At 47.1% G+C, this 221,260-nt stretch overlaps 8 protein-coding genes across 12 annotated transcripts; 5 read left to right on the forward strand and 3 right to left on the reverse strand.

Moving 5' to 3' along the window:
* The first annotated feature begins 1,482 nt into the window (after positions 1–1,482).
* On the forward strand, positions 1,483–74,284 carry SPTLC2 (serine palmitoyltransferase long chain base subunit 2). Its single transcript, XM_068254470.1, has 12 exons — positions 1,483–1,648; positions 27,482–27,667; positions 33,167–33,321; positions 35,004–35,152; positions 35,853–35,977; positions 39,441–39,534; positions 40,233–40,338; positions 40,487–40,706; positions 44,256–44,382; positions 68,840–68,975; positions 69,892–70,021; positions 72,809–74,284. Exons 1-12 carry the CDS (start codon positions 1,550–1,552, stop codon positions 72,926–72,928), a joined length of 1,647 nt encoding a protein of 548 aa, XP_068110571.1. The 5' UTR covers positions 1,483–1,549; the 3' UTR covers positions 72,929–74,284.
* Positions 74,285–80,917: 6,633 nt separating this feature from the next.
* ISM2 (isthmin 2) lies at positions 80,918–90,601 on the forward strand. The gene is made up of 6 exons (XM_068252182.1): positions 80,918–81,061; positions 82,313–82,468; positions 86,584–86,851; positions 88,312–88,449; positions 88,623–88,697; positions 90,022–90,601. Exons 1-6 carry the CDS (start codon positions 80,996–80,998, stop codon positions 90,540–90,542), a joined length of 1,224 nt encoding a protein of 407 aa, XP_068108283.1. The 5' UTR covers positions 80,918–80,995; the 3' UTR covers positions 90,543–90,601.
* A 10,552-nt stretch (positions 90,602–101,153) lies between these two features.
* On the reverse strand, positions 101,154–116,129 carry AHSA1 (activator of HSP90 ATPase activity 1). The gene is made up of 9 exons (XM_068254471.1): positions 115,815–116,129; positions 110,223–110,413; positions 109,595–109,677; positions 108,962–109,079; positions 107,315–107,403; positions 106,936–107,061; positions 105,762–105,863; positions 105,468–105,519; positions 101,154–101,544 (listed from the first exon to the last, which is right to left on the reverse strand). Exons 1-9 carry the CDS (start codon positions 115,892–115,894, stop codon positions 101,372–101,374), a joined length of 1,014 nt encoding a protein of 337 aa, XP_068110572.1. The 5' UTR covers positions 115,895–116,129; the 3' UTR covers positions 101,154–101,371.
* Positions 116,130–116,435: 306 nt separating this feature from the next.
* VIPAS39 (VPS33B interacting protein, apical-basolateral polarity regulator, spe-39 homolog) lies at positions 116,436–158,602 on the forward strand. 2 transcript variants are annotated; one of them, XM_068254472.1, is made up of 20 exons: positions 116,436–116,744; positions 131,522–131,955; positions 132,609–132,708; positions 134,376–134,516; positions 136,055–136,093; positions 136,171–136,235; positions 136,316–136,372; positions 137,833–137,925; positions 143,779–143,812; positions 144,085–144,187; positions 148,457–148,484; positions 150,080–150,156; positions 152,612–152,687; positions 153,755–153,886; positions 153,981–154,022; positions 154,108–154,197; positions 156,363–156,449; positions 156,560–156,649; positions 157,993–158,097; positions 158,508–158,602. In XM_068254472.1, exons 2-20 carry the CDS (start codon positions 131,863–131,865, stop codon positions 158,526–158,528), a joined length of 1,473 nt encoding a protein of 490 aa, XP_068110573.1. In that variant the 5' UTR covers positions 116,436–116,744; positions 131,522–131,862; the 3' UTR covers positions 158,529–158,602. The 2 variants fall into 2 exon arrangements, with proteins under 2 accessions (XP_068110573.1, XP_068110574.1); XM_068254473.1 differs by having other exon boundaries at positions 131,605–131,955.
* A 2,930-nt stretch (positions 158,603–161,532) lies between these two features.
* LOC137533617 (uncharacterized) lies at positions 161,533–162,096 on the reverse strand. Its single transcript, XM_068254961.1, has one exon. It carries the CDS (start codon positions 162,094–162,096, stop codon positions 161,533–161,535), a length of 564 nt encoding a protein of 187 aa, XP_068111062.1.
* A 650-nt stretch (positions 162,097–162,746) lies between these two features.
* On the forward strand, positions 162,747–173,973 carry NOXRED1 (NADP dependent oxidoreductase domain containing 1). 2 transcript variants are annotated; one of them, XM_068254474.1, is made up of 7 exons: positions 162,747–162,963; positions 163,464–163,683; positions 164,373–164,557; positions 166,498–166,678; positions 169,407–169,570; positions 172,515–172,722; positions 172,814–173,973. In XM_068254474.1, the coding sequence occupies exons 2-7, from the start codon at positions 163,532–163,534 to the stop codon at positions 172,956–172,958; spliced, it is 1,035 nt and encodes a 344-aa protein (XP_068110575.1). In that variant the 5' UTR covers positions 162,747–162,963; positions 163,464–163,531; the 3' UTR covers positions 172,959–173,973. The 2 variants fall into 2 exon arrangements, with proteins under 2 accessions (XP_068110575.1, XP_068110576.1); XM_068254475.1 differs by lacking the exon at positions 162,747–162,963 and adding an exon at positions 163,015–163,102.
* Positions 173,974–175,131: 1,158 nt separating this feature from the next.
* SAMD15 (sterile alpha motif domain containing 15) lies at positions 175,132–180,999 on the reverse strand. 2 transcript variants are annotated; one of them, XR_011024154.1, is made up of 3 exons: positions 180,781–180,998; positions 179,285–179,383; positions 175,132–176,766 (listed from the first exon to the last, which is right to left on the reverse strand). XR_011024154.1 is itself a non-coding variant. In XM_068254478.1 (3 exons), the coding sequence occupies exons 1-3, from the start codon at positions 180,928–180,930 to the stop codon at positions 176,593–176,595; spliced, it is 354 nt and encodes a 117-aa protein (XP_068110579.1). In that variant the 5' UTR covers positions 180,931–180,999; the 3' UTR covers positions 175,132–176,592. The 2 variants fall into 2 exon arrangements, 1 of the variants encoding a protein (XP_068110579.1); XM_068254478.1 differs by having other exon boundaries at positions 180,850–180,999.
* Positions 181,000–181,037: 38 nt separating this feature from the next.
* On the forward strand, positions 181,038–214,022 carry TMED8 (transmembrane p24 trafficking protein family member 8). Of its 2 annotated transcripts, none has more exons than XM_068254476.1 (6): positions 181,038–181,235; positions 188,142–188,259; positions 196,894–196,999; positions 199,959–200,097; positions 202,239–202,535; positions 210,092–214,022. In XM_068254476.1, the coding sequence occupies exons 1-6, from the start codon at positions 181,160–181,162 to the stop codon at positions 210,307–210,309; spliced, it is 954 nt and encodes a 317-aa protein (XP_068110577.1). In that variant the 5' UTR covers positions 181,038–181,159; the 3' UTR covers positions 210,310–214,022. The 2 variants fall into 2 exon arrangements, with proteins under 2 accessions (XP_068110577.1, XP_068110578.1); XM_068254477.1 differs by having other exon boundaries at positions 181,039–181,235; positions 188,145–188,259.
* Positions 214,023–221,260: the final 7,238 nt, after the last annotated feature.

Consider the following 221,260-nt stretch of genomic DNA (forward strand, 5'->3'; position numbering starts at 1 on the left):
CATCTCAGGTCCCCTTTAATTAGATTAGGCTGATTATAACAGCATAGTAACATTCAACAAAAAAATAAATATAATAAAAAACAGTATTTTATCATTCCTACATTATTATTATTTAGTATTTATATAGCGCCAACATATATTACGCAGCGCTGTACAGTGTGTATATATATGTATATATATATTGTCTTGTATATATATATATATTGTCTTGTCACTAACTGTCCCTCAAAGGAGCTCACAATCTAGTCCCTACCATTGCCATATGTCTATATTACCTACATGAAGACAACGTTGTTTGTATCTCAGAAACGTTGTAATTTGAGTTGGTGTAAGTAGGGGATTGTCTGTATGTTCAAACCCAGAGCTGTCCAAAAATAGGACTCAATTTACAAAGAATTTCAACTTACAATCTCAGTAAGGGCACATTCACACTTAAAGGGGAACTGAAGAGAGAGGTATATGGAGGCTGTCATGTTTATTTCCTTTTAATCAATACCAGTTGCCTGGCAGCCCTGCTGGTCTATTTCTCTGCAGTAGTATATGATTAAAACCAGAAACAAGCATGCAGCTAGTCTTGTCAGATCAGACTTATAAGTCTGAACCACTGAAACACCTGATCTGCTGCATGCTTGTTCAGGGGCTATGGCTAATAGTAGTAGAGGCAGAGGATCAGCAGGGCTGCCAGGCAACTGGTATTGTCTAAAAGGAAATAAACATGACAGCCTCCATATACCTCTCTCTTCAGTTCCCCTTTAAGCGTTTTGCTGATGATTTCGGCAAAACGCTCAAAAGCTAGAGCTTTTCAAAGCGCTAGGGTAATAAAAGTCTATGGACCCGTTCTCATTTGGGCGATTTGCGCTAATCCTGCAAATTGCCCAAAAATGCTAAACGCAAACGCGTAGCCTGCACCATTTTTAGGCGATTTCCCGACGATCGCGTTTTAGTGCTATAGAAGCGCAAAACACGATCGCTAAAAAATCGCCAGGTGTGAATGGTGATTTTTTTTTGGCATTAATCGCCAAAAACGCCAGAGCAAACCGGTAGCAAAATCGCTAGCGTTTTGCGATCAGCAAGTGTGAATGGGCCCGGAAGCTGCCTGTAAGTAGGAGACAGCTTGTACATATAGATATATTCTAAAAATTATAATATATATAGAATAGTATATGCGGGTAGTGTGCAGACTCCCCAGTCTCACGCTGGCACACTCTCCCTTATTAAAGCAGAAGTTGGCAGATGTGAGGGGCTGGGCACGTGGCTGCCGTCTCCCGGGTAACGGAGGGGCAGGACGAGGCCGTGTTGACATTTCAGTCATTTCCCGCTTTATTACTTGGCCACACCCACCGCTTGGGGTAACCGCAGTTCAAGTCTCACTCGTGATGTCACCAGGCGCTCCCCGCTACGCCCCGCCCTGCTGCTCTGCTATTGGCGCTCGGCAGTGGTTTCTTCGTGTTCCCGCCCTCGTGACGTAGGCGGACGCTATTGGCGGAGTCGGTGGCGCTTAGTTCCGGTATCGGGGTGGCTGGGCGTGGCGGCGGTGACAGGAGAGAAGATGCCGCGGTGTAGCACCATAGAAATCGGGGGAGTCGCTATGAACGGCCACTGCGGCCTGAAGAACGGCTATGTGCGCGGGGAAGTGGAGAGCCCTGAGGTAAGACGTGTACCCCAATATAGCTCTACACTGTACCCCAATACTGTAACTCCTCCCCCAACCCTAAATGTCTGAGGAACTGCCATATCTGAGGGAGTGGGGGGAGGAGCTAGGAGGTGAGAGATGCTCCCTTATGTGTCTATTTTTTGTACCCCAATACTGTACCCCACAGCCCTATATGTGTCTGTATGCAGAGGGGGAGGGGAGAGCTCTGGGACCTGTACCCCAATATCTATTGTACCCCAATATCTATTCTGTTTACTCCACCCCACCCCACATACAATATATAGACCATGTACCCCCCTCCCCCCCATACCATATATGTGTTGTCTGTATACTGAGGAACAACTACATCTGAGGAAGGGGGGGGGGAGCAGAGAGCCAAAAGGTGAAACATACACCCTGGACCCCATTATTATTTATTCATACAGCGCTAACATATTCTGTGGCTCTGTACAAAGTAAGAAATGAATATGGGGTACATAATAATACAGACAATGATGTACACTAATATACAAGATACATAATTAGTGAAAAATACTAAAATGATACAAAATACAGAATTGGTAATGACAGTGATAAAAGTAACATGATAAATAAAATGTATAAGAATTAGAGATGTTGCCGAACCGCTCACCCTGTACTACTTCCGGATCGCTATGACCCAGAGTAGTACAGCTGCGCTGGGCCAGCGGTGCGTGTCCTTGATCGTGCGCCTGTTGCTGGGCACTTTCTGCGCATGTGCGTGACGTCACACTTATGCGCAGAGAGTGCCCGGCAACAGGCGCGCGATCAAAGATGTGTACCTCCAGCGCAGCTGTACTACTGTGGGTCATAGTGACCCGGAAGTAGTAGCGGCCCATAGAGGTTCGCTGGCGAATGGTTCGCCGACATCTCTAAAAATAATTTTCAAGACGCAAAAGAGGAGAGAGCCCTGCCCTTGCTAGCTTACAATCCGTACCCTCCCACCCCTATAGGAGTCTGTGCATTGAGGAGGGAGGGGAGAGCCAGGAGGTTGAGACTTGTACCCCAATATATACTGTATCCCAATACGCAAACCCCCTTCATCACGCATACATGTGCCTCTAGGAGCTAGTCTAGCTGAGGAGGCCCAGCGGGAAACTTCACAGAACAGCTGCTGCTTCCAGCTCGCTGTAATTTTTGGGATGCGTTAAAATGAAAAGATAAACTTTGAATGCTAGCATAATACTGACCCTGTTTAGATCCCTTGTAAGGCTGGATCTGGAATATGGAATTCAGTTCTGGGTACCGCATTACAGGAGGGACACTGCAGTTTTGGAGCAGGTGCAGAGGACGAGCCCAAGATTGATTCTAGGGATGGAAGTTCTCACTTACCAGGAAAGGTTAAGGTAAACCATGTTTATTCAGTCAGGAGAAAAGATGCCTTAAATACCCGAGGCGAAGTAATTATTACAAACGGCGGGAGCAGTCCTTATGTCCACAGCTTCCACTGTTCTCTGATGCCTCGTAAATGTATGTATGTCCTGTCAGGTCGTGCACTGCGTCTTTGATTGCGCTCTCGTTGCATAGTGCGCATGCACAGACTGCTCCCGCATGCAGGAGCATGATCAGGGATGCATGCTGTCGGGCCTACTCTTGCACCATAGGACAGGGTGCGTCATGGGGGCATTAACGGGGGGGGGGGGGGGGGGGGGTAGGGGAGCGGTAGATGTGAGGACTGCTGTCTACGCATGCCTGCTCCTTCCATTTGTATAACTTACTTCTCCTCCGGTATCCTTTAAGGTGGCCATACACTTCTGACGGAATCTGCTAGTATGCAATGCCTGATTGTTCTATACATTTCCAGCCCAGATTGGTCAGAAGCTATTGATCGTCAGCGAGTCCGTAGCACGCCAGTACCAGCGTTTGATTACAGGACGACATACACAATGTTGGCAGCAGAGCTTACACCCACCCACCTATTTACTGTCACTCGTCTTATCTCCATCCCTGCCAGGCACTCCTCACTGTGTCTTCTCTCCTGGGATGCCTGTGTCACATGACACACACTAGAGGCTTGTAGTGGTCGCATTGGGCACATGCCATGGTGCAGCTCATGTTTGGCCTCAAGCGTTTATCACATGATGCAGATGCCCTATAAGAAAAGACATGGGGAGGAGTGCAGTGGAAAGTGTGTGTGTGTGTGTGTGTGTGTGTGTGTGTGTGTGTGTGTGCGCGCGTGTGCGCGTGCGTGCGTGTGCGCGTGCGTGCGTGCGCTTTGTTGCCTACCCTGCATGGGTGGGTGACACATAGATGGGGAGACCAGGTAGGCTCAGCGGATGACCACACTGGATGACGCTTGGCAGCAGCTGGAGTATGTAGTTTATATACTTATTGTGATGATGGCAGGGCATGCTGGGGGTATGTAGTTCCAGCAGCTGTAGGTTATATGGTTATTGTGGTGGGTGGTAGTGGGGCTTGCTGGGGTTTGTAGTCCCAGCAGCTGTAGGTTATATAGTTATGATGATAACAGGGCATGCTGGGGTTTGTAGTTCCAGCAGCTGTAGGTTATATAGTTATGATGATAACAGGGCATGCTGGGGTTTGTAGTTCCAGCAGCTGTAGGTTATATAGTTATTGTGATGTAGCAGGGCATGCTGGGGTTTGTAGTTCCAGCAGCTGTAGGTCATATGGTTATTGTGGTGGTAGCAGGGCATGCTGGGTTTTGTAGTTCCAACATCTGTAGGTTAAATGGTAATTGTGATGGAAGTAGTGCATGCTGGTATTTATGGTTCCAGTAGCTTTAGATCTGCAGAATTGGGAGGAGGAGGAGCTGTTGCTTACGGTGACCGGTCACTTAAAAACTTTGATCATTTGGTTGCTACAACAGCTCCAGTTTCTTTTCACTTTTCTGTCAGTCTTCTGCAAAGTAAGAGGACAGTGCAGGAACTGGATCCAGGACCTCTGTGCAGCAAGGCTGCCATGGTAAGTGCTGAGCCACTGGAGGAAATGTAGAATAATCTTATGGGCCTTCCAGACAGGAGCAGCATTATGCAGCATACAGAGTCGGGGTTCTTCTGAGATGTGCAGCCAATCAGAGGTTTGCACACAGCTGACATCATAGGTTGGAGTGTGTCAAGGGATCGGTTTGACAGGGCTTGGGCACACTGTGGCATTGCTGAGCTGTTGTTTGCTATGCATAGACAACACTGCCTGATGGACACACTTATGTGCTGCGTAGACATGCATTCCAACAACGCAGCACTGACCCACTTCTGTGAGCAACGCAGCGCCAACTTGGTTTTCATACTCCCCCCTTTCTGTAAGCAACACAGCGCTCAATGCAGCACTTGCCAGTTCCTGAATGCTCTTATTTCTGTGCACAATGCAGTGCAACTCCATTCCTCTGCACGGTGCAATTCTGAGCCATTTCTGTACGCAATACGGCAGCACGATCAGCATGGCAGCGCACTACTGCTGATGTGTCCACATTTCTTCATTGATAAGGTTAAAGCACAACTTAACAATGAGTTATGGCTCCATTCCAGGAACAACTAAACTCCAAATAAACTTAAAGGATACCACAACTGACATGTGGCATAATGAGATAGACATGGGTATGTACAATGCCTAGTACACAAATAACTATGCTGTGTTCCTTTTTTTCTTTCTCTGCCTGAAAGAGGTAAATATCAGGTATGTAAGTGGCTGACTCAGTCTTGACTCAGACAGGAAGTGACTACAGTGTGACCTTCACTGATAAGAAATTCCAACTATAAAACACTTTCCTAGCAGAAAATGGCTTCTGAGAGCAAGAAAGAGATAAAAAAGGGGGAATTTCTTATCAGTGAGGGTCACACTGTAGTCACTTCCTGTCTGAGTCAGGACTGAGTCAGCCACTTACATACCTGATATTTACCTCTTTCAGGCAGAGAAAGAAAAAAAGGAACACAGCATAGTTATTTGTGTGCTAGGCACTGTACATACCCATGTCTATCTCATTATGCCACATGTCAGTTGTGGTATCCTTTAAAGAGACTCCGTAACAAAAATTACGTTTTTTCTACCATCCTACAAGTTCCTAAACCTATTCTAATGTGCTCTGCCTTACAGCAGCACTTTCTACTATAGCTGTCTCTGTAATAAATCAATGTATCTTTCCCCTGTCAGGCTTGTCGGCCTGTGTCTGGAAGGCTGCCAACTCTTCCGTGCTGGTCTGTTTATGCACAGTCTCCAGGCCCCTCTATGCACACTCCAGTGTGTGTGTATTTACATAAGCCAGCAGCGTCTCTGCTATCTTATCAGTGATAGAAGAGAGCTGGATAAAAATCCTCCTCTGTTAGGCTGTGAAAGGAGCTGGGCTGACACATACCGTACTGAGGAATTAGACAGGAAGAAAGGATCAGCCTCACAGCCTCTCACTAGTATTCAGTGCAGGAGAGCTGAAGGGGACAGAAGGTAAAAACACACAAGTGATCTCTTGAGATACAAAAGGAAGGCTGTATACAGCCTGCTTGTGTATGGATGTATTTTCTATGTGTGGACATATTGTACATCAACCTACTTCCTGTTTTGGTGGCCATTTTGTTTGTTTACAAACAAACTTTTTAAAACTGTTTTTGACTACTTTTAATGCGGCGGGGAGCGGCAAAATTGTGACAGAGGGGAATAGGAGATGTCCCCTAACACACTGGTATGTTTACTCTTGTGCGATTTTTAACAATACAGATTCTCTTTAAAATTACTCAGATTGTGCTTGTGTTTATAATTCTCCCTTTATATTGGTGTCTGCACTTAATCTTTAAATGTAAATTTTGTACAAACCTCATTTGTCCTCTGTAATCATGGATCGTTGTAAGCTGGTTTTAACAGAGAATGTTTTCCCACGAGCCCATCCATTTTATTGTCTTTACATAATACTGTTAGGCTAGGTACACCGGCTCAATTACACTAGTCTAGGACGACCAATCTAGAACTGGTGGTACCTGCGGGATTAATTCCTGATACCTGTGGGTGACAGTCCTGGCCCTGATCTGTTACCTGCGGGATTGATTCCCCATACCTGCGGCTGACAGTCCTGGCCTCGATTTGTTATTCGCAGGGTTGATTCCCGCTAACCTGTGGGTGACAGTCCTGACCCTGATCTGTTGCCCGCAAGATTGATACCTGCGGGTGACAGTCCTGACCCTGATCTGGTGCCTGTGAGATTGATTCCTAATTACTGCAGGTGACAGTCCTCCTGTGGGTGTACCAGGCTTTATTCCTGGAAGTGTAAATAATGTGTTTCTCTGCTTATCTCCTGACTCACATAAGATGAGTCAGCTAGCTGGAAAGAGAGAGCTGAGAGAGAGAGTTTCCACACTCTGCAGCTGATGGATGTGTTCTGTTATCTGTTTCCTCCTCTCTGCTTCTTCCTCCTCCTGCGATTGCCCAACAAGCTCTTGGTGAACCAGAACTCCTAGGAGTGTGTAATGCTGGGGATACACGGTACGTTTCTGTACCGTGTATCGACCAGCTGATCCGGCCAGCTGATAATATTCAGCTGGCCCGATCATGCCGCTCGACCCGCGCCCGCTCGATTCCCGCCGGCGGGCAATGGCAGGGAATCGAGTGGTGATAAGGAAGCGCCGGCGGGGACGAGCGGCAATCGAATAAACAAGCCGTGTATGCACGGCATAAGGGGATGAAAGAGACTAAAAAGCCTCCTTACTAAAATTCTATGCAAAACAAAAGCCCTAGGTATTGGTTAGTGTCCCGGAATGGTGTATGGGCAGGTAGTTGTTGGGGTTACATTGGAAGGGGAAGGTTAGGGTCAAGTGCCAGGAAGGGGTTAATTTTAGCGAAGGTGGTCAAAAGGCCAGCACAGATCTATACAGGGCAGTGTAGTTAGAGTCAAGGAGTCAGTCGGAGCAATTTTGGGGTACTCGGAGTCGGGAACAAAATGCAGACTCCCAATAAATTTAAACTGAAATTAAAATAGAAAATGATAATATTCTTTCTCAGATATTGTCTTCATAAATAACTTGTGTATATAAGCTGAAATTAAATGCACCAATCAACAAAAGTTTTGTGCTGCTGCAATAAAGCAGTCATTGTATTTTTAAAGTCAGATATACATATCTGATTGGGACTGTAAATCTGATGTGTACACAGCAATTCACACCTATTCAGTAAGGAGTTCAAGGCAAGACTCCCTAAAGGTGCGTACACATGCCATACTGTAGCAAACGACAGGTCCGTCAGACCCTCCCGCTGGGCGGACGTTCTGCCGACAGTAGTGAACACACGTGCTAATGTCGGCAGAACGACCGCCCAGCAGGAGGGTCTGACGGACCCGTCGTTTGCTACAGTATGGCATGTGTACGCGCCTTTACACTACAGGGTGGCCTATTGAGCGGCTTTGTAGCTGCAGCTCTTGAGTCCGACAGGAGAAAAGCGCTATACAACTGTTCAGATTATTATTATGTTTAGTTGTCATTAGTAGGGATGGTCAGTAAGATGCAAATAATTCTGTAGTGATGGTTTATGCAAATTTGGTATGCAAATGTATGCACTCCTTTTTGCTCAATCAGTTAATTTTATATGTTGTTAAATTTAGGGTTACACATTGCACTGCCTGCAGAGCTGTTGTGAATCCCCTGTGAATGTTGTGCATATTGATCGCAGAGGTTTTGTCTATCACCTGTAAACCTGGTTCAGATTGTTCATGAAGAATGCGTAATAGAGGAAGAATCGCCTCATTCCCCTGCAGATTACCTGCACATCACTCTTACATGTACCCACAGTTACATTGCCTAGGGCCTGATAGATGTTATTTGTTCCTGTCTGTACCTTTTACAAGTACTCTTACCAAGGACTAGTTTTGATTTCTTTTTAAAGCGGACCCAAACCAAACATTTTTTTTTAATTCATAACATTTAGTTGCACCACTCTGACACATACAAAGATAAATACTCCTTCAAGCCTATGAGCACTTCAGTGCATGCTTTTTACCCTTTTCTTTTCATAACTAGGGTTATACAGGAAGCAGCCATTACTTTTGAGCTTAGTAGGAGGTTTTAGATCATAGGTGTGTTTGTCATCAGCTACCCTCCCTCACAGGGGCATCATCTTTGTGAAATCTCACACAAGCTGAGATCACCTCCCCTGTGACATCATCAGTAGCAGCCTGTGTTTTGTTTTTGTTCTTTTATCTATGTTACGGCCAAAACCAGAAATCGGCCAATTCTAGAACTGGCCGATTTGACGTTGGCCAAAGTCCAAAATGCTGGGAATTTTTGACACTGGCTGGCCAGTTCTAGAAATGGCCAAAGTCCAAAATGCACAAATCCTGGGTCCAGTCCAGCACCACGAATGGCACTCGGAACTTCCTCTTTGCTCTGAAATATACACAACAGCATAATAACCTTCACAGGGAAACAAAAATTATTTGCCACAGCTAATACACAATCGTGCAACAAATCAGCAGCATGTCTACTTCCTGATTTCACAGAAGCAGACAAATTTGTTCACATCCTGCCTCTTAAAATTAGCTGCTCTGCCGTGGCAGTCGAGGGACATGGGGAGAGATCAAATTACAGTAGCGATTAGTCACAGATGAGGGGGGGATGCATGGCTGGGGGGCTTTTCTAGGTGCTTTGCATGGCTGGCGCTCCGCTAGTGACTTTGCATTGCTGGGGTGCTTCGCGGGAAAGGGGGGGTGGTGGGTTGCCTGCGCTACTCACAGACCTCAGATCAGGGCTACCGGAGAGAGGAGGCAGAGCAGCGCGCACGCTACCCGCCCGGACTTGTGCACTTCACATGCGGAATTGCCAAATGACTGGTGCTTCTGCATTGAAGTGTTCACGTCCTGCGGGTCATGTGTGCGCTTTGCCTCTCTCAGCCTCTCCGGTCCGGTCGTCCTGATCTGATGGTTGAGTAGTGCAGTCAGCGGGGGAGAGCCGAGGGAGGAGGACTTCGGGACTTGGCCAGCAACATACAGCCACAATGCGTTTGGCCAGCCAAAGTCTGCAATTTCAGAATATTTCTAACATTGGCCGCATTAGCCGGCCACTTCTCGATTTGACCGGCCAGAACCCGAAGTGGCCAGACTTCGGGTTCTGGTCATACCATCTCCACCGGTCTGCTGGATTCTGTCCTGGCAATATGAAAGGAAGGGAGGGGTTCCTCCAATAAATGTAAAATATTTTATATTTGTCATCATGCAGCTGAAAAAAGGCTGCTATTTATCATTATAATTTAGAAAATAGATTTTATTCCTAAAATCTTGTATTTTTAATTTGGGTCCACTTTAACAGCTACTCTACAGAAATATCCTAAGTTTAGTTAGAAGATCCGCAGGTGTGTGTTGACTCAGAGAGCCGAGTGTGGATGTATGTGGGAGTCGGGGCAAGTCCTATTTCCATGATTTTAAACATTTTAATTGGTGTGATTTTGTGTTCCGTTGAAGGCTGTTTATAATAAAGGATTTGTAATTTTGGAAATTTGAGGTCTAGATCCACCTTCTTTACTGTCTTTTAATTATAGTTAAAACATAATGTCCCAACACATTGTCTGTTTAACCTCTTGAGCGGTATGCCCGACACTGTCTGGCATTACGCTCGCTAGCCCCAGGAGTCCCCCAGGAATAATCTATTAGATGTAATGTCTGCAAATGGTTTATCCAGCTGGTATAGGTGGCCTGCACCCCCTCCCCCTGATCCAGCCACTTATACATTACCAGCCTGGTTCCAGCGATTGCCGCAGCCTCCCCGCACAGCTCCGGTCTCCTCTATGGGGAGGATCGTGACTGGCTGCTGGCCACCTATACTAGCTAGCCTACTGCTAGTTAAACCTTTTGTAGCCATTCAATCTAATAGATTAATCCTGGGGACTCTGATGCTAGGTACACACCATACAATTTTCTGTTATGCTAGGTACACGCCATGCAATTTTGTATTAGATAGATGGTGCGATAGATAATTTCCAACACGTCTGATCTTCTTATTTTCTGATTGATTTCTCATACAAGTGAATGGAAATAGATAAGAAAAGAAAACAGACGGAAAATCAACTGAAAAAACGCATCTTGTGTACCCAGCATTAAAAAGAAACTCCAACCTCGAATTGAACTTTATCCCAATCAGTAGCTGATACCCCCTTTTACATGAGAAATGATTTTCACAAACCGACCATCAGGGGGCGCTGTATGACTGATTTTGTGCTGAAACCCCTCCCACAAGAAGCTCTGACTACCACGATACTCTGGGCAAACTGCCACAATGTAACAATGTTCACAGACAGGAATTAGCTGTTTACAGCTGTCTCTTAACAGCCAAAACAGCTTGGAGCAGCTACATAACCTGCCCACAGTAAAAATGTCACCATGTAATAAATGTCAGAATGTAAATCGGGGAGAGGAAAGATTTTTACAATGAGCAAACACTGACTAAATCATTTATACCTAATTATGGTAAAAAAATGAAGCACTTTTTTTACTACATTTTCACTGGAGTTCCTCTTTAAGCCCAATCTACATGATGCGATTCTTTGTGAGATTCATTTACGATCTGATTAAATCTGACATGTCCGATCTGGATTCGATGAGATTCAATTCGAATTGCCATTGCAAAAACATGGCAAATCGAATTGAATCGAATCCCGATGGGACATGTCGGATTTAATCGGATTGTAAATAGAATCGTAATTGAATCGGACCGTGTAGATGGGGCTTTAGATTTACCTGCCAGATAGATAATATCCAACATGTTGGAAATTATATATCTAACCATCTATCTGCCTAGCAGTTAAGGGGGCCATACACTAGGCGACCAACCAACCAATAGACCATCAATTCGATTGATTATAAACGAATTGGAAGAAAATTGGTGCTGCCAAGTGCATGCCCTAACCAACAAAGCGACCAATTTCGGGACAGAAATTGGCCGCACAGTCGATTGCACATGTTGGAAAATGTCGGGCCGAGGTTGGCTGGGTGCGCAGCGGTACGGCGGCCGACTTGCGAACGAGCAGCGAGACGACGAAACCCTAGCCGCTGCCGCCGCAATGTATAAATGTATGCAGTGTGTAGTGCATTTATACATTACCTGTCTGGTGTCAGCCACCACGCGGTTTCCGTCAATCTCGCCGAGTTCCGCATACATGCCGGGGGCGCTCCGACGTCATGAAGGCGCATAGCGGCTGACGTCAGACGCTATGCGCCACTAGCGTGTATGTGGCTTACCCGGTGAAATGGACGGATGGACCCGGCAAGCTGCTACAGGACAGGTAATGTATAGATGCACTACACACTGCATACATTTATACATTTTGGGGGCAGGGGCGGACGCGTCGGCTCAGCCGATTCCCTGATGATTTCATGCTGAAATCGGACAGGAATCGGCCTGTAGTGTATGGGCAGATTCGATTAGAGACAAATTGTGTGCATTTATACATTACCTGTCCAGTGTCGACTTCCACACGGTGACCGTCCATCTCGCTGGGTAAGCTGCATACACGCTGGAACCCAGGTGATATGGGGCTCTGGTTAATCTTATTATACAGACCACATACTGGGGCATTTATGTTGGCAATGACAGACCAAGATGGCTGACGGGGTAGAGTGTCAGCTTCCTGGCCAGGAGTTTTTTGTTCCTGATAGAGAGCAGCCAGCACCGGTCTGTACCACAGTAACTGTGTTCCCCTATAGCTGATATATATAGAGAGCAGCCAGCACAGATCTATACCACAGTCACTGTGCCCCCTATAGCTGATATATAGAGAGCAGCCAGCACAGATCTATACCACAGTCACTGTCTTCTATAGCTGTTATACAGAGCGGCCAGCACAGATCTATACCACAGTCACTGTCCCCTATAGCTGTTATACAGAGCGGCCAGCACAGATCTATACCACAGTCACTGTGCCCCCTATAGCTGATATATAGAGAGCAGCCAGCACAGATCTATACCACAGTCACTGTCTTCTATAGCTGTTATACAGAGCGGCCAGCACAGATCTATACCACAGTCACTGTCCCCTATAGCTGTTATACAGAGCGGCCAGCACAGATCTATACCACAGTCACTGTGTTCCCCTATAGTTGATATACAGAGAGCAGCCAGCACAGATCTATACCACAGTCACTGTGTCCCCTTTAGCTGATATACAGAGAGCAGCCAGCACAGATCTATACCACAGTCACTGTGTCCCCTTTAGCTGATATACAGAGAGCAGCCAGCACAGATCTATACCACAGTCACTGTCCCCTATAGCTGATATACAGAGAGCAGCCAGCACAGATCTATACCACAGTCACTGTGTCCCCTATAGCTGATATACAGAGAGCAGCCAGCACAGATCTATACCACAGTCACTGTGTCCCCTTTAGCTGATATACAGAGAGCAGCCAGCATAGATCTATACCACAGTCACGGTGTTCCCCTATAGCTGATATACAGAGAGTAGCAAGCAGTCAGGTGATGCTGCCTCAGCCAACATTGATAAACAGTCAGCTGACTGCTCCCTTTATTGGAATCTATTTACAGTGACTTTATAGAGACAGCTGGGAGGGGAAGATCATGGCATTTTCCTTTATAAACCGAATGCTGTACACACACGTATGTGTAGGTGGATAGCACCCTTGCCTTGCAGCACTGGGTTCCCGTAGATATACCAGCCAGGGCCCTAGCTGCATGAAGTCTGTATGTTTTTCCCATGTTTACGTGGGTTTCCTCCAGGCACTCTGGTTTATTCCCACATCTCCCCAAAAAACTTAGAGAAGTTAACTGGCTTCCCATGAGTATAATGTGCGTGCAGTGTATTTGTTTTTTTTTTTATTGTGTGTAGTTTGGGTGTTTGTATGTAGTGTGTGTACTGTATGTATTTGTTTATACAGCGTGTGTGTATGGTATTTGTGTGTTTGGGGTGTTGATCCTTTATTGTGATACAGTTTTATTAGTAAACACATTACATGGCTGGTACTCCCAAGAGCTGTTAATTATCCTTTATAATTAAAGAGCTGCTGATCTATTAACGGATGATGTCCATTAATATGGATGGATGATTTCATTCTTGTCTCACTGTCACAATGACATAATGTAGGAGGCGCAAAAAAGTGGCCATACATCGACCATCCAATTCGATTATTATCGGAATCTGATGAATATCTGTGCTGCCAAGTGCATGCCATATTGAAAATGCAACCAATTTGGATGCGCATATTTGTTGGACATGCTGCAAGATGTCGGCCATCGTGGTCGGTTGGGTGCACGGAAGTAACGGTAAGTGATATTGAGACGAGCGACGGAACCCCCCGGTGCTGTTTCCCTCCCGCATAGTATAAATATATATGTAATGTGAGCATTTTTAGATTACCTGTCCGAACGTCTTCTGAATCCTCCGCTCTTCTGTTAGCCCCATATACCGTGTGTGTGTGTGTGTGTGTGTGTGTGTGTGTGTGTGTGTGTGTGTGTGTGTGTGTGTGTGTGTGTGTGTGTGTGTGTGTGTGTGTGTGTGTGTGTGTGTGTGTGTGTGTGTGTGTGTGTGTGTGTGTGTGTGTGTGTGTGTGTGTGTGTGTGTGTGTGTGTGTGTGTGTGTGTGTGTGTGTGTGTGTGTGTGTGCGCGCGCGCGCGCGAAGGTGACATGATGAGATAAAGATGTGTATGTACAGTGTCAAGCACTCAAATAACTATGCTGTGTTCCTCCCCATACCCCACCCCCCCCCCCTTCTCTGCCCAAAAAAGGTAAACATCAGGTATGCGAGTGATAGTTTCAGTTTGGCTCTGGACTAGGTCGGACTATAGCATAACCCCCACTGCTAAGAAATTATAGCCATAAAACCCTTTCCAGTCAGTAAATGCCTTCCGAGAGCAGGAATGAGATAAAAGGGTCAATAGTTCATAGATTTGAGCTCTAGCATACTTCTATGAATGCAATGAATGTCATTGAGCAGAGACAATGGAACAGTAAAAACTTAAAAACTAGATTTTAAATATAAAATAAAACTGTGGGATATCTGAAAAAGTCAGTTTAGGAGGAGGATAGTTATCTCATCAGTTTATTTTCACCTTAGATGTCTTTTAAGCGTTAAAGGACCTATGTCACGAAAATCTTAAAATTTAAAATACATGTAAACATATACAAATAAGAAGTATGTTTCTTCCAGAGTAAAATGAGCCATAAATTACTTTTTTCCCCTATGTTAGTAGTAGAAATCTGACATTACCATCAGATTTTGGGCTAGCACATCCACTCATGGGGGGGGAGAGGTGTTCTCAGGGTTTTCTTTATTTTTAAAAGCACTTAGTGAATGGCAGTTGCTCTGTCCAAAAAAGTGTACGGTGAGCACTCCCTGCTTTCCAGCATCTTTGTATAAATCTCTTTCAGGGGATGTCTTTATAAAGAATAAAGGTCATGCTGAGAATCCCCCATGAAGAGATGGACTAGCCCAAAACCTGTTAGTAATGTCAGATTTCTACTACCTACTGTAAGTGACAGCACCATAGGAGGAAAGTAATATATGGCTCACTTTATTCTGGAAGAAACTTGCTTCTTATTAAATTTTTAAGATTTTTGCGACAGTTCCTCTGTAAGGCTCATACACACGTGGAGCAAACATTGTTCAAATTGAAGGGCAGATTGGGCAGATTGTGTTAAAAAATTTGAACACAAATGGCGGCTAAAATGAACGTTCCACGATGAAGCTCGTGTGTTTCGATAGATAATTATTTATAGTCAGTGTGTACAAAACTAAAATTGATCATTAAAGGATGCGTCTGCAAAGTCTACGGCACTTCCCCTAGATCCTGCATCGTTCAACGATTGGATTGTTTTGTCGTTTGTAGTCTTTAGCTGCTGTTCGCATTGCGTGGATATCTGGAAGGTAGATCATGGAATGACTGTCCATTGGTTGTTTTACATGATCCTATCTTTTAGTGTGCTTGTATATAGCTCGTGTCTGAGGTTAGGACAATATACAGCCGCTGTATGCCGAGCAAGTATGGCCACCACTCCTATATACACTCTGTGATCACACATTCCTGCTAGACATATGTGTGTAATTAGGGAATGTGCAGCCGCACCCGTCTCCCGTGCTAGACCAGCAGTACTGGAAGATCTGCAGCTTCTAGATGGAATCTGAGTATCACATCGTCACACAGTGGTGTCCCTATAATAGGCATGTCACTGCAGGGTGGCAGCCATGAATGTGCTCCTGGAGGACAGGACAGGAAATACCCCTTCCTGGGATCACTGGGTCAGAGCTGCTATCTGGCCATCAGCCTGTACACCGTGTGACCTGGAGGCAGGAGTGTGTCACCTGCATGTCATATTCCCTCCGCCATGACACCTCCCTGGCATGTTTGCTGTGTGTCCTTACTTATCAGTGAGCCAGGAAGGTGATTCCCTTCCAAGTTTGCAAAGTAACTTTCCAGGGAGACAGCACTCAGGTGTAAGAACCTGGGATTGAGCCAGTGCCTATCTTCTACCGGATTCCTATGTCTGGGAACAACCAAAGGTAAAAAAGAGGCAGCTCACCATTGGCTGCAAAATGTTGTTTGTATTGCGGAACAGTGACACTAAATGTTAAGGACACGCAGGCCCTTCATCAGGTGCTGTGCATAAGGGCTGTGAAGGTAACACCTGAAGTGAGAGGCTGCCGTATTTATTTCCTTTAAAAAAAATACCAGTTGCCTTGCAGTCCTGCTGATCTTTGTCTGCAGTAGTGTCTGAATCACACGCCTGAGACAAGCATGCCACTAATCCAGTCAGGAGCACCTGATCTGCATGCTTGTTCAGGGTCTATGGCTAAAATTATTAAAGGCAGATGATCAGCAGGACAGCCAGGCAACTGGTATTGTTTAAAATGAAGTCAATATGTAAACCTCCATATCCCTCACTTTCGGTTCCCTTTAAAGTGGAACTGACTAAGCACAAGTTGTAATTTTTTATCCCCTAGCTGTGTCAGGTGACTGTCACGGCAGATAGCTCATTTGAAAGCACAGGATGTTAACAATATATCTGCTCCCATGAAAGCAGGAAGTAGACAAACTGCATATTGCAGGATTTGTGTCAGCTGTAACAAATAATTTTTTTAAAGGCTATTCGGCTGTTGCTTATCATTTAGAGCTGAGACTAAGTTCTGAGTTCAGGTCCACTGTGCTCACTACAGCTAGAGCAGGTGCCGGAAACTAAGGAGTCTCATTACTACAACTTGCAAAGGGGATCTTATAGACTTACTCAGGGCTGGTTGTAGACTTTTGCTGCCTGAGGCAAACTTGTGAGGATGCCCCCTCCCTCCCCCCCCCCTTCTTACTGATTTGGAACTATTGCACACCACCAGAAAAATGTTCACCCTCAGGTAGGCAGCCAGGTATATGTGCTGCCTGTATAGGGTATCCAGGTATAGTTGCTCCGTTATAGGTAGCTAGTATAGTTGCCCCAGTGTAGGTAGCTAGTATAGTTGCCCCAGTACAGGTAGTATTGTTGCCCCCGTATAGGTAGTATAATTGCCCCAGTACCGAGTGTTGGACGGGCTACCCGAGTGCGTGTGAGAGCTGGTAAAGGGGCTCTCCAGTCAGAAGTGGTGTTTGGCTTACAGGCGGAGTGCGGTGGGCTGGGCTCTGCGTATCTCTTGTGCAGACCCTTGCCGTTGCAGTGAACCCTGGCTTTTCACCCCACCCTGGGAGGCTCCCATAACACCCCCCCCCCCCCCCCCAATTTATAGTCAGCCAGATGTCGATTTGTTCAACTTGTTTAACCACTTTTTCCACCACTATACTACATCTGCGTCCTCTGTGACTTTATCTGAGCCACGAGGACGTAGATATACATCTTGTAACTGAAGCACAGCTGTGCACGATTGGGCTTGCGCCTGTGCAAACTTCTGCTGCTATTTCCTGCAGCACTAATTGGTGAAAGGAACTAGATGTTCCCTGAGCTAATAAGATTGACTTTAACCAGTAAAAATACTTATATTTTCTCAGTTCATAGTGAAAAATACACACTGCAGCATTATTTCAGAATCAAATATCTTCACCATGAATTGTAACGGGAACATCATTTAAGCTTTGTGATAAACCGTAGAAATAGCCAAACAAAATTTGTGTTCTTTATCTACAATAGTGCTTTTTATTTTTAAACTGGAATTGGTCAAACTGAGAAATGTGGGTCTTTTTTTTTTTTTCTTCATAGTTCCCATTAAAACGCATAGAAAACAAAATTGTTCGAGGGGAAAAATGCCATACAATGAAAGTTTAGTCTTGAAAAAAACTATATTTCATTTATGTGTCATAAGTAGGGATAAAGTGATTGCTGATCAAATAGGGACATGGCTAAAAAGTCAAAACTGCTCTGGTCCATAAGGGGGAAACAAGGTCTGGATGCGAAGTGGTTAAAAATGTAATGCAAAGTGCCCACAGTTTTGTTCTGGCCCAGTTTATGCATACAGTTTACATTATATTTGCATGCTAGTCAGAAGCATGATCGTCTCATTAACTGTGTTTAGTGAAAGAAGCGGTTAGCTGGGAAGGTATAGAAAAATCACCACTGCATTCCATGTGAGACAATTGCAGCAGGTTTGATAAGTGTACAGAGCTCGGGCTTGCAGAGTGCAGAGCTTTGGGGGACACCAGTTGACACATCATATTTTCCATGGTGAAACCGATAGTTACTGATCATCTGTAGTGTGTGGCGAGGTTTAGCTGCAGATGTCTTCTGTAATGACAGTCATACTTGAATTGGTCACACTCAAGTCATCAGACAATCAAGTGACTTTATTCTGCTTCCTGCTGGCTGATTGAGCTGGAAGGGAAAAACTGTGACTTCCTGCTTGGATTTACTGGACAAGAAGTGTGCCTTGTTCAGCGACATGTGATGGTGTTTGTGTTACTCCATACAGTGGCAGAGGCATTGCTGGGATCTGTAGTGGGACACTTGGCATCTGTGGCAGAGGCATGCTGGTATCTAGTGGCACACTTGGGATCTGTGGCAGAGGCATGGTGGTATCTGTAGTGGCATACTTGGCATCTGTAGCAGAGGCATGCTGGTATCTGTAGTGGCACACTTGGGATTGGTGGCAGAGGCATGCTGGTATCTGTAGTGGCCCACTTGGGTAGCAGTGTAGGCCTCAGACCTGCTCAGGGCTCTGCGTGTTATCCTGTTGACAAGTCTGATGGAAGTAGATGAAATGTCTGTAGCTGGAACCAGACAGACCGGTCCATGCTTTGTGCTTCTGCCGTTCTGGGCACTGTCCCAGGCTGCGGCTCTCCTGTGAGGGGCTGGTGATTGTGTGATTATCTGCCTCCTGGGATTATACACAAAGCTGCATTGACTTGTCATAGCTGTGTGTTACCAGGCTGCAGTACACACCAGAGTGCTGTACCTTGGGTGAGATTTATCAAGAGTGTCTGAGACAAAATATTAGGTTTTCAGAAATCTGTGCAGAACAGTCTCAGACATCCTAGGGGAACTTCAGCCTAAACAAACATACTGTCATTAAGTTACATTAGTTATGTTAATTAGAATAGATAGGTAATATAATCTCTTACCCACCCTGTTTTAAAAGAACAGGCATATGTTTGTGATTCATGGGGCCTGCCATCTTTGTCATGGGGGCAGCCATCTTTTTGGTTGAAAGGAGGTGACAAGGGGCAGGAGACACAGTTCCAACTGTCCTGTGTCCTGATAACCCCTCCCAGCTGCACATGCTAGGCTTCAAATGTCAAATTCAAAATGTAAAAAAAAAAAAATTTGCACCAAAACAGCAGAACGAGAGCAACAACATCAGAAATCCCATCATGCTTTGCACAGCATCAGGGGAAAAAAGCCCGGGCAGTTTTCTTCTGTGCAGCTAAAAATGAGGCTTGTATAAGAGAAACAAAGTTCTGATGCTGTGAAACTGTTAAAGAAACACCAAGCCTTTTCAGTTCTGCTAAGTCGATTTTTAGTCCGGAGGTTCACTTTAAGAAATCACTAGATAGTGCAGACTCCTTCTTAAACTGTAAGGAATAGAAGGAGCTAGGAAGGTCTCTCAGGCAGTACAGTGTGTGAGGGGAATTGCTGTTGCTGAGGTAACCAACACATCTGCTGTCAGCGGGCTCGAGGGGGGGGGGGGGGGGGTAGGAGCCCTCCACAAATCACATCTAGCCTGCACTACCTGAAGAACTGCTAATGAGCACTTAATCTGCAGCAGTTAAGGAATGGATTTGCACTTTTCTTAACTGTAGTGTAGCTCTAGAAATCCATGTTAAACTGCCACTATTACATAGACTTTGGGGGGTTTCTTACTATCATGCAGAACTGTTCTTCTGCTGGTTAGAACAGTTTTAGAAGAAAAAACTGTCGGTAATGCTTTGATAAATCTGGCTACTTGTGTACATGCTGTGACCTGTGTGTGTGTGTGTGTGTGTGTGTGTGTGTGTGTGTGTGTCTCAGTCTTTCTCAACCAGGGTTCCTTGAGTAGTCTGCAGGGGTTCCTTGGCATTTTTTCCCAGCGTGGGGGAAGTATAATAGAGCACATTATAATTGGAGATACTGTAAAAAAAGAACTAAGAATAATAATGAGCACATTAATAAAAAGCACTAGGAAAGAGGAGATGGTATAATGAGGGGCAGTGTAATGGGGGGTAGTGAAATAAACAGCCTACTACAGGGGTCAGGAACCTTTTTGGCTGAGAGCGCCATAAACGCCACATATTTTACAATGTAATTCTGAGAGAGCCATACAATATGTTTCAGACTGGCACAGTGCGCATACGCAGAGGGGGGCGCATGTCCCTGTTGCCATAGTGATGTGTATACAGTTGATCCTCTAGGCAGCGAAAGTGTCAGACACGTCTTCAGCTTCTCTTGGGTTTCAGCAACATCAGCAATTTCCCAGACAGGAGAAATTCTAACAGCTTGTACAATTAGCTAGCTGGCTTGGGGGGGGGGGGGGGGGGGGGGGGCTTCGGGTTGATTCACTTTGTAGGACAGGATCCCCGCACTTTGGCCCAATAGGCTGCCTGTCAATTGTGGCAGTCTATTGGGCCAAAGTGCGGGGATCTCGTCCTACAAAGTCACTGGACCTGACAGGGTCCAGAGTGGGACAATTGGAGCAGCCGTTGTTCATTTTGGGGTAGCGCAAGTAAGTTAGTAGTGCATGCTACAGCACTTTGGAAATGTTACTTGCGCTGCCACACTGAGCTGCGCTGCTTGAGCAGTGTAGGTTAGTGAATCAACCGCTACTGATTTGTCTGTGAGCCAGATGCAGCCATCAAAAGAGCCACATCTGGCTCCCGAGACATGGGTTCCCTACACCTGCTCTACAGGATCCAGGGTGGGACAATTGGAGCAGTCGTTAGTTTTGAGGTATCGTGAGTAAGTTAGTAGTGCATGCTACAGCAGTAGCGTGTCTACTTGAAAATGTTACTTGCGCTGCCACACTAAGCTGCGCTGCTTAATCAGCGTAGCTTAGTGAATCAACACCTACTGATTTGTATTTGACCCAGATGCAGCCATCAAAAGAGCCACATCTGGCTCCCGAGCCATAGGTTCCCTACCCCTGGCCTACCACTTTTAATGGCCATGCCACCTGCAAAATGAATGCAGGGGTTCCTTGAGATCCAAAAGTTATTTGCAGGGTTCCTCCCGGGTAAAAAGGTTGGGAAAGGCTGATATAGGGTATGCTCAGCGCACAGGTGTACCACGATGGTTTATGTGATGTGTGTACCATGTGTAGCATAACACGTTTGCTATAGTGTGCCGGATTTCATCACGAATGTGTTGTACTGCTGTCTGCCTGTGATCCGGTTAACTGACCATTTTTTTTTTCACCTTTAATCATCCAGAAGAGAAGGTGTCCCAGAATTTCGTATTCGCTGTCATGTGTAGTATGGTGTGTCATTTGTGCACAACGTGCATAATATGTAAATGTACAGAGTGCCCCGTGTACTGCATGTACAGTGTATGGTCAGTCTTTGTGTGTGTACAGTGGTGTATGTTTAGAGCAGGCTTTCTCAACCAGGGTTCCCTGGAACCCCAGGGTTCCTTAAGCACTCTGCAGGGGTTCCTTGGCATTTTCCCCCATCGTGGGGGAAGTATAACAGACCACACCATAATAGGTGGTACTGTAACGTGAAGCACTAAATTGGGGGCTCAGGAGACAGTATAATGAGTGGCAGTGTAATAGGGAGTAGTGAAATAAACAGCCACACATACTTTTAAAGACCATGCCTCCTGCAAAATAAATGCAGGGGTTCCTCAAGATCAAAAAATTGTTTGCAGGGGTTCCTTGCGATCCAAAAGTTTTTTTTGCAGGGTTCCTCCAGGGTAAAAAGGTTGAGAAAGGCTGGTTTAGAGTATAGTGTATATGTGTACAGTTTGCCAGTCTGCATATTTTGTACATGGTACAGGGCTTATGAACACCCGGTGTACGAATGGCTCATTCACCCATTTTAATGAGGTTGCACACCATCAATACAATGGGTGAGCTGTTCCTTCGCCCTGTGTTCCCCTAGCCCTGTTACTATAACAATGTACTGTATGTGCAGTGGAAAGGACAATGTATCTCGCCTGCTCCAGGGGTGCCTGGCCTGCAGTGATCAGCGAACCTCCTCGCACCCTCACTGCTTCCCCTATTCCTGGCTTCTCCTGATCACGTCATTACACGCAACATGCAGGGGAAGTAGTGAGAGTGAGAAGTGGTTGCTCATCGCTGGCAGGTGAGACACGTGTTGCTGCTTCCACTGCGCACACTCTGCTAAAGGTACATGGTTGGGGGAGAACAGGAAGTCGATGGGAACGATGGCTTCACACTCGAACGGATTTTGAATAAGAACTAACCTACAGTCCCTATCTTGCTCGTTAACCAGGGACTACCTGTGTACAGGACAGTGGCAGTTGCTATATGGTGTCTGTGCTCACATGCTGTGTTTAGATGTTGCTAACATCGGTGCTGTGCATTGTGTCCAAACTATTCCTCCACCTTGGGCTCCTGTAACGGAAGGACATTGTTCCAGAGGTTCTGTGGTTTGTTCAAATGCAGCTTTGGAAACCTGAGCAGAGCTGCCATGTTATTAGAGAGAAGAGTCTTTTTCTCCTGGCAACCTTTCCAAACAAGCCGTACTTGTTCAGTATTTTTGTACTGCCACGAACTGTTACATTACACTTGCTAACTGCGGTCTGCAGATTTTGAGGTGTAGCCCCCGGGTGTTTGAGCAGTTTCTCTGAGCATTGCGAGGTCTGACCTTGGGGTGAATTTGGTTAAAATTGAATGTCTATCTCCATATCCCTTTTGCTTCAGGTGTGCTTTTAAAGGGGCCCATACACTCAGCTGATTTTCGATCGATTGATTGCAAATCGATTGACCAGTCGTTCGATTTGCGGCCGATTTCGATCGATATCAATCTGACATGTTGGAAAATTTAGGCTTATCTTTCGAGATAGCTTATCATTTTGCATTGGACCTAATGGAAATCTGATGGCAACAAAATGCCATCAGATCGATTGCACTTGGGGGACATATAACGTGGGGAAGGCAGGCGGGAAGGCATTGTCACTAGTTCAGTTCTGGATAGATTTCGTGCTGAAATCTATCGGGAATCTGTCTGCAGTGTTTCGATCAGAGAGTGATCTGTGTCGTAGTCAATCTGCCCATACATTGCCTGATGCATGGGCACCTTTGGATTGGAGATGTAAACAGATATGGTTTGCGGCGGTGTTGTAAATTGTATCGTTTGTGTAGCTTTCACAGCGGGGCTGCCAGTGGAGGAAGTTCTGGGTGTTGTTGTCTGCCTTGGAATGCTGGAGAGATGGGTGAGGAAGGGGTGCCCCCACCAGAGGCCGGGCTGGTGCTGGACACATTCCTGAGCTGGTGGGATGTTCAGCGTCACTGAGCAGCTCCTGAATCTTCTGCGGAGGCCACATTCCAAACGGCTTCTGTGTGTTTAGTGTAAAACAGTCTGCACAGGAAAAACAAGCACCTTTTATAGACCATAAACTGCTAAAACAAAGGTAAAAAGCAAACATAGTAAAGTAAGTGTAATTGCCAGACTTAGGTGGTAAATAGGAAACTCGTATTCGCGAGAGGCCTGTGAGCAAATGTTATGGAACATAAATTCCAGTGTGCTGTAAATATTGTTTGTCGTCGTCCTTACGCGCTTCGCCATGATCACCCCACCCCCCCAGTGGCATGTGATGTATATTGTATGCTAATCCCAGGAAATATGTGGGTAAGAAGGGACATTTCACAGAGATTAGACCCCAGATTGTTAGTGCCGTTACAGGGGATACATAATCATGCTCTGGGGATTTGCCGAATATTACTGATTGATGTGCGGTCATAGCAGTCATGATCAGTGTCGGACTGGGAGCTGGAAAAGCTGAGGAAATCCACTTGCTGGCCAAGCAGCAGTAATCAGGTGTTGCTGCTCACAGTACAGACTTGCTACAGGTTTCTATTGGGAGTGATAACACAGGGTTTCTGCTGCTTGGCCAGCAGGTGGATTTCCTCAGTTTTTCCACCTCCCAGTCCGACACTGGTTATTATTATTATTATTATTATTTATTAGATTTATATAGCGCCAACATATTACGCAGCTCTAATGAAGTCCTGTAGTCGTGCATGGGAGTTCGAGATGCGTGGGGTGGTTAAGAGGAGGTTGTTGGAGGAGCGAAGTGGGCGGCCAGGTGTAGATCTGCTGACCAGGTCAGAGATGTAGCTTGGGCAGGACTGGTGTATGGATTTGTATACCAAACATAGGATCTTGAAGCTAATTCTGAAGTGAATTGGAAGCCAATGAAGGGATTTGCGTAGGGGAGTCGTGGAGACAGAGCGGTGGGAGGAGTAGATGAGTCTGGCTGCTGCGTTCATGATGGATTGTAGGGGGGCTATGCGGTTTTGAGGGAGGCCTGACAGGAGGGAGTTGCAGTAGTCCAGGCGGGAGATGATGAGGGCATGGACAAGGAGTTTGGCAGTGTCTGGGGTCAGGAAAGGCCGGATCTGGGAGATGTTGCGTGATACAGCAGTTTTGCCAACTTATCTCTTTAATTGCCCAACCACAATCTCAGATCTGCACACAACTTTCTTTTGTCCTCATTTATGCTGGGATTACACGATACGTTCTTGTAAGAACCGTTTCGATAGATGCCTTCGATGATAAAATTCCGACATGTCCGATATTCTGCTCGATTAGTTTCCGCTCGATTTCTTGTAGAAGTCAATGGAAAAAAGATAAGAGAATCGAGCAGAAAATCGAATGGCTAATCGCGCGCTGAATCGAACGCAAATAAAGTATCGTGTAATCCCAGCATTAGAATCACCTCGTCGCATTCACATATACCTGTACAAGATTTCTCACAAGCCCCATCCCTCCTCTGGAATCCAATTCAACAACACATCTGCCACTCTCTAACCCAGGCATGGGCAAACTCGGCCCTCCAGCTGTTACGGAACTACAAGTTCCACAATGCATTTGCCTTTATGAGTCATGACTGTGGCTGTCAGACTCCTGCAATGCATTGTGGGACTTGTAGTTCCTTAACAGCTGGAGTGCCAAGTTTGCCCATGCCTGATCTAACCTTTTGAAATCTTTAAAGGCGTACTGTAGGGGGGAAAAGAGTTGAACTTACCTGGGGCTTCTGAAGGTCCCCCGCAGACGTCCTGTGCCCGCGCAGTCACTCACCGATGCTCCGGCCCCGCCTCCTGTTCACTTCTGTAATTTCTGACTTGAAAGTTGGAAAATATCTGCGCCTGTGCACGTCCTCGCTCCCCCTGACGTCAGTGGGAGCGTACTGCGCAGGCGCAGACCGTATTGGGCCTGCGCCACACACTCCCGGTGACGTCAGAGGGAGCAAGGACGTTGTCGCGCAGTGGATTTCTGACTTGAAAGTCTCAAATCCCGAAAGTGAACCATAGGCAGGGCCGGAGCATCGGTGAGTGGCTGCGCGGGCACAGGACATCTGCGGGGGACCGTTAGGAGCCCCAGGCAAGTTCAACCACACATCTGGTCAAGTTGTACTTTTTACTATGGGGTTGCTTCATCAAGCATGGGTAATATTACTACTGGCATAACCCGAGGTGCTGCAAGTGAAAGTAAGGTTAAAGTGTACTTGAGATGGCGAGGGAGAGAAAATGTATTCATACCTGGGGCTTCCTCCAGCCTGGTTGCTTCCTCGCCATCCACTTCCTCTGCTTGGATCGCCTAAAATCTGGCACGACAGTCCTCCAGTCGGCAAAGTCTGGCCATGCGCGCTCCCCTGTTGTGCTCCTGTCAGTGGGAGTGTTCTGCGCCTGTGTCAGTAGTACTGCGCCGGTGCAGAACGCTCTATGTGACCGGGCATACCCCATCTGATGCACCCCCCACCGCCCCATTTCTTTAGACTGTAAGCTCGCAAGGACAGTGCTCTCTCACCCTTTTGTGTCTTGGAACTTGTTATACATTTTGTGTCTTGTGCATTTCATGATGTTACATTTGTCACTGTTACTACTGACTTTGTGTTTTGTCTGTATTTGGTGTTCACTGTTGTCGGTGTTATGTACCCCATGCCTTGTTTCTTACTTTGTACAGTGCCACAGAATATGTTGGCGCTTTGTAAATTAGCAGTAGGGTGTTGTACTGTTAGCCATCAGTAAAAGCAAGAAATTTAGAATCAGGATGATACCATTTATTGGCTAACTTAAAAGAATAAGAGTAGGCAAGCTTTTGGCTGTATAGCCTTTGTCGGGCTTCAATCCTGTTTGCTTGAAAGCTGATGGAGCCAATAAATGATGTCATCCTAATTCTTCTAAATTTCTTTCTTTATTAATTACTGGCACAAATGACTTATGCAGGTCTTGTGGCTAGTTAGATGCAGTTTAGGAACTGTTTGTGTAGCCCCAGAATCTGCATAGCTTGAAGGGACATTTAATAAAAAAAAAAAAAAATTGCCCAGTTACTTTTAGCTCCCATGAAGTCCTCCTGCTTGCCGTGATTCTGCACTGCACTGCTCCTTTGCTTTCCTCTTCTGTATCCGGATGACTCGGTGAGTCAACGGCCACTGTGCATGCGCATTGTGGACTGTGTGGCTTCCTCTGTGCGTCCGGAAGCGTTCTGTGCATGCGCAGTAGCAATGGAGAGACAGCGCATTCTGTCTCTCCGTCTACTTATTTACCTATCTCTCCCTGCAAGTGTCTTCCCTTCCCCACCACTGTGTCTCCCTTTGCTGTTCCCCGTGTGACAATATGGCACACAGACTACAGCAATGTGAAGCATCTCAGATGCGTTCTTTTTCAGCAATGAATGCAAAGTATGTAAACCTCACATAATGTCCTCCTCTCACGGGGAGGTTTATCTAGACAAGCGCTAAGAAAAGAAGTCCATAAATGTTGTGGTTACTACAAGCAGTCACTCCGAATTCTTGTTTTGTTTTATGAGCTGAAGCTGTAGCCATCCTCACCCTTTTTCCTTCACCTTTCCCTGCAGTAGTTTCTCTCTCTCTCCTCCCCACCCACAATGGTGAGATCTCCGTGCAGTCATTTGTGTCTCCTCCCCTCCAGCTTTGGTCAGACTTACCTGGAGTAGTTTGTGTCTCCTCCCCTCCCACAATGGTTAGATCTCCCTGCAGTAGTTTGTGTCTCCTCCCCTCCCACAATGGTTAGCTTTCCCTGCAGTAGTTTGTGTCTCCTCCCCTCCCACAATGGTGAGATCTCCCTGCAGTAGTTTGTGTCTCCTCCCCTCCCACAAAGGTTAGCTTTCCCTGCAGTAATTTGTGTCTCCTCTCCTCCCACAATTGTGAGATTTCCTTGTAGTAGTGTATGTCTCCTCTCCTCCCCTCAGCTCTCCCTGCTGTCTCTTCCACCCTCACTCCACCCCATCTATGCTTTGGTCAGTGTGTGATGGGATTGGTGGGTGACCTGTGTCTCCTCTCTCTCTATAGCAATATCAGAATGGCGGTCTGTACAAGCGACCTTTCAATGAAGCATTTGAGGAAACGCCGATGCTGGTTGCCGTCCTGACATATATGGGCTACGGAATCCTGACTCTGTTCGGCTACCTGCGAGATTTCCTGCGAGCCTGGAAGATTGAGAAGTGCCATAATGCCACCGAGCGGGAGGAGCAGAAGGTGAGGCCCAACGGGGGAAGGGGTGGGGTCACACTGTGCAGGAGAGGAAGCTTGGGATTGGGAACACTGTACAGGATGAGGCAGTCACACTGTGCAGGGGAGAGGGGGGGGGGGGGTGGATTGGAAATGGAAACACTGTACAGGGTAAGGAGGTCACACTGCAGGAGGGGGGATTGGGAATGGAAACACTGTATGGGGTGAGGAGGTCACACTGTGCAGGAGAGGAGGGGGGGGGGGGGCATTGGGAATGGAAGCACTGTACGGGGTGAAGAGGTCACACTGTGTAGGGGAGGGGGGAGGTCCTTATGCTGTATATGGGAGAGCTTTCTTACATTTCCTGGATGTTTAGTGAGGCCAGTTTGTGGCTCTGGGGTGGTTTTGTATCCGATACTGGGAGAGGACTTTCAAATCCATACATCACAACACTGACCTGATGGAGCAAACCTCTGGAGTCACGGCAAGCCCCTTCATCAGGGATGTCCACAAATAAGTACATCCCAGGCTGGCTCCAGGGCTCGACTGGGAATGGCTTATTCTGTTTTTGTGGCTTTCTGTGAAAAAGGGCCTTGCTGTGAGATGTTGGAGTGGTAGAATCTTTGATTTTATTTATCCGGCTTGCTTGTCTTACTGTTTGGATAAATTGGGTGGTGCCCAAACCTGGTAAAGCTGTTTACAGCAGAGTCCTAGTTATCCAGAATTCAACTAACCAGAAGTCTCAACCAACCAGAACATATTTTAGGCAGTACTCACATTGAAGGCCAACTTTTTAGGCTTTTGTAGGGACTGCTGGATTTCATGGCCCTCACAAGGGTAATATACTTCCAATTACTGTATTTTATCATTTAAAGCGGAATATAACCCTGCATTTCAACTTTGCTCTAAAACATTATTTACAGCATATTATATGCAACCAGCATTTTTTTTTTTTACTAGACCAGCATTGGAAGGGTTAAACACAGCGGTTTAAAGTTCCGTGGAGAGATATGCAGAAGTTCAGATAGATACATTTAACTAAATAGAATGTAACAAGTGAGAAATGTTACACACTCTTTGGCTGTCCTCCAGCTCCTGCACAGTCAGAGAGAGTGAGTCACATTCAACACTTAGATACATTTATGTAAACAAAATGTATCTATGTCAGCTTCGGATGAGTCTGCAGTTCTGTCCAGGAACTTTAAAGCTCTGTGTAACCCTTCCAATGCTGGTCTAGTAGGAAAAAAAAATGCTGGTTGCATATAATATACTGTAAATAATGTTTTGGAGCAACGTTGAAATGCAGGGTTATATTCCATGGTATGTATACAGATTTGGGGATTGTACAGTATTAAAGTGGACCTGAACTCAGAACTCCTCTCTGCTCTAAAGAAACACAACAGCATAATAACAATAACCACAATAACAATAATATTTATATAGCGCTTTTCTCCCTGGGGACTCAAAGCGCTGTGACCCTGCATTATGCAGTCTCAAAGGCTAGGGAAAAGAGGTGAGGTTTTTAGCCTTTTTTTAAAGCTGTCCAGAGAGGGAGCCTCTCGTACTGATTGTGGAAGTGAGTTCCATAGAGTAGGGGCTGCGTAGGAAAAGGCCCGAGCACCAAATGTTAAGTGTTTCCTGGGAATAATCAGCTTCATCTTGTTGGCAGAGCAGAGGGTGCATGGAGGGGCATAAAGTTCCAATAGATCTGCTATGTATTTGGGTCCCATGTGGTGTAGAGCCTTGAATGTCAGCAGGCAGATCTTAAAATTGATTCTCCATTTTACTGGCAACCAGTGAAGAGTTTGCAGTACTGGGGTGATGTGTGAGCTGCGGGGGGCATTGGCTAGGAGTCTGGCTGCAGCATTCTGTACTAGCTGTAAGGGGCGCAGAACCTTTTCTGTAGATCCGATGAACAGGGCGTTGCAATAGTCTAGGCGGGAGGATACAAATGCATGAACCAGGGCAGGTAGGTCTTCAGCTGGGATAAGGTGTTTGATTTTTCGCTATATTTCTTAGATGGAAGAAAGATAATAACCTTCAAATAAAAAACATGTATTTGTTGCAGCTGATACAAATCCTAAAATAAATCTGCAGTTTCTACTTCCTGATTCATGGAAGCAGACCTATTGTTTACAGCCGGTGCTTTCAAGTGGGCTTATCTTCCATAGGCAGTCATGTGACACAGGCGAGTGATAAAATTACAACTAGTGATTAGACACAAATGAGGGGGAATTACACAGGCTAAACTCTTAAAATACATACAGGGTGCATTTGTAATGTTTTTCCTTGTGTCCTGTGCAAGAAAGAGGGAATCAGGTACACTTTAACTGGGCCTATTTTTAATATTGAGTCTCTAGCAATTAGAAAGCATCAGCCAATCCCCGGTGCCGGATAATGGGGACTTTGCTGCACCATGGGGAGTGTATAATTCTGTATATACTTTACTATGTTCAATCCGCCCTACACCCTCTTCACAGCAAATGTCAATCAGCGGCCCCTATTGTACAGTCCGGTATGTACACCGACCAGAGGTGACATTAAATACAACTTTCCAGAACGAAAAGACTGAAGAACCAGTGTGTGTCCCCTCTGTCTGTCATTCCAGTCCAATCAGGCAGGGCTATCGATGAGAATGGTCAGTTGCTGAATCAGGGCTTTTATCATTCAGATATGTCTGTGTGTACCATACCTTTTAAGGATAACTGTATGAGAAAATATGGAGGCTGCCATAAGTATTTCCTATTAAACAATGCCAGCTGCCTGGCAGACCTGCTTGTCTATTTGGCTGCAGTAGTGTCTGAATAACACCAGAAACAAGCATGCAGCTAATCTTGTCATATCTGACAATAATATCAGAAACACCTGATCTGCTGCATGCTTGTTCAGGGCCCACGGCTAAAAGTATTAGAGATAGAGGGTCAGCAGGACAACCAGGCAACTGGTATTGCTTAAAAGGAAATAAATATGGCAGGCTCCATATAACTTTCTTCAGTTGTCCTTTAATGGCATTGGCCATGTCACAAATTTCATAGTGGTAGTTTGGGGTAGCTACGTGTCCCTCAGATGTTCCCTCCTGATATACAGCAAGCCTCCAGCCCAGGGGTCAGGAACCTTTTTTTGACTGAGAGCCATAAACACCACATATTTTAAAATGTAATTCTGTGAGAGCCATACAATATATTTCAAACTGGGACAGTGCGCATGTGCAGCAGAGGGCTCACATCCCTGTTGCCATGGTGATGTGTATACAGTTGATCCTCCGGGCAGCGGAAGTATCAGACACGTCTTCAGCTTCTCTTGGGTTTCAGCAACATCAGCAATTTCCCCGAGAGCCAGACAGGAGAAATACAGACTAACAGCTTGTACAATTAGCTAGCTGACTTGTGGGTTGATTCACTTTGTAAGACGAGATCCCTGCACTGTGTCCCAATAGGCTGCCTGTCAAGTGACAGGCAGCCTTTTGAGCCCGATCAAAGTGCAGGGATCTCGTCCTACAAAGCCACTGAACCTGACAGGATTCAGGGTGGAACAAATGGAGCGGCCGTTAGTATTGGAGGGAGCGTGAGTAAGTTACCGTAGTAGTGCATGCTGCAGCAGTAACGTGCCTACTTTTAAAATGTTACTTGGGCTGCCACACTAAGCTGCGTTGCTTGAGCAGTGTAGCTTAGTGAATCAACTCCTAACAGTGAGCCAGATGTAGCCATCGAAAGAGCCACATCTGGCTCCCGAGCCATAGGTTCCCAACCCCTGCTCCACACAGTTCTCTGCTGATTCCTGCTGCAGAGAAGAGGAAACAAGCCACTCCAGCAACTTCCTGCAGGAAATGCTTAGTGGGTGTGTCGGCGTTTTGCAGACGCGGGGCGATTCCCATAACTCAGAGAAATTATGCTTTGTTACAGCCCAGTACCAGTGAGGCTCTTGGCAGGACCTCTGGAGACTTCTTACTCTACATCGAGGGGAAACAAGGGAGCTGAATAATGATGCTTTCTGTAGTCATAACCTTTGTGAGGTTGCCATGGTTACAGTGATGTACAGTATTTCTGGCTTTATTCATTTGGAAAGATCACTTTTAGGGGCAGTATACACGGATGTTTGAGCTCAGTTCCATGTCAGTTTTGATCAGGTGGCGTTCATTTATGACGGTAAACTTAAGCCCCATGCACACTTAGGCCTCATTCACATCATGACGCACTTCCGTGCGCATGATGTGCGACACGCAAGAACGCATAGACAGCCCTTCTGCCATTCACATCATAGGCGCTGCGCAGCAGTGCGAATCGCTATGATCCGCCATCATACTGCTGGATGCGTTCTGTCCGCAAACGCAGCGCTGACCCATTCACTGTAGTGCATGGGATCAGCAGCGCCTAGTGGTGCAGAAGTTGTGCGATCGTACGCCCTGCATTCCCATCGCACGGCCATCTGCGCATCATGATGTGGAGGAGGACTAAGGCCTCGTTCACATCATACGTGCTTCCGTGCACATTTGGAAGCGCGTATGGCACGCGACACGCAAGAACGGCAGAAGGGCATAGACAGCCCTTCTGCCGTTCACATCAAAGGTGTTGCGCAGCAGTACGATGCTCTATGATGCGTTTGTGTACTGCTGCTTGCATTTTGCCCGCAACCGCAGAGCTGATCCCATCCCTGTCAATGGATGGGATCAGCAGCACAGCGGGTAGCAGCTCAGATGGTGTAAGATCGTACGCTTTGCGTTTCGATCACATCTATGCAATGCAGATGGCTGTGCGAACGAGGCCTAAGGCCTCGTTCAGACTATACACGCTGCCGTGCGCATTTTGGCAGCGCGTATAGTGTGCGACGCGCAAGAACGGTAGAAGGGCATAGACAGCCCTTCTACCATTCCCATCATATGCGCTGCGTGGCAGCGCGATTGCGCTATCGCGTGCTGCACGCATTTTTGGTAATCGCAGCGCAGATCCCATTTATTGTAATGAATGGGATCTGCAGCGCAGCGAATAGTAGCGCAGATGGCGTGCGATCGGACGCGTTGCGTTCCGATCGCACATCCATCTGCGCTAAATGATGTGAACGAGGCCTTAGTGCGCTTCTGTCCGCTTTTTTATCAGCACATCAATGTTACAGATTGATACATGTTGCTGAAAAGCGGACAAAAGCACACTAGTGTGAATGAGGCCTTACTTATATAGTTGAGACTTCAACTGATTTCGTAACCCAAGGTCACTCATGATCAGTTTCAGGACACTGGCATTTTTCTAGCTTGATACGTCTTACTAATTCTATAATGGAGGCAGAGTCGCACTTTAAGCCTATCACACATAAGTGCTATAGAAAACCGGCCTCATTCAGCCTCGGTTACAGTCAGCTGACCAAACACTGGATGTCTGTGGCTCATCATGTGACGACGTCCTGCTGACTGGCCCTGTGTGGTTTCAGAAACTACTTGTGCTTTCCCTAGGTGGGAATGCTGGTCATGTGACTTGTCTCTGCATCATGCATGTGACTTGCCTCTGCATCTTGTAACTTGTGCTTGTCCCGCAGGAATTTGTACCGCTGTACCAGGACTTTGAGAACTTTTACACGCGGAATCTGTATATGAGGATCCGGGACAACTGGAATCGGCCTGTGTGCAGCGTTCCAGGGGACCGGGTAGATGTCATCGAGAGATTCAGTGATGATTACAACTGGACCTTCAAGTAAGGACTGACATGGGCATACTGTAGAACCTGGGCTACATGATGTCCCATTCCTCAAATATTCTACTTCCTGTTTGTGTCAGCAGCTGTGTGGTTTGGTTGGAATTTGTCTTCAGAGGAGCTCACATTCTAATCCTATCCTTGCCAGTCTAATGTCCCACCATATTATTATTATTATTATTATTATTATTATTCTTTTATGTAGCACTGACCTCTTCTGCAGCACATTAGAGTACATAGTTATGTCACTGACTGTCCTCAGAGGACCTCCATAGTCGTATGTCTGTCGTAGTCTAGGGCAAATTTTGGGGGAAGTCGACTAATTTGTCTGTTTTTAAGGATGTGGGAGGAAGACTAAGTGGCTGAAGGAAACCCACACAAACACGGGGAGAACATGCAAACTCCATGCAGATAGTGTCCCAGCTCAGATTTTAAAGGACAACTGAAGCGGGCGGGATTTGGAGGCTTCCATATTTATTGCCTTTTAAGCAATACCAGTTGCCTGGCTGTCCTGCGGATCCTCTGCCCCTGATGCTTTCAGCCATAGACCCTGAACAAGCATGCTGCAAATCAGGTGTTTCTGACATTGTCAGATCTGATAAGATTAGCTTCATGCTTGTTTCTGGTGTAATTCAGACACTACTGCAGCCAAATAGAGCAACAGGGCTGCCAGGCAACTGGTAGTGCTTAAAAGGAAATATGGCAGCCTCCATATCCCTCTGACTACAGTTGTCCTTTAATTGGGGACACAGCGCTGCAAGGGTAGAGTGCTGTCCACCATGCCACTGTGCTTTTATGGTTCACTTTGTTTAGTCCATGCCAGTGCTGCTAGATCACTTCTGTGCTCCTATGTCTACAGTCTGGGGAGGAATCAGCGAGTGTTTGGCTATGTAAAGGGCGAAATGTGGTTCTCTGCCAACAAATGTCCCCCACAAGCCACCAAATCTTAATGGACACACCCACATCAACTCGCTAAGTGCAGCAGGCCATGGTGTGTCTTTTTTTTGTGTTATTAGCCATTTTGTAGTGACTCTGTGATTCTCTACAGTTGGGCCCATACTAATAGTGAGAGGAATGTTCTGCCACTTAAAGTGAACCAAACACCATTTTTAGCATGCAGGGCATCTCATTAGCACATTAAAAATGCATGCCAATAATGTGGGCCACTACTAAAAACCTTCAACTTTACCTCTTCTTTTTACGTTTTAAAGTTTTTAGCAGAGGCTTTTTAATCTACTGCCACGGCCTGCCCCACCCCACACCAGAAATTTCAGGGAGATAAGGACTGATGTAATTATTTTATTACACACGTTAGCAGAAGAAGCGGTGATGGATGGACGTACATACAACACCTTGATTCGAAGACTTTAGAGAAGTCACAGATGTTACCTTCACACCTTCCCCTGTATACATAATGCGCTGGGTCTAGAACATGACGGCTCCTATAGGTATTAGAACCTAGGGGAAAAAAAAGTAGTACTTAGTTACGAGATTACAGTCCCTTGCCCCGCCCCATGTATTTTGAGTTGCCAGAGTAAATGGCAAATACTTTGTTTCCCAGCTCCCTCTACCCCCCGCCCCCTTCCCTCAGTAGCTCCACATTAACAAATGTAGTGTCTGTGTAGAGGATGGACCTGTTCAGCTGTGTGGGCAGACTGACGGCCTTATTCTGCTTTTTTCAGGTTCACTGGTCGGGTGATAAAGGGCGTCATCAATATGGGTTCCTACAACTACCTCGGCTTTGCTCAGAATCATGGCGTTTGTGCTGATGCTGCGTCGCGGATTCTGCTGCAGTATGGAGGAGGGGTGTGCAGCACGCGGCAGGAGATGGGTGAGTGACTCTCTGTACTACCTCCCTTCTTTCCTCATCATCTAGTTCTGCCTGGCACCACCCCCATCAGTACCATTGTGTAACAATTTTGGTGAGCACCTGGCTGTTATCAGATCACCACCTCATCGTCCTATTCTGTAAGCAGAGTTGTGCTGGCCCTGCATTCTCCTTAGACCCCCCTGTCGTGCCCCACCCAGTTACTTTTTCATGCCAACCGGATAGATAAAATTCTGGGGAGAACACTGGATGTAGTAATGTCATGGCATTTGGTGAGGGAGTTCCTTACACTGCGGTCTGGGACTCTGTTCTATGGTCCTGCTGATGGAGGTTACGAGCAGTCCTCATGAATTTGTGGGGTCTGATGACCTCTTTTGAGGGAGATGGGTGTAACCATCTGGGACTGTGTTCCTTGGTCCTCCTAATGCGTGTTATGACAGAACCTTCTATGAGTTTGTGGGGTCTGATGACCTCTTTTGAGGGAGGTGGGTGTAGCCATCTGGGATGTCTTCCTAATGAAGGTTATGGCCGAACCTTCTATGAGTTTGTGGGATCTGGTGAGGGAGATCCTTGTGTAGCCATCTGGGATTGTGTTCCTGCTGATGGAGGTTTTGAGCTCTCACCACTTATGGCTATGGAGACCACACCGTAGCCCCTGAGGGCTCTTTTGCTTGGTTTTACTGATGACTCTGTCTCTCTGCAGGTAATCTTGACAAGCACGAGGAGTTGGAGCGTCTGCTGGCACGCTTCCTTGGCGTGGAGGCCGCTCTGGCTTATGGAATGGGCTTTGCTACCAATTCTATGAACATCCCAGCTCTGGCTGGAAAGGTGGGTCCTGTAGGAGCTGCAGATCCTGGTTCCTGTCCTGTGTTTGGGTCGCTGTTGCGTGGACCTGCTAAGGTCCCTCTGAGCTGGGGAACATATGTGATCCAGCAATCAAGGCCTGGACACCTCCCGGGGGGGGATCCAGACGTCGGTAGCCATTCTCCTTCCTGTCCTTGAAGGCTCTGAATCACTCAGGTTAGATCGCCGTCATTGATCTCACCAAAGTGTTACAGTGCCGCCCGGAGGACGGAGGTAAAATTGCAGTGCTGGAGCCCAGAGAGGTGAGTGAGAGCTGGGGCTGCTGCAGAGACTCTATTTTTTTTCTCCCCTTTAGGCCTTGTTCACATCATAAATTGCTGACGGCAGCGTTTTGCGATTTATTGTGCAATATATTTTTTTTTTTCGCCGCGATGCGTTTTTAAAAAACAAAACACTTTTTTTCTAAGCGCTTTTGCACAGTGATTCTGTTTTTGACTTCAGGAAGTGAACTCTTTTACCCGGAAATGAATAAGTACATTGTATTTATTCATGGAAGCGCTAAGGAAATCTCTATACCTTCCATTGAGGCAATCGCTTTGGGGACCTGATCATAATCGAACTGCTCAGATGTGAACACTCTCTCATAGGGAATCATTGCACAGGGGCTATTAGGGCGATTTTTTTTTTTTTTTTTTTTTTTTTTTTTTTTTTTTTTTTTTTTTTTTTCCCTCAGAAACTCCTGATCTGCATATACTTGTTTAGGGTGTATGGCTAAAAGTATTAGAGGCAGAGGATCGGCTGGATGCCAGGCAACTAGTATTGCTTAAAATGAAATAGGTATGGCAGACTCCATATCCCTCACTTAAAGCAATACTGGAAGGATATATCTTGCAATTAAAAAAAATAAAATCCAAGCTGGCAGCTGCTACGGATGGGACCCCTGGAGACTGCCTAAGAGCAGAGCTGCAGCAAGAGACTCCTAAGCTTTTAGGGGCTGGGGTTAGACCAAAGTAAGTAACTCTGAATAGGTTTTTTTAAAAAAATTGCCAGATGTATTAACCACCCTGGTGGTATTGACGAGCTCAGCTCGTCCAGGAAAAACTTGCTGAAAGCGGTATTGACGAGCTGAGCTCGTCAATACTGCCAGGGAGATTTATTGTTTCTCTGCCCCGCCGGCTGCACTTTTCCCTCATCAGAGGGATTCCCCAGGATGGCTGGATGCCTGTCAGCACGCTGTGGGTAGCGATCTGTGCTACCCACAGCGTGCAGAACTAGCATCCAGCCACCCTGGGGAATCCCTGTGCAGCCATCGGAGCAGAGAATGTGCTCAGCAGCATGCGGGATTCCCCTTCTGTGCTGCGGGTGGCTGGTGCGGGGATCCCCTCTGTGGGGGGGGGGGGGGTGTCCCCTGCTGTGCTGCGGGTGGCTGGTGCGGGGATCCCCTCTGTGCGGGGGGAGGGTGTCCCCTTCTGTGCTGGCTGGTAGTGGCCGGTACCGGCGGGGATCCTCTCTGTGGGGAGGGGGGGGGGGGAGGGGGCATCCCCGTAATGTGCGTGCGGGTGACCCTGTAGTGTGTGTGGGGGGGCGGGTATCCCCCCTATGGGGCGAGTCTTGGCCGGTCGGGGACACCCCCTTCTGTGCGGGGGGGGGGAGGTGGGTGTCCCCTTCTATGAGAGCTGTGGGTGGCCTTTCCCTCCTCCCTCTCTGTCCCCCGTGCCCTCCTCACCCCCGATCCTGTGTCCCCCCCCCGTCCCGTGTCTCCCCCCTGTCAGTCAAAAGCCCTGCTTTACTCACCTGAGGGCTTTCTCCTGCGCTGGCCGAGATGCACACCCTCCATCTCCATCGCCGAAGTCCCGGTCTCTGTAATTACAGTACGCGGCTTGGTGACGTCACCAAGCCGCGTACAGTAATTACAGAGAACACGAGACTTCGCGATGGAGGAGGAAGTGCGCCGCTTCCGCCGCAGGAGCAAGCCCTCAGGTGAGTAGATCAGGGCTTCTGACGGGGGAGACACGGGATTGGGGGGGGGGGGGGGGGGCACGGGGGATCGGAAGGGATGGGGGGAAGAGGAGGGAGAGGCCACCCACAGCCCTCATAGATGGGGACACCCACCTCCCCCCACAACAGAAGGGGGTGTCCCCGACAGACCATGACTAGCCCCCATAGAAGGGGATATCCCCCACACACACAGAAGGGCCACCCAGCCACCTGCACGCACAGTATGGGGATCCCCCCCACAGAGGGGATCCCCACCGGCCACTACCAGCCAGCACAGAAGGGGAGCCCCCCCACAGAAGGGACACCCGGCCAGAGTCAGGGGGCATCGGGGGCAATGGGGGGGGGGGGGGGGGCAGAGGCACCCGCAAACCTGGCTCCTTATACATATGACTCCCTACACCTGGCTGCACATCTGTCTCCTATACACCTGGCTGCACATCTGTCTCCTATACACCTGGCTGCACATCTGTCTCCTATACACCTGGCTGCACATCTGTCTCCTATACACCTGGCTGCACATCTGTCTCCTATACACCTGGCTGCACATCTGTCTCCTATACACCTGGCAAACATCTTGCTCCCTATATACCTGGCAAAACATCTGGCTAAACTATTCCTGGCTAATACATCTGGCTAACTACACCTGGCTGCACATCTGGCTAACTATACATCTGGCTAACTATACCTGGCTATACATCTGGCTAACTATACCTGGCTATACATCTGGCTAACTATACCTGGCTATACATCTGGGTCTTATACTCACCATTGGCATGCTGATCCCTCGTCGCGTACCTCTGATAGCTTCCCCGGTGCCTTCTTCCATGTCCCTTGGCGGATTTTGCTTCTCCCTTGGAGATCACATGTCCCCCGTCGATCGGCGTTGATGGAACCAGTGTCACACAGCTTTATCAAAATCTCGCAGCAAACACTTTTTTTTTTAAATTTAATTCAATACAATAACCTGTATTGAATTCAAACAAAAAATTGGTTGAAAATTATGGGAAATTAATTGAACCACTTTTTGCACGGAAATCCTGGGGAAATAGAACGCCAGGGTGGCTACAAAAAAAAAAAAAAAAAAAAAATGTAAATTACCTGGGGCTTCTTGCAGCCCTCTGCAGTCATCCTTTGCCTGCGCTGTCCTTCCACGACCCTCCAGCCCGCAGCGGCGACCCCCTCAAACTGACCAGTCACAGGCTACTGCACATGTGTGACCCCGAGCCGCCTGCACATGTGCAGTAGTGATTTTTGCACATGCGCAGAACGCTGCCTTGCACGGGGACGCAATGAGTAGGCCTGTGGCTTGCCAGCTTTGAAGGGCTTGCTGCTGCTGGCTGTAGGGTTGCAGGAGGACAGCGCCGGCACAAAATGTTTGCAGGGGGCTGCAAAAAGCTGCCAGGTAAGTAAAGTTAAAATAGTTGTTTTTTCTTTGCTTAAGCTTTCCTTTCAGGTGTAATTTACTCTTCCTGTCTCCTCTCTTCTCCAGGGCTGTCTTATTCTGAGTGATGAGCTGAATCACGCCTCGCTGGTTCTGGGGGCCCGGCTGTCCGGCTCCACAATACGGATCTTCAAACATAACAGTGAGTGCCGCGCCCTTCTCCTCTAATGCTTGCTCATGTGTGGCAAATTATCGATGATTCCTCTGTAGACCATCAGATTGTGGGAGGCACTAGGGGCGGACCTACCATGAAGACATCTGAATCATGGGATTCAGGCAGCAAAATCTAGGGAGCTGCGTTTCAGGCACACAGCGATTTTCAGCTCACGTCTGTTACCTGTTATGCTTACACTGTGTACATGTACCACGTGAGGTGATATCTCTTTATTAAATGCTTTCTATTGAAATAATTGGAAATAATAATTCTCCCATTAATGCGCAGTAGAAGCTAATTAAAATATGAATGTATAGAATGTGGCAGATCACTTTCTGCAGAAACTATTCCTTTTGCCGTCAGGGTTTCTCCCATTCCGCATTAGGGACCATTTAAAGCTGGATGGGCTGTCAGTGGAATCCTCTTGCTATTCTCAGGCTAGTGATGTCTGTCCTCTGGATATTCTGAGGCTAGTGAGGTCTGTCCTCTGGATATTCTCAGGCTAGTGAGGTCTGTCCTCTGGATATTCTCAGGCTAGTGAGGTCTGTCCTCTGGATATTCTCAGGCTAGTGATGTCTGTCCTCTGTTTATTCTCAGCCTTTTGATGTCTGTCCTCTGGATATTCTCAGCCTAGTGATGCCTGTCCTCTGTGTATTCTCAGCCTAGTGAGGTCTGTCTTCTTGCAGATATGCAGAGCCTTGAGAAGCTGCTGAGGGACGCCATAGTTAATGGTCAGCCTCGCACACATCGGCCCTGGAAGAAGATCCTCATCGTTGTTGAAGGCATTTACAGGTCAGTGTTTATGTGGTTGCTGGATGTCTGATGGACAGTGGTGGAGCAAAGTGATTGGTTGGTGTAGATTGGGTGTGTGGCTCTGCAGAATGATGACTTGTCCCCTGTAGAGGGAGGATGGAGATGGATCTGAACTTTCTCCTTTCAGTATGGAGGGCTCCATTGTTCGCTTACCAGAGGTCATCGCCCTGAAGAAGAAATACAAGGCTTATCTGTACTTGGATGAGGCACACAGTATCGGAGCTCTGGGACCAAATGGCAGAGGGGTGGTGGACTACTTTGGGCTGGACCCCCGAGATGTGGACATCATGATGGGAACCTTCACCAAGAGCTTCGGTGGTGCTGGTGGCTACATTGGTGGCACAAAGGTCAGTGGGCGTCATGTGGCTGCTCCTCTTCTGCTTGCTTTCTAGGGTCACAGTGAGAAGATCATATATTACCTGGAGAGGACAGAGGTGGTACATGAAATGATTTTTCATGGAGTCATGATCGTCGTGGAATGTTGTAGGAAATTGAGGAAACAGCCCAAGAAAGGATATGTGTCCATTTACTGGGAAAATTAGATTAGCAGAACCTGTAGCCCCAAACAAATGATTGGTGAAACTTGGCCGATGCTTCAGTAGACTGACAGCTGAGGGCATTGTTCTCCACTTTACCCCGCCCACCACATGACATCACGCCGCTCCACCTCAACCCAGCTATGTCATCTGAGGGATCGGACACCAATCCTTAAATGCCAACATGCCTTGTGTGCAAGGCTTCTGCCCAGTACCCATAGGTGGAGACCTGAGAATAAAGGCGGGAGAGGGGGTGGGTGGAACTGCAGGATTCACGTGTGCAAAGATTGTATGTGTTTTTCATTTTTGTTTTGCAGAGATCCTCCCCTTACAGGGGGAGGTCCTTCATGTCACCGCCAGCTAAGAGTTGAATTGTTTGGAAATGGTTTCAGTGATTAGTTAACTGTTTCCTTCCTTTTCCCCAGAGTGGATTTCCTGGAGGGGAGAGTAGTGGAGCCGCTGCAGTTTCTGGGCCTGGTCTACAGAAGCTGGACAGTGATGGAGAGCAGAAGCCAGCCTGGACTAGATTCTTTTTTTAAAATTGTCTATTAGTTAGCAATGTTTTGCAAACCACACCAGGGTCATATCCGATAATAGTGAGGATTACTGAAAGGAGAATGACGTAGCAACCAGGGAGCTGTATTTGCATATGGCACCTGCCATGTTAAATATTTGTAATATATATAGATAGTCCTGGGTTCATTACAAAGTGTACTTATTCCAGGTACATGCATGCTACTGTTTTTGTACTGTTACCATTTCACTCACCAGTCAGAACTCCTTGCTATGTTCTGATGTTACCCCAGTGAGATCTGCAAACTTTTACTACCTAATAATGGACTGTATTTAAAAGAATCCTTCCGTGGCAAGTAGAATAGTGGCCGCTTTTTTTCCTTTTAATATAAAAATAGGCTGGTTCCCCTGGGAGGAGTAGTGACGGCGGGTGGGTTCATCGGGAGGAGGAGGAGAAGTGATGGCGGGCGGGTTCCCCGGGAGGAGGAGAGGCGGCGGGCGGGTTCCCCGGGAGGAGGAGAGGCGGCGGGCGGGTTCCCCGGGAGGAGGAGAGGCGGCGGGTGGGTTCCCCCTGGGAGGAGGAGAGGCGGCTTGCACATTCCCCCGGGAGGAGAGGCGGAGGGTGGGTTCCCCCAGGAGGAGAAGTGACGGCGGGCGGGTTCCCCGGGAGGAGGAGAGGCGGAGGGTGGGTTCCCCGGGAGGAGGAGAGGCGGCGGGCGGGTTCCCCGGGAGGAGGAGAGGCGGCTTGCACATTCCCCCGGGAGGAGAGGCGGAGGGTGGGGTCCCCCAGGAGGAGAAGTGATGGCGGGCGGGTTCCCCGGGAGGAGGAGAGGCGGCGGGCGGGTTCCCCGGGAGGAGGAGAGGCGGCGGGTGGGTTCCCCGGGAGGAGGAGAGGCGGCGGGTGGGTTCCCCCTGGGAGGAGGAGAGGCGGCTTGCACATTCCCCCGGGAGGAGAGGCGGAGGGTGGGTTCCCCCAGGAGGAGAAGTGACGGCGGGCGGGTTCCCCGGGAGGAGGAGAGGCGGCGGGCGGGTTCCCCGGGAGGAGGAGAGGCGGCGGGCGGGTTCCCCGGGAGGAGGAGAGGCGGCGGGCGGGTTCCCCGGGAGGAGGAGAGGCGGCGGGCGGGTTCCCCGGGAGGAGGAGAGGCGGCTTGCACATTCCCCCGGGAGGAGAGGCGGAGGGTGGGTTCCCCCAGGAGGAGAAGTGACGGCGGGCGGGTTCCCCGGGAGGAGGAGAGGCGGCTTGCACATTCCCCCGGGAGGAGAGGCGGAGGGTGGGTTCCCCCAGGAGGAGAAGTGACGGCGGGCGGGTTCCCCGGGAGGAGGAGAGGCGGAGGGTGGGTTCCCCCTGAGAGGAGGAGAGGCGGCTTGCGTATTCCCCCTGGAGAAGAAGTGACGGCGGGCGGGTTCCCCAGGAGGAGGAGAGGCGGAGGGTGGGTTCCCCCTGAGAGGAGGAGAGGCGGCTTGCGTATTCCCCCGGGAGGAGAGGCAGTGGACGGGTTTCCCACGTGAAGAGAAGTGACAGCGGGTGGGTTTCCCCAGGAGGAGGAGAGGCGGAGGGTGGGTTCCCCCTGAGAGGAGGAGAGGCGGCTTGCGTATTCCCCCGGGAGGAGAGGCAGTGGACGGGTTTCCCACGTGAAGAGAAGTGACAGCGGGTGGGTTTCCCCGGGAGGAGGAGAGGCGGCGGGCGGGTTCCCTCAGGAGAGGCGGCGGGCGGGTTCCCTCAGGAGAGGAGGCGGTGGGCGGGTTCCCCCAGGAGGAGAAGTGACGGCGGGCGGGTTTCCCCGGGAGGAGGAGAGGCGGCGGGTGGGTTCCCCCTGGGAGGAGGAGAGGCGGCTTGCACATTCCCCCGGGAGGAGAGGGGGAGGGTGGGTTCCCCCAGGAGGAGAAGTGACGGCGGGCGGGTTCCCCGGGAGGAGGAGAGGCGGAGGGTGGGTTCCTCCTGGGAGGAGGAGAGGCGGCTTGCGTATTCCCCCGGGAGGAGAGGCAGTGGACGGGTTTCCCACGGGAAGAGAAGTGACAGCGGGTGGGTTTCCCCGGGAGGAGAGGCAGCGGGCGGGTTCCACCAGGAGGAGGGGAAGGCGGCAAGCGCGTTCCCCGGGAGGAGGAGAGGCAGCAGGTGGGTGCCCCTGGAAGAGGGATAAGCGTCTGGTGTATTCGTTCCCCTAAGAGGAGTAGAGACGGCGGGCAAGTTGGTTCCCCTGAGAGGAGGAGAGGCGGCTGGCGGATTCCCAGTAGAAGCGGTGCAGGGGTCCCCAAACGGTTTTGGTCGAGGGCCGGGTCAGCATACTTCAGACTGCTGGGGGGCCAGAGTATACATAAAAGGATGTAGAAGTCTTTGCGGGCCAGACAATGAAGCATACCCAGGTGACAACCTGCAGTCCAATTAGACAGCAGTGCCATCTGATGTGGAATTTGATTGGAAGCCAGTAAATGCTTGCTTTCTGACTTCCATGTGGAAACATGCGGGCCACCAATATTTAAAGATTTAGCTGACCGCATCTATAAGTAATAGATTTTGTGTGTGGTGGGGGGGGGCGGGAAAAAAGCATCAGGGGGCCACATTCGGCCCGTGGGCCTTAGTTTGAGGACCATTGAAGTGGTGGGTGGGTTCCTGTGAGAGAAGAGGTGGCGGGTGGGTTGCCCCAGGAGGAGGAGAGATGGTTCAGTCTTGTTGGAGTTTCTGACCATCCTCCATTCTATACAAAGGAGAAAACCATATTTGGTGCAGTTCTGCTTCGGGTACTCTGAGGCAAGTGTCCTGATTTGCTGTACAGGTGTTTGGTCTGTCCTCGCAGATGTGTGCAGAACCTCACAGGCATTCATGGTTCCTCTCTCCCTCCTCACCAGGTCCTCATAGATTACTTGAAGAAACACTCGCACAGCGCCGCTTACGCTACCTCCATGTCTCCACCTGTGGTAGAGCAAATCATCACTGCTATGAAGTGCATTATGGGAGAAGATGGCAGCGCTCTCGGTGAGTACTTCCTCTGTGTTACGGGAGACATGAGCGGCCCTGATGGGGTCTCTGTGGATAGAGGTGGCCCTGAATACTGTGTGCTGGGAATGCAGAGTCTCTGACAACAGAGACAGCGGATGGTTTCAGACAGACCACCAGGGGGAGCTGTGTGACCACAGATACAGAAGTGGCTGCTAGATGCCTGTCTATTGAATATGTATGTATGTAACAAATCTGAGATCACAACAGTCCAGAGCTTTGTTCTCTACTGCTGACTGCGGCACCCGCCTCCCTCCTACTCTGCATTCATACATCCAGAACTGGGGCGGGGATGGAAGGGACACTCTGGAGCTGCTGTCGGATGAAACAATCTGTCACAACCAATCTGATTGCTGTCTTTCCTTATCAGGGGTGTCAAACTCAATCTTGCAAGTGGCCAAAATCTATAAACATAGTCTAAGTCGTGGGCCAAATTCTTTATTAACATTTATTGAACGGTCTCAAATAAAGTGGCATAAGTATAGTGACCATGGAAGGCCTGGATCACCACTCCCTCCTCCTTTTGCAATGGGGCAATTTAAAGAGTAACTGTTAGGCATAAAATCCAAAATAAGTTCTCTGTTAGTAGCTGTGAAATATGGAAAATGTATGCTATCCAGGCAAATCTAAAGCTTAAAGAGAACCCGAGGCGGGGTTCTTCCATTGCAATCCATATACAGAGGCTGGGTCTGCCTATAGAGACCAGCCTCTGTTGCTAATTGGTTCCCTCCAAAGCCCCCCCCCCCCTGCGCGCTGTCAGACCCCATAAAACACAGCCGCGCTACGCGGCTGTGTTTACCTCACTACTGTCAGTCTTGGCTGCTCCCCCGCCTGCTGAATCTCTCCGGTCCTGCCCGCGTCCCTTACCTCCAATCAGCGGCGAGGGAAGGGACGTGGGCGGGGACCGGAGCGATTCAGGAGGCGGGGGATCGGCGAGACTGACAGTAGTGAGGTAAACACAGCCGGCTGCGACACGCTGCGTGTCGCCAGCGCGGCTGTGTTTTATGGGGTCTGACAGCGCGCAGGGGGGCTTTGAAGGAAACGAACTAGCAACAGAGGCTTGGCTCTATAGACAGACCCAGCCTCTGTATTTGGATTGCGATGGAAGAACCCCACCTCGGGTTCTCTTTAAAATGAATCTCACTTTTTTACCCCCCCCCCCCCCCCCAGTAAATTATCTCTCCCCATGCCCCCAGGCTCTTATATCATACGCACGGCCGCAGAAGGGAAGTTGCAGTGCATACTAACTCAGCCTCATTGGCTGAAACCTCTATCCCTCCTATTTCCCCCTGACCCCCCACACCTCTCTTATTGGCCACCTTGTCTCCTTCAGTGGTTGCAGGCAGCCAGCTGCTAGGATGCAGGGAGGGGGGGGGGCAGCACCTGTCCTTGGCCCCCCTCCTTTAGTCTGCCATGTCTGCCCCTTTTCCGTACTCCAGCCGCATCTGCCTCCCCCGCGGTCCCATCGGTACCTCCTCCCCACACTATTACTGAGCCCAGCAGGGAGGAATAGAGGCAGCACGCACAGACTCTCCTACTAATGGTTCCAGGCGCTGAAGTTCCCGTCTATTCTCTGCACTACCGCCGGTGATAGTGCAGAGATTAGACGGGAACTCCAGCGCTTGGAACCATTAGTAGGTGAGTCTTTGTGCACTACCTTTATTCCTTCCCGCTGTGCTCAGTAATAGTGCGGGGAGGAGAGGAGATGTGGAGGCGGGGAAAGTTTCAGCCTGTGGGACCAAGATGGCCCCTGCCACAAACCGAATTCTCTTCATTTACTGACATGGACAGTACAATACATCTGCTATGTAAGTAGAGCAAGTAATTGCCTACCTGCATATGTTTTGTTTTTTTCTCCAGGCTAATAGTTTCTCTTTAATATTTACTTGCTCCAGTGCTGCTTCAGGTTTCCTCTGATTTTCCTGACAGACGTGCACTCTGTGCTGAAGACCTCTGGCTCTGAATGCATGTCGTGATCGGAAGCTGGAGGTAAGGAAGAGCATGTAGCGGTTGGGAAGAGACAAGACACAGCACTGGAGCAGCTAAATATCACACTGCTTTGCTGCACTACTACTATGTGGGGAGAGGGTGTCGGGGAGAAAGGTGTGTTGGCATATGTGTGTGTTTTACTGCCACATGGGTGGGGATTTGGATCGAAGGAGGGGGCCCTGTGCTAATTTCATGGAGTGGGTCCTGTGGGTTTTTGCTGCACAAGGACTCAAACTGAAAATGCTTCAACACTGTCATCCTCTGAAAGGGAAGAAAGTGTACTGTTTTTTTTTTTTCTTTTGGTGCTTACAGTGATGCACATTTTAATCTCTCAAGAGCCACATAAAATGGCAAGGAGGGTCACATTCAGCCCGCAGGCCTCGTGCTTGACACCTGTGTTCTATATCTTCAACGACTGTCATTGGACACACTGTACACCTCAAGCAGTTCTGCTTTCAGAACAGATGCGGAAAAGACAGAGGACTTTTTTTTGCCAATTGGCAAGGCTACATGCCAGATCCTGGCTCCTGTGAATCTTAATATACAGACAATGGCGGGGCATTCCCGTTGGCAATGATGGCTGACAGGGTAGTGTCAGCTTCCTGGGCAGGAGTGCAAGTAAAATGTAGTGTCCAGGCCGCACTCCCCTCGCAGCTTAAAAGGTGCAGGATCAGTCCGCCAGAGCACCAGGCCCGGACACAGATCAAACCAGGTCCAGCACTTTCCAAAAAAAGTCTTCTCAAAACTGACTTCCTTTTATTTAGAATATTCACATATAAAGCAATAAAATCATGACCGACCTAGAGAACATAAATCGCAATTAGATAACCATCAAAGATGGTCATAGTCCATCAAAAAGCTCAATCCTCCAGGTCAGGAATAGGCTGTAAATGTGGCAGCAGGGAAGACCCAGAATCATAGCATCATATGTCCCAAAAAATAGGCCATCTTTGATGGTTATCTAATTGCCATTTATGTTCTCTCATGATTTTATTGCTCCCTTTTAAGGTGGCCGTACATGGTACAATTTTTCATTTTTTTTCGATTAGCTAATTTAGTTTGATTATTCCGTTAGATCGAATATAAAGATTTTTCCATCATGTCCGATCAGATTTTTCTCGGAAAAAAACTGGATAATCGTTCGAATTTCTTGATCGAAAAAAAAAAAAAATTTTCAACTTTCATTTTATTCGATCATTTAGATCAGGGGTCTCAAACTCAATTTACCTGGGGGCCACAGGAGGCAAAGTCAGGATGAGGCTGGGCCGCATAAGGAATTTCACAATCGCGGCGCATCGCCCTCTGCCCGCCCCTCTCACGCTTCCTTCACAGAGAGGGGCGGGGAGAGGTGGCGATTGACGTCAGGAGGGGCAGAGCTGAAGCTGGAAGCTCTGCCCCTTCCAGGAAATGCCGGCGGATTGCCCCCGGGCGATTTGGGGGCTCTGCAGCCCTCGTTTAGCGGTGGGGATGCGGCGGATTACTTGGGAGCACTGAAGCGAACTATAAGAAAGCTTTTGCCAGCGAGGGCCACAAAATATTATATTGAGGGCCGCAAATGGGCCGCGAGTTTGAGACCCCTGATTTAGATCGAATAAATGGGAAAATCAAACGTTTTTATTGTATCGTGTATGGGCACCAGTAGGAAGACTTTTTTTTTTTTTTTTTTTTTGAGTGCTGATCCTTGTACTTCTTAGCTTCCTGGCCAGGAGCTTTTTGTTCCCAAAAGCAGATACCATCTTAATATAGCTTAAAGAGACACTGAAGCGAAAAAAAAAACTATATTATGATTTGTATGTGTAGTACAGCTAAGAAATAAAACATTAAGATCAGATACATCAGTCTAATTGTTTCCAGTACAGGAAGAGTTAAGAAACTCCAGTTGTTATCTCTATACAAAAAAGCCATTATCTCTACGACTTTCAAAAGTCCTGGAGAGGGCTGTTTTCTGACTTTTATTATCTCAACTGTTAGTTAACTATTTACTTTTCCTCTGGCAGAGGAGAGGTCATTAGTTCACAGACTGCTCTGAAAGAATCATTTTGAATGCTGAGTGTTGTGTAATCTGCACATATTATAGAATGATGCAATGTTAAAAAACACACTATATACCTGAAAATAAAAGTATGAGAATATTTTCTTTGCTGCTAATCTTCTAGTAATTATTCATAGTACACAACCAATTCATTATATCATATATTTTTTTTCGCTTCAGTGTCTCTTTAAAATTCATAAACTTTGGCAACAATGAAATGCCTTTTTATGTTGCATGCCTTCAATCAACAAGATTGTTCTATGTAAATTAGAGGAGTCTGAATCTCAGTCGGTGGAATCATAAACTGAAGATTCGATTGATGTTTGTACCAATGCCACAACTTTGATTGCCTGCCTCTTTATAAATACAATAAATCCGTTAGAATAAATAATTGATTGGGTAAATCATTGTTTGGTTGCAACATGAATATCCAAGCCGAAAATTGAGTAGCATATGGGCATCCTGGCTGTTTTTTGTCCAGATTTCAAGGCAGTGTTTGGTATGTAAGCTGCGCTGGGCTCATTTTGTCTTGAAGTTAGTTATTAAAAAATGTATTAGCCGATAATACAGTACATCGGTAGATTTGTTTGCTCAGATTATGCGGTCTTGGTATATGTTGTCCACCAGGTGGCACCCTTTCAGCATTGTCATTTACCCTCTTACGGCCATAGAGCCTATAGTTTTATATTGTGTAATTATTAATTTTTAGTATTTATATAGCGTTGTCACCTTCAGCAGCGCTGTACAGAGAATATTGTCATGTAGCTGTCCCTCAGAGGGGCTCACAATCGAATCCTTACTATAGTCATATGTCTATATTGTGTAGTGCATGCATTGTACACTAGGGCCAATTTAGGGGGAAGCCAATTAACTTGGTTTTGGGACGTGGGAGGAAACCAATGTGCCTGGAGGAAACCCACATAAACACAGGAGAACATACAAACTCTGTGCAGATAGTGCCCTGGCCGGGATTCAAACTGGGAAACCCAGTACTGTAAGAGAGTGCTACGCCACCGTGCTTTTTAATAAGAGGTTAGCACCTATGGCAAGCCCATACTGCCTGCAAAGCAGTGTTGAGGATAGTCTCTGGCCGCCGGTCTGTCCTGAGGCAGCAGCTCATGCAATCCTTCCTTTCACTGCCTGAGGGCTGCTGGGGTTACGTAATGCAGCACTACTGATCACTCACTTGGAGAGGTCCTGTCCCAGAGGAGTCATGTTCATTTGATAAATGGTATGAGGAGCCATTGGTTCAGGCTGGGAACAGACTGGGCAGAAACGCTAGCGTTGTGGAAAACAAGCATAATGCAAATCAATGGGCAGCATGAAAAAAAATGCATATGCTTGAGTTCTGCAATGTGCGTTTTTAAAAATGCTGGTATTGTTTCATAGTTTTCAAAAACACACATAATGAAAGTCAATGGTGACGTAAAGGTATTGCGTTTTTAGTGTGTTTTGCATGCGTTTTTATATGCTTGATGTATTTCTGCTTCCTGTTGACTTCCTAGTGTTTTGCATAAAACGCATTAAAAATAATGCAAAACGCATAAAAAAGCATGCGATTTATGTATGCAAACCACAAATGCATTCAAACGTACGCAAAATGCAGGAAAAATGCTTGTGCAGGAAATAAACGCATATGCAGCAAAACGCTACGTTTCCGCACTGCCTAGTGCAGGGATGGCTGACCTTGGCACTCCAGCTGTGGTGGAAGTCCCATGAGGCATAGCAATACTCTGACAGCTCTAAGCATAACTTGACGAGGCAGAGGCATGATGGGATTTGTAGTTTTGTCACAGCTGGAGTGTCAAGGTTAGCCGTCACTGGCCTTGTGTGTTCCCAGCCTCAGAAGATGGTTGCATTCGCCTGTGTCATTATTATTATTGATTTGTAAAGCGTCCAAACATTCTGTGGCGCTGTACAGGGTAATGAACATGAGTTACATAATATTACAGAGAATGGTATACACAATATATAGACACCGATACATAATACAGAATTGCTAGTCATATTAATTACAGTTCTTCAGTAAAAATGGTTAAGCGCTCTTCTCTGCCTGTTCCTTCTTAGACACAGCAAATATGTCATATAATGAAAAAGCCCCCCCTTCGGGGAGAGACTCACCAGACTTCTAGGCCTCCAAGGCCAATGCTCGCATTCGGGGTATTTGCCACCCCGCAGCCTCTCTGGCAGTCCTCTCTTGGCTATTCCCAGTCTGTGTAAGCAAAAAGCGGATTCCACATCGCGTAAAAGCGTACCAGTTTATTTTTAAAAAATTTAAAAACAGATCAGTGGTGTATAACCACTCATTGGGTCAGAAAACTTCATCAAAAATGAAAAAACATAGCCAGCCCCTTGTTTTACAAGCTACCTGATTCCAGGTACAGGGGTATGCAGAGATGAGATGCACTAAGCTGGTGACAAGGCGCACGCCTCTGTCATTTAGCGTCCCTCTCCGCAATAGCTTACTGGCTAGTGCTCTAAAAGATACCGAGCCTGCTGCACACAGACAATCCCGCCGCGTCCAGCGAGCGTCGTGCGCTGTGACGTCACTCCGTGGCTCCGCCCAACGTTTCGTTGCCCTAGCAACTCCTCAGGAGCCCCTGAGGAGTTGCTAGGGCAACGAAACGTTGGGCGGAGCCACGGAGTGACGTCACAGCGCACGACGCTCGCTGGACGCGGCGGGATTGTCTGTGTGCAGCAGGCTCGGTATCTTTTAGAGCACTAGCCAGTAAGCTATTGCGGAGAGGGACGCTAAATGACAGAGGCGTGCGCCTTGTCACCAGCTTAGTGCATCTCATCTCTGCATACCCCTGTACCTGGAATCAGGTAGCTTGTAAAACAAGGGGCTGGCTATGTTTTTTCATTTTTGATGAAGTTTTCTGACCCAATGAGTGGTTATACACCACTGATCTGTTTTTAAATTTTTTAAAAATAAACTGGTACGCTTTTATGCGATGTGGAATCCGCTTTTTGCTTACACAGACTGGGAATAGCCAAGAGAGGACTGCCAGAGAGGCTGTGGGGTGGCCAATACCCCGAATGCGAGCATTGGCCTTGGAGGCCTAGAAGTCTGGTGAGTCTCTCCCCGAAGGGGGGGCTTTTTCATTATATGACATATTTGCTGTGTCTAAGAAGGAACAGGCAGAGAAGAGCGCTTAACCATTTTTACTGAAGAACTTTATTTTGATGGTTGCACGCATCTAGGAAGAGCGCTCCTACATGATAATTATTATATGAGCAAGGACATTATACATGTGGTTACTGCCTGCTATTGTGTTTTTTACTTAGAATTTAGCACATGTAATATGAATGTTTGATGAATGTTTGATTCATTATCTTTTATATAAAACATTTTTTAGAGGTGACCTATATAACATCTGACTCAGCATATGAGCGCAGTATCAGGGTGCTGTAATTGTTGTGAATATTAATTAGAGTGACAAATGTAACCTGATCAGAATATACAGCAAATTCCAAGACCTGAAGTGACTTTACAATCTAAAGGACTCAGTACAGAAGTGCTGCAGCTCTGAACGACATGAGCAAACCAAGGACTTCAGATGTCAGTGCTATGTAAATAATAATATGGAAGGACATTAGACTATGACTATGGTAGGATGAGATTGTGAGCTCCTCTGAGGACAGTCAGTGACATGACTATGTACTCTGTAAAGTGCTGCAGAAGATGTCAGTGCTATATAAATACAGTAAATTAATAATGTGAGATCTGCACTCTGTACCTTTCCTTTTTTTCTATATTCCTGGCTGAACAGCTGTCACCTCACCACCTCTGTTTGCAGATTAGTTGGGCTGGGAATGACACCTTTTATGATTTTTGGCCCTTTGAGTGACCTCCGACCTGTGTGATCAGCTCTCAGGTCTCCCATCTCAGAGGGTCTGTTTTATGCTTCTGAGGCTGGGTAGAGCATATCATTTACCCCCTGGACCCCATGACCCTCCCCTCCTCTCCTGTCCTGTTGTGTGACAGTCCTTATTTATCCAGCACCTTCTCACAGTGACCCTATACCTTTTTAATGACTAACCATACTATCTTGTACAGTTAGTCATTAAAGGCATTACCTAAACAACTTCTGTTGTTGTATCTTTGGATTTTCTCCATGATTAGCACCAGACCACATCCAACTGGCTCGGAGTATACAGTGAGAGTGGTAAGGTACCCATAGACCTCTTGGATCTGCCACCAGATCGACCATCAGATCCCTCTCTGATCAGAGAGGGGATATATTGCCTGCCCACACACCACTTTCCAGTAAAATCATCCTAGTGCCTTCGCCTGCTGCCCAGCCCCCCTCTCCCTCCCACTTATTGTGTGCCTGGCATTGCCCATCTCCTGTGTGTGACTGCTGGCCAGGCATCTGGATCTCTGAGTGCCAAGCGTTGTCCGTTTGCTGTTTGTTCTGTGCTGCTTTCTATTCTCTGCAGATAAGGATAATTCAGGTGGGTCCAGTAAATCATTTATTTGCCTTCGCAGTGAATGCCACTATCATCTCATTTTGTCACTCATTAACCCTCATCTCGTTAGGGAGCCCAAACATCAAGTGATGTATGGGCAGAGCCACCTAGAGACCTCTCTCTGATCGAATCTGATAGTAGAGAGATCTCTTGCCTGCTCATACACCACAGGCCGATTCCTGAGAGATATTAATAGGTCTTGTGATGCCGACCCCTGTATAACCCTCCCCCCCCCCCCCCCAAGTGTACATGTATCCCCAAAGCCCCTGGATTAATACTTTACCTCCCCATCACTGTGTCTGGACTCTTCCTTCCAGGTGGTTGCTGGCGCAATGCCAGGTTTGGGCACAAACCTGGAAGAGGCGACCAGGCACAGCGGCGGAGAGGGAAAGTATTAATGTAGGGACCTGAGGGGGGGATAAGGGGTACGGCGACAGGTGTTTTCCATCGTGTTTGTCTGTTTGTCAGATTATCGCACGCCATTAACGCCATGCGCCCCGTTCAAGCATGATGACCTGACATCTTGCGGCATGTCCGGTCGATAGATTTGACCAATTTTGGTACCAAATTGGTTGAATCATTGATCGGGCATGCTTTTGGCAGCAACGATAAGCACCTGATTCAATAATAATTATGGAATCAGATGGTTGATTGGCTGACAAATCTACGCACTGGCAGGGACAACTGCTCCCAAACAGGGCATAGATTTCAATCCTCAAGATCTGGAAGCAGTTGAATGACGTTTACAAACACTGATACACCAAATGATTGTTGTTTGAATCCTGTGCACGGAAGTGACTTTTCATATGACGTGCACATGCTCTTGAGTCTAGGGGAATATTGTTTGAATGACACATTTGTACACGCTGACTGCACAATATATGCTTAATTGTATGTGTGCACCCTCCTCCCCCCTGCTCTATAGCAACAGAATGCAATGCTGGCCTGCAGGCTAGCAACACATCTGTACAGCATCGAGCCTCAAACCATCTCCTGAGGGGTCAAGTCCTGATCCCTGAGGGTGATAATCCTTGTGTAGGAGGCTTTATATGGAGGGACGGTAGAGGGTACCTGATTCAGCGCTGCGTAATATGTTAGCGCTTTATAAATACAATAAATAAAATAAATAAATTACCAATGTTCCTCTCAGCAGTTCATCAGAGTGTTCGGATGTTTGTACTCTAATTGGGTCACCTGTGGGGCAATGTGCTCCTCCGCTGGGACTGGCTGATTGCTGTGGAATGCTTTCTTCTGTCTGGATGATTCCACATTCCTCTCCAGCCTCTGTTTCCTGTAGTGTGGGTGGTGGGAGCAGTAGTATCTGTTGGAGTTCTTCTGTGTGTGGATGATGGGAGCAGTAGTATCCTGCTATTGCTGTTCTCCACCGTACTTCTACGCAGAAGTTTCATAATAAAAATGTGATGTGAGAAAGTGGGGACACACATTGTAGTATTATTATTATTATTATTATTATTATTATTATTATTATTATTATTATTATTATTATTATTCTATAGTGACCACCTCTTCCTTGGCGCTGTATACATAGTAAGCAAGCATGGGTGCGTAAAATACATTGCTACACGAGATAAAATTGTTAAAGTGTAACTGTCGGGCATAAAATAAAAAATCAATTCATTTTTATCTGGTAAACAAGTAATGAGGATGCTAATCAGGCAATCCAAAAGTTAAAATCGCCATTAATTTTCTTGTTGATAAATGTTCATTCCCCAGTTTACCTGACTCTTATTTGGTACACACAAAATTTGGTACACAAAGAGGAAGTTGCAGGGCATGCTGGGTTGTCCTTTTTTGCTTCTCTACTTCCCCTCGGACTTGACTAATGCAGCCTGATTGGCTGAAGCCTCTTTCCCTCCTGATTCCCCTCCATACCTCTGTTCCTCTCTGATTGGCCAATATTTCTCATGCTGAAACAATGCACTTTCTGTAGTGAAGGGTGGGCACTTCAGTGTCTTTTAAAGTGTAGCTGAGATGAAATAATTCTCAGGTTTTATACTTAACTGGGGCTTCCTCCAGCCTCCTTGAGGCCATTCGGTCCCTCCTAGTTTCCCCGGGTCGCTCCTGTACCCAGCAGGGCGGCCTGGTGCGGTCGCTGAGTCTCGTTTCGTCGCACATGCGTGGCTCAGGCTGCCCAGTATTTCATCTCAAGTTTCGTTTAATGATCGTTTGGCATTTCGGTTGCGGTCTTCTGCTGTCGTTCAGATCACTAAAGCTTCTGTATTTGATCGTGGAACGGTCGCTCATCCATCATTTAAACGATTGCATCTGACGGTGTGTCCCTAGCTTACTCAATCCATTGTGATGAATAAAATGTACAGCAAATGGCAAGAAACTAAAAGGAGAGAGAGCCCTGCCCTTCATAGCATAATGTATTACTTCCCCATCACCCAGACAGAGAATTTCTGTAGAGCTTTGTACACACTGTGGATTTTTTTTAATTTTTTTTTTATTCCCATTCAAAATCATGGTTTACATTTTTGCATAAAAAAAAAAATCATAAAATAGACAAAACAACATTTACATTGTGCTTTTCTCCGTGCGGACTCGATGCGCCAGAGCTGCAGCTACTAGGGCGTGCTCATTATGCAGTAGTAGTGTTAGGGAGTCTAGCCCAAGAACTCCTTGCTGAATTGGTGCTGGCTTAATGAATAGGAAGAGCCGAGGTTCCAACCCAGGTCTCAGGACCTGTTTCCACTACACGCGGATTCTGGATGCAGAAAACTGACTCCAGTGGGACATCTGCATCAGAAAAATCGTGTTTAGTGGAAACAGACCCATAGGCATTCATTGGAGTCAGTCTTTCTGCATCCAGAATCCACATGTAGTGGAAACAGGCCCTAAATGTTGCCGGCCAAGAGACTCTTATCCTCTCATCACTGTGGTGCGAAATTACAAGACAAAGACACTTATGAACATTTATATTGCGCTTTTCTCCTGGCGGACTCAAAGCGCCAGAGCTGCAGCCACTAGGACCCGCTCTATAGGCAGTAGCAGGGTTAGGGAGACCTGCCCTGCTGAATAGGTGCTGGCTTACTGAACAGGCAGAGCTGAGATTTGAACCCTGGTCTCCTGTGTCCTTAACCGGTACACGGTGCCCTTAACAAGTACATTATCCAGCCACCAGACAAGAGTGCAAAGCCACAGCGAATAGGCAAACGTGGCATTCTGCACCATATAAAATATCTCCTGTGTATGGTGGAAGTATAGAATGTGCAACCCCCCTTTCCCCATAACATGACACTGGTCATACATGACCCCTCTGCCTTCTCATGTTCCCGGCCTGTAAGCGGAGACTGCCTGTGCCTCTTCTCTCTCACACAAGCTGCAGTTTACAAGATCACAAATGTTTGTCTTTCACTGACATTCCCAAAGTGTGACCCAGTAAACGCCCTGTATATGGTCCCCCCTGGGGCAGGTGACACTTTTTACACACTGCAATCTCACCTTGTGTGTCACTGCTCTGCCTCTGCTCTAGAATAACCCACAGATCTGTGATAACTAAAGTATTGTATGGCCCAGCAGGAGACTGCGGAGGGGAATGGACTTTAATCCTTTTCTGCCAAGATGAGCAGTAGCTGATTGGCTATAAAGCCACGCTCTCTATGGTACTCATCCTCTGCAAATGTATGCCTATAAATGCGGCTGATGATGTCCGTGCTATATATAAATACTGTAAAACATGGTAGGACGTTAGACTATGGCTATGGTAGGATTGGATTGTGAGCTCCTCTGAGGACAGCCAGTGACATGACTATGTACTCTGTAAAGTGCTGCAGGAGATGTCAGTGCTATATAAATACATACAGTGGGTTGCAAAAGTATTCGGCCCCCTTGAAGTTTTCCACATTTTGTCACGTTACTGCCACAAACATGCATCAATTTTATTGGAATTCCACATGAAAGACCAATACAAAGTGGTGTACATGTGAGAAGTGGAACGAAAATCGTACATCATTCCAAACATTTTTTACAAATAACTGCAAAGTGGGGTGTGCGTAATTATTCGGCCCCCTGAGTCAATACTTTGTAGAACCACCTCTTGCTGCAATTACAGCTGCCAGTATTTTAGGGTATGTCTCTACCAGCTTTGCACATCTACAGACTGAAATCCTTGCCCATTCTTCTTTGCAAAACAGCTCCAGCTCAGTCAGATTAGATGGACCGGGTTTGTGAACAGCAGTTTTCAGATCTTGCCACAGATTCTCGATTGGATTTAGATCTGGACTTTGACTGGGCCATTCTAACACATAGATATGTTTTGTTTTAAACCATTCCATTGTTGCCCTGGCTTTATGTTTTAGAGTTGTTGTCATGCTGGAATGTGAACCTACGCCCCAGTCTCAAGTCTTTTGCAGTCTCCAAGAGGTTTTCTTCCAAGTTTGCCCTGTATTTGGCTCCATCCATCTTCCCATCAACTCTGACCAGCTTCCCTGTCCCTGCTGAAGAGAAGCACCCCCGAGCATGATGCTGCCACCACCATATTTGACAGTGGGGATGGTGTGTTCAGAGTGATGTGCAGTGTTAGTTTTCCGCCAAACATAGCGTTTTGCATTTTGGCCAAAAAGTTCCATTTTGGTCTCATCTGACCAGAGCACCTTCTTCCACATGGTTGCTGTGTCCCCCACATGGCTTGTGGCAAACTGCAAACGGGACTTCTTATGCTTTCTGTTAACAATTATTATTATTATTGATTTATAAAGCGCCAACATATTCCGTGGCGCTGTACAAAGTAAGAAACAAACATGGGGTACATAAATAATACAGACAGTGGTGTACACCAATATACAAGATACATAATTAGTGACAAAATACAAAGAATGATACAAAATACAAATTATAGAATTGGTAATGACAGTGATAAAATTAACATGATGAAAGAAATGTATAATGGTTACCAAGACACAAAAGGGGGCGAGAGCCCTGCCCTTGAGAGCTAACAATCTAAAGGGAATGGGGGGGGGGGGGGGGGAAACAGGAGGAGGGGTAGTATGCAGCAAATATATAGAGGCTTTGTGTTTTAGGATACCTAGTAGGAGTGCAAATACCTTTCTTCTTGCCACTCTTCCATAAAGGCCAACTTTGTACAGTGCATGACTAATAGTTATCCTATGGACAGAGTCTCCCACCTGAGCTGTAGATCTCTGCAGCTCGTCCAGAGTCACCATGGGCCTCTTGACTGCATTTCTGATCAGGGCTCTCCTTGCTCAGCCTGTGAGTTTAGGTGGATGGCCTTGTCTTGGTAGGTGTACAATTGTGCCATACTCCTTACATTTCTGAATGATCGCTTGAACAGTGCTCCGTGGGATGTTCAAGGCTTTGGAAATCTTTTTGTAGCCTAAGCCTGCTTTAAATTTTCTCAATAACTTGATCCCTGACCTGTCTTGTGTGTTGTTTGGACTTCACGGTGTTGTTGCTCCCAATATTCTCTTAGACAACCTCTGAGGCCCTCACAGAGCAGCTGTATTTGTACTGACAGATTACACACAGGTGCACTCTATTTAGTCATTAGCACTCATCAGGCAATGTCTATAGGCAACTGACTGCCCTCAGATCAAAGGAGGCCGAATAATTATGCACACCACACTTTGCAGTTATTTATTTGTAAAAAATGTTTGGAATCATGTATGATTTTCGTTCCACTTCTCATATGTGCACCACTTTGTGTTTCTTTCATGTGGAATTCCAATAAAATTGATTCATGTTTGTGGCAGTAATATGACAAAATGTGGAAAACTTCAAGGGGGCCGAATACTTTTGCAACCCACTGTAATAATAATAATAATAATATGGTAGGACATTAGACTAGGACTATGGTAGGATTAGATTGTGAGCTCCTCTGAGGACAGTCAGTGACATGACTCTGTACTCTGTATATTGCTGCAAAATTTGTCACCGGGCAGCACAGTGGCGTAGTGGGTTAGCACTCTCACCTTGCAGTGCTAGGTTCCCGGTTCAAATCCCAGGGCACGATCTGCATGGAGTTTGTATCTTCTCTCCATGTCTGTGGGTTTCCTCCGGGCACTCTGGTTTCCTCTCAACCCAAAAACCATACAGACGTAAACATAAGTTAATTGGCTTCCCACTAAATAGGCACTAGACTTGGATACATACTCTACACTATATACATACACTACACGATACATACATTGACATATGACTATGGTAGGGTTAGACACTCTGAGGGACAGTTGAGTGACGAAACTATATACTCTGTACAGCACTGTGGAAGATGTCAGCGCTATATAAATACTTAATAATATAATATGCAGCCTGACCCTCAGCCAGGTCATAGTCTCTCTACCAGGGCCAATAACATGGGATTTCAGTGAGTTTGATGGTCAGCTCTGAAGCCCAGAGGAGGAGGGGGGGGGGTGAGCTGCTGGAATGTGTGGCAGGGTGATTTACACTGCTTGGAGCTGACATACTCCCTGGGGAGAGTGGACTCAGCACAGCCGGGAACTGTAAACATTCTCCACATCAAAGCAGAAAGTGGATACTTGTTGGAGAGGCTCTCTGCCTTTCTGCAGCATCTGGATGTGATAAAGTGAACGAGGCTGCTCTCTCCCACTTCAAGAGCCTGGCTCAGTCCCAGACTTTAACCCTTTCCCGGACAGACTCCTGCTGCCTCTCCTGCAAAAGGGACTGTACAGTGTTGGCCGAAAGTACTGAGAATGGCACAAATGCTTGTTTTCAGAGTTTGCTGCTCCACTGCTCTTAGGTCTTTTTGTCAGATGTCCCTGCAGTGTATTGAAGTAATAATTACAGGCATTTTGTAAGTTTTTCTTGCGGTAAATCAACTTCTGGGCCAAATCTGGACTGAGGGCAACCCATTCTTTCATAACCAATGCTTGGAGTTTGTCAGAATTTGTGGTATTTTGTTTGTCTGCCCGCCTCTTGAGGATTAACCACAAAACAGAAGGTATTTGCGATTATTCAGGTTGTAGTGAGCATATATTTCCCACGATGCATCACTGCTGAATATGCAAATGATCCTTTGTTGTCCCTGATAGCTAAACACACCTTCAGAACCGCTGGAATGCAATGATGTGTCGGCTTGTTAATTGTACAGAGCCACAATCCTCCAACATGCGTACAGACTGTTCTGGGTTTTGTTGATCCTTATTTTAAAGCACTCCCGCTATTCTAACTCAATCAGCATGACAGAATAATTTCCAGCCTTGTGCTCGTCAACACTCTCACCGAGAAGATATATTATTATTTATATAGCGCTGACATCTTCCGCAGCACTGTACAGAGCATATGGTCTTGTCACTGACTGTCCCTCAGAGGAGCTCACAATCTAATCCTACCACTCTCTCTAGGGCCAATTTAGGGGGAAGCCAATTCACTTATCTGTATGTTTTTGGGATATTGGAGGAAAAAGGAGTGCCCAGAGGAAACCAGGGCTGTGGAGGCAAGGAGTCTGAGTCGTAGCAGTTTTGGGTACCTGGAGTTGGAGGTTTCATAAACTAAGGAGTCGGATGATTTTTGTACAAAATCCACAGCCCTGGTAAGTATATAAAGGTCCGTACACACGCCTGATCAAAGGCAACGACGAGTCTGTTGTCACCTCCTGCTTGGGCGTGTTTTCAGCAGACAGTACAGCGTGTGTACAGTCTGTCAGTGGAGTGATAAGGCTGTTTCTGAGCGATCGGTGAATCGCTCAGAAACAGCCTTATCAGTCCACCGACAGACTGTACACAAGCTGTACTGTCTGCTGAAAACACGCCCAGCAGGAGGTGACGACGGACTCGTCGTTGCCTTTGATCAGGCGTGTACGGACCTTTAGACTAAGGAGTCTGAGTCTGAGCCAATTTGGGTACCTGGAGTCGGTGGTTTCATAAATTGAGGAGTCGGAGTCTGAGTTGGAGTCGGATGATTTTTGTACCAACTCCCACACACACGGTGAGAACATGCAAACACCTTGCAGAGGTGGGATTCTAACCAGGGACCCAGCTCTGCAATGCGAGAGTGCTATCTTCTGCGCCACTGTGCTGCCCAGATTTTTTTTTTGGGGGGGGGGGGTTCATGGCCCCCAAGTTCGGGTTCATGGCCAAGGATGACATTGCAATTCATCTGTTCACTCTTCAGAATAACATTCTGGAGTATATAAATTGCCATCATAAAAACTGAAGCAGCAAACTTTGTGAAAACCAGTTTTTGTGCCTTTCTCAAAACTTTTGGCTATGACTGTAGAATGGCTGACCCATTCGATGGACGCAGATCCCTTGTGAATGGACTGTCTGCACTGCATGGATCAGCCAACAATTTCAGCTACCAACATAAAAAGTGATGGGAGAGGCTGGCAGCACCATAATCTCTAGTGTTCAGGAGAGACTGGCTGTGCTGTATTCTGTATATAGTGCCTGGTGTACAGGGGAGACCGGCAGTGCCATATTACGTATTTAATGATCGGTGTACAGGGGAGACTGGCAGTGCTGTATTCTGTATTTAGTACCTGGTGTAAAAGACAAAGACACACACTTTTTTAAATAGCGCTTTTCTCCTGGCGGACTCAAAGCGCCAGAGCTGCAGCCACTAGGACGCGCTCTATAGGCAGTAGCAGTGTTAGGGAGACTTGCCTAAGGTCTCCTGCTGAATAGGTGCTGGCTTACTGAACAGGCAGAGCTGAGATTCGAACCCAGATCGCCCATGTCAGAGGCAGAGCCCTTAACCATTACACTATCCAGCCACCATTACAGCGGAGACTGGCAGTGCCATATTCTGTATTTAGTGCCTGGTGTACAGGGGAGACCGGCAGTGCCATATTCTGTATTTAGTGCCCAATGTAATAATAATACTAATAATGGCAGTATTTGTATAGCGCCTTTCTCCTGTCGGACTCAAAGCGCTTGCGAGGCAGCCAATAGAGCGCACTCAGTAGGCTGTAGCAGTGTTAAGGAGACTTGCCCAAGAAACTCCACAGGGGAGACTGGCCGTGCTGTATTCTGTATTTAGTGCCCAGTGTACAGGAGATACCGGCAGTGCCATATTCTGTATTTAGTGCCCGGTGTACAGGGGAGACTGGCAGTGCTGTATTCTGTATATAGTGCCCAGTGTACAGGGGAGACTGGCAGTGCTGTATTCTGTATATAGTGCCCAGTGTACAGGGGAGACTGGCAGTGCTGTATTCTGTATATAGTGCCCAGTGTACAGGGGAGACTGGCAGTGCTGTATTCTGTATATAGTGCCCGGTGTACAGGGGAGACTGGCAGGGCTGTATTCTGTATATAGTGCCCAGTGTACAGGAGAGACCGGCAGTGCCATATTCTGTATATAGTGCCCAGTGTACAGGGGAGACTGGCAGTGCTGTATTCTGTATATAGTGCCCAGTGTACAGGGGAGACTGGCTGTGCTGTATTCTGTATATAGTGCCCTGTGTACAGGGGAGACTGGCAGTGCTGTATTCTGTATATAGTGCCCGGTGTACAGGAGAGACTGGCAGTGCCGTATTCTGTATATAGTGCCCGGTGTACAGGGGAGACTGGCAGGGCTGTATTCTGTATATAGTGCCCAGTGTACAGGAGAGACCGGCAGTGCCATATTCTGTATATAGTGCCCAGTGTACAGGGGAGACTGGCAGTGCTGTATTCTGTATATAGTGCCCTGTGTACAGGGGAGACTGGCAGTGCTGTATTCTGTATATAGTGCCCGGTGTACAGGAGAGACTGGCAGTGCCGTATTCTGTATATAGTGCCCGGTGTACAGGGGAGACTGGCAGGGCTGTATTCTGTATATAGTGCCCAGTGTACAGGAGAGACCGGCAGTGCCATATTCTGTATATAGTGCCCAGTGTACAGGGGAGACTGTCAGTGCTGTATTCTGTATATAGTGCCCAGTGTACAGGGGAGACTGGCAGGGCTGTATTCTGTATATAGTGCCCAGTGTACAGGAGAGACCGGCAGTGCCATATTCTGTATATAGTGCCCAGTGTACAGGGGAGACTGGCAGTTCTGTATTCTGTATATAGTGCCCGGTGTACAGGGGAGACTGGCAGTGCTGTATTCTGTATATAGTGCCCAGTGTACAGGGGAGACTGGCAGTGCTGTATTCTGTATATAGTGCCCGGTGTACAGGGGAGACCGGCAGTGCTGTATTCTGTATATGGTGCCCGGTGTACAGGGGAGACCGGCAGTGCCATATTACATATGTAGTGCCCGGTGTACAGGGGAGACTGGCAGTGCTGTATTCTGTATTTAGTGCCTGGTGTAAAGGGAGACCGGCAATGCCATATTCTGTATTTAGTGCCCGGTGTACAGGGGAGACCGGCAGTGCCATATTCTGTATATAGTGCTCGGTGTACAGGGGAGACTGGCAGTGCTGTATTCTGTAAATAGTGCCCGGTGTACAGGGGAGATTGGCAGTGCTGTATTCTGTATATAGTGCCCGGTGTACAGGGGAGACTGGCAGTGCCGTATTCTGTATTTAGTGCCCGGTGTACAGGGGAGACCGGCAGTGCCATATTCTGTAATTAGTGCCCAGTGTACAGGGGAGACTGGCAGTGCTGTGTTCTGTATTTAGTACCCGGTGTACAAGGGAGACTGGCAGTGCTGTATTCTGTATTTAGTGCCCAGTGTACAGGAGACACTGGCAGTGCTGTATTCTGTATATAGTGCCCGGTGTACAGGGGAGACTGGCAGTGCTGTATTCTGTATATAGTGCCCAGTGTACAGGGGAGACTGGCAGTGCTGTATTCTGTATATAGTGCCCGGTGTACAGGGGAGACCGGCAGTGCCATATTCTGTATATAGTGCTCGGTGTACAGGGGAGACTGGCAGTGCTGTATTCTGTATTTAGTGCCCGGTGTACACAGGAGAATGCCTGGTATGTGGCATGAATAGCCTTATACAGTGCTCAGTGTAGTGATGTGGGGTGTGTGGCTTCTGTCTTCTGTCTGTATGATGGGAAGAATTATCCCTGACCCCTCACATCCTATGATAATTGCCTTAGGCCCAGCGGATGGGGCCTCTCTTCTCGCAATTATAGAGCTGCAAGATCAGAGGAAGGGAAAAAAATTGATTCCAGATTGCATGAGGCCAGGAGTGAGAGACAACGTGACCCGCTGTACAAGAAGCAGAGGAGCCGCCGATCTCTCGGTTTATAGTGCTCTGCAGTGTAGCCCCATCTTTCCCCTCCTGTACATACACCAGGATTGGCGAAGGCTCTCCTCCTGTACACACACCAGGATTGGCGGAGACTCCCATCTCTCTCCTTCTGTACACAGACCAGGATTGGAGGGGACCCCCATCTCTCTCCTCCTGTACACAGACCAGGATTGGCAGGGACTCCACTATCTCCTCCTGTACACAGACCAGGATTGGCGGAGACTCCCATCTCTCCCCTCCTGTACACAGACCAGGATTGGCGGAGACTCCCATCTCTCCCCTCCTGTACACAGACCAGGATTGGCGGAGACTCCCATCTCTCTCCTCCTGTACACAGACCAGGATTGGCGGAGACTCCCATATCTCCCCTCCTGTACACAGACCAGGATTGGTAGAGACCCCCCATCTCTCCCCTCCTGTACACAGACCAGGATTGGAGGGAACCCCCATCTCTCTCCTTTTGTACACAGACCAGGATTGGCGGAGACTCCCATCTCTCCCCTCCTGTACACAGACCAGGATTGGCGGAGACTCCACTCTCTCCTCCTGTACACAGACCAGGATTGGCGGAGACTCCCATATCTCCCCTCCTGTACACAGACCAGGATTGGTAGAGACCCCCCATCTCTCCCCTCCTGTACACAGACCAGGATTGGCGGAGACTCCCATCTCTCCCTTCCTGTACACAGACCAGGATTGGAGGGAACCCCCATCCCTCTCCTCCTGTACACAGACCAGGATTGTCGGAGACTCCACTCTCTCCTCCTGTACACAGACCAGGATTGGCGGAGACTCCCATCTCTTCCCTCCTGTACACAGACCAGGATTGGCGGAGACTCCCATATCTCCCCTCCTGTACACAGACCAGGATTGGTAGAGACCCCCCATCTCTCCCCTCCTGTACACAGACCAGGATTGGCGGAGACTCCCATCTCTCCCCTCCTGTACACAGACCAGGATTGGAGGGAACCCCCATCCCTCTCCTCCTGTACACAGACCAGGATTGTCGGAGACTCCACTCTCTCCTCCTGTACACAGACCAGGATTGGCGGAGACTCCCATCTCTCCCCTCCTGTACACAGACCAGGATTGGTAGAGACCCCCCATCTCTCCCCTCCTGTACACAGACCAGGATTGGCGGAGACTCCCATCTCTCCCCTCCTGTACACAGACCAGGATTGAAGGAGACCCTCTTACACTTGTCAGTTTGAGGAAAGGTTGGACTGTGTGTTGGTTGTATTGTATTTATTGTATTTATAAAGCGCCAACATATTACGCAGCGCACAAGAGGTTTATGATTGAGGCCACCCATAAATTAATAGACATTTATTCGTTGATAAAAACGTACAGATGGCAGAATGCTCTGTGACCGAATGCCAATCGGGCGGTTTGCTGACATAACCAGATTGTGGAAAGTCCACAGATGATCCTCTTAGAGGAAAGTCTAGTGTTTATCCATCATTGTACAGTCATGAGGACACTGCTGGGGAGGGTCTGTCTCCTGTACGTCTCTCATTCACTGTGCAGTGACTACCAAGTTACGCGTGTTCCTGCTGGACTGGGCAAACAGTATGTGAAGGTGCCAGTTACACAGGGAATGGATCGAGGGCCAGAGCTACCTGCTGTATGCTGTGTGGAGATCCAATGGCCAGCTCTAGATGGGTGGGGGGGGGGGGGGGGTACTTCCAGGGGCCACAACAGATATACTCCCTGTTCTGTACCATAGCACACCTCTGCTGGCCAGCACATTATCCAGCATGTTTCCTCTTGTAGTGGATCGATAGTTGGCGCCCCTTTGTATAGAAAGCCTCCTGAAACTGATTGAAATTTTACCTGTTATGCATTAGACTTCCATGCAGTGAAAACTGTTGGGCCCATTATGTGTTGGACTGGCGTGCTGTGACCATGGCTTCTTATGTGTTGGACTGCCATGCAGTGACCACCGTTAGGCCCTTTTGTGTTGGTCTGCTGTGCAGTGACCGCTGTTAGGCCCTTATGCGTTGGACTGGTGTGCTATGACCACCATCAAGCTCATTTTGCGTTGGACTGGCTTGCCGTGACCACTGTTAGGTCTGTTTTGTGTTGGAATGGCATCCCATGAACACAGTTAGGCCCATTTTGCGTTGGACTGGCCTGCAGTGACCACCTTCAGGCTCATTATGCGTTGGACTGCATGCACGCGCCCGTTCCCTGGGAAACTGCAGCCCCAGGACTTGAAGCCAATTGGCGTTAGGCGGTCCTGAGGCTGCTGCGGCGGCCACGCCCGTTGGCGTGAGGCGGTCGTACAGTAGTTTAAAATAAAACATCCATATCCCTCTGTTTAGGGTCCCTTTAAGAAACTTCACTTGTTATCTATGCAAAAGAGCTTCTCTGAGCTCTGGCTAATTAAGTCAGAGAGCAGTGATATTTTCTGAAGCACTTATACAGCAAAGAAACGGTGAAATAAAATTTCAGAAAAGATTTTACTGCAGGGAATTTCGAAGGGTCATTGGCTCTGCTGTGTTTCATAGTTTAAAATACAGAGTGTAGTTTGTAAGCTGCAAATATTAGAGAATGATGCAATGTTATTTAATTTAAAAAAAAAAAAAAGCAATAAAACTGAAAATAAAAATGACTTTTTTCTTTGCTACTAATGTTTTATTACATACAATTTGCTATATCATAAGTTTTTTTTTTTTTTTTTTTTTTTTTTTTCACTTCAGTGTCACTTTAAAGTGGCCATGTTAACAAGGACTTAAAGGACAACTGAAGTGAGAAGAATATGGAGGCTGCCATGGTTTATTTCCTTTTAAAGTGGAATATAACCCAGCATTTCATCTATGCTCTAAAACATTATTTACAGCATATTCTATGCATCCAGCATTTTTTTTTTTTTTTTTTTTTTTACTAGACCAGCATTGGAAGGGTTACACACAGAGCTTGAAAGTTCAGTGCCGTGAAATGTGTACGCATCCGAACTTGTAGATTATATTATCTTGTGTTTACTTAAATGTATTAAGTGAGGAATGTGACACATTCTCTGACTGTGGAGAAGCTGCTCAACACAGACAGAGTCTAGGCACGTCTGCCTGAATGAATGAATAAAACCAATTATTAATAAAATGCAAAGTCAGCTCACAATGCAAAAAACTGTACTTTTTGGGAACCTATAACTTCTAAATGAATAATACTTGTGCTCAAATGCAAAAATGATAACCGGATGGCATATAAAAAGTAGGAGAACATGTTTTTATTGAATATTATGTCAGGGTTTTAAAACGGTTTAAACAATACCAGTTGCCTGGCTGTCCTGTTAATCTATTTGACTGCAGTAGTTTCTGGATCAAACCAGAAATGGTTAAAAGTATTAGAGGCAGAGGATCAGCAGGACAACCAAGCAACTGGTATTGTTTAAAAGTATGTCATCCTCCATATGTCTCTCACCTCAAGTTCCCTTAAAAATCTTTTACGTTGGTAAATGTGTTGTTTTTTAACTTTTGATTACATAATGCTGTGAATGTTTCAGTCTGAATCATGTGTGTTCCAGCAGTCGGTACAGGTCAGCAAAGCACTAGTTTTATGGGATTATGAGGGATGCTGGGAAGAGGTAATGGTCAGTGATTGGTAGTTGCTCTCAGCATTACTGCATGTCAGGAACCAGGCTGGTACAATCCCTCACTACATGGAACCTTCCATTGTACGGTTGTGAAGTCTGCGTCTGTGTTGGAAGCCCGGTAATGCCGCCCTCTCTGCTGTGAGCTGACACACGAGGTCAGCCCTGCACCCAGCCTGTCCTCGCTGTGGGGGTGACACAGTGACGCAGATACAGGTGACCTGCGACCTGCCTAATAGGATTACCAACTAATCGCTGGAACGCCGAGCTGTTTGTGTTTCACATTTCCTCCAGCTGACAATTAGTATTAAGCACGATTGTACAGATTGCTTGTCACCTCTACATATAACAAAACTCCTTACTGATTAGGCTTGTACGGACAACTTCCTGTTCCATAAATGATTGTTATGTAATGTCTCCGCCATCCTGAGAGGTCTGTGCCTCTGTTAAGCTCTGACGAGAATCCAGCAAGTGTATAAGTGACCCTGACGCCTTGGCCAGCAATCTATCCTGCCGTCGTCCTGAGCTGTGGCGCCCTGGCCCGTCGTCCTGAGCTGTGGCGCCCTGGCCCGTCGTCCTGAGCTGTGGCGCCCTGGCCCGTCGTCCTGAGCTGTGGCGCCCTGGCCCGTCGTCCTGAGCTGTGGCGCCCTGGCCCGTCGTCCTGAGCTGTGGCGCCCTGGCCCGTCGTCCTGAGCTGTGGCGCCCTGGCCCGTCGTCCTGAGCTGTGGCGCCCTGGCCCGTCGTCCTGAGCTGTGGCGCCCTGGCCCGTCGTCCTGAGCTGTGGCGCCCTGGCCCGTCGTCCTGAGCTGTGGCGCCCTGGCCCGTGGTCCTGAGCTGTGGCGCCCTGGCCCGTGGTCCTGAGCTGTGGCGCCCTGGCCCGTGGTCCTGAGCTGTGGCGCCCTGGCCCGTGGTCCTGAGCTGTGGCGCCCTGGCCCGTGGTCCTGAGCTGTGGCGCCCTGGCCCGTCGTCCTGAGCTGTGGCGCCCTGGCCCGTCGTCCTGAGCTGTGGCGCCCTGGCCCGTCGTCCTGAGCTGTGGCGCCCTGGCCCGTCGTCCTGAGCTGGGGCGCCCTGGCCCGTCGTCCTGAGCTGGGGCGCCCTGGCCCGTCGTCCTGAGCTGGGGCGCCCTGGCCCGTCGCCCTGAGCTGTGGCCCGTTGACCTGAGCATTTGAGATGTCCTGAGCTGTGACATGGGCTGATGCAGTGTCTTTTTCTTTTTTCACACAGGTCGACAGCGAGTGGAGCAGCTGGCAGACAACACGCGGTATTTCAGACGGCGTCTTACAGAAATGGGTTTCATTATTTACGGGAACAGCGACTCTCCGGTGGTCCCGCTGATGCTCTACATGCCAGCAAAGATCGGGTAAGCCCCTAAACCTGTGTGTGTATTCACCATGTAATGTGCAAGGTATATAAAGTCACTGCATATGGTCGCTTCCAGCAAAGAATGGGTGAGCCCACTCATGTTCACACCTATGACACATCACTTAGTGGGTGGAGCCACAGATGTCACATCCGGGACTGCTAGTTTACAGCACTCCTGTGGCGTATTAACGTTACAGAGCGATTATAATCCAACTGGCAGACAGCCGTTTCAGGTTGTTTGGCCTTCATCAGTGTAAGGAGGTCATGTGACTGTATGGTAGAACTTGTGACAGGGTTCTATTTCCAGCATGTGTTTTGCATGTCCACTCTAGGCACCTCCAGCGATGAGCGACCCCCCCCCCCCCCCCCCCCCTCTCTAGTTACCCAACACTAGAGGAGCCGGCACTAAAGGGAGCAGTGAGAGGAGGTCGCTCATCGCTAGAGGTGGAGCCTGGAGTAGATGAGGAGCGCTGCTTCCACTGTGCCTACTGCACTGAGTTGGTGGAGTACAGGAGGGGAGCAGGGATGGAAGGAGGCACAAAGAGAAACAGACTGAGGCTCAAGTGGGGACAGACGGGGCAGAGGGTAACACTGAAGGCACAGGGCAACGGAGGGGCTTACTGCAGACACAGGATTTACAGGGGACAGAGATGGCACAGTGTTATCGACTTATGGACAGATTCAGGTTAGCAACACCTAAAGTCCCTTTCTCGTTCTTTAACAGACTACTATCGGGATGGGTTTTTTTTTAGGAGCCTGTAAAAAAATAAAAATAAATGAAGTGTGTAACTGGGATGCAGATAATGGCCATAAAATATGTGTAATTTAGAAAATTTTATTTGTAAGGTGAAACAACAAATAATTTGGGGGAAGAGGGGGACAAGAGACAAAACTGACCGATCTTCCCTACGCAGGGCCTTCGGACGAGAGATGTTGAAGAGGAATATTGGAGTGGTGGTTGTCGGATTTCCAGCTACCCCAATCATCGAATCCAGAGCTCGGTTCTGTGTGTCGGCAGCACATACCAGGGAGATGTTGGATCTGGTGAGTGGATGGAGCCGTGTTTGGCTGGGATGGTGAAGTGGGATTTGAATAAAGATATTGTGTTTCTGTTATTGCTAATTGTTGAGCCGTCTGTACTATAATTAATTTATAAAGCACCAACATTCCGTGGCACTGTACAAAGTAAGAAACAAACATGGGGTACATAGTAATACAATACATCAAACATAGACAGAATTGGTAATTTCAGTGACAAATGTAACATGATAAATAAAATGTCTAACAAATTCCAAGACACAAAAGGGTGAGTGAGCCCTGCCCTTGGGAGCTTACAATCTAAAGTAATGGGGGGGGGGGGGGATACAATATTTTTATACCTAGAGGCAGTGTGTTTTTATGTTATATAGTAAGAAGTACAACTTAGCCAAAGGCCGAATAGGGAATGGCCTAAGTTAGAGCATAGGCTTGTCGGTAACAAGTGAGTTTTTACTAATCTCTTAAAGATTTCAAAGGTGGGAGAGTGACAAATGTGTTGTGGAAGGGGATAACAGAGGAGGGGTGAAGCGAGTAAGAAATCTTGTATACATGAATGTGAGAAGATAATTCTAGAGGAGGACAAAAGAAGGTCATGTGCAGATGTGGTCACTGCTGAACCTTCGCCTTTCTCTGTCCCCCTCCCCCATGTTTCCTTAGGGATGACAGATGATTTCAAAGTGTGACTGGTGGCACCATAGTATGGCAGCCTTGGCTCTTGGACCTTATTTGAGGTGAGGTATGGAAAGCTAGGCGAGGGTCTGTAAAGGTGACGTATGGAAAGATAGGCAAGGGTGGGTAGAGGTGACATGAGGTATGGAAAGATAGGTAAGGGTCGGTAGGGGTGAAGTGAGGTATGGAAAGCTAGGCGAGGGCCTGTAGAGGTGACGTGAGGTATGGAAAGATAGGTGAGGGTCGGTAGGGGTATAGTGAGGTATGGAAAGCTAGACGAGGGTGGGTAGAGGTGAAGTGAGGTATGGAAAGATGGGTAGAGGTGACCTGAGGTATGGAAAGATAGGTGAGGGTCGGTAAAGGTGATGTGCGGTATGGAAAGATGGTTGAGGGTCATTAGGAGTGACATGAGGTATGGAAAGATAGGCTAGTATTGGTAGAGGTGATGTGAGGTATGGAAAGATTGGCGAGGGCCGGTAGAGGTGACATGAGGTATGGAAAGATAGGTGAGGGTCGGTAGAGGTGAAGTGAGGTATGAAAAGATAGATGAGGGTCGGTAGAGGTGAGATATGGAAAGATAGGTGAGGGTCATTAGGAGTGATATGAGGAATGGAAAGATAGGTGAGGGTTAGTAGAGGTGACATGAGGTATGGGAAGATAGGTGAATGTCAGTATGACTGACATTAAATTAGGAATGTAGGAGGGAGGGTGGATGGGTGAGGATCAGATGTCATGGGCAATCGGATGGCTGAGTGCTTAATGGTGGGGTAGATGAATGACAGTAGAGGTGACCTTGGATTATGGAAGGAAGGAAGGATGGAGGTGGGTGGTTAGTTTAGGGTAAAGTCTGAACAAGGAGGGTAGTTGGGAGATGAGGGTAAAGGATGGTAAGAGCGATGACTTTTCTGTAGGACACCAGCAAACAGAAGCTGGTACTAGAGGTTGATCTCTGCTTCAATAATTAGGAAGGAAACCCTGGGGACAAAACCAACTGGATTTATGGACAGCAGAGCAAGCTCTGATTGTGTATAAGAATGCAGTGTCTGTTACTAAATCCATTCATGTTAGTACTTTCTATACATTGTTTATTTTATTGGGGTACTAATAGATTTCTGCACCCTGAGATTTTCCATACTCTATATGGGTTAAAATGAAATCATGGGTAAGTACATTTCATGGCTGGGCTCACCGGTCCCTGTCTGCTACCATGGCTTACCAGAGTGGTGTCTGATTTGTGTAGTCCGGATATCTGGTCAGCCTGGTACATGTAGGGGGGGGTGACAAGTGCTCATAGAGACAATATTTACTCCATAGCATCCAAGTTCTCTCAGACTCTGTTCTAGGCTGTCTGCTCCCCCCACTATCTTCTAATCTCCCTATCCCTCCAAATCACTCTGCAACCTTCCATGCCCCCCTTTACTGTACATGTCTTATCCGTCCACCAACCTGCTGCTTTTTAACTTTTTTTTTTTTTTAAATAACACCCCCCCCCCTCCTCCTCCCTCAACTCACACACTCTTGCTCAGTAGTCCAGTAGTCTACTGTAACCCCTCTTCGACCAAGGCCCTGGATACCTGAAGGATTTGTTGCAACTGCACCACACCTCCCACAACCTCACATCAAAAGAATCTAATAACTTGACCACCCCCAGAGTTCAACTAAAATTTTTTGGAGCCAGAGCTTTCTGTCATGCTGCCCCTACCCTGGAATAAGCCTTGCCAAACTTAATCGAGACCGCTCCAACCCTGGACACATTTTAAATCAAAACTGAAGTCACTTGTTTAGTCTGGCGTTTATGATCACTTAATTTTTCCCCCTGTATACATCGCTATGTACTGATCCTGAGACAAGCTTATAGGCTTTGGGTCCTACACGAGAAAAGCTCTTTACAAATGTTGTGCTGTTGTTTTTCTACCATACCATCAACCTGTCCACACACACTCACACTAACACACTCACCCACCGTGCCTCTGCTGTACTTGCATTATTCCCCATCTACCCATAATCCTCTCTACTCTGTCCTATTCCTCCCTTCCTTGTGAACCCTTTGTCTTATCTGACACAAACCTGTCTGGCCCGATATCCTGCTCCCCAGTATCTGACTCCTCCATTCTCTCCTCTCAGGCACTGGACAAAATCAGTGAGGTTGGAGACCTTCTTCAGCTGAAATACTCCCGCCATCAGTTCTTACCTCTTCTGGATCGGCCTTTCGATGAGACCACATATGAGGAGAATGAAGACTGACCCTGACCCGTTATCCATGCCAGGTCATCGCCATCAGTTGGGGAGCGGTGTCCAGCCCTCTCCCCTTCCATACACTCCAGCCTGGTGGAGAGAAGATTACTTTTATAAATATATATGTATATTTTTTTTCTTTTATATATTATTTATTTTGAATGGGACCGGTGAAGACGCATTTCCAAGTCTGAGGCTTCCCTGCACAGCCTGTCAGGATCTGGGTTCGCTCTGTTCGGTCTGGTGACCGGGTGCCTGGGCAGCTATTTGCAGCATTTCTATGTCTTTTAAACTATTGTTCATTGTTCTCCCGTGCCGGACCAGGTAGCAAGAAACAGCACAGGTGCTAGATGAGGTGCTGTGTACAAGTCCAACACTGGTTGTCGCTAAGGGACTCCATCCGGTGTATATTGTTGGGGGGCCAACACTGGTTACTTCCTGGGGGTCCAACTCTGAATGCTGCAGGAGAGGGAAAATACTGGTCACTTCTGGTGGGGTCCACCAGTGAGTATTGCTGGAGGCCCTACAGTGTTTAATTCTAGGTGATCAAACTCTGAATACTTGAGAGCCAACCCTGGTTCCTTATAGGAAGTCAAACATTGGGTTCTGATGGGTCATAAGTTTGTAGTAGTAAGAGTGACCACTTTCCAGGCTATGTTTTCAGCCTGTGTTTGGATGTACTGTGCAGTCTACAGGATGAACCCCATATTCAGGTATGTCCGGGGAAGGTCCCTTCTTGGCTAAGTTTCCTGTGCTTGTCCATCTTCCAGCTCCTGGTCTTTTTATCTGGAAAGCAGCCTACTACTTACATAAGTAGGTTGGACTTCTTGATGAAATTACTTCATCCTCGTATCTGTTTCTATTTGAACTGTGACCAGAAGTTTTTAAGACTTTGTGGCTATTATTTATGAGTACTTGAAGACCCCATTTGACCAGAACAGGTTGGGGGACCAGCTAGACTTTTCTTCCTGATGTCCTTCGTGTAGTTTTGGTGGGACCAAAGTAACAGTTGGGAAGGGAAATGAGCACCTGGCAGTATGACCCCTTGGTTAGTGTTCCCCGGCAAGCATTACATTCCTCCTTCAGGAAATCCTGGCCACATCCAGGCCCCCATCCGGTGAAGGGCTTTGGCTATGTTCCTCCTAAGGCCTTAATCTGAGATGTCTTTTGGCATGACGTGTGGATGTACTGAGCCGAAAGGACAGACAGTTCTTGTCCAATGTGTTACGTCTTTTAATCACAGCCTTTATACGAACCCCAGATAATTCTGCCTGATGTAACAACATGAGCTCTTCTGACACAGAAATGTGACACATCTGCTTGTGGGGGTTCCGCTGCTAATCAATAAAAATACATATATTTTCACTGTGTCATCCTGTCTCCTTCCTCATGAGGATCACCTGAAGATTGGCTGATATATTGGGGGGCGCACATCGCTTATGTCTTGGGATGACTTGAACACCCGATACTGGCCTCAATTTACGGAGCATTATCAAACGTTTATCAAACACTTTATCAAACGTTTGATAATTTACTTCATGGGTAAAATCTCACTAAGGTGTTTATCGGTAAAACATTCGATAAATATATAACACCTTAGAATCAGAATCAATTTATTTTCGCCAAGTAAGTTTGCACCTACAAGGAATTTGTCTTGGCAGTTGCTTAACAAACACAAACAAAAACAATACAAGGACAGACAGTGTGAATATTACAAGTTAAGGACATTATAAGTATAGTGGCAGTAAGCAATGTGAGAATTGTTCATGTTTAGTTCTGTGCTGAATACTTTCAGTCCTAGCAGCTCTAACGTGGTTCAGCATTAAGTATGGCTACCGCTTGAGGAAAAAAACTGTTCCTGTGTCTGGAGGTTTTGGTAGCGATTGACCGGAATCTTACTCCTGAAGGCATGCGCTGGAAGATGGAGTGAGCTGGGTGAGAGCGGTCAGAGGCAATTTTGGTTGCTCTCTTTCTGCACCTGCTAGTGTAAAGATCCTGCAGGGAAGGTAAGCTACAGCCAATTATCCTTTCCGCTGATCGGATGATGCGCTGCAGCCTCCCCTTTTCTAATGCTGAGCAGGAGCTGAACCATACAGTCATGGATGATGTTATGGTGGATTCGATGATTGCAGTGTAGAACTGCACCATTAGATTTTGAGGTAGGCCAAACTTTTTCAGCTGCCGCAGATGGTACATCCTCTGTTGCGCTTTCTTGACAATAGTGGCGGTGTTGTTGTCCCATTTTAAGTCGTTTGAGATCGTGGACCCAAGAAACTTGAATGACTCTACTTGGGTTATTGTGGATCCATTTATGGTTAAGGGGAGGTGCTGGGGGGGGAGATCTCCTAAAGTCTATTATCATCTCCATGGTTTTGAGAGCATTTAGTTCCAAGTTGTTGCTGCTGCACCAGGAGGAAAGCTGTCCCACCACATGCCTGTATGCAGACTCATCCCCGTTTTGAATGAGACCAACAACTGTTGTGTCGTCTGCAAACTTCAGAACCTTAACAGATGGATCTGTGGAGATGCAGTCATTGGTGTAAAGGGAGTACAGCAGTGGGGAAAGCACACAGCCCTGGGGTGCACCAGTACTGACTGTCAGAGAGCTTGATGTGAGTTTACCAAGTCCAATACGCTGTCTTCTGTCGGTTAAGAAGTCGGTTATCCATTTGCAGAGGGATTCAGGTATGTGTAGCTGGGAGAGCTTGCTGTGTAGCAGTGATGGAATTATGGTATTAAATGCAGAGCTGAAATCTATAAATAAAATCCTGGTGTAGGTTCCTGGGATATCTAAATGCTGTAGTACATAATGCATACACATGTTCACGGCATCGTCTGCGGATCTGTTAGGCCTGTAGGCAAATTGCAAAGAGTCCAGCAGGGGATCTGTGATGGATTTCAGATAAGTCATTATCAGTTTTTCAAATGCTTTCAGTGAATTTAAAATGATTTTACCCATGAGGTAAATTATCAAACGTTTGATAAAGTGTTTGATAATGCTCCATGAATTGAGGTCACTGTGGCTTTTTATTCTTGGAAAAGGAGAAACATGAGAGCCTATCAGGGATTTGTTGAGATCTGTGTCTTTGCTGGAGGAAATCTCTGTTCCTGCCCCGTTGACACCACAAGAGGTGAGGGAATATATCCGGAGGTGATAGACAGCAGTAAAAGTGTATGGGAAGTGCAACCAATACGTTAGGTGTAGGTAATACTGATAGCACACAGGAAGTGCAGCTAGTACTGACCGCACACAGAAAGTGTTTCACTGGCTCCTGATCCTGTCAATCTCATTGGCTCACATTGATCACAGGGCTCACAGAGCTCTCTCTTCAGACGCAGAGTGGGTGGGCTGATGTGATGGGGGAACGGCAGTAGCGGTGATTTGTCAGTATGTGCTGGTTTTTGGTACCAGCGGTCTCTGGTCCTTAATGCTGGGAATACACAATGAGATTTTTCAGCCGATTTACTGTCTGACTTTCCAATCCATTTTCTTATCAATTTCCATTTACTCCTATGAGAAATCGATCAGCAAAGCGATTGTAAATTAGATCTGTCAAACCATCTATCTGCCAAAATATCTCGTGGTGTATTCCCACCATTAGGGGCCGGAGACCGCTGGTACTGAAGGGGTTTAAAATACCAGTTGCCTGGCTGTCCTGCTATTCTTAGCGTTTTTAAATCGCACACCTGATACTAAGCAATCCAGTCAAACTTCACTGAAATAAGTGATCTGCATGCTTGTTTAGGGTCTGTGGCTAGAAGTATTAAGCTGGTCATACAGCTGGCGATACTGCAGCCTGATCCACCTTCTGATTTGAGAATTTTATTGAATCAGATGAAAACCAATGCTGCATCAAGCATGCCTGATCGACGATTTGACCAATTCCGAGCTGAAAACATTCAAAATGTATACATTGAGCAACCTGGAAAAATCTTGGTCCAATACACTCTCGTGTTGATGAACACGATGGACCCTTGGCAGCTGTCCACCCAAATGTAAATGTGCCCATGCATTGTAAATCACACCTGCTCCAGCTGCGGTGACTCCTGGTCTTGTCCGCTGTGCCACCAGGTGCATGCTCTATGCACCACCACATGGTGGCGTTTGATGTGACTGCAGCACTCGGGGGAGCCAGCGGATGAGACCTTGAGTCAGTGCTGCTGAAGCAGGTGAGATTACAGTGTGAGGGTACCGGGGTGCATTAACATTTTTTTTGGGGGGGGGGGAGGGGAGGGGGAGCAGAGGCAGTGTCACAAGGCCGTTTCCTTAGAGATTTTATGCTGAAATAGATTGGGTATCGGCCTGAGGTATATGGGCAGCCAAAAGATCTCTCTCCGATCAGAGAGATTGGTCTCTTAGTCGATCTGCCCATATATTGCTAGAGTATCAGTGTGCAAGACAATTTACATTGTTTAAATGGTAATAAATATGGTAGCCTCTTATTTCAGGTATCCTTTAATTCGAGATGGTGTTAGGGTGTGCAGATACATAATTCTATACTGGACCTGCACTTGCCACCTCAGCAATGACTGGCTCCCTGTAGTGCTCTAGTCTGTTGCTGCAAACACCTACAGCAGCAGTACCACCTCATCTCCTTGCTGCCAGTGTCAGGGGTTGCCAGCAGGAAGCGTTGGATGAAGATCAGCGTTTTGCTGGAGCCTTTCGGCAGGATATGATGTCACTTCAGGAAGACTTTTGAGTATTACTTGGCACTGGCAAGGTTGTAGAGCCGGTAAGTATAGCTTTATAGACTGCCTGATCTTTCATTATTTTTATATAGTGCCAATGTAGTCCTGTACATAGAACAAAAACATACAATAATGGGGAGCATAGATACATGAGCAGTTTCAACACAATATACAATTCAGGATATCCAGCAACACAAGCACATACAATTTACTGTATGTGTAACTGGAAACCTTGCCAATACTGGTACATGTTCATTTAATAAAATACACAAACGGGAAACACTAGGGGGAGATCCCTGCCCTAGTAAGCTTACAATCTACAGCAGCGCTGGGCAAACTACAGCCCGCCTGTGCTGTAATTCCTACACCCCCCCCCCCCCTGCAGTCTCGAGCAGGCGCTAACTGGGGGGTAACTTAAAATTTCATGTCTCCATGGCAACTGTGTCACATGACACGCCGTCAGGACGTACCAGCATATTACACGCTGACTACCAGCATGTCATGTGATGTGTGGTTGCCATGGAGACTCTACGCTGGAATCTGCGATCAGGTGAGTTTTAAGATACAAGCTTGCGACTCTGCGTAGGGGGGGAGGGGGAGAGGAATGTAAGGAACGCGGTCCACAGCATGTGGCCTGGGCTGTGCAAAATTTGCTCAACCCTGATCTAGAGGGTAGTGTGGTGGAGACACTAAGTTAAGTACCCACAGGCAGAGATAGACATTGAGACAATAAACTGCTGGACTTCTCTCAAGGGTTACCTTGCAGAGGTAAATAAGGAGGGGATGCATACAAGGGCAGAAGTCTCTAGGAATGTCTCTGAGGAACATCTTGTGCAAGCTTAAAAGTACACTGGTGGGAAAAAGTCTCCTGTTGATGGTCTTAGATAAGTTACAAATGTGGTTGAAGTGTCTATATTGGTAGGGCACTTCTATGAAAGGGCTTGAAACGAAGAGGGTATGCTGATAGGCAAAGGTATTGTCGGGAACTTTTTGATGAGATAAGTTTTAGTCACATGGTTGGAGGACTTCTTGGAACATCATGGATGGTGTACAGGTGGTGGTAAGCGCATTGAAGGGCAGTGGTCTCTGGTGAGATTCAAATGCAGAGGCGGCTTTTGGGGGTGGCAAGTGGGGCGATCGCCCCAGGCCCCGCATGTCATGCCCGCCATATCATGCTCATTTTGGTGGTGGTGAAGGAAAGGTCTACAGAAGTCTAGCTGTTTGTGTTCTGACACATTTACAAATACTCAGATTTTCCTATTTTGTTTTACACACCTTATATTTTGCACCCCCCTTTTATTGCTTAGGTTTTCATCTTCAGCATGCTCTACTGTACTATGCCGTTTGCATTTTTGTAATGAATTTCTGCACTGACATGAAGCTTGCCAAATGTCAGATTAAGGTAACATGCCTGAGGGCCCCAGGGGCATTTAGGTCAGTCAAGCATGGACTGGAGCAAGAGGGGGCTCAGGCTGGAGCTTCCAGACTGGCTGGGGATTTGTGCTAGGTTTCATGGGGAGCTAGGGATAGGTAGAGGCTGGCTTTGGAGCTAGGGACAGGTACAGTTTGATTACATTATGTATTGTAATTGTTCCTGTATTGGTTGGCTTAGTGGTCTTTAACAAGTTTTTAAACAATAAGGCATACTGCTTTAGAGGTGGACAAGCCTGTGACTGTGGTGGTACGGTACATGGCCTTCGCTTATGCCTCTAGGCCCCACATATGACACTCACCCCAGACCCCGCGTACTCTGTTCAAATGTAATGGATACATAGATGAGCAGGCGTCTTGTCAGTAAATATTGAAATGGGGTGCATGTACTCTATAGATAACTGATGGTCTTCCCTGGAAGGTCTTGGATAAGGTATATGAAATAATGGATACATACATTTTGGATCAGGTACATGTGGCAGGTGTTAATAGGTTAGTGTAGGTCTTATTGAGGTCTTTAATGAGGTACACATGGTGGTTACAAGATAGCTAGAGGTCTTAGTGGGAAGGTCTGGCACATGCGGTGGCCTTCAGTTGAATATCATAGATAAGTTGCATCTATGGTGGGAGAAACATAGATGGACAGGAGTCAGAGGATCATTCACCTAGGTAGGTACTTGGGGCTTAGTGGGTGTCAGGGGGCCTACCTGCTACTTTCTCTGACCCTTCACTACCTCAAATTACCAAAAACACCACAAGGGGACGCTAAATCTATTTGCTTAGAGCCCCATTTACATCTTAAGCCATCTCTGGCAGAAGTTGTTGGAAAGGTCTTGGATGACTATTATAATGGGCACATAGATAGGCAGAGGTCTTAACTAAGTTTTGGAGATCATTGATTTCCATGTCACACTCATTGAGGTCATATCCTAAATCTACTGTAGGTACCCACCAGGGGTGTAACTTTAGGCCCCCCTGTAAAATTGATACCACTTGGTCCCCAACCCCCATAAGGATCATGTGATTGGGAGCCAGCGAATGGTTGGCAGCAGTGTTCTGTGAAAGCAGGGGAAAAAAATTACAGATACTCTACACTGCTGCATGGTGGGAGGAGGTAGCAGGGATGTCTTTTTTTTTTTTTTTTTGCTAATTGGCTGCACTTGCAGTTGGGGACAGGTAGGAGGAGGGGCCCCCAAAACCTCTGGACCCCCCTGTGATGGTGGGAGTTGCAGGGGTGATTGTTATCTACCATAGTCTAGGGCCAATTTCAAAGAACCAGTGTTGTAATAATGTATTGAGTGCCTGGTCATGGCACTTAACCTAAATTTTCCAAAACTCTTTCCCACCACCTAGCAGTGTCGGCTATATCTATTCCCTGGTGTTATGTGCTCACCACCACCCGCCTCATAGAATGTCAGCTCCTCTGCTCAGGCCTGAATCTGCTCTATATGTCTCCACCGTCCACCAGTCAAAAAGTGTGAGCTCCTGTGCCCAGCATTTTGTGGTATCTGTTCCCTGAGTCTGCGCTATGGGTTCTCTCTCTCCACCCCTCATAGAGTGTCAGCTCCTCTGCCCAGCACTCAGCGGTATCTGTTTCCTAAATCTGCACTATGGGTGTTCTCTCTCTCTCTCTACCCCCTCATAGAGTGTCAGCTCCTCTGCCCAGCACTCTGGTATCTGTTCCTTGAGTCTGCATTATGGATCTCCTCCCCACCCCCTCATAGAGTGTCAGCTCCTCTTCCCAGTACTCTGTTGTAGTTGTATAATTAAATGTGCCTAATACCCCCTGCAGGCGGCGCTCTGTATATGGGGATCTTCCAGCGGCGCCTCGTCACGTGACTCGTAGTAATCTCCATTCATGCCGCCTCCAGCCCCGCCCACCCAGAAAACGTCACGAGGCAGCCCCGCTCCGCTCCGGCAGAGATGGGTGCTGAGTGACCCGCCGGGTGTCCGAGAATGTCTGACCTGCCCGTCCTGATCCTCCTGCTGAGCTGCCTGCAGGGCCTCCCGGGGGCCCCCCAGGTGAGACCCCCCTACCCTATCCCGCCTCCTGAGTGGCTGCTGCTTTTCTCTGTGCCTAGAAGCTGACACTCTACTGACCCGTGCCCTCCCCCATACCTCCTCCCATTTATATCCCTCCCACCATTCTTGCTCTATATCCCTATACTATACTCCATGCACATCCCTGATCCCAGGAGCTGACACTCTACTGCCCTCCCCATATACCTCCAGCTCATCACCTTCAATAATAGATATTTATATAGCTCTGACATATTCCACAGCGCTGTACAGAGATCACTGATCCATTCTCAACAGTCTCTGCACCAGAGGAGCTTACTCTTTAATGTTCTCACCACAGTCACACACATTATTATTATTATTATTAGATTTTTAATGCTCTGACATATTCCTGAGCACTGTACAGAGATCACTGATCCATTCCCATCAGGTGGCATAGTGGATAGCACTCTCACCTTGCAGCACTTGGTCATCTATTCGAATCCCAGCCAAGGCACTATCTGCAGGGAGTTTGTATGTACTCCCTGTGTCTGCATGGGTTTCAACCGGGCACTCCAGTTTCCTTCTACATGCCAAAAACGTACAGGTAAGTTAATTGGTTTTCCCCCTAAAATGGCCCTAGACTACGATAAACATATGACTATGATAGGGATTAGAATGTGAGCTCCTGCTAGGGACAGTGACTACTGACAAGTAAAGCCCGGTGGAAGATGTAGGTGCTATATACGGTAAATACATAATAATAATTGTAATCTGTCTCTGCACCAGAAGAGCTCACATTCTAATGTCCTCACCACAGTCGCACACTGTTAACCATTTATATCGCTCTGACGTATTCCACAACGCTGTACAGAGATCACTGATCCATTCCCATCAGTCTCTTCTCCAGAGTAGCTTCCACTCTAATGTCCTCCCTACAGCCGCACACCATTATTATTATTATTATTATTATACATATATATGTCTCTTGACATATTCTATTGTGTGGGACAGAGATCACTGATCCATTCCCATCACTCTGCACCAGAGGAGCTTACACTCTAATGTCCTCACCACAGTCACACACTATTATTATTGTACATTTTATATAGCTATGACATATTCCACAGCGCTGTACAGAGATCACTGTTCCATTCCCATCAGTCTCTACACCAGAGGAGCTTACACTCTGTCCTCACCTGAAAATAGATTGCATGCTCTTGGGACAAGCCAAGGCTAGCAGCAGTGCTTTGATATTGTGACTTCTCTGGACAGGAGAGACCCGGGTCAGAGGTCATCCAGGGAGCATCGGAGGCTGAAGTTCAGGAGGATCGTTCCTCTCTGGAGACCCCCCAGCAGGACAACCCGTTTATCTTGGACCTCCAGAGCCTCTCCAAAGCCAACCTGAGCTCTGAGAACCCCAATATTCAGGTGAGGACTCCCATAGTGCTTCTCTATCCCAACCAGGTCCAGCATGTCCGCACTATAATAGTGCGCTGTCTTACATACAGAGATTTCAGAAGGGTTTTTGCTACACCCCACCTAGAAGCGCATACACCAGAGACTATTGTATGAACTGAATTAGGACTTTGGATACGAGTTAACCCTTGACTATAAGTTAAAAATATTGCAGCGCTGTTTGTTAAAACTAAGAATATACCGGTATAACTTATATCTGGAGGGGGAGGTGATGTCACTCCTGTTGTGTCTTTTATCTGGAAAGCATCGCTGTCACTCCTGTAACATATAACATATCTGGAGATTGGTGATGTTACTCCTGTAAAATATAAGTTATATTTGGAGAGTGGTGATGTCACTCCTGTAATATACAGTATAACTTCTATCTGGAGGGTGGTAATTTCACTCCTGTGATATAACTTATATCTGGAGACTGGTGAGGTCACTGCTGTTTTATAAAACTCATAAAGGTAAAACTTGAAAAATTAGAATATCGTGCAAAAGTCCATTTATTTCAGAATATCAACTTAAAAGGTGAAACTATTATATGAAATATTTAATACATGCAAAGCATATCTGGCGATCAGAAGTAACAAGAAGGGCCGCGATGAGCGGCCCTCCTTGTCTTGCTTTTCTTGTCGCCATGGCGACGAGCGGAGTGACGTCATGGACGTCAGCCGACGTCCTGACGTCAGCCGCCTCCGATCCAGCCCTTAGCGCTGGCCGGAACTGATTGGTCCGGCTGCGCAGGGCTCGGGCGGCTGGGGGAACCCTCTTTCGCCGCTGCTCGCGGCGGATCAGGCAGCACACGCGGCTGGCAAAGTGCCGGCTGCGTGTGCTGCTTTTTATTTGGCGAAAATCGGCCCAGCAGGGCCTGAGCGGCACCCTCCGGCGGTAATGGACGAGCTGAGCTCGTCTATACCGCTCAGGAGGTTAATTTGTTTTTAATTTTGAGGATTATGGCTTACAATTTATGAAAACCCCAATATCAAAATCTCAGACAATTAGAATATTGTGAAAAGGTTTAATAATCTAGGCTCAAAGTGTCAGACTCTAATATGCTAATTACCATAATCCAAAACACCTGCAAAGGGTTCCTATTTCATATATAAGGCCTCTTTTCCACGGACAGTTGAGAGGCAGTGAAATGCCTCTTTAAACTCTCACCACTGCTTGCTGTTGCCTGGCAACTGCTCAGTGTTCTCCCCAGAATTTTTCTCCAGCCGGGTGGCATGAAAAAGTAGCCGGGTGGGGCCAGATGAGAGAATGCAGGGCTGGTGCTTCTGTGAGTAACTATGCTTACAGCAGAGGAGGAGGTGAGCCGATGACAGCCGGGTGCTCACCAAAACTAGCCGGGTGGAGCACCCGGCTAAAAGGGCCTGGGGAGAACACTGCTGCTGCCTGGTAACTGCTTGCTGAGCACACAGTTCAGCTGTCCGTGGAAAAGAGGCCTAAGTTTCACCTTTTTAAGTCGAATTATTGAAGTATATAGACTTTTGCATATTCTAATTTTTCGAGTTTCACCTGTATGTATCGGGATAGCGGTGATGTCACAACTGTTATATACTGCATACAGTTGTGCTGGCAGAATTCCTGAAATACTGTTTTTTTTGTAAAAAAAAATAAAAATTATAGCCCATGCCCAAAATGTTTTCTTTTATTCACGTTTTTAACATCCTAATGACAAGTGGACGCACCCAAATGGCCTTGATGTAAGGTTTACATACCCTTGAAGCTTTGGCCTGATAATATATATATTCGAATTGTCACACACAGGTTAGTTATCATTGATCAAAGGTTCAAATGATCACCTCAAAGGTGAAAGGGAACCTGAGACGAGAAGCATATCAGGGTCCATACTTTTACCTGGGGCTTGCATAAGCCCCCTTAAGGCTGCTCATCCCTTGCCGTCACTCCGGGCAGCTCCGCCCCCGGCAATTAAGCACGTCAGCCTGGTCAAGTCGCGCATGTGCTCCCCTGAAGCGCTCCTGTCCCTGGGAGCGTTCTGTGCCTGTGCAGTAGTACTGCACAAGTGCAGAATGCTCCCAGCCGCGGCAGCGAGATGGAGCGCACCGGGCTGCGCATGTGCGACGAAGCGTGACTCAGCCAGGCTGTCGGGCTTAATTGCCGGGGACCGGAGCCACCAGGGCAAGGGATGAGCAGCCTTAAAAGGGGTTCTCTGGGGGGGGGGGGGGGGGGCAATTGAAAATAAAATCTGTCACTTACCTGTGGCTTCTATCAGCCCCCCGTAGCTGTCATGTCCTACGCCGTCCTTCTCCGATCACCCGTTCCCCGCCGCCTGCACCGGGCAATTATTTGTCTAACAAGACGAATAGTGCGCACTCCGTTCGCGTCATCGGGCGCTTACTGCGCAAGGCGCAGTACAAAGTTTTTTTTTGTACTGTGCTTGCGCAGTAAGCTTCCGATGACGCCCGTGGGAAAGAGCACGCACACGGCCGCACAGCCGCAGTTGGATGAGATGCCGTGTTAGACCGGGGTCGGCGGCGTGGAACGGCGGATCGTTTGAGGACGGCGTGGGACGTTACAGCTGCAGGGGGTGGTAGAAGCCCCAGGTAAGTGTTTGTTTTTATTTTCAACACCCCCTCCCCCCAGAGGGGGCCTAAGGAAGCCCCAGGTAAGTACTGTATGGAACCTGAGACGCTTCTTGTCTCAGGTACACTTTTTAATTAGGTAATTACCCACATTTGTGACTTGTCTGCTTGTAGCTACAGTAGTCTGCACATAAAACGTCAGGGAGACTCTAACCTCCTGACACCTGCACATTTCAGCCACCTTGTAAGCAAAAGAACTGTCAAAGGATCTGAGGGAGAAGGTTGATCAACTTTATAAAACCGGAAAAGGAAATAAAAACATCTAAAGCGTTGAGAATATCATTCGGCAATGTTCTGACTCTCATAAAGAAATGGAAATTGAGCTGTTCTGTTCACACCAAGCCACGGTCAGGTAGACCAACACAAGTTTCACCCAGAAGAATTGTTTGAGATGCAAAGAAAAAGCCGCGGGTAACTTCAGCTGTCATCCAGGCTTCTCTGCAGAAACGTGTTGTGGATGGTAGAAGATGCACAATAAGGAGGCACTTGAAGAGAAATGGGCTACATGTACGAGTAGCCAAAAAAAAGCCATTACTACGCCAATATCACAAAATAGCCCACTAAAAATATGCAAAACAGTACCTAGACAAGCATCAAAACTATTGAGAAAAAAAGTCAGTTGGAGCAAAGAGAAAATGACACCATCCCTACTGTGAAGCATGGTGGTGGGTCTCTGATATTTGGGGGTTTGAGCTACAGCAGCACTGGGAATTCAGTCAGAGATTATGGCAATATGATTGTAGCATTTTATCCGAAAATACGATTACCACTCATCAGCCCAGAAGGTAAAGAGGCGGCTTGCATGCTCAGGCAGGGACTCAGACACGTGTGAAGGCACCCTGAGTGGTAAGAGCAGGGGACACCAGAATTGTGTGTAATGCGGATTGCAATACATGTATGGACTGTTAACCGATAGAGTTGTAGATAGCACTTTAGATATGTATAGCATCCTAGCAATATTCCACTTAATAAGAGGAAAAACTTTATATTTATGTGGGAATACTTTTTTTTTTTTTTACAAGAATATAGTAGCAGGAGAGGCCATATGCTTTATAAGGGAACTGTGTAACAGCACAACAGATACAATTGCATGCACTTTGTGGGTATTGTGCATTAATCCTAATCATCACAAAACGGCAATCTTAGTATAGACTGCATTTTTTTTTTTTTTTTTTTTTTAAAGTGAACCAGAGACGAAGCACCCTCATGTATTTTACCATATATATCAGTGGGAACATTAGAGAAAACGCCTACCCTGCTCTCTGCTTCATCCTTCACTGCTCAGCCTGCTTGTTATCAGCCCTGATAAAATCCCCGACTGAGCATTCAGTCTGGCTTTGCTCAGTAATTTATTATAGCTTACGGCTTTTCCTCCATGCTACTGTGCTGCTGCGGGCCATACATGTTCATACTGGGCTTGTACGTGGACAGGGGTGCTATATATAATATATGATGATGTCATTTATTTCCCTTCAGGTGACAATCGAGGTGGACCCGGCGTCGCAGGCAGAGGTGGAGTTGGACCTCTCGGACACGCGGACGGATTGGTCGGACCCGGAATGGGTTTCTCAGCATGAACTGTTCTGGCCTCTATTTTGGGAGTACAGTGACTCGCCCACATTGGGACCCCCTGGGCCGGAAACTGGGGGTGACTACTCGTCACAGTATGAATGGGAAGACAACTCCCTGAGTGGACGGGACCCCGCTGGAGATAACCGAATCTCTGAGAGCAGATATGTATATGGTGAGATGAGATCTCACACAGCCTGACTCCTCCCACTGTGCAGTCACATAACCTGACTCCTCCCACAACAGTCACATAGCTTGACTCATCCCACAGCACAGTCACATAGCCTCACCCCTTCCATTTGCACAGCCATATAGAGCAGTGGGGTAACACCTCCCACAACAGGGTGAACTCAGTAATGAGGTGGGGATCTTGGTCCCTCCCACTATAGGGAAATACAGACCAATATCTATTGGACAGAGTGTTTGTTCCCTCGCACCAGAGGGTGGTATAAGGAGCGGTGGGCTGGAGGAGGGTCGGATTGAAGTGAAACCTAGGCAAACCTTGGGTCAAAAAACAGATACTTACCTTAGAAGGGGGAGAAGAAGATCCTCAAAATGGTTCCTGTGTCCTTGTTGCTTCTACCGGCGCTTGCAAGGACCGTCTGGAAGATCCTGGCCACCCTTCTCTCCATGCAGGAGCGTGGCCACCCTTCTCTCCATGCAGGAGCGTGGCCACCCTTCTCTCCATGCAGGAGCGTGGCCACCCTTCTCTCCATGCAGGAGCGTGGCCACGCCTGCATAGTAAGCCTGAGCAGCTCGCAGGCAGAAGCTTGTCAGATTTTGAACTATGGTCCAGTGGTTAGTGTGGGAAGCCTCTACAGCAAGGGTCAGAGCCATAAACACCACATATTTTCAGATGTAATTCCGTGAGAGCCATACAATATGTTTCAAACTGGCACAGTGTGCATGCGCAGCAGAGGGCTCACGTCCCTCTTGCCATGGTGGGTGTGTATACAGTTGATCCGCCGGGCAGTGGAAGTGTCAGACCCGTCTTCAGCTTCTCTTGGGTTTCAGCAATATCAGCAATTTCCCCCGAGAGCCACACAGGAAAAATACCGACTAACAGCTTGTACAATTAGCTAGCTGACTTGGGGGTTAATTCACTTTGTAGGACGAGACCCCCGCACTTTGGCCCATTAGGCTGCCTGTCAAGTTATAGGCAGCCTATTGGGCCAATCAAAGTTCAGGGATCTCGTTCTACAAAGTCACTGGACCTGACCGGATCCAGGGGACGGGACAATGGAAGCTGCCATTAATTTTGGAGGGAACGTAAGTTAGTAGTGCATGCTACAGCAGTAGTGTGCCTACTATGAAAATGTTACTTGCACTGCCACACTGAGCTGCGCTGCTTGAGCAGTGTAGCTTAGTGAATCAACCCCTACTCATTTGTATGTGAGCCAGATGTAGCCATCAAAAGAGCCACATCTGGCTCCCGAGCCATAGGTTCCCTACCCCTTCTCTACAGGATCCAGAGTCTTCCCTCTTCTTAGGCAAGTCTTTATTTTGGCCCATGTTTCAGGTTGATTCAGACAAAAGCTGTGCAATATGGAATCTGACTCCTCCTCCTGCGGGGTGATAGGCAGCTGTTAGCCCCTCCCAGGGAGACTGGTTACATTTCCATTTTGTTGCCTCTAGATTATGAGGATGAGGAGTGGACTTCCTGGTCTCCGTGCAGCGCTACCTGCGGCCGACCCGCCCAGAAACGGATTCGCTCCTGTGGCTACTCCTGCACTGCCACCGAATCTCGTGTGTGTGACCTCCCGCCATGCCCAGGTGAGGCCCCTCCCCTGAGGAACATGATTCACTATGATGTCAATTGACAAATAACCAATCGTGTCAAAGTATAAAGATCCCAGGAAATAATTATGAGTCATTCTGTTGATGTGTTTTGGGATATCTTTCTGTCTACTTCACAATTATACTTAAGAGATTTTTTTGTCCTTCAGGAGAGGATGACGGTGAGAATACGACGCAGTGGCGAATGACGGCGACGGGCAGGGGAACCGCAGCTCCAGAGTCTGGTGAGTCTGTGCGAATAGAATTATGAAGACTCCTCCCCCTCCACCCCAACACTCTCTGCTCTCGAAGCGCTGACCATCCATGCAGCCAGCTGTGCCACATCTCAGCAGTACTGTAGCCTGCAATGTTAATTGGGTATATAGCCTGAGTTGTTAAAGGGAACACAAAGGAGGCACGATGTTGGCTGGTGTGCACATTTGGGTGATCAAAATCGATGTTTGTATGGCTTTAGATATTTTTTGCCTAACTCAGGTGATAAAATGAAGGCTAACTAGTTCAGCAATGGTAGGAACCAAATGTAAACATCACATATAGAACTCAGAGGCTTTTGAGCAGAGCAGATTGTCCAAATGATGGTGCTATAATTAAAGAAAGGTTACCTAGTCTAAGTAGCTAAGCTTTGTTGGAGACTAGAGCTTGTATTTAACAGACAGGATGTTTGAATTAGAATGATTATCCTAGTTTATTGGTAAGCTTTCCGCTTGTAAGCTATCTTCAGACTCCGGTTGACTGACAATGTTAGAACATACAAGCACAAGGAGGTAGGGAGATTTGTTTTGCCAATATAAGTGTCATCCAGATACATTAATTACAAGGGATCTTGAAAGGACTGTGAGGTATTTATGGCAAATAGATAAGACCCTTGGTTTACTTAATGCCTGCATAGACTCAGGCTGACATGGAGAGTTTTTTTTTTACATACCCTGTCCTGTTCACTGTACACTGCTGGAGCCTGGAAACAGTAAACTGTATGTTACTGAGCAGGAGGGGGCACAGTGATTCCCAGGTGGGACCAGTGCCCCAGTGTAGTGCCGCCCATGTCTGGCGTCTCTCTTGGGATCTCTGGCATATGTCTGTGGTCTCCCTGCCTGGTTTCTGTCTCTGCCTGGTGTCTCTCTCGTAGTCTCTGGTGTCTGTTTCTGCCTGGTGTCTCTTTTGTGATCTCTGACATCTGTCTCTGCCTGGTGTCTCTCTGTCTGGTGCCTCTTGTGATCTCCGGCTTCTGTCTGCCTGGTGTCTCTCTGCCTGGTGTCTCTCTTGTGATCTTTGGCGTCTGTCTGCCTGGTGTCTCTCTGCCTGGTGTCTCTCTTGTGATCTCTGGCTTCTGTCTGCCTGGTGTCTCTCTGCCTGGTGTCTCTCTTGTGATCTCTGGCTTCTGTCTGTCTGGTGTCTCTCTTGTGATCTCTGGTGTCTGTCTGGTGTCTCTCTGCCTGGTGTTTCTCCTGTGATCTTTGGTGTCTGTCTCTGTCTGGTGTCTCTCTGCCTGGTGTCTCTCTTGTAATGTCTGGTGTCTGTCTTGTAATCTCTGGCATCTGTCTCTTTTAGCGCATGTGGACAGCTGTGACCGCTGGCTGACCTGTAAGAGTGAGTTCCTCAGTAACTATCTGCACCGAGTGCTGACGGAATTGCCCAGCTGCCCCTGCTCCTACCCCTCGGAGGCGGTGTACAGCTCGCTGGTGTTGCGGGATGAAAAGTTTGGCCGCAGTTTCCGGTGGCGTGACGCCAGCGGTGGACGGGAAAGGTTGGACATTTACAATCCCGGCGCTCGATTCTGCCTGCGCTCGCTCCTCAGCCGGGACAGCAGCAGTCTGGGGGCGCAGCACTGCTGCTACGACCAATCCCTGAGACTGATCACGCGCGGGCGCGCAGCCGCCATCCCCAACCTCATCAGCGCAGACTTCTCCCCAGAACTCCACTACAAGGCGGACATGCTGCCCTGGATCCTGTGCAAGGGGGACTGGAGCCGCATCCACTCCCTGCGCCCCCCAAACAACGGCCGGGGGTGTCCCGAGAACCCCTCAGAGGAGGAGTATCTGTCCCAGCTGCAGGATGCCCGCGAGTTCTAGCTGAGGACCCCTAGTGGTCACTTCTATCGCGCTTCACAAGGACTGGGGGAGGAGTCTGAGGGGGAGGGGACTGGAGGGGGAGGAATCTGGGGGAGGGGTTTATATTTTTTACCAGAGATGAGTTGTAATATATTGGAAATCACTACTTCTATACAAATTTTTATCTAAACTGTATCATGGCTCCTACCTTTATAGCAATCCGTGTATGTGCAGTGTGTGTGCGCGCCTGTATTATAGGCTGATAATATAAGTATTATAGATATATAGTCAGATACCACAGGTCTCGTTCACAGGTTTTGTGGAGTCCAGGCCTGACCACCAGAGGGAGCTGTACTATATTATAGGCTGACACAGTGTATTATAGATATATTGTCAGATACCACAGGGCACAGTCACAGATCTTGTGGAGTCCAGGCCTGACCACCAGGGGGAGTTGCACTAAATTATAGGCTGATAGTGTATTATATAGCATATGTATTAGTACGCCACCGGTGAGTAGGACGCAGGGTGCTCAAATTCCTGGGTCGGAGCAACTCGGAGGGAGAAGTAATTTGGGGTTCGGCGGTTGCTGACACCCCAATTTACCCTTACACACTATAGCATTAGTGCTATAGCAGCGCCCAGTTCAGGCACTCAACGCTGAGTGCCGAAACCACCTTCTTTGTATTATATATATTATAGATATGTAGTCAGATACCAAAGAACACCTTCACAGGTCTTGTGGTGTCCAGGCCTGACCACCAGGGGGAGCTGCACTATATTATAGGCTGATAGTGTATTATATGTATTGTAGATATATAGCCAGATACAACCAGGACTCCTTCACAGGTCTTGTGGTGTCCAGGCCTTACCACCAGGGGGAGCTGTGCTATATTATAGGCTGATAGTGTATTATATGTATTGTAGATATATAGCCAGATACAACAGGACTCCTTCACAGGTCTTGTGGTGTCCAGGCCTGACCACCAGGGGGAGCTGCGCTATATTATAGGCTGATAGTGTATTATATGTATTGTAGATATATAGCCAGATACAACAGGACTCCTTCACAGGTCTTGTGGTGTCCAGGCCTGACCACCAGGGGGATCTGCGCTATATTATAGACAGAGTGTACTATATGTATTATAGATATATAGTCAGATACCACAGGACACCTTCACAGGTCTTGTGGGTACCAGGCCTGACCACTAGGGGGAGCTGGACTACAATATAGGCAGATGATGTATTATATGTATATATAGTCAGATACCACTGTGTCTTGCTCCACCCATCCTATAGTCCGCCTCACTGAAGATAGTCCATGAGATGCTAATTCAGACTTCCATACAAATGGTATGCGACTTAAAATTGAGTCAATCGAATTGAGCCGGTTCCAAGCTTCATTCAATCTGATTGAGAAGTAGAGGGACAAAAATACAGCGACAACGGGAGCCCAATCTGGTGCAGAATCGTAAAAGATGCTATACACAGTGCACACAGTGGAGCGATACTCACAGAGGTGGGCTGCTAGTCTGGTAATCACTTGTTTAGACATGCAGGGAAGTACCGTCTTCTCTGAGGCTCGAAGTTTCAAATCTGCACGCAGCTCTCTCGAATTTTAAATACATAAAACTCAAACCCCCCACTGGGGTAAAAACAATCAAGGAAGAACACGACAGACCCCCAAACAGTATAAAACGATTAGAAATCAATTAAAAGTCGGCACTAACCTTCTCTTAATTGATTTTAACTGTTTGGGCACTTCTCATATTTTACCATCTTTCAATTTGACCATCTCTAGGCTTACGTCAGCTCTGTATAAATAAATCTCTTTATTATCTATATGTTAAGTCCATCCTCTGGCGGAAACTGAGGTCTGCTGTGACTTTAGTTAATAAAATGTGTTTTGCTGGTTAGTTGGTGAGCATATACATAATTGGAGGATTTATGAGGGCGTGGCTTGAAGGGTTTCAGGGAGGTGTGTCTTTAGCGCAGAACTAAAGACTCTGGTCAACTTGATGGACGTATGTGTTATTTTTTTTTTTCAACCCAAATAACTATGTAACTTTCTCTACTGGAAGATGCCTGGGGAGGAGTGTGAAGTGGGAGGAGCAAGTAAGCTGGTGGTTAGATATAGGTAGCTCGTAGGTTAGTTGGGCCCAGAACAGAAGCAGCAGCCAGAACAGTAAATACAGAACTGAGGCCAGAGTGTTGATCCTGGAAAAAAAGTGCAGCCAATCCATAACTAGCTAGTTATATCCTGCTTGTGGCAACAGCAAGAAAATAATGGCAGAAGCATAAAGTGCCCTCTGAGAGCTGCGGAGCAAGGAGGTGAAATATTACTGTACAAGCACTATATACTTGAGTACTGAACCCAGTAACATGACCACAGCCAGATTATAGCATACAGCTTGCAGTGTTCTGACTCCACCTAGTGGTCTCTTAGATTATTACAGGGCTTCAGAGGAGCAGCTGCCTAAATACAGCATACAGTATGCAGTGCTCTGACTTCACCTTATGGTCACATCAGTTTATTACAAAGCCTTAGGGAGCTGCTAGGACACTGATGGTGAACCTTTCAGAGGCCGAGTGCCCAAACTGTGACCTGAAATCGACTTATTTATCACTGAGTTCCTCATGGCAATTTATATTGAATACTGGCTGCCTGGTATGTAATCCCCGGCCGGGCTGGGAGCAAAGCCTCTAACCATTTTGCCACTCCAGACAAGTTACTCCCATATACTTATAATGGTGCTTTGCCCTGACTTGGACATGTAGTTTACTATACCCGAATGTTTAGTAAATCAGAGTTTACTATAATGAAATACTGTAGATACAGCACATTGCCTGCAATGTTCTGCCCTGTGGTCACCAGTGACCACAATTGCAGAACATTGCAGGCTGTGTGCTGTATCTACAGTGACCTCAGATTTTTACAGCGTCCTAAGCTACATACACACGGGGGACAATTGTCCCCGTTGCATGCGCGCACGCGACCAGGGAGCGACAGCTGTCCACACGTCTCGCCAGAAAGGCAGAGACGCAGCGGAAGCTGTTTGTGAATGGAGCATCCCCCGGCCGGATGCTCCATTCACTCGCGTAGGTCTCCTGTCGCTAGCCCGCATACTCACGCGGGACTAGCGACAGTTCCGGTGAAGTCGCGGCGACAGCTGTAGCCGGCGATTGAACATGTCAATCGCCTGGCGATAGCGGCGACGGTTTGGGGCGCGTGCGTCATACACACGGGCAACCTGTCGCCGCAACACGCGCGTGCCACGTGGTTGCAGCGACGGCCGTACCCCGTGTGTATGGGCCTTTAGTGGAGCAGCTGCCAGAAAACAGCATACAGCGTTTGATGTAACCACAAGGTGGAGCCAGGACACTGGCTAATTAGTCTCAATGGAGCAGTTGATAGGATTTAGCATACAGCCTGCAGTGTTCTGGCACCACCTTATGGTCACATCAGAATATTACAGCGCATCGGAGCTGCTGTCAGAATATAGCATACAGTCTGCAGTGATTTGCCTCCACCTCGTGGTTACATCAGATTACAGCGTCTCCGTGGAGTAGCAGATAGGATGTACAGTGGAGGAAATAATTATTTGACCCCTCACTGATTTTGTAAGTTTGTCCAATGACAAAGAAATGAAGTCTCAGAACAGTATCATTTCAATGGTAGGTTTATTTTAACAGTGGCAGATAGCACATCAAAAGGAAAATCGAAAAAATAACCTTAAATAAAAGATAGCAACTGATTTGCATTTCATTGAGTGAAATAAGTTTTTGAACCCTCGAACAATAAAAGACTTAATACTTAGTGGAAAAACCCTTGTTTGCAAGCACAGAGGTCAAACGTTTCTTGTAATTGATGACCAAGTTTGCACACATTTTAGGAGGAATGTTGGTCCACTCCTCTTTGCAGATCATCTCTAAATCCCTAAGGTTTCGAGGCTGTCTCTGTGCAACTCTGAGCTTGAGCTCCCTCCATAGGTTTTCTATTGGATTAAGGTCCGGAGACTGACTAGGCCACTCCATGACCTTAATGTGCTTCTTCTTGAGCCACTCCTTTGTTGCCTTTGCTGTATGTTTTGGGTCATTGTCGTGCTGGAACACCCATCCACAACCCATTTTCAGTTTCCTGGCAGAGGGAAGGAGGTTGTCGTTCAGGATTTCACGATACATGGCTCCGTCCATTTTCCCGTTAATGCGATTAAGTTGTCCTGTGCCCTTAGCAGAAAAACACCCCCAAAGCAAAATGTTTCCACCCCCATGCTTGATGGTGGGACGGTGTTTTGCGGGTCATAGGTAGCATTTTTCTTCCTCCAAACACAGCGAGTTGAGTTAATGCCAAAGAGCTCTATTTTGGTCTCATCAGACCACAGCACCTTCTCCCAGTCACTCACAGAATCATTCAGGTGTTCATTGGCAAACTTCAGACAGGCCTGCACATGTGCCTTCTTGAGCAGGGGGACCTTGCGGGCCCTGCAGGATTTTAATCCATTGCGGTGTCATGTGTTTCCAATGGTTTTCTTGATGACTGTGGTCCCTGCTAATTTGAGGTCATTCACTTACTCCTCCCGTGTAGTTCTAGGATGCTTTTTCACCTTTCTCAGAACCATTGACACCCCACGAGGTGAGCTCTTGCGTGGAGCCCCAGAGCGAGGTCGATTGATGGTCATTTTGTGCTCCTTCCATTTTCGAACAATCGCACCAACAGTTGTCACCTTCTCTCCCAGCTTCTTGCTAATGGTTTTGTAGCCCATTCCAGCCTTGTGCAGGTCTACAATTTTGTCTCTGACATCCTTGGACAGCTCTTTGGTCTTTCCCATGTTGGAGAGTTTGGAGTCTGCTTGATTGATTGATTCTGTGGACAGGTGTCTTTTATACAGGTGACTAGTTAAGACAGGTGTCCTTAATGAGGGTGACTAATTGAGTAGAAGTGTCTAACCACTCTGTGGGAGCCAGAACTCTTAATGGTTGGTAGGGGTTCAAAAACTTATTTCACTCAATGAAATGCAAATCAGTTGCTATCTTTTATTTAAGGTTATTTTTTCGATTTTCCTTTTGATGTGCTATCTGCCACTGTTAAAATAAACCTACCATTGAAATGATACTGTTCTGAGACTTTTCATTTCTTTGTCATTGGACAAACTTACAAAATCAGTGAGGGGTCAAAATAATTATTTCCTCCACTGTACAACCGGCAGTGTTGTGTCTCCACCTAGTGGTCACATCGGATTATTATAGAGTCTGAAATAGAAAAAGCCTTTTTAAATAACTTTTTTTTTTTTTGCCATTTTGCAATAATTAGAACTTTCCTGAGCTGAAGAACTTCAGAGACCTGCAAATCTGTATGGTATTTTAATAACTGTCTGTTAGGGCTCTTTCACACTAGGAGCTGATCCGTGCATTTTGACGGATCGCTCCTAGGATGTGTTTAGAAGGCGACATGAAAGTCTATTGACTTACATTAGGCAAATCGCTCCAGAACGTTACACTGTAACGCCTCTGGGAGCTTGTAATCTTCCAGTGCAAGCAGTTTCCCATCGGGTGAATTAGAACTAGTGCTGCTAATGCGCGTCAAACCGCAACTTCCCAAAGTCATGCTGTAATTCATAACACATCAGGAAATCTGGTTCATGCACGCGTTATCGAATGTGAAAGAGCCCTTAAAGAGAACCCGAGGTGGTTTCTAAGAATGGAACCACCTCGGGTTCTCTTTAAAGTGAATGTTTACCGTTTTTAAAAACAAAAAGTCAGATACTCACCAAAGGAGAGGGAAGGCTCGGTCCTAATGAGCCTTCCCTCTCCCGGTGCCCGGTCCCGCGCAGGATCCCCCGTGGCAGTATTCGACCAATTCGGTCAAATACTGCCACTTCCGATACTGCCACTTCCGCATGCCTTCGGGAGCTTTCGGAAGGCTTCGGGAGCACTCGGGCTCCCGATGACGCGGCCGCTCCATACTACGCATGCGCGAGCGCCCTCTATGACGCACTCGCGCGTGCGTAGTATGGAGCGGCCCGTCTTCGGAAGCCCGAGTGCTCCCGAAGACCTCCGAAGTCCCTGCGGCAGCGGACGCGAACGGGGGAGCCAGCGCAGCACCGAGGGCACCGGGAGAGGAGAGGGAAGGCTCATTAGGACCGAGCCTTCCCTCTCCTTAGGTGAGTATCTGACTTTTTGCTTTTAGAAACGGTACCCATTGGCTTTAAAGGACCTCTTGTCGCGAAAATCTTAAAATTTCAAATACATGTAAACATATACAAGTAAGAAGTACATGTCTTCCAGAGTAAAATGAGCCATCAATTACTTTTCTCCTATGTTGTTGTCATAGTAAGTAGTAGAAATCTGACATTGACAGATTTTGGACTAGCTCATGTTCTCATGGGGGGTTATCAGGGTTTTCTTTATTTTTAAAAGCACTTAGTGAATGGCAGTTGCTCCGCCCAACTGCCAAATAAGTGTGCAGCGAGCAGGGAGGCTGGCCAGCATCATTGTATAAATCTTTTTCAGGGAATGTCTTTATAAAGAATAAAGGCCATGCTAAGAATCCCCCATGAAGAGATGGACTAACCCAAAACCTTTACTACTTACTGTAAGTGACAGCAGCATAGGAGAAAAGTGATTTATGGTTCATTTTACTCTGGAAGAAATGTACTTCTTATTTGTATGTGCTTTAAATTTTAAGATCTTTGCAACACTTCCTCTTTAAGGAGAATGCCTCTCGACACGTTCTTGGGTCATATCAGCCTATTGCAAGGATTGGTTGAAGAATGAGTTTTGGATTGTATAATGTTTGCTGTATTTGATAAAGCAGTGAGTCTTCCTGCAACCCCCATGTGGTGGGAAAATGACTCTTTACAAACTACACTTGGCCAGGGCTACTGCTTCCAGCAACTCAGACCCTTCAGTTAGCTCCTCCCCTAACCCCCTCATCAGTTTACCCCCCTGCGGAGGACATAGTTGGCTGGACACCGGCTCTCTGAGTGGGCTGTCTGTGTCATGTGATTTATCACATCATGCAGTTCTGTCAAAGCCAGAGACTGCCCCTCCTCCATACAAGCCACTAGAGTGGGGGGTGCCAAGACCAATAGGAGGGAGAGATGAATAAGTGAGAAAACCGGGGAGGATGGAGGTGTTAGGGAGTTGAAGGACCACACGAGCAAAAAAAGTAAGCAGTTAAAATGTTACAGAACCAACAGATTTTGGGCTAGTCCATCTCATCATGGGGGGATTTTCTGGGTTTTCAAAAGCACTTCCTGAATGGCAGTTCAACTGCTAAAATAGTAAAATGTTAACCAGCCTCCCTGCTTACTTGCACACTATTTTGTCAGACTTAGCAACTGCTGTTCAGGAAATGCTTATGAAAACAAAGAAAACCCTGAGAACCCCCCATGAGGAGATGGACTAGTCCAAAACTTGACAGTTCTGTCAGATTTTAACTGTTTACTTTTTTGATGAAGAAGCAGTTAGGATCGGAGCAGAAAGGGGGGTGCAGAGGACACTAATAACACAGAGAGGATCCACAGTGACATATACAGATTGGCAGCAAATGGACCGCAGCACAGGAGTAACTAGACAGATGAGATGATTAGATCAAGCCCACCGCGCACATACATCCAACCATAGAGTGGAGGCCATCGGTAAGCAGCACCGAGCAGAAGATGTAGGATTAGATCAGGCCACACCCACCACACTCACATCCAACACTAGAGCGGGGTACATTGGTGAGCAGATTGGGATGACATTACACAACTAGGAGGGTGACTAGCACCAATCACTGTAGGCCAGCACAGCGTAGGACCTTCTCTAAGAGTCTCCCGTGACAAGGTGGGCAGCTCACATTCCTGGTGGACAACTTTTTACCAACTAGATTAACCAAAGGACTCTTTATGTAAGTATGTAACAGAATAACTTTAGGAAGAACAAGTAACTGAAAACAAAGGTGAGAGCATTTCTAGTTATACCTGCAGACAGACCTCTAGTTTTCTATCCTTTCTAAGTATCAGGAATTAGCTTGTCCATCAGGTCTGACCCAGAATCCCGGGTTTTGGGGGATTGGTTAGGAGTTTATTGTATTTACAAAGCGCCAACATATTACACAGTGCTGGACAATAAATACAAAGGATGACAGACAACAAGGTTATACAACATACGACAAAGCTATGCAAGGCAAACATGGTATAAAATACATGATCGGGCAGTTTTGGGCTGGTGAGGTAGGCCAAGTTACAAGTACAAGGAACACACGATCATGTAGAATACAGTAGAGAAGGGAGGACCCTGCCAAAGGCTTACAAGGGCAGGGGAGATGAACACACTAGAGCTGTAGAATAAGTGTTCAGTGGAGCGTTACTGTGTAGTAGGGAAGTGGGTAGGCCATCTTGAAGAGGTCAGTTTTGAGCAGGGCTGTGGAGTCGGTCCAAAAATCCACCGACTCCGACTCCTCAGTTTAGGATTCCACCGACTCCTCTAATTTGCATATTACAATTTTGTTGATTAAAAGTATGTAATATGAAATTCGTCTCTTTACTGCCAACGCTTAGGAATTTTACAAGACAACTGAAGTGAGAAGGTTATGTAGACTACTATATTTATTCCCTTTAGACTAAAACTAGTCCTTGGTAAGAGTACTTGTAAAAGGTACAAACCAGAACAAGAACATCTATCAGGCCCTAGGCAATGTAAGTGTGGGTACATGTAAGAATGATGTGCAGGTACTCTGCAGGGGAATGAGGAGATTCTTCCTCTATTACACATTCTTCATGCACAATCTGAACCAGGTTTATGGGTGACAGACAACACCTCTGTGTTCAATGTGCACAACATTCTCAGTGGATTCCCTGCAGCTCTGTGGGGAGTGCATATGTAGAGTATAGTACTACTGTGTAACAAAGTAAACCTGAGACAGATGAAATTAAAGTTTTATACATACCTGGGGCTTCCTCCAGCCGCCTTCAGGATAATCAGTCCTTCGTTGTCCTCCTCCACCACCTGGATCTTCTGCTATGAGTCCAGGTACTTGAGCCAGTCGGGCGTAGTGCGCATGCACACACTCCGCCGCCAGGAGCATACTACACCTGTGCAGCACTATTGCGCAGGTGCAGAATGTTCCTGGCTGTGGGAGCGGCATGCGGCCGGACAGCGCTGACTGGCTGAATTACCAGGACTCATAGCAGAAGATCCGGGTGGTGGAGGACAGCGAGGGACTGATTAGCCTGAAGGGGGCTGGAGGAAGCCCCAGGTATGTATAAAACTTTACTTTTCATCCCTCAGGTACCCTTTAATTTGTAGTCACCAAACCAAATTTTAACAACATATCAAATTATTTGATTTCATCAGCAAAGGGAGTGCATGCATTTGCATAAATCAGCATCAGTGCAGAATTGTTTACATCTCATTGACCATCTCTATTAGTGACACAGCTACACATCAGGCTTTATTCTTACAGCATAGATGTTATTTAGTATATATAAGAGATTCCTGTGTACACATCATATATACAGTCACAATCAGATATGTATATCTGACCTTAAAAATACGGGGACTGCTTTATTGAAGCAGCACAAGTAACTAATTTTGATTGGTTTATTTCATTTTTCTGGACTAAGCACAGCTATTACTATATATACATTATTTTTAATGACTATTATCTGAGAAATAGAACATTTTATCAGATTTTCTATTTTAATTACAGTTACAAATTCATTAGGAGTCGGAGTCGGTGCATTTTTTCCCGACTCCGACTCCAGGCACCCAAAATTGCCCGACTCCACAGCCCTGGTTTTGAGGGCTTGCTTGAATGTGTTAAAAGCAGCGGCAAGTCTGACAGGGGGTGGAAGGAAGTTCCAAATCATGGGAGCAGCTCTTGAGAAATCCTGCAGGCATGCATGGGAGTGGGAAATGTGTGTTGCAGTTAGGTGAGTTGCATAGGATTGGTGCACAGCAGTGATGCACGGTATGAGTGGCACAAGTATGCTGAGCAGCACAAGAGATGCAAAACCTGAGCCTGCTGCTTCCAGAGTGCCTTATCATCACCTCTCCTTACATAAGGACATCACTGAGGGACTGTTACGGAGGTGACATTCTATTAAAGTGGTATGAAGCATTTCTTCTCTATTCTAAAAAGATAAATTACAGTGTAAAACCTACAAGGAGAAAAAAAAATGGAAGCAGAAAAGACATTCTAGAGGTGCCCATACATGGTACAATAATAAAAAAAAGTTCAATTTTCACATTTATTTAACCAAAACGATCGAATGAAAGTATAAAAATATTTTTTCCAATCAAGAAAAAAAAAAAATTTTTCAATACCCGATCAGACATGTTGGAAAAATCTTTATATCGCGCTTTTTCTCCTGGCGGACTCAAAGCGCCAGAGCAGCAGCCACTAGGGCGCGCTCTATAGGCAGTAGCAGTGTTAGGGAGACTTGCCAAAGGTCTCCTACTGAATAGGTGCAGCTTACTGAACAGGTAGAGCCGAGATTGGAACCCAGGTCGCCTGTGTCAGAGGCAGAGCCCTTAACCATTACACCACCCAGCCACCCACAAGGTAGGAAACAAGGTTTTTCTTAAAAAGGTAGTCCCTTATGAAGGTAACCCTACCCCCTTCCACGGAAGAGCCAGACTGGCAGCTCAGATCCATAACTTACTTTATTGATGTCACAATATACATAGTGCCGGGCAGGCCGACCTGACCATATACACAACCGTACTCCCCGGACATTGGGGCTCAGTGCAAGCAAACATGAAGACTCCCCTCCCCCACATTAAATAGCAATTTCAGTCCACAAGACAATAGTTTATTTGTACACTATAAAAAGAAATATCCCCCCCCCCATCCGGACACACCCTTATAATAACATCGCCCCATAGCCAAAGGTCTGTTTAATGCCATCAAAGTAATATCTCTTCCAGCCGTCCTTGGTGTGCTGCTCTTCGCTCTGCGGAACGCCCCGCGCCTCCATCTGTAGCTCAGTCTCCCCGCCATTCTCCGAGAGGGTCAGTGTGATGGTGGCGTGATGTCCTGTGAGGGGGAAAGACATATACGTCACATGCGTGCAGCATGTAAGGAGAACGCCAGCGCATACCACTAAGGCTGCATCTGAAATGACCACCAGCTCAGTGTGCAGCACCTATATAGACTCTCTGCACACTTCGCATTCAATTCAGATGCAAATCATATGCAAATCTGCTACTACTTATCATGCACATGATAAGGAGGTAAAGTACCTCCTAGTTTAATAAATGTTAGCACTTGTCTTGGATGCAGGGCATGCATTTTTCAGTCTGGCAGAGGCGGTGTATGCCTGTGCAATTAACCATTCAATTGCAACATGTGTTTAGGGATGCGCAGCCTTCCCCCCCCCCCCCCAACTTTGTAACTATGTAACTGTCAGGTTAGCTGCTCCCAGCCCCTCCTCCTGAGTTTCCTGTGTGCATGATAAGTAGTAGCAGATTTGCATCTGAATTGAATGTGAAGTGTGCAGAGAGTCTATATAGGTGCTGTACACTGAGCTGGTGGCCATTTCAGATGCAGCCTCAGTGGTATGCACTGGCGTTCTCTTCGCTGTTCTACCAAATGTAAGTTACACATTTCTCTTGCTTAGCTGCTCCCGAGGTTTTAAATTTAGGTTAGGTCACTTGCCCGGAGGTCTGCCTCACCGTGGCGCAAGTGTCTAGTATAATATAGTTTGCATGCAAACCTTATTGGAAGCTAAAGTACCTCCTAGTTTAATAAATATTAGCACTTTTCTTGGATGCAGGGCATGCATTTTTCAGTCTGGCAGAGGTGGTGTATGCCTGTGCGATTAACCATTCAATTGCAACATGTGTTTAGGGATGTGCAGCCTTCCCCCCCACCTTTCCTTAACGGTGCAGCATGTAAGCCAATAGCAGCTCACCAATCAGGATGGAGATAGATGAAGTTCTTCTGTCTCTCAGGAACTCCACTTATAAGATCTGTGCACCTGAGGATTCCCAGCTCTGGAAACCTGCCACGCCCATTACCTGGGACTGCTGGATCTTCCCAGAATTCATAGCTTCCTGGCTCTGCACTGCTGCCAAAACCTTACCAGGGACTAACTAACTACCCCCCCATTTCTGCTATGTGCTGGGGGCATCAGTGGGGAGAACTGTCAGCCTAGGGACTACAGACAGTCAATGAGATGCTAGTAATTTACAGCTCAAATGCAAAGGTCATGCTATTTGTATGCAGCCAAGGCGAGATTTATACTTTTAATGCCCATAGGCCAACTTTCCTGGTGATCCCTTTCTTTGAGCAGCTCCCCTCTGTGTTGTTTCCCATTTGCAGCCACTCTCTTCAAATTACAGCCTCCTTCCTCATATGTAGCAACCCCTCTTCCATGTCCAGCTGCCTCCTTTGGGCTGCAACCTCCCAAGGCCTGGGCCTTTGTGGCCTCTTCAGAAATCCAGCCCCGTATACAGCTTCTTGCCCGTTTGGCCTAATTTCAAGCCACATACAAATTTACATTAAACATGCATTCAAGGCGAAGCATGCAAAGCGACTTCACTGTCTGCTGCCTGGATGTGGGCGGAGTTTACTCCCTCCTCCCTGGGCTGTGTGTAGACAGATCTGGCGGGCTGCCGAGTTCAGGAACATACTTCCAACCAGAACTAGGACTTTTCATATCACTTTCCATTATGTGATTGTTAATTGATCAAAGCTTAAATCATCACGGGCTTGTTTACACCTAGGGCGTTTTGCGTTTACGCTTTTAAGAATAAATACATTGTATTTTTGCATTTTCCGGGTCAAAGAGTTCACTCTCGGAAAGACAGCACTCCTTGGGAGGCGGTGACGGCGCAAAGCGTTAGCTGAAGAAAACGTGGAGTTGCCAAGAATGAACTTTGCATGTATGGCCACACAGCAGTTGCTGTTACCAGGGCTGTGGAGTCGGTACAAAAATCCACCGACTCCTCAGTTTAGGATTCCACCGACTCCTACTCCTAATTTGCATATTAAATTTTGTTGATTAAAAGTATGTAACATGAAATTCGTCTCTTAACTGCCAACGCTTAGGAATTTTATAAGACAACTGAAGTGAGAAGGATATGTAGACTACTACATTTATTCCCTTTAGACTAAAAACTAGTCCTTGGTAAGAGTACTTGTAAAAGGTACAGACCGGAACAAAAAACATCTATCAGGCCCTAGGCAATGTAAGTGTGGGTACATGTAAGTGTGGGTACATGTAAGAGTGAGGTGCAGGTACTCTGCAGGGGAATGAGGAGATTCTTCCTCTATTACACATTCTTCATGCACAATCTGAACAAGGTTTATAGGTGACAGACAACACCTCTGTGTTCAATGTGCACAGCATTCTTAGTGGATTCCCTGCAGCTCTGTGGGGAGTGCATATGTAGAGTATAGTACTACTGTGTAACAAAGTAATCCTGAGACAGATGAAATTAAAGTTTTATACATACCTGGGGCTTCCTCCAGCCGCCTTCAGGATAATCAGTCCCTCGTTGTCCTCCTCCACCACCTGGATCTTCTGCTATGAGTCCAGGTACTTGAGCCAGTCGGGCGTAGTGCGCATGCACACACTCCGCCGCCAGGAGCATACTACACCTGTGCAGCACTATTGCGCAGGTGCAGAATGTTCCTGGCTGTGGGAGCGGCATGCGGCCGGACAGCGCTGACTGGCTGAATTACCAGGACTCATATCAGAAGATCCGGGTGGTGGAGGACAGCGAGGGACTGATTAGCCTGAAGGGGGCTGGAGGAAGCCCCAGGTATGTATAACACTTCTTTTCATCCGTCTCAGGTACCCTTTAATTTGTAGTCTCCAAACCAAATTTTACCAACATATCAAATTATTTGATTTCATCAGCAAAGAGAGTGCATACATTTGCATAAATCAGCATCAATGCAGAATTATTTCCATCTCGTTGACCATCTCTATTAGTGACACAGCTACACATCAGGCTTTATTCTTACAGCATAGATGTTATTTAGTATATATAAGAGATTCCTGTGTACACATCATATATACAGTCACAATCAGATGTGTATATCTGACCTTAAAAATACGGGGACTGCTTTATTGAAGCAGCACAAGTAACTAATTTTGGTTTATTTCATTTTTGTGGACTGAGCACAGCTATTACTGTATATATACATTATTTTTAATGACTTATCTGAGAAATAGAACATTTTATCATATTTTCTATTTTAATTACAGTTACAAATTCATTAGGAGTCGGAGCATTTTTTCCCCACTCAGACTCCAGGCACCCAAAATTGCCCGACTCCACAGCCCTGGCTGTTACAGGTGATCATGCAGCTGCTTGGACATCTAATTATGGGCACATTGCTGTGTATAGGGGGCCCCCCAGCAGGCAATACATCACTGGGCATGGCGCACTTTAGGTCTGAATGCGGACGGATGTGATGAATGTTTGTTAAGAGTAGCCCAAGCTTCTTTATCTATATGCAACGCTGGGGTTCTGTCATGCTCCACATCGGGGAGCATAAAGGTACAACACATCTCTGACAATTAATCTGTGCACAAAATTAAGCTAAAAAATATTGTTTTCAAAGCGTTAACTTCCTGACTTGCATCAGGAAGTGAAAAAAGAAAGATCGCTCTGCAAAAGCGCTTAGAAAAACCACTTTACACAGAATTGTAGCACGCAGGTAAGCGCCAGGAGGAGGGGGGGGGGAAGAGGAAAAACTCAATCGCACAAAATGCGTCCGTCAGCAATTTCGATTTTAGTTGTGAACAAAGCCCAAGGGTACTTCCACCAGTGTTTTTTTCCCAGCACAGATTACATGGCTACTAAATTCAGGTGGGAAAGAAAGCACTAATAGACCACTCACTAACCAGTGGAAGTAGTGCCAACACACACATACACAAGCAAGCAGAGACCACCAGAGAGACTAGGCTACCAATCAGAGGAACACAAAAACCCACAATATCCCACCTGCTGGCCAAGTCTTGAACCTCCAGGACATGACTATTCGCTTCTCCGACTCCTGCAAAACACAAAGGAAGATATCAGTGTAGTGTGGAGATTAGTGCCAGCTAGCAGAGGGGCAGATAGCACCACCTGAAAAACAGAGGCTGGCAGATTTATGAGAGCTGGGATTTCTGTGCCCCCAGTCTGCCCCATTCACAAAAGCTGGGGATTTTTGTGACACACGACACAGGCAGTCTGCGTCACACCCAAGAAAAGCTTCCCCTCTACAGCAGGCCAGTAATGACAAATCACACTTACCAGTTCCACAAACTCCCCGCTGACATTTCCTCCCAGCAATTGGAATTTGCCGCCCTTTTCTGCTGCTACAATGGCCGGTGCATGTGTAAATCCCTGAACCAGCTGCAGAGGAAACAAAAAAACGTTATTAACACAGACAAACAAGGGGAGCGATCTGGCACTGACAAAGGACTAAGACAGGAGGGGGCAGCAAGGAAAACTTCCAGTTATGGTTAGGAAGCAGGCTGGGATGGGGTGAAGGAGCAGAACGCTGCGAAGTAGATGCAAAGAATGGGTGATGGTTAGGCCTGAACGATTTTAGGAAAAAATTGAATTGAGCGATTTCTGTCCGAAATTGCGATTTCGATTCGATTCACGATTTACTTCAAATCAAGCTCTGTTCCTCCTCTTTGCCGGTTTGTTCCCCCTCTGTCCCCCTGTCTCTCTTTGTGCCCCCTTTGCCTCTTTATGCCTCCTCTGAGTCTCTCTCTTGTCCCCTTTGTGTCTCTGTGCCCGCTCTGTTTCTCTTTGTGTCTCCTCTGTCCCCCAAGCTGCGTCAGTTCTGGACATAGCTTCAAGCATGAGTCCAGCGATGGCAGTCTATCCACTTTGCCTCCTGCAGGCTCTAATGCATGGAATACTTCCTGTATGTCATGTGACATACAGGAACCCGGAGTTTTGCCAAGCACGAGAGCCGGCAGATGGTGATAGAGGATGGACAGCATTGGACTCGTGCGGAAAGTATGTCCAACGCTGCGGTCCGCACGCGCCGGGACTTTGGGGAAGTTTGAAGCCACTTCTTTAAACTTCCCCATGTGGAAATGACGGGATCGCGATAATTGCCGCTTTGACGATTCCGAAATTGTGATCTTGGTGATCACGATTTCGATTTATCTTTCAGGCCTAGTGATGGTACACGATACTGCTAGGTAGAGGCAGGGAAAGAGTAAAGGTACAGGAATTGGTAGCAGTTGGGTCTGAAAATGGGAGGAGTTAGGACAGGCAGTGGTGTTAGGGTGAAAGTACACAAGTGGGTTGGGTAACTGAGAACAGGAACTTCCCATTGCCAATACCCCATGCCACAATAACCATCCACAGCCCAGACCGCCTCCTGGTCATAGGCACACAAGGCTCAGCTCCACCCCCTCCCCCTTTTTGCAGCAAGTGAGCGGTGGCGCCCTCCTGTGGACATTACCTCCTGGCAGGTGAGAACTCTGTACAGCTCCTCTGGTGACGTCATAAACATCTCCTTCATGGAGAACTTACACGTGGGGATCTTCACGCCGGTGTTCGGACAAGTGGAAGATTTTGTGTTTTGCGTCTAATAAACAGGAAACCAGATAGTCACTTCCTGTATTTACAATCAGGGATGGTGAAGAAGATGCAAATTATTCCTAAATAATCTAGATTTCATGTAAATGTATGCAGCCTGAAAATAAACCACTCACATTTTGCAGCGGCCTTATTCCACTAGTCCGTTTTAAAGCTGCATAAAATTCGGCATCAACTCAGAACGACTTGCATCTCATTTGCAATAACCAGAAACTGCCAACGTGTCACATGACGGGAATTACCTCTTTTGTGTGGGCTTTCTTCTGCACGTCGGTGGCCGCCGTGTGGGAGACGCCATTGGCGGCCGGCAGGATCATTCCTTGGGTGAACTCTGGAATAACAAAACACTGGGCTGAATACCAATAAATGAGAAATGGATTCTATACACAATACAGCTGGAGCTCAAGAAAGATCAGCCACATCCGCTCACACAGAGGATTCTGGGTAATCAGTAATGCTTACCTTCGCTTTTTCAGGCTGCCGATCCAAGTATACATTTCCCCATAAGCTTCAAAGCGTTTGTACATTTATAGTGACATTTGTTGAAAAGTAGGCTCTGATTAACAATGCAACATACCTGCATTACCAGTTGTTCCTCTGCTGTAATGTACTATGAAAAATACTGGCATCTGTATCACAGTTTACACAAAGAAATAATTCAACACTAGCCCCCGTTCAGTGTGTGCTGAAGTGCAGGCAAGTTTTGCAAAGCGATGATAAGTAGTGCAAACAATTTACAAGGAAAGGCACAAGCTGTGAAGACTAATCTCTAGCAGTGATAAGTAAACAATGCAGCTAGTTTACGGTCATGATAAGCAAGATAAAAGCTTACATCATACAAAACTGGGGTGACAAGCTGAGGCATTAAAATGGTGCTACAATCGGTAATGTGTACGTATCACAGAATAGATCAGGGCCTGTAGAGCAGGGGTCCCCAACAGTTTTCAGCCCGGGGCCCGCTATCGCAACCAAACTTTTCTCTGGGGCCCGGGGATAGTGGCGGCAGCCACCCCCCCCCCTTCTTCCCCGATTTGGAGTGTAGTATATAGGTAAGTAGGTATCTAGGTATAGTTGCCCCCAGTATAGGTAGCTAATACAGTTGCCCCTGTAGAAGGACTATAGTTACCCCAGTATAGCTAGTACAGTTAGCCCAGTATAGCTACCCCGTATTGCTAGTATAGCTACCCCAGTGCAGCTAGGATAGGTGTCCCCTCCCCCCACGGCCACCGCTCCTGTTACCTTATGAGTTGGCAGCCGCTTCCTTTCTTATATGTCCTCATAGCCCCTCTCCTCTTTGCAGCATCTTCAATTACAGCATTGCATCCAACAGTTGCAGTAAGAAAGGGAAGGAAGTGGGATAGCGGCTTCCTGTAGCGGCGATATGCATCGCCGTTACCATGAGAACCGCTGCCCTGCTTCCTTCCCTTCCTTACAGCAGCCGTGAGACGCGATGCTGTAATTGAAGATGCTGCAAAGAGGAGAGGGGCTACGAGGACATATAAGAAAGGAAGTGGCCGCCAACTCATAAGGTAACAGGAGCAGCGGTCGCGGGGGAAAAAGGCCAGACCCGCCCGGTGGTTGGGGACCCCTGAGGAACTCCAGTTAATACAAGCTCAGTGCATGCCGCCGTATTCCACTGATCATCGCTCAGAAAAACAGTTTCCATGGTTTATAGTACAGATGGTAAAGAAGATGCTACTGAGTTGATGCCTATTGATGCAGCCTCTAATGGCCATATACAATGGAGGGTGAGGTCAGCGCATGCCCTTATGCCTATATACCATGGTGGGCGAGGTCAGCACATGCCCATATATAACATTTTGGGCGAGGTCAGGCCATGCCCTGATGTCTATTTACCATAGTGGGCGGAGTCAGCCTCAGAGTCTCACCTGTTCTAAGTGTGGAGATGTATTGCGCAATGGCTTCTCGCAGTCTCTGAACGCCGTCCCTCCGCATCAGCTCTATCAGTCGGGTATCAGGCTCATCTTTCGCCAGGGATACTCTGATCTGCAGCAAGCACAAGAAGCAGCTGTCAGATAAACCTTGGAAATGGAGGCTAGCTTGATACTAGGAGGAAAACGCAGCAAGTACAGGTAAGGGCCAAGCAGGAATACAACCTCAGGGGTGGAGACTACAATTATGCAGGAGGGGGTGGGGCACAGGCAGGAGTAAAACCTCAGGGGTGGAGACTAGTTATGCAGGAGGGGGTGAGGCACAGTCAGTACTGGTGAGTTCAGGCAGGACTATAACCTCAGGGGAGGAGATTAGCGTTATGCAGAGGGGGCGGGGGCACAGTAGAGGTGAGGATCGGCAGGAGTGTAACTTCAGAGGTGGAGACTAGTTATGTAGAAGGATATAGGGGAGGGGGAATAGTTAGTACAGGTGAGGCCAGGGGTGGGTTGGGGGAAATTTTTATAAACCAAATTGATTACAAGTTATGATTTAGAATCTACAGCTGTAAACCTAAGGGGGTTACTGTGATTTGTACTGTATATTTGTCTGTATATGCAGACAAGTCTTACCTCCACCTCACTGGGGTCATTCTCATCGGAGAGGTTGGGGATCTCTACGTGTCCTTTATATTTCACCCCTGCACTTGTTTCGCCTGCAAACACAAAGCACATGACTGATTACAGACTGGGCAATAACCCCACCCACCACACAACTGATTACAGGACAATAAATTCAATTACCACATGACCAATTGCAGGGCAAGAACCTTACCTACCACCTCAGACTACAGGTAAATAACCCCACCTACCACATGACCAATTACAGGAATATCACCCTGCCCGCCACATGACCGATTACAGGGCAAGAACCCCACCCACCACATTTAGCCTACCATGGTAACCCCACCCACTGTACTTGAAGAAAGTGGGAGGGGATAGACAAAATGGCATGACTTGTTACATGAAGGAAATTATGGTGGGTGGAGAATATGCCTACCCGCCCATGCCCTGATGTGGTGCTGCACAATACTGCAAATGTTCCCATCAGGCTGCCAGGAGGCGCTCTCCATCATGTAGGATTCTACCATGGCCCCCAGTTCCTCAGGCATTTGCTGTCCCCTATACCCACCCTTGTGCGACCATAATACCTTCCCCCGGGACAGCAATGCCTCAGTCTGGCATGGAATTACACGCTCACCTGTCCAATTTAGCTTGACGTCCCATTCATAGAAGAAGATGAGTTTGCCTTTGCGGTTGTTGATGGAGGCCTCTCCGTCCAGCTTATTGACCTCTGTCACCTCACAGGAGCCCTCCTCCCCAGTCACCCTGACCGCCAGAAACAGCTCCTTCAGCTTGTCGTTAGACCACCCCGAAGCGTCCCTCTCCGTCCTGCCAGGAGACACAGATAATGGCATCAAATCAGACCAACAGAACCACACTGGGGACATGTCACAACCAAAACCGGTAAGAGGAATCCAGTACATATAACAAGGACAAGTGGCACTTAAAGAAGGATCAGCAGATCTGGCCACATACAACGTAGACATTCGAGACGCGAGGACAATTTCACCCCAATTTCTACATCTAGCCAGACAGTATGCCACACATGATTGAGAGGCGAGGTGACATCCTGACCACAGTCACCTCCTCCATAGCTGCAGTGATCAGAGGACAGCCACAAGCACCCCTGTGTCCAGATTGGTGCAGCCATGACCACTCCTGTGCTTATGCTGGTGCAGCAATGACACCCCTGCGCCTATGCTAGAGCAGTGGCACTCGGATGGCCGCTGCACTAGTCAGACCATAGAGGCTATTTATCATACGCTACATGAACCCAACCCACCTGTGTGGGGTGTGGTGACAGTGCTTCTTCTAACATGGGAGTTTGATACACACATCGCGAGGATTTTAACCTCTTGAGGACCATGGTGTTAAACCCCCCCTAGTGACCAGGCCAATTTCAGTTTAATTGGCCACTGCAGCTTTAAGGCCAAGCTGCAGGGCCGAACTCTGCACACAAGTGACCCCCCCCCCCCCCCAGAACTCTCTGTTGGTGGGGTCTGATCGCTCCCCCCATTTTTTTTTTTTTATTTTTTTTTTTACAAACATTATTGTTTGTTTGTTTTTTAAAAAAACACTGTTTCTTTAAAATCTATCCCTCCCTCCAGCCAGCCAATTATGGCGATCGGCTGTCATAGGCTTCTGCCTATGAGAGCCGATCGCTCTCTTGTACCCCAGAGGGACAGCCGTGTGACACGGCTGTCCCCAGTACAGCGCTGCTGCTGATTGCAGCGCTGTACATGTAAATACACAGCGGTTTCGCCGTGTAACAAGGCGGAGCTCCACTCCGCCCACCAAGCAGGGGATGCGCACGCACCCTGCGCGCGATCTCCTGCAAACTGCTGCCTCAGGACTTTACGCCAATCGGTGTTAGCTGGTCCTGGGGCTGCCGCCGCGGCCACGCCCATTGGCGTGACGCGGTCGGCAAGCGATTAAGAGTAACCAGGGACAGATTGAGGTTTTTATTTCAGTTTGCTTTGGACTGAGCACCATTGCTATTTTGACAGCTACATTAGTGGACTTTAAAATGGAGTCTGAGCTGGAAGAAAAAAAACAGATACTTACCTAAGAAGAGGTAAGGCTCTGGGGTCCTATAGAGCCTTCGCATTCCTCTCCTCCTCCCGTCGTTCCTGCGCTGGCTCCCCATTAGCAGAATCAATGATCTCTTCCGCTTCAGGAGCACTCAGGCTCCCGAAGATGGGCTGCTTCATACTGCGCATCTTGCGCGTGTGCAGAGACGCCCGAGTGATCCCAAAGACTTCAAAAGCCTCACGCAGCAGGAGATTTAAATGGAGGAGCCTGTGGGGGAACGAGGGGATGAGGAGAGGAAAGGGAAGGCTCTATAGGACCGAGCCTTCCCTCTCTTTAGTCAAGTATCAGTATCTTTTTTTTTTTGCCTTCAGATTCTCTTGAAAGCATACTGGGAGTTTGTTTTTTTTAAGCGTAGCAGAGACGAGTAAAGTTAAGTTTTATACATACCTGGGGCTTTCTCCAGCCCCATCCGCACGGATCACTCCCATGCAGGCGCAATACTATTCTGGGCCGGAGAGAGCGCACTGCGCTTGCTCAGACTGGCCGATGGTACGGGACCCAGTACCGGACCTGGAGAAGACTGAGGAAGGTGGCATGGAAGCGATTGGTGGGGATGGAGGAAGCCCCAGGTATGTATAAAACTTTTAACTTAACTCCTCTTTGGTTTCCTTTAAGAACAAAGCGCTGTTAACCTCCTTGCCGGTTATCCCGAGCTCAGCTCGGGGTAACCTGCCGCGGAGGATTCCTCAGGCCCTGCTGGGCCGATTTGCATAATTTTTTTTTGTTACACGCAGCTAGCACTTTGCTAGCTGCGTGTAACTTACGATCGCCGCCGCTCCGCGCCGATTCGCCGCATCAGAGGGTGCCCTCCCCGAGACCCGTGCGCTGCCTGGCCAATCAGTGCCAGGCAGCGTCGAGGGGTGGTTCGGGACTCCCTCTGACGTCACGACGTCGATGACGTCATCGCGCCCATCGCCATGGCGACAGGGGAAGCCCTCATGGAAATCCCGTTCAGAACGGGATTTCCAGATGGGTATATGCGCCGGCGACGATCGGCGCATTCGGGGGGACGCCGCAGGGAGGGGGGGGAAGCATGTAGCTAGCGCTAGGCTAGCTACATGCTAAAAAAAAAAAAAAAACACCCTCCCTGCCGTGCGCAGCAAATTTTTATAACGGCAGGGAGGTTAAAGGACATACGGGACAAGATGTGTAAACCTGCACCATACTAATTTAGTCAAATACTGCTACCGGGTGAGCCAGCACTGGAACGAGGGGACCAGGAGAGGAGCCGGAAGGCTCTATAGGACCCAGAGCCTTCCCTCTCCTTGGGTAAGTATCTGTCTCATTTTTTTAAATTCGGTTCCCATTCACTTTAAAGGCATGCCCATGAGAGGTGCTCGCAGTTCCTTGAAGCGAGAGATTGCCATAATTTATTTCCTTTTATACAATACCAGTTGCCTGGCAGTCCTGTTCACCATTCTGGTATCAGTGTCTGAACCACACCTGAAACAAACGTGGCTATTCTTGTCAGAAATCTGCTTGTTCAGGGAGGGTCTGTGGATAAAATTATTGGAGGCAGCAAAAATCAACAAGACTACCAAGCAACTGGTATGGTTTAAAATTAAATAAATGTCAGACTCCTTGTCCATCTCACTTCAGGTTCCCTTTAAGTTTTCCAGTGTACGGTCATTTAGAGAAGGCTTGGGAGAAAGTGCTGTGGTCAGATGATCCCAAAATAGAGCTCCTTGGCATCAACTTGAACAGCCGTGTCTGGCAGAAGAAAAATACTGAGTATAACTTAAAGAACACCATCACTAGACAAGAATCATGGGAGTGGAAACTTTTTGCTTGGCTACTGTTTTTCTCCGACCGGTACAGAAAACAGCATTGAGAGGCTAATGAGCCTGAAAGTTTTGGATGAGAAACTCATTCTCTCTGGCAGAACACTAAAGATAGGTCTTCTAGAATGACAGTATGAGACAAAACATGCAGTACCTCCAAGGAAGCACATTAAAGGGAATCTGAAGCTTAAAAACCCAAAAAACCCAAAACAGATACTTACCTAAAGGTGTCCATTCACGGTACAATAAAAAGGTTCAATTTTCCCATTTAACCGACCAAAACAATCAAATGAAAGTTTAAAAGAATCTTTTTTTTCAATCAAGAAAAAAATAATCTATTATCCCGTTTTTTTTTCAATAAAAAAAAAAATCAGATTGGACATGTTGGAAAAATCTTTATATATTCGACCTAATGGAATAAATCGAACAAAAAATGAAAAAAAATTGTACCATGCATGGGCACCATAAGTAGGGTTAAGGCTCTGGCTCCTATAAAGCCTTCCTGTTCCTCTCCTTGTCCTATCTTTCCCCCGCAGTCTCCCCCATGGGTCGGAGACTGCTCTCTTCCCCTGCGAGTGGGCTTTGGAAGCACTCAGCCTCCCCAAGACCGGCCGCTCCACACGGCGCACACGCGAGCACCCTCTTACCCATGTGCAGTACAGAGCCCCCCGCACTCAGGCTCTACAGGACCCAGAGCCTTGTCTTGCCTTAGGTAAGTATCTTTTTTTTTTTTTTTTTGTAATTACGCTTCAGATTTACGTTAAGGTCGGCCTAGGCAGGCAGTCTCTAAATTCTCACTCCTATGAAGCTTCACATTGCCAAGCGGAAGCCAAGAAACCTAAAGGATTTAGAGAGTTTCTGTAAAGAGGAGTGGGACAAAATACCTCATGGGCAAACCTGACCAACTACAAGAATCATTGTACTGCTGTTCTGGCCAACAAAGGCTTCTCTACCAAGTACTAAGTCATGCTTTGTTTGCTTGGGGATCAAATACTTACTTCACTCACATATGACATGATATAAATCAATGGATTAATGTATAACTTTAGTGAAAGGGATGTGGAGGCGGCTATATTTCTTTCATTAAAAAAAAAAAAAAAAAAAAACTGTTGCCTGGTAGTCCTGTTGATCTTTCTGTCATCAGTAGTGTCTGAATCACACACCCAAAACAAGCATGCAGCATAGGATACAGAATAGCAGATATAGTGGATGTATATATGCAATGGGGAGGGACTGTTACCAGTGCCAGCAGTATGCAACACAGTGTAGACAGTGATATATACATATATAGCATATTATGGGGAAAGGGGTCTTACCAGATTGCCAAACACTGCCTGCCTTAGTGACGTATGTGTCATATGGTCTCTTTGACTGGGATGAGCTTGGTGCTGATGGTGTGCACAGCAGTGTAGAGGATTACGACGTTGCAAGGTGGACGGCCATACATTTAAAAGCATGTGTGCTACTGCTGAGTAAAATGTTGACGCTCACTGAACATGATATTTTGAGTAGGATACTGTGAATCTATTTGGACAAGCACTGTTCTTTCTGGTTTACCAAGGAGGACTCTATGATATGCATTGACTGGCAGCTTGTGGCGATCACTGATTGACTTCCACTGTGCAAGTTCTGCAGTTGTAGCTGGCATCTGTAGGCAGATTCTACCTAGTAGCTCGTTTTTTTGATTGGCACCTCTGGTATAAACAGTAATAGATGTGTGTGAGTTTATAGCAGGAAAGGGGTGCCACTAGTGCCAGCAATATACAGCACAGGATATAGAGTAGGAGGTATAGTGGATAAATATATATACACATGGCTATATTGATAGATATATGATGGGGAGGGGGTCTCACCAGTGCCAGTAGTACATATCAGTAGATATAGACTAATATCGATTGATATATGAAGGGGAGGGGGTCTCACCAGTGCCAGTAGTATATAGTACTAGTAGGTATAGAAGCTATATATAGATGAAGGGGGAGGGGTTCTCACCAGTGCCAGTGGTATATAGTACTAGTATGTATAGAGGCTATAGATAGATTATGGGGGAGGGGCTCTCACCAGTGCCAGTAGTATATAGTACTAGTAGGTATATAGAGGCTATATATAGATAGATGATGGGGGATGGGGTTCTCACCAGTGCCAGTAGCATATAATACTAGTGGGTACAGAAGCTATATATAGATAGATGATGGGGGAGGGGGTCTCACCAGTGCCAGTAGTATATAGTACTAGTAGGTATAGAGGCTATATATAGATAGATGATGGGGGAGGGGGTCTCGCCAGTGCCAGTAGTATATAGTACTAGGTATAGAGGCTATATATAGATAGATAGATGATGGGGGAGGGGTTCTCACCAGTGCCAGTTGTTGACATTAGTAGCGTCGGCTCTCTGCTCCACAATCCAGCGCGGGTCTCCTTCTCCCCACTTGGCCATGTCTCTCTGTCCGCAGAATGTGTCACCAGTCGGCACTTTTATCGGCCGTGGAAGTTACTAGAAGAGCCTGGAAAGCCGGTAGATCCGCCCCCAACCCCGCCTTTTCCTCTTCACCTTCCATCTTCCCGGAGACCGTCCAACCTCCATGTATTCACGCAGGTCGGGGGACTACAGCAGCATGGCGCCATGAGGTCGGGCCGCCATCTTATCGGAGACCAGATCTGCCGTTGTAATGTCAGAATGGGCAGCCCGGAAGCAGCCTTCCTCACTGAGTATCACGCATGCTCAGTGGGAAGTTAGACATTATTTACCTGAAATATCTCCGCTTCCGCACCACGTACACTCCCGAAATTTTCAGGGGAGCCAGGGGACCCCCAGATCTAGCTCTGTGTCGAATTGCAGCCCCCTAGTTCCCGAGATAGGTTTGCTGCAATCAGTCTCGGAAACCAGCGGGGCTCGGGGGCTGCAATTCGGCACAGAGCTAGATCTGGGGGTCCCCTACCCCCCCTGAAAATTTCGGGAGTGTACGTAGTGCGGAAGCGGAGATATTTATGACGTTTTTCGTGGCTGCACAATTGAATGGGTCGCAGGCTCCTACTGCGCATGCGGGGATGCCCAATCTGCAGGGCTGCCCATTCTGACACTACAACGTCACAGTGACCCAGCGGGTTACGTGACGTCGCAGCCTGACTGCTCTGTGGGAGGAGCGGCGCGGGTGACGTCACCTGTCTTCAGGATCAGCAAAGGGGCAGGAAGTAGAGCGGAGCAGTACAGCGGAGTGTGGACTACAATCCCATCATTCCGCGGGGCGGACTGACAGCTGATACTGGAGGACAAATATGGTGGAGAGGTGAGTGCAGCATCAGTGCAGAGACTAGCTCCAGAGGCTCTTACCTGCCTGTACCTCCCCTCCTGTCCCTGCCTCTACCTCCCCTCCTGTCCCTGCCTCTAACTCCCCTCCTGTCCCTGCCTCTAACTCCCCTCCTGTCCCTGCCTCTAACTCCCCTCCTGTCCCTGCCTCTAACTCCCCTCCTGTCCCTGCCTCTAACTCCCCTCCTGTCCCTGCCTCTACCTTCCCCCCTGTCCCTGCCTCTACCTTCCCCCCTGTCCCTGCCTCTACCTTCCCCCCTGTCCCTGCCTCTACCTTCCCCCTGTCCCTGCCTCTACCTTCCCCCCTGTCCCTGCCTCTACCTTCCCCTCCTGTCCCTGCCTCTACCTTCCCCTCCTGTCCCTGCCTCTACCTTCCCCTCCTGTCCCTGCCTCTACCTTCCCCCCTGTCCCTGCCTCTACCTTCCCCCCTGTCCCTGCCTCTACCTTCCCCCCTGTCCCTGCCTCTACCTTCCCCCCTGTCCCTGCCTCTACCTTCCCCCCTGTCCCTGCCTCTACCTTCCCCCCTGTCCCTGCCTCTACCTTCCCCCCTGTCCCTGCCTCTACCTTCCCCCCTGTCCCTGCCTCTACCCTCCCCCCTGTCCCTGCCTCTACCCTCCCCCCTGTCCCTGCCTCTACCCTCCCCCCTGTCCCTGCCTCTACCCTCCCCCCTGTCCCTGCCTCTACCCTCCCCCCTGTCCCTGCCTCTACCCTCCCCCCTGTCCCTGCCTCTACCCTCCCGTCCCTGCCTCTACCCTCCCTCCTGTCCCTGCCTCTACCCTCCCTCCTGTCCCTGCCTCTACCCTCCCTCCTGTCCCTGCCTCTACCCTCCCTCCTGTCCCTGCCTCCACCTTCCCTCCTGTCCCTGCCTCCACCTTCCCTCCTGTCCCTGCCTCCACCTTCCCTCCTGTCCCTGCCTCCACCTTCCCTCCTGTCCCTGCCTCCACCTTCCCTCCTGTCCCTGCCTCCACCTTCCCTCCTGTCCCTGCCTCCACCTTCCCTCCTGTCCCTGCCTCCACCTTCCCTCCTGTCCCTGCCTCCACCTTCCCTCCTGTCCCTGCCTCCACCTTCCCTCCTGTCCCTGCCTCCACCTTCCCTCCTGTCCCTGCCTCCACCTTCCCTCCTGTCCCTGCCTCCACCTTCCCTCCTGTCCCTGCCTCCACCTTCCCTCCTGTCCCTGCCTCCACCTTCCCTCCTGTCCCTGCCTCCACCTTCCCTCCTGTCCCTGCCTCCACCTTCCCTCCTGTCCCTGCCTCTACCTTCCCTCCTGTCCCTGCCTCTACCTTCCCTCCTGTCCCTGCCTCTACCTTCCCTCCTGTCCCTGCCTCTACCTTCCCTCCTGTCCCTGCCTCTACCTTCCCTCCTGTCCCTGCCTCTACCTTCCCTCCTGTCCCTGCCTCTACCTTCCCTCCTGTCCCTGCCTCTACCTTCCCTCCTGTCCCTGCCTGTACCCTCCCCTCCTTCTACCTTCCCTCCTGTCCCTGCCTCTACCTTCCCTCCTGTCCCTGCCTCTACCTTCCCTCCTGTCCCTGCCTCTACCTTCCCTCCTGTCCCTGCCTCTACCTTCCCTCCTGTCCCTGCCTCTACCTTCCCTCCTGTCCCTGCCTCTACCTTCCCTCCTATCCCTGCCTGTACCCTCCCCTCCTATTCCTGTCCCTGCCTCCCCTCCTGTCCCTGCCTCCCCTCCTGTCCCTGCCTCCCCTCCTGTCCCTGCCTCCCCTCCTGTCCCTGCCTCCCCTCCTGTCCCTGCCTCTGCCTTCCCTCCTGTCCCTGCCTCTGCCTTCCCTCCTGTCCCTGCCTCTGCCTTCCCTCCTGTCCCTGCCTCTGCCTTCACTCCTGTCCCTGCCTCTGCCTTCCCTCCTGTCCCTGCCTCTGCCTTCCCTCCTCTTCCTGCCTGTACCCTCCCCTCCTCTCCCTGCCTGTACCCTCCCCTCCTCTCCCTGCCTGTACCCTCCCCTCCTCTCCCTGCCTGTACCCTCCCCTCCTCTCCCTGCCTGTACCCTCCCCTCCTCTCCCTGCCTGTACCCTCCCCTCCCTGCCTGTACCCTCCCCTCCTGTCCCTGCCTGTACCCTCCCCTCCTGTCCCTGCCTGTACCTTCCATCCTATCCCTGTCTCTCCCCCAACTATCCTTATCCAAATCCAAAAAAGCTGTATTTGCAGGACCAAATACATGTTGCCAAAGCAAAATATTAGCATGGGAGAGGTTGGTTGTGGGAATAAGGGAGGGGTGTAGGGGCGTTGAAGTACATAGCTCCCAACTGTCTCTCTTTTGGAGGGACTGTCCCTCTTTGGGAGCCCTGTCCCTCTGTCCCTCTTTCCTCCTCATTTGTCCCTCTTTCAGTATTTTGGGCTCTATTCACAATCACACATGCGGTAAGAGATTTTTTTACCGCTATATTACCACCAGTGCTAATTTCCGCATTTTTTCCACATTCACTAAAAATGTCCCACATGTTTCCCGCATGCGGGAACAATGCGTACAAATTTTGGGAAACATTCGTAATTATATAGTAAACATGCGGAAACCATGCGAAAAAAAAGTGGCATAAAAAAACTTGTCCAAAAAAAAACAATTAAAGTTCAGCAAACACGGCACTCAAGGCTGCAGACTCCATTTAAGTCAATGGGAAGCGAAATATATCACCAAGTACTAGTAGGTGATAAAAAATTAGTAGTTAAGTCAGAAATAAGGTGCCCCTTTTTTTTGTGAATTTTTTTTTTTTTTTTTGCGGGAACTACCGACTTTTGCGGACCTTTACCGCATTTTTTACGCATGCGGATAATGCATAAAATTTTACGCATGTGGTAAATGTCCATGCATGCAATTTTGTGAACGTCAAGATGGTCTCTTTTCAGTCGGGAATTTACCGCAAGTGCATTTCCGCATGCGGAAAATGATTGTGAATAGAGCCCTTTGTCCCTCTTTCCTGGACAGAGAATGGCGGCATACCCCTGGGTTTGGCTCCACTCCCCGAACCCAATTGGACAGGCCACATAATAAATTAAAGAAATCCGCCCCTCCAGCCATTCTTTTTTTGTCTGCCCTCGAATGGACAGCCCCCCCCCCTTTTTTTTTTCCCTTTATCTTTTTTATTATTTATTTTTATTCGCCTATTTTTATCTCAAAACTCGCACTGCGGCGGGTTCAGCCTCTCCCGCTTAGTCTGGCCATTGCGACCCCTGATAGGGGTTTATATATGTGCCCACACATCACGCACTCGTTTGCCCTTCCTTTTCTCCCAGCCTCCGTCACCTTATGGGCAGTAGTGATGTCGATGCCTAGTTCCTGAAGCTGGAACGCGGAAGTCTTAGTGTTCTTGCAGCACTACAGGGAGTGTAGAATTATTAGGCAAATGAGTATTTTGACCACATCATCCTCTTTATGCATGTTGTCTTACTCCAAGCTGTATAGGCTCGAAAGCCTACTACCAATTAAGCATATTAGGTGATGTGCATCTCTGTAATGAGAAGGGGTGTGGTCTAATGACATCAACACCCTATATCAGCTGTACATAATTATTAGGCAACTTCCTTTCCTTTGGCAAAATGGGTCAAAAGAAGGACTTGACAGGCTCAGAAAAGTCAAAAATAGTGAGATATCTTGCAGAGGGATGCAGCCCCTCATAAAATTGCAAAGCTTCTGAAGCGTGATCATCGAACAATCAAGCGTTTCATTCAAAATAGTCAACAGCAGGGCCGGGCCGAGGCATAGGCTGGAGAGGCTCCAGCCTCAGGGCGCAGTGTCGGAGGGGGCGCACAATTCATTTAGTTGTCATTCCTAATTGTGTATGAAGCAGAGAGAAATAAGAAAAGGGGATACATAGCAGTGGCTGCAAGCCAGATAACTAGATATTAATGTGTTGGGGAGGTTGTGGGCCCTGTGGCGCCTCTTAGTCTAATAGCAATCAGTGTATGACGACTGGGGTGGAAGGGATGGAGGGGCGCACTTTGGTGTCTCAGCCTTGGGTGCTGGAGGACCTTGTCCCTGCTCTGGTCAACAGGGTCGCAAGAAGCGTGTGGAAAAACCAAGGCGCAAAATAACTGCCCATGAACTGAGAAAAGTCAAGCGTGCAGCTGCCAAGATGCCACTTGCCACCAGTTTGGCCATATTTCAGAGCTGCAACATCACTGGAGTGCCCAAAAACACAAGATGTGCAATACTCAGAGACATGGCCAAGGTAAAAAAGGCTGAAAGACGACCACCACTGAACAAGACACACAAGCTGAAACGTCAAGACTGGGCCAAGAAATAGCTCAAGACTGATTTTTCCAAGGTTTTATGGACTGATGAAATGAGAGTGAGTCTAGATGGGCCAGATGGATGGGCCCGTGGCTGGATTGGTAAAGGGCAGAGAGCTCCAGTCCGACTTAGACAACAGCAAGGTGGAGGTGGAGTACTGGTTTGGGCTGGTATCATCAAAGATGAGCTTGTGGGGCCTTTTCGGGTTGAGGATGGAGTCAAGCTCAACTCCCAGTCCTACTGTCAGTTTCTGGAAGACACCACCTTCAAGCAGTGGTACAGGAAGAAGTCTGCATCCTTCAAGAAAAACATGATTTTCATGCAGGACAATGCTCCATCACACGCGTCCAAGTACTCCACAGCGTGGCTGGCAAGAAATGGTATAAAAGAAGAAAAACTAATGACATGGCCTCCTTGTTCACCAGATCTGAACCCCATTGAGAACCTGTGGTCCATCATAAAATGTGAGTTTTACAAGGAGGGAAAACAGTACACCTCTCTGAACAGTGTCTGGGAGGCTGTGGTTGCTGCTGCACGCAATGTTGATGGTGAACAGATCAAAACACTGACAGAATCCATGGATGGCAGGCTTTTGAGTGTCCTTGCAAAGAAAGGTGGCTATATTGGTCACTGATTTGTTTTTGAATGTCAGAAATGTATATTTGTGAATGTTGAGATGTTATATTGGTTTCACTGGTAAAAATAAATAATTGAAATGGGTATATATTTGTTTTTTGTTAAGTTGCCTAATAATTATTATGCACAGTAATAGTCACCTGCACACACAGATATCCCCCTAAAATAGCTAAAACTAAAAACAAACTAAAAACTACTTTCAAAAATATTCAGCTTTGATATTAATGAGTTTTTAGGGTTCATTGAGAACATGGTTGTTGTTCAATAATAAAAGTATTCCTCAAAAATACAACTTGCCTAATAATTCTGCACTCCCTGTATGAGAGACTTCTGCCGATTGGCCGCCTGGATAAGACTTCCAGCGGCCGTCTTCCGGGACGCCAGAGCGGGTGTCAGCGTGGATGCTGGCGGTATCGCTCGTCCTGGAGGCGGCTTGATGCAGCGCACTGCCTTGCCTTGCCTTACATTTCAGAGGGGACTTTTCGGCAGCCTATTTATCCATCTGTAAAGGTATGTGTGACCAATATTGTTGCAGAGTATATATATATATATATATATATATATATATATATATATATATATATATATATATATATATATATATATATATATATATATATATATATTTGGTTTACCTTTGTCCGCATTTATCTTAAAGGGTACTAGTAGTCCCTTTTGTTTGCTTGTGTAACGATCGGTGAAGCACAGAGAGAATCTGATTACCAGTGATCTGCAGAATCACTGGGAATACAGATGTATACCAGATTATACGTGATCTGCAGTATCACTGATAATCCGATATACTAGCTAACCTCTGTTCACCTGAGTAGAGTGTAGTGTTAGGTGTAACAGTAACACTTAGAGGACTAGGCCTCAGTGCAGCAAGGAGTACTACACAGATTCCTTCCGCAGACCTGAGCTCTCCAAGACGGGAGGAGTCAGACTGACAGTAGGAAGGACAGACTGAAAGTAACCTTCAGGAGGAAGGATCACTAACAGAGCGAGGAACCGCCTCTAACAGTAAGGTCGGTTCTCGAGGTCGGACAAACCAGGTCGTACACACAAGGACAGATAAAGTACAAGATCAGGAGGCAAAGGCGGAGTCAAAGTACAGGCAGGGATCAGCAACGGGGTATCAGATATATCGGGGTACAAAATCAGGAGGCAGAAGCAGAGTCAAGGAACGAGCCGGGGTTCGGCAACAGAGTATCAGAAATATCGAGGTACAAGATCAGAGTTCAGGAGGATAGTCGAGCAGGCAATAGGTCATAACAGATAATCACAATCAAACTAGTACTTTAGCTATCAACAGAATCTAGCTAAGTGTAGGATTACAGCTTCAGCTGGTCCCGGCACACTTGCGGATCTGACTACGGATCTGGGTGCTCCCACATATGTGATCGCAACGCCAGACAAGGAGCAAGTGAACAGCCAGTAGTATATATACACAGTTGTGCCCCCAGCACCTCCCTAAGTGCTGGACCAATGAGAAGTGGAGCTCGAGTCAGCTGACCAGCCTGGTCTGCTGACTCCTTTCTAAGAGTCATAAATCCTGCCTGAGTGCGCGCGTCACTCTGAAACCTGAGAGACTACGAGTCCCAGCCACAGCAGCCCCGCTCTGCGGTGCCTCCGCAGCGGGGGCATGCGCACGAACCGCCGCGTCCAACGCGGCGGTTTCTCCGTGCTCCGCAGACGCCTGCACGGAGACAGCCGCCTCATGCTGAGGGGAGGCGGCTGCCTCTCCGTGTGTGGCGCGTCCGTGCGCGGAAAGAGCCGCCTGCCGCTGGATCATGGCGGCGGCTCTTCCGCGTTTTCTCACAGTAACCCCCCCCCCCCTCCGAGGAGTGGACTCCGGACAGCTCCTTCCAGGTTTTTCCGGGTGTAAAGTGTGAAACTTCTTTTTTAATTCATCGGCATGCATGCGCGTCCCTGGTACCCATTGTCTCTCCTCAATGCCATACCCCTTCCAATGTACAAGATACTGTACCGAGTTTTGCACCATGCGTGAATCTAAAATCTTTTCCACCTCAAATTCAGGTTGGTCACCCACCAACACAGGAGAAGGAGGAGTGGGACCCACATGAACTGCTGGTTTAAGCAGGGACACGTGGAACGACCTTACGCCCCGCATGCTAGCAGGAAGATCAATGGTGTAAGTGACGTTATTAATTCTTTTAGTCACGGGAAATGGACCCACAAACCTGGGACCCAGTTTGGCAGATGGCTGCTTCAGGGTCAAGTGACGAGTGGACACCCAGACTAAATCTCCTGGCTGAAACTTCAATTCCACGGACCGTCTCTTATCTGCTTGACCCTTCTGACTCTGGAACGCCTTCTGCAAAGTCCCCTTAACAATTCCCCAATTGTCCCTGAGTGACCTCTGCCAATCCTCTAGTGCTGGAAATGGAGACGAGACAACTGGAAAAGGGGAGAATTTGGGTGACCTCCCTGTCACAATCTGGAATGGAGAAAACCCAGACGAGGAATTCTTCAAATTATTTTGGGCGAATTCCGCGAAAGGCAGAAATTTCACCCAGTCACTCTGTGCCTCCGCAACGTAACATCTTAGGAATTGCTCTGATTAATTCGTTCAGTCTGCCCATTAGTCTGTGGGTGGTAGCCTGACGAAAAAGACAATTTCATGCCCATTTGGTGGCAAAATGCTCTCCAGAATCCAGACACAAATTGGACTCCCCTATCAGACACAATGTCTTCCGGAATACCATGCAGCCGGAAGACGTGAATGATAAATAATTCGGCCAGTTCTTGAGCCGAGGGGAGTCCTTTCAGGGGCACAAAATGGGCCATTTTGCTAAACCGGTCGACCACCACCCAAATAACAGACATGCCTTCAGACCTGGGCAATTCCCCTACAAAATCCATGGACAAGTGGGTCCATGGCTCACTCGGGGTGGGCAAAGGCTGAAACCTTCCTACAGGTGCCAGCCGGGAGGGTTTATTCTTGGCACATACCGCACACTCTCTGACATACTCCTTGCAATCAGTTGCCAACGAAGGCCACCAAGCACACCTGGCAATCAGATCCTGCGTTCTGGCAGCCCCAGGGTGACCAGCATTCTTATGGGCGTGAAAGAGTTGCAGGACTTGTAAACGAAATGGCAATGGAATAAACATTACCCCTTCGGGTTTCCCCTCAGGAACATCTTGCTGGAAGGGACCTAAAATCTCTGTCCAATTCTCCCAAGTATCCGTGGCGGCTAACACTAGTTTTTGCGGAATTATGGACTCGGGCGGGTGGCTGTGCTGTCTCTGGTTCAAAACACCTGGAGAGAGCATCTGCCTTGACGTTTTTGCTGCCTGGAGTGTACATGATTATAAACCTGAACCTCGTAAAAAATAAGGACCACCGGGCCTGACGGGGACTTAGCCTCTTAGCCCCCTCGATGTATTCCAAGTTCTTGTGGTCGGTGTAAACTGTGATCGTGTGCTCTGCCCCCTCTAACCAGTGGCGCCACTCCTCAAATGCCAACTTAATAGCCAGAAGTTCCCGGTTGCCTATATCGTAATTTTTTTCTGCAGGTGAAAACCTGCGGGAAAAGTAAGCACACGGGTGTAATCTGCCCTGCAACCCAGACCGTTGAGACAGCACCGCCCCCACCCCAACTTCCGAGGCATCTACCTCCACGATAAAGGGGAAGGATGTGTCCACATGTCTCAAAATTGGTGCTGAGCAAAATAATTTCTTCAAATGAACAAATGCCGCCACGGCTTCAGGAGACCAGTGGTTGGTATCCGCCCCTTTTTTCGTGAGACTGGTAAGAGGGGCAACTAACGTGGAGTACCCCTTAATGAACCTCCTGTAATAGTTCGCGAACCCCAAAAATCTCTGTAGGGCCTTCAACCCCACTGGCTGCGGCCACTCCAACACGGCAGTGACCTTGGCAGGATCCATTGAGAGGCCCGAGGTGGAAATCACATAACCCAGGAACGTGACCGTGGTCACTTCAAAAATGCATTTTTCCACCTTAGCGTAGAGCATATTTTGCCTTAGTTTGTTCAGGACAAATTTCACGGGAACTCTGTGCTCGGCGAGGTTATTGGAGTAAATTAGTATGTCATCGAGATATACCAGTACGAATCTACCCAATACCTCCCGGAATACTTCATTGATTAGTTCCTGGAAGACGGCTGGCGCATTGCACAGCCCGAAGGGCATCACTAAATACTCGTAATGCCCGTCGGGTGTGTTAAAGGCCGTCTTCCATTCGTCGCCCCTTTTTATGCGGATTAGGTTGTACGCCCCCTCAGATCCAACTTAGAGAAGATCTTTGCAGTAGTGACCTGCGTGAATAAATCGTCTATCAATGGTAACGGATAGCTATTTTTCACCGTGATCTTATTGAGACCCCGGTAATCGATACAGGGTCGAAGACCCCCGTCTTTCTTCTTAACAAAGAAGAAACCGGCCCCAGCGGGTGACCGGGAGGGCCGGATGAACCCCTTGGCCAAGTTGTCACGAATGTATTCCTGCATAGCCATCTTCTCGGGACCGGACAAGTTATACAGGTGACCCCTAGGGGGCATACAACCAGCACGGAGATCAATGGGGCAATCGAACGGGCGATGAGGAGGTAATTGATCAGCAGCCTTGGGGCAAAATACATCGGAGAACTCGGAATAGACCTCGGGAACACCCTCCACGTAAATCTTGGTCTGACCCAATGTCACCTTCCCTAAACACTGTTGGTGACAATGATCGGACCATCTGGTTACCTGACCCGTAGCTCAATCTATTTGTGGAGAGTGGACTTGTAGCCATGGCATGCCTAGGATGATAGTGGAGGTTGACATGTGCAATACAAAAAACTGTAGTTGTTCCCCATGCAGTACCCCTATCGTGACCTTCACCTGCGGGGTCTGTGACAGGGGACGATCACGTTGCAGAGGGGAATCGTCTACTGCCGTGACCTGAATGGGGGGACTTACTGGAGTGAGAGGAATGCCCAGCTCCTGAGCAAATTCAATGTTCATAAAATTAGCCGCTGAGCCAGAATCAATACAGACTTATTATCCCATGTAATCGTACAGGGGAGAAGTAGCTTCTTCTCTTTTTGGGGTGCGAATGATGTGCCTAGGGTGTCACCCCCCCACTACTCCTAGGCAGACCCGTTTCCCGGCTTGTTAGGGCAGTTTCGCACTCTATGCCCTGTTTCTGCACAATACAGGCACAGTTGTTCTGATATTCTCCGCCTCCGCTCCACCTGGGTCAATTTCGATCGGCCAATTTGCATTGGCTCAGGTGGAGGCAAGGCCGGAGGAGGTGAGACAGGCGGAGATGCTGTTACTGAGGACGCAGCAGAAGGTGCCGCATACGAAGTCACCCTGGCACGGTGACTGCCCCTAATCTGCCTCTGATGGCGTAGTCGACGATCGACTCGGATGGCCGATGCTATGGCCTCATCGAGTGTCCTGGGCTCGGGTAAGGTCAACATCAAGTCAGAGACCTCTTCCAACAACCCAGACAGGAAATAATCCATCAGAGCAAAGTTGTCAAATCTGGCGGTCACAGACCACCTACGAAATTCTGCCGCGTAATCCTCGACCGACCCTCTGCCTTGCCGCAAAAGTTTGAGCTTCCGCTCAGAGGTTGCCGCAAGGTCAGGGTCGTCGTATATCACGGCCATAGTTTTAAAAAATTCCTCTACCGAGGTTAGAGCTGTGTCTGTGGGAGGCAGATTGTATGCCCAGGACTGGGAATCACCAGTTAATAGTGTTTTAATGAAAATGACCCGTTGGGTCTCAGTCCCCGAGGATCGGGGTCTCAACTCGAAGTATGATAACACTCTACTCTTGAAATTCCGGAAGTCAGATTTGTGGCCGGAAAATTTGTCTGGTACAGGCATACTTATGTCATCACTAGGAGGGGGTCGCACTGAATCAACTGACGTCTGGAGGGTTCGCACAGAGCCTGATAGGGAGTCGATTAAAGCTTTATGCTGGCCCAGTGCTTGATGGATACTGTCCACCGAGGTGGCAAGCACAGTCAGAGGATCAGCGCGTGTTTCCATCTGTTTTTTGGTCTGGCATTCTGTAACGATCGGTGAAGCACAGAGAGAATCTGATTACCAGTGATCTGCAGAATCACTGGGAATACAGATGTATACCAGATTATACGTGATCTGCAGTATCACTGATAATCCGATATACTAGCTAACCTCTGTTCACCTGAGTAGAGTAGTGTTAGGTGTAACAGTAACACTTAGAGGACTAGGCCTCAGTGCAGCAAGGATTACTGCACAGATTCCTTCCGCAGACCTGAGCTCTCCAAGACGGGAGGAGTCAGACTGACAGTAGGAAGGACAGACTGAAAGTAACCTTCAGGAGGAAGGATCACTAACGGTGAGGAACCGCCTCTAACAGTAAGGTCGGTTCTCGAGGTCGGACAAGCCAGGTCGTACACACACGGACAGATAAAGTACAAGATCAGGAGGCAAAGGCGGAGTCAAAGTTTAGGCAGGGTTCAGCAACGGGGTATCAGATATATCGGGGTACAAAATCAGGAGGCAGAAGCAGAGTCAAGGAACGAGCCGGGGTTCGGCAACAGAGTATCAGAAATATCGAGGTACAAGATCAGAGTTCAGGAGGATAGTCGAGCAGGCAATAGGTCATAACAGATAATCACAATCAAACTAGTACTTTAGCTATCAACAGAATCTAGCTAAGTGTAGGATTACAGCTCCAGCTGGTCCCGGCACACTTGCGGATCTGACTACGGATCTGGGTGCTCCCACATATGTGATCGCAACGCCAGACAAGGAGCAAGTGAACAGCCAGTAGTATATATACACAGTTGTGCCCCCAGCACCTCCCTGAGGTGGAGCTCGAGTCAGCTGACCAGCCTGGTCAGCTGACTCCTTTCTAAGAGTCATAAATCCTGCCTGAGTGCGCGCGTCACTCTGAAACCTGAGGGACTACGAGTCCCAGCCACAGCAGCCCCGCTCTGCGGTGCCTCCGCAGCGGGGGCATGCGCACGAACCGCTGCGTCCAACTCGGCGGTTTCTCCGTGCTCCGCAGACGCCTGCACGGAGACAGCCGCCTCATGCTGAGGGGAGGCGGCTGCCTCTCCGTGTGTGGCGCGTCCGTGCGCGGAAAGAGCCGCCTGCCGCTGGATCAAGCGTTTTCTCACAGCTTGGTTTTAAAGAGAACCAGAGACGAAGCATCCTCATGTATTTTATTACATTTATCAGTGGGAACATGACAGTAAACACCTACCCTGCTTTTAGTTGCATTCTTATCTGCTTAATTAGTCTATTAGCAGCTGTGATAAGAATCCCCAACTGGCTCAGTCTAGGTTTGACCTGGAATCATTAGAGCTGAGTCACTCTTCTGTGGAGTCTTTTCAAGCCCAAGCCTGTCACCTCCTGGCTCAGATTTTCTGCTTTGCATACTGAGAGCTGTGATGACATGGGAGGGGCTGCTGCTGCTGAGAGAGCAGCTCTGAAACAGACAAGTGTGGCAATATGATCTGTGTGCACTCTGCATAGATACTGATGATGACTGCAGTTTCATTCCTATGAGAGAGACTTCCTACAGGCAGCTGCACATCAAACCAAAATGAAAGCACACAGATGAAAGGCTGCAGCCTTTCTCATATAGCCTAGACAGCAGCCTAGTCTCATATAGCCTAGACAGCACATCCAGAACAACTCATAACCCGGAAGCAGAAGGGATTTGAGCCGACGGCCATATTTGATTTTCCCTGGAGCAATAATGGATAAAAAACACTAAAAAAGGCACACCAGATCGGCGAAATTATCAGGTAGAGCATTTATTCTTTACAAGCTATCGACTGATATGTTTATTTTGTGTGAAACGTTCATCTCTGGTTCCCTTTAAGATAGAAGTTTCCAGGAATATGGAAGTGGCTGGTGGTGATGGTGTAATTGATCCAAGGGGAAGGTAATCACTTGATGATTTTATCAGGTGGCAGTTGCACGAGGTCTTTTTTTTCTATGTTACCTCTATTATGGCACTCTTTTATCCTTGGGATAAAAGAGTGCTGTCTCTCTCTGTGTTTTTTTATTTTTGTGCGGATTTCTTTAGTGGAACATATCTTATTTTATGTCTCCACAGTCCGAGAGAGAGAGAGAGAGAGAGAGAGAGAGAGAGAGAGAGAGAGAGAGAGAGAGAGATAGAGAAGACATACGGTGTCTAAAGGTCACCAGTCTGAAAGAGGTCGGTCGAGGTCAATACCGGAGCCTGCAGCTCTCCATACTTCCCAAGGACCAAGCTCCTCTTATAAAAGATCTTCCAAAGACCATAAGGATAAGAGACATTCTCCTGATAGACGTTCTAGAGATCGCCGAAGGCGATCGCCGAGCGGACATTTTTCAAGAGGATATTATTATCGAAGTCGCTTACCGAGGTGCAGGCATAGATCAAGTTCGAGATCTCCAAGGAGACATGACTATGCTTCCTACAGACATTCTCCAGTCTATCATAGTAGACATAGATCTCCCCCCTCTGAAGGAGAGGATAGTACAAGATTTCGCTAACCCGAAAAGTTGTTGTGTTGGTCTTGTGCTCAGCCTGCTATGCCTGATAAAATGTTGTGTGAGAGCTGTTTCAGCGAGTTAGGAAGAGACAAAGAATCTGATAATATGCAGGTTATGTCCTTTATCCAGCAAGCTGTACAGGATACTGCCCAGGCTTCTCTGGCAGTTCCTTCAACCTCACACCATGAAGGGGGAGGAATCTTCTCCACAAGGTCCGTTACCTCCTGTAGGTTTTGACTTTTCCCTGGTGCCAGCATTCGTTATGGCCGTAAAGTCTGCCATTGGTTGGGAGCATAAGGAGGTGAGCCAAGAACTGGACAAATCTTATCCGCACCTAGACAGACAACCTGTGGCGTTGACCTCCCTCGCTAAAGCCATTAAGGTCTGGGTTGAGAATATCGAACTGGCCCTAAACTCTGACGCTGACAAACAGGACATCATTAGAGCACTAGACGAATTGAAACTCTCAAGTGATCTCTTAATACTGTCACAGCCAGAAGAGCATTATGGCTGAAACCATGGTCAAGTGATCTCTTTCAGTTGGTGGCAGGTAGTGTCATATTGGGCATCTGTTTGCACGGTTATTCCCTCTGCCCCCTAGTAGAATGTAGTTTCATGTCTTCATCGGTAAAGGTGAAATTCTGGATGCGGTCAGAGAGTCTCTGAAAGTGGGCGGTCCTCACAGCTGCATATTTGCTGCAGTGTAGCAGGAAGGGGGCCTCATCCTCCAGGACCGCCTGGTAACACTGCCTGCACAGTCTCTCCTCCCTGGGCTTCCATGTCTTTCTGTGTCGCCCTGTCTTTATCTCCAGGCTGTGGGTACTCAGACGGTACAGGCTCTGGGTTTGTCTTTGTGGTGGTGTAGCCTCTCCAGATATGGAGCCATTGTGTACTCCCTCTGCAGGGATTGGTAGACAGAGAGTTTCTGAGAGTTCTTTATGTTGCTCCTCCGTTCCTTTAGGTATCATACCTTGAAGCTTTCTGATCCTGGCTAAATGAGCTGCTGGCATTTTGCTTCAGGGCACATAGTGTGGAATTGACCCCATGGTTCAGTGCTAGGGCCGCTGCCCCAGTATGACGGCACCTTCTGCTGGATAGTCAGCCATAGTGGGAAAATGGCTCTAGCTCTGCCCAGCAAGCCTGCCTGCCCCATCCCCATCCCTCATCCTTTTGTCCCCCCCCATCCATCCGTCCCTTACCCCTTCTCACCCACCTGTCCCTCCCTCGGCCTCTTGTTCCTTCCCACTGCTCCACCCTTTTCTACTCATTATCTTACTGTTTATCCAAAGACTGCTCTTTTCCCATCATTTGTTTGTGTATCCAAAAACCATATTCCAACTTTTTTTTTTTTTTTTTTCCCTGCACAGACGGTGACCCTCTCAGAAACAACATTGACACTGTACCAAGGAGGTGATGCTCTGGTCCTACTTATTCTACTTGTCCCCAACAGGTGGCGCTGTGTCCAGCAGGTGGCATTGTCTGTAGCGGTGCACCACATGTGATGCTGTGTCTGAAGCCTAACTTCAGTTGTATTCTCCTTACTGTGCCCAGGAGGATACACTCTGTTTTTTACTGTACCATGGAGGTGGCCCTCTGCTTCTGACTCTGCCCAGGAGTTGGCACTCTGCTTCCAGCTGTGCCAAAGAGGTAGCGCTGTAGCTGTACCTGCATGTAGGAAGACAACCTTCGGTCACTGCATATAATCCAGATGTCCAGAGTAAAAGAAGATGAAGATTACTGGAATACGACCAAGTGTAAAGCCTTCACCTTTGATGACCACGATGAAGATGGCTTGTCTCAGGTAATATGGAAAAACTATATGGCATCAAATCCCTCTGGAATCTATTCCCCTCCTCATTTCCAAATGTGATCAGATATAATTACCAAGATTTATGGTAAAATTATGTTCTGGTAGCCCAAACTATCCTACCAACATCTCTTCCTTCTTCGCGCTCTAAACTTCTCTACCATGCGCCATGTCTATTGAACCTACACTCCGCCCCATCTCATACACCCCTACCTCTGCCTCGTCTCCATTCTCCTCTGCCTCCGCCCCATTACATACTCCTCTACCTCCACCCCATCCTGTATTCCACGACCTCCACTCCATCCCGTATTCCACTACCTCCACCTCATCCCGTACTCCACTACCTCCACCCCCTCCATTACCTCTGCCACCTCCAGTCCCATGTATGCTCCTTTACCTCCACCTTAGCCCCGCACTACCCTAGCTTTACCCCTTTGCAGTATCCAGTGCCTCATCGCCTGCCCATTAATCCCATACGCTTCTATGATCAGCACTGCTGAATGTGATTCTTCTCTCTGGCTGATTTCTTCCCTCCTTGATACTCTGTCAGATACTTGGTAGTTCAGGCAGACCCCCGAAACTCATGTGGCTTGTTCTCTGCTCCTTAGAGAAGATCTATGTCTGACTTTTGCTGCTTTCTGCTTTAGCTGAAGGAATCTAAGCGCGCTGTGAATAGTCTGAAGGCCTTTGTGGAGGAAGATGACGAGGACTGGGAGAGGTTCACCTGGAGTGGAGAGCCGGTGGGAAGTGAGTCTGCAGCCGAGCAAATATTATTATTATTATTATTATTATTATTATTATTACTTTATAGTGTTTTTTTATATAGAGCACTGACCTCTTCAGCACTTTACAGAGCACATACTCATGTCACTGACTGTCCTCAGAGGAGATCACAATCTAATTATGCAATGGGGAGAAAATGAAATGGTCGCGCATCTAACCAAGATGCACCTGATAGACACTCACTGCATAGGGCTAAAAAGCCCCTCAAAGGCACAAGTGTGCTCATTGCAGTGAAACAGGTGCATTAAGAACTAATGCATCTCCCAATACAAACAATGGAAGAAAATCCATGCGTTACACATTATCCGGGGATCTTACCCTTCTCTTATTGAGAGAGACATCGGTTCCACGCTGCAGAGCATGTTAGCAGGGACGGCTCGTGCAGCCTTCTCTCGGGGGCACAATCTAATTATTAGTATTGATTTATAAAGCACCAACATATTCCGTGGCGCTGTACAAAGTAAGAAACAAACATGGGGTACACAATAATATAGACAATGGTGTACACCAAAATACAAAATACATAATTGCTGACAAAATACACAAACGATACAGAATGCAAGATACAGAATTGGTAATGACCGTGATAAAAGTAATACGATGAATACAATGTATAATGACTTCGAGGACATACTAAGTCTAATATGTATTTCTATAACACTGACCTCTTCTGCAGTGCAGTATATTTCAGAGTACGTAGTCATGTCACTGACTGTCCTCAGAGACAAGACAAAATACAGAACGTTTATGTTGTGCTTTATCCCTGGCGGACTTCAAGCACCAAAGCTGCAGCCACTAGGGTGCGATCTATAGGCAGTAGCAGTGTTAGGGAGTCTTGCCCAAGGTCTCCTACTGAATAGGTCCTAGCTTACTGATCAGTAAGAGCCGAGATTTCAACCCAGGTCCCATGTGTCAGTATGTAGCGTGTGCACAGGATTTTTAACTCCCGCTGCTCAATTTAAGTTGCGTTCTTTAGAAGCGCAGCTTAGTGAATCACATTAATAGTCTAATGTCGCAGGATCACAGACAGAGGCAAACCCAGGATTTTCAAGGGGGGATTCCTGAAAGGTCTTCCTCAGGCACGCAGAATACAGTATAATAATATGGTAGGACATCATGCTGGGTACACACAATGCAATTTCTTGTCCGACTGACAGGATCTGACAATTATATCCTAAATGGCTGATCTGCTTCCGATCGACAAAGGGATTGATTGGAAGCAGTTTGGATGCAGATAATAATGGTTAGCTGACATTGCTTATGAAGTGGAAAGTGAAGCATTCACACAGCAGGGCACAGGGCTGTGCCCATAGCTGACTCTAAGTTCCCCAGAGCTGCTCCATGCTCTGTACATACACTGCTGCTCCATCCAAAGTCAACTGAAGCCAGAAAAGGGGGCGGGGCAGCACATAGTGCAGGCAGCAGCATAGTGCTGCGAGCTGCAGGATGCCTGCTGATATTCTGGTGTCTCAACTTGTGCCTGTCCTCAGACACTGCACTGGCCCTGGTCTGAGGTGGGAATCTGGGCAGCTGTAATCCGCTGCCCCCCCCCCCCCTCCCCTGCGTTTACCTGTGACAGATGGTACACATTCCTCTCTAACAGACTTCTCTTGTTGCTCTCACCTTGACAGGTATATCGTGGTCTATTAATGAGTCGTCATCGGGTTTGCGAGGGACAGAGACAAGGGGCTCTGCTACAGGGAAGAGTCGCACAGAGCCATCGTACTTCCCCAGACCAGGCTCCTCCTATTCCCTGGGTAACCTGTTTAAGGGTAAGCCATAGATGTGGGGGTTTGGGGGACCTGCTGATTGTTTCTCATTCCTGTGTGTGTGTGTGTGTGTGTGTGTGTGTGTATGTATGTATGTATGTATGTATATATATATGTATATATATATGTATATATATGTATGTATGTATGTATATATATATGTATATATATATGTATATATATGTATATATATATATATATATATATATATATATATATATATATATATATATATATATATATATATATATATATATATATATATATATATATATATATATCTCTTTTTTACTTCCTGACCTAAACTTGGGTATAGGAAACTGTCCAATCTCTATTATAAGTCTATGGGAGCAATGCCTGGTTTAGTAAACCCAGATATAATAAAACTTCTATTATTAGTAAACCTGTTTTTTTGGCCCCTACGTGACGCGGACTCTGGATATATATATATACCCTCTTTCCCCGAAATTGAGACATCTCCTGAAAGTAAGCCCTAGTAGGAATATTGAGCATGCTGGAAATATAAGCCCTACCCTGAAAGTAAGCCCTATAGGCAGTAAGAGGGAAAAATATGGCAACTTGTGTTACTACTGGAGCCCATGGTACAGAGGGGGACTCCAAGGGACATTAAAAGGTACAAAGGGGAAAAAGAGGCACGCGAGGTGGATCCAGCAGAGGAAAAAGGTGTCACAGTGGGTGAGGTCAGGAGGACACAGCACAGGGACTTGTGTGTTCATAGAAATATAAGACATCCCCTGAAAATAAGCCCTAGCACATCTTTTGGTGCAAAAAGTAATATAAGACAGTGTCTTATTTTCGGGGAAAGACGGTGTGTATATATATATGTATGTATGTATGTATGTGTGTATGTATATATGTAGATAGATAGATAGATAGATAGATAGATAGATAGATAGATAGATAGATAGATAGATATATGTGTGTTTTGGATAAGAAAAACAAAGTTCTGATGCTGTGAAACTGTTAAAGAAGCACCAAGCCTTTTCAGTGCTGCTGAGTAGATTTTTTTTTTTTTAGTCTGGAGGTTCACTTTAAAGATAAAAAAAATGTCTTCATTACAGCTGATATAAATCTGCTGTGTGTCTATCTCCTGCTGTTGTGGAAGCAGACATAGGGTTAACATCCTGTGTGTACAAATTGGCTGCTCTGCCATACAGAGGAGATTCCTGAGCTGACAAAGCTAAGAGATCAAATTACAGTTTTGATTAGTCACATATGAAGGGGAATTAGACAGGCAACATTCTCTAAATACATACAGGGTACTCTGTTTTCATTCTGTCCTGTGCAAGAGTTCAGGTCCAATTTAAAACCTTAGTCTCAGAGCAGGATGAGCATAGCGCCCCTTTTTTAGATCTATTCCTCAGGCGGGATGTTGTACTTGTACTTCATCATTCCTGAAGAAGAAGAACAACACTCTTTCCGCAAGGAATTTATGTTATGTCGCCAATAAAGAGTATTGGCCACATTCTCTCTCTGTATTTCCTGCGCATTTATGGCCTTTTTTCTGATTTGTCATCCAGGAAAATCCAAGCCCAGCAGTTTCCAGTCGCTGTCTGAAGGTAAGACTCTTGTCTGATTTGTGTCTTAGTAATTGTTGTGTGCCGATCCTCCTGTCATCCCGCATCTTCTCCTCCAGCCATTCTAGACAACAGCAACAGACATTTTGCACCGGAGCTGAGGAAGCCCAGATCAGAATACCAGGTACTCAGGATGGGGAAGTGAAGGATTCTGGGTAGAGGCAGGTGTGTCAACATTGGTTACAGCTGTGCTTTGTGTTGCAGGATTATAGTGGAGAGTGGAGCATTGAGGACACAGTGCGGAGGATGAGTAAAGGCAAGGTATGACCAGCCCAGAGAGGAGATGAGAATGTCACTGACTGACCCTCATTTATGTATATAATGTCACCGACTGTCCCTCATATATGTATATAATGTGACTGACTGCCCCTTATATATGCATATGTCACTCACTGTCCCTCATATATTTATATAATGGCCTCAATTCACTAAGATCACGCTGGAGATAATAAGGCAAGAGAAAACTTGCCACCACAGAGTGAGAGAGTTATCTTATCTCTTCATTCCTTAAGTTACCTCCTCTGTAATTATTTTCACACGCAGTTAATTAACAGCCTGTCTTTAACTTTAGAATTGTGGAGTTATTTTAAGGATTGAAGAGTTAACTTAAAGACCGAAGAGTTAACGTTGGGTTTGCCTGAGGTAAAATGTTTCCTTAATACGACATGCTTCATCACCATGGTGATAACTCTAGAAACCTTATTAAAGACAGGAGATAAGCTTAGTGAATTGAGGCCATTGTCACTGACTTACCCCTCGTATCATCAAAAACGTCAAGGAGAGAAGCTCAGTTGTTGTGAAGAAGGCTTAGGGCACCTAAAAAAAGAGCCTGCAGAGCTTGCTCAGGAATGGCAGCAGGCAGGTGTGAGGGCATCTGCATGCACAGTGAGGCAAAGACTTTTGGAGGATGGCCCGGTGTCAAGAAGGGCAACAAAGAAGCCACTGAAGAGGACTGGAGTAAAGTAATTTTCTCTGATGAAGCCCCTTTCTGAATGTTTGGGGCATCTGGCACGATGCTTGAGGGAAAGGTGAGCGCTACCATCAGTCCTTTCTCATGCCAACAGTAAAGCATCCTGAGACCATTCATGTGTGAGGCTGCTTTTCATCCAAAGAAGTGGGCTCACTCACAATTTTGTCTAAGAACACAGCTAAAAAGAGTGGCACCAAAACATCCTCCAACGGACACTTCTGCCAACCATCCAAGAGCAGTTTGAAGGACAATGCCTTTTCCAGCATGATGGAGCACTGTGCCAAAGGCCAAAGTGATAACGAAGTGGTTTGGGGAACACAACACTGAACTTTTGGGTCCATTGCCAGGAAACTCCCCAGACCTCTCACTTGAGAACTTGTGGTCAATCCTCAAGAAGTGGGTGAACAAGCAAAACCCCACAAACTCCAAGCATTGATTATGAAAGAATCATAACCTCCTCATAAATTCCTCTTGTATACACATTTCTTAGGGCTGAATCCAGTGACAGTGGCAGGAGCGTGGCCACGTCTATAGACCTTATAAGTATGGTGGTTAATGACCTCTAGCGTCTGCTTCGGGCAGGGGGATTCCTCCTTTTATAGACATTTCTCAGGGCTGAATCTCCAGTGACAGCTGCAGGAGCGTGGCCAAGTCTGTAGACCTTATACATATGGTGATTACTGACCTTTAGTGTCTGTTCCAGGCAGGGGGAATTCCTCTTGTATACACATTTCTCTTCTTTCCTCACCAGTTTTGTTCCCTGGAGAGATTCCGCTCACTGACAGACAAGCTGCGACTCCTGGATGAAGCGGTCAGAATTCACGACGGAAACGTCATCACAGCAGTAAGTCCATCCTGATGACATTACTGGGTATGCCGGATTAACCACTGGCAGCAGAAATATATCTGTAATAGTATAAGCTCATCCTATACTGCTCACTAAGAGAACTATCTAGACACGCACGCACACACAAAGACATACGTCCACTGAGTTCATTGGCCAGTTCCCTATCCATGTACACAGACTCTTCCCCAGTCCTTGCATCCTCAACTTTTGCACCAAACGTTTGTGGGGAACAGTGTCAAAGGCCTTTGCAAAGTCCAAGTATATCACATCTACAGCATTCCCTATATCCACATTAGCATTCACTACCTCATAAAAGCTGAGCATTTTAGTCGAACAGGACCCGTCTTTAGTAAACCCATGCTGATGCTGAGAAATAAGATTTTCTACTATGAAGTCATGTATAGTATCTCTTAGTAACCCTTTAAACAATTTGCATACAACTGATGTTAAGCTTACAGGTCTATAATTTCCTGGATCAGATTTTTTACCTTTCTTAAATAATGAGAAAACGTGGGCTGTATGCCAATCCACTGGGACTCTGCCAGTTGAAAGAGAGTCATAAAAGATAAGATAAAGGGGTTTATCTATAACTGAACTTAATTCGCATAGGACCCGAGGATGAATGCCATCCGGGCCAGGTGCCTTGTCTATTTTTAATTTTAGTCTTGCCTTCACTTCTTCCTGCGTTAAGTATTTAATATTACGGTTGGAAGATTGAGACTCTTCTGCCTCTGTAATTTGCAACAGTGATGTTTCCCTTGTGAAGAAGGAAGCAAAGAAAGCATTTAAAAACTCTGCCTTACCTTGGTCATCCACTATTGAGTTCCCACCCTCATCCTTTAGGAGTCCAATACAGTCAACCTTTCTTTTTTTAGACTTGATGTACTTGTAAAACTTCTTTTGGGTTAGATTTGATATCCCTAACGATTTGATTTTCAGCTTCAATCTTTGCAAACTAAAATTGCACTCCTTATAATTGCTTAAAGGACTTACGAGCTGAAAATGCTTAAAGTTAAATACCTTTTTACATTCTGGATGTATGTAGGATGCCTTCCACACCCTCCCATTCATTCTGCCTTGCCCCCCGGTAAAATAGACCCCGACCCCTCCGATCGGGTCGGGTAGAAATTCCCCCCTCAATATGGCCGCCACAGATGGCCGCGGCTGTTTTAGGACATTATAGGTATTCTTTTTCCCCTTCATTTCATCTCTAACCTTTCTATTCATCCATAGAGGCCTTTTTTTATTCCTAGAAGTTTTGTTTCCATATGGGATATACATACTACAGTATTGATTGAGAATAAGTTTAAAAGCTTGCCATTTCCCTTCAGTGTCCTCCCCTTGTAGTACATTATCCCAGTTCACCAAAGTTAGTGCCTGCCTGAGTTGATTGAACTTTGCTTTTCTAAAATTCATAGTTTTAGTTGTCCCGCTGCCCTGCGGCCAATCAGTCACCAGATCAATGTTATCATGTTGTGATCACTATTTCCCAAATGTTCTTGAACCTGCACATTTGATACATTATCTGGTCTATTTGAAAGGATCAAGTCCAGTAATGCATTCCCCCTAGTTGGTTCAGTTACCATTTGAGTCAGGTAACTGTCCTGTAGTGATGCCAGAAATCTGCTGCTTTTACCAGAATGGGTAGCCTCAATACTCCAGTCAATGTCTGGAAAGTTGAAGTCACCCATAACTATGACCTCATTTTTACTTGCAGCTTTTTCCATCTGCTGTAGTAATCGCAGTTCTGCAGCTTCATGAGTATGTGGTGGCCTGTAGCATACCCCAATAAGCAATTGGCAACCTTTATTTCCACCATGAATATTTATCCAAACGGACTCCACATCTTCGCAATCTTCATCCATCTCATCAATTAGGACAGCTGTAAAAGAGTTCTTAACAAAGAGACAAACCCCTCCACCTTTTTTCCCTGTTATATCCTTACTAAACACATTGTATACCTCTAAATTAGCTATCCAGTCATGGCTTTCAACCATCCATGTCTCGGTTATTCCCACAATGTCATAGCATTTGTCATTCAGAATGAACCCTAGTTCGTCTATTTTATTTGCAAGGCTCCGAGCATTGGTTACCATGCACTTTATATTTTTACCACCACATTTTCCAATTTTGGTTGCCTGAAGTGGGCTATTTGAAGTTTTACCAACCTCCTTACTCTTTACACTGTCCCCACCCCCCTCTCCACCCCCCATAATGTTAGGCTCCCACTGTCTTTTTACCTTATCTTGTCTACATATTGAGACTTTACACTCCCGCCTCCCCCCAGATCCTAGTTTAAAATCTCCTCCAACTGTTTAGCCATCTTCTCCCGCAATGCAGATGCACCCTCCCCATTAAGGTGCAGCCCATCTCTGCTGTAGAACCTGTAGCCGACTGCAAAGTCTACCCAGTTCTCCAGGAACCCAAGCCCCTCCTTCCTACACCAATTTTTCAGCCACTTATTTAACTCCCTAAGCTCCCTCCGTCTCTCAGATGTAGCACGTGGCACTGGCAGTATTTCAGAAAACACCACCTTGGAGGTCCTTGCTTTAAGTTTATCTCCAAGAACCTGAAAATCATTTTTGAGGACCTTCCATCTCCCACTAACTTTGTCATTGGTGCCAATGTGTACCATGACAGCTGGGTCTTCCCCAGCCCTACCCAATAATCTGTCAATTCTTTCCGCTACATGCCGAACCCGACCACCCGGGAGACAACAGACTGTACGGCATTCACGGTTTCTTCAACAGATTACCCTATCTGTGTGCCTAATAATTGAATCCCCTACCACCAGTACCTGTCTAGCCTTAGCTGCACTCCTATTCCCTTTCTCTTTGCAGCAGTCTGCCCCTTGGTTGCTAAGGAGCACATCCTGCTGCAGCATTGCTACTCCTGAATCATCCTCCCCAATATTACGCAAACAAGCATACTTATTAGTGAGGGACAACTCGGGACTAGCCTCCCTGCCACTTTTTCCCCTACCCCTTCTGTGACCCCACTAGCGGCTACCTCTGCTTCTTGCTCCGGCTGTACTCCACCCTCCTCATCTTCAACGGTTCCCTCCAGTGTCTGGATCGTGAGATCCAAGCTCTTCTCCATGTTGTGTATGCGTCTCAGTGTTGCGAGATGCTCATTTAGCTCTCTGACTTCAGCCTCTTATTGAGCAACACGCACACAACCAGGGCAACAGTAAACAACCTCAATCTGCTGATCAAGGCATGCATACATGCTGCAGGATGTACACTGTACTGCATTGCCCAACATGATAATTGTGTGGGGAAAAATTACTTTAAGTAAATTGTGGTGGTAACAGATGAAGCAGGAGAGTGAGTGAAGCTGGGGTGGAGGAGAGGCAGTGTGAGCGAAGCTGGGGTGGAGGAGAGGGAGAGTGAGTGAGTGCAGTGGGGGTGGAGGAGAGGGAGAGTGAGTTTAGCTGGGGTGGAGGGAGAGTGAGTTTAGCTGGGGTGGAGGGAGAGTGAGTTTAGCCAGGGTGGAGGGAGAGGGAGTGAAGCTGGGGTGGAGGAGAGGGAGATGGAGTGAAGCTGGGGTGGAGGAGAGGGAGTGAAGCTGGGGTGGAGGAGATGGAGTGAAGCTGGGGTGGAGGAAAGGGGCAGGGAGTGAACCTGGGGTGGAGGAGAGGGGGAGGGAGTGAAGCTGGGGTGGAGAGGGAGTGAAGCTGGGGTCCAGGAGAGGGAGTGAAGCTGGGGTCCAGGAGAGGGAGTGAAGCTGGGGTGGAGGAGAGACAGTGTGAGTGAAGCTGGGGTGGAGGAGAGGCAGTGTGAGTGAAGCTGGGGTGGAGGAGAGGCAGTGTGAGTGAAGCTGGGGTGGAGGAGAGGCAGTGTGAGTGAAGCTGGGGTGGAGGAGAGGGAGAGTGAGCGAAGCTGGGGTGGAGGAGAGGGAGAGTGAGTGAAGTTGGGGTGAAGGAGAGGGAGAGTGAGTGAAGTAAGAGAGAAAAGTAAAACTGAGACTACACCACAACGTGCCTGGCACATTCTAACCAATGCAAAAAAACGCAATAGTCCTTACCTGCTGCTTAAAGTATTTCCTCCACTTTTGTGCCTGTTTTCTAACGCCTGTTTTTAACGCCTATGCCACTTGTGTCTAAGCCAGTTAGTGAGCAAGCCACAGACTGAGCAAGCTCATGTACACATTTCAGCAGAAGGTCCATTGATCCACTGTCTTGGTAATGATCAGTGCAGTTCTACAGAATGCAGCTGATAATTCCCAGCCATTCACCTCTCCCACCCTCGCCACTTCCCCCCCTTGCAACTTCCCACCCTCTCCATTAACCACTCCCACTCTCGCCATATCCTACTCCCACCATTGCCCTTTTCCACTCCCACCCCTGCAACTCACCACTCCCACCCTCATCATTCACCACTCCCGGCATTCGCCACTCCCACCCTTGCCACAACCCACTCCCACCATCGCCATTCTCCAATCCCACCCATGCAACACGCCACTCCCACCCTCACCACAACCCACTCCCACCCTTGCTTTGCATACTCAATGTTTTTACAAAAGAGGTAAACCAGAGTTCAAGGAAATAATGCTTCCATGTGTAGTCTAGTCATGGTACATCTTGTAGTTTGTGTACTCAGTGTTGGCTCCAATCCAAGGACAAGTACATCTGCAGCTGGGAGCGTGTGTGTTTTCCCAACATGGATACCTGACACATGAATATAGGTTCAAGGAACCTCATGAGATGACTTGAAGGAGGCGGTACATATTTTTATCATATGTGACTCTTGATGACCGATGCTCAGATATGTTGCTAGATATTTACGCTATTGGTATACTGATCAGAAGATTGTAAGATGTAATTTTTGTATGTTCTTTGTATATAAGTACAAGAATACATTTTTCTATAAAAGGATTCTGGTCTAATATTCTAGGGGGTTGAATCACTAAGACAAATAGCACGCCTTATCAGAGTTAACATGCCTTATCAGCGCTAACACACCTTATCAGAGTAGCATACTGAGTACTACGAACTTGCCTGCTAATTGGCAATGACGAGAGCTCCACTTGTCCTGCCCTGAGCCCCTGCGGGTCCAATCACTTTAAAGGACATTATCCCCACACTTTGATTGGCCCAATAGGCTACCTGTCAAGTTTCCTGTCAAGTGACAGGCAGCCTATTGGGCCAATCAAAGTGCGGGGATAATGTTCTTTAAAGTGATTGGACTCGCAGGGGCTCAGGGCAGGACGAGTGGAGCTCTCCAGTGTTCTTCCCAGGCTCTTTTAGCCGGGTGCTCCACCCAGCTGATTTTGGTGACCACTCGGCTGTCATCGGCTTTCCTCTTAATCCTCCTCCTATGCTGTAAGCAGAGTTGCGCCAGCCCTGCATTTTCCCATCGTGATCCACCCAGCCACTTTTTTATGCCACCCGGCTGGAAAAAAGTTCTGAGGAGAACACTGCTCTCCTCATTGCCAATTATTGGGCCTAAGTTCGTAGCGCTCGCTATGCTACTCTGATAAGGCGTGTTAACTCTGATGTGGCATGCTATTTGTCTTAGTGAATCAAGCCCTAGTATTTCATTGGGCTTTATTATCTATAATACTACAAAGACATTGGTATGACAATGGCTGAGAGCCCATCTGACCGACCTTAGAAGAACTGACACTTAGTTGAGCTTAGTATTCTCAACAGCTGGTTCACCTATTTTATATAGGCATTACCAGAGAGTACACTGGGGCAGAAAACTGGCCACTATTTTAGAGGTCAAAAACAGATGAATTACAGTTTTATTATAAATGGCAATAGCCCAGAAGTTACCGGGGGGGGGGGGGGGGGGGCTGCTGCCCCGGTACAGGTATCGGATAGTAATTGTTGTGTTGTGTATGCAGGTATTGATCTTCCTGAAGAGGACGCTACGCTCAGGTAAGGCCCCTACAGGAAACTGATGCACAATATTAGAACAAAGGGGCGCTGCGACTGATACTTATTACAGGAGGAGGTGGTGTGTGTGTGTGTGTGTGTGTGTGTGTGTGTGTGTGTGTGTGTGTGTGTGTGTGTTTCTGTGTGGTTGGGAAGTGATATGTTGGCGCTTTATAAATAATAAATGTGGGTGCAATTAGGAGATGATGTGGGTGTGATCAGTAAGTGATGTCATTGTGGTCAGGAAGTGATGTCAGTGTGTGCTCCATCCTCAGAGATTCTCTTCCGGGAATTGAAGGACAGACAAGAAGCTCTGAGACATTTTATCCATTTTCTGAAGGAGACATCGGAGCAGCAGCTTCTCCTGGAATTGTTCAGGTGGGTTCTCTTTCCTGATTGGTCAGTAAGCAGGGGGTGTGGCCTGATGTTTAGCATGTGCAGGTAATATAGACCCATATACTGTACATCTGTAGAGCAGCCGGATCTATCCTTCTACACAGCAGACACAATGGAGCTCTGCCCAGACTAACCGTCCCCAGATATTACTGACTGGCACACTGACCATTCCACCGGCTCTGGGGCCTGAATATTCTTGTAGGATATGTTAGCAGAGGGTGGAAGGCTGTTGTACTTTCATGTATGTCCTCCACGCAGTGACCACACAGAGGTCCTTCATCAGAAAATACCGCCTGCAGTATCTCATAGCAGTGACTGCACCTCTCACATTTTTGTGAATATGTTAATTATTTCTTTTCATGGGACAACACTGAAGTTATGACATGCGATGTAAAGTAGTTAGTGTACAGCTTGTATAACAGTGTAAGTTTGCCTTCCCACCAAAATAACACAACATGCAGCCATTAATGTCTAACCACGTCCATACCATGCTAATTGGAATCTATGCCCTGTTTTGGACCTGTTATCCCTAACACTTGAATTGCTACAAATGAGATGGGTATATTACATCAAAACGCTGGGACAACGAGTCCCAATTGACCCCACCTTTCTCTCCAGAAGGTAATATAATACCTAAAACATAACTTTTATGAAGTCATATAATAAGATAAAATAGGGCTATTGAACCATCACCATATAACAATTGGGGGGAGAGGAGGACTCCTCATATATTCAGTGTTTAAACCCTATGACCCTTATGTCCAGTGATATATAGGGTGAGATATGAGCCCAGATAGTTTGTCAACCTGGAGTAAGATCACCCACATAAGTCACTGTACAGTCATATAATCAAATGTCTCTAACTGTGATACTCCAAATGTAACAGACTGTGATATGCTGGATAGTTAACCTCAAGTCAGAGCCAACCTGACTTGGGCTATACCTTTCGTCACGTTACAATGCACTTTTAGAACACTGCACCTTTTTATTAATTTCCTGACCATGCTTAATTGTATTTATAAGCAAAACATGTTGGTTTAATGGGTGTTTGATTGTTAGGGGGGTTACTCCAATCTGTCATAATTTGGAACACCGAGAAGTACATTATTACTGAGGTCTCTACTGTCCTCTTTCTATATTGGTCTGTACTTGCTTGAGATTAATTATCCAGCAAATGACAGTCTATTACATTTGGAGTATCACGGTTAGAGACGTTTGATTATATGACTGTTACTATGTATGACTGTATAGTGACCTATGTGGGTGATCTTAGTCCCAGTTGACAAAATATCTGGGCTCATATCTCACCCTATATATCACTGGACATAAGGGTCATAGGGTCTAAACATTGAATATGTGTGGAGTTTCTCCCCCCCCCCCGCAATGTCATACTCAATGTCATGCTCTCGATGTTCGCGTGTACGTGTCTTTACGTGTGCGCGCGGGGGAACGCTGAGTCTTGTAGTTCCACTCAGGGCATCACGCCGTACGACGGTGCACGCTGGGAGTTGCATGCGCATGCGCAGTTCTGTGCGCCGCGCATGCACAAACTCTTGCGTGTGCAGAGCGCTGCACATGCGCAAGCGTTAGTTCTGGTGCCAGATTCAAGTTCCACCAGTATTTAAGCAGCACTGCCCTCAACTGCAGTGCTGTCTGTTCTGGCAGTTTGGCTAGCTGTAAGTTAGTGCGCTTCTATTACTATACCTGATTTCCCGTTGTGACCTCGGCCTGTGACCTTGACTATCTTTGATCTGTGCCTGCCCTGACCCTTGGCTTGTGACCCCGACCTCCGTTGTTTGCCGCCTGCCCTGAACCTTGTCTTGTCTTCTGGAATACGTCTTTTCTGCTTACCCAGATCTCCATCCAGTAGCGTCTCCTGTTCTCCAAACCACTGTGGAATTACTTTCAGCGCAACCTGATGGGCACTAGGCAGCGAAGTCCGGCATCCCCACTAGGGGGGTGTTGGTGAAGACTTGTGGTCACTTAGACTCTGTGCTGGAGTGGTTCTATCTCAGTGGTGCGGTCAACAGTTCCCTACTTCATAACACCCAATTGTTATATGACCTGTTAAATGTGGGTATAAATTTCATTTAAGCGCCGCTCTCCCGTCGCTACGGCTCACTTGCTTTGCTGTCATTATGACAGCAGAGCTCCGGCAGCCAATTTCATTGGCTCCTGACCCCTGTGATCACTGTGATTGGCTCACAGTAATCACAGGGACATAAACCAATGAAATTGACTGTTGACTGGCTTACGGTGCTCTGCTGTCATAACGACAGCCGAGCGAGAGGGCCACAGCGAAGGGAGAGCAGCGCCAACATCGAGAGAGATGGGTCTGTGTGACATCTGTGAGCCCCGTATTTTTACTCGGAAGTCTCTGGTCCTTAAAGGACCTCTTTCGCAAAAATCTTAAAATTTAAAGTACATGTAAACATATACAAATAAGAAGTACATTTCTTCCAGAGTAAAATGAGCCATACATTACTTTTCTCCTATGTTGCTGTCACTTACAGTAGGTAGTAGAAATCTGACAGAACCGACAGATTTTGGACTAGCCCATCTTCTTCTCATGGGGGGTTCACAGGTTTTTTTTTTTGTTTTTCAACAGCATTTCCTGAACAGCAGTTGCTCCATCCAACTGGCAAAAAAAAGTGTACAGTGAGCAGGGATGCTGGTCAGCATCTCTGTATAAGACTTTTTCAAGGAGTGACTTTATAAAGAATAAAGGTCATGCTGAGAATCCCCTGTGGAGAGATGGACTAGCCTAAAACCTGTTGGTAATGTCAGATTTCTACTACTTACTGTGAGTGACAGCATCATATGAGAGAAACAATGTATGGCTCATTTTACTCTGGAAGAAATGTACTTCTGATCTGTAGGTGTTTTAAATGTTACAATTTTTGTGAGAGACTTCTGGTACTGATGTGGTTAAATCCCGAGAGAGTTCTCTGCCATGAGGTGCCATGTTAGACTTCCAATGACCAGTTTGAGAGATGTGAGAGCGATCACATCAAATTTACCTCTCCTGCTCCCCATTCACTGAGATCTTAAAGTGAACCTCCGGACTAAAAATCTATTCAGCAGAACTGAAAAGGCTTGGTGTTTCTTTAACAGTTTCACAGCATCAGAACTTTGTTTTTCTTACCAAAGCATCATTTTTTTGCTGCATTTTTAGCTAAGCTCCACCCATCAGAGAAAAAAAGCCCGGGCTGCAGAGCATGATGGGATTTCCTATGTTGTTAATCACGTTGCCTAGCAACTGGGAGAGGTGCTCAGGACACAGGACAGTTGGAACTGTGTCTCATGCTCCCTGTCACCTCCTTTCAACCAAAAAGATGGCTGCCATCATGCAATCAAACATTTGCCTGTTCTTTTAAAACAGTGTGGGTAAGAGATTATATTACCTATCTATTTTAATTAACATAACTAATGTAACTTAATGACAGTATGTTTGTTTAGGCTGGAGTTTCTCTTTTAAAGGGAACCCAAGGTGCGCAGGGGGGGGGGGGGGGGCGCTTAGGGAAGATCTGGATAGCAACAGAGGCTGGGCTGTATAGGCAGACCCAGCCTCTGTATGTGGATAGCATTGTCAGAACCCCACCTCGGGTTCTCTTTAACCTCCTGAACGTTACGCCGAACAGGAGGGTTTGCAGCCGAGAGTCTCCCAGTATAATTTTAACAGATTGCATGGCTGTAATAGCTTCAGCTAGCACTAGGCTAGCTAGTAGTGGTGACCGGCATCGTCCCGATTACTGTTAACCCCCCCAATTGCCCGCTAAATACATTACTCAGCCTGGATCCAGCGGTCGGCGCAGCCTCCCCGGACAGCTCCTCTCTTCTCTATGGGGAGGATCGAATATGACGTCATGCGCAAACCCGATCCTCCCCATAGAGAAGAACGGAAATGTGCAGGGAGGCTGCGCGATTGCTGGATCCAGGGGGGGTAATGTATTTAGCGGGCGATCAGCTGAAGCTATTACAGCCATGTAATCTGTTAAAATTATACTGGGGGACTCCTGGGGACAGCCGGCGGTATGCCCGACACAGTGTCGGGCATACCGCTAAGGAGGTTAAATCACTAATGAGTAACATGACCCTGGGGATGGAAAATGTCTACTTGGGCCGAATTTTGACATTCTTCACTGAGAGGTGTAATCACTTTTGTGAGACGCTGTATCTCTAGCTATAGGAAGGTGCTGCTTGTCTGTCAGTCCAGTTTGCTTTATCCTGACTACTTATTATGTATTTCAGGTACCTGGAGTGGACTGAGGAGCTGGCGGTGAGTATGTGTGGGTGGGGCCAGGGGAGCTGGGGGTGAGCATGCACAGGTGGGGCCAGGGGAGCTAGAGTTGAGCATGCACAGGTGGGCCTGAGGGAGCTGGAGGTGAGCAAGCGCAGGTGGGGCCACGGGAGCAGGAGGTGAGCATGCGAAGGTAGGGCCGTGGGAGCAGGAGATGAGCATGTGCAGTTAGGGCCGCGGTAGCAGGAGATGAGCATGCGAAGGTAGGGCCACGGGAGCAGGAGATGAGTATGCGCAGGGGATCTGGCAGCGTGCATGCGCAGGTAGGGCCGGGGGGAGCTGGTGGGTGAGTATGCGCAGGTGGGGCCGGGGAGCTGGCGGTGTGCAGGCGTAGGTTGGCCTGGGGGAGTTGGAGTTGAGCACGCGCAGGTGGGCCTGGAGGAGCTGGAGGTGAGCATGCGCAGGTGGGCCTGAGGAGGTGGGCATTTGCAGGTGAGCATGCGTGGGGGGAGCTGGAGGTGAGCATGTGCAAGTGTGGCCAGGGGAGCTGCAGGTGAGCAGGCCAGGTGGGGCCAGGCAAGCTGGAGGTGAGCATGCGTCGGTGTGGGCGGTGGAGCTGGCGGTGATCGTGTGCAGGTGGGGGCAGGGCCATCTTTCCTTTTCAGCTGGCAGGTAATTGACTTGTTTGAACATTTGTACTTTCTTTAACCACCCTGGCGTTAGGTTAAAATCGCCAGGGTGGCGTGCAGATAGTTTTTTTTTCAATTTTTTTCCTCTGAATCATTGTAGCTATAGCAAGCAGAAAATCCCGTTGCAAATGGGATTCTCTGCTTGGCTTCACTTGTCGCCATGGCGACGATCGGGATGATGTCATCCACGTCATGGCGTCGGGGGGTGTCCGATCCAGCCTCATAGCGCAGCCTGGCACTGATTGGCCAGGCTGTGCAAGGGGTCTGGGCGGGGGGCTCCCTTACGCTGCTGTTAGCGGCGAATCACCGTGGAGCGGCAGCGATCAGACCCCCAAACGCAGCTAGCAAAGTGCTAGCTGCGTGTATGAAAAAAAAATGATCAAAATCGGCCCACAGGGGGCGGAGATATCCACTGCAGCGGTAATGGACGAGCTGAGCTCGTCATTACCGCTAAGGTTTAAAGTAGACCCGAGGCAAACCTCAGTCCAGAAAACAGATACTTACCTAGATAGAGAAGGAAGCTTCTGGATCTGTGTCTTCCTACATCCTCCTCGCCCCCACCGCCGTAGCCCGGCCGAAACTGTCCTGAAGATCATTACCGCACTCTTCATGTGGGTGCGTAGCTGTTTTGCACCCGCACTTGCTCTGTAGCATTGCTCTTTCTTACTGCGCAGGTGTGGCCATACTCACGCAGGCACAGTACAGCCGTTCTCATGCATTTCGCAATCAGGAATCCGGCAAGCTCTTGTCGGAGTTCTTTCGGGACTCTGTGAATGGCAAGGGGTGGGGACCAGGAGGATGTGGGAATCCTCTGCAGGATTTTTTCGCCGCGGGTGCACATTAAGTATTTGATACAGATTTTGTACGGTTGCTCCCTGCTGTCGTTAGATAGGTGTTAACCCCCCACTCTTTTGTATGGTTAACAAACTGTGTCTGTCTCTGCAGCTGTGTAGATACCGGGAACACCTGAATATAAGTGATGCAGATGAGCGTAAAGACTTCCTGAAGAATAAATGTCTGAGGTGAGGTGCCCCCTGCTGGCTTGACTCTCACATTACACTGATGGATCCAGATAGAGAATGTGAGGCTGTCGGTGTTTGATGGATGCAGGTTTCTCCTACCGGATGCAAACCAATCTGAATTCAGATTATGATAATTTTGTATGCAAATTCATGTAGGGACACCAGTGGTGAGATCTTTGCTTCCCTGAGTTCCCAGCTTTGCATGCCTAGCACAGCAATGGCCAAGATTTCACTCTGTGTATATGTAAGGGGAGGGGGGAATTTGTGTATGTCAGACCTGAGTTCCCAGCTCTTCACACCTGCTGCACCCATGACCAGTGGCTCTCCACCTCCCTGCTGGATCCTTCTATCTTGCAGGGACTCTGGTGTGGAGATCTCCTTATCCATGGCTCCCAGCTTTACACACTTGCTGCCCTCAATTCCGAAGCCTACCTACCACTGCTGTATTCTATCTACTTTGATGGTGAGATCTTTGTGTTCCTGAGTTCCCAGCTCTGCATATGAACCCCACCAAATACAAAAAGCTTGGTTTCCCCTGCTGGATTTTTGTCCCTTTAGGCTACTTTCCCACCAAGACGTTGCGTTTTAGGGGACGTTAAGGTCGCATAACGTGCCCCTAACGCAGCGCATGGTGGTGTTGAAGTTGGACGTCAGATTGAGCTGCGTTATGCGGCTCTCAAAGCAGCCGCTCCAGGTTAGTGATAGGACGTCCTGATCTTTTTAAGGATTCGGATCATTTGAATCGGATCATTGAAAAGATCCGGATCTTTGAACCGAATCATTTGAATCATTTTACTAGGGAAGCAGACTGGGTGAAATGACTAGCAGGACAGGACTTTCCCTGCACTGTACATTCTGTATGTTCCTGTTTCTTCCAGACAGACATCCGCTGTGAACCAAATCTTTCATTGTGATGATCCGGATGATTCGACTCACAAAAAAAGATCCGGATCAAATGAACGATTCGTTCATGATCCGGACAACACTACAGTCCTAGCAGGAGTCTCTGCAGTGCAGTGAATATTAATTAGCCATGTGGCTGGCCGGAGGAGGGGAGACCTCCTCCTCCAACATTACTGAGCATGTGCGAACAGTCTAACTTAGCTTAACCTAGTATAACGTACAGCATGCAGCACTTTGTTTAAACGTGCTGCGTTACAATGTAACGCAACGTGTGCACTGTGAACAGCCCATTGATTTTACAGTGCTGTGAGTTAGGCTGTGTTACTGGCTGCTGTAATGTGGGACTTTAACTTCTTACTGTGAAACCAACCTTAAGGAATCTGGTGATGAAATCACTGTGTCTAGAGTGTCCAGCTTTGCACCCCTTTTTCTCCTCCAACTGGTTAGGTTATTCATTTATTTTACATTATGGTGGAGGGGAACACAGAGGAAGTACAGCAGCAGGCCTTCCCCATAACATGTCTCGAACGTGATTGGAGTGGCTGGATAGTGTAACGGTTAAAAAGACACTTAAGCAAAAAAACAAATTATGATATAATGAATTGATTGTGTGGTACAGATAATTACTAGAACATTAATGAGAAAATATTCTCATTTTTATTTTCAAATATATATATATATATATATATATATATATATATATATATATATATATATATATATATATATATTTTATAACATTGCATCGTTCTCTAATATCTGCAGTTTACACATTACACTCAGCATTCTAAATGATTTTACAGAGCAGCCTACTGAACTTTTGAACCCCTTCTCAGCAGAGAAAAAGAAAATACAATGACTGACAGTTGAGATAACAAGCTTCAGAAGACAGAGCTCTCTGCGACTTTGAAAGTCGTGGAGCTCAATGGCTCTTTTGCATAGCTAACTGGAATTTCTTAACTCTTCCTGTACTGGAAACAATATTAGACTCATGTCTCTGCTCCTAATGTTTTATTTCTTAGCTGTACTGCACATACCAATCATTATATCGTAATTATTTTTCGCTTCAGTGTCTCTTTAAAGTGTACACAGGAGAAGTGCACTCTTTGCGTATCTCTCCAGCAGCTGCGTAGACTGGCTCAGACTGACGGAAATGCGAGGACACGGTACCGGAGTTGCAGACATCGGAGGACGGTGGTGTGGGAGCGATCCGAGCGGATGGGGCTGGAGGAAGCCCCAGGTATGTATAATTTTTTTTTCTTTTTTTTCCTTTTACTGAGCTCTGAGTCCCTTTAAGGGCTCTGCCTCTGATACAGGAGACAGGGTTTGAATCTCTGCTCTTCCTGTTCACTAAGCCAGCACGTATTTGGTAAGAGACCTTGAGCAAGACTCCCTAGCACTGCTACTGCCTGCTGAGTACACCCTAGTGGCTGCAGCTCTGGCGATTTGAGTCTGCCAGGAGAAAAGCGCTTTGTTAAGGTTATTTGTCCTGTCTTGTCTTGAAGGGTTTAGGAAATGAGTGAATAGTTTTCTCTCTCTCCTCTCTCTCCAGTCTTCCCTTCTCCCCAGAGGATGCGGCGCTCGTACAGGACCACTACACTCTGCTGGAGAGACAGATCATCATCGAGGTGTGCTGAAGATACATGTACTGCACTGTATGTCCTGTGCTCTGCCAGGGACTGTGTAAAGTATCAGGACACTATAGTCAGTGCAGGGACAGGGGACCTATAGGACAATGAGTACCGGTCATGTCTGGCAGTAACTGTGTGTAGTATCAGGACATTATAGTCAGTGCAGGCACAGAAGACATATAGGATAGTGAGTACCTGTCATGTTTGGCAGTGACTGTGAATAGTATCAGGACATTCTAGTCAGTGCAGGCACAGGAGACATATAGGACAGTGAGTACCTCTCATGTTTGGCAGTAACTGTGTATAGTATCCGGACATTATAGTCAGTGCAGAGACAGGGGACATATGGGACAACGAGTACCTGTCATGTTTGTCAGTGACTGTAAATAGTATCAGGACATTCTAGTCAGTGCAGGGACAGGAGACATATAGGACAATGAGTACCTGTCATGTTTGGCAGTGACTGTGAATAATATCAGGACATTATAGTCAGTGCAGGGACATAAGACATATAGGACAATGAGTACCTGTCATGTTTGGCAGTGACTGTGTATAGTATAAGGACACTATAGTAAGTGCAGGAACAGGGGACATAGGGGACAATGAGTACCTGTCATGTCTGGCAGTGACAGTGTACAGTATCAGGACATTATAGTCAGTCAGTGCAGGGACAGGGGACATATGGGACAATGAGTACCTGTCATGTCTGGCAGTGACGATGTATAGTATCAGGACATTATAGTCAGTGCAGAGACAGGGGACATATGGGACAAAGAGTACCTGTCATGTTTGGCAGTGACTGTGTATAGTATAAGGACACTATAGTAAGTGAAGGAACAGGGGACATATGGGACAATAAGTACCTGTCATGTCTGGCAGTGACAGTGTACAGTATCAGGACATTATAGTCAGTGCAGGGACAGGGGACATATGGGAAAATGAGTACCTGTCATGTCTGGCAGTGACGGTGTATAGTATCAGGACATTATAGTCAGTGCAGAGACAGGGGACATATGGGACAATGAGTACCTGTCATGTTTGAGAATGATGATTGCTGGTTTCAGGTGAATGACAACCACCTGGAGGCGTCGGGGCAGGAGCAGTTCCGGAAACACCCCCGGAAGGCCTCTTTACTCTTTATGCCGCTGGTCACCACCCTGTTCTATGCCTGCATCTATCACTACTCCGAGAGCGAGGTGAGTGACCACCAGCAGAGGGTGGTAGAAGGGGTATTTTTTGGGGTGTCTGTGGGGGTGCAGTGATTGCTTTGCTTCTTTCTCTCTTCCACAGGGGATGTTCAGCAGTCCTGCAAATCTCCGCAAGACCTTCAAGGTGACGCTCGTTACTTCACATTTCTGGAAATGTTTGTCTTGTATGCCGTGTGACGCATAATCTGAGGTGTGCTGTGACTTTTCAGATCCCGGAGAAGCTGTACGTCCTCACGGCACTGGCGGCACGAGCCAAACTGCGAGCCTGGCATGATGTGGATGCCCTATTCACCACCAAGGTACACCCCATAGCATGACATTATCATCAATGCCACCAATCTCTGGATATTCTGTGACCCCTCTCTCCACATAGAGGGGAGGGGTTATGTGGACAGAGGGGAGGGGTTATGGGGACAGAGGGAGGGGTTATGAAGAGATATGGAGGGGAATGTTAGCAATATGAAATGTAGAATTCAATAGAAAATAAGGGGCTCCTTCACAAAACATACCTCAAAAAATCAAATGATCTCTCATAGCATATTTCTCCCCCTATTTATATTACATTTTTTAGAAACACTCAAAATACGTTTTTAAGCACTTTTTTTTTTACTTTGTTAGTTCTTAAAGTACACCTGAAGTGAAGGGGATATGGTGGCTGCCATATTTATTTCCTTTTAAATAGTACTAGATGCCTGGCAGTCCTGCTGATCTTTTTGGCTGCAGTAGTTTCTGAATCCCACACCTGAAAAAAGCATGCAGCTAATTTTGTCAGACTTCATTCACAGCACCTGATTTGCACCCTTGTTCAGGGTCTATGGCTAAAAGTATTAGAGGAACAGGATCAACAGGACAGCCAGGCAATCCGCATTGTTTAAAAGGAAGTAAATATGGCAGCCTCCGTATCCCTCTCACTTTAGATGTGCTTTAAAACCCCAAAACTGCAGAATTCCCAGATTCTGCTTCAAAATTAGAGTATGCCTCCTCCAGACACCCGTTCTCCTAGGAAAACACCCGTTTTGCACCCAAAGTGCTCTCGTATAGTAAAGCCAGCCTCTCACCAGATCTTTCAGCTAGCCCGGCACAGACCAGCAACAAGCGCTTTCTTTATTCTCCAAACACAAGCGGTCTTTTAGTATACAGGCTCTAGAAGGACTCAAGACGCTAACATAGCGTAACTCTGTATTTATTATTAAAAATATATAAAATCCAGTGCAATTACAATAGTAGACTTCATGGATTTTATATATTTTTAATAATAAATACAGAGTTGCGCTATGTTATCTGAATGGGTCAGCCATATTATCTGTCAAGTGAATTCTCTGGGACTTTATGTATATATGGACTGGAGATTTCATGCTGCTTTGGAATATTAAATGGAGTTTGACTTTCAGCTGTTGAGCGCCCTACCAATACAGTACTGGCCTCAATTCACTAAGATCATGCTGGAGATAATAAGGCAAGAGAAAACTTACCTCCACACAGTGAGAGAGTTATCTCTTCATTCCTTAAGTTACCTCCTCTGTAGTTAAGTTACCTTCTCTGAAGTTATTCTCACACACAGTTAATTAACAACCTGTCTTTAACTTTAGAATTCTGGAGTTATTTTAAGGATTGAAGAGTTAACTTAAAGACAGAAGAGTTAACTTTAGGTTTGCCTGAGGTAAAATGTTTCCTGAATACTACATGCCTTATCACTATGGTGATAACTCTAGGAACATTATTAAAGACAGGAGATAAGCTTAGTAAATTGAGGCCATTGACTGTTACTAATGTGAATTGATTAACTCAGTGGAACATGAACAGTGGGGTGGCAATCTCCATGGTTACAGGCAGAAGGGGGGGGGTTGATGCAGGATGGGGAAAGGTAAGGCTCCACATGAGAAGTCGGAGAATCAGCTGCAATCCAGAGTCAGGAACAGATAACTTCACAGAAAACAATCTCAGAATAAGATGAGGAAGAGAACTGCAGAGTCTTCCTCCTCCTGCTGAAATGTATGCAGTAATTTCTAACTTGTGTTTGCTGAGGACTAATGCTGGCCATACAGACTTACATTCTAATGCTATCCTCATAAACGATTCAGCGTAAAACGATTGCATAAGAATCTAGATAGATCATGTGACTTTTCATGCAGTTTGGTCAAAAAACAATTATTGGTAATGTGTGAGATTGCCCAGAAGCAATCCTTTTATCAAATGGCCACATGTAAAATGTGTGTTCAGCATTCAGAGAACATGCGCCATGTTTGGGATAATCATGTGAATAGCGCCACCTCTGGTCTGTTATTACACAGTGGTCACTAAAGAGGCTAATAATCACAGCTGGCATTAAGATTTTATGCAGATTGGAGCTGGCCCATAGGATGCCCACTTGATTGGCCCAGTCTCAGACTGCATACAGTTTGCATGCTAGCCTGAAGGACTAGCCTCTCACTGACCACCTCTCCTGATTGGCCTCTCTCCTCAGAACTGGTTGGGTTACACAAAGAAGAGAGCACCGGTCGGCTTTCACCGTGTCGTGGAGATTCTACACAAGAATGGGGCTCCGGCACAGGTGAGTGGCACTCACTGCAGATGTCTGTACCCCCAGCTGCTGGAATACCCACCTCTGATCTCTGGGGGAGGGGATCATATGACATTGATGTCTCTCCTCCCACTGTGCAGGTCCTGCAGGAATATGTCCGATTGGTGGAGGATGTGGAGACCAGGATATCATTAGCAACAAAGTACAAATGCCACGATGTGGTCATTGATGTGAGTATGTGATGCGCAGCAGTAACAGGAAGTGGAGAGTGGGAGTAATTAGTGTGACATGAAAACAGAGCACCCCCTAGAGTCCTCCCCCTGCAGTATCTCTGGCAACTTCCTGATGGCATTTCTGGTATCCCCCTAGCGCCATCTCAGGAATTCCCCTGGTGCCTAGGTTCTCAATGTAGGTGTCACAACACAGCCGTAATAGAACTGACTGTCCTATTGCAGAGTATAATGGTGAGCGGAAGCCGAACATCTCTTACCTGCTCCAGGCGCCTCCAGCGATGTGCAACCTCTTCTTACCCTCACCACTCGCTCTAGTGCCCAGCTTCTCTTGCAGTGAGTAATTACATGCAACATGAGAATGAGATGTTGGCACTAAAGTGAGCATTAAGGGTACTGAACACTGTCCTCATAGGCTTTAATTGCGTCCGTGCGCCGAACCATTCCAGAAAAAATGTAGCAAGTTTGGATTCTGCATTCTGTTTGCCGATAGGAGGGTAATACGTCAGAGTGCGTCAGTGAAAGGAGAATGATACATCAGCCAGTCAGTGATTAGAGGATGATACGTCAGAGCCGGTTATTTATAGCAGGAGGATAGGACAGAGCTAGTCAATAACAGGAGGATGATATGTCAGAGCCAGTCAGTCAGTGATAGGAGGATGATACGTCAGAGCAAGTGAGCGATAGGAGGATGATACGTCAGAGCAAGTGAGCGATAGGAGGATGATACGTCAGAGCAAGTGAGCGATAGGAGGATGATATGTCAGAGCCAGTCAGTGATAGGATGATGAGGATATGTCAGCAAGTCAGTGATTGGAGGATGGTACGTCAGAGCCAGTCAGTGATAGGAGGATGATATGTCAGCCAGTCAGTGTTAGGAGGATGATACGTCAGAGCAGGTTAGTGATAGGAGGATGATGATATGTCAGCCGGTCAGTGATTGGAGGATGATATGTCAGAGCCGGTCAGTGACAGGAGGAGGCTATGTCAGCGGGTCAATGATAGGAGGGTGATATGTCAGGTGGTCAGTGATACGAAGATGATACATCAGAGCAGGTCAGTGATAGGAGGATGATACGTCAGAGCCGGTCACTGACAGGAGGATGATATGCCAGCTGGTCAGTGATAGGAGGATAATATGTCAGGTGATCAATAATAGGATGATATGTCAGAGCCAGTCAGTAATAGGAGGATGATGCATCAGAGCCGGCCAGTGATGGGAGGATGATGCGTCAGAGTAGGTCAGTGATAGGAGGATGATGCATCAGAACAGGGCCGTGATAGGAGGATGATGCATCAGAGCTGGTCAGTAATAAGAGTAGCATTCCTATTTTTCCTGACAGACATACAGAGACCTGAAGGACCGACATCAGCTGATGTCGTATCGCTGTAAGGTGGATCGTGGATCTCCAGAGGAGGATAAGATTGACTCCATTCTCAACAACACGGTGAGAGCAGTATGGGGGCAACTCTGATATCATGGAGAGTCAGACATCATGTGGCTTTAGTGCTGTATTGGGCTGATGTGGTAAAACACAAGATTGGTGTTATATATTACTAGTTACGGTATGCATTGTAGGATCATTCATGTATATTATTAAATAGGTATTATACTGTATGTTAGGTACATGATATTTATTGTAGGCTTGATAAATATTATATTACTGAGAAGTATTGTATATTGTAAATCTGGTATGGTATATTAGATGTAAATTGTATATTATAGGGCTGATATAGTCTATTCTGTATTATTAAATTAGTATTTTATACTATATATATTATATATTATATATTAGTATATATTAGTATATTAGTATTCTGTATTTCGTCACTCATGGTCTGTCTTGTCTCACTGCAGCAAATGCGTTGGAAGAACTGAATTTGGCGATCCAGGAGGAGTTCAGGATGCTGGCCCCGCCCCTTCCCTATAAATAAACACTTTGTTAATATTTATAGTCAGTGTTACCTCATACTTTCCTGTCTGGGAGATACGTCCGTTTTGGTGGTTTTAAATCCTTGTATGAAGCTAGCTGGAAATCTGTTGAGTTTTCCAGCAGACTGGATGGCCTTGATAGTGTGTCATTGGTCTTCTACCCCCACATGTCTTATCCTGTGTTCTCCCTTGGCCCTTTTGCCGGGCGTTCCACCCGGCTAGTTTTGGTGAGCACCCAGCTGTCATCAGCTCACTTTCTCCTATGCTGTATGCAGAGAAGCGCCGGCCCTGCATTCCCTCAGGGGTGTGTGTGTGTGTGTGTGTGTGTGTGTGTGTGTGTGTGTGTGTGTGTGTGTGTGTGTGTGTGTGTGTGTGTGTGTGTGTGTGTGTGTGTGTGTGTGTGTGTGTGTGTGTGTGTGTGTGTGTGTGTGTGTGTGTGTGTGTGTGTGTGTGTGTGTGTGTGTGTGTGTGTGTGTGTGTGTGTGTGTGTGTGTGTGTGTGTGTGTGTGTGTGTGTGTTGCATAGAGGGGTGTATTGGAGTAGCAGATCCACTAACAAACTCCTGCTGGCAAGTTGGTAGAATTAATTATAACTACCTACAGTAATTTATTGATCAAGGTGGACCTTTTTGAGGTTCTAATATTTGTGCATATAAATATTAAATATCTGTGCATAAATGTATAAAGTTCTGCAGCCAAAGTCCGTCCTAAAGCTGAATACTAATCTGACGACCCAACAAGATGGATCCCAGCAACGTCCCTTGATGAAGAGCGCTCCCCGATCCATCCAATTCCAATCGATCTTGCAATTTTTGCGTGGGGTCGTTGAAGATCTTAAAGAATCCAATCCGCCATGATGGTTATTACTACAGCCCCTTGTCAATTGTAATTTGCTTAATCGCGCACCTGTACCCATGTCGGGAGATCACGGAAACAATTGCTCGCCACTCAAAGAAACCCGCCTTTAGATGGACCCTTCCACAACTCTCTCAAAAATACTTCACCGCTAATGAATGAGTGATGCGATGAGCTGGGCCTGTTTCCACTACACCCGAAACCAGGCTGAATCGGCAGTGTTTCCCCACATGCAAGAGGGGCGGGGAAATGCTGCCTATGTAACTAGTGGCTTGCCGTCCACTGCAGTGCAAGTCTAGACAAGCATGTTGCAGCCGAATTCCTATAGCCGTGTATGGCACAGCTAAGTCACTTGGACTGCGGCTATGCAGCAGAACGAGAGCCGCAAAAGGAAATGGGTCTTATCAGACATGGTTATGAGGTCTCAGATTATAAGCGTGTTTCTGTCAACTCAGAGAGACACCCATCAGAAATGAGCTTCTCAGGCACGGTTCACATTTGTCTGTGTTTTTATTTTTTTTTTCCTCTCCACACCAGCTAATGTAATGGATATAGAAAACACAAAGGGCAGATGCTGCAGGATGTCATGTTTTTTTTTTGTTTTTTACACGAAAAACGCATTTTAGTGTGCACTATCTTAATTATTAATATGATTTCTCAGTTTAAATTTGGTTTTCTGTGCAGAAAACGCACAAAAACAGACGTGTGATCCTCTGCCTGATGCATTCATCCACATATAATGAGGCCTCCGAGGAAGCTATATTTAGTGAAACTAGTCAAGCGGAGTTCACATCAGTACACCAGCAGTGTTCTATTTCACATATGCTTTTACACTTTTCAATGTCCTGGTTGCATGAACCAATGTTTATGGTGGGTTTTAAGCTCTTAAGAAGGGATTAAAATGTAAAAACTTTTAACAACTTTATGCTAAGAAGCGATTGCTTTCTTCCTCTATCATGTTAGGTGGATGAATCTCTGAAAGTTTTGAGACATACCAAACTTATTTCTGATTGGTGTCACCCCCAGTTGACAAAACCACGCTATTGGGACCATATAATCTGGGTCTATTCTTGTCTGGTGAGCCTTCTCTATGTTCTTGCCATATGGGACACATTCCCCCAGGGATACTTGATTTGGGATCAGAGGGTACTTGAAGTTGTCATAGTCAATATATTACGATTGTGGGAATAGAACGTAACAAATTCCGTGTGATAAAGGCTATATAGAGGTTTAAAAGTAGAACGATTGTTAAGTACCTGTACACTGGTATGGAGTACTCCCAACAAATACTCATCAGGGGGTATCTGAGATATTTACAGTACTGGGTACTCTGCATTCTTTCATAAAGGGGTACATGCTACGTAGAGAAATGCTGCTCTCAGGTACTGACTGCCTAGTAACGCCCATATTCCTGCTTGAGTAATAAGCAGCACACAGCAGGATGCATTGCAGCTTTTACAAAACCTCAGCAAACTCTAAAAAAAAGATGAAATAACATTTACCCAAATCCTTGTATTGTGTAGGTTTGAATGGAGAGGATTCCCTTTATTCTCAGGAATAGTGGGATTGTGACTTTGGGGTCTTGTGCTGATTGCAAATCTACTTGTGTAGGCCATAAATAACAGCATTAATCTGCCAGTGATCGCACATAGATGGACCGTGTGTGAGATAAGAATCTGTGAGGACAGTGGCTGGGTGGAAAGACACAAGGGCCACATGGAATGGATGGGTAGACGTGGAAGAGAGGGCAGGGCCGGGCCGAGGCATAGGCTGGAGAGGCTCCAGCCTCAGGGCGCAGTGTAGGAGGGGGCGCACAATTCATTCAGCTGTCATTCCTAATTGTGTTTGAAGCAGAAAGAAATAAGAAAAGGAGATACATGGAAGTGACTACAGGCCAGATAACTAGAGATTAAGGTGTTGGGGGCCCTGGGGTGCCTCTTAGTCTAATAGCAATCAGTGTATGACGACTGGGGTGGAGGGATGGAGGGGCGCACTTTGGTGTCTCAGCCTTGGGTGCTGGAGGACCTTGTCCCGGCCCTGAGAGAGGGACATGTGTGGTGGGCAGACGTGGAATAGAAGGATGGACATGAGTGGGGTCAGCAGACGTGGAATAGAAGGACAGGAGTGGGGCGGGCAGCTGTGGAATAAAGGGAAAGGAGTGGGGCAGGCAGCTGTGGAAAAGAGGGACAGGAGTGAGGCGGGCAAACGTGGAATAGAGGGACAGTAGTGGGGCCGTCAGGCGTGGAAAAGAGGGCAGGGGTGTGGCGGTCAGATGTGGAATAGAGGGTGGGGGTGGGGCGGTGAGACGTGGAATAGAGGGCGGGGGTGGGGCAGTGAGACGTGGGAAAAGAGGGCGGGGGTGGGGCGGTCATACGTGGAATAGAGGGTGGGGGTGGGGCGGTCAGACGTGGAATAGAGGGCGGGGGTGGGGCGGTCATACGTGGAATAGAGGGTGGGGCGGTCAGACGTGGAATAGAGGGAGAGGGTGGGGCGGTCAGACGTGGAATAGAGGGCGAGGTGGGGCGGTCATACGTGGAATAGAGGGCGGGGGTGGGGCGGTCAGATGTGGAATAGAGGGTGGGGCGGTCAGACGTGGAATAGAGGGCGGGGGTGGGGCGGTCAGACGTGGAATAGAGGGCGGGGGTGGGGCGGTCAGACATGTAAGAGTGAGGTGGGCAGAACAGCAGGACAGGAGGGGGGTGGGCACTGGCAGACGTGGAATAGAAGATGGAGGAGAGCGGTGGGCAGAAGGAGGGAGTAGATGTTGGGGTGGAGCTCAGGGTGTAAAGGGGGCAGGTTGGAGCTCCGAGTATGAATAGGTCATGTGTGGGGTTGAAGTGTTTAGAGTTGTTAGATTAGATTGGTCCTATATAGTGCTCTGCACTGTGCCTGAGATCACGTGAATAGGGGCGGAGTCAGGTGACAAGAGAGCGGGCCATGTGACTGGAGAGCTGCAAGTGCTGAGAAGCTGCCGGTGTAATGTCTGATCGCGCTGCCCGGAAGCTCCCTTCCACACTGAGTAGCACGCATGCTCAGTGTGAAGGTAATGATGCTGCTGGAGATAAAATATGAAATATCTCCGCTCCCACACCTCTTGCACTCCCCAAATTTTGAGGGTAGGGAGGGGACCCCCCGAACGACCTTTATGTTAAATTGCAGCCCCCGAGACCCGCTGGTTCAGGAGATAGATTCGAAAAATCTATCTCGGGAACCAGCGGGTCTCGGGGGCTGCAATTTGGTATAGAGGTAGTTCGGGGGGTCCCCTCTCTACCCTAAAAATTTGGGGAGTGTAAGAGGTGTGGGAGCGGAGAAATTTAGTATTTTACCTCCAGCAGCATCATTCTATAGGAAATGTGGCCGCGCACAGTCTCCTACTGAGCATGCGGGGCAGCGCAAATCCACAGGCAGTGTAATCAGACAACACCGGAAGTTGTTCTGCCTCCTCGCGCGTTGCCATGGATATGCTGCTGCTGTTGCTTTGGAAGCAGAAAAGCTCGAGGAGCAACTACAACTAGAAGACACGTGCGGTAAGGGGGAGAGGGGGGGGGGGGGGGGGGGTCCTCAGTGTTTACTGTTTAGGGTGGTGGCCGTTTCGGTATGAGGGAGTCTGTGCGGTGTGAGGAGGCATCAGATACACCCGGGAAATAAAGGCATTGAGCGTACTCGGTATGGGGCTCTATTGCATGGGGTAGTACTCAGAATGGGATTGAGGGATATGGGGGATCCTCGGGAGGTATTCAGCAGGCGGGTTTAGTCCTCAGGATGGGGGTAGGGGGTTAGGGAGGGCCTCGGGATGGGTGTGAGCCTGTGAGTGGTATGAGGGATCCTCAGCAGTGTGTGTGTGTGTGGGGGGGGTCTACGGGATGGTGGCGAGTAATATGTGGTATCAGCAGGTGGTGTTAGACCTCAGTTTGGGGGTAAGGGGTATGGGGGATCCTCAGCATTAAGGGGAGGTCATCAGGATGGGAGACAGGGGTTTGTAAATCTGGTTTTCTGGTATAGTTGACGATGTCCCTCTCTCCTCCAGCCTCATACATGGTCTCCTCTGTGTCCTGTTGATGGTCCTCCATAGTCTGGTCGTATTCCGGGGACACCATGCCAGGGATCTGTGACCTCACAGCAGGGCTCTGTTCTCTACAGGCTGAACATGGGATGAATCTGGAGCATCTGAGCACACGGAGAAGCTCTCTAATGCTCCATGCAAGCGCCCATGCTGTGTTCTTCTGCAAACTACTCCTCCGAACCTGGTGAGATATCCACACATCACACAGAAAGCCAAGGAAAGGCCCGTCTAAAGGCTCATACACACATCAGACTATAGTCTTTGGAAAATGAAAGATCACAGACCAATCTTACCACCCTTCATGTAGTATGAGAGCCATACCTTCACAGTCTTTTCTATGGAGCTGAACTCCCCATCAGAAAAAAATCTTTGCAAGATGCTGCACACACAGATGTTGTACAGACACAAAAGATCAGTATCTGCAAACGATCCGTTCCTGCAAATTGCAATGATAGTCTATGAGATCTGCAAATCATCATACACACCTTGTTTGACTGACATTCATCTGCAGATCTGAAAATCCATCCTGGTGGATCTGTTCTGCAGATGAATGTCAGTTAAACAAGGTGTGTATGAGATCTGCAGATGTCATAGACTATGAATGCATTTTGCAGGAACGGATCTTTTGCGGGAACAGATCTTTTGCAGATACTGATCTTTTGAATGTCTACAGCATCTGTGTGTGCAGCATCTTGCAAAGATTTCTGTCTGATGGGGAGTTCAGCTCCATAGAATATACTGTGTAGGTATGGCTCTCATACTACATGGAAGGGGCTAAAATTGGTCTGTGATCTTTCATTTTCCAAAGACTATGGTCTGATGTGTGTATGAGCCTTAACACCTGAGATAATAATTCTGCTTCATCTTCCCCAGGCAGCAGCTGCAGAGTGTCCCTCTCCTCACCTCACACCCCCCACGTACCTCTCCCTCTAGGGGACCCCGTGTCGGCATTATTGGTGGAGGACATCTGGGGAAGCAGCTCGTCCACTGTCTTATCTCCCTGGGAGAGGTTCCTGCTGACCTCATCAGTGTGTCCACACGCCGGCCAGAGACCCTCAGTGAGTTTACATCACCCATCAGAGACCCTCCACAGGTTCATGACACCAATCAGGGACCGATCATATATGCACGCTTGTTCCAGGTGTGACTCTACTGGCTGCATGCTTGTTCCAGGTTTGACTGCCAGCTGCATGCTTGTTCCAGGCATGAATCCACTGGCTACATGCATGTTCCAGGCATGACTCTGCTCACTGCATGCTTGTTCCAGGCATGACTCCGCTCACTGCATGCTTGTTCAGGTGTGATTTTGCTGGCTGCGTGCTTGTTCCAGGTGGGACTCCGCTGGCTGCATGCTTGTTCCAGGTGTGACTCAACTTTGTTAGCATCTTATTGGCGATCACTAGTCAGGGCCAGTTCTCTCACGAAGCAAGGTGAAACAGTTGCATCAATCGCAGAGATTACAGGGGTGGCAAGTTTGTACTGTGTGTTTACACTTACAGCATGCAGAGTAGAAGGAGAGTGAGCGAGGTGAAGAGGTCATTACTGGGGAAAAGCAGCTTGTTGTGCTGTGTGAGGAGTCTGACAGTGAGTGAGGAGGGGGAGGCAGGAGAGCAGCAGTGTTTCAATTGATTTGCACAGCAGAAGGGAGGAGGTGGCACAGCTGTCCTGACTGAGGAGGAATGGAGGACAGCCGACTGTTTGTGTGTTATTGTGTTGAGCTGCAGCATGTCATGTCTCAAGCTGTTGCATATGCTCCCTTGCTGACTGAGAACATTAAATGAAGCAGAGTAAATTGCCGGGTGCTAGGCCTGTACGATTTTAGGAAAAAATTGAATTGAATTTTTTTTTCTGACAAAAATTGTAATTTTGATTTTTTTTTTATTTTCACGATTCTCTTAAAATCAAACTTTAGCACTAAATTCACAATGCCCCCAGTATAATTTAGCCAGGTAGGTGCCTCCAGTATAGTTGCCCCAGTAAAGGTTAGCTATGCAGGTGCCTCCATTATAAGTAGTCAGTATAGCTTCCACTAGTAAAGGTTAGCTAGGTAGGTGCCACCAGTATAGTTGCCCCATAGGTTAGGCAGCTAGGTTTCACCTGTATAGGTAGATGCTACTAGTAAAGGTTGGCTAGGTAGGGGCAGCCAGTATAGTTGCCCCATAGGTTAGATAGGTAGGTGTCTCCACTATAGGTAGCCAGTATAGATGCCACTAGTAAAGGTTAGCTAGGTAGGTGCTGCCAATATAGTTGCCCACTAGTAAAGGCTAGCTAGGTAGGTGCCTCCAGTGTAGGTAGCCAGGCAGTGTAGGTGTAGCAGCGGGGGAGAGCAGGTATAGTAACAACTTACCTTCTGGGATGACACAGGCAGCTTCTATCTTCTAGTACCAGCACTTCCTGTGATGACATGCGGTTACATCATCACAGGGGGGCGCTATAACCAACGCGATGACGCCTGGGAGAGGAAGTAGGAAGAGGCTTGGACAGGAAAGTGAGTTGCGCTATAGTTATATGCTTCGAATATGGCGGATTGCGTCGGGATGCGGAAAAATAAATGCGTAAAAAAAATTACTCTTCCGCGTTTTCTAAGTCATTGTGCCACATATCGCTATTTCGTCTTTTTAATGATTAATCGCGCAGCCCTACCGGGTGCTGTTGGGGGGGGGGGGCGCATCCTCACTTGCTTGCCTCAGGCAATAAAAAGTCTACAACCGGCCCTGTCACTAGTGTTAACCTTTAGCAACCAGCATGTAGTCAGCTTGCAACACGCCTCGTAAGGAGTGATCTGATTGATTGCTATATGCCAATCTCAGTGGTCCAGTGAAATGGGTCCTGAGGCAGATTTTATGTTCATAGAAATGGTAATCACTGTATCTGCAGTAACCAGTCTGGAGCTCTCCTTTCTCTGTGTGAATGTGGAATGATGACTTAAGCATCTGATTGGCTGCTTATCCTGTATAATGGATTCCTGTGTGCTGACTGCGGTTTCCATTGCCCATAGGAGACATCCAGGCTCTGGGTGTCTGTTGTTTCTATGACAACATGAAGCTGGTCAGAGGGGCGGAGCTTGTCTTCCTGTGCTGCCTGCCGTCCCAGCTACCAGCTGTGTGCGCGGAGATTTGCGGTCACCTGCCACAGTGGTGTGTGGTGTACAGCATGGTGTGTGCTGTGCCACTCATTAGGTAAGATGGGGGCGGGGCTTGTGATAGTCTTCATCAGTAGCACAGACATAAGAAATAGAAGAAACACTTCCTGTATATTTGTTCTTACAGTAGTGGCCATGTGACACCTAGAGCAGGAGGAGCAATAGAGGCTGGACTACATTTTCCAGCAGTACAATAGGAAACATGACTGAAGGTAGTGGTCACAAGGGTGGAGCAGCCACCGCCCACCTCATCCATATTCAGATTTATACAGAAAAAATGGGTGAAACTTTTGATACAGACTTTCACAGGAAGTGGGGTTATAAGACCACACATTGTGATCGGGAAGTCAGGCAGCGGAGAGGGTCTGTATAGGGAAATCTATAGGTGAGCACAGTTGTAAAATTGATGGTTATATTAAAATTTAAATGCCAGAGGTAGTACTTAGAATTTATTCTAAACATCATGTGTTCTTCCAGAATTTAACAGCATAAATGGACTGTAAGAGACACCCGAGGTGAGTTACACAATCTCACCTCAGTAGCAGGAATGCTTTTGATGGTCCAGAAGCTTCCCGGATCCTCCTGCAGCCCGCCCAACGCTGGGATCCTTCATAACTTTTGGACAAATAGTGTTGCACAGATTTCTGGCCGTGATGAGCACATCTGGACTGAGCATGTGCGAGTAAGGTCTGAGCATGCCCAGTAGAACGAAGTGCTTGTGCTCAGATGAAACTAGTCATGCACTTCATCTACTGGGCATGCACAGACCTTAGCATGACTGGAAGATGAAGAGGGACCCTTCGCTAGAACAGTTGGCTCTATGAGGATATGGGACCCTCCAAAGGTTTCCAACCACAGAGATAAGCTGCTAACACACCTTATAGTTTTGACATGTTGCTAGCCTCTTGGCTTGCTATGGAGGGTGCAGAGGACCAACAGTTTAGTGTAGGTATTGGGTTGGAGTGGGTGGGATAAGTGACAGAACAATTGCTTCAGCCCATCAATCCACCTGGCTAAACGACTTGCCGTGGGGGATCAGTGCTGCTGTGCAAACCTGGTATTCTTGGCAGAGGAGGTCAGACTAGTGGGGGGTGCTGTACATCTGCAGGGATGCTGAGGGTGCAGAATTGTGGAAGGTCAGGCCTGGGAGCTATGGAGAGAAATGTATGCTGAGGGGGGAGGTGGTGTTACTTATTATAGTTCTATGGCAGGTCAGGTTTGCCTCACCGTGGCGCAAGTGTCTAGTATATTATACTTTGCATGCAAACCATATTGGAAGCTAAAGTTCCTCCTAGTTTAATAAATGTTAGCACTTGTCTTGGATGCAGGGCATGCATTTTACAGTCTAACAGAGGCGGTGTATGCCTGTGCGATTAACCATTCAATTGCAACATATGTTTAGGGACGCGCAGCCTTTACCCCCATCTTTTTTTTAACTTTGTAACTATGTAACTGTCAGGTTAGCTGCTCCCAGCCCCTCCTCCTGAGTTTCCTGTTGGCATAATAAGTAGTAGCAGATTTGCATATGATTTGCATCTGAATTGAATGCAAAGGGTGCAGAAAATCTATTTAGGTGCTGCACATTGAGCTGGTGGTCATTTCAGATGCAGCCTTAGTGGTATGCGCTGGCGTTCTCCTCAATATGGCAGGTGAGGCCTGGGAGCTATGGAGAGAAATGTATGCTGTGGGGGGAGGGAGGGGGGAGGTGGTGTTACTTATTATAGTTATATGGCAGGTCAGGCCTGGGAGCGGGGGGGGGGGGTGAGAAGTGTACAGGGGGCACTGCACATCTGGAGGGATGCCGGTGGGGGGGCAGTGTTCCTTATTACAATTATATGTCAGGCCTGGGAGCAATGGTGAGAAGTATACAGGGGGCGCTGCACATCTGGAGGGATGCCGGGGAGGGGGGGGGGGCAGTGTTCTTTATTACAGTTATATGGCAGGTCAGGCCTGGGAGCGGTGGTGAGACGTATACAGGGGGCGTTGCACATCTGGAGGGATGCCGTGGGGGGTTTAGTGTTCCTCATTACAGTTATATGGCAGGTCAGGCCTGGGAGCGGGGGGGGTGAGAAGTGTACAGGGGGCACTGCACATCTGGAGGGATGCCGGTGGGGGGGGGCAGTGTTCCTTATTACAATTATATGTCAGGCCTGGGAGCAATGGTGAGAAGTATACAGGGGGCGCTGCACATCTGGAGGGATGCCGGGGAGAGGGGGGGGCAGTGTTCTTTATTACAGTTATATGGCAGGTCAGGCCTAGGAGCGGTGGTGAGACGTATACAGGGGGCGCTGCACATCTGGAGGGATGCCGTGGGGGGTTTAGTGTTCCTCATTACAGTTATATGGCAGGTCAGGCCTGGGAGCGGTGGTGAGACGTATACAGGGGGCGCTGCACATCTGAAGGGATGCCGTGGGGGGTTTAGTGTTCCTCATTACAGTTATATGGCAGGTCAGGCCTGGGAACGGTGGTGAGAGGTATACAGGGGGCGCTGCACATTTGGAGCGATGCCTGGAGGGGCGGGGGGCAACGGGCAGTGTTCCTTATTACAGTTATTTGGCAGGTCAGGCCTGGGAGGGGGGTGAGAAGTGCACAGGGGGCGCTGCACATCTGGAGGGATGCCGGGGGGCAGTGTTTTTTATCATAGGAGCCATGTGACTCCAGTACAGAAAGCATTTGCCTCTTCACACTAATTCCAGCAGATGTCCTGACTCTGCTCTGCATCTACAGGCCCGGTCTCTGGTGTGACGTCACATGATCTCTTGCAGGGTGAAGAGGCTTCTGGGTCACAGTGGTGTCGTCAGGCCACAGTACAAAAGTGACAACAGTGAAGGGCTGCAGTGTCACCCACATGTCACAGTGACGGAGGCCCTGAGGGACGGCTGCCTCATAAGAAACACAATTCCAGTTCCGGGGGAAGCATCGGGTGGTGGTATGTGACCTCCTGATCTGCTTTGTGCACCGTAACCTATTTCCCGAAATAGAACTGTTAATGGTTTATTTTTTATTAATAATGCAAAGTGAATGAACGAAGAACAAATTAAATCAAATCAATATCTGGTGTGACCACCCTTTTCCCTCAAAACAGCATCAGTTTTCTAGGTACATCTGCACACAGTGCTTAGGGGAACTTGGCAGGCAGGTTGTTCCAAACGGTATGGAGAAAAACCCCAGATTTTCTGACTCTTCCTGGATAATCATCTGCTTGTGTTTCTCAGAATTGAGGACACCATTTATCCAGACCAAATCCCCAACTCCATTTACAGCAATGCAGCTCTAAACTAGCAAGGACCCTCCACCATGCTTCACTGTTGGCTGTAGACAGTCATTACTATACTGCTCTCCAGCCAGTTGTTTCAGATTACGACTCATCAGTCCAGAGAACCTGCTGCCATTTCTGTGCCTTGCAGTTCTTCTGTTTTTGTCCATATTGCTTTTGCCACTGACAGCAGTGAGCTCTTTGGGCTTCTTTAGCTATAGAGATATTTTTAGGAACTGCAGTATCCTTTTTAGATTTACTCAATTTAAGTTTTTAACGCCCACAGGGGTAATTAATCAGGCTGCCTTTAAATTACTTAGATCATCCAGGTGTTAGGCAGCTATGGCAAAGGGCCCGTCTCCATTGTGCACTGCATGCGTCTTGTGAGATGCCGGCACAGCTGGGATGTGAGACATCTGAATCCTTCTAGCTGTGGCATGTACAGCTATAGTGATTCACATGCCTTCTCCCTTTTTTTTTTTCTGTATACCATCCATTTTTTTTTTATCTGCATGCTTATTGGATGGAAGCCTATTGATTTCAATAGGCTGCGTATCCCCATTTTTTTTTACATAGTTATTTTGGTTGAAAAAAGACATACGTCCATCGAGTTCAACCAGATTTGAATTTGCATGTAGGGAAAATCAGTGATTCATTCATAGTAAAAACGGGCCCTTAGAAGCAAGACTAGCTCTGATACACGTCAGCTTTTAGGCCTTGTTCACATCTAAAATCGCAAACGCTGATGCCAGCAATTATTTTCCTGCGTGTTGCGATTGTTTTTGTAAACCTTTTTGGTAAGCGCTTTTGCAAAGCGATTTGATGCAAGTCAGGAAGGGAACTCTCAGATGTGAACTCTCTCATAGGGAATCATTGCACAAGCGCTTTTAGTGCAATTTTGAAAATCGCTGGCGCTTAAAAAAAGCCAAAAGCGCCCTAGGTGTGAACAGTCCCTTAGGCCTGGTTCACACTACGAGAGCTTTTTTAAGCGCTCGTAATTTTAAAAGCTCTTGCTAATGCAATGCTATGGGGGACTTATACAAAATCACACCACTCCAGTGAGAACACTCACATAGGATAACTTCAGCAAGAGCTTTTAAAATCACAAGCGCTTAGAAAAGCTCTTGTCTGTTGGATGTTTTTTGGATTTCAAATAAAGTTTTTACTGTTTTCACTCTCGGATGAAGCCTTTTCCCTTGCATTGTGGATTACTTGGCTGATGTCTTAATGTCCACTCCTGCATAGTTTGAGCGGTGTTACTATAATCTTATTAAAAAAAATAAATAAATAAATAAAACTCTGACTATAAGAATTGATGCTGTTTGATGGGAAAGGGTAGTTACAGCAAATATTTATCAGATTTAGATTCTTCTTTTAGCTCATTTTGCAGTTTGATAATAAACAGAATGTATATTTGGCAAATCATTCTTACATTCTAGTAATAATTGATCACACCCTGCTCTGTATATTATATGTTAGGAGTGCTCCTTAATTGAGTATGAAGCCTTTACAGACAGTGGCGTAGCTAAGGAGCTGTAGGCCTCAGTGTAAGTTTTACATTGAGGCCCCCCAAGCACTCTATACATAACAATTGATACGGCGCATCAAAACCTGCCAATGGCAACTAAAGTGTCAGAGGTGCAAGAAGGGAATGGGGAACAGCTTGTTAATGATTACCACTAGCATACATAGAACTGATGATTATTACAAACACAGGACCAATAGAAAGCTAATACTGTGGTTAAAGGTGGGCCCTGTAGGGTCCCTCTGGCCCAAGGGCCCCGGTGCGGTTGCTACCTCTGCATCCTCTATTGCCACACCACTGTTTACAGACATTTATTCTTGTGTCCCATGTGCCTGAGCCGATGTGAAGCCAAACCCCCCCCCCACATGCTGAGCCCTACAGACCAGACAGATAAATGTAGTAAAATAGACTTCTCTGAGCTGTGTGGTGACAGGAGGAAGTTCCAGCTTCCTGTTTCCTTCCGCCTCCAGCAATGTCTTGTGATTTTATTATTCCTCATTACTGAAGCAGCTATGCCCAATGCAAATGACTGCTGCTTTACTGACTAAATAAAGTCCTTCCACCAGCACTCTGCAGCACACAGCTACAGGCATAAGCCTCTCATTCACTAAGCTTTCACTATCCCCACTATATTCTGATATGGCCCAGGTGCCACCTCATAGCCGAGAACTGACAATAATCCAGGCCAGGAGAGTGGTTCTCATGTTCTCCAGTGTTTTCACTCTCGGGAGAATATTAGTGATTCAGCCCTGCAGGCTCTGGAAGTGTCTGAGAACTGCCTGTCACTGTAATAATGTCTCGTAATAAATCAAAGCTGTGTGAAGTTGTTGGTCATGAGTTCACACCTATTGTCTCTTTGCATTTACACATGCCCCTCCCCTTACTGTGCTATGGAGGTGGAAAGATAAAACCTCTCATTATTTTATGGACAGATACCCAGGTGAGGACTGGCACAGAGCTCTAAACCGATTCTGCAGCGTTTCTCCTCTAGGCAGACTAGGCAGCCACCATAGGTCATGATATGAATCCTCCGTACACTGGGGGCGCTCTGCGTGTGATCCAATATGTCATGTGACTGTGATCTGCCCGCAGGGGGAGTACGGATTGTCAGTCACTTCATAGAGCCCGCCCTCTATGCCATCCTCAATGTCTGCACATCACATGGGCTGTCACATGACCAGTCATTGAGTGTCCTGAATGGTCTCATCCAGCAGCAGATGACATCGGAGGACACACCCCCCAGCTTCACAAGGTCCTGTATGGTGAGCAGAGAGTTTGAATCATCACTGGCTAGTGACAGGTAAGTGGACATTGTGCTGTGACAAGTGAACTGTGTTGTCATAGTAACCGTGCATTGTACTGACCCGTGTTCTTTCACGTCTCCCCTGTAGCCCTTTTCCCCTGTTTGACTTGAGTTGTGTCCAGATGAAGGAGACGCCATTGAGTCAACATCTAGCGGCCTCCCCACAACTCCGATCACAGCTGTCCAGAATGTACTGTGCCCTCCTACATCATCCTGACACCCACAGGGCATGATTGGAAATATGTGACTACTCTACCTACAGCACTGATACCACCTACCAAAACTGGGCCTTGATCCCGATTATCCAAACCTGGCCTCTGATCCCAACTACTGTACCCACGGCATTGATCCCACATACTGAAACCCCGGCACTGATCCCACCTACTGAGACCCCAGCACTGAACCTACCTTCCAAAACTAGGACCCTGATCCAACCTACCGAATCCCTGGCACTGATCCCACGTATTGAAATCCCAACACTGATCCCACCTACTGTAACCCTGGCACTGACCCCCACCTACCGAAACCTGGACCTTGATCCCAACCACTGTACCCACTGCACTGATCCCACTTACCGAAACCTCGGCACTTATCCCACCTACTGAAACCCCAGCACTGATACCACATACCAAAAAATGGATCCTTATCCCACCTACCAAAACCCGGCACTGATCCTACCTAATGAAACCCCAGCACTGATACCACCTACCAAAACCTGGACCCTGATCCCACCTACCGATTCCCTGACACTGATCCCACCTACTTTAACTCCAGCACTGACCCCACAAAATGAAACCTGGCCCCAATCCCACCTACTGTAACCCCGACGCTGACCCCACCTATCAAAACCTGGCCCCAATCCCACCTACTGAAACCCCAGCACAAATCCCACCTACCAAAACCTGGACCCTAATCCCACCTATTTAAACCCTGGCACTGATCCCACCTACCGAAACCTGACCCCAATCCCACCTACTGTACCTTTTGCACTGATCCCACTTACTTTAACCCTGGCACTGATCCCAGCTACTGCAGTCCTGGCATCCAGAAGACTTGGTGGGCACTGACTCCAGTCATGGTATACAGAGGACGGCAGCAGCACTGCACAGTCTGGGCACTCTGGCCACATAGCTGCTCACCAGGGATGTGAGTACAGAAGGCTGGACACTGACCCCAGATATGGCTACACAGTGTGGCAGCGGGCAATATTATGGGCTGTTACATTCACAATAAACCTATACAAAGAGTCATTGTCTCTGAGTCATAGTGTCACCACATACACAGCTGAGAATTACACATAAGGAGCCCCACTGCCACTATATGACATGGAAACTGTTCACTTATGGGGGTGGCATGGGGGCTGCACTTGCACAGCTGGGAAGGGGGAATCTGGAGGAGCTTTTCTGAAGGGCTTCTTGGTTCCCAGTTACACCCCTGCCAGCAAGGCTGTTACTAAAGAACCACTATCATGAAAAATCGAAAAATGTAAAATGCATCATACGTATAAAATGTATATTTTCTTCCAGAGTAAAATGCGCTGTAAATTACTTTTTTCCTATGTTGAGATCACTGGCAGATCTGACAGGTTTTGGACTAGTCCATCTCCTCATGGGGGATTCTCGCTATTACCTTTATGCTGTACAAAAGCAATCCTTACAAAGGATCTACACAGACATGCCAGCCAGTCTCTCTACTTGCTTGCACACTATTTTGCCAGTTGGATTGAGCAACTACCTTTCAGTTAGTGGATGAAAATTGAGAAAAAATGATTGGTTCTTGTTTTGCCAATGCAAGGACCATCCTCAAGTCCCCCTTTACTGAAAACCATCCAATTTACAAGACGTGTGTGTTATTACAGTGAATCCAGATATAATCTAGTGACAAAGGTTTCCCTCTTATCAACATACTCTTTTAAGAGAACCTGAAGCGGGTATTTTAAATCTTAAGAGCTCCCCTGTAATTCTTAAGTATTTGTTTAAATGGGCCCAGGCATTCTCTACGGATATTACACTACTGATGTGGTGAATAATTTTAAAGAGACTCTGTAACAAAATGTTCATCCTTATTTCTACTATCCTATAGGTTCCTATACCACACTAATGTGCTCTGTCTAACTGCAGCCTTTCCTATTTGCACAGTGGCTGCATTATCTCTGTTATATGATTTAATCTTCTCTCCTCTGTCGGGCTGAGGCTGGAATGTGCTGTGCTGCTTGTGATTGGCTAGAAACTATACACACCCTCTCCAGGCCCCCTGCACACTCTGTATGGCTCACACACTCATCTCTTCTCAGCGTATCACTTGCTATGTCTTTTGTTTGTAAACACTGGATAAAAATGGCAATTACAAGCCAGGATTGCAGCAGGGAGAGACAGAAAGAGCACAGAGGGGCCCAGGAGAACATAATGAATAGAATGGTATGCTTTTTATTGTAAGAATTTTAGAGCACTGATTCTCTTTAAAACAATGCTGCTAGCTTCTCCATTTACTCCACTTCTAAATAAAAAAACACTGTATGGTTCTTTTTATGTGGTACAGAACCCCTGATGGAATAAATAAATGGAATCTGGACACTCCAGCACATTGCTAGAGAGGAGATGTCAGAGGTCTCTGCCAACTTTCTGTTCCATATTTTTGGGAAGGCTCGCATATTAGACCTTGCCAGAAACTTTACAGGACCTAGTACAGGAAATATGGGCTACACATTTTGAATCTACGCCGCTATATTATTAGGCTATCTCTAGTCCAATTTTTAGCGTAAGGCCCAGAAACTTGAACCCCATTCCCTTACTGGGGCCAAACAATCTATTGTACAATTATGGAGATCTCAGAAACCTCCAACAAAAGATAAATTACTAAATGAGTTTTCAGCATGAAGTGCATGGAGGGGCTAATGGCAAGAGTCAATACCCCCTTTGATAAACATTGGGACCTATGGAACCTTTAGGACGTCTGGTGGATTACGACATGGTAATCTCAAAATCAAGTTTAGCCTACATACTAGCTCCTGGCCTTGGGTAACTAATGCAGGGAATACAGCATGAGATATTTGGCAGACAGATGGTTTGATAATCTCTGACAGGTCCGAACTTATTTTCCATTGTTTTTCTGATCGATTTCTCATAGAAGTGAATGGAAATTAAGAAAAACAATCGGACAGTAAATGTGCAGAAAAATCTAATTGCGTATTCCCAGCATTAACCCATTAGAAAAACAACTTCTGACATAGAAGCTCTTAAAATATCTAAGCTGGGTAATTGTAATGTACTGCTGTGTTGACTACCAACTAACTGACTGGCACTGCTCCATTCTGTACTGAACTCGGCTGCTCATCTCATTCATTTCTATTCTTGCTCTTCCTCTGCTGCTCCTCACTACAAAGCTCTTCATTGGCTGCCAATAGGCGAGAGAATACTTACTTTAAACTCTTAATCCTAACTTAAAAAGCTCTCCACAATCTCTCTCCTCTGTACATCTCCTCATTGGTTTCCAGATTCCAACCCAATCGCAATCTCAGATGTGCATGAGCTTTTTTTTGCTCACCTCTAGAATCACCTCCTCACAGTCTCGTATACAAAACTTCTCATGTGCTTAATGACAACACACTCATGTATGTGCTTTCAGCACTTTCATACTATGGTTGGATGTTGGTGAGAAGGTAGCAACTCTAGTGATTGAAGATTAGTCTCAGCTGTGCTCCTGGATGTTGGTGAGAAGGTAGTGGCTCTGGTGATTAGGTATGAGTTTCAGCTGTGCTCCTGGTCTGAACGTTGGTGAGAAGATAGCGGCTCTGGTGATTGGGGATAAGTCAAGCTCTGTTTCTGGATGGTGGTGAGCAGGTAGAGGTTCTGGGGATGGGGTGGACAGTCAAAGCCCCTGTTCCTGTATGAATTGGTTATAGGTAAGGAGGTCATTGTTGGCACCAGTTTGGGATTTCTGCTCCAAGAAAAGCCCCAGGTTGTCCCTTCGGGGCAGAGAGATGCTGCGGCTCCACATTGGCTCACTGACTCCCAGCAGATCTCTCACCAGCTTGGCGATAGCCTGAGAAGAAGAGAATATATAGTGGGTCATACTATGCAGCAAGTGAACGTTGAGCTCTGGAAGCAGGAGAAATGGGCAAGCGTAAAAATTTGAGCGACTTGACTAAGCTGTGATGACTAGATGATGGGGTCAGAACATCTCCAAACTGGCAGGATTTGTGGGGGAATTTCTGGCATGCACTGGTTTGTATCTCCTAAAAGTGGTCTAAAGTCGACTAGTGACCCAAGAATTATTGATGTTTGAGGAGAGTGAAGATAGCCTGTCTGGTCTGAGTCCTCAGAAGAGCTACTGCGGGCCACAAGCAACAGATGACAGAACACATGGAGCATAGCAGCTTGCTGTGTACAGCAGTCTTTGTAGCAAAGTGCAGACCACCCGTGTACACTTCTGAAAGTGCCTTCAATGGGCACATGACCATCAGAACTAGACCGATGAAAGAAGATGGCCTGCTCTGATGAACTATGTTTTGTTTGGTCTGCAAGTTCCCCATCTGTGGGATGTGCTGGAAAAACAAGTCCTATCTATGCAGGTCTCTCTGAAGAACTTAAAGGACAACTGAAGTGAGAAGAATGTGGAGGCTGCCATTTTTATTTCCTTGTCAGCAATACCAGTTGCCTGGCTATCCTGCTGATCCTCTGCCTCTAATACTTTCAGCCACAGACCCTGAACAAGCATGCAGCAGATCGGGTGTTTCTGACATTACTGTCAGATCTGACAAGATTAGCTGCATGCTTGTATCAGGTGTGATTCAGACATTACTGCAGCCAAATAGACCAACAGGAAGCCAGGCAACTGGTATTGTTTAAAAGGAAATCAATTTGGTAGCCTCCATATTCGTCTCACTTCAGTTGTCCTTTAAGAAGACCTACAGGATCTGTTGCTAACGTGTTGATGCCCAATACCAAAAGACGCCTTCAGAGGTCTTGTGGAGTTTTTGCTAGACCACCGAGGGGAACTGCTCTATATAATAGGCTAACAGTGTATTGTACTGTATAATACACTGTTAGCCTATTATATAGTGCAATTCCCCTCGGCGGTCTGGCAAAAACTCCACAAGACCTCTGAAGGCATCCTGTGGCATTAGGCATAAACACGTTAGCAGCAGATCCTTTCATTTTAAGTATATTGTGGTTGTGTATAGAGCTAAAAAATGTCAAAATTCATTATGAACCTGACTGTATGTATTATGAATGTATAGTCAAATACCACATGACGCCTTCACGGGTCTTATGGAGTCCTGGCCTGACCACCAGGGGGACGTATTATATATAAAGATGCCACAGGACACCTTCATAGGTAAACTGACCACAATTGTGAGTTTGAATTTTATTGGGAGGATAAAGCAACACACTGGATACAGGGACTTTTATTACAGGAACACACTGGCCGCAAATAGTCTTGGTGGGCCTCACCAAAATGTTGATATGGGGTCCCTTGAGTGTTAGTTGCTCCTTGGGTGTCATCTCTTTATTTTAATGGATGGATGGATGGATGAGTGGATGGGTGGGAGGATGGATGAGTGGATAGAACAATGGATGGAAGGATGTATAGAAAGATGGGTGAATGAAGTGATGAACAGATAGGTAGGTAAGCTAGTTGGGTGAGGGGCTGGTAGAGGGATGGATAGATTGATGGAAGAATGGGTGGAAGAAACAATGGATAGATGCATATATGAATGGATGAGTGTATTTAAAGTGGTTGCAAACATTGAGAATCAACCAGTAGAAGATTAACAAGCTATGATTTCTGTTAGGGCTTTTCAAGTTTTCCTTTGACCGCTGTACTGGTGGTACGCCTGGAGCTCCCAGGGTGTGGAACCTAAGTGGCTATGAGTCTTCATCTGGCTATTCCGCAAGAGATGATCTGCCACCCCTAGTTGGAGATGCACTACTTTGGAGTCCAGTAGCCACTAGGTCATGACCCCTAGGATTGCCCCACTGGTGAAGGAGAAAACAGAAAAACGCAGGAGAACCGTTCAATCACAAACCAGATTCTAGGCAGGCGGACATTAACCAAAGTCAGGAACAACAAGTCAGATCAAACAAAATACCAGAATGATGATGGGAACAGGGTCAAGGATCTCAGGAACAAGGTAGCAAGTAAGGGATTCAGATAGTTTTGCTGGCCTAGAAGTGCTTATATAGGTTGTAAGTCAGATGTAGGAACCTGTTAATGCCAATGAGGCCAGTATAGGGACAGCAAGCACAGAAACAACACAACTGGGAGGTGTCAGGTGTTTCAGTGGAGCCCATGGCTCATCAGCAGTGAATCCCAGGCAGAAGCACCAAGTCCTAGCATCAATTCCAACGAGCATTGGAACAGATGGATGGTTGCGATGATGGAGGGGCAAATCGTCTGAAGCATGAATGGTGGATTTTTACAGTTGACATTTATTATGATGTGAATGACAAGAATTTGTGCACTACCTTTTGGTATAGCTTCTGTTGAGTGAACCTTTATTGTTGGTTTGGTTTCACCTTAGGTTATATATCTGTGGTGGGAATGGTCACAGACTCACCTTCATATCCTCGAAATCAGTGATGCCAATCTGTGGGAGGGTGGCACATGTTACGTGGATGAGTCTCCGCCCATTGATGCCATTCTCAGTGAAACATGCCTGCAATAAGAGAGAGATGTTACATATGTTATAAAACAATGGGAAATCCCCTCCTACCTATCAGAGGTCAGTCACTCCTCTGTAATATACCTTATACTGGGGAAACCCTTCCTTCTCCCCCTTCAGAGGTCAGTCACCCCCCTGTGTGCCTTATACTGGGGGAATCCCTTCTGCCTCTATGTACCTACCTTATGCTGCGGGAATCCCTTCCTCCTCCCTCATCAGAGGTCAGTAACCCCCCTGTATCCCTTCCTCTGTATACCTCCATACTGTGGGAATCCCTTCCTTCACTGTATATCTCATACTGTGGGAACCCCTACCTCCTCTGTATACCTCCTACTTGGGGGATCCCTTCCTCCTGTGTACTGCATACTGGGGGAATCCCTTACTTCTCTGTATACCTCATACTAAGGGAATCCCTTCCTCCTCAGTGTACCTCATACTGGGGGAATCCCTTCTGCCTCTGTATACCTCATACTAAGGAAATTCCTTCTTCTGTGTACCTCATACTGGAGGGGATCCCTTCCTCCTCTGTGTACCTCATACTGGGGGTATCCCTTCCTCCTCTGTGTACCTCATGCTGGGGGATCCCTTCCTCCTCTGTGTAACTCATACTGGGGGAATCCCTTCTGCCTCTGTATACCTAATACTGGGGGAATCCCTTCTGCCTATGTATACCTCATACTGGGGGAATCCCTTCTGCCTCTGTATACCTCATACTGGGGGAATCCCTTCTGCCTCTGTATACCTCATACTGGGGGAATCCCTTCTGCCTCTATACCTCATACTGGGGGAATCCCTGCTTCCTCTGTGTACCTCATACTGGGGGCATCCCTTCTTCCTCTGTGTACCTCATACTGGGGGCATCCCTTCTTCCTCTGTGTACCTCATACTGGAGGGATCCCTTCTTCCTCTGTGTACCTCATACTAAAGGAATCCCTTTTTCCTCTGTATAACTCATACTAAGAGAATCCCTTCTTCCTCTGTGTACCTCATACTGGAAGGATCCCTTCTTCCTCCGTGTACCTCATACTAAGGGAATACCTTCTTCCTCTGTATAACTCATACTAAGAGAATCCCTTCTTCCTCTGTGTACCTCATACTAAGGGAATCCTTTCCTCCTCTGTGTACCTCATACTAAGGGAATCCTTTCCTCCTCTGTGTACCTTATACTGGGGAAATCCCTTCTCCCTCTGCACCTCATACTAAGTGAATGCCTTCTCCCTCTGTGTAACTTATACGGGGGATCCCTTCCTCCTCTGTATACGTCATACTGTGGGTATTCCTTCCTCCTCTGTATACCTCATGCGAAGGGAATCCCTTTCTCTTCTGTATTCCTCATACTGGGGGTATCCCTTTCTCCTCTGTATACCTCATACTGGGGGATCCCTTCTTACCTCATACTGGGGGATTTCCTTCCTCCTCTGTGTACCTCATACTGGGGGATCCCTTCCTCCTCTGTGTACCTCATACTGGGGGAATCCTTTCCTCCGCAGCCAGCCCCCCACATCTCGGCAGCTCCAGCGCAGACAATCTGGCGCGTCCATCGCCGCCAACGGCGTCCTTAGCAACCACTACTTCCGCATCACATCTCCATGACAACGAGCTCACATCCGCCCTTCCCTCAGTCAGTTCACAACGCCACTTTCCGCTTGCTGCTCTAGTCTCCGCCTCCTACACGCCGTCCGCTCTGATTGGTTGCTCTACGTTCCCCTGCCGTAGGCCACGCCCCTGTACGGAGATTGCCGAGCAGACCCGAGCTGGAGGCAGCTGCTGATGGATGCAGAGGGGGATGCGGCTGGAGCTGCGGCGGGGGAGACGGAGGAGAATCCAGGGGAGAGCCTGAGTGCAGGTGAGGTCACCCTGCTGTGTATGGGAGGGGGGTTGTCTCTATTATATATCATTTCTGAATAGCAATTGGGGGCATAAGTATGGGGGTTCCCTCCCCTCTTCCTATAGGGGTAAATACACATGTTTATGGGGTCCCTTCCTATAGGGTGAATACATACAGGGCCGGCCTTAGGTTTCACAGCGCCCTGAGCGTAACCAGATTTTGGTGCCCCCCCCCCCCCCACATTCATCCTCTTCGCGTGTGAGCGCACCACACACATTCCTGACATATAGCTATAAGTCCCCCCCCCCAGTATAGGTAGCCAGGTAGGTGCCCCCAGTATAGGTAGCCAGTATACTTGCCCCAGTATAGGTTAGGTAGGCATTTGTCCCAGCTATAGGTTAGATAGGTAGGTGCCCCCAGTACAGGTTAGATAGGTAGGTAGGTACCTGCAATATAGGTTAGATAGGTAGCTGCCCCCAGCATAGATTAGATAGGTAGCTGCCCCCCAGTATAGGTTAGATAGGTAGCTGCCCCCAGTATAGGTTAGATAGGTAGCTGCCCCCCAGTATAGGTTAGATAGGTAGCTGCCCCCCAGTATAGGTTAGATAGGTAGCTGCCCCAGTATAGGTTAGATAGGTAGGTGCTCCCAGTATAGGTTAGATAGGTAGCTGCCCCCAGTATAGGTTAGATAGGTAGGTGCCTTCAGTATAGGTTAGATAGGTAGCTGCCCCCAGTATAGGTTAGATAGGTAGGTGCCCCCAGTATAGATTAGATAGGTAGCTGCCCCCCAGTATAGGTTAGATAGGTAGCTGCCCCCCAGTATAGGTTAGATAGGTAGCTGCCCCCCAGTATAGGTTAGATAGGTAGCTGCCCCCCAGTATAGGTTAGATAGGTAGCTGCCCCCCAGTATAGGTTAGATAGGTAGCTGCCCCCCAGTATAGGTTAGATAGGTAGCTGCCCCCAGTATTGGTTAGATAGGTAGCTGCCCCCAGTATAGGTTAGATAGGTAGCTGCCCCCAGTATAGGTTAGATAGGTAGCTGCCCCCAGTATAGGTTAGATAGGTAGCTGCCTCCAGTATAGGTTAGATAGGTAGCTGCCCCCAGTATAGGGTGGGTAGGTAGGTAGGTAGGTACCCCCTCCCCTCATAGTGGAGGGGGGAGCCGCGGGGAGGGCAGCCCGACCTCTCCCTCCCTTTCTCTCCGGGCCACCCTCCGTGCTCCCCCCTCCGATGTAGCAGAGAGAACAACTCACCTCCCTGGTTCCGATCGCCGGCGCCTCTCACTTGCCGCTGGTCTACTCTCTTCTACATAGTTACTGATACACACTAAACTTCCTGTTAAGCAGGAAGTTTAGTGTGCATCAGTGACTAATGTAGAAGATACCAGCGGCAAGTGAGAGGCGCCGGCGATCGGAACCAGGGAGGTGAGTTGTTCTCTCTGCTACATCGGAGGGGGGAGCACGGAGGGTGGCCCGGAGAGGAAGGGAGGGAGAGGTCGAGCTGCCCTCCCCACGCTGCGGCTCCCCCCTCCATCACGGCGGCCGCACGGAGATGTTTCCCCCCCCCCCCAGCAGCGGCACCAGGGGGCGGAGCGGGAGGACCCAGCTGGGGCTGCAGCGGCAGCCTCCACGTTTAAACATGTGGCCAGGGGACAGGAGCGCCCCCTGGAAGCCGGCGCCCTGAGCGATCGCACCGGTCGCTCAGGTCAAAGGCCGGCCCTGAATACATATGTGTATGGGGGGGGGGGGGGTCTCTTCCCTTCCTATAGTATTTGGTTCCCTTCCCTCCTCCCTTCATATAGGTGCAATATATATGTGCATGGAGGTCCCTTCTTTCCTATAGCGGCATTATATATGGATGTGGGGTGTCCCTTCCCTTACCCCTTCTTATAGGGGTGTTTTATATGGGGTGACGACACTGTGTATAGGGGGTGTCATCCCTCACCCTCCTTCCTGTAGGGTCATCAATGTGGATGGTCAACAAGGTGCAAATATTTTTGAGTTGATGCAGGATTATGCAAATTTTATATGCAAATGTATGCAGCTTGAAAATGTACCGATCAAATTTTACCTTGGCATGATTTGATTGGTTCAATGTTCAAGCTGCATATATTTGCATACAAAATTTGCATACTGCTGCATCAACTCAAAATTATTTGCATCTCATTCACTATCCTTAGTTATCTCCATCCATGTCTTTATGGATCTTGCTTTGTGCACAGATGTGCAGTCACTTTGGAACAGGAATCCAGGGGTTGTGCTGGAGCACGGTGAGCAGTTTTTCGGCTTCACCCTGCACACAAAATTTCCTATGCGGATAGAAAATATCAGGGATCGGCTGCGGTTCACATCATTTTGGTCATGGCAGAATCGATTTTCATTGTTCAGATCGATTAGTGAAGGAGATTTGCATAGGATCTCCCTTGTAGTATATGAGTCGCTAGTCATTTCACTTTAGTTGATCGCCTAATCGCTGGGTGGAAAATCAAGCAATGTATGGGTACCTTCAAGCGGAACTGAACTCAGAACTTCCTCTCAGCTCTAAAAGATAAGCAACAGCAGAATAACCTTTAAAGAAAAACATTCCTTTGTTACAGCTGATACAAATTACAAATCTGCAGTGTGTCTACTTCCTGCTTGCGTGGAAACACATATTGTTAAAGTCCTGTGTTTACAAATTAGCTGCTCTGCTGTGGCACCCAGCTGAGAGATCAAAATACACTTGTGATTATTCACAGCTGAGGGGGCATTAGACAGGCTAAACTCCCTTAATACATACAAGGTGCATTTTTAATGTTTTCCTTCTGTCCTGTGCAAGAGTTCAGGTCCACTTTAAGGGCTTGTTCACACTAGAGGCATTTTTTGGAATTTTTAAGCACAGGCGATTTGTACAAATTGCCCTAAAAGAGCTTACGCTATGCTTTCCAAAGAGCTAGTTCTCATTGGGGCGTTCTGTTTGCTTTCTGCTGACAAAAGCGCTGCAGCCCTGAATGGAAGGTGTACGGAAATCGCAAAGCGCTTTGTATAGCGATTTCCCCAGCGCTTTAATGAATACATTGTATTTATTCATTTCCGGGGTCAAAGTAATCACTTCCTGATTGATGCCAGGAAGTGATTTAAATAATTGCTCTGCTAAAGAGCTTACAAAAGCTCTTATAACACGCAAAGCAGAGTGATTAGGAAAAAAAATCGCTCAGCGCGGGCGATAGCGCGCATGCAACGCAATGTGAACAAGGCTTAACAGTCCACAATAATGAGGAGATTTCACATTGCTCAGGTATGACAATATGACACTGGAATTCACTCATAATACTGTGATATAAATATTCCTATGTACTGCTGGCACTGTCCCTCTCTGATCAGGTGTCTCTCGTCTTCCTGATTTGCTTGCTGTGAAATATCAGACCTCCAATTCAAAGTTATTCAAATAGCGAAAGGCGAGCAGAGAGCGTCGCTTGTCTCACCTGGCCTGAGCGCGTCGGGAGACCAGAATCCTTTTCTGCACTCCTATTTTATGAAGAGGTCAGGTGGCTCATTACCTGCCTTGTGCACGGGCTCTGGAAATATGTATTCCAGCGAGTGGAAAATAGCTCACAAATAGATTAATTAACGCTATATAATATTTAATTAATTCAATGTAGAGCACCTTACTAGGAGAGGGTTAATTACGTCTGGGGCCCCTGGGGGGGGGGGGGGGTCGGGGGGAGATGCTGCACCTGATGTAAGTCTTGCACGCTGTGCTCTGTGTGTATAATAACAGCAGGGAGGGGTGACGCCTTGGGGACGCAGCCAGGTAACGCCCCCTCTCCCCGGAGAGGCCAAATCAGCAGCACAGAGTTAGCAGAAGTGACACTGGGTGTGTTATTATCTACTTATAGTCAGATCTGTCCTGTGTGACACGTACAGGTGCCCATACAGTGGTGTATCAATAGGGAATACAGAGGTTGTGACCACACCAGGGATCCCAGGACCAGAGGGGTCCACTAGGGGTCCTCCTTCATCCATCTTACTAGGTTTTCATTAGTGTTATGCTGTTAATGAACACATTGCATTGCATAGCGGTAATCCTTAAAGGATGACTGTAGGTGGAAAGAGAGTTGAACTTTCCCGGGGCTTCTAATGGTCCTCCGCAGACGTCCTGTGCCCGCGCTGCCACTCACTGATGCTCCGGCCCCGCCTCCAGTTCACTTATGGAATTTCCGACTTTAAAGTTGGAAAGTCACTGTGCCTGCGCGGCCACACCCTCGTTCCCGCTGACGTCACCAGGAGTGTATTTGCAGGCCCAGTACAGTCTGCGACTGCGCAGTACTCTCCTGGTGACGTCAGCAGGAGCGAGGACATGGCCTCGCAGGCGCAGTGGTTTTCCGACTTTAAAGTCGGAAATTCCAGAAGTGAACTGGAGGCGGGGCTGGAGCATCAGTGAGGGGCTGCGCAGGCACAGGACCCCTGCGGGGGATGATTAGAAGCCCCAGGTTAGTTCAACTGTGGCGAGGGCACAGAACAACTGTCAGGGGCTGGAGAAATCCCCAGGTAAGGGGAGTTTTTTTTTTTTTTAACAGCTTGGATGTTTCCTTTAACAAACTGTTTCCTGACTCTCCTGGACACTGCAGCTGTCCTTGGTAGGTTTTGTGGGTTCCATATCAATACAGTGGTTTGGGCCCCATGTAGAACTTGCACTGAGCCTCAAGCTCCTTTGTTACGCCACGGTGCCCATACATTTATTGATTGGCACCTGATGTGGCCAAAAGATATCAGAGCGGCATCTATCCCTGTCTATAGAGCAGTCTCCTGCCCCCCCCCCCCCCCCCAACTGACAACGGAATCGGGCAGGAGCAGTTTGGATACAGATAATGAGGACAGCCGACTTTGCTAATGAAGGGGACAGTGAAGCATTCACACTGCAGGGCACAGGGCTGTGCTCCTACCTGACTCTAAGTTCCACAGAGCTGAGGGGGGATTCTGGGCAGCTGTAATTTTGATCAGTTTCATCCAGAAATCGATTGAAAATACAGTCGGGCGGTCATGTTGAGGCATCAAACTTTGTCAGATTCGATCTCTGGGATCAGATCTGCCAGGGAAAACTGATTAGTGCATGGGCACGATTGGCCAATTTTACTCCCCCCCAAACTTAGTATGGGGGCCAACAGATTTTGAATACTATGAACAATTGTGTAGGTAAGCTCTCATACTACATGGAGGTGGTCAAATTGGGCAATCAAAATCGGTGGTGTGTATGCACCCTTACAGAGCATCAGTTCTGTCCCGAGTGACATTTACTATAACTTCAGACTGACACTTTGGTCATAAAAGCTAACATTCTACTTATGGGAAATCGGACATATCCTGTATAAATGTTACATCTTTGGGCTAACTTCACTCACAAGCGCTTATGCTGGGAATACTCCATGAGGGTTTTGTTTTGTTTTTTTTGGCAGATAGATGGCTCGATAGATAATTTCCGACAGGTCCGATCTGATTTTTATCATTTTCTGATCAATTTTCTCATAGAAGTGAATGGAAATCGATCGAAAAATACGATCGGACAGTAAATCTGCTGAAAATCTTGTGTATTCTTAGCATTACCGTCTACTATAGACCAGAGACGCTGTGGCACAGATTACAGGGAGCCAAACATAGTAAATTATTATATCTCTATATAATTTTTTTATTTTTTGGGGGGAGGAGTGGCCACTTACAGCTGGATTCACAGCTTTGTGAAAATGTACAAGACTGATTGGCTGGACTCTGAGTTGTCCAAACTCTGCCCTTTACTTTAACCATTTGGGACCGGCTGCCTAACCCCCCTTAAAGGGAAGGTTCAGGGACGATCAAAAAAAAAAATAAAAAGCCACATCCACTTACCTGGGGCTTCCTCCACCCCGTGGCAGGCAGGAGGTGCCCTCGGCGCCGCTCCGCAGACTCCCGGTGGTTTTCAGTGGCCTGCCCGACCTGGCCAGGCCGGCGGCCAGGTCGGGCCTCTTCTGCGCTCCAATCTGCGTCTCACTGGTGTGCGCTGACGTCATCGGACGTCCTCCGGGCTGTACTGCCCAGGCTCAGTAGTTCTGAGCCTGGGCAGTACAGCCCGGAGGACGTCCGATGACGTCAGCGCACACCAGTGAGACGCAGATTGGAGCGCAGAAGAGGCCCGACCTGGCCGCCGGCCTGGCCAGGTCGGGCGTGCCACAGGAGACCACCAGGAGCCTGCGGAGCGGCGCCGAGGGCACCTCCTGCCTGCCACGGGCTGGAGGAAGCCCCAAGTAAGTGGATGTGGATTTTTATTTTTTTGTGATCGACCCTGAACCTTCCCTAAGGACCCCCCCCCCCCACCTGTGTGGCCAGGTGTCCCCCCCCCCCCCTGTATGCAGCAGCCTTAGCAGCCTTTACTCACCTCCCAGGCTCCAGCGATGAGCCACTGTGGACCCCTCCGCTCTCGCCGGCATCCCCGCACGTACTGCCGCTCAGTTCCGGGTCACAGCTTAATGACGACAAGCAAGGCACTGACGCCAGAGCGAGAGAAGATGCCGGCCAGAAAGGAGGGGAGAGGCGATCGCTGGGGAATGGCAGGAAGTTGAGTGGATCCTCTTCTTCATATCCCCCCCCCCCCCCACCACCGCAACAGTAACACAGAGATTACTACGATCCGCCAGCGATTGTAGCGATCAGGAGCCAATCGTGATGGCTGCTGATCACTGAGGGAAGATGTCAGCTGTCATTTTACTATTGTTGGTCCCCAAAGGGTTAAATCAATTACTATGTAGAGAGATGATTTGGGAATGATAGTATTTTCTCTTGGAGTGTGGAGCTGCACCTCATCCAGTTATGTGCTTTATGCAGTGGCAGTTTTCAGTGCCAGGTGAATGCTGCAGATTTGTAATGCTGATCCCCCACTATCCGCCGTATGTTACTGATAGTATCCCTGTCTCCAGCAGATGGCGATGTTCCTGGCAATGAGGAGAAGGATGCGGAGGTGACAGAGGAGGTGACCAAGGAGGTGACAGCTTTATCCATCCAGGAGAATGGCACAGAAAACAATGACAGTGACAAGTATGTCAGCCTTGTGTAGAACTTATTCAAACATCTGAGTAGCTTGGAATGACCACTCTCTTCTTTTGTAGAACAACCACCAAACATTTGTAAAATGCTTTTCTCCTGTAGGACTTTAAAGTGCATAAGCTTGTCTCAGATAATGTGTACAGGGGAAGAGTTATGTATTCATCAATTCCAGACTAAACCGGTGGCTTTTTAGTTTTGATTTACTGTAAACATGTCCTGGGTTGGAGCTGTCCTGATTAAGTTTGGCAAGGCATTCCACAGGGGAGGAGCAGCATGACAGGAAGCTCTGGCTCCAAAGGTTTTTAGTTGGGCTCTGGGGTGGTTAAGTTATTGGATCCTTTTTGATCTGAGGTTGTGGCAGTTGTAACACAGTAGCAACAAATCCTTCAGGTATCTAGGGCTTGGGACATGTAGGGATATGAAGGTTAGCATGCCAATTTGGAAAGGATTCTCCAATTTATGGGTAGCCTGTGTAGTGCGCAAAGGATTGGCGTTATGTAGCAATGGCAGGTGACAATGAAGCGGGATAAGCATATGATATAATGAATCGTATGTATAATTAATAGAACAATAGTAACAAAGAAAATAGTCTAATATTTTTATTTTCAGTTATATAGCTGTTTTTCTATAACATTGCATCATTCTCTTAATATTTGCAGTTTACAAATTACACTCTGTATTTGAAATGATGTAATAGAGCAGAACTAATGACCCTTTGAACTTCCTGGCAGCAAAACCTTAAAGTGAACCTGTAGCCTTTTTAAAAATAAAAAAAACAGATACTCGTTTAAGGAGAGGACAGGCTCTGGGTCCTATAAAGCCTTCCCGTTCTCCTGCCGGTCTCACTGTTCCTCCGCAGGCTGCTTTGTTTGAATCTCTCGCCGTGGGAGACTTCGGCAATCTTCGTAAGCACTCGTGCTCCCAAAGACTGGCGGCTCTGTACTGCGCAACTTGCAAGTGTGCCAGAGAGGGCGCTCACGTGTGGGCTGTCTTTGGAAGCCCGAGTGCTTAAAGGACTTACGAGGCGAGCATTGAAAAAAAAGTTAAGTACCTCATGTCCTTTGTAGTCCTTAGGGCAGACTATCGGCGCCTTCCTTTCAACTGACTGGAGCTCGGATCAGCGAATCCACTCTGCATTGCCAGCCCCGACCCTGCCCCGGGTCGCCTTATCAGACGGCGACTAGAATCGCCGCTTTAAAAGTTCCAGCGTCTGCGCACTTCTCTTAGCCCAGTGCGGCTGCGCAGGTATTCTGTGATGTCTGCGGCCCTCCTTGCTCCTATCACTCTGTTGTACGTCATGTGGGTGTGACCACAAGACCGCCCACATGACATGAATGATGTAAAAGTCAGCCGCGCCCCCTCAGCAGAGACGAGCAGCGCTGAGGGACGCAAGACGTGACTTGTCATATACTTGCGCTGACACTTTTTTTTGAAGAGTACTCTTCTAGTCGCCGTCTGATAAGGCGACCCGGGACATGAGGTACTTAACTTTTTTTTCAATGCTCGCCTCGTAAGTCCTTTAAGAAGATTGCCAAAGTCTCCCCAACCCGAAAGAGAGCAGTCCACGACCAGCAGTCCGGGGGAATGGTGAGACCAGCAGGGGGACGGGAAGGCACTCTATAGGACCCAAAGCCTTCCCTCTCCTCAGGTGAGTACCTGTTGTTTTTTTTTTTATATTTTAAAATTTGCTTCAGACTCCTTCTAAATAAACACGAAACAGTGAGAGACTGGTTGAGATAAGTGCTTCAGAAAATAGCATTGCTCTCGCAGAGCTCAGCAAAACTCTTTTGCATAGATACCGTGGTTTACAAAAGTATTCGGCCACCTTGAAGTTTTCCAAATTTTGTCATGTTACTGCCACAAACAAATCATTTTTATTGGAATTCCACGTGAAAGATCAATACAAAGTGGTGTACACGTGAGAAGTGGAACGAAAATCATACATGATTCCAAACATTTAAAAAAACAACAACTGCAAAGTGGGGTGTGCGTAATTATCTAACCCCTTTTTGGTCTGAGTGCAGTCAGTTGCCCATAGACATTGCCTGATGAGTGCTAATGACTAAATAGAGTGCACCTGTGTGTAATCTAATGTTAGTACAAATACAGCTGCTCTGTGATGGCCTCAGAGGTTGTCTAAGAGAATAGTGGGAGCAACAACACCATGAAGTCCAAAGAACACACCAGACATGTCAGGGATAAAGTTATTGAGAAATTTAAAGTAGGCTTGGGCTACAAAAAGATTTCCAAAGCCTTGAACATCCCAGCACTGTTCAAGCGATCATTCAGAAATGAAAGGAGTATGGCACAACTGTAAACCTACCAAGACAAGGCCGTCCACCTAAACTCACAGGCCAAACAAGGAGAGCGCTGATCAGAAATGCAGTCAAGAGGCCCATGGTGACTCTGGACGAGCTGCAGAGATCTACAGCTCAGGTGGGAGAATCTGTCCATAGGACAACTATTAGTCGTGCACTGCACAAAGTTGGTCTTTATGGAAGAGTGGCAAGAAGAAATCCATTGTTAACAGAAAAGCATAAGAAGTCCTGTTTGCAGTTTGCCACAAGCCATGTGGGGGACACAGCAAACATGTGGAAGAAGGTGCTCTGGTCAGATGAGACCAAAATGGAACTTTATGGCCAAAATGCAAAAAGCTATGTGTGGTGGAAAACTAACACTGCACATCACTCTGAATACACCATCCCCACTGTCAAATATGGTGGTGGCAGCATCATGCTCTTGGGGTACTTCTCTTCAGCAGGGATAGGGAAGCTGTTCAGAGTTGATGGGAAGATGGATGGAGCCAAATACAGGGCAATCTTGGAAGAAAATCTTTTGAAGTCTGCAAAAGACTTGAGACTGGGGAGGAAGTTCACCTTCCAGCAGGACAACGACCCAAAACATAAAGCCAGGGCAACCATGAAATGGTTTAAAACAAAACATATCCATGTGTTAGAATGGCCCAGTCAAAGTCCAGCTCTAAATCCAATCGAGAATCTGTGGCAAGATCTGAAAACTGCTGTTCACAAACGCTGTCCATCTAATTTGACTGAGCTGGAGCTGTTTTGCAAAGCTAGAATGGGCAAGGATTTCAGTCACTAGATGTGCAAAGCTGGTAGAGACATACCCTAAAAGACTGGCAGCTGTAATTGCAGCAAAAGGTGGTTCTACAAAGTATTGACTCAGGGGGCTAAATAATTACGCACACCCCACTTTGCAGTTATTTTTCTTTTAAATGTTTGGAATCATGTATGATTTTTGTTCCACTTCTCACATGTACACCACTTTGTATTGGTCTTTCAGGTGGAATTCCAATACAATTGATTCATGTTTGTGGCAGTAATATGACAAAATGTGGAAAACTTCAAGGGGGCCGAATACTTTTGCAAACCACTGTAACTGAAGTTTCTTAACTTTTCCTGTACAGTTCTAATTCTTAGCTGTACTACACATAAAAATCATATCATAAGTATATTTTCACTTCAGATACCCTTTAACAGTTTTGCGGCAGCATTCTGTACTAGCTGCCAGTGGTGTAGGTCTTTATTTGGAAGGCCTGCATAGAAGGCATTGCAATAGTCTAGCCGTGATGTCATGAAGGCGTGAACTAGGGTTAGAAGATCCTCTGAAAGAATGAGGTTCTTAAAGGGGCACTATGGCGAAAAATTGTAAAATTAAAACATTTCCAGAGTAAAATGAGCCATAAATTACTTTTCTCCTATTTTGCTGTCACTTACAGTAGGTAGAAGAAATCTGACAGAAGCGTCAGGTGTTGGGCTAGTCATAGGGGATTCTCAGAGATTTATTTATTTTCAAAAGCACTTAGAGAATGGTAGTTGCTCTGTCCAACTGCCAAAAATCTGTGTAGCGAGCAGGGAAGCTGGCCAACATCTTTGTATAAATCCTTTTTCAGGAATCTCTCTCTCTCTGTGTGTGTGTGTGTGTGTGTGTGTGTGTGTGTGTGTGTGTGTGTGTGTGTGTGTGTGTGTGTGTGTGTGTGTGTGTGTGCCGCGATCACGCGAAAACGGCTGGACCAATTTGAACGAAACTGGGATGATATGTTCTGGGGGTCTCGCGGGCCCCCTGCACACCTGGGCGGAGCTACAAACAGCAAATCAGAATCCACCCATTCAAGTCAATGGCAAAAATGTAAAAGGCTGCCATTCTCACAGTAATCGAGCCACAGTCCCCACACTTGGCACAGTTGGTCACTTGGTGACCGAGGTTACAAATCCAGGAAAAGTGGGCGGATCATAAAACAGCCAATCAAATTTCAGCCGTTCATTTTAAATGGGAAAATGTAAATTGCAGCCTGTTAATCGCAGGGTTCTCAAACTTGCCACAGTTGGTCACTGGGTGAATGAGATTAAGATTCAAGAAAGTGGGTGGAGCCTACAACAGCCAATCAAAATTCACCTATTGATTCTCAAGGAGAATATTTAAACTGCTGCTATTCTTACACTTTTAATGGCAGAGGCTTCAAACTTGCTACAGTCGGTCATTGGGTGACTGGGGTCAAAGTTCACTAAAGGGGCGGGGCCACATACAGCCAATCAGATTTCCTTGGTGGATAAACTGCTTCCATTCACACATTTTTGATGCCTAGAACCTGACAGCTCACAAACTTGGTCATTGAGTGACTGTGTGTGAAGGTTACAAAAAGTGGGCGGAGCCAAAACAACTTTTACTGGGAAAGTATAAACGGCAGCCATTCTTACACCGTTAATGGCAGGGTTCTCAAACTTTGCACAGTTGGTCATTGGGTCACAGATTAAGATTTTGGAAGGTGGGTGGAGCCTACAACAGCCAATAAAAATTCCCCTTTTGATTTACAAAGGGAATATTTCATCTGCTACCATTCTCTTATACTAGTAAAAGCAGATGCCTGAAACCTGGTACAGTTGGTTACTGGGTGATTAGGGTCCAAATTCAGGAAGGGGGGCAGAGCCACAAACAGCCAGATTTGTTTATTTTTCAATGGGAATATACAAAGTATTGATACCAAGGATCCCAAAGCTGATAAACTTGATAATTGAGTGACTGTATGTCAAGGTTAGAAAAAGTGGCTGGTGCCAACAACTTCATTTTTTACATTGCAGGGTTCCCAAACTTTACACAATTGGCCACTGGGTGACTGGGATGAATATTCAGAAATGTGGGTGGAGCCTACAACAGCCAATCAAAATGTACCTATTAATTTTCAAGGGGAATATTCACATTGCTACCATTCTTACACTGTTAGTGGCAGAGGCCTCAAACCTGATACAGTCAGTCATTGGGTGACTGGGATCCAAATTCACTAAAGGGGTGGAGCCACAAACAGCCAATCAGATTTGTTAGATTGATTTCAGCCATTCTGTTATTGCCAGGGTTCTCAAACATGACACAGTTGGCCACTGGGTGACTGTGGCTAATATTCATAAAAGTGGGTGGAGCCTACAGCAGCCAATCAAAATTCACCTTTTGATTTTCAAGGGGAATATTTACTTTGCTGCCATTCATGCACTCTTAATGGCAGAGGCCTAACATCTGCTACAGTCAGTCACTGGGAGACTGAAATTTAAATTCTGAAGGGAGCGGGCCAAAAACAGCCAATCAGATTTGTTTAATTTCAATGGTAAAATGCAACTTATTGATGCCAAAGACCCCAAAGCTCATAAACTTGGTCATTAAGTGACTGTATGTCAAAATTAGAAATAGTGGGCAGAGCCAAAAACAACTAACTTTTTACATGGGGAAATGTAAACTGCAGCTTTTCTTACACTGTTAATGGCAGGGTTCTCAAACTTCACACAGTTGGTCACTGGGTGACTAGGATTAATATTCGGAAAAGTAGGTGGAGCCTACAAGAGCCAATCAAAATTCACCTATTGATTTTCAAGGGGAATATTGAAACTGCAGCCATTCTCACACTGTTAATAGCAGAGGCCTCAAACCTGCTACAGTCAGTCGTTAAGTGTTTGGGGTTCAAATTCAGTAAAGGGGCGGAGCCAAAAACAGCCAGATTTCTTTGCTGGATAAACTGCTTCCATTAGCACAATTTTGATGCCAGGAACCCAAAAGCTCACAAACTTGGTCATTGGGTAGTGACTGTGTGTCAAGGTTACAAAAAGTGGGTGGAGTTAAAAACAGATTTTTCTGGGAAATTGTAAACTGCAGCCTTTCTTCACTGTTAATGGCAGGGTTCTCAAACTTAGCCTAGCTGGTTACTGGGTGACTGGGATTAATAATCAGAAAACTGGGTGGAGCCTAAAAATGCCAATCAAAAATCACATGTCGCTTTTCAAGGAGAATATTAAAATTGCTGCCATTCTTGCACTGTTAATGGCACAAGCCTCAAACCTGGTACAGTTGGTCATTGGGTCACTGAGGTTCAAATTCAGAAAAGGGGACAGAGCCACAAACAGTGAATCAGATTTGTTTCATTTCTTGGGAAAATACAAATTATTGATGCCAAGGACCCCAAAACTCACAAACTTGGGCATTGAGTATTTTGTGTCCAGGTTACAAAAAGTGGGCGGAGCCAAAAACAAATTTCACTGGGAAAGTGTAAACTGCAGCCCTTCTTACACTGTTTATTTTAGGGTTCCCAATTTTTGCCCAGATGGTCACTGAGTGACTGAGATATTCAGGGAAGTGGGTGGAGCCTATAATAGCCAATCAAAATTCACCTGTTGATTTTCAAGTGGAATATTTAAATTACTGCCATTTTTACACTGTTAATAGCAGATGCCTCAAACCTGCTACAGTTGGTCATTGGGTGACTGGGGTTCAAATGCTGGAGAGGGGTGGAGCCACAAACCGCCTATCTGATATGTTTAATTTCTATGGGAATATACAAATTATTGATGCCAAGGACTCCAAAGCTCACAAACTTGGTCATTGAGTGTTTGTGTGTTAGGGTTAGAAAGTGGGCGGAGCCAACACCAATCAAATACATACCCGGGCAACGCCGGGTCATCAGTGGGTGGAGACAAATACAAATTTCACTGGGAAAAAATGTACACTGCAGCCATTCTGTTAATGGCAGGGTTTTTTAACTTTGCACAGTTGGTCACTGGGTGACTGGGATTAATATTCAGAAAAGTGGGTGGAGCCTACAAAAGTGAATCAAACTTCACCTGTTGCTTTTCAAGGGGAATATTTAATTGCTACCATTCTTGAACTGTTAATGGCACAGGCCTCAAACCTGGTACAGTTGGTTATTGGGTGACTGGGGTTCAAATTCAGAAAAGGAGGTGGAGCCACACACACACACACACACACACAATCAGATTTGTTTCATTTGATTATTGATACCAAAGACCGCAAAGCTCACAAACTTGGTCAGTGAGTAATTGTGTGTTAGGGTTAGAAATAGTAGGCGGAGCCAACACCAGCCAAATACATACCCGGGCAACGCCGGACAATCAGCTAGTATCTTTATAAAGAATAAAAGCCTTGCTGAGAATCCCCTATGAAGAGATAGTCTAGTCCAAAACCTGTCGCTTCTGTCAGATTTCTACTACTGTTAGGTATTCTACTACAGTAGGTATTCTACCTACTGTAAGTGACAGAAACATAGGAGAAAAGTAATTTATGGCTTATTTTACTCTGGAAAAAAATGTACTTCTTATTTGTCTACGTTTGCACATATTTCAAATTTTACAATTTTTTGCCATAGTGCCCCTTTAATTTTTGCAATATTCCTTAGATGAAAGCAGAAATGGTTCACAACAGCTGAAGTTTAATTCCCCATGAATCAGTAAACCCAAGCTGTGCAGTGTTGGCGCTAGTAAGGTCTGAGTTCCCTACCCTCAGTAGAAGACATTTCATCGCTCATACTGAGCAGCTTCTTCAGCAGGAATACAGATAGTCCACTTCCAACTGCCATAGTCTACAGACTGACTCTATGATGCTTATGGGATTGTATAAATGTCTGGATGAGGGTGCGTTCTGTTCCCTAAATGTTTAGACAAACCTGATCAAACAGTCCCATCCCACAGAGCTCAGTCCCACAGAGTACCCCTTCCTATGGGAAGACCAGCTGACCGGATTCCCTCCCCTAAGTGGTCCTGGCCTCTCTCCTCCTCTTCCACATACAGGCTGCTACAGATGTAATATTATGATTACGCTAGAAGTAAGTAGATTATCCTCAGAAGGGAGGAAGCTACTCGGTAGAGTGATGAAATGTCTCGTAGAACAGAAGAGGAGTACAGTTAAATCTGTTTTCAAAATGTTTTGGCTACACCAGGGGTCCCCAAACGTTTTGGGTCGAGGGCCTGGTCAACATACTTCAGATTGCTGGGGGGCCGGAGTATACTTGAAATGTTGAAGAGGTCGTTGCGGGCCAGACATTGAAGCATACTCAGGTGACAACCTGCAGTCCAATTGGACCACAGTGACATCTGATGTGGAATTTGATTGGAAACCAGCAAATTACTGCTTTCTGGCTTCATTCAATATGCAGATCACCAATAATTAAAGGTGTAGTTGACCGGATCTATAATACATTTTGTGTGTGTGGGGCCGGTAAAATGCCTCTGGGCCACATTTGGGCCGCGGGCCTTAGTTTGAGGACCACTGCACTACACTGTGACCAGGAGAAATAGAAGTAATGGTGGGGTTATTCTTTCTCCCTCACAGGACATCCTCAGACACAGAAGTCCCCTCCCCAGATCCCCCCACACAAAGCCCTGATGCAGAGAAGGAAAAGGAATCTGTGGAGCCCAGCAAGACCTCCCTGGATAAGGTGAGAGCAGTCTGTGGCTTCTCCTTGTAGATAGGTTCTCTTTTTCTCCATACTGGCCCAGTAAAGGACATCTATGTGTGAATGTGACCATTGCCTTGGAAATGTGTGTTGCATTTATGTTCCTGTTTGTGTAGTTCTGTTTACATGGGGGGCTTGTAGACTGTCTGATTATGCATGCAAGCTCTGCTTTCTGCTATTCAGTGTTGTGCAGTGACTGTACTGTTCCTGGGGAAGTATGTCTGTGTACCTTGAGGGAGTGGAAGTAGTGCATCCTCGGCTTCCTGCTATTCAGTGTAGCACAGCGACTGTACTGTTTCTGGGGTAATTTCTGTGTACCTCGGGGGAGTGGACATCGTGCAGACTCTGCTTCCTGCTATTCGGTGTTGCACTGTGACTGTACTGTTCCTGAGGAAGTCTGTCTGTGTACCTTAGGGGAGTGGAAGTAGTGCATCCTCTGCTTCCTGCTATTCAATGTTGCACAGTGACTGTACTGTTCCTGAGGAAGTCTGTTTGTGTACCTCGGGGGAGTGGACATAGTACAAGCTCTGCTTCCTGCTATTCGGTGTTGCACAGTGACTGTACTGTTCCTGAGGAAGTCTGTTTGTGTACCTCGGGGAGTGGACATAGTGCATCCTCTGCTTCCTGCTATTCAGTGTTGCACAGTGACTGTACTGTTCTCGGGAAAGTCTGTCTGTGTACCTCGGGGGAATGGAAGTAGTGCAGGCTGTGCTTCCTGCTATGCAGAGTGACTGTACTGTTCCTGGGGAAGACTCTGTGTACCTCGGGGGAGTGGAAATGGTGCAGGCTCTGTGTATCCCAGCAGTAAACGGATATCAGGGCAGGGAGACTGAGTGCATTGGCAGTCCTGAAACTGACATCCTCTTCTGATCAGGAGAGTCCTGGTGTCTTGTGAGATTAGAGGCTCCATTCCCACACTGGAGGCTCAGGCACTAGGAGATTTATGGTAGCCTACATGGCCCATCCAGTGGTCTGTGTTGGGATTACATTATTAGCTGAGTAAACTGAAAGGCTGAAGTAAGACTATGGTGGCTGCCATATTTATTTCCTTTTAAACAGTATCAGTTGCCTGGCAACCCGGCTGATCTATTTGGCTGCAGTAGTGTCTGAATAACACCAGAAACTAGCATGCAAATGTCAAACGCATGATCTGCTGCATTGCTTGTTCAGGGTCTATGGCTAAAAGTATTAAAGGCAGAAGATCAGCAGGGCTGCCAGGCAACTGGTATTATTTAAAAGGAAATAAATATGGCAGCCTCCATATCCCTCTCCCTTCATTTGTCCATAATGTATTCTGCACCAGAATCTGGCGTGGAGTTCTAATCCTTGGCTGCCTCATTAGCCGTTTTACCGTGCAAATACCAGGAAGAGGATGTGAGGGGTAATTCTACCCAGGAGGGACACAGACAGCAATAACCACTTAAAGTGGCCATATAGTTTGAGGGGTATGGTGGCTGTCATATTTGTCTCCTTTTAAGCAATACCAGTTGCCTGGCAGTCCTGCTGATCCTCTGCCTCTAATACTTTTAGCCACAGACCTTGAACAAGCATGCAGGAGAGCAGTCGTTTCTGACATTATTGTCAGATCTGACAATATTAGCTGCATGCTTGTTTCAGACATTACTGCTGCCAAATAGAATAACAGGAAGCCAGGCAACTGGTATTGTTTAAGGCCTCTTGCACACTGCAAGCGATTCCGATTCAGATTCCGCTTTTTAATCCGTTTTTACATCCGATTCAGATTCCAATTTGCAGTGTGCAGGGAGCAAACTGCAAATCTGAATCGGAAGTAAAAACCGATTAAAAAGCGGAATCTGAATCTCTTGCAGTGTGCAAGAGGCCTAAAAGGAAATCAATATGGCAGGCTCCATATTCTTCTCACTTCAGTTGTCCTTTAAGAAGACCTACAGGATCTGCTGCTAACATGTTGATGCCCAATACCAAAGGACGCCTTCAGAGGTCTTGTGGAGTTTTTGCCAGACCACTCGAGGGGAACAATCATGCAGTCAGTGAGGATCAGCCAGACAACTGTTTATTGTTCAAAAGGAAATACATTGGGCAGCCTCCATGTCCCTCTTATCTCAGGGTGACTAAGGCCAGGGAGCCACCTGCAGCCTTTTGCAACGATGGCTGATCGCCAGCGATAGGCAAAGTGCCGCAACAGTGGAACCCTATGGGGGTGGTCCTAATTGCAGCGTTGAGATTGGGGCACGTAGCATTTTGGGTGGGATCCCAGAACTATCACTTCAGTGGCCGCAGAGCCATATCACCATTACTTTGGCAATTGCGGTCAAAATTGCAGACTTCCACGATTTCAGAAGCACTCAGAGGAGAGGTTATATCTCGGGTTATGCAAGGCGATTTATCAGGAGGCACTGCTGGACTTCTGGTGTTTATCCCCCATTATTGTTAGGCTGGTACCGTGTTTCCCTGAAAGTAAGACACTGTCTTATATTTTACCTCCAAAAGAAGTGCTAGGGCTTATTTTTGGGAATGTATATTATATTTTGAGGTATAAAATCTGATGGTAGGAGGTGTGCAGTCTCTTACTGCACCTCCCTTGTGGCTGCGTCCCCCTCCGTTCACCTGTAAACGGCTCCAGTATATTAACATGGTCGGCGCCCTTTGATCCGTCCAAGGGAGGTGCGGTAAGAGACTGCACACCTCCCCGTACACTGGCATAGAGTCCGATTTCCTATGGGTACACAGCTAGGGCTTATTTTTGGGGGAGGCTTATTATTGGGAAACATGCTACAGGCTTCTGCAGTCTATTTTCCATACATATTGCTGGCAAGTCCTCATTACACGGGGCACATACAGATTATCTGAAGGCTAGCCACTGGTTAGTTAAATTGGTAGAAGACCACTTGGTTAGCCGGGGTTCTCCATGGTAGGTTTGTGACTTGGTAACGGTTATACTCACACTGTGTCTCCCCATCAGGAGCTGGAAGCTCTGTTGTCTGCAGCCACAGATCCGCCGCCCCCAGATCTCCTTATGATCCAATCAGAACACTTGGGTATGGTGGACCTTGTGAAGGTGGAGGAGAACTCAGATGACCCTGAACTGATGGATAAGAAAGGTAAGGAGTGGAAGGGGGGTGCAGGGTTGCCAAATAATTCCTTTTACATACTGACACATCTGAGTTATACAGGTTCTGGGGCTCCTTACACACAATCAGTGCTTAAAGGACATCCGAGGTGAAAATAAACTGATGGAAAAAACAATTGTATCTAACCTCAGTCTCCCAAAAATTACTTTTCTAGATATCCAACAGTTTTATTTTACATTTGGTGTAATTGCCTTCTTAAAACAGAAGGAAATTTGCAATAATTCAGTTATAAATGAACATTTGTGGTTACCCACAATGCACACCTACTAAATATGCAAATTATCCCTTTCATCCCCCTATACATTCCTAGTAGTTTGGGTCACCCTGAGCTGCTTGGTTACTCTGTTGTACTCGACCAAGCCCTATTTCATACAGCCTTATCAATCCCTGCCATGTACTGATGAGGACCAAAAGTCCGAAACAGGCTGTCTACATGTGGGTTTGATATGGCTGTGTAAAACTTAAAGCTATAGGCTTGCTATAAACCAGCGGTTCTGGATGCTTGCTTGGCTTAACAAGGGCGGACAGGGATAATTTGCATATTTAGTAGGTGTGCATTGTGGGTAACCACAAATGTTCATTTATAACTGAATTATTGCAAATTTCCTTCTGTTTTAAGAAGGCAATTACACCAAGCTTTGCTTTTTTAGTAGGAGGGCTTTTTGGTTCCTTTCATCCCCCTATACATTCCTAGTAGTTTGGGTCACCCTGAGCTGCTTGGTTACTCTGTTATTTTACATTTGAATCTAGTTTTTAAGTTTTTACTGTTCATTGTCTCTGCTCAATGACACCTTCACTGAAGTGCGCCAGAGCTCAAATCTATGAATTATTGACCCTTTTTATCTCTGTCCTGCTCTCAGAAGCCATTTACTGACAGGAAAGTGTTTTATGGCTGTAATTACTTATCAGTGGGGGTTAAAGAGGAACTTCAGTGAAAATAATGTAATAATTATGTATAAATGATTTAGTTAGTGTTTGCCCATTGTAAAATCTTTTAAATCCCTTATTTACATTCTGACATTTATTACATGGTGACATTTTTACTGTTGGCAGGTGATGCAGCTGCTGCTTGCTTTTTTGGCAGTTGGAAACAGCTGTAAACAGCTATTTCCCACAATGCAGCATGGTTCACAGACAGGAAACTGCCAGGAGTACGTACTCAAGAGTTTCTTGTGGGAGGGGTTTCACCCCCATATCAGCCATACAGCGCCCCCTGATGGTCTGTTTGTGAAAAGGAAAAGATTTCTCATGCAAAAGGGGGTATCAGTTACTGATTGGGATCAAGTTCAATTCTTGGTTGGAGTTTCTCTTTAAACTATAGCCTGACCCAGTCCAACCTGGTCCTGACCAGGACAGAAACTGTCACTTACATAACTGATATTTAACTATTTCAGGCAGAGAAAGGAAAAAAACACATAGTTATTTGTGTGCTAGGCACTGTACATACCCATGTCTATCTCATCATGTCACATGTCCCCTCGGTTGTCCTTTAAAGTAAACCTGAAGTGAAAATAAACTTGAGATAATGAATAGTATGTGTACAATTACAGTGAAGAAATAGAACATTAGTAGCAAAGAAAAATAGTCTCATGTGGTTTCCAGTACAGGAAGAGTTAAAAAAAAGAAAAAAAAAAACCTTCAGTTATCTGTGCAAAAGAGCTTCTCTGAACTATTAACCCAACTTGGGTCGTATACAGTCCTATTTTCTGAAGCACTTAAACAACCAAGAAACTGTGAGAAAACTGCCGGAAAGGGTGATTAGCTCTGCACTGTTTTATAGTTTAAAATACAGAGTGCAGTCTGTAAACTGCAAATATGCCAGAATGACCCCCCCCCCCCCAAAAAAAAAAGCATTATAATTGAAAATTAAAAATGACTCTTTTCTCTCCTACTAATGTTTTATTCATTAGCAGTACTACACATACAATTCATTATATTGTAAAAAAAAAAATAATAATAATCTTCAGTTTTGCTTTAAACTGTATGTAACTAGCCACGACCTGTATAATTCATGTGTCTGTATGTAAAAGGGTGAGTTGGGAACGCAGAGGGGGTTGTCTCCTTTGGCCATTTCATGTAGGAGACGCCTCCTATCTCTTTATCCTTCACAGCTCCTCCCCCGCCGCTGAGACCGGCCACCACCTGGACGAGCGCCAACATACGAGAGTTCAAAAACCGTATGACCAGCGAGAAGCATGGCATGCTGACGGTGCGGAGAGGGGAGGTGATGACCGTGCGGGTGCCCACCCATCCGGAGGGGAAACGCCTCTGCTGGGAATTTGCCACGGAAGATTATGACATTGGGTTCGGGATCTATTTTGATTGGACGCCGGTGACCAGTACGGCTGTGACCATACAAGTCAGTGACTCTAGTGACGATGAGGAAGAAGAGGAGAATGAGAGCCCCTGTGAGTTATACGGCAGTCTGTGTGATGGGGGTGGAGCGATCGGCCAGCCTGCATGCAAATGAAATGCAAATACTACACAGCTCGAAAACTGTCAGCAAGGGAATCTGACCGGATTCCAAACTCTATACAATGTATCCAATAGATCTTATGCTAGGTACACATGATGAGATTTACTGTCAGATCAATTATTTCTGACAGGTCGAATCTGATTTCCGATCAATTCTCCATAGAAGGGGACGGCAGCTTCACAGATTGTGATCGGTTTCATGCTGAAATCTATTCACAATCTGTTTGCAGTAAAGGCAGCCATACGATCCCTGCATCAACTAAATAAATGCGACCACCCAGGGGATACCACAAAATATCAAAAAGCTTTATTGTGCTCACGATTGCATAAACAAGACAATTCCATCCTAAAAACAATTAAAATAACATGTGGAGCTCTCCGTTCAAGCACAACCCAGCATACCACAAACACCCCTCAACCACACTGGTACTGGTACCTTGAACGATATAACCACAGAGTGGGGAGACAGAGGTAGCCAGGTCTGCTACATGAGCTTATTCCTCAGCTCAGCGAGGATTCCTGTATTCCTAAAGCCACTTCACTTTGCTTGGTAAAAAACGGTCGGTATCTCACCAATCCTACCACGTAGTCTCTGGTCACAATTCCCGGATGTCCATGTAAGTGTTTCCTTCGCTCACCTGCCTCTCAACCCAGCCGCGCGTCCGCAGCGGGGAGTAGCGGTGTGCTAATCTAACTAGGAATTCCCTTCCGGCTGAGAGCTCATGAGTCACAGAAACGCTCAGATCACATTGCAGGTTGCGGCCCCGCCCACTGACGCGTTGTGCCCGCCCACCGCGGACTTCATCAGAGTGTTTGACGTAAGGGGGAGGCGGAGATGCCCTATTTATGCGTATTTACCGACTGTTTTGCCAGTCCCGCTGCCATGGCAACCACAGCAACGTCTCATAGCCAGCAAGCATTTACAGTACTCTGTCACCGCTACAAGGAGCTGCATACATTTAGACTCGCTGGGGCCACCTCCTTCACCACTTTCACCAACAGGTGAAGCTACACCATGAGACTCTATCTTGCAGTTTTTCATATACAGTATATGTGTATGTATGTCTCTCATTCTCCTAGCGCTCTGCGCTTGTTGATCTTGCCTGATCAGACTGCATATTTCTCACCGCTTGCAGGGGACTTCAGCAGGTAAACTTTTACAGAAAGACTTTATAGTCCAATTCTTGATTCAGACCATTCGGGGACAGTGAATTTAACAGGTAGATCCACCTGCATTCCTGTTGCAGCAGTACCCGTTCTCTGTCTCCACCCCTCCTGTTATTGGTCAGTCTATAAATTCCCCTAAATCTGAAGCCGGCCAACGACCCATCATGTACCACACAGAAATGTTCTGCCAGGGAGCTCCTATATTCTCTATTCGGTTTTCTTCTACATTTTATACTACTTATGTGTTCTGATATACGTGTCTAACTTCCTGGTTGTCCTTCCGACATAAATCATTGGACACGGGCATTCAATGCAATAGAGTACCCATTCTGAATTGCAGTTAACCACCCTGGCGTTCTGATTAAATCGCCAGGGTGGCTGCGGGAGGGTTTTTTTTAAATAAAAAAAAAACTATTTCATGCAGCCAACTGAAAGTTGGCTGCATGAAAGCCCACTAGAGGGCGCTCCGGAGGCGTTCTTCCGATCGCCTCCGGCGCCCAGAATAAACAAGGAAGGCCGCAATGAGCGGCCTTCCTTGTTTTGCTTAGATCGTCGCCATAGCGACGAGCGGAGTGACGTCATCGACGTCAGCCGACGTCCTGACGTCAGCCGCCTCCGATCCAGCCCTTAGCGCTGGCCGGAACTTTTTGTTCCGGCTACGCTGGGCTCAGGCGGCTGGGGGGACCCTCTTTCGCCGCAGAGCGGCGGCGATCAGGCAGCACACGCGGCTGGCAAAGTGCCGGCTGCGTGTGCTGCTTTTTATTTCACGAAAATCGGCCCAGCAGGGCCTGAGCGGCAGCCTCTGGCGGTGTTGGACGAGCTGAGCTCGTCCAGACCGCTCAGCAGGTTAATAAAGCTGTGGATCTTCCATACTTTTTGTTGCTGAGGTGATCCTCATCCAAAGGTCCCGCCCACTGCTACATACTCACATACAGTGCAAGCACCACATACATACATTCCATTCGGTACCCTTCTACTCAGCCAGTTTGATTTCGGCAGTAGGTCCGGATGGACCAATTGGTCTCTCAAATTCGGCGCTCGCCGAGCAACCATCTGAGGATGTGAACCAATTATGGGTCCTATCTGGGGATCAACCTTCAAGATCGACCAATGTCGGGACAAACTGTCCCGAATCTTACCCCAATTTGAATTGAAAACTATATCTTGGGTACTCCATGTTTGTTTTTTGGCCTCTTTTTTTCTCCATACAGGAGTTTGCGTCGTGTGGCCTGCATGGCTTTTTCCGCCCCAAAGCACAACACCTCATGCTTGTATCCTCGTGCCCATGCGATCCCTCTCTGATCAGATTCGATCAGAGAGGGATCTATCTGATGGCAAATCGACCTGTGTATGGCCACCTTAAATCTGACCAAAAATTTCATTGTGTGTACCTGGCATTAGACAATCCACCAACCCCTTTATTGTTCAGACACAATTGTGTACTAATCCCCCTGAAATCAGATGAAAGCTGGAGGAGCACTCCTCTATAAAGAGGAGCTGCTGTGTGCCCAAGCCTCAGATCCCAGCATCCACAAGATCCATAGGAACCTGTTGCGCAAAAAGGCTGGCACCACACAAAAAGTAGTATTAAAAAGATTAGCGCTTTATTTCAAATTGCCATTAAAATGACATAGCAGTCAAAAATATAGGCTATGGCGGCGACAGACCGCTGTTTGAAGCTGATATAGCTCTTTTTCAAGCCACTCAGCCTCTGTACAAACATCAACTGACACAAACTTATCATGAAGTGCATGTATCGTAGTCTAGGGCCAATTTAGGGGGAAGCCAATGAACTTATCTGTATGTTTTGGTGATGTGGGAGAAAACCCTTTGCAGCCTGGGAGAATCCAGCGCTCGCTTCCCCGAAACTTACTTGACAAACCCTGACAATTACTGAGCAGGCGTGGCAATATTTACCTACAGCGATCCAGTGCAGGCGCAGTAGCAACTCTTTATTCAGGCTAAGGCAGAAATCGCTGAGCCTGATCGATCCGCTGTACTGCGCAGGTGCAAAGGACTCACATCTGCGCAGTAGAGGGAATACGGTCGGGCTCGGCTATTGCCGCCTTAGCCCAAACGAAAAGTCGTTACTGCGCCGGATCGCGGTAGATAAATATTTACCTCGCCGCTGTTCGGGGGGGTGCCGCAGCGCTGGATTCCCGGGATAGAGAACGGGGGAAGCCTCATTACGATCTAGAGGCTTCCCCCTCCCGAGGTGAGCATCATCATGAGTTTTTTTTTTTTTTTGTTGTTACACGTTTTCTTTAACTAGATAACAACCACGTCACGCCGATGGGCGAGACCACGGCGACAGCCCCTGGACCGCCTAACGCCAATTGGCATGAAGTCCTGGGGCGGGGTTTTGCCGGAGATCTCGCGCCGATGCACATGCATCTCTGCTTGAATGACAGAGCTCCGCTCCATCATCAGTCTCCCACCGGTGATCGCGGCTAGGAGACTGTTAGACGGCAAAACCGCTGTGTATTTGTACAGTACAGCACTGCGATCTGAGGCAGCGCTGTACTGGGGACCCCTGTCTCCCCCTGGAGGAGACAGGAGTGAACGGCTCTCATAGGCTGGTGCCTATGACAGCCGATCGCTGTCATAGGTTGGTGGAGGGAGGGATACCAGAAATATAATAAAAATAGGCAGATTTATTTAAAAAAATAAATTTTTTTTTACAAAAAATAAAACAAACATTGGGGGAACAATCAGAGCCCACCAACAGAAATCTCTGTTGGTGGGCAGAAAAGGGGGGGGGGGGGGGTCATTGTGTGCTGAGTTGTGCGGCCCTGCAGTGAGGCCTTAAAGCTGCAGTGGCCTGAATTGAAAAATAAATAGCCTGGTCACTTGGGGGGGGGGGGGGTGTAAACTTACAGTCCTCAAGTGGTTAAGAATGAACCTACAGTCCCTATCTTGTTCATTAACCAGGGACTACTAGTATAAAGCAGTGAGCCTTGTAATGGATCCACACGCTTTGATAAAGGGGCCTGTGTGGCCCCCGAAACAATTGTGGGTTTGTACAGTGGAAGCTGAAGCACAATAAAGTGTGCTGTTTGCTTTGCAAACACCAGTGTGCTGATATCGTTTTGATCTTAGTGGAAGGAGTGAAGTGATGAAGGCAGCTGTGAGTGGCAAAACACGTGGTGGTTCTGTCTGCTCCTAATATTCATATCTCGGGGTTTGTTTGTCTCTGGAGAGGTGATCATTCCCTCCGCTACATCCGACTGAGGCTTTTATCCAGAGCTCAGCACACGGCCAACTCATTTATGACCTCTTCCTGGAGACAGTATTTGCAATGCAATAAAAATGGATGAAAACACGGATAAGCATTACATTATAGTGTGCCACCTCGGCAACTTACACAGCCAACCAATCGCCGCCACCATCCTTGTCTAATGTCTTTCTTTACTAATATACAGGATTATTACTGTACACAGTACATAGAGCCAGTCACACCACTAACTGTCCCTCAGAGGAGCCATGTGTAATATCCTACCACAGTCTCTACTCTATAGTCCATATTACACATTATACAGCTCTGTATAGAGTACATAGAGCCAGTCACGCCACTAGCTGTCCCTTAGAGGAGCCACATCTAATGTCCTTCCACAGCCGGTGGTCTATATTCTATATTACATATACAGCTCTGTACAGAGTACATAGAGCCAGTCACACCACTAACTGTCCCTGAGAGTAGTGGGGTAACTAAGGAGCTTAGGGCTACAGTGTGAGATTAACATGGAGCCCCAAGAACGCTATTGAAATGGAGCCCCAAAACATATCAAGGACAGCTGCATTGTCAAAGAGGTGTAATCAGAGTAAGGAAACAGTTTGATTACCACTATGCAGTGCACATATACAGGTGTTCATTACCAGCATAGCACCAATACAAAGCTAATAAGATGGATGAAGGTGGGCCCCCCTGGTCTAGGGGCCCTGGTTCGGTCGCAACCTCTGCTTCCCCTATTGCTAAGCCACTGCCTCAGAGGAGTCACATCAATTGTCCTACCACAGTCCATGGTCTATATTCTGTATTACACATTCTATAGCTCTGTACAGAGTACATAGAGCCAGTCATACCACTAGCTGTCCCTCAGAGGAGTCACATCTAATGTCCTACCACAGTCTATGCTCTATATTGTATATTACATCATACAACTCCGTACATGGAGCTTATCACACTAACTGTCCTCAGAGGAGTCACATCTAATGTTCTTCCATAGTCTATGCTCTATATTATATATTACATCATACAACTCTGTACATAGAGCTAGTCACACTAACTGTCCTCAGAGGAGTCACATCTAATGTCCTACCACAGAGGAGTCACATCTAATGTCCTACCACAGTCTATGCTCTATATTGTATATTACATCATACAACTCCGTACATGGAGCTTATCACACTAACTGTCCTCAGAGGAGTCACATCTAATGTTCTTCCATAGTCTATGCTCTATATTATATATTACATCATACAACTCTGTACATAGAGCTAGTCACACTAACTGTCCTCAGAGGAGTCACATCTAATGTCCTACCACAGAGGAGTCACATCTAATGTCCTACCACAGTCTATGCTCTATATTGTATATTACATCATACAACTCCGTACATGGAGCTTATCACACTAACTGTCCTCAGAGGAGTCACATCTAATGTTCTTCCATAGTCTATGCTCTATATTATATATTACATCATACAACTCTGTACATGGAGCTTATCACACTAACTGTCCTCAGAGGAGTCACATCTAATGTCCTACCACAGTCTATTACTGTGGTAGGACTACTATTACACATTCTACAGCTCTGTATAGAGTACATAGAGCCAGTCACACCACTAGTTCTTCAGAGGAGTCACATGTAATATCCTACCACAGTCTATGCTCTGTATTCTATATTACACATTCTACAGCTCTGTACAGAGTACATAGAGCCAGTCACACCAACTGTCCCTCAGAGGAACCACATCTAATGTCCTACCACAGTCTATGATCTCTATTATATAGTACATATTATACAGCTCTGTACAGAGTACAGTACATAGAGCCAGTCACACCACTAACTGTCCCTCAGAGGAGCCATGTGTAATATCCTACCAGTCTATACTCTATAGCAGGGGTAGGGAACCTAGGATTCGGGAGCCAGATGTGGTTCTTTTGATGGCTGCATCTGGCTCACAGACAAATCAGTAGGGGTTGATTCACTTAGCTACACTGCTCAAGCAGCGCAAGTAAAATTTTCAGAGTAGGCACGCTACTGCTGTAGCATGCACTACTAACTTACTCTCACTACCCCAAAATGAACGGCTGCTCCAATTGTCCCACTCTGGACCCTGTCCGGTCCAGTGACTCTGTAGGACGAGATCCCACGCACTTTTATTGGCCCAATAGGCTGCCTGTCAATTGACAGGCAGCCTATTAGGCCAAAGTGCAGGGATCTCATCCTACAAAGTGAATCAACCCTCAAGTCAGCTAGCTAATTGTACAAGCTGTTAGTCGGTATTTCTCCTGTCTGGCTCTCGGGGGAAATTGCTGATGTTGCTGAAACCCAAGAGAAGCTGAAGATGTGTCTGACACTCGCACTGCCTGGCGGATCAACTGTATACACATCACCATAGCAACAGGGACAGCCCTCTGCTGTGCATCATGCACACTGTGCCAGTTTGAAACATATTGTATGGCTCTCACGGAAATACATTTTAAAATGTGGCATTTATGGCTCTCTCAGCCAAAAAAGGTTCCTGACCCCTGCTCTATAGTCTGTTACACTTTATACAGCTCTGTATACAGTACATAGAGCCAGTCACACCACTAACTGTCCCTCAGAGGAGCCCCATCTAATGTCTTTCCACAGCCTATGCTCTATATTATACTGTATATTACACATTATACAGCTCTGTATAGAGTAGATAGAGCCAGTCATACCACTATCTGTCCCTCAGCGAGTTCCATCTAATGTCCTACCACTGTCTATGTTCTTTATCATATACTGCACATTCTACAGCTCTGTACAGAATACACAGAGCCAGTCGCACCACCAATGTCCCTAAGAAGGGTCACATCTAATGTCCTACCACAGTCTATTCTCTTTATTATATATTACATCATACAACTCTGTACATAGAGATAATCACACTAACTGTCCTCAGAGGAGTCACATCTAATGTTCTTCCATGGTGGTTGCCATTGGTTACAGCCCTCAGTGTGGTATATATGTGATATTCAGCTGAACATTTGTTTTGTGAATTTCATTGTACTGTCGAATAGCCTGTTATGATTCCCCCTCCATGCTTCAGTCTCTTTATCTTTGTTTCAGGGCACAGCCGAGAGGGAGACGTGGAGCGCGGGTCCATATACCGGCTACGCAGCCGATATGGCGAGATCATGCAGGTGTTCCGCAGAGACAGCCATCGGGAGGTGCAGGCCGGCAGCCATGAGTATCCAGGGGAGGGGGTGTATCTGCTGAAACTGGACAATACCTACTCTCTGCTCCGCAACAAGACTCTCTACTTCCACGTCTACTACAGCAGCTGATGAAATGGCGGCTATTGATAAGGGTGTACTGCCGGTACTGAACAGAGGCATCTATCCAAATGTGACATGCTTCTGATGTCAAAGGCCTGCTGAAAGTTATAGCACTGTGTACCTTTCCTAGCTCAGTGTGCACTTCTGTGTACACACAATCCTCTCCTGCCACACCCAGGTTGTATTCACAATCCTCTCCTGTCACACCTAGGTGTACCCACAAACCTCCGCTGCCACCCTCACACCTAGGTGTACCTACAATCCTCTGCTGTCACTTTCACACCTCTGTTTATCCACAATCCTTTTTTTTGCCACACCCAGATATACCCACAGTCCTGTACTGTCACTACCGGGTGTACCCACAATCTTCTCCTGTCATACCCAGGTGTACCCACAATCCTCTGCTGTTACCCTTACACCTGTGTGCTCACAATCCTCCACCATCATCTTCACACCTCTGTATACCCACAATCATTTTCTGTCACCCTCACACCTCTGTATACCCACAATCCTCTGCTGCCACCCTCACACCTTTGTGTACCTCTCCTGTCACTCCCAGGTGTACCCACAATCCTCTACTGTCACACACAGGTCTACCTCTGTGTGCCCACAATCCTTTTCTGTCACCCTCACACCTGTGTACCCACAATCCTCTGCTGTCACATTCACACCTCTGATGTCCTCCTCACACCTCTGTATACCCACAATCCTCTGCTGTCCTCCTCACACCTCTGGGTACCCACAATCCTCTGCGGTCCTCCTTACACCTCTGTGTACCCACAATCCTCTGCTGTCACCCTCACACCTCTGCACCCACAATCCTCTGCCATCACCCTCACACCTCTATGTACCCACAATCCTCTGTTGTCACCCTTACACCTCTATGTACTCACAATCCTCTGCTGCCACCCTCACACCTCTGTGTACCCACAATCCTCTGCTGCCACCCTTACACCTCTGCACCCACAATCCTCTGACATCACCCTCACACCTCTATGTACCCACAATCCTCTGCTGCCACCCTTACACCTCTGCACCCACAATCCTCTTTCTCTAGGAGAATGGCCAGACCGGGGGTCACAATTATTGCGCCCTTTAGCGATCCAATTTCTTGAACGATCGACCGTTGCGATTGATCGGAAACAGCCGCTTGGGCCCACCAACAGACGGGAAATGATAAGCAATTTGATATAATTCGATAGAACGATATCTGTAATTCTTACACATCAGTTCTGTCACTGATAAATGCAGAGCAGGGAGTAATTGTGTTCTGTTCTGCTGTCTCCATTTTTACCAGAAGTGAGATCTATTTTCTGGAGGTGATAAATGACGCCATCTCTAAGTGTGAATTCTGAAGTAGGAATAGTGATTAGTTCAGTTTTCTGTAATCTGCAGAGAGCGGTAAGGACTGGAATGACCTCAGGAAGGTAATCAGGACATCCTTATTACCGATCCACTCCAGATGTGGCCACACATGGGCCTATAACAGCCCAATCCCGCAGCCGATCAATGACTGTCTGACTGGAAATGGATGGGTGGTAGTGATAGCTGTACTGCCTCACCCTGCTCTAGATCGATGAGAATTCAGCAGAATTGTGATTGAGATTTGATTGAGCTGTTAGTGGTGGCGTTTTTGATGCAGTACAAAGCTATGCGGTAACTGATGCCCATCCGTTCCACCTCCACCCGTCCGTGATAGTTTCACACTGTGCCTAATCACCCTTTCCATGGATAATGTTTCTGGAATGGATTGGAAGCTACTGGATCAGATATGTCAGTAGGAACAGATGACTAGCTTAATTTTTCCAGCACTGTGCAGATTGCAGCATGTTTGACATCAGAAATATCCTCAAAATGTTGCAGTTTCTGGTGTTTCTTCAAGTTCAACAACAACAAATAACATTTGTAGAGCGCTTTTCTCCCATAGGACTCAAAGCGCATCAGGAACAGAAAATAGTCCAAAGGGGCCAGGTTAGGTAAGTAGAAGGGATGATGGACCAATTGTAAACGCAGGGTGCTCAATTTGGCAGCACAATGTTGGACATGTGTGAAGGTGCATCGTCCTGCAAAAAAGCATCTCTTCGATCCACTTTCCATGGTGTTTTGTCCTAATTGCCTCCTTCAACTGGTCCGGGAGGTTAGCAGGATACTGTCTAGTGATACGAGAGCCCCGAGGTAGGTAGTCCACCTACAGAATACTGCCTTTGTCCCAGAAAACAAACGCCATAATTTTTTGGGTTGATTTCTGAGTATGGAACTTCTTAGACCGTGGGGACCCACTGTGGTGCCATCCCTTTGATTGCTCCTTGGTTTCAAGATCATAGATATGGATAGGTGTGATCCTCTGTCACTAACCTAGCCAAAAATTCCTGTGCAGCTTCAAAATTGCCAAAATGGCTTTGGATGCTTCAACTCATTCCTTCTGACCGCTGTTCAAACATTTCAGCACCCACTTCGCTGAAAACTTGTGCATGTCAGGATAGTAGTGATAACAAACCCAACATGCTCCCTTCAGACGCCCAGTATCTGGGCTATCTTTTTTTGTGGATATTCGCTGGTCCCTTACCTATCAGTTCATAGACAGCATCACAGGTTGGTGGGTCAGTTGAAGTTGGAAGGATGCCCACTGCAGGGCTCATCTTCAACAGTGAAATGCCCAAACTTGAAATAACGTATTCAGGTTTTGACAGTGCAGTAGAAAGATGCTTCAACTGTATGCCACCCCCCCCCCCCTGCCATCTGTGACAAGTATGTATATCTTTGGCTGACTTTCGCTGGGGAAAACAAATGGCCTGTAACTCCAAAGACATGAAACTTGCTTATGCCTGTGCCATCACGGCTTCTCACTAAACACAAAACAAAGCGGTTTTAAAGGGAGTCTGAAGTGAATTAAAAAAAAAAAAACACATGCCTAAGGAGAGGTGCCTTCGTCCCTACGTTCCAGCGCTGGCTGCCCTGTCAGTCTCTGAACGATGAGTAGGGGACTGCTCTCTGCAGCTGCTGGAGGCTTTGGGAGCCTGAGTGCTCCCAAATACGGGCGCTCTGTATTGTGCATGCTTGAGCAAGCATTCTCGCGCATGCGCAGTACAGAGCCAACCGTCTTCGGAAGCACTTGACTCCAGAAGACTCCCACGGTGGGGGATTTGAATGGAGGAGCCAGTGTTGGAATGAGTGGACCATGAGAGGAATGGGAAGGCTCTATTGGACCCAGAGCCTTCCCTCTCATTAGGTAAGTATCTGTTTTTGGTTTTTTTTTTTTTATTCGCTTCAGATTCACTTTAAGAATTGCAAACACCTGATATTTGCATAGTTGCGTACTAAGATATTAGGCTGACATATATCCCACACTTGTTTTCCTATTTCATCTGGAAGGGGGAAAGTCAGGAAGTTATCAGCACCCTCTTATATGTGGGGGATGGGGCACTTCCTGTCTGTAGATGGAGAGTGGTGGATCACGCGGTGCTGGATGCTGTTTAGGTGCCTTTTCATAAGTAATCAGATGATATTTTTGGTGATTTGGAGATTTGAGAATCCTGCTTTATTTATTGTACCTTATTCCCTGTAAATATACCCAGATCAGAGTCTATTTATTATATTGATGGTCTGCAGGGGGCGCTCCCTCTGTTTAGGTGCATTATGCTTTATAGTGTGTTGTCGCTGTAGCTACATGACTTCTTGTTCTACATCATAGCTTAATAAAGTTTTTCACGTTTCTTCTGCCACTTCGTGTCTCGGTTTCTCAGTTATTGAGATCTGTACCTGTGGTACTTCCGTGTGCAGCACTGTGTCGTAATGGTTAGCTCTCTCGCCTGTAGCGATGGTTCTCCGGTTCGAATTCCAGCCAGGTCAATATCTGCAAGGAGTTTGTATGTTCTCCCCATGTCTGTGTGGGTTTCCTCTGGGCACTCTGATTTCCTCCCACATCCCAAAAACATACAGATAAGATAATTGGTTTCCCCCTAAATTGGCCCTAGACTGATACATGCACTATACGATACATACATAGACATATGACTATGGTAGGGGCTAGATTGCGAGCACCACCAGAGGGACAGTTAGTGACAAGACTATACACTCTGTACAGCACTACGTAATATGTTGGCGCTATATAAATACTTCAATAAATGCACACTGCGGACATCCAGACTAAGATCATTCACTCACATACAGGTCACACACAGATGGAAGTTAGAGTACTGCCTTTATGGTGCCCACACATCTAGTGCTGGATGGACAGGTTGACCAACAGACGGATCTCTCTTTGTTAGAATCTGATCAGATAGATCTATTGCCTGCCCATACACTGCAGACCGATTCCCGATCTGGAAGCAGCATAGCGACAACGCCTCTGTCACCTGCCTGGCCCCCCCTTCCCCAGTGCCTGTGCTGTGTAAATTCTCACTTGGCCCACTGGCGTGACTCCCGGCCTCATTCGCAATCACCACCATGTGCAGCACTATCGCTACCACATGGTGCATCAAGTCACACGTGCCTGGTTTCACACAAGTGTGAATTCACACTGCATGGGGGTGGGGGGGATGCACAGCCGCTAAGGTCTGCTGCAAACATCAGTCGTCTCAGTTTGGGACGCCGTTACCGCCGTGCACCTGACAGACCACGTCTGACTATGATTTCCCAGCATGCTTGATCGTTACATTCAAAATTGAATCTAGCATGCTTGGTGCAGCATTGATTTTTTTCCAATTCAATAAAATTATGGAATCGGATGGTTGATCAGACTGTAAAATTGCTAGATGTATGAGCACCTTAACTCTGCTTAGTTTAGCTAAATTTGCTACAGAAGTGATCAGCTGTCTGCAACACACACCCACCTACCTACACACCTACCTTTTTCCCTTACCTGGGTGCAGGGGCGTAACAATAGGGGATGTAGCCACTGCACCCGTGGGGGGTGGAGGGGTGCCTGGGGCCCTCTCAGGATCGTTTTGGGGGGCTGGAGGGGTCGCAGCATGAGGGGGGAAAGCCATGAGGGGAGAGAAAGCTCTCCCCTCCAACTGAAATTAGGGTCTGTGCAGCGGAGGGCGGGAACACATACCTTCCTTGCCTTCCACCGCGGATGCTCCTCTTTCTAGAGTCTGACGCTACTTCCTGTATAAACAGGAAGTGGTGTCAGACACTAGAGCGAGAAGCATCCGCGGTGGAACGCAAGGAAGGTATGTTGTTTCTGCCTGCGCTGCACAGACACTGATTTAAGCTAGAGGGGAGGGGGGACTGTCCCCCCTCCCCACCAATGTGTGGCCTAGCTCTCCCCTCATGCTGCCCCCCCAAAACGGCCCTGGGGGGGGGGGGGGAGCATCAGAAATTCTGCAGAGGGGCCCGGTGAATCCTAGTTAAGCCCCTGCCTGGGTGCTTGCCACATCCAAGTTGTCAGCCTAGTGACCGCTGTCACAGGATCTGTGCCTGAGTTCTGCCTTATAGTAGCAAAAGAGTTTCTCTACCATGTTAGCCAATCGAATCATAGGTAAAACAAAAACAAATGTTTACCTTTTAATGGGTAATGGCTCGTTTCCACTAGGAGCAGTGCGATGCGGCTACATAGCCGCGTTGCACCGCAGGTGTGTTGAAACACATGCACGCCAGTGGAACAGTTTCCACTGCGTGCAAGTTGTGCGGTGCGATCCGATAATCTGCAGCATGCTGCAGATTTTCGCACGGCCGCATCCGCCTGCAGCCGTGTCCTATCCTTTCAATACACTTCCGCATCGGGAGATGCGGAAGTGATGCGGCCGGTGGCGGAAGTGATGCGATGCGGCTGCGTAGCCGCACTCGCATCACTTCGCAAGTGGAAACCCACCCTAACTGATGCTGCTAAATAGTAACCAGTACAACTGCCATCTTCGTGTTTACCATTTACCTCCATCAGCGTTTTACTTAGAGAAACTGTGACCAACAAATAAACTTCATCCCAATCAGTAGCTGATACCCCCTTTTACATGAGAAATCTATTCCTTTTCACAAACTGATCATCAGGGGGCTCTGAGGACCATGGAAGTACTGAGAGTTTCCTGTCTGTGAACCTTGTTGCATTGTGAAAAATAGCTGTTTACAGCGGTTTCCAACTGCCAATAAAGCAAGCAGCAGCTACATCACCTGCTAGCAGAAAAAATGTCACCATGTGATAAATGCCAGAATGTAAATCAAGCATTTAATAGATTTTACAATGGGAAACCACTGACTAAATCATTTATACATAATTATTGTAAAAATGAAGCACTTTTTTATTACATTATGTTTACTGAAGTTCTTCTTTAAGCTAACATTTGGAAATATGCCTGAAGAAGGGGACTAATGACCAACAACTCACATGTGCAGCACCTCTAATAAGCTAACTGTACACTTCCCATTCAAAAATGCAAATCGTGCATAACTACTAATGAACCATTAGTTACCATCCAAACAGGAAACAGGAATACGGGGCTGGAAGTAACTAATCTGATAGTTTCACACTATAGCAAAAACATGGGGGAGTTGTTTGCGCAACCCAAAAAATATGCTGCACTTGACTGGTTAATCGCTTAGGCGTGCACCACCTCTACCAGGTTAAGAATGCATGCCCTGCGTCCAAACAAATGCTTCATTTATTATACTATGGAGGAATTTTGGCTTCCAATATAGTTTGCATGCAAAGTATAATATAATGGACTCTTGCACCACAATGAGGTAAACCTCCAGGCAAGAGACCTAACCTAAGTTAAAACAACATATACAGTATATAAACCTGGTAGCAGTTAGTCAAAAATGTGTAACTTACATTTAATACACATCACATGTTTCTCAAGCAATGAAAGTGGTACAGATATATATAGCAAATTGCATACATGCTGGTAATCTTGACAAGCGTTGTCTGCACACATTAAGATTAACATTCAAGTTCAGTGTCACTAATCATCCCCCATTTAGCGTTTAGAATAGTCCAAAAACCCACTTTAGTGCTGGAACCCACTAGAGTGATTTTGTGAGCGTTTAGGGAGCAATTCAAACCGCTAGCGATTTCCCTAAAAGCTCAGCTGGATAGGCCAAATTCCACTGGAGCGATTGCGATTACCAAAATCGCAAACTCAGGACATGCAGTATTTTAAGCATTAGCGTTTCTCCAATGTAAAGTATATAAACGCTGGCGTAATTGCTCATCAAAGCCGACACAGAGCGATTTTGCTAGCGGTTTGAAGTTACTGTACACTGTAAAAAAATTAAAATTGATTGACAGGACCAATCAGAATTAAAAATGCTAATCGCTACACAATCGCTGGCAAAAAACTTAAATTTTTTTAAATCGCTACCAAAAACGTTCATAAAATCTCTTACAAAACGCTAGCGATTGCGAATTAGCGACTTGTAGTGGGTTCCAGCCCTAGTCCATTCTGTGGAAGCAGGATTCTCATAATGACCGTATTTAGGTTCATTGAAAGTTGCTATCGAGCCTGTGCTTATACCAATTGGCAATTCTATATCTGCCAGGCTGCCTGCATGTGCTATAAAGGGGTGCAACACATATCAAACTAACCCTCTGCAATCCACTATGTGAACAACTACATCTGCATAAAAACCAGGACTAAGGATGGTCAGTGAAATGCAAAAAATTCCATGATGGTGCAGAATTACTGCAAATATATCCTGCTTGAAAATGAACCAATCAAATTCCACCTCTGCTTCGTTCGATTGGTCAATTTTCAAGCTGGATAAAAAAGATGCTTAATTTTATATCAATTGTTTACGTTTCATTGATCATCCCTAACAGGGAATAAAAGACATGGACTGTGTGATCGCTTTTCCTAGAAAAAAAACAGGGATTATGATACAAGTATTGTTGATTAGTGTAGCGCCATCATCTTCTATGGTGCTGTAAAGAGTAAGAGACAAACATGGAAAAATAATATAGAAGTGTTACACAATATGTTATAGGGACACATGTATACTGTATAGTGATTACCAAAATGTAAAGCAACTAATAGGACATAAAAGGGAGAGAACTCTGCCCTGCAAGCTTACACTCGTAGAGTCAATTTAAACTTGGCAGGATTTGCTCTGTTTTCCCGCACTCAAATTCGGATCCAATATGAAGGCCCACTGACATCAATAGGCTTCTTCCAATTTGCATGTGGGGGGTGGGGGATCCTGCCTGCTGCTGCAGCATTTTTCTGCAGATCCCATCCAGATCCCCATTGCTGCATACTGCCATGTCGGGAATTCAGAAGCGAATTTGCATCAGCACTAAACTTGGACTTTCGGATCGGGACAGTTCCTAGTTCTGACGAACTGTTTCGAGCCAAATCGGGAGACTTGGAATTTTTCACTTTTCCGAGTACTGTTATCAATGTTCCTGTTGTGAAAAATTTACATCAGCAACAGGAATTTTCAGCAAATAAATATGCTTAAAACGATAACCTGTGATGCCAAGTGGCACTTAACCTGGTATATGAAAATAGGGATAGTCCCTGGTCTCCAGAGGCTACAGTAAAGTTGTAAAACAAGTGCTTTTTTTCATGAATGGTGGAATCAGGGCCTCCTCTGCACTGCTCCCTGGACTCCAGATCCATGTGAAAAATTGCTCCCTCTGTAATTCTAGCATTGCGTCTGTGGACCGGGAATTTCTCCGCGGCCATTTTGTTGATCACACTGTGTGCCGAAAAGTCTTGTTTTCTAAACCAATTTTTGGGGTTTTCAGCCAATGCAATACAAATTACAGCGGCTGTCTACGGCCATTCAGTTGTAATATCCTCTGAGGAGGTCCTGCGCACCCGCCGAAGTCCCGTCGTTAAATGGCCATAGACAGCTTCTGCGATCTGGATTGCGTAGCTTGGAAACAAGAAAATTGGCTACTGAAACATGAATTTTCATCAAGTGATGTCAAGTCATCGACAAACAATATTCCCGCCGGGTGATCCGCCGGCCAGCGGTGGTACAGGTGGCCATATTCTGTGTTCTGATTTGAATGCAGAACCTGGAAGATTTCACCAATCACAGGCCCTAGCAAACAAATGTAGCAACCAATGGCTGCCTATCCCACCCAGTGTATAAAATAAGGCTTAAATTTAGCTTCCGGAAACTTGGCTTCCAAAAAAAGAATTTTCGGCACACAGTGACATCAACAAAATGGCCAACAGGTAATCCCTGGAGGCCAGCCACGTTAAAGTGGCAGAATGAGCGGTTTCCCACATGGATTGGGGGACCAGCGCATCCCCTACCCTGGCCCCCCTATCCAAGTAGGAAATTGCTATATAAATGTATAACGGCCTGAACCCGAAGTCTGGCCACTTCAGGTTCTGGCCGGTCAAAAGTAGAAGTGGCCGTCTCACTGCGGCCAATGGCCGAATTGCATCGATTCCTGGCAGCCCCGTTCTCCTACGGCTCTGGCTCCTCCCCTGCCCCCTCCTATTGGCTTCTGGCAGTCAGGGACCCATGCATGCTTCCAGAGTCGTTCGTCGCAGCAAGGAAGCAGAGCGGGAATGCCGCAGACATTGCTTCTGCCAGCATCCGCTCTGCAGAGTTGAACATCACGAATCCCTGCCTTCCTGCCACGAAAAATAACTCTGGCTGCATTGCGTGTGTCCCCGGCTGCCAGAAGCCAATAGGAGGGGGCAGGGGGAGGAGCCAGAGCTGTAAGAGAAGAACGAGAAGAGAATCTATTCATTTCGGGCATTGGCCGCAGCGAGATGGACACATCTAGTTTTAACCGGCCAGAACCCGAAGTGGCCAGACTTCAGGTTCTGGCCGTAACATATATATCAAGTTTGGTGACCACAGCATGTATGGGGCTTTGCTATTAACCACAGAAATCGGCGCCATGGAATGTAATAGAAAATGTTTGCACTACACAAAACTTTGGAACCCAGAATTTTCCTACGGAACAGAGTTCCGCCGGAATCGGAATTCGGTTTTTCCAATCAACCCCAATCAGCACGGTCTCGAGACAGAAGCAGCACTCAGTTGGACACACAACCTGAAGGTAAGGTAACTGAAAGAAAGTGATTTAGGGCTTGCTTGTTCACACTAGGGGCATTTTTGCCCTTTTTTCCAGCGCAGGCGATTTTCAAAATCGCCCACAAAACGCTTGTGCAATGATTCTCTTTGAGAAGGTTCATATCAGCACGTTGCGTCCGCTTTGCGGTGCCTGTATCAGTTTTGGGGCATTTTTGCTGTATTGGAGGGTATAGGAAAAGCGCTAAACGCTAAAAAAAAAACGCTTTATTTGGCAACTGCATTCGCGTTTTTTAGAATAAATACATTGTATTCTTTTCCGGGTCAAAGAGTTCATTGCCAGACTTGTGTCAGAGAGTGAATGACAAAACCGCTCTGGAAAAGCGCTTTTACCAAGAATGCAGCGCGCAGTAGAGCGCCGGGAGGGGGAAAAAAATGCTGCACAAAATCACAAAACGCTAGCGTTTGCGATTTTAGATTGGAACGAGCCCTTAGTGGTTGCACTAGGTAACCACCATTCAGCACCAGCAGCATCTCATTGTAGATTTTTACACTCATGCACTCAGAGTTCATGCAGATTTTAACACTCATTTTATGGAAAGGTACGTAGCTTTAAAAGCAGCAGCACTGATTAGTCTGTTTTAGGCCTCTTTTCCACGAACTGTTAAACTGTGTGCTCAGCAAGCAGTTATTAGGCAGCAGTGAGCAGTTACCAGCAGTGAGCAGTTGTGAGAGTATGAGAGGCATTTCACTGCCTATCAACTGTCCGTGGAAAAGAGGCCTTAAAGCGAACCTTAAGTCAAGTAAAAAAATGAGATTTACTCACCTGGGGCTTCCCTCAGCCCCCAGCAGCCGATCGGTGCCCTCGCAGCTCCGCTCCGATGTCCCAGGACCCGCCGGCGACGACTTCCGGTTTCGCCGTCACCGGCCGACAGGCATGGGAACGCGAGTGATTGTTCGCGTTCCCAGCCTGTATATCGCCCCCTATGCTGCTATTGCGACCTCCTGGCCGCAATAGCAG

Source organism: Hyperolius riggenbachi, chromosome 9, assembly GCF_040937935.1.
Source record: "Hyperolius riggenbachi isolate aHypRig1 chromosome 9, aHypRig1.pri, whole genome shotgun sequence".
Taxonomy (NCBI): Eukaryota; Metazoa; Chordata; class Amphibia; order Anura; family Hyperoliidae; genus Hyperolius; species Hyperolius riggenbachi.

What these genes read in the sequence shown, in the direction of transcription:
- TMED8 (XM_068254476.1), top strand. Translation starts at nt 181,160, where the DNA reads ATGGATGCAGAGGGGGATGCGGCTGGAGCTGCGGCGGGGGAGACGGAG. An exon ending in TGAACTGATGGATAAGAAAG is followed by an intron (nt 200,098 to 202,238) that starts GTAAGGAGTGGA and finishes TATCCTTCACAG; the next exon opens with CTCCTCCCCCGCCGCTGAGA. An exon ending in AGAGGAGAATGAGAGCCCCT is followed by an intron (nt 202,536 to 210,091) that starts GTGAGTTATACG and finishes TCTTTGTTTCAG; the next exon opens with GGCACAGCCGAGAGGGAGAC.
- ISM2 (XM_068252182.1), top strand. Translation starts at nt 80,996, where the DNA reads ATGTCTGACCTGCCCGTCCTGATCCTCCTGCTGAGCTGCCTGCAGGGC. An exon ending in TGACCTCCCGCCATGCCCAG is followed by an intron (nt 88,450 to 88,622) that starts GTGAGGCCCCTC and finishes TTTGTCCTTCAG; the next exon opens with GAGAGGATGACGGTGAGAAT. An exon ending in AACCGCAGCTCCAGAGTCTG is followed by an intron (nt 88,698 to 90,021) that starts GTGAGTCTGTGC and finishes TGTCTCTTTTAG; the next exon opens with CGCATGTGGACAGCTGTGAC.
- AHSA1 (XM_068254471.1), bottom strand. Translation starts at nt 115,894, where the DNA reads ATGGCCAAGTGGGGAGAAGGAGACCCGCGCTGGATTGTGGAGCAGAGA. An exon ending in GAGTTCTCACCTGCCAGGAG is followed by an intron (nt 105,864 to 106,935) that starts GTAATGTCCACA and finishes TTTCCTCTGCAG; the next exon opens with CTGGTTCAGGGATTTACACA. An exon ending in GTTCAAGACTTGGCCAGCAG is followed by an intron (nt 101,545 to 105,467) that starts GTGGGATATTGT and finishes TCCCCCTCACAG; the next exon opens with GACATCACGCCACCATCACA.
- VIPAS39 (XM_068254472.1), top strand. Translation starts at nt 131,863, where the DNA reads ATGTCCAGAGTAAAAGAAGATGAAGATTACTGGAATACGACCAAGTGT. An exon ending in TTTCCAGTCGCTGTCTGAAG is followed by an intron (nt 136,094 to 136,170) that starts GTAAGACTCTTG and finishes CTTCTCCTCCAG; the next exon opens with CCATTCTAGACAACAGCAAC. An exon ending in AGCCCAGATCAGAATACCAG is followed by an intron (nt 136,236 to 136,315) that starts GTACTCAGGATG and finishes TTTGTGTTGCAG; the next exon opens with GATTATAGTGGAGAGTGGAG.
- NOXRED1 (XM_068254474.1), top strand. Translation starts at nt 163,532, where the DNA reads ATGCCAGGGATCTGTGACCTCACAGCAGGGCTCTGTTCTCTACAGGCT. An exon ending in AAACTACTCCTCCGAACCTG is followed by an intron (nt 163,684 to 164,372) that starts GTGAGATATCCA and finishes CATCTTCCCCAG; the next exon opens with GCAGCAGCTGCAGAGTGTCC. An exon ending in ACGCCGGCCAGAGACCCTCA is followed by an intron (nt 164,558 to 166,497) that starts GTGAGTTTACAT and finishes CATTGCCCATAG; the next exon opens with GAGACATCCAGGCTCTGGGT.
- LOC137533617 (XM_068254961.1), bottom strand. Translation starts at nt 162,096, where the DNA reads ATGTCTGACCGCCCCACCCCCGCCCTCTATTCCACGTCTGACCGCCCC.
- SPTLC2 (XM_068254470.1), top strand. Translation starts at nt 1,550, where the DNA reads ATGCCGCGGTGTAGCACCATAGAAATCGGGGGAGTCGCTATGAACGGC. An exon ending in GGGAAGTGGAGAGCCCTGAG is followed by an intron (nt 1,649 to 27,481) that starts GTAAGACGTGTA and finishes CTCTCTCTATAG; the next exon opens with CAATATCAGAATGGCGGTCT. An exon ending in TCCCAGCTCTGGCTGGAAAG is followed by an intron (nt 35,978 to 39,440) that starts GTGGGTCCTGTA and finishes TCTCTTCTCCAG; the next exon opens with GGCTGTCTTATTCTGAGTGA.
- SAMD15 (XM_068254478.1), bottom strand. Translation starts at nt 180,930, where the DNA reads ATGGACGCGCCAGATTGTCTGCGCTGGAGCTGCCGAGATGTGGGGGGC. An exon ending in AAGGATTCCCCCAGTATGAG is followed by an intron (nt 179,384 to 180,849) that starts GTACACAGAGGA and finishes CTCTTATTGCAG; the next exon opens with GCATGTTTCACTGAGAATGG. An exon ending in CTGATTTCGAGGATATGAAG is followed by an intron (nt 176,767 to 179,284) that starts GTGAGTCTGTGA and finishes TCTTCTTCTCAG; the next exon opens with GCTATCGCCAAGCTGGTGAG.